General features: G+C 42.4%; 14 protein-coding genes, 1 non-coding gene and 1 pseudogene across 33 annotated transcripts in view; 7 read left to right on the top strand and 9 right to left on the bottom strand.

Moving 5' to 3' along the window:
- The window catches only part of LOC133401357 (syntaphilin), a 20,389-nt gene extending 13,642 nt beyond the window's left edge, over window positions 1–6,747 (bottom strand). For both annotated transcript variants that reach the window (XM_061674281.1, XM_061674272.1), the window contains exon 1: window positions 6,605–6,747. The gene's annotated coding sequence lies outside the window, so the exon portion shown is untranslated. The remainder of the gene's footprint in view (window positions 1–6,604) is intronic.
- A 1,807-nt stretch (window positions 6,748–8,554) lies between these two features.
- Window positions 8,555–23,790, bottom strand: LOC133401335 (double-strand-break repair protein rad21 homolog). 6 transcript variants are annotated; one of them, XM_061674230.1, is made up of 14 exons: window positions 23,723–23,790; window positions 19,479–20,251; window positions 19,267–19,393; window positions 18,840–18,939; window positions 18,435–18,511; window positions 17,610–17,717; window positions 17,367–17,468; window positions 17,173–17,289; window positions 14,526–14,749; window positions 14,363–14,432; window positions 14,161–14,276; window positions 14,005–14,094; window positions 10,689–10,766; window positions 8,555–9,032 (listed from the first exon to the last, which is right to left on the bottom strand). In XM_061674230.1, exons 2-14 carry the CDS (start codon window positions 19,626–19,628, stop codon window positions 8,829–8,831), a joined length of 1,563 nt encoding a protein of 520 aa, XP_061530214.1. In that variant the 5' UTR covers window positions 19,629–20,251; window positions 23,723–23,790; the 3' UTR covers window positions 8,555–8,828. The 6 variants fall into 6 exon arrangements, with proteins under 6 accessions (XP_061530214.1, XP_061530241.1, XP_061530195.1 ...); XM_061674257.1 differs by having other exon boundaries at window positions 17,173–17,265; XM_061674247.1 differs by having other exon boundaries at window positions 8,956–9,032; window positions 14,161–14,191.
- A 1,150-nt stretch (window positions 23,791–24,940) lies between these two features.
- opn7d (opsin 7, group member d) lies at window positions 24,941–42,322 on the bottom strand. The gene is made up of 6 exons (XM_061670649.1): window positions 42,171–42,322; window positions 31,059–31,149; window positions 30,809–30,971; window positions 30,331–30,458; window positions 29,907–30,241; window positions 24,941–26,925 (listed from the first exon to the last, which is right to left on the bottom strand). The coding sequence occupies exons 2-6, from the start codon at window positions 31,147–31,149 to the stop codon at window positions 26,443–26,445; spliced, it is 1,200 nt and encodes a 399-aa protein (XP_061526633.1). The 5' UTR covers window positions 42,171–42,322; the 3' UTR covers window positions 24,941–26,442.
- Window positions 42,323–46,470: 4,148 nt separating this feature from the next.
- Window positions 46,471–51,244, bottom strand: emilin3a (elastin microfibril interfacer 3a). Its single transcript, XM_061670516.1, has 4 exons — window positions 51,084–51,244; window positions 50,874–50,993; window positions 48,968–49,479; window positions 46,471–48,857 (listed from the first exon to the last, which is right to left on the bottom strand). The coding sequence occupies exons 1-4, from the start codon at window positions 51,233–51,235 to the stop codon at window positions 46,951–46,953; spliced, it is 2,691 nt and encodes an 896-aa protein (XP_061526500.1). The 5' UTR covers window positions 51,236–51,244; the 3' UTR covers window positions 46,471–46,950.
- A 9,357-nt stretch (window positions 51,245–60,601) lies between these two features.
- Window positions 60,602–73,033, top strand: samd10a (sterile alpha motif domain containing 10a). Of its 2 annotated transcripts, none has more exons than XM_061674197.1 (5): window positions 60,602–60,793; window positions 66,772–66,953; window positions 71,082–71,250; window positions 71,333–71,473; window positions 72,847–73,033. In XM_061674197.1, exons 1-5 carry the CDS (start codon window positions 60,781–60,783, stop codon window positions 72,867–72,869), a joined length of 528 nt encoding a protein of 175 aa, XP_061530181.1. In that variant the 5' UTR covers window positions 60,602–60,780; the 3' UTR covers window positions 72,870–73,033. The 2 variants fall into 2 exon arrangements, with proteins under 2 accessions (XP_061530181.1, XP_061530171.1); XM_061674187.1 differs by having other exon boundaries at window positions 60,603–60,793; window positions 71,333–71,479.
- A 4,392-nt stretch (window positions 73,034–77,425) lies between these two features.
- On the top strand, window positions 77,426–92,437 carry uckl1a (uridine-cytidine kinase 1-like 1a). Of its 2 annotated transcripts, XM_061674167.1 has the most exons (16): window positions 79,341–79,407; window positions 79,494–79,678; window positions 80,295–80,482; window positions 81,653–81,759; window positions 81,897–82,067; window positions 83,030–83,101; window positions 83,199–83,388; window positions 83,777–83,838; window positions 84,563–84,579; window positions 85,096–85,194; window positions 86,887–86,980; window positions 88,023–88,085; window positions 88,153–88,275; window positions 89,618–89,725; window positions 90,230–90,386; window positions 91,115–92,437. In XM_061674167.1, exons 2-16 carry the CDS (start codon window positions 79,581–79,583, stop codon window positions 91,219–91,221), a joined length of 1,656 nt encoding a protein of 551 aa, XP_061530151.1. In that variant the 5' UTR covers window positions 79,341–79,407; window positions 79,494–79,580; the 3' UTR covers window positions 91,222–92,437. The 2 variants fall into 2 exon arrangements, with proteins under 2 accessions (XP_061530158.1, XP_061530151.1); XM_061674174.1 differs by lacking the exons at window positions 79,341–79,407; window positions 79,494–79,678 and adding an exon at window positions 77,426–77,516.
- A 3,691-nt stretch (window positions 92,438–96,128) lies between these two features.
- On the bottom strand, window positions 96,129–113,099 carry si:dkey-70p6.1 (uncharacterized protein LOC570575 homolog). Of its 2 annotated transcripts, none has more exons than XM_061674144.1 (7): window positions 112,666–113,099; window positions 107,946–108,183; window positions 106,555–106,612; window positions 105,738–105,816; window positions 103,178–103,641; window positions 100,940–101,077; window positions 96,129–99,423 (listed from the first exon to the last, which is right to left on the bottom strand). In XM_061674144.1, exons 2-7 carry the CDS (start codon window positions 108,077–108,079, stop codon window positions 98,890–98,892), a joined length of 1,407 nt encoding a protein of 468 aa, XP_061530128.1. In that variant the 5' UTR covers window positions 108,080–108,183; window positions 112,666–113,099; the 3' UTR covers window positions 96,129–98,889. The 2 variants fall into 2 exon arrangements, with proteins under 2 accessions (XP_061530128.1, XP_061530137.1); XM_061674153.1 differs by having other exon boundaries at window positions 103,178–103,524.
- Window positions 113,100–119,487: 6,388 nt separating this feature from the next.
- On the top strand, window positions 119,488–123,720 carry LOC133407298 (sodium/potassium-transporting ATPase subunit beta-1-interacting protein 3-like; annotated as a pseudogene).
- Window positions 123,721–124,936: 1,216 nt separating this feature from the next.
- Window positions 124,937–134,190, top strand: ythdf1 (YTH N6-methyladenosine RNA binding protein F1). Of its 2 annotated transcripts, XM_061674130.1 has the most exons (6): window positions 124,937–125,426; window positions 125,910–126,221; window positions 126,546–126,573; window positions 127,741–127,835; window positions 128,645–130,273; window positions 132,848–134,190. In XM_061674130.1, exons 2-6 carry the CDS (start codon window positions 126,192–126,194, stop codon window positions 132,860–132,862), a joined length of 1,797 nt encoding a protein of 598 aa, XP_061530114.1. In that variant the 5' UTR covers window positions 124,937–125,426; window positions 125,910–126,191; the 3' UTR covers window positions 132,863–134,190. The 2 variants fall into 2 exon arrangements, with proteins under 2 accessions (XP_061530114.1, XP_061530105.1); XM_061674121.1 differs by lacking the exon at window positions 124,937–125,426 and having other exon boundaries at window positions 125,751–126,221.
- A 4,964-nt stretch (window positions 134,191–139,154) lies between these two features.
- LOC133399107 (voltage-gated purine nucleotide uniporter SLC17A9-like) lies at window positions 139,155–149,448 on the bottom strand. 2 transcript variants are annotated; one of them, XM_061670279.1, is made up of 12 exons: window positions 149,182–149,448; window positions 148,860–149,057; window positions 146,398–146,537; window positions 143,680–143,779; window positions 143,452–143,576; window positions 143,013–143,112; window positions 142,126–142,222; window positions 141,917–142,039; window positions 141,697–141,812; window positions 141,370–141,425; window positions 140,714–140,743; window positions 139,155–139,680 (listed from the first exon to the last, which is right to left on the bottom strand). In XM_061670279.1, exons 1-12 carry the CDS (start codon window positions 149,301–149,303, stop codon window positions 139,511–139,513), a joined length of 1,377 nt encoding a protein of 458 aa, XP_061526263.1. In that variant the 5' UTR covers window positions 149,304–149,448; the 3' UTR covers window positions 139,155–139,510. The 2 variants fall into 2 exon arrangements, with proteins under 2 accessions (XP_061526263.1, XP_061526358.1); XM_061670374.1 differs by lacking the exon at window positions 149,182–149,448 and having other exon boundaries at window positions 146,712–148,953.
- A 510-nt stretch (window positions 149,449–149,958) lies between these two features.
- On the bottom strand, window positions 149,959–168,286 carry LOC133401273 (glucose-induced degradation protein 8-B homolog). 3 transcript variants are annotated; one of them, XM_061674047.1, is made up of 5 exons: window positions 168,215–168,286; window positions 163,224–163,351; window positions 160,477–160,673; window positions 156,198–156,395; window positions 149,959–153,811 (listed from the first exon to the last, which is right to left on the bottom strand). In XM_061674047.1, the coding sequence occupies exons 2-5, from the start codon at window positions 163,342–163,344 to the stop codon at window positions 153,638–153,640; spliced, it is 690 nt and encodes a 229-aa protein (XP_061530031.1). In that variant the 5' UTR covers window positions 163,345–163,351; window positions 168,215–168,286; the 3' UTR covers window positions 149,959–153,637. The 3 variants fall into 3 exon arrangements, with proteins under 3 accessions (XP_061530031.1, XP_061530013.1, XP_061530022.1); XM_061674029.1 differs by lacking the exon at window positions 168,215–168,286 and adding an exon at window positions 163,671–163,850; XM_061674038.1 differs by lacking the exon at window positions 168,215–168,286 and adding an exon at window positions 163,425–163,526.
- Window positions 163,419–174,804, top strand: dnajc5aa (DnaJ (Hsp40) homolog, subfamily C, member 5aa). 6 transcript variants are annotated; one of them, XM_061674078.1, is made up of 6 exons: window positions 167,144–168,193; window positions 170,125–171,247; window positions 171,364–171,492; window positions 172,525–172,738; window positions 172,830–173,001; window positions 173,314–174,804. In XM_061674078.1, the coding sequence occupies exons 3-6, from the start codon at window positions 171,383–171,385 to the stop codon at window positions 173,415–173,417; spliced, it is 600 nt and encodes a 199-aa protein (XP_061530062.1). In that variant the 5' UTR covers window positions 167,144–168,193; window positions 170,125–171,247; window positions 171,364–171,382; the 3' UTR covers window positions 173,418–174,804. The 6 variants fall into 6 exon arrangements, with proteins under 6 accessions (XP_061530090.1, XP_061530081.1, XP_061530044.1 ...); XM_061674070.1 differs by having other exon boundaries at window positions 170,122–171,247; XM_061674106.1 differs by lacking the exons at window positions 167,144–168,193; window positions 170,125–171,247 and adding an exon at window positions 163,419–163,461.
- A 977-nt stretch (window positions 174,805–175,781) lies between these two features.
- On the top strand, window positions 175,782–183,336 carry LOC133399039 (tumor protein D54-like). The gene is made up of 9 exons (XM_061670154.1): window positions 175,782–175,857; window positions 177,431–177,543; window positions 177,626–177,774; window positions 177,907–177,954; window positions 178,258–178,359; window positions 181,738–181,764; window positions 181,858–181,893; window positions 181,974–182,022; window positions 182,606–183,336. The coding sequence occupies exons 1-9, from the start codon at window positions 175,845–175,847 to the stop codon at window positions 182,615–182,617; spliced, it is 549 nt and encodes a 182-aa protein (XP_061526138.1). The 5' UTR covers window positions 175,782–175,844; the 3' UTR covers window positions 182,618–183,336.
- Window positions 183,337–185,822: 2,486 nt separating this feature from the next.
- On the bottom strand, window positions 185,823–185,894 carry trnae-cuc (transfer RNA glutamic acid (anticodon CUC)). The gene has a single exon. It is a non-coding gene; the product is annotated as a tRNA-Glu (tRNA).
- Window positions 185,895–186,135: 241 nt separating this feature from the next.
- ppdpfa (pancreatic progenitor cell differentiation and proliferation factor a) lies at window positions 186,136–190,015 on the top strand. The gene is made up of 5 exons (XM_061674015.1): window positions 186,136–186,317; window positions 187,787–187,896; window positions 188,854–188,931; window positions 189,008–189,080; window positions 189,611–190,015. Exons 2-5 carry the CDS (start codon window positions 187,842–187,844, stop codon window positions 189,756–189,758), a joined length of 354 nt encoding a protein of 117 aa, XP_061529999.1. The 5' UTR covers window positions 186,136–186,317; window positions 187,787–187,841; the 3' UTR covers window positions 189,759–190,015.
- Window positions 190,016–201,925: 11,910 nt separating this feature from the next.
- nol4la (nucleolar protein 4-like a) lies at window positions 201,926–241,047 on the bottom strand. Its single transcript, XM_061674003.1, has 11 exons — window positions 240,601–241,047; window positions 226,002–226,157; window positions 220,470–220,581; window positions 218,673–218,782; window positions 214,427–214,568; window positions 210,206–210,489; window positions 208,998–209,183; window positions 207,815–208,003; window positions 206,947–207,063; window positions 205,952–206,141; window positions 201,926–205,339 (listed from the first exon to the last, which is right to left on the bottom strand). Exons 1-11 carry the CDS (start codon window positions 240,955–240,957, stop codon window positions 205,122–205,124), a joined length of 2,061 nt encoding a protein of 686 aa, XP_061529987.1. The 5' UTR covers window positions 240,958–241,047; the 3' UTR covers window positions 201,926–205,121.
- Between the last annotated feature and the right edge of the window lie 15,027 nt (window positions 241,048–256,074).

The raw sequence follows: 256,074 nt of genomic DNA, 5'->3' as shown, positions 1-256,074 counted from the left end.
GACATCCTCAAGGCAAATAATGCATCTGTGGTACTCTTTCTAGGCATGAAACCATACTGTTGCTCGCAAATACTCACTTCTGTCCTGAGTCTAGCCTCCACTACTCTTTCCCATAACTTCGTTGTGTGGCTCATCAACTTTATTCCTCTATAATTCCCACAGCTCTGCACATCACCCTTTTTCTTAAAAATGGGCACCAGCACACTTTTCCTCCATTCCTCAGGCATCTTCTCACACGCTAGAATTCTATTGAACAAGCTGGTCAAAAACTTCACAGGCACCTCTCCTAGATGCTTCCATACCTCCACAGGAATGTCATCAGGACCAACTGCCTTTCCATTTTCCATCCTCTTTAATGCGTTTCTAACTTCCCCCTTACTAATCATTGCCACTTCATGGTCCACCACACTTGCCTCTTCTACTCTCCCTTCTCTCTCATTTTCCTCATTCATCAACTCCTCGAAGTATTCTTTCCATCTATCTAGCACACTACTTACACCAGTCAACATATTTCCATCTCTATCCTTAATCACCCTAACCTGCTGCACATCCTTCCCATCTCTATCCCTCTGTCTGGCCAGCCTGGATAGATCATTTTCTCCTTCTTTAGTGTCCAACCTGGCATACATGTCATCATATGCCTCTCGTTTGGCCTTTGCCACCTCTACCTTTGCCCTGTGTCACATCTCAATGTATTCCTTTCGCCTCTCCTCGGTCCTCTCAGTGTCCCACTTCTTCTTTGCTAACCTTTTTCCTTGTATGATTTCCTGTACTGTGAGGTTCCACCACCAAGTCTCCTTCGCTCCTTTCCTGCCAGAAGATACACCAAGTACTCTCCTGCCTGCCTCTATGATCACCTCGGCGGCAGTGGTCCAGCCCTATTTCCTTCACCAACATGTCCATTACAATCTGCACCAATCACGACTCTCTCTCTGTCTGGGATGCTCAGAACTACATCATCTAGCTCCTTCCAGAATTTCTCTTTCACCTCTAGGTCACATCCTACCTGTGGGGCATAGCCACTAAACACATTACACATAACACCCTCAATTTCAAATTTCAGCCTCATCACTCGATCTGATACTCTTTTCACCTCCAAGACATTCTTAGCCAACTCTTCTTTTAAAATAACCCCGACTCCATTTCTCTTCCCATCTACACCATGGTAAAATAATTTAAACCCTGCCCCTAAACTTCTAGCCTTACTGCCTTTCCACCTGGTCTCCTGGACACACAATATGTCAACCTTTCGCCAAATCATCATGTCAACCAACTCCGGAGATTTTCCTGTCATAGTCCCAACATCCAAAGTCCCCACATTCAATTCGAGGCTTTGTGCTTTCCTCTTCTCTTTCTGCCGAAGAACCCGCTTTCCACCTCTTCGACCCACAGTAGCTGAATTTCCACCGGCGCCCTGCAGGTTGACTGCACCGGTGGCGGAGGTTGTTAACCCGGGCCACGTCCGATCCGGTATGGAATTGTTTGGATGAACTCTCATATAAGGATTGTCGGTACCCCCCTACCCACCATTGAGGACTTGCACGCTGCCAGAACTAAGACAAGGGCGTGCAAAATCCTCTCGGACCGTCTGCACCCCGGTCACCAGCTCTTCCAGCTCCTTCCCTCAGGTAGGCGCTACCGATCAACGCAAACTAGAACCAGTAGACATTCCAACAGCTTCTTCCCTCTTGCGATCAACTTCTTAAACACCTAACCTATAATTCCATTACAATAAGCTGGCAATTTTTTGACTTGAGTTCGTTGTCACATTTCTGTGGGGCCAATTATGTATTACTCGTGCACTCACTGTAGTTGTCTCGCCATGCTGCACTATTTGCATATACTGGCCACTCATGCCAGAGTAGCATCTGCTCCATTTGCACACTGATTGAGGAGTATCTGTAACATTTGCACAACCGACATTGTCCCAGATGATCGCACTACTCGTCACTTTAAACCGCATACACTCCTTGAAGTCTCAGCGCCCTTTGCACAATGGTCATTGCACCGGACTACTGCAATATTAGTCATTCGAACTGCTCTAAGTGCTAGAGGACTCTGCATCTTTTTGCACAATTGTTTTTTGTCAATGTCTTTATGTCTCCAAAGTGTTCTGTAAATTGACTGTCTGTTGTACTAGAGCGGCTCCAACTACCGGAGACAAATTCCTTGTGTGTTTTGGACATACTTGGCAAATAAAGTTGGCAAAGGTTTAAGCCGGCTGCCCTTCCTGACGCAACCTTCTGCATTTATCCGGGTTTGGGCCCGGCCTACAGTTTGCAATGGGTTGTGCCCCCCATAGGGCTGCATTAAGACTAGTACTACAGTGTCGTGAGAAATTATTGGCCCCCTTCGAATTCTCAAGTTTTTGCATAGTTTCCCCACTTTAATGTTTAAGACCATCAACCAAATGTAAATATCAGACAAGTATAACCCAAGTGAACTTAAAATGCTGTTTTTAAATGGTGATTTCATTTATTAAGGAAACAAAAGTTCTATGTTACCTGCCCCTGTGTGAAAAAGTAACTACCCCCCCTTGTTAAACCATGAATTAATTGTGGCTAATCACAATTTTTGGTTAATTTTCACTGAACATACCCAAGCCTGATTACTTCTGACCTGTTCAATCAAGAAATCACTTAAACAGAATCTGTCCCGAAATAAATAAAGTAAGTGACATCTATCCGTCTGAAAAGGGTTACAAAAGCCATTTCTAAAGCTTTAGGATTCCAGCGAACCATAGGAAGAGACATTATCCGCACATAGACAAAACATGGAACAGTGGTGAACCTTTCCAGGAGTGACCGGCCTACAAAGATTACCCCAAGAGAACAGCAATGATTACTCAAGGAGGCCACAATGGAACTCAGGACCACTTCTTAAGAACTGCAGGCCTCCCTTACCTCAGTTAAGGTCAGTGTTCATGACACAACAATAAGGAAGCAAAAATGGCATCCATGGCAGAGCTCCCAGGCAAAAACCAACTTGCTGTGATTGATGGAACCATGAATTTTGCTCCTTAAAAGAAAACCCTGAAGGACAATGTACAGCCATCAGTTTGTGACCTCAAGCTGAAGCGCACTTGGGTTCTGCAGCTGGATAACGATCCAAAACACACCAGCAAGACTACTTCTGAATGGCTTAAAAAAACAAAATGAAAGTTTTGGAGTAGCCTACTCAAAGTTCAGACTTGAATCCGATTGATCTTAAAAAAAAAACATTCATGCTCGAAGACCCTCGATTTTTGCTAAATTCAAACAATTCTGCAAGGAAGAGTGGGCCAAAATATCTCCACAGAGATGTAAAAGACTCATTGCCAGTTATAGAAAACGCTTGATATCAGTTGTTGCTGCTGAGGATGGCCCGACCAGTTCTTAGGTTTAGGGGCATTACTTTTCACACAGGGCCAGGTAACTTTGAATAGTTTTTTCCTTGATAAATGAAATCACCATTTCAAAACAGCATTTTATGTTCACTTGGGTTATATTTCTATATCTTAAACATTAAAGTGGGCAAACTATGCAAAATTATAATAATTTGACCAAGACTTTTTCACAGCACTGTAAGAAAGGGAGTACTCATCATTTTGTAGGCACACCTACACGTGTACCTACATCCAGTATTTCAGGTAAATAAAAAAAAAAAAAAAAATAAATACTCCCACATTAGTCTCGTAATATTACTTTTATTCTGGAAAAGACACCTTTATTCTCCTACCAAACAGGTGTATAAATTGTCATAGTCTCCCAAAAAATATGTCTTTTATTTTTAGAAAAATAAGACGTTATTCTTGGACTGGCATGCCGTGTATTTTATTATTTTTATTTATTGATTTTTTTGTTTTTCCCTCAAAGGCTTCATTTGTAAGGGATGTCAAGATTTATGTGGTATGTCGCAATAATTTGAATTGGCTCAAACCAGGGAGGAGTCATGAGTTTATTATGTTTGCTTTATTGCCCGTCTGGCCCCACATTATTGCAATTTGTTTTGCGGACGCGCAAGCTATGGTCGTGGACTACATTCTGGAATCCTCTGATCAAGAGCAGTGATTCCCAACCAGGCTGCCATGAGTGTATTGGGGTCCCATCGAAACTTATGCAGTTTCACCTAATTTGTCCGAAAATTTATGTATTATTCATTAATTACATGGAGTGACAGGTGGAACAATGCAATGTTCTTACACTACCTGGCAAAAGGTACAATAACCTTGTTACCATTTACACAAGACAATAAGTCATGGGCCAGCACGGTGCACGACTGGATAGCACGTCTGCCTTACAGTTCTGAGGACCCGGGTGTCCAATCCGACCTCGCCTGTTGGGAGTTTGCATATTCTCCCCGTACGTGAGTGTGTTTTCTCCGCGTAGCTCGGTTTCCTCCTACCTCGCAAAACATGCACGCTGGGTTAATTGAAGACTCTAAATTGCCCGTAGGTTTGAACGTGAGAACGGATGGTTGTTTGTCTATATGTGTCCTGCGATTGGCTGGCGACCAGTTGAGGGTGTACCCAGCCTCTCGCGCACAGTTCGCTGGGATAGGCTCCAGCATACCGAGACCCTAGTGAGGATAAGCGGGGCACAAAATGGATGGATGGATGGATGGAATAAGTCATGGTAATTCATGATTATATCAGCTTTGAGTTTAATTAAACAGGAGGAAATTTCTCACTGAGTAAGTCAATTTGTAAGTAAATTGAGACGAGCATCATTATTTCGGTATTCATACTTTTTGCTACATTTTTCTTTGGTGGGGTGCCATGAAATTTGTTCTCATGCAAAATGGACGTGGCTCAATAGAGGTTGGGAAACACTGATCGAGAAGGCACACACATCCAACCCCAATTCCAATGAAGTTGGGACGTTGTGTTAAACAAATAAAAATCGAATACAATGATTTGCAAATCATGTTCAACCTATATTTAATTGAATACACTACAAAGACAAGATATTTAATGTTCAAACTGATCAACTTTATTGTTTTTAGCAAAGAATCATTAACTTAGAATTTTATGGCTGCAGCACGTTCCAAAAAAGGACTGAGAAAGTTGAGGAATGCTCATCCTACAGGTGAACAGGCTAATTGGCGACAGGTGGGTGCCATGATTGGGTATAAAAGGAGCTTCCCAGAATTGCTCAGTCATTCACAAGCAAAGATGGGGCGAGGTTCACCTCTTTGTGAACAAGTGCGTGAGAAAATAGTCAAACAGTTTAAGGACAATGTTCCTCAATGTACAATTGCAAGGAATTCAGGGATTTCATCATCTACGGTCCATAATGTCATCAAAAGGTTCAGGGAATCTGGAGAAATCACTGCATGTAAGCGGCAAGGCTGAAAACCAACATTGAATGCCCGTGACCTTCGATCCCTCAGGCGGCACTGCATCAAAAACCGACATCAATGTGTAAAGGATATCACCGCATGGCCTCAGGAACACTTGCAAAGCAAAAGCCATTTATCAACAACACCCAGAAACACTGCCGCCTTCTCTGATAGACTGATGCAAAGTGGAAAAGTGTTCTGTGGTCCGACGAGTCCACATTTCAAATTGTTTTTGGAAATTGTGGACGTCGTGTCCTCCGGGCCAAAGAGGCAAAGAACCATTTGGACGACTGTTATGGACTCAAAGTTCAAAAGCTAGTATCTGTAATGGTACGGGGCTTTGTTAGTGCCAATGGCATGGGTAACTTACACATCTGTGAAGACACCATTAATGCTGGAAAGTACATACAGATTTTGGAGAAACATATGCTGCCATCCAAGCAACATCTTTTTCATGGACGCCCCTGCTTATTTCAGCAAGACAATGCCAAACCACATTCTGCATGTGCTACAACAGCATGGCTCCGTAGTAAAAGCGTGCGGGTACTCGACTGGCCTGCCTGCAGTCCAGACCCGTCTCCCATTGAAAATGTGTGGCGCATTATGAAGTGTAAAATACGACAACGGAGATCCCAGACTGTTGAACAGCTGAAGCTGTACATCAAGCAAGAATGGGAAAGAATTCCACCTACAAAGCTTCAACAATTAGTATCCTCAGTTCCCAAACTTTTATTGAATGTTGTTAAAAGAAAAGGTGAAGTCACACAGTGGTCAACATGACCCTGTCCCACCTTTTTTGGAACCTGTTGCAGCCATTAAATTCTAAGTTTATGATTATTCGCTAAAAACAATCAAGTTGATCATTTTGAACATGAAATATCTTGTCTTCGTAGTGTATTCAAGTAAATATAGAAATCATTGTATTCTGTTTTTATTTCATGTTTAACACAACGTCCCAACTTCATCGGAATTGGGGTTGTACATAGACAGAGCAGCAGCATCACCCACCAACAGGTGATCACGGCGTTCATGGAGACAAATACGTAAGCATGTTACGTAAGTGCGCGCGTGATTGTTGATGCGGAGGCGAGCAGCTGGCACAAAAGTGCACCAAAAGCGGCGATTAGGTCAAACATCATTGAATAGACTCGGAATAAAGTGGTGAAACACAGTAACGGGCACATAGCACACGAAGTGAAGGAGGGGAAAAGGCTGACTAATAAGTCCCGCAGAGGTGTCCTACAAAGCGGTCAGCCGGCCGTCGGCTGTCGTTATGGCGTCTCACCGTGTCAGAAGCCTCGGAGCAGAGCGTGCGGCTCACGCGGACGACGACGACAGCGAGGCTGCAGCTGGCGCGTCGCTGGCAGCGGGGCGAGAAGACGCAGCCGATGCGGATCCGAGCGCATCCTGCAGCCATCAAGCGCCCACATCGAGTGAGTCCACTGCGACGTCGATGCCTCTTAAAGAGACAGCAGGGGAGGGGACGGGAGGGGAGGGGAGGCCATCAGGGACGTACGTTCAGGATTTAAAGGACCGCTTCTACACGACCCAAATGCTCTCACACGTTCTACGACTATAATGTCGTAAATAATGCACCTGTTAACAAAGCGAAGGGAGGCTGTAGCAGATAGAAAATGGATACGCGCCCCTGTTCAAATGTTTTTTTGGTATACAAAAAAAAAAAAAAAAATCAGACCATAAATCATTTTAAAAAAACAACAACAACAAAACTATTAGTTAACCTTTAACCTGTACAACTCAATTGAAACACATACTTTAAAGGGGAAGTTAAAAACAACAACAACTAAGGTAACATGGTCGCACAAGTGCACACACCCTCTCGTGTTTAGAAGTAAGCAGTCACCTTCAAACTTCTGTTAAATGGGGGTCAGCACACACCTGCCATCAAGTGCCTTTGATTAACCTCAAATTAACGTGGAAGCATATGTACAATTCTCAAACGCAGCTCAAACATCAAAACACTTCGGGTAGAACTGATGACAGAGAGGGTAATTTTTTTATTAACTTTTTTTTTTTTTTTAATATTACAGACGAAAAAAGACACTTTAGGGCAGGTACAGGTGCTTGAGCACTACTTAGGGTCAATGTGTGCACGTGCCCGTGTGTGTGCAGGCACGTTCGTGAGCGCGTTTAAGTACTCTGCACGTTTTACACACATTTCAGTAGTATATGTGATAACATTTCATTTGTGTGTGTGTGTGGTGTGTTTCATTTGTACGGCGAGTGTTTCAGTGGTGTGTGTGTGTGTGTGTGCTCAAGAGTGTTGCCATGGTTACCTTGAAAAATTAACTGAAAAATTACTTTACTGATTACTTAAGCTTAAAACTTAGTTACTTTACTGATTACTTGATTTGAAAAGTAACGCCGTGACTGTTTGCATGTTTTTAAATTTTCTGCACATGCACTGTGTATTGTCTTTTTCCTCTATGTCACAGTAATTAAGTGGTCCTTAATATGAATTTGACGAGATGAGCAGCTGATCCTTCAAGTCACTAGTGGTCGTGCTTGTTACGAACCAATGATGCCGCGTAAGTAACTAACAATGATTAGAGGAAGCAACGGCAACTACTTAATTACTTTACCAGGTACAATATTGCCCGTTACTCAAAACGGCGGCATTGTTACATTACTCGAGTAACGCGTTACCCACATCACTGGGCTCAACAGTCGCAGAAATGTTCGACATCTTGCATGACTGCATGTGTGATCTGGTTCTCTGTGTGGTGTGCAACAAATTTACAGCCAAGTGAGTTGAATATAATAAATATTATTCCTTATTAAATTACTTTTTTTTTTTTTTTTTTTCCTGTCAGTCACTGATGGTGGAGTGGTACACCCACCTGACTTGGGTGGGTTCACTTCCCGCACCGGTATGGTGTGAATATAAGTGTGACTAGTTGTCTGTCTTGTGATTTACTGGCAACCAGTCCTGGATGTAGTCTGCTTGTCACCCAAAGTCAGCCGGGATAGGCTCCCTTCTCCAGTTGAAAATGGATGAATGATATTATTCATCCATTCTCAACAGAGGAGTGGAAGCCAACCAGCAAGGAAGTCACAACCAGCCATATCCATACATGGATTAGACAGATTTTTATCCAAAGAACAATACAACAAACCTGAATGTTACTCATTCCATTCATGTCCGAACAATAATTTAATGGCGAATTGTGAATAGCTTAAAGCTTTATACACTTTTTAAAACACCAGAAGCATCAACATTTTGAAGCAACAATATCAACGAATATTAACAGCCAAACAACAGAACTGTTGTTAATCTTGTCATTCACATGAAAGTGCTCTTTTCCCCCTAATATGACTTACAATAAAAAATAAACCAAAATTGTGTTCCACTTGAAATCCACCAAAAAGCTTGTTCCTCTGGAAGGCATAGATGAACAATAGTTTTCTTACAATTGTATTATTTAACCAGTCTTCCTCCAGAATCAAGACTGCAACCCGTTCATGAACCCCATTGGCAACTTGCTTTCTTACACTCCGTTTGGCTTCTTCTTTTCCAGCGTGAAGAATTCAGGACCAGCGGTGAAAAAGATGTCCTGGTATGGTTCACTCTGGTGCAGACTGACGGCCCGTTCCTTCTGCAGGAAAAGGAGACACTGGAACGCTCTGGCCATCTGCAAGCAGGTGTGTCCTGAGCAGAGTGCACCCAGGCAGAACGAGGTGTCACTGCAACACTGACAGACACACACACACACACACACACACACACACACACACACACACACACACCACCACCCCTTAGCTGTGTTACATACTGCAAAGGTGTCAAACTCGCAGCCCAGTGGCCAGATCCAGCCCGTCACATCATTATTTGCGCCCCACGAAAGCAAATCAAGTGAGTCAACTTCACTCTTGTTAAACGGACTTGTCTTTTCATTTTGGCTGAAAATCAGTGTCAAGGTTGCAACTTTGTTTTTCCACTTTTCACAGATACAAGTTTCATTTGTGCCGTGATTATGCTCGTAACGTAAAAAAATATTTCCCCATTGAAATGTATAGAAATGCAATTAAGCCGTTACTGCCTCACAAATTTTTTTTACGTTTTACCTTCTTTTGCTCGTATCTCACGATAAACTAAAAAAAAAAAAAAAAAAAAGACCATGCAATAGGTCATATCTAAAAAAAACTTGAAAGTCAAGGCACTAGTATCTGAAGGCACCACTGAATTATTATTATTTTTTATTATTATAAATTGATTAGTACTATCCCTTTGGTTGTCACTATCATGACTTAATGCAAACTCAATTTGTTTAACAATACATAGTACGAGTAGTCTCATGTTTATCCCAGGGGTTATAATCCAGAATCCCACGTGATAGATGAAAATATGCGAAGCATCGACAATATATTTATTTTAAAGACGAAATACACGTGAGGTGCTGGTATTATTTTTGTGCACTTGGGGTCAACATCCTTATGTTCAACACTGTAGTATCTGTGACAGAATGTGTATGATTTTAAAAGGGGGAGCCTGGCCTGTTGAGTGATGAGGCAGTCAGTGAAGGAGTCTAAAGTTGGCTGTTGTTGGCTCAGGATAGCGGCGGGCTATTAAATGTCGTGGCTACCGTTAGCCAGTGTCAATTGCCTCCGGGTGTCAGTTGAGCTTTGCGGCTAGTATATGCATGTACTTTTTGCGCGTTTATTTTGTTAATGTTGACTCAATTAAGCGATTGAAAGTGCACTGGCGGCTGTAGACATGCTATTTTGTAAGCCATTTCTGCTTTGCAAGTTGACGGAATTTAATCGTCTTTTTATTTTTTAACGAATTCTTTCCTCCTGGCTCGCGCATACTGCTACGTGCCTCTGCAGTGACAGTCTATGTGATCAAGTCTTGCGATATAGCAAAAAAATCCACAAAATGAAATTAGATACTGTATGTACGATTTAAAAATACAGAGAGACCATTAAAAGTGAACTACGATATGGCGAGAGCTAACTGTAATAATGAAATGTAGGGGCATGGGCAGTTGTCTATACATATGATTGTGTGATTATACATTATTTTCACACTCATAATGAAATGGACCTTTGAGGGAAATCACAACCAGCATGAGTTTGCTATACTGTATTTCCTCATATAGTGGCCAGCGGTGTTTATGTATTTAACTGAAGAGAGTAGCAGGCATCTTTTAGGGTACTAAGGCATTCGTTATGGGTTAGATGGATGGATCGATTTGAGGTGTGGCTTTTATCTATTCAAATGGATTACACACTCAGCGATTAATTTAGGTATTTAGTTCATTAAAACCGAGACCACGATTTGAGGAAATACAGTGTTAAGGAAAAGAAAAATATAGCATTAATAAAAACCACTATTTTTAGATACTTACCTGTAGGAATTTCAGGAGCCTGTGTGCCCGTTTGTTGATCGTTTGCAGCTCCCCAAAGTTTTGGCTACCCAGCAAAGACTGCAAATTACAAAGTGATCATGTTAGCTCGTGCCAGCTCAACCACCAGGGAGGGTTGGGACAAGTTTACAGCGACCATCTGCTGCAGCAATCCTTACAGTGAGCCGCCCATCATTAATACTTCTGCACAGGCAGCTGAAATTGAAAAGGGTAACGCCCCATCATATTCCATCCCTCTCAAACTGTTCCCCATGTGTTTGTGTATGGTCATAAAAACTATTATAAGGGTTTTGAGTGTTACATTATATTCATATCGTGGTACACTATTCACCCATTCACATTTTTTCCTGTGGAATCTAATATATGCTAGTTGTTGCGGGGATAAATATATAAATCACCCTCTACGTATTTTTGGGCTCTGTCTAAAACACCCTAAAATGCCCTAACATGGTGCCAAAGCCCCGACTAATAAGAAAGTAGTGATTATTGTCAAGGAAGTACACTATCTTGCCACAAGTATTTTTTCACCTGCACTGACTCACATATGATTTTAAGTGATATCCCATTCTAAACCCATAGGATTTAATATGATGTTGGTCTACCCTTTGCAGCTATAACAGCTTCAATTCTTGTGGGAAGGCTTTCAACAAGGTTTAGGAGTGAGTTTATGGGAATTGGGCCCATTCTTCCAGGAGCATATTTGTGAGGTCACACACCGATGTTGGACAAGAACGCCTGGCTCACTGTCCACTCAAAAGCAACCCAAAGGTTGAGGGGAGGACTCTGTCCAGGCCAGTCAAGTCCATCCATCCATCCATCTATCCATCCATTGTCTGTACTGTTTTATCCTCACAGGGGTCGCGGGTGTGCTGGAGCCTATCCCAGCTATCTTCGGGCGAGAGGTGGGGTACACCCTGAGCTGGTCGCCAGCCAATCGCAGGGCACATGTAAACAAACAACCATTCGCGCACACATTCACACCTAAGGGCAATTTAAAGTCTTCAATCAACCTACCATGCATGTTTTTGGGACGTGGGAGGAAACCGGAGTGCCCGGAGATTTGAACCCTCAGAAGTGTGAGGCAGATGTGCTAACCAGTCATCCACCATGCCCCAGTCATCCATCCCAAATTTACTCATCCATGTCTTTATGGACCTTGCTTTATGCATTGCTGCACAGACATGTTGGAACATCCATCCATTTCTGAGCCGCTGCTCCTCACCAAGGTCGCGGGCGTGCTGGAGCCTATCCAACCTATCATCAGGCAGGAGGCGGGGTACACCCTGAACTGGTTGCCAGCCAATCGCAGGGCACATCCAAACAAACAACCATTCGCACTCACATTCACACCTACGGGCAATTTAGAGTTGTCAATTAACCTACCACGCATGTTTTTGGGATGTGGGAGAACATGCAAACCTGGAGAAAACCCACTCACTATCACTATGCCTGGAGAAAACCCACTCAGGCATGGGGAGAACATGCAAACTCCACACAGGCGGGGCCGGGGATTGAACCCGATCCTCAGAACTGTGAGGCAGAAGCTTAACCAGTTGTCCACTGTGCCATGTTGGAACAGAAAGGGCTAATCTCCAAACTGTTTGACTGTCCAAAATCTCTTGGTATCAGAAACAAAATCATCTTTATTTGTTTTTTTCATCTTTATAATTTGTCTCCGGTAGTTGGAGCCGCTCTAGTAAGACAACAGACAGTCAATTGACAGAGAACAATTTTGGGGACATAAAGACATGGTGAAGTATTCAGACTGACATCCACAATCCTGACCTCAACCCTTTAGAACAATTTTGGATGAATTAGAGCGTAGACTGAGAGCCAGGCCTTCACATCCAACAGCAGTGTGTCACCTCACAAATGTGCTTCTGGAAAAATGGTCATAAATTCCCATAAACACACTTCTAAACCTTATGGAAAGCCTTTCCAGAAGAGCTTAAGTTGTTATAATTGCAGAGGGTGGACCAATGTAATATTAAACCCTATGGATTAAGAATGGGATGTCACTTACTGTAAATTCATAGAATCAAGGCAGATGAGTGAATACTTTTGGCAATATAGTGTATGTTGAAGTAACACATCTCCACTGAGACACTAACATTTTGTATGCTGGGGGTAGGCTGGATTGTTAGTAGAAGTTACGGAGAGTCTTCCGCACATGTGCATGTGCAGTACAGTATATGCATATTTCTCTAAATCAAATCATCCAAGTAATTTATTCCAAGGACAATGTCTTAATGATCCTGCTGTATTAAAAATACCACAAAGATAAGAATTTCTGAGAAGAGGCTGGGGGTTAACTGTATATATTATCCTCACTAGGGTCATAGGCGTGCTGGAGCCTATCCCAGCTATCTTTGGGCGAGAGGCAGAGTTGTTTGCATGTTTTTGGAATGTGGGAGGAAACAGGAGTACCCGGAGAAAACCCACACAGGCATGGGGAGAACACGCAAACTCCACGCAGGCAAGGCCGGATTTGAAACCAGGTCCTCAGAACTGTGAGGCAGATGTGCTAACCAGTCGCCCACTGTGCTTGCAAAAATATATATTTATTTATTTTTAATTAAAACAAATAGTATAAGTACAACTACAATTATAACTAGGAGTGACCAGGTCAGATATGATTAAAAAATTAACTCAGCGGGACAGCAGAGGTTGGATGTTTTAGAGACAAAGACAAAGATAGTGAGCAGATTTTGAAGGTTTGGACACGTCCACAGGAACGATCGTGAATATTTTGGTAGAAGGAGGATGGAGCTGCTCAGCAAGAGCGCTAGAGGAAGACCGAAGAGAAGGTTGATAGAAGTAGTAAGGGATGACATGAGGGCAGTTGGTGTTACAGAGGAGGATGCAGGAGATAGGCTTACATGGAAAAGGATGATACGCTGTGGCGACTACTAACGGGACAAGCCGAAAAGAAGAATTGTGTGTCCCTCAAGGTGAAAGTCAACTCCCACTCAGATGTATACTTTGTGTTGCACACCCCACACAAAGAACCAGGTCACACACATGCAGGCATGTAAGGAAAGATTCAGACTGAAAGAGGTCCGCAAAGAGTGCTGCACCACTTGAGTAGGGTTGGTGGGGACAATGTCTTGGTCAAGGGCACCTCGACAGTAGCCAAAAAGCAGACTCTCCAACAACTAGTTGCCATTTTTACATTTTATCCATAGTGGCAGTTGAACCTGTGTCCTGGGACTCCAATGTCCTTTCAGACTGAGCTACTGCCACCCTTTGAGCTATTGCAGTATGCAATCTAAATTGGAATGAAAAAAATGTAAGCCACCTGACTGTGCTCCTCCTTGTGAGACGGATGGACAAACATGGAGTCCTCTGATGGAAGCTCTGGATAACTCCGGTCCAATATGTGTTCATCCTGACAGACACACAGTATATATGATAAATGCGTATGATGCGCCACAACAGAAATAGTTGGGCTTACGAGTGCGATCTCCAAGTCACTTTGGTTGTCACTGGAATAAAGAACATCTGTGAGCTTGTGTTCTGTTGAGGAATCCTTGAGGCTTTCTATGCTGAGTGGACTCATGTTGCTGTGAGCTGACAGGATATAGAGTTTGTAGAACAGAACCGAAAAAAAACTGCAAAAGGCAGACTGTTGTGTGTGCTAATACACAGCATCCTACCTTCACGGTCATCTTGTTGCATGACCGCCACATCCTCATACGTCACCCGGATAACATCCTTTGGAAAAGCCTGTCAAATGAAATAGGCATTCAACAATGACATCATACATTTTAATCACGTATTTTTATGAGTTGATTAGGGACGACAGCGCTTTCGGTGTACCTCCTCAATCTCTGACGGGATAACATTAGAGCACGGCCGTGCCAGCAGCTTGACTGCAGTTCCGTTTTCTTTCCAGCACATGAGCTGCCGAGTGGGCGGAGCCATCATTATGGCGGCAAGCAGATCTGAGTCGTCGCTGAGCTGCTTCCGCATGACTTTGTCACTCAGACTTGTCATTTGGTCCACGATCAACTTTCGCTTTCTCCTTCTCTTATTCCCGCTTGCTGAGGAGATGTGAATGAGTCATGTCACATTTGATACATTTGATCTTTTCCCCCAACTATTCACTGACAGACAGACATGAGCTGTTAGCTCTGTTAAATAAACACTTTTTTTTCTTAATGTGCACTAACAGACGATTTCAACCATGCTTGGGCTGAATTGACATCTAAAGTACAGTACACTTGGCTAGTGTGAGGTGTATGATGCAGTGTTTCCCAACCTTTTTGAGCAGCAGCACAGATTTTACCTTAGAAAAATAATGACGGATACACAGGTTAATTGTACCTTTTGTCATCCTGTGAAAGAGCATTTAATATTTCTGCCTGTCACTATATGTTCATGGCATACATATAATGTATGAACAGATTATAAAGATTTCTTACCAATTGAGTAAATTTTTTATATATTTTTTTGCAGCACACCTGATCTCTCACGGCACACTAATATGCTTCACGACAAAGGTTGAGAATCACTGCTCTGATCATTACGTAAAGGTCCCATATTTTGGCTATTTAGACCTCCATAGAGTAACTCTCTAACATGGACTTAGTAAGTGTCAATTTCATTTTAAAAAACACCTTGGTTTTGTCATAAGAGTGTCCAGAAAAGGCCCCTCTGACAGCGACCGTAATTTCTCGTGTATAATGCGCACCCCCAAAGTTGACCTCAAAATTCTGGAAAACCCTTCTACCCATGTATAATGCATTTTTACAATGCATGCTTTTGCTTCTACCCATATGACCAAACATGAAATATGATCTGTATTTTGTTAGTTTTTAAAATAATTATTCTGAAGTTAAGCACTTTATTTGAACAGGTAATTATTTTTATTAACTTCCTCTTATTTTGAAATTCACAGCCCTACTTTTATTTCGTAAATGAGAAAACACACAGTTGTGCTCATATGTTTGATTACCCAGGCGGAACTTGTAAGATGGATACAATTTAAAGAAAACGACGAACACATTTAATTTGACTTTAATGGGATTGTAAACCGTAAAGCATTTGAGAAAAAGCATTATCAGTAAACAAAACCATATAATATATATATATATATATATATATATATATACTGCCTGGGTATATAAACTTATGAGTACAACTGTACAAATATGCAGGCGTATGTACCTGTGTCATATTGAAATGAAACTCTAGGCTACACCTTTTTCTTAACCTCTAGGTGGCGTTGGCATACTAGAATGAAAGTGTAGACCTTTTTCATAACCTCTAGGTGGCGATGGCATATTGGAATGAAAGTGTGCAGCTTTTTCAGAACCACTAGATGGCAGCATACATTGATCAAATGAAGGTTTTTTTGTTTTCCCATTTTCACCTATACCTATGTATAATGCGCACTATTGACTGTTCACAATTTTTTGGGGAAAGAAAATGCGCATTAAATGAGAAATTACAGTACTTCTGTTCAACCCAGTTTTGTATTCGCTTTGTCCATTTTTGGCAAAGACCGCCCTTTTTCCTCTGATTGGTTGCCTCCCTGTAGTAGACCCACTTGTGAGAGCACGTGTTTATGTTGACAGCGCTGGCTCGGGAGCGGAGAAGTAGGCAGAGAGCTTCGCTAGTGACATAGATAACGAGAAATTCGAATGACCTGATTTCAGGCCTCTCTGCAGAAAACCGTCTGGAACGTGTGGACAATTTGAATTCATAGTTTACATATTTATTGAGGCACCAAAGAAACAATATTATATCCCAAATAGTAGAAAATTTTGGTTTGGCAAAATATGGAACCTTTAAGTTTGTTAAGGAAGTTAACTTCCCTTCCACTGGCAAACGTGGAAGGGAAGTGGTGGACCGTGACCTGGCACGATTGGTACTGTAATCAAAAATACAATGACTAAAAATAATTGAGGCTTAAACATGCCCGCCCAATGGAGACCTATCATTCGGTAATGTGATTGTCCCTCTTGACCGTGATACAAGATAACTGCCACCATGCAACTAAAACTAAATGATGACTATGAATAATTATAATGCCTGTGCAATTTACCATGTCATCCACACAATAGAAATGAATTGAAGGATTACAACTAATCCACAAAGTCAAAGATTGTCGTAATGCAGTGTTGTATAATGAATTGATGCTTTAAGAGGAGTGTCAGCGGAGTCCAACAGGGGCTAGGACAGGGAGGGGCTGGCATGGTTGAAATGGCCTACAGTGAGTACATTCTAAAGCAATTGTCCTCGAGCTGTGGCTTAAAGCCAATGCCAACATACAAAAATGTTTTTGTAAATCCAAGGCCATTCATTCTGTATTTGCGAACAAACTGTCTGTCAGTGGCTAGTTAGATCATCCAATTATTGCATGTTTGGGCTCAGATAATTCCTTGCCTCGTATACAGTAGGTCTTTGAATAATGTACTGTACACTAAGAGACAAAGAAACAAAGTTGTTTGGTTGTGCCTACAAGTGTCAGGCACAGGCAGAAGGACAAAAGTTGGCTGCTCGTGACTGGACTGATTCAGGCACTCTTCCTCTGTAGGATCTCTTCTGTTTACATCTGAAGAACAACCAGATGGAATATCTCGACCTGGAGTTTATACCCATTTTTACATATGCAATGAAGGCTAAATAAAAAATGTCTAGGTACTCTGTTTTTACCATCCTGGTTGTTGATTGAAGAGTTTTCGGGCATCTCATTTGGAATTCCTACTGGGCTGATGTTAGTGAAGTCCGGATGAGTGCTGCTGTTTATCAGAAAGTCTGTGGGATCAAAAAACAATCATTGTAAATGAGAGGATCAAGATGAATTGATTGGTACAAAAACACATTTAAGATAATACATAGTTTAATGAAGAATAGAGCCATAGAATACTTTTGTTCAGATCATTTTACGAGACCCACCAAGACATCTATCCAATCCAGCGCCCTCATCGCCAAACGAGTCCTGTGGTTGACCCAGAATCTCCAAGCTGATATCCAGGTGACCAACCTTGTGGCACTGGGACATATCTAATGCCAATCACAAAGAGAGTAGTCCGAAACAAATTGACAAATATCTACATAAAAAAAATGAAAAGAAAACAAAATACAGGGATCTGGAGTTTAAACAGAAATGCACTTAACGGCAGTAAGGCTTGAGTGGCTTTTGGGGGAATACTACTTGTAGATTTGGTATATTAGTGAATAGCTGTGTTGCATTGAAAACCGGCACTATTGTTTTTTTGTAGTTGTTCAACACCAATGAATAAGATTTAAGTCACATTCTAAGTGAACTGAAACTATATACTTAATATGACAAACATTGAAAAAAAGGTAAACTATATAAACCAGTGATTCTCAACGACTGTGCCGCAGGAAATGTATGTGCCTTGAGATATCGTCAGTTGTAATGTGGGAGATTATCCAATTTTACTTTTTTCCTCTTACAAATAATTTATCTATGGCTGCGAAATATAGTGACATGAAGAATTAAATGTTCTTCCACTAGATAGCAGACGGTACAATTAACCTGTGTGTCCACCTGTTGCAATTCATGCAACAGATTAGCAGCTAAAATGACCCATATTTCAGACCAAGTAAATTTGTGAGTAAATTGAGATGAGATCATAATTATTTTTCCTATGTCAAATACGTGCCTTGGCTCAATAAAGGTTGGGGAAACGCTGACCCAACCATATAGCAAAGGTTATACGTTAATTGGATGCTTCCATTTCTGCAAATGGTTACCTGAATATTCATTCATTGTGATTTCCTGTGGAAGACTTTGGTGTTGCGAGAAGCATTCTATAGGCATGTTGAAGTCACTGGTGGAAAGAAAAAACAAACGGATAATAAATACAGTCAAAATATTAAAATAGTATACTTATGAACTTGTTCAGACACATAACCGAGGAACTTAACATTCAGCCACCCTTTACAATTCAAACTCTTATCAATTAGGTGTAGGATGACATTTGAACTTTGCTCAAGTGTTTTACTTAAAAAGTTTATAAATAAATAAATAAAAGTTAAAAATAATATAATAAAAGTTTAGCTACAGTATATGAATCACCCTAACTGTGCCCTTGAGCTTGTCGTGCATCAAGGACATGTAAAGTGCAGCAATAATGGCAAGAAGACATCAGAAGGTACCTTGAGTGAGGCAAGAAAAAAAAATCTTCGCTCAAAGGCATTTCTTTTAACGTGGACTCAAGGCCTTCATAAGACAAATCATTTTTCTCCTCTGGAGCGTCTAGAATGAAAAAGAATGTTACATTGAAGCAGATGCCAAAATCTTAAACACTTTATTTGACAGGAAAGAACTAACAGAACATTTTGTAGCAGAAAATATCTATCCTGTCCCTTAACATTATTGAATTAATCACCTCCGTGTCCCCCAATTATTGAGTACAAGCACACACTTTGCAACCGATGTTGATTTATTTGAGACGTTTTTTCCCCATCCTCACATCAAAATTAAATTCCAAAAAGTTGCCGCATTTCAGTCAAATAAAAATCACACTCAAAAGATGATGAAAAACTATTGACCCTGCCTTATGTGTTAGGTAAAATGTGTTACCTGGCCGGAACGACAGTTTGAGCTTATCCAAGGCATGACTGCAGTCTGTAAGGAGATATTTTGCTTTTCTGGAAAAGATCTGAGCAGCTCCAAGGAGCAGAGATCCAGAGATTCGCAGACCAATAATCTGTAAATGCAGTATGACAAATTTCATACAGTACTTGTGGTGCATTTTTTTGGGCGTATGAAATTGGTGCTTTAGAATTGTTCACCTGTGGAGAAGATATTATATCTTCTATTGCGGTATCCAAATTGCAGTCAATAACATGGGCCTTGGTGACCTTATGCTTCCAGTGCACTGATAACCAGATTTTGTTGAGAGTTTCCCACTTGTTCGAGAGGGGCGTCCAACAGTTGAGCATCTTCCTGGAGTGGAAATTAATTTCTTGTCTCCACAGTTGTAAAGTTAAATTATAGAGTTCAGGTGGCAAATGTGGCCGAAAATTTTGATGCTTGTAGCAAGTTGCATTGGTGAGGAGTTTGACACAGAAAGCCCAGGGTTGACCACCAATTTTTGACACACTTCCGAAGAGGTCAAACTGTAAAGCTATATAAACTTACAGTTTAAGCAGACATAGAAACAACAATGAATTCCACTAGGTACCAAAAATCGAACAAACAAAAAAATATTACAGTTTTCTAAGTCCCACTTTTTGACATCCGGCTAGAGACAGTCAAATAACCTACCAACCATAAGATAAACATACAAAAAGTTCGGTAACTAGCTTTGTTGGTGAGGAGTTGCACACAGGAAGCCCAGTGTTTACCGCCAATTTTGGACACTTTTCCAAAGAGATTAAATTCTGAATTTATATACACTTACTGTTTAAGCAGACATAGAAACGGAAATTAATTACACCAGGTATGCCTACCACAAAAAATCTCAAAAGTTATTTAACTTTTATCCCAAATATAGCTGAAAATATATATATTGTACGTCCTGCTTTTTGATATCCAGCAAGTGACAGCAGCGTAACCTAGCAACCTGTGAAGAAGGGAGAAAAAAAAAAGAAAAAAGTATTTTTGCAATAATATTGTCACCTATAACAAAAACATTTACTGAATAAATTAATTACTTGCTTGTGTCGACGTTATGTTAAACTACGGAGTTCAGGCGGCGAATGTGACAGCAAAAGTTGACGTTGACACTGGTAGCTTCGCTGTATTTCCGAGGAGTTTGACACAGGAAAGTCCCGTGTTAACCACCAATTTTGGACACGGTACCAAAGGGTAAAACCTTACGTTTGTATCAATTTACAGTTTAAGCAGCCATTGAACCAGCCATGAATGACACCAGCTGACACAAATCATTAGTTAATTACTTGAAATTCGCGCTTCTTTCACATTCGGTACGTGACGTCAGTAACATAGCAACGAACCAGTGACTTCCGGCCGACAAAATGGCAGCCCGGTTAACAAACAATTTTTTTGCTCGGTGACGTGTTGACGACGTGTAGTCTGGCATGCTCTCCCTATGCATATACTATACTTGAGCTAAAAGCTAAGGTTTGTGTTAAAAAGTACAAACCCAGACCAGTGTCTGTATTTGTGGGCGTAACGTGTTTGTTACTGATAATCCAGGGTTTTTATTTTTTGATGTTGTCTAGTAAAAGTTGGACTCCATCTTTGCCTGCTTCCTGTCATTTGGGTCTACAATGGTGACGCCTGTACACAATGGAGCTAGTAAGTTAAATATGCGCAGAGGCACACATGATAAACACATTGTTTTTGTTACTTAAATTGGTTATCTTGGATCGTCCTTTCTTGTTGGTAGTTTCCTTTGTGTAACCCGGCACACGCTAATACAACCTCACACATCATTTTCCGTTTATGTACAGCAGGGGGTGCCATGTCATAAGAAAACAGTAGCGGCCCGTTTACCGATGATATCGTAATAATGATATCATGATATTTGTTAATTTGGGAAGAAATGAGCCCTTTCGTGCAGGAATTCTGGAAAAAATATTTTTAATAAATTTTTAATAAAAAACATCCTCCAAAGCAACACATTATTCCTGGTAGCTTGATTAGATCTTCTTACTAAAAAGACCTGGATCTTTCGGCTCCCAAACGGCTCTTCAGATTTAATTGGTTACTTAAAATTATTTATTTGTAATTAATGTATAAGCCAGAAATAATGTAAAATTATGCATACTAATGTAAAAAAAACGTAAATTGTATTATAAAATATGCCTATATTTATCCACTCCTGCTGGTGCTACAAAAAATAAAATGCAAAAAATATTTTTTTATTTTTTTTATTTTTATTTTTATTAACGGTCCCATATTTTACTAACTTTTTCTAGTATTTGGGATGTTATATTTCTCTATGGTGCCGCAATAAATATGTTAAATATTAATTAAAATCATCCACTTATTCCTGAGTTAGATATTTTTATGCCAAGAGGCCTGAAATCAGGTCATTCCAATTTCTCGAGCTTATCTAGGTCACAAGCAAAGGTCTCCGACTAACTCTCTACTCCTGGGCCTCCACTGTCAACATAAATGTGTAGTGTCACAAGTGTGTGAGATGGCGGCAACTAATCAGACAAAAGGGGGCGGTCTTAACCAAATATGGAGAAAGCATATACAAAACTGGGTCAAACAGAAGTACCTCTCAGAGGGCATAAGTCCATGTTTGAGAGTCACTCTATGTTGGCCTAAATAGCCAAAATATGGGACCTTTAACAATTGAACTGAACTATTATAGGCTTTTAATTTTTTTTCTGTAAAAAAAAATACAGAATCACCGCAAAATACACATCACAACCAAATATAATTAAAATGAGTAAAACAATAAATAGACATCTGCATTTCGGTAGCTTGTCTATAGTTCAAAATGGCATTGACAAACACAGAGTTGCCTCAACTTTGAGGAGATGATCGAATTTCTTCTGTCAGAAATGATCTGCCCTGTTTTGGAGAAGATTCTCTCAGAAGGGACTGATGTTGCTGCAATGCACAATCACCAGCATTAGCAGCAACAGTTGTATTAGACACACTGGCACTAGGGTTGGGCATCGAGAATCAAGAACCGATTGGAACTGGGACTAACGTTCCGGTTCTCCTGGAATCGTTTATATTAAAAAAAATAAATTTTTGAAGTGGCAAAAAGCAACGAAGAAGCGACGTAAACCAACGAAGAATAACGGGCCCGATGATGTGCTTGTGCCCAACGGCACCGGCGGTGAACAAAAGTGTGTCTTAACTTTGTTAAAATTAATGACCAGTCGCCTCAGTCCAACACTTGGAATAAGATTATATTGAGCAAAGGAGTTTTTCCCCGATGTGTAGTGTCTGACACGCTCAGAGCCTCAATCTCCACCGCGCGGAGGTTCAGTCAAGTCAACTCTCAGTCAATTGGGTGAGTGAAACAATAAAATATGTCTATGCCAACATTGAGACAGCTAACAAGGTAAACGGGTGCTTCCACTGATGGTTTTTAACATTTATTTTATTCTTCAAACCAACGTAAGCGGCGATGACAAAAAAAAAAAAAAACTTAACATTGGGCTAAAACTTCACTGTAGCAACTTTACATCGCAATGAATTTGGACAAAATTCACATAAATGTCTCGCAGTATCACAAACACTAACCTTGTCCCTGATTGGTGGGTAGGGAAAGGAATCAGCGTTTTATAGCATTTGTTTCCATCCATGAAAAACGAAAAAATAATTTCAAAAACAATCACCGGTGCCGTGTGAAGTTAATTCTTGTGCAAAAATGCTGTGTTCCGGTGCGTACCCTTCAAAATAAAAGGCTACAATCTTAAAACAAGAAGTCAAGTTAAGACTTGCACATATAAACCATTTGACGTGATGAAACAGAATACAGGGGCAGCTATATTTAAATAAAATAAAATAATCATCTTTTTGCAAGTGAAGTCAACTCCCAGTCCACTGGGTGAGTGAAACAATAAAATAAAATAGTTAAAATAACTATTTTAACAATTCTATATTTAACTTTTAGCTGAAACATTAATTCATTAATATTAAGTTCCACACACATTGCCTTTTAGTTCATAGGTTTGATGTTGACACTGGTTATAAAAACCTCAAGTCAAATGTTCATTTTAGTCTATGCTGCGGGCTGCTAAGAAAATGGATGGTCATAATTTGGACACCCTTTATGTAAACCATGCAAACGTTTTTGACCCAGCACCCTAAAAGAATCGGAATTGAAAATCGTTTGGAACCGGAATTGAAATAAGGAACCGGAATCAGGACCAGAATCGCTCCAATTCAAACGATGCCCAACCCTAACTGGCACCTTTGTTAATATCAGGTTAAAGTGCTTGTCTTTATTCTATCTATTGCACTTGTGCTGGTAATTGTGGGGGCCAGCGCGATAAGAATATTTTTTTTCTTGAAAAAACAATTTGTATTGTCAATTAAGTTTCATTGTGTCAAGATTCTACTTTTTCTGCTGTCACTCATTTTCTTAACTATTCCTTACCAGCGTGTTTGCGTTGTCTCCGTTTGTGGCCTATTGTTGTTTCTCTCTTGTCTTCCTCCTCTGTGATCTGTGCCGTGTGTGCGTGTAACTACCCCTTCACTTCTGCCCTGCGCGCAGTCAGAGACGATGCCACATATTGACCAATCACAACCAATCACACGTAGTACGCTTCGCTCTTTGAAGCGTACTACGGGAGGAGCCGGACTTGTCGTTCACTTCAAAGAGCCCACACAAAGAACCGGTTCTAAGAGCCGTTTCATTCACAACCGACACACCACTACTCATTTTTTTTTTTTTACAAATCCAACAACACTTTAAGCGTTTTTTGTTGTTTTCGAGATTGATCTGTCCCTCTCCCCCAACACCCCCCCCCCCCTCTTTTTACAGAATCCTATCATTTCAAACCCTTTTCTAGCAATGACCCATTTCGCTTTGGACCCCCTCCTCCCATCCACTACATTTACACACAATCTCCATAAAAACAGACCTTGGATTAATCAAGCCCAGAGCAATATTTTATGTTTGTATATTTTTCTGTGCATACATGAAGCTATATACAGCACAGTATCATCACATGAGTATTTTGTCATATGTGCAGTATTGTGCATGTTTGATAAATGCTTTACAATTGCACTGGCATTAAGAATAAGAGCACAGTACAAGAACTGTACAGAGGTCAGAAACACTTCCAATGTATGCTGATTAAAAGACTCAGTCACAGTTGTGCTGGTCTGCATGGGCCTCCGATTGTTCTTTTCTTGACAAAATATTGATGAAACCCTCTTGTATGCGTGTCTGATCCTGGTTACTAAGCTGTGTCTTTGCATAGTAAACTCCTTGAGGATATCTACTCTCCTCAATTTAATGTCAGAACAAAGTGGGCTAGACAGCCATCCAAGAAGAGAATCATCCCAAAAAATATATATATACACACGAATGGCTTTAAAAATGATTCAGATCATTTTTACAGTGTTAGAGTGACAATGCTGTCCAGATAAAATACGACAACATAGTTCACATAGGCGCCTGTTCATTAAAGTTCACCACTGAAATCTGTCTTTTCCACATGAAATAGTCAGTCCCTGTGGCGAAAAGTGGCTGTCAGAAGTTGGTGGATTCCGTCCTTAACGAGATCAGCAGCTGCTGGTGCTGGTGATTTCATGTCACACAATTGAGTGTGGGCGGCGCGGTGTACGACTGGTTTCAAATCCCGGCCAAATCCCGGTTTTCTCCGGGTACTCCGGTTTCCTCCCACATCTCAAAAACATGCATGTTAGGTTAATTGACAACTCTAAATTGCCCATAGGTGTGAATGTGAGTGTGAATGGTTATTTTTTATATGTGCCCTGCGATTGGCTGGTGACCAGTTCAGGGTGTACCCCGCCACTCGCCCGAAGATAGCTGGGATCCGCTCCAGCACGCCCGCGACCCTCGTGAGGATAAGCGAAACGGAAGATGAATGAATGAATTGAGTGTGGCGATCAAGACAGAACATGTACAGAAACTGTTAACCTCTTTGTCACAAGGATGTCGACATACAGAACATTTGTACATAATTTCAAAGAGACAAAACCCACACTTGAACATGTTTGACATTTACACAGGCAGGTGTCCTCACACTATGCTTTGTTTTATGCAAAAGATGATTCGCTCATTTAAAATGACATTCAAATTAGCTTAGAAGCTAGAGGGGTTCCTTCTATCTCTCTTGTTAGAAAGCTACTTATAATTCAGTAATTCAGAAAAAGAACTGCTGTAAATTGAGACAACAGAGGTCAAGGTGCCTCATCAACAGACAAAATTGTTCCTATTATTCTGGTTTGAAAAGATAAAAACTAGCAGATCTTTATCGCTGGCATTTCTCTATGACAGGGTTTTAAACTCATTTTCATCGCGAGCGACATTTAGTTATAGGTTCCCTTGAAGGGCCCCAATGACTGACAAAAACCTACACACCCCTTTATAACATTTGCTCTCCATGTAACCGCTGGCACGGAAAATGCAACTGTATCGAAGGTATTCTCCTGCCTTGTTTTTCTTCGGTGGGGTTTATTGGCAGTTGACAAATCATCTTAATGGTGTATTTGTGCCATCAATTCATATTGCCCGTCAAGCAAGGAAACCAAGGTGAATTAATGATGGCTGGATGTTGTCAAATTTCCTGGCGCCATGTCGCATTGGGGGGGGTCTGAAGTGCACTCGTATCTCCAATTATGCTCGTGTCTCAAGACCAAAAAATGTCCAAGTGACAACTTGTATCCCGAAAATGTCAAGGCACTCCTATCTCAAGGATACACTGCGTATTCTTCAATTTATACTGGGAAGGTATTTTGTATTTTTGCTTGTAATATCTGTAAAAAAGTGACAAAGAATTTCTGCCAAAAAGAAAAGAACACATCCATTCAACAAGAAACAAGAAGTAGACAAAACAATTATGTCTGGCCCACCAACGGGCCTGAACTCATTCACTGTCATTCCTCCATGTTAATGTGGATATTTGAATTCAACAGCCATCAATGGCAGTGAAAGTTAAGTTTTACTCCCATGACGTAGAGAATGGGAATACAATGGAAGCTCCCAATCTTGCAATTTAGTAAAGTCTTCCAACGTGTACACTATAAACCCTCTCTGCTTTGTTGTCCATTCCTGGTGAAGTTATGTGTTTCTGAGTGCTTGCTTGTCTTGTCTTGTTTGCCTCATGAGTGGAGGAGGCAGCCCCACTAGAGGAAGTTAGCCAGTGGTTTGGCCGCAAGCTGGCTGAGTGTCACCTCTATGTGAACACATCCAGTCGGAATGCAAGCAGTCCTTTGGGGTGTGGTCACCTGAAACTTGGCTGGATTGTCAGTGTAGTGAAGAAACGCCTCACAGTTGTCCACTTGCCCATTTGAGAAGCGCGTGGTGATGCTTGTGTCTTTGTTGCGCTGCGGGGTGGAACCCAATCGTTCTTTCAAATCTGACAGTGGACTTGACCTATAGACCCTCTCCCGTAACATGGACGTGTCTCTGTAGAGACACTCGCGGAAGTTAGGCTTACACAGCAGGTAGACCACTGGGTTATAGATGGTGGAGGATTTTGCAAACACTGCGGCCACGGCAAATGCTGAAGGAGGCACCTGTGTGGCATCATTGAACGCTGACCACATGGCCACACCGGCATAGGGAGTCCAAGCACCGAGGAAGCCTATACACACTGCTACTGACAGCTGTGGAAAAGAATATACAGAGGCATGTGCTGTAAATGCTGTGCTGTAAATTTATTTGATTATTTACATATAATGTAAAGCTTCATGCATCCAGTATAATACCACATTATATGCCTTTTAAGGACAGATCATTCTGTCCACTTGAGGTCACCACACTCATGTTCTACACAGAGCCATAGATAAAGAGAGTATGGGCAACTCTATCACCGGCTCTAGGTCTACACTGTAGTAACTGTGACGTTGAATGTATGTGTACCTTTTCAAGGCGTACCTGGGCTGACGGTGAAGTCAACAAATGAGAATATAGCGTTTGTTAAAGCAAGAAGTTTTTGGGTGTGTGACTTTTTTCTGTGTGTCAGAACTTTTTGATTCATGTCAGAGTTTTTGTGTGTGTGTGAAAAGGGGTATTATTATTATTTATTTATTTTCAGTGGGTATAAAAAGTCTACGCAGCCCTGTTCAAATGCCATTGTTTTGTGCTATAGAAAATGAGACCAAGATAAGTAATTGAAAAACATTTTCCGCCATTAATTTGAGCTATGATTCAATTGAAAATTACGTTAAATCTTTTGCAGAGGGAAAGTTAAAAATAAACAACTGCAATAAGGTGGTTGGACATGTGTGCACATCCTCATATAAGCGGGGATGTGGCTGTGGAATGAACCAATCACATTCAAACTCATGTTAAAAGGGAGTCAGCACGCACCTGCCACCATTTAAAGTCTAACTAACCCCAAATAAAGTTCAGATTTTCTAGGCTTTTCCTGACATTTTTGTTGTGATCTCTTACAGCACAAGCCATGGTCCGCAGAGATCTTCCACAGTATCAGAGAGATCTCATTCTTCGAAGGTATCATTTAAGTGAAACCAATCCAATCCAATCCACTTTATTTATATAGCACAATTTAAACAAACACAAAGTTCCCAAAGTGCTGTACAATGCAATAAAAACACAGCAGAAAAGATGTAAAACTGAGGATAAAAACGATAAAATAAATTTATATGAAAACGACATAAAATGAAGAAGTAAAATCAACTTCAAATAAAATGCACTGCCCACACAACACATCAGACACGCTAACTGATTTTAAAAGCCAGCGTAAAAAGATGGGTTTTAAGCAAGGATTTAAAATGAGACAAAGATGAGTCTTGTCTGATGTGGAGTGGCAAAACATTCCACAGTTTTGGAGCTGCAACAGCAAATGAAATGACCTGAGACCATTTTAAAATGAATCTTAAAACGAACAGGCAGCCAGTGGAGTGAAGCTAAAATAGGTGATATATGCTCATACTTCCTTGTGCCAGTTTAAAGACGAGCTGCAGCATTTTGAACCAGTTGCAGATGAGCAATGGAGGACCCACTAAGGGTGCAAAATAATTTGCAAGGCATTAAATGTATCATGGAACACAGTAAAGACAGTCATGATGAAGTGGAGAAAATAGAGCACAACAGTGACATTACTGTTGTGCATGGTGATGGCAGCAACAAACTTTTCTTCTTCTTTTTTTTCTTCTGCTGTAACTGGGGCCTTAGTCAAGATGGAGAGAATTATGAACAGTTTCATACAGCACACAGTGGCAGTACAAAAACCTTCAGGCTTTGTCAGGAAAGCCTGACTGGAAGAGCTGATCCTCTTTTGGGGTTAATCAGCACTTTAAATGTTGACAGTTATGTGCTGACTTTCACTTCACATGAGTTTGAATGTGATTGGTTAATTCTGAACACAGCAACATCCCCAGTTTTCCTCTATTGTTTCTCGTTAGTGTGTCACGTTCTGGCTGATTGTTACACAAGCCTTATTTTCGTAGTTTCCCACAGAAATATTTTGAAGTCGAAAAACCATCACACCAAAAATCAAGGCAAGCTGTTACTGTGCAGTGCGAAAGCAGCACAGCACTCTCGCGAGTGCTTTCTGCAGCTGAACATTTGAATGTGTTCTTTCCTATTCCACAGTTGTACCACCACTCCAAAAAAAATAAAAAAATAATAATAAAACTAGCTTGTCTAGCTTGGCCATGGCAAATACATATAGTGGTGCCTTAAAATATGAGTGACCCTCGAGATACAATTACGAGCCATCGTTCGGCCGATTTTTATTTATTTATTTATTTTACTTTGACTAGCTAGCAAACAAATTGCTATACGAGCACTGTGTAGTGGCAGTGAATCAACTCAGCTCACTTCACAACAAGCAGCAGTTTGGCAGACGGTGAACAAATCTTCAACAAAGAGGCTTCAAGCTGTTTAATGCCACTCACAGTTTATCGTCAAACCAAACATAAAACAAAGAGAATTACACCACATAGCTTTGCCTCAGGGAAAGTCCGCTTAGCTTAATGCTGACAAAAAATGCAAAATGCCATAGACGGGCTGACCAATAGTACTTTGTCAAATGAAACACTAAACAAAGAGAACTGAGTGTTGTGTATTTAAAACAACCACATAACTTTGCCTACAAGTTCGCTAGTGTAATGCTAACGCATAATTGGGAAACGCCGTAAATGGGCTAATGCTTCAAGGAACGGATATTTAAACACAATCGGTGCAACGACGATGTAGACAGACAATAACAGTACTCACAGGCATTCTTTATCCTCTGCGAAAAATGACTTAATATTACTGCAGATTACTGAGTCACTTAGTGTAGTTGAGTGAAACGCTACTTGGTTTGATCTGCAGGACATGTATTATACTGGCATCCAGTGGCCAAATTGCACATACTTGAAGGAGCGGCAAAGAATTAAGCTTGATGCACAAACTCTTTGACTTTACATTGTATTTCTTTTTTCTTTATAAAGTACAATATTACGCAGTGCTATTTGTTAAAAAAACATTACAAATATTATTTTACAAGAATGATTTGAATCTTTCAAGGCACCACTGTACAGTATTTTGTAACCACTTTTTACCACCATTTTATTCCACATCACATGCTCTCTCAAGTAGCTAATATTGATGAGAGAAAGTCCCTCACTCTGACCTTGACAATAAGAAACTGCGCACTGGTAGTCTTGGTTTGTGGCGACACATGCTGCTGGACAGCCTTACGAGACCCTCGCACTGTAAGCAGGATGGACGCGTAGGAGAGGAAGATGATGGTGCAGGGCAACGCGTAACAAAATACAAAAAGGCAGACAATGTACGACAAAGCTGAAAGCTCTTGGTTAGGCGCGTGCCAGTCAATGCAACAGGCCATGCCGTAAGGTTCCGAGCTGTATCGTCCCCACTGTGCCAGAGGCCCCACGGCAAACACTGACGCGTAACACCACACTCCAGCCACTAGGAGGCGAGCATGTGCCGAAGAGAACTTGTTGCCTGATAAAGACAGGAAATACAGTGAGCTGTTTTGCTGTTCAACAGGGTTTACGTCTGAGCCACGTGTTGGTTGTCCATCAGTTTCTCACCGTGATTTGGAAAAGAGACTTTCAGGCAGCACACAAAGGAGAGGGCAGTGAGGTTTGTCAGGCTGCAGAGACCAAACAATACTCCACACATTGCATAGAGCTGACAGGCGATCTCTCCAAACAGCCACCTGTATGCAGAAAGGAGAAAGAAATGGTGCAGACTGTGGGCAATCCGACTGAAATATGAAATAGAGACACACTGATTTGGGATTTTTAGGGCCGATGCTGATACCGGTGGCTGACAAAAGCATAATGCTTTAAAATGTATATAAATAATAAAATAAATATATGGTCACTACTTCACGGATTTCGTCTTTCGTGGGGGTTACCTTCCAGATCACCCCTGCGATAGACAAAATCTGTGGGATTACTGCAATATGCTCTTCAAAACTTGCGTGACAAAAACGAGGACTTGGGATTTTAGGTTTTTTTTCGCATGGATCTTCTGTAAGAGGGGGATCAGTGCCCAATGACATACCTGTGTGAAAAAGATGATGCTATTGCCATGGGGAATAAAAAGAGTGTCATCCCAAGGTCACTGATTGAGAGATTGATAATGAAGAACTCGGCTGGCTTCAGCGTTGAGCGCTTGTGATATGCAACAAGTAGCAGAATGCAATTGCCCAGGAGTGACAGCATGCCTGTAGGAAAAATAAGAGATTGCTCACCCGCGTGGATTTGTCGCACGGGATCAACGTGGCAGAGATTTACGCTTGTAGTGTACTCACAAAATAAGATGTAGAGTGAGCCCATGACAACGTCACACTCCTTGGACATAGTGGAGGTAAACACAGCAGTTGTGTCTGAAGCATTTCCCATCTAAAACATGTTAATGTTGGCACATCGATGAGTACATATGGAATGAATCGAAGAACACTGTACACGAACACCGGCAGACATTCCAATAGCTTCTGTTCTCTTGCTATTAACTAAATAATTGGGTCTCAAGTTCACTCGAGATACTTAATCATCTGGTGAAAGCCAGCAGGACTACTCTGGATTTACAACCCCAACTCCAATGAAGTTGGGACGTTGTGTTAAACATAAATAAAAACAGAATACAATGATTTGCAAATCATGTTCAACCTATATTTAATTGAATACACTACAAAGACAATATATTTAGTGTTAAAACTGAGAAACTTGATTGTTTTTAGCAAATAATCATGAACTTAGAATTTTATGGTTGCAACAGGTTCCAAAAAAGCTGAGACAGGGTCATGTTTACCACTGTGTTACATCACCTTTTCTTTTAACAACATTCAATAAACGTTTGGGAACTGAGGACACTAATTGTTGAAGCTTTGTAGGTGGAATTATTTCCCATTCTTGTTTGATGTACAACATCAGCTGTTCAACAGTCCTGGGTCTCCGTTGTCGTATTTTACGCTTCACATTGCGCCACACATTTTCAACGGGAGACAGGTCTGGACTGCAGGCAGGCCAATCTAGTACCTGCACTCTTTTACTACGAAGCCACGCTGTTGTAACACGCGCAGAATGTGGTTTGGCATTGTCTTGCTGAAATAAGCAGGGGTGTCCACGAAAAAGGACATTGCTTGGATGGCAGCGTATGTTTCTCCAAAACCTGTATGCATTAATGGTGCCTTCACAGATGTGTAAGTTACCCATGCCATTGGCACTAACACAGCCCCATACCATCACAGATGTTGGCTTTTGAACTTTGCGTCCATAACAATCCAGATGGTTCTTTTCCTCTTTGGCCCGGAGGACATGACGTCCACAATTTCCAAAAAACAATTTGAATTGTGGACTCGTCGGACCACAGAACACTTTTCCACTTTGCATCGGTCCATCTTAGATGAGCTTCGGCCCAGAGAAGCCGGCGGCGTTTCTGGGTGTTGTTGATAAATGGCTTTTGCTTTGCATAATAGAGTTTCAAGTTGCACTTACGGATGTAGCGCCGAACTGTATTTACCGACATTGGTTTTCTGAAGTGTTCCTGAGCCCATGTGGTGATATCCTTTACACATTGATGTCGGTTTTTGATGCAGTGACGCCTGAGGGATCGAAGGTCACGTGCATTCAATGTTGGTTTTCGGCCTTGCCGCTTATATGCAGTGATTTCTCCTGATTCTCTGAACCTTTGATGATATTATGGACCGCGGATGAATAATTCCCTAAATTCCTTTCAATTGTATGTTGAGGAACATTGTCCTTAAACTGTTCAAGTATTTTCTCACGCACTTGTTCACATAGAGGTGAACCTCGCCCCAACTTTGCTTGTGAATGACTGAGCAATTCAGGGAAGCTCCTTTTCTACCCAATCATGGAACCCACCTGTTCCCAACTAGCCTGTTCACCTGTGGGATGTTCCAAACAGGTGTTTTGATGAGCATTCCTCAACTTTGTCAGTCTTTTTTGCCACCTGTTGCAGCTATAAAATTCTAAGTTAATGATTATTTGCTAAAAACAATAAAGTTTATCAGTTTGAACATTAAATATCTTGTCTTTGTAGTGTATCCAATTAAATATAGGTTGAACATGATTTGCAAATCATTGTATTCTGTTTTTATTTATGTTTAACACAACGTCCCAACTTCATTGGAATTGGGGTTGTACAATGTATCACACTAGACAGTACAAAACAATACAGTTATCACGTTGCTCAACCACTAAATGCGTGTTTACGCACAACTGACCAGTTATAACCGTAGTAAAGTAAATAGTGAGGGTGCATCTTGCAGTAATGGAGAGCTGATGCATGCGTGACAATCCCAGAGATACTTCTGAGTTAATCAATGATTCTAATAGATTGTTAGAAGAGTTTGGGCAGTGTTGGTGGTCTTGATTTTTTTCTGAAATGCTCTTTGATATTTACGAATTTAATCTATTTTCTTTTTTTTCTGTTTTTGTTCTATGACAATTATAGGGGAACTAAACCCAAAACGACAAATATTTTAAATCTGCCTATCTTCTTTATCAGCTGCTTTTTACTTCATTCTAAAAAAAAAAAAAATAAAATAAAAAAAAAAGTTAAAAACATTGCATCTGCCGTCCTGTACTTGCTTACAGGGCCCCGCCATTTTTAGGTCTTGTCACTCTTGCGAATTTGCAAGAATGTGAGGTCTGTTCGCCAATTTCTGCCTGCTTTCTTTACTGAGAAAAGCATGGAGTTAGTAAATGTTCATCAACGACAAGCTACATATTTGATTTCATGTACAAAAGCTGCATAATAAACCATGGTAATATAATAAACCTTATCATCCACATGCACTTACTGAGTTGTGAGCTGATTTAGATCCCTTTTTGCGGACCTCTTTCACGTCAACAAATTAATGTACAACACTTTTACTCTTTGCTACACTTCCTCTGATGACAGCTACAAGTTTTCCATTTCAGCCATGGTGTACACAGAAGGGAAGGATTAAATCCATTGCTCTCAACATCAGCCAACAGAGTTCAATGGGTGTATTAGCAGGCAATGCACCATTTGCGCTTCGACGTCCCTTCCGGTCTGCAGCTGAAAATGATTTCCCAAACATGGCGCCCCCTTGCATTAATAAATTATTGCGTTTAATTCTTGTTCTACGAATGCGATATTAATCAAAGTAATGTGTTTTAAATAGTGCTGGCAAGTACAATATATTATTTCATTAAAAATATTGGGATTTATAGTAGTTCCCCTTTAAAGCTGGAATTCAGCATTACAAAAAAGCCTTCGTCGCTTCCATATGACGTTGGCTAAATGCTTTTCCGGCCTCCTCCTTCTCCTTCCAACCCCTGATGCTTTCGCCTTCTCTATGGCTCAGTCGACCTGCATGCTGTCCATATATGGGGCTGCCCGTTCGTATGTACAATACGTCATTTCCGCTACGGCATTTTAGAGCGCCACCAAGTGATCCAGCGCGGGACTGTATTGGATAGTCACTAAATATATACAAAATAAATATTGAAAAATATAGCAAGCTGTGTCAGAAGGATTGTGGATCCATTCGTTGTTCGCAATGTCATGATTGCCGTGCTGCAAGATTAAATCTGGGCAGTTACCAGTGCTTGGGAAATGTAGATGATTTGACTTTCATTCAAAATGGGGCCCTTCCCACTTTTTGCTATTGTCGTTAATGGCTGAATACCCACTTCCCCGGTTGGCGTGGACCGTAAGAGTGGCCAACCAGTAACCCCGATTTAACACACTGACTTTTGGCGTTGGCTGAAACAATAAGCCTACTTACCAAAGCAAAGATTTGAACTTGAAGAATGCCTGGTGATATCATAGTACTGCAAAGAATGAATGGACTTGTTGAAGTTCGTGAAATGTGTTTAAATGGATGAATTATCAGGATTCTGAACCTTCTTAACCAATATTCTGTGGCTCTGGATAAAGTTGTTCAGGATTTTCATTAAAAATACGACGTTGGAGGAGGTCTGTGTTTTCGTATACCCCTTTTCCACTGAGCAGTATTCACTATTTACACTTTTCCACTGGCAAAACCAGACACAACAAAGAATTATTTCTAGTACCTGGTGAGCTGCGGGTTCTAAGCGTGCCGATTTATTCACATATTGGTGATGTAATCTACTTCCGCACCAGCAGATTTGTAATTATGGTGCATTCAATCTTTTGATGAGACACAGCTAAATATGAAAAAAATAAACACAAGGTAACATTAGCTTAGCTTGTTACTGTGCCTTAGCTTTTGACATGGCAGTATTGGACTCCACAATCTCCACTTTGCTGCAGCGGTCCATGAACTTCCTGTTTTGTCTTGTTCTGAGTCAGGCGTAATCAGTGTCTCCTTTTGCCACAAACCGCAAACAAAGTGACGATTGCTATTCTGCTCATTGCTCTGCATTATAGAGGGATGGAAAATTAATTTGAAAAAAATCAGAGGAAACCACACGTGCAGGAGAAAAATGTGTGGCGATACTATTTGTGATTATTCAAAGGCAACGTTGGCTCTCAAGGACTGAGGCAATCACGTGGGATGAAGAGAGAGACTTCATTGCGATGCAAGTGAGCACACCAGTAAATACTGACCCCCGCCCCCCCATCTCAGTGGCATTTAAAAGAAGACAAATGCTTATGCCCCATTTTTAATGTCTCTCTGGTGCACTCTTGTATTTTGATGCATTTTTGTAATATGCATTTTTTAGGGTTCCCAAAGAAACCATCAATCCAATGAATGCATTGTCAGCCGACAATGCTGGCATAATCTATGTGTTGTATGATGTGGAATCTGTGATGCATTTTGTCTGTGTGAAGGGAAAAAAATACCTCCAGGGTGGGGGCAGATGGCAAGAGCCTGGAAGAGCCCGAGCGGCTCAACTGTGCCTATGGCCCACTCTGTCTGCATTTAGAGGCTGAGCTGTAACATTGCTGTCAACCACGTTGAATAACTCTTCAGTTCAGCCATGATATGAGAAAGGGCCACTAACGTCTGGATGATGGCATGTGAAGTAAACTATTTTAATTTACAGACCTGTTTTATCAAGCACAATACTTTTATGTTTGAGGAAAAGATTTGATGCATTATGTTCACATGCTGCATGTGAACAGAGTTTTGAGATGGCTGTTTTCCCTTAAAGGTCATGTTACTTTCCTTTGTAATCACAATTTAGTAGTGGATTGGCAAGTACTGGCATGTCACTTTCTCTTTATGGCTACCAATCTCAATATCAGTTTTGACTTTGTTTTAGCTATTTGTATTTCTTTAACCTTTATTTATCAAGGTAAGGCAATTGAGAACAGATTCTCATTTGTAACGCCAACCTGGCAGCAGACAGCAGCGTAAAACAAAGCAAAATACGAGCAAATACAAATATTATCCACAGACAACATGATTATGGTAATTTAATTATAATCTTTAAGTATCGTTAAATCAAGGAAGGTTTTTTTTGTTGTAGTATTTTTTTAAGGCTGCAACTAACGATTATTTTAATAATTGATTCATCGGTTGATTAGTTTTTTGATTAAAATACATTACTGGTAAAATTATTAAATATATTATTTTGTTCATTTACATTGTTTTTTTCTTTTCAAAAACAGGACATTATTTCAAAGTGACAGTGCAGAAAAGTGTACAAATAACTAGGCTTTACACAATCAGGATTTTTGGGACCGATTAACGAGTTTAAAAAAAACGATAACCGATCACCAATCCGATCACATGATAGAGGAATGTGTCTATTTAAATGATCTTTTCATTTACTGTATATACTTGTGTATCTAATTGCTCAAATTACAATTGCTCTATTTACAATAAATGATGTATCTTTGTTCCTCTATTTATGCCAGTGAGGCATAGTGAGACAGAACAAATGAATGGTCTTCTATTAGATAGCAGGAAGTAAATACAGTAATTAATGTATCCACTTTTTGTGACATTTTTGTTTGTTGGTATGCCGTGAGATTTTTTTCAATTGTAAAATAGGTTCCTTGGCTCCATAAAGGTTGGAAATCACTGCTCCAGTCAGATCGTGTATTCTAATCAGTCAGGTCAAACCAACATTACAACATGACAGAAATAATGGGTGCTAACTTATTGTAAGTAAATTACTTTATTTTTAATTAAATGACTTCACCCACACCGAAACTTGAGAGCATGATTCGACAGAATGGCGGCATGTTTACGTCCAACTGTTCGTGCTAGCAGTAGCTTGCTAGGCTACATAACGTTTTTGTTGCCTGCTTGCGAGCCGTATCGTATTAAAAGTACGTGAAGATACCTCAAGCAAGCCTCAAACGAACGTCCTCTCCTGTCCTGAGCACCGGTGACCACCAACACACGTTTTTCCCCATTTTGTTTTTGTAATATAGTCGGCGCGCTCCAACTCTTGTTGTCGTCGCCACGGTGATGAGTGTATCCAGTCGCATTTGAGTTGACAAGATAAAGCAGAGTGAGCGTAAAAAACGGGATGCATTGGTATCGGAATACAAGGTTTCATTGCAGTAGTCTGACATAGTGCTAATTTGTCTTGTAGTCTGATCCGGGCATTACGTGTTGTCTGTTTCAGACGTCTTGTCTGTTCCACTCTGCCGACATGTTTTTTTTTAATAACTTTGTTGGCCGTCAGATATTTACAGGTTACGTCAAAAGACTCGGCTAAAAATAAACTCGCTTTTGGATTCAAATATACTGTGCACGATGGCGACGTGGAGTAAATATCTTTTGCGTAGCCAATCAATGATGTCATTGATCGGAACGGCGAATTATGACATGAAAGCCGATCAGCCGATCGACATAAAATGCTAATTATCGGCCGATACCGATAAGGCCGATAAAATCGGCGTAAAGTCTACAAATAACAGGTTGCTGTATGAACAGCCCAGAGTTCTAAAAATATCCATCCATCCATCCATCCATCCATTTTCTGAGCCGCTTCTCCTCACTAGGGTCGCGGGCGTGCTGGAGCCTATCCCAGCTAACATCGGGCAGGAGGCGGGGTACACCCTGAACTGGTTGCCAGCCAATCGCAGGGCACATACAAACAAACAACCATTCGCACTCACAGTCACACTTACGGGCAATTTAGAGTCTCCAATTAATGCATGTTTTTGGGATGTGGGAGGAAACCGGAGTAAAATAATCATTTATAATTATTGTTTTACAAATGGATTAAGTGTTTTGGGCTGGAATTGATACGGACAAGTGGCAAAACGATGTAAGAAGCTGTGTTAAAGATAATCATAAAATAAATTACCATTTGCAATGTTTTTTTTTTTGTTATCAGACTATTTTGAGGATGCAAAATATTTTATACCATTTGTGTTGGGATTTTTCTAAATGAGACGTTTTGTCAAACTTTGGTTGACGCGGTGGTGCTGTATTTAAATACACACTTCTGGCACATGTGGGTCACACATTGAGCAGTGCAGTACGTATCCAATGACCTTGGGAGACTTTTTGTGAGATTGAAGTGCATTGTCTTCACCCTTGCTGTGTGTAACTGCTAGCTCCACTGAAAGTCACTGACAGTAACAAGCAAATGCCATCATGCTCGAGTATTTAGACTGCAGCATGACAAAGTGGCTGCGGGCCTTTCTCTCAAACAGTGCTCGGACACATCTTGTGTAATGAGCTCTGGAGACAACTCGGATGATAATACAGGTTCAGCCTTATGTTAAGTAATTACATATTTGTTAGTTTTCTTTGAAAGGTTCTCATATCACCCGATTAGTGTCACTCTAAGAAAAAACATTTGTCCATTATCAATTTGTTGTCACATATTTACCAACGAATTATCTATTTCTAGGCATCCAGTGGCTGGGATTTACAACCCAAATTCCAGTGAAGTTGTGTTAAACATAAATAAAAACAGAATACAATGATTTGCAAATCATGTTCAACCATATTTAATTGAATACACTACAAAGGCAAGATATTTAATGTTCAAAGTGATAAACCTTATTGTTTTTAGCAAATAATAATTAACTTAGAATTTTATGGCTACAACACGTTCCAACAAAGCTGGGACAGGGTCATGTTTACCACTGTGTTACATCACCTTTTCTTTTAACAACATTCAATAAACGTTTGGGAACTGAGGATACTAATTGTTGAAGCTTTGTAGGTGGAATTCTTTCCCATTCTTGCTTGATGTACAGCTTCAGCTGTTCAACAGTCCGGGGTCTCCGTTGTCGTATTTTACGCTTCACAATGCGGCACACATTTTCAATGGGAGACTGGTCTGGACTGCAGGCAGGCCAGTCTTGTACCCGCACTCTTTTAACACGAAGCCACGCTGTTGTAACACGCACAGAATGTGGTTTGGTATTGTCTTGCTGAAATAAGCAGGGGCGTCCATGAAAAAGACGTTGCTTGGATGGCAGCATGTTTCTCCAAAACCTGTATGTACCTTTCAGCATTAATGGTGCCTTCACAGATGTGTACCGTATTTTCACAACCATAGGGCGCACCGTGTTAAAAGGCGCAGTCTCACTTACGGGGTCTATTTCTGTATTTAACACATACATAAGGCGCACCCTATTATTGGGCGCAGGCATGGTAATACGCTAGCTTAAAACATACGGTAGCATGCATGCACGCTAAAACAATGTTTTTAAAAAGGCAGCAGGAGCAAAACTGAGTTCGGTTGTACTTTATTGAAGTATTTAACAATGTACTCATGTTATTTTTTTATCAATCCTCATCCACAAATCCATCAAAGTCTTCTGTATCCGAAATGAACAGCTGGGCAAGTTCTCAATCAAACACGGCAGGTTCGAGTCAGTCTCGTTGCCGTGCGAAAGCTCGAACAAGCATCCACAATTCATTCACAAATTGTGGCGTAACTCACCCGGCGCTGCCTCCTAGTCTGAGTAAAGCTGTGTTCGCCATCTGTCATCCATGGCTCCCACGCCGCTCACTTCACTTTGTATGCCCTGTTTACACGGATGTCCAGCGGTTCGTCAAGCCTCCCGGAATGATGGCAAGCCCCGAGTTATTGCACTCAGTCGAATGGTGACTTGAGACGCTTCTCCCGGCTGTTCTTTGCTCATTAAGCCATTGCCCGTTGGAAGACCAACTCGGGCCACCTCGCCATGTTTCCGCGGTTTGTTTTTCTTTTTTTTCCACGGAAACTCAGCTTCGTCTTCTTGACTTGGCGAAGCTCGTTTTCCTGCTTCCTCCACTTGCAAACCATGGATTCGTTGATCTTGAATTCTCGATTCCCATCTTCTTGATTCCCATGTTCCTCCATGTAACTGATATCTTGCAGTTTAAACTGTACTTCGTAAGCGTGTCTCTTCGTAGGTGACATTTTCGGGGGTCCTTAGCCAAACCGATATTGTTTTGCATAATGCACACCCCGGAAATGCTCCCAGTCAGTCAAGCGGAAAAGTCAAGCGGAGCGCTCATCACACAAGAACATTTATAGATGTTGGAACTCGGTGCACACATAAGGCGCGCTGCATTATAAGGCGCCCCGCCCATTTTGGAGAAAATCTAAGACTTTTAAGTGGGCCTTATGGTCGTGAAAATATGGTAAGTTACCCATGCCATTGGCACTAATACAGCCCCATACCATCACAGAGGCTGGCTTTTGAACTTTGCGTCCATAACAGTCCGGATGGTTCTTTTCCTCTTTGGCCCGGAAGACACGACGTCCACAATTTCCAAAAACAATTTGAATTGTGCACTCATCGGACCACAGAACACCTTTCCACTTTGCATCGGTCCATCTTAGATGAGCTCGGGCCCAGAGAAGCCGGCGGCATTTCTGGGTGTTGTTGATGAATGGCTTTTGCTTTGCATAGTAGAGTTTTCTAGTTGCCATTGAGTGTTCCTGAGCCCATGTGGTGATATCCTTCACACATTGATGTCGGTTTTTGATACAGTAGGGAGGGATCGAAGGTCACGGGAATTCAATGTTGGTTTTCGGCCTTGCCGCTTATGCGCAGTGATTTCTCCAGATTCTCTGAACCTTTTGGTGATATTATTGACCGTAGATGATAAATTCCTTGCAATTGTACGTTGAGGAACATTGTCCTTAATCTGTTCGAGTATTTTCTCACGCACTTGTTCACAAAGAGATGAACCACGCCCCATCTTTGCCTGTGAATGACTGAGCAATTCAGGGAAGCTCCTGTTCTACCCAATCATGTCACCCACCTGTTCCCAATTAGCCTGTTCACCTGTGGGATGTTCCAAACAGGTGTTTGATGAGCATTCCGCAACTTTCTGTCTTTTTTGACACCTGTCGCAGCTTTTTTGGAACGTGTTGCAGCCATAAAATTCCGAGTTAATGATTATTGCTAAAAACAATAAGGTTTATCAGTTTGAACGTTAAATATCTTGTCTTTGTAGTGTATTCAATTAAATATAGGTTGAACATGATTTGCAAATCATTGTATTCTGTTTTTATTTATGTTTAACACAACGTACCAACGTCATTGGAATTGGGGTTGTAGATGAGAGTATTGTACGCACGTATTTTTAAGGCTCAAGGCCCATCACAATGCTTAACCCACCTTTCTAAACTACTTAAAGTGTTTGTTTGTAGTAAACTACCATTTTTGTAATTGTCTGTCCAAACTACATGCCTGTAGGGTGCAGGCAGCAGCCACAAATTATGGGAAAATGTCATCAGTATATTATCACAGCTACTTCCACTTCATCACATAAACATTACATAACATTACAAATAAATAAATAAATAAAAAATCATCAAAAAAGAAAACACATTGTTCTCATTGTTTGTAGTGATCTTAGTGACAAAGCTGTTTTCTCGTTAGATTTTTTTTTTCGTTTCAAAGTCCTTGTCTTGTTCGATTATGTCATTAGGATGAGTAGTAAAAAAGACAGACAGACATTGTGTTTTTTGCGTACAACATGCAAGTCACATCTGACTTCTCACAGCCCAGTGAGCCCCGGCAACAATAGCCAGCGCGTAAATGGAGAAAAGCATGAACAATGTGCTCCAAGCATTGTGACATCATGGCAGCAAACTGTCTGAAAGGTGGCAAAATATAGCAGAGATCATAACTTGCACCTAAAAATAAAGAAGCACCAAGTGTGTAGCGTTGGTTGTGCATAGAGGCAGGATTAGTGATCTCATCACTGTTCCTGCTGAAGTCATGTCTGTGCTTCAGCATCGTAGCCAGCACAATCCAAATTCACTACTTTTGAACATTGCTTGACCTTCAGTAAACACATGAAAACAGGGAATGTATAACTTTTTGCCAGTCTCAATATGCTCCTTGACATGTTCACATAAATCATAAGTTAAGATATACACAATTATGTCGAACTGGAGTCAAATACTATTGAACCTTACTGCAAGGTAATCCAAATACTGAATGTAATTTATTTATTCATGTTACAGTCTGAGCCGTAGTATTTGTAGTGGACCAAGTGATCAGCATCAGTGCTGCTTACCTTCCAGGAAGGAATTGCGTATCCTCTGGCAAACTCATGGAGGCCCGGTGCAGAGCTGGACACTGGGCAGAAGCTCCAGCCACTGAAAAGGAGATGGAGAGGACAACCTGGTTCCACAAAGAGAGATAGACGAGAGAGCTGGAAAGAGAGAAAAAGAATCCAGTTAAGGTATCCTCCTCCTCCTCCTCCTCCTCCTCCTCTTCACTCCAGACTCACACACATCCCGCGAGGTGGACACGCTCATGCACGACATCATCTTTATTGTGGAGATGCTCTAAGCTCCAGTCAGATTCTCAGCCTGCCACAGAGAGAGAGCAAAAGAATGGGAAGGCAAGCGCTGTGTCATCCTACTTTATCGTATAGCCCCGCTGGCAGCTTGCTTGCTCACAAGATGACAGTCGCGGAAAGCTGCTTAAAGGAACGTGGGCTCTGTAGCTGTGCTGTGCCGAGGCTGCTGAGATGTCAGCCCGCTGTAAAGAGAAGGGCTGTCATGTTAATAAGCCCTGAGCAGGGTCCTGGTCCTTCTCAGGCCACTTGCTGTGACACATTGAGATGAGCTTAATGTCGCATAATAACAATCACTTGGATGGGAAGAAACTTGCGGCTGGTTTTGAACATTTGCAGACTCAGTTCAAATTTTCGATAAACCCATTGCGGGAGGTCAAAACTTGTGGGTGTCAAATTTTTGCCACACTTGCTTTATGGCTCCAGAGAAATTTTATGAGGATTCCCTGTTCAGTGTAAACTGAAATACAGTGGTGCCTTGATTTTTGATTTGTTCCTTGACCACCCTCGTAACTCACAATACTCATATCTTTCCCGTTTGAAATGAACAGAAATGCCATTAATCCATTCCAGCCCCCCAGAACACAACACGTAACATGATTTTTTTAATACAAATTCCAAACTCCACACAGGCAAGGTCGGATTTGAACCAGTGTCCTCAGAACTGTGAGGCAGATGTGCTTACCGATCGTCCACCGTTCCACCCTTATCTTCAAACATGTATCATGTATTTAGATTGCTGTTCTTTGGAAGAATATAATCTAGTTTCAAAGAAACACATTTCAGCGAATAAAAACAACAAAAAGTTGACTCCATCCTCAAAAAGGCCCAGCAGAGGATGTACTTCCTGCAGCGTCTGAGGAAGCACGGCCTGCCACAGGAGCTGTTGAGGCAGTTCTACACAGCAGTCATCGAATTAGTCCTTCTTCATCCGTCACAGTCTGGTTTAGTGCGACCACAAAAAATGTTATGTTCTGGAACATAAGCCCGTGATATGCAAGAGACTACTAGTTTTTCAGTCTCAGCTAATGGAACATGACACATTCCTTTGGTTTCAAAATACTGTATCTTGTGTTGTGATCTTATGTCATTTGAAGGGGGCGCATAAAGTATGGTGAATCTGCGTCCACAGATGCACAGCATTGCTTACCCGTGTACAGTATGTGTGTGTTGCTGAAGTGCTTCAGCAAATCATTTTCCACTAAAAGTTCAATTCCTGTCTTGGTGCAAGCCAATCAAAGGCAGAGTAGGGTTGCCATTCCATAAATACAATGAACACAATACTTTTTTCTGGACTCGACACATTTTCGTTGTTGTTATTATAAGTGCACATATATATATATGAAACTCCATTATCAAACAAAGGGTTTTAAACAAACAAAACCTCTAAAATATTTGTTAAATTAAAATATGTAAAATTGTTTGAGACTTCACTGTTGTGTCAAGATGCCAAACAGAACAGGGGAAACTCTAACTTTATTTTTCTTAAGTTAAGCATCGTATTTGAACACGGATAACTTTTAATTGTTATTTACTTTCGCTTATTGTGAAATGCAGCCCTACTTTTATTTAGTAAATGAGAGACCATTACACAGTTGTGCTCATATGTTTGATTACTAGGGCAGAATTTTTAAGCTGTGTACAATTCATTATTATGCTCTAATATCATTATATCAGTGGCATTAAAAAAAACAATACTATCGTATATCGTGAAGGTTTTTGGGAAAATATTTCGTTCTAAAAATTTGCTTTCATGTCAGGCCGAAACATATCATGTATTGAGAGAGAGCAGTAGCAATGAATGACTAAAATATTGTAAAAACAGTATAAAAGATAGAGTAGCAACTGTAATAAAAATATCCACTATAGTGGGACTGTGACGCAAGAACCATGATGCAGTGGATGATTACTGTATTTGTATTCCGTGACGATAAATTGCAGGGACTCATTGCTTCCATGACATTTGCATCCATGGTTACATAGTGTCCTGTTTAAAATGATCCATGCACGTATTTGATGCAAAAATCAGAACAAGAAAAATGCTGTACATTGTATTTGTTTTTTTTAGTTTTTTTTTTTTTTTTTTTTTGCCGACGTTAGAAGCTGTAGTTTCTGTGATCAGCAGCTTGCGCTCTGGCAAGAACGAGCCAGAAGATACTGAAAGTCAATCATAACGTGTGTTACTGAAAGGACAACGTAAATTGACTCGGCCGTACCATTTCTTTATTCTGGGGCGAGTGGAACTGCGAAAAGAAAAATAAATTTGTACACTATGTTTTTCTGTCTGTGATATGTTAATTAGCCTGTTAATTTGGGGTTACTTTAATAATAGCACTTTCCTTTCTTGGTGAATATTAATGTCAGAAAATTATTATAACAGTTTTTATATCAGTGCATTGGGAACCCTGCACGTTATATTGTAAATCAAAACATGAAGAAGAATGTAACAATTTAATTACTTTCAGAAAATCAATATTGGGCTGTTAAAAAAATTGCAATGTATGTGGAAGATGTAAAATATTTACTGTATGAACTGGAAAATCTTTATGATTTAGCATTCCTGTGAATCACCAAACTAATATTTTTATGTAACCACTTTTTTTCTGAGGACTGCTTTGCATGTGTGTTGCATGGAATAAACCAACGTCTCTTCACGACCGGTGAAAAGGTATTCCAGCCCAGGATTATTTGACAACATTCCCCAATTCCTTTGCAGTTCTTGGTTTTATCTCGGAACCATCATTTTTTTTTTTTTTTTTTTATGTCACCCCCCAGGTTTTTACATCAGATTGCGATTAAGGATTAGCAGGATCGTTGCGTATATGTTGGCGCACTCTCGGATCAGGACTTCCAATCAAAGATGAGGTGAGGTCATGCTTGTGCTTACATGGCCTCCTTGTCTGTGAGCCAGCATGCAAACTGTCTATCCTCCAACCATCACCATAATGAGGACAAAAACAAACCTAGAGGACACTATAGAGTGATTCACCTTTAAAAGCACCTCAGTGCTCTGTGCTTGTTCCAACATCCTCTGTCCTCTGCGTTCATGCCAGCTTTGCATGCCGTGGTCACTGACAGTATGCGAGCTGTGCAAAGAGTGTAACTCAAAATCGTATCCATGGGTGAGCAGTGCAAAGACTCTTGAGTTAGACAACACTAATTTGTTTGAGTTCACGACAACCCTCTCTGTTCAGTCAACTACTTGGAAACAAGCAAGGTTGTTGTCTCTACTTTTATGCTGTAAAAGCTTATAGGAACCATGAAATAAATACTAAAGACATAATTGAGGGGACAAAAATGATAATGGTTGTTTCTCTTCCTAATGCTTTGGATGCTTTAAAGGAAAAAACAAAACAAAAGCAAAAACAATGCTTGAGGGAAAGATTGCCCTCAAGTCTGCCCCAGAATGTCATCTCAGACATACTGTTTATTTTTGTATTTTTGGTCTTTACTCTTCGTACCACTCTTTTTCCTTCAGTCCACTTTGTAACATTTCATGAGTTTCTATTTACCAAATGTCACAGACTAAAAAAAGAGCAGTGAGTTTATCCTCTAAGTGGCTGTCATTCTAATGGTTGTTTGTCCAACAAGGATTCCTAGCAAGGTCACCTTCAGACCTGCCTTTGCAATGCTGAATGTAGTGCACAGGACGCTGATGCTGGATAATGGATTTGGATGCTTTAGTTTATAGTACTGGACTCCTTGTTTGTACCCTAGAAAATTTCTCCAGCTTGTAATGTTATTCTGGGGTTTTTGATGGAAGGTGTTTATTTGTGCTCAGCAGTAACAGCCAAACAATTATATTACAGTATTTCCCTCTCTGGCGCCTACTTGTGGAATGCTTACATCTTCGCATTAGCAGGAGTCACAATTTCGTAGTGAATTTTAGCTATAATTTAAGAATTCGTGGATCAAATATTTTGTTTTGTTTTTTCATAGACAAACACCTTTTTTATTAACTATATTTTAATCAATAAAGCATGTACTGTACAGAAACTTTATTTCAGTGTTAAGCAACTCTAGGCAAGGTACAAATACACAAGGGATTCAAGGATAAGAAAACGAGGGACGTAATACAACATCCAAAAATATAAAAAGCATTGTGTAATTGAGTCGCCACGTAAGAAAGTATAAAAACTAGAACATCATGTAAACATTTTTAAATAACATATACAAACAAAGGATTTCGGATGGAAAGGATGTATGTAAACAGCACACTGACATACATTTTGCTTGGTTTTCAAAATGATGGTTCATTACGAACAGATTTAGCACCGTTATGCATCAAGCAAATGTTTGTTATCACAACATTAAGAGTTCAGTTAGAGTCAGTTGTATTAAATTGTTTGCAGCGAATTTAGACTCCATATCAGTGCAGGTTTGAAACCTTACAAAACGAAGACAAAATAAAAAGAGCTGTTAGTGGACTTCCACAACACCAGCAGAAAATGTACCCTTCATTCTCTCTGTATAATTTATTTCCCTAGCAACAGAACTACTTTGAAGTGAATGTGTCCCCGCGTTGTGACTGCGGCTCTAAACTCTGTTGTGCTGAAGCCGCCTTCGAGGTGCAGTTTTTTATTTCATCTTTCAGCTCAGACAACTGCTGAGAATGGTTGGTGAGAGTCCCATTGAATTGCAGCAGAAACCCATTTGATTGTCTGTCCAACTCCTCCCTGATTCGCTCTAGATCTTCTGCTAAATAATTAAGACCTTTACACTGGTCCTCAACATTAGCAACACGTCCACCGACCTCTGTTACCTCTTTTTGTACCCCCATAGCTGTGCTCCGACAGCCTCGGACCTCATCTCCGAGCCGTCTTTTCATCTCCTGCAACTCCCCCTTGAGCCGGGTCAGTTTGCGTTCACCTGCCCCGAGCATTGAAGCCTGATGTCCAACCAGCTGTACAACACCCTTCATCTGTTGGGCCAGACGTGACTCTCTCTCATGCCAGGAGCTGTTTACTCGTCCCACCTGGTGAACTACAGTCCCCAGGGAGTTCTGAAGTCCTTTTAGCGTGCGGTTGACCGAGCGAACATTGAACTTGAGGATAGTGAGCTCGCCCTGTTCTTTTTCTTGCTGCTCTTTGTCAGTCAGATAACTCATGATGTTCTGTAGTGTAATGTTGAGGCTGTTCAAACGGTCACCCTGCCTTTCTAATAAGCCCTCAAGATTCTGATCCTCTGCCAGGCCACTACTTGAAGAAGCCGAGTCCCCTTGAATGGTTGTGGGATCTTTAGATGTGGAACAGGAGGAAGAGCAAAGAATCTCAAGGTTGCTCAGATGTTTTTGCACTCTGTCCACATCCATCTCGAGTCTCCCTCGGAGGGACTCCAGCTCTGTCTCCAGGGTCGGAACAGCATGTCCCTCCAGGAGTGCTGGGGCAGTGGCATTACCTAGTTCCTCCAAAGCTGTCAATAGGCGCCCCTCTAGTTCCCTCAACTTGGCCTCCATTCTGGCCTCCAAACCCTGTCCTGTCTCAGCTTGGTCTGAGAAGCTGCTCCTCTTTACCAGTTGCCCAGACAGGTTGAGTTTAGTCTCTACATACTTAAGGCGACCCTCCAGCATTCCCTCTATGTGGTCTTTATGACCTCCCAACTCCACTTGTAGGTGTTTTTGAGATTGATTGAGGCCTACCACTGACGTTTCCACAAACTGCACCCTGTCACTCAGTCCACTCACCACAGCACAGCAGCTTTCTATTGTGTTCAAATGATAAACCTGTGCCTGAAGGTTCCTCAACTCTGACCTTAAGTCACTTGTGCTTGCTTCCAAAGCATCTTCCATTTGTTCCTGCCTTTCCCCTTGCTCCCTCTGACACTGACGACGTACGTCTTCTGCTTTCTCCTCACATCGACCCTCTGCACTCTCCACACGCTTCTCAAACCCACCCAAAATGTCTGTCCTGGCTGCACTCAGCTTGGCATCCAAGAGCTTTTTGGCTTTCCACTCAAGATGTATGGAGTCTGATACTCCACCTTCTCTGGTTGACATATTCTCTAGTGCCCCGTCATGTGTCATTACTGTGGCTTTGAGCTCCTGAAACTCTGCTGTCTTGGCTTGGAGCTCGGTCTTGAGCTCTTCTACCATTCTGTTCAGTTCTGTGAGTCCTGAAAAGACACGTCTGCCGTCAAGACCACCAGCTTCAGGATCACCCCCAGGAATCTCTACAAAGCCTACTGTGGAGGGGCTAGAAGCTACGGGAGGAGCAGAAAGAGGACTGGGGGCAGCAGAGAGCAGAGCTGACAGCATATTTTTGGCATCCTCTCGAAGCGAGGCTCGAAGGCTGTCCTCCAGGCCATTCACAGTCCCTCTCAGGGTCTCCAAACCCTGGTTCAGACGTCGTACAACCTCCTCCATTTGATATATTCTCTCCTCTGTCTCACTGTCTAGAGCCAGGCCTAAAAAAAAAAAATGCAACGCCAGCCTTAGTATTATAACAGTGTCAGTTACAGTTGTTACAATATAATACACATAAAAGCAGACTGTATCGGTATTGATTTATGTTCACCTTCAGTTGGTTCACCATTGGTCGGAGAAAGCGTGACTTCTGGACTATGCTCCATTGCTCCCTGGTTGTGGTCATGTTCTTGTACATGCTCTGTGTGATGTTCTTCGTTTTGGTCCGGCATGGGTTCAGGTGCATGTGGATATGATTCAAAAGAGGTGTCTGGATAGCTGGAAGATCTTGGTGGTCCAAAGTGATGCATTGGGTAAGAGTTAAAACCCCTGGTGGGAGGTCCTTTGGGTTGATTCCATGGGTTAGCATTCACAAGAGGGTTGATGGGTGGATGGCCGTTGAACATGGGACTCTTCAACATGGTACCTTTGTATTGTGGTCCCTTGAACTGGGGGCCTCTGATTGGCAGACCATTAAATGGTGGCATGCTTTTAATGGAATGTTGGTAATCTGGGGGTCCCTCCATGCAGCCGTAGCCAGAGTACCCAGGGCAACAGCGCCACTCTAACTCTGTGACTGTTTTATGTGCCACCTTATACATTGGTTTGTAGATCAGGCGATACCTGAGGAGAAAAACAATTTGAAATGACTTAATTTGGTCTTTTCCTTCTAAGAATTAAGTAAGTATTCTAGGATCTGGCAAATAGATATATCGATACTCATATAAATAATATATGGTAGCTGTTGGATGGAAAACCTTTATGTCCAAATATGGTCAATTACATATTTTTTCACAAATCAATACTATTCGTCTGTCCCTGTGTAGTCTGTTATTTTTATGCATTATTAACCAACCTAAAATGTTGAAAAAAGCTTGAGAAGTACTCTATTAACTCTCTTGGACACTGGAACTTGTACGAGAAGTGTCATAAAACTCATACTCTTCCTCACGCTGTGGGAGCCGTGTGGCATTATGTCACCTCAAGATTGAAAGTCTCAATGTTTTTTTTAGACAATAAAGAGTGTAAATAGTTAGGTTAATTACATTTGAGTAAGCCTGTTTTGCTAAAAATGGATCGCTGTAATGCTTTTCCTTTGATGTGGACGGCCGACACCGTTGATGTGTCTTACCGTTTTGATCAATGACAGTATAATAAATTAGCGATGTATTATTTTTTTTGTTTGCATATTAAAGTAGTGATTGAACATGAGTTTGAGGTGGTGTTGTTGATGTTGGTGCACAACAGTATAACATAGCAAAATATGGTATAACACCAACTTGAACGATGCGGTGTTTGGTAACCAAAGCAAGAGGGCTTTGTTTTTTGTTTTCCTGAAAAGTAATGATTTTGGAGATGAATGATGCCGACCGACAGCAATGATCTATATACACAACAAGTACAGAGAGTCCAACGCAAACATGGTGAAGCAGCATTTCGCTATTATGTTGCCAACAGAAGTGACATCAGCATTCCCAAGTGTGAATGTTTTTAAGTCCAGGTTAAAAACTCCTCTTTTTTCTCATACTTTTTAGAGCATTTCCACTTTTCTTGGACTGTACGCTGTTTTAATTGTACTTTTATTTTTTCCCTCTTTGTTTTAAATGTTAAGCTGTTTTTTTTTTTTAATCATGCAAAGCACATTGTGTTACCTTGTGTATGAAATGTGCTATATAAATAAATTTGCTTTGCTTACAAACAGAACAATGAGCAGCATTGATGAGGGTATAAAAGAAATACAACTCTAATAAGAAAAAAAAACAGAAGGTTTAGAGGTTGCATGTTGTTATATGGTAATAAATACATGCATACATAATCTATGCTATTAGTCTACAGTAATTCTGTACAGTGTGTACTAAATTGGAAGTATAGTATTAACAATAATATACAGGGATATCGTTATACTGTAATGAATGATAATACATCCAATATGTACAGTGTATGAAACATCTATTGATGTGCAATGTATCTATAATGCAGGCTATATGTATAACGCATTGTAAAATAACTTCACTCACATAAGAGTTGGACATTTTTTATGCCAGGAACACTTGTTGTACTCAGCTTTAACATATGGGGCTGCCCCATCTTGCAAAGTGAAGGACACTGTCTTTTCAATCACATAAGCACAGTGGTTCCTTTTAAAGAGGGAAAGAAAGGTGGCAACATGTTAGTGAATTACAATATGAAGTATTGTTGACTTGACAGATGGGAGAACCAAAACTTACTTGTGTCTGCTGGTAGGTTTTCCCTGGCCGCGATGCTCAGTGATTCCAGAGCTGTAGTCGCTATAATGGAACGGTCTGTATGACTTTGCTTCTCCATGTGACAAATATAGCATCATTCCCACAAAAAGACTTGTAGCCATTGGGGAATTCATCACACAATATCCACGTGTCCCAAGTACAAAAAAAAAAATACAAAAATCCTCACAGATGAAAATATCCTAAAACACCCCCTCCATCAACTTCATGCAAGGTGGAATATCCAAAATGTACCTTATACACATTCAAACTCTGTCTCCGCACTAGGACTTTGGAGATGTGGTGTAAAGCAGAACGCTAACCTGAAAATGCTGACCCTGTCCACGGGAGTGTCTGTGATGGAGTCTGTAAGCGCACTGGCTGTGAGTTTGGGTGCCACTAATAGCACCCCAAAGGCCCAATTTACATATCTCCTCCCACACACCCTCCCTAACGTGACACCAGGGTGCCACCAAAGGAGCTGAATTAGCCTTCACCTAATATTTTACGCTTGTCTCATATTTTTGGAATTGCATAGGAAAATCTCTAATATTCATGATGCTCCATTCCCCATGGTGACATCATTACAAACCATAGAGGAAAAGAAGGCAACACATCCAGAGTGTAGTGTTGCCTGTAATGTTTTCGGAGTAAGCAGATGATGAGCCAAGCTGGGAGGAAAATATCATTTCAATGGTTCCCACGTCCTGCACCTCCAAAATTAATATCCCATTAGTTCCAAATCCATGTTTTTACACACATACAGTAAGTGTAAGAAGATAAACCCTTGACATAACTACAGTAAATAGATGTCCTATTTCATAAATGCTCTGTCACCATGATGGCTGAATAGATGTCAAAATAAAACGAAGCCTTCATCCTTGCTGACGGCCGACCACTGGCTCTCCGAGGCCGTCAAATTTGCCAGACATCTTGGAATCTTTGACTTGACATGTCTATGCACATTAACAGGATCTGAACCCAAACCTAACAGTAAACCTCCACGGTCTGGAACAAATAATTGCAAACCCTTTAGTGCAACAGCCACACGTGTGAGTGCCTTGCCCCCAAGCCTTCACACCATAAGGCAAGTCTTTGTGCAGTGGTATAAATAAATTCACTGCTCTTTATTTTCAAGATAATCTGCCTTGTAAATTACTCACTAGCAATTTCATGTGGCAATTTGAATTGAGAAATCTTATCGTAAACACTGTCTGAATTTTAAGGGAAAAGTTGTAAGGCTGCAAGTTGTATGATGAAACAAAAAAACGATGTTGAAGTTTAAAGACCACATACATAGATCATACAAGTTTGAAGATAATTGCTGAAAATGTGCAAAGACTGAGAACTATGTAAAACTCAGTTGTGGAGCGAGAGCATTAAACTGTTTTTCATCATTTCCGTTTTCCTGATTTTTTAAATGTATTTGTAATTTATTTATTTATTTATTTTGGGGGGGGGGGGTTTGTGAGTTGGCACTCCCACTTTATATACAGAGTTGAGCGCCTTAATTCACATCAGCAGTTATCCGGTACAATTGTGACCTACACTCCAAAAATACATCTTCCCTTTGGATAGTCCACTGGCGTGGCTGCTTTAGAGCGCCACGTTGTCGTCCGGGTTTGAAAGGCGAAAAAGCGAGGAGGGGGGAAATAACAAAAGAAATAACTTTAGAGCGGCTTATTGCCGCGATGTGGAAAAGCCCAAAGACAACCCGGTGGCTAGATTAAGCGGATATATATTTGTATGTTCACGGCTCAAACATGTAATGTGTAGGCATAAGAAAGATGCTCCATGAAGTAGCATCCATTTTTCCAGGTCATAGAAGTGGTGTTTGAGTGACAGTTGTTCGTGGTGTGTTTTCAGCGCATTCAGCGAACACACCAGCAGCGTTTGAGCGCACAGAGAATGGCTTGCTTTTTCACAATTTTGAAACCTCGTTTTATTTACTTGGAAATGTTTTTAATCATTTAAATTTGGCAGTAACAGAACTCTGCTCTCTGATGTATGCATGTATGACATATTATTTCAGGGAATAAAGCAGGGCTTTCAGACGTACGGCCTGTGGGGCAGGACCGTCCAGTCAGGGGGTCCAGTCTGGTCCGTGGGGATATAGAACACATTAATTACACTTTTTCAATAGAAATAACTGTCAGTCACACAATGTCGCAGTTAAATGTCATTCTGAAATTAGCTGTTAGTCAAGATTTGATGGTTGATATTGATGCAAGAGGCTAAAAGAAGCCAAGTTTCAGATGCAAAGTAAGCCTCCTTCATATAAAATGCGGTGCCACCTTGGCACTGTGAAGAATACTTATGTTCAAATGAATACCTACTATAGCAATATTTTAAGACACTTATTGCCAAATGTCAGTCAACAGCTTCATTTCAATAGAGGTTGTTTTTTTTCTCATCAATGCCTCAACTTGTATATAGTATTTTTATGTCCTGTATACATTTACAGGGTTGGTAGCTAACTGCCCCCACTTTCCGAATAGTTACCACTTTAGTTTGTATGGTATGATGAGTCAGTTGAGATTGCAATTATTGTATCTTAACAAGTTGCTTTATAAATGGTACATAGATACAACCCCAATTCCAATGAAGTTGGGACGTTGTGTTAAACATAAATAAAAACAGAATACAATGATTTGCAAATCATGTTGAATCCAAATTTAATTGAATACACTACAAAGACAAGATATTTCATGTTCAAACTGATAAATTGCATTGTTTTTAGCAAATAATTTTATGGCTGCAACAAGTTCCGAAAAAGCTGGGACAGGGGCATGTTTACCACTGTGTTACGTCACCTTTTAAAAAAAAAAATAACATTCAATAAACGTTTGGGAACTGAGGACATAATTGTTGAAGCTTTGTAGGTGGAATTCTTTCCCATTCTTGCTTGATGTACAGCTTCAGCTGTTCAACAGTCTGGGGTCTCCGTTGTCGTATTTTACACTTCATAATGCGCCACACATTTTCAATGGGAGACAGGTCTGGACTGCAGGCAGGCCAATCTAGTAGCCGCACACTTTTACTACAAAGCCACACTGTTGTAACACGTGCAAAATGTGGTTTGGCATTGTCTTGCTGAAATAAGCAGGGGCGTCCATGAAAAAGACGTTGCTTGGATGGCAGCGTATGTTTCTCCAAAACATGTATGTACCTTTCAGCATTAATGGTGCCTTCACAGATGTGTAAGTTACCCATGCCATTGGCACTAACACAGTCCCATACCATCACAGATGCTGGCTTTTGAACGTCCATAACAGTCCGGATGCTTGTTTTCCTCTTTGGCCCGGAGGACACGACGTCCACAATTTCCAAAAATCATTTAAAATGTGGACTCGTCGGACCACAAAACACTTTTCCACTTTGCATCAGTCCATCTTAGATGAGCTTGGGCCCAGAGAAGCCGGCGGCGTTTCTGGGTGTTGTTGATAAATGGGTTTTGCTTTGCATAGTAGAGTTTCAAGTTGTACTTACGGATGTCGCAACGAACTGTATTGTGTTCCTGAGCCCACGTGGTGATATCCTTTACACATTGATGTCGGTTTTTGATGCAGTGCCACCTGAGGGATCGAAGGTCACATGCATTCAATGTTGGTTTTCGGCCTTGCTGCTTACATGCAGTGATTTCTCCAGATTCTCTGAACCTTTTGATGATATTATGGACCGTAGATGATGAAATCCCTAAATTCCTTGCAATTGTACGTTGACGAACATTGTCCTTAAACTGATCGACTATTTTGTCACACACTTGTTCACAAAGAGGTGAACCTCGCCCCATCTTTGCTTGTGAATGACTGAGTAATTCAGGGAAGCTCCTTCTATACCCAATCATGGCACCCACCTGCTCCCAATTAGCCTGTTCACCTTTGGGATGTTCCAAACAGGTGTTTGATGAGCATTCCTCAACTTTCTCAGTCTTTTTTGCCACCTGTCCCAGCTTTTTGGAAACGTGTTGCAGCCATAAAATTCCAAGTTAATGATTATTGCTAAAAACAATAACGTTTATCAGTTTGAACATTAAATATCTTGTCTTTGTAGTGTATTCAATTAAATATGGGTTGAACATGATTTGAAAATCATTGTATTCTGTTTTTATTTATGTTTAACACAACGTCCCAACTTCATTGGAATTGGGGTTGTAGATCCAACTTTGATTTGTACGTTACATGTGTAAATGGAAAATACTTTCATCATGTTGAAATTGCAAATTTCATATTGCTAATGTAATTTGTAGCAAGATCAATAAATGTGAATATTTTCAAAATGTACTTCTAATTATTTGCACCAAAACAATGTGAACATTTTTGAATAGTCATTATTTATAGCTTATTAAGCCACCAATATGTGCGCATTCTATTGGGCTTTATTGTTCGTGTGTCTTATACATGAGGGAAGGTATCAGAATTAAAATCTTTGGGAAAGGTAAACAATATTGCAGTATTTTTATAATGCTCTGAGGATGGAGGTTCTGTATATAAGAGCCGACTTGAAAGTATACAGCAGTGTGGCTGGCGTAGTTGTAACTTTTGACTTTTTTTAGCGCTTGCTTGGAAAGGCTCTAATTTCAGCCTCTATAATGTGACTGAATTTTAAACAAGAACAAGTGAAGCCATTATTTTGCTGATATCTCTTGACTGAGATTGTTTTTCGTTTTAATCAAGCCTATTTCCTGTATCCTGTTTGTGCCCCGACCCACCTCATTTACCTGGTAACACCCTGTTCTGTGTCGACACTCAGGATGTGTGTGGTTATTTCAAGCGCACAGGAGTTTTTCCCAGGGCACACCTTTTCTTCTCCATTTGTAAACAAGCTGCCGTTGTATGATGCGAAACATGTTGCAGAGCTTGCAGCATCCGCGCTTCGATGTTCTGGTTGGGTGGAACAAGTGCAGCTTTATTCTGTAGAGTGCTGGCGACTCCACCCTGACTTCTCCCTGAATGGCATCACACAGTTCCAGCTGTTTTGGCTTCCACTCGTATGCCCGTCTTACAGCTTACGTCAGGCTAAGGCCACTCTTGACATTGCCACAGTGTGAATGAACAGGGTGAGGCCTCACGGCTCTGCCTGGAAAAAGGAGAGAATCCACAGATTGCCTTTTCCTTTGACTCTCAATCATCAAACACGATGAATGAGTCTGTTGACTTTGGGGAGTCGTTTCTCATTTTCTCTGTTTAATTTTAACACTGGCGGTCCACATTCAGACCCAGCCTGTTAATCTCTTTGTGTTTTGAACCAAGCCAGCATGTCTTTGCATATGATTTGACTTGACGACATAACAAATCAGGTTAGTTTGTAGTAGTTGTAGCACCATTGGAGAGCATCGTAAAGAACTTTTGATTCTTGAACTCCCCTTAGAGAGAAGGTGGAAAGACCATCCCTGAAGAGATTCCATTCTACATTCCAAAGAAGACAACACAAGCAAAAAATGTATAAATACCTGTGAGTAGCAACGTGAGATTTCCCCAAAAATAAGTCTGTCAAAATGCTAAGTGTGGTTAGAATGGCCACTTCAACCAGAGTACAACACACAAATTTGGAAAATTGCATGATGGCTTCTGGTGAAATTGATTTTTTTTTTTTTTTTTGGTGTCAAAGCTTTTTGGGTGGGGAATGCTTTTGTGTGATATCGCCTATAGAGAATCAGGTCAAAAATCGCCTTCCATTTATAGTAAAACAGTATAACTTGACTATGCCCCAACATACCTCCTTGACCTTTTTTTCATCTGCTACTCTGGGAAGTTGGAACCCCTACTTTGATTGGGTGACACCTTTCAGTTAAAAATAACCACCAAAAAGTTTGTTCAAAAATTCCCAGCTTTCTCCAAGTCGACGCGTCAAAATTACTGTGACGTTTTGAACAGCGTCACTAGCTCTAAAAACTCGACTTCAATAGCGCATATGGAACATTATTCGTCAGAAGAGCAGTGTGGATGGAAGAATAGGTCATGTACTACCTCAAGGCAGTCTAGACCTCCTTTTTTTATTTTTATGAGGGAAATGGGGGGGGGGGGGAGTAAATCTTTTGGAGAAATTCTGGCCTGCGACCACAATTCCCATCGTTTTCAGTTCAGGTCAGCGGTAGTAACCTAAGGCTATTGTTCACAAACATGATAAAAAGGTCTATTGTTGAAATTCCACATACACCATTCAACTCCACACTATACAATTGGATACAAAATTCAATTGTACAGTGTGCTTGTTATATCAACTGCCAGTGCTTTTGGAGACACAGGTTACGAAACGTGTTCTTGTTGACCTTGTGGCGCAGTTTGTCTTGAGCAACCTATCACCGCGCTTGTATGTTCACAGCCATGTAAAAGAACAAACAAGAGCAATTGGTCTCAATACTTAACAAATGTGGACTTGGTTTCCTGTGCCGGAGCAACCTGAATTTATTTGAGTATTTTATTTTATTTCTAGTTTGTCTGTGCTTTCTTGAATCTTTTGAGCTCATTCTGAGGCATCAATATTGAAATAATAAACAATTTTCTCAGACAAACGTTGTCCTGCACAAACTTCATTTGGAGGCCACATGGGAAGTCAGAGGTCAAGGCACACTTCACACATTGGCCAAGAGGAGCAGTGCGTTTGCTGTCGCCGGGCTACAGGCGCTGTGTACACATCTGGACAACACACTTGCACGCTCACGCACACACCGACTGCTGTCTCTTTCGAAATCATTTCACTGCGTTCTTTCAAAGCTTTGAAATATTCTACCAACAGATACGGAAATAAATACAGTAAACTTTTGCCGATTTTGTTTGCCGGGGTTGCTTCATAAAACGTGTGTAATCATAATCCCCACATTTAAGATACATGGGCATAAATATTGGGAAACCTCGCCATGACACCCAGAGAAAATGGAATTGAACGTTTTATTTCTTGATATATGTCACAAGACTTGTTCACATAGTATAGTGTCGTGTACATCTGTGGTTCTCAAATCATGGGGTTTCACAGAATAATTAGCAATAAATTATGTTGTATCCAATTATTTTATGTGCATATCTACACATGGGGACTGGCGTGCCAAACCAGTAAAAAAATCAATTAGTCCTCCCTACTTTAGCTTTAGGCCAATTAAAAGGTCTACGATTGTGACTTATAACATACAGTAAATCTGACATCCTTGCAATAGTGTTATTTTTTTTGCTTGTTTGTTTTTTTTAAACAAAAGGTATATTTTTAGAGGAATGAAGTCCCATTTTTTTCAAGAACAAACTGCATTGTTTTTAGAATGTAATATTTCCTCGAGAATAAAAGCATTGTTGTATTTTTTAAATTCAATGGTTAAAATATGACTTTCTTCCCTGGTCAAACTTAAACTTCGTTTTTATTCTGACAAATTGTCTTTGTTGTAAACATCCATCCATTTTCCAAGCCGCTTATCCTCACAGGGGTCGCGGGCGTGCTGGAGCCTATCCCAGCTATCTTCAGGCAGGAGGCGGGGTAAACCCTGAACTAGTTGCCAGCCAATTGCAGGGCACACACAAACAAACAACCATTCGCACTCACAAATCACACCTAGGGGCAATTTAGAGACTTCAATCAACCTACCATGCATGTTTTTGGGATGTGGGAGGAAACCGGAGTGCCCGGAGAAAACCCACGCAGGCACGGGGAGAACATGCAAACTCCACACAGGGATTGATTGAAACCCGGTCCTCAGAACTGTGAGGCTGACGCTTGAACCAGTCGTCCACCGTGCCCCCTGTTGTAAACATTAAAGTCTTATTCCTCATAACATTACATATTCATTTTTTTAAAATGGTATGGCAATTAGGGGTACATATGCCAGTTAAGTTTAATTGGCGTTAGGACGATGAGGAATTCCATGGAAAAATATTCACCCCTGTAAGGGGTCCTTGGACTTGAGAACCCCTGCAGTGTACATTGACTGCTGACAGAATTATACTGCCCTCCTGTGGTCATTGCAGCTAGGAACTGCCAAAACCATTATTCCACGCATTGTCGGACAGCTGATCATCTAACATAAGTAGCAGCGACATTACAACAAAAACTTCGTAGCCAGAGAAACTGAAAGGCTGCTTCTTTTCAGAAGGTTTACATACTGTGACTCCAACATACTGAAGCTCTGAGCTCTTGCTAGATTTGGCTCTTCCGCTGCAGCACACCTTTTACTTCCTGGTTCTCCACCAATCACCGGCCTCTCTCCAAGCTCGACACGTGTGGTACCTTCACGGTCCTAAGTAATGTGAGAAGGTACTATGAACCGACCAAGTTTAATAACCAGTGACGATACTATTATCCACATCCACCCAAAATATTGTTTTTTGTTGTTCTTAATTTCATCAATGTTATTTTACTATTATCAATCCATTGTCAAAACGCCTTCAGGACTCTACTGTGAGTGCAAAGCGCAGTACACACATAAAGACAATCGGCCTGTTTTTGTGCCAATGTTGCCCCTTTCCGGCCAAGCATGTCAAAACGCCAGACAATCGTGTTTTATAAGATTGTCCTTGGGTCTGATGTGTGTTAAGAGCGGATTCATCACGATTTTAGGGTCAGAAACTGGTCCGGGCCGACAATCTTAGGCCTGGTATACACGTAAGGATTTTTCAAATCTTAAAAATATTATTTATCTGTGACAGACCCCACACGTGAAGATGAAAAAAATCTGGCATTTAACAGTTTTGGTCAAATTGTGTGTGTTATGACTATAACACACATCCTATAACATCAACGCAGGACATCACACTTAAAGATTCTGTTCCACCACCAATCTCGAAATCTCACGAAGCCGAAGAAGAAACACTTCCAGATATGCGCCAATGTTTCCCTAAACGATGTTTCCCGAACATGTTTCCTACTTCTTGCCGTCTGGGGAAACCACTATTATACATAAAAATGACATCGGGTAAGACATGCTTGTTTTTATTTACGGTTGTTTCTTTTTGTGGAGTGAGGGTGCTTCTTGATTGGCTATACTCTGTTCCACGTCCCAATTCACCGCGTCATGAGTCGGGAGGAGTCAGCTTTCCCCCACACACGAAGAGTTTTGGTCGTAAATATTGAACACATTCTTTTACTACCACCATACAACACTCGTATCTCAAATTTACATTCACAGGTACAAGCAAAAATAAAAATGAGCCGAACGACAGCTGGTATCGTGAAAAACTCGTCAGTCGGATCGCTCATATCGCAAGACATGACTGTTTAATCAAGAAAGTGTCCCTGTGATGACACACCACTGCTCTTATCTGCTGTCATCACAGAGGGCCCACAGGCTCGAACAGAGCTGCGTTTCTTCAAGAGAAGACGGTTGGAAGGCTTTTCATCCGCTTGTTTGTCAGTCTCCACTGCCTGCGTTAATTACAGGCCCGAGGCTGCACTTTGAGCTCCTGCGTGGTCTTGAGAAAGAGCCACACGTCCCATTCTCACACGCACACACGCGCACGCACACACGCACACACGCACACACACACACACACACACACACACACACACACACTGGCGTGCATTTAGTGGAGAGAGCCAGTCAGTGAAGACAGCCAGTGCGCGTCACTACGGGTTGTTTTGGAAGGGCTTCTTTCTCTCTTGCAGGACCTGAGAGGATGCCGGATGGCGTCTCTGCTGCTGCTGCTGCTGCTGCCCGAGACCATGCGCGACCTCCATTAAATCCTCACGCTGTGGAAGCACCATGGCTGTTGACGGTAGGCGCCTTTGCTTTCTCTCAGGTGGCACTGAAAGGTGCTTTGGTGATCTGTTTGAGGGAACTTCCCACAACATTAGGCACAGCTGCACAATCTAACAAGAGCAACACTGGAAAAAAATATTTTGGACTGATTATTAATTAGCATTTTTGTATTACCATTTTCACATACACTTATTTAGGGTATGAAAACTATTTACAGTGTTGCCTTGATATACGAGTGTCACGACTTACAAGTTTTTTTTAAGATACCAGGCATTGTTTGGACGATATTTTTTCTTGGAATTGCGAGGGAGGAGATATGAGCACAGAATTGCATTTTAAACTACCATATAGTAAGAAAGTTCACTAACTTAATGCTAACAACACATTGCAAAACGCCAGACGGGCTAACGTAACTAGCATTTGTGTGGCAGTGTTATAACCATTCAAGTCACAGATATTTGAACACAAATGGTCCAGTAACACACATAGACACACAAACTGTACTCACAGGCATATCATCTTCATTCAATGCAAAATCGACTAATATTACTGCAGATTACTGAGAAGCTTAAAGTAGTTGTGAAACACTTCTTTGTTTGTGTCTGCATGACTGTTTAAAACTGTCCCTGGTTACGCACAGCTCGTATCCCAAGGTACCACTTTATATGGGAATTATTGATCCTAGTTTCTGAAGTTTTGGTGGGCTTCAGAGTATTTTCCCATTTCAAATTGGGCAATGGCACTTTTTAAGTTAAGATTGGGCGAGCGTTTGATTAAAACATGTCATCAAATAGGCAAAAATGTTAATCACTTCTCCTAAATCCAAGCTGTTGTCCATGAATGTCTTGTTAAAACACAAACACAAATTGGCTAATTTCATGGAGGACTCAAGAAATCAGAAAGTACATTTAAAGGCTGAAATCCGAGGATATTGACTTTTTAAGACAAAGAATAGTTCAAAACCTTTTTCACTTCCTTTCCATTCTGTGTACATAAGCTTGCTGGCAAGAATGAGGTTTCACTAAATGTTTGTGTTTGGTGTTCCCATTAGACATTTATGCTTTACAGTTTGACAGTTTGGTTATTTCCTTCTTTGGGCACGGCCTTAAAGGTGGTGTTTATGTGAAGAATATTTAAGAATATTTGTATCATTGTGGTTATAGTTAAAATGGTGCAAAGTATTAGAAACAATAATAAACATTTCAGTCCATTCCAGTTGCCTTTTGTTTAACATTTGTCATGTTCTTTGTTTTGTGCTGTACATATACTATTTTCCATCCACTTAAAATCTTTATTTTATGACTTTGTTTTTAATTGTATGTTGTTAGTTGTTTAGCTTTCAGTCCCATTCAGACTGTTCTCAAGCAAGCGCATTTGGACAACTGTTCCTAATTATCTACATTACTGTGGAAAAGCAGAATGTTTATAACAGCAGCCCGAGGGAGGAGTAACATCGTGAAGGGTATTTTGCACATCAGCGTCTTGCAGTTGAAGCTACAAGACGCTGCAGACATTGAAAGAAACTCATCTGGATTTTTATTAACACTATCGTGACGCTGTGAGTGATAGTAGGGCTCATCTTTGGCTGGATGTTGAATTCAAGGAGGTAAAAGCTTTACAGATTGAATGCCAAACATACTCTTTCATGCCCCCATGGTAGTTAAGTACATCAAATTTATATCACACTTCTCACGGAGAGAAATGCAGAATCACAAACAGTTCCCAGTTAGCTGGGGTCTCCAAACTACGCCCGCGGGCCTTTGTGGCCACCTTCCGATTTTTGGCAGTCCGCGGAGTACACTAAAAATAGTGTTTGAAAAAAAAAAGGTGGGGCCACTGTGGGTGTCGAATTAGTATGGGGGTTGCAACACCCACGTCTTCCACATGCCAAATAATAACACTAAAAATAACAGTAATACTTTGCTTTTATAAAGTGCTTTTCTTGATATAGAAAGACAAACAATTTGTATAACTAAAATGGGAACATTTCTATTTATAACACCTCAATGAATAAAGATAATTACTGAAAGTATCAGAGGAAAGTAGTGTGAATCGCGATTGTTTGCTCAGGCTTTCTGTTCTGTCAAGGTCTGCTTTGTGAAACACATTACACTCATGATCCTACTGACGTAAGCACTCTTTTAGAGGTTGTCATCCTACTACAGATTGCTCCTGTTTTGGTTCTGAATGTGGAGATGTGATTCGGGGCGGATTCTCGTGCGATACAGGGCTGAAAAGTTCAGAATTCCAGCTTTTATTTCATGGTATTGACATCTAGTTGTGGGTAGGCTCCAGCACGCCCGCAACCCTAGTGAGGATAAGCGGAATGGAAGATGAATGAATGAATGTGTTAAACAACTCAGGACAGAGGACCTTTTGTTTGAAGCCACCCACTTTTCAAGTGAGCAAAACCATTGGAACATACATTATTAAATTAATAACTTTTAATATTTGGTGGCAGAACCCTTACTTGCAATGCCTGCATCAAGCCTGCAACCCACTGACTTCACCAAACTGTTGTGTTCTTCATTTGAAATGCACTTCTTGTTTTTTTGTTTTTTTTAAATCCACTTGTTTCTTTCTGGGGGTTTTTCTTTCAGTCTCCTCTCCAGGATGTAAAATGCATACTCTCTTTCGTTAAGGTCTAGTGATTGACTTGGCCAGTCTAAGACCTTCCCCCTAATGAAGTCCTTTGTTGTGTTAGCAGTGTGTTTTGGGTTATTGTCTTGTTGCATGATGAAGCTTCTCCCGATTAGGTTTTCTCTGGGTACTCCGGTTTCCTCCCACATCCCAAAAGCATGCACGGTAGGTTGATTGAAGAATATAAATTGCCCTAGGTGTGAATGTGAGTGTTGTTTGTTTATATGTGCCCTGCGATTGGCCGGCGACCAGTTCAGGGTGTATCCCGCCTCTCGCCAGAAGATAGCTGGGATAGGCTCCAGCATGCCCGCGACCCTACTGAGGATAAGCGGTTCAGAAAATGGATGGAATTTAAAGAAAAATGCATCCAAACTAATCGGGAGAAGGTTCATCATGCTACCAGACAATGTCCCAAAACACACTGCCAACACAACAATGGACTTCATCAGGGGGAGAAAGTGGAAGGTCTTAGACTGGCCAAGTCAATCACCTGACCTTAACCCAATAGAGCATGCATTTTACTGAAGGGGAGAAACCCCCGGAAACAAACAAGAACTGAACGAGGCTGCAGTAAAGTCCTGGAAAAGCATTTCAAATAAAGAATGGAACAGTCTGGTGAAGTCAATGGGTCGCAGGCCTGATGCAGTTATTGCAAGTAAGGGTTATGCCACCAAATCTTAAATGTTATTCACTTTAAGTTCGTTTAATCATGCCTGTTCCAATACTTTTGGTCACTTGAAAAGTGGGTGGGTTCAAACAAAAGGAGTCTGGAGTTGTTTAAGCCATCTAGATGTAAATACCATGAAATAAAATCTGGAATTCTGAACATTTGTCTCATGTTCATCTTTTAATCTGAAACCCAAATGTCTTCAGTATACAACAAAAACAAAGGAATTGACCTTACCATTCCAATACATTTGGAGGGGACTGTATTTAAATCTTCCCATTCTATTTAATTATGTAATTACTATATTTATATTTGCGATAATGTACAATATAATGAGTGCTATTTTCATGATTAGAAACACATTACAATGCTTTTACTTGTTCTTTTTAGGAGGCTGGAATGGATAAAGTGCATTCTAGTAATTATAATGGGGAAACATGATTTTAAAATAGGAATACATGCAGCCTTAGTTTTCTCTGTAGCCCCCCGAAAAAAAGGTCTGCACACTCCTGGTTGATGGCATAGCAGCATAGCACCAGTCCCTCCTGACAGATTCGCCTTTCCTCTTTATAAATTCCTTTTAGTCAAGTCAAGATATTACACACAAACACATCTGCCTGCTGAGCTACAAACGGCGTCAGCAAGCCTCCTTCAAATCTGGTACATGAATCAGTAATGAATGGTTGCTTTCTGCCGGGATCCGGGCCAAGAGAAACATGTTTACTGTACTTCCGCACTTTCTTTAATTAGCCAATGTTGGTAAACCGCCTGCTGTTGAGTGAGCTGGTGACGGGTCCTGACTGATGTTTATGCCTATGCACCAAACAGCAGTTCAGAGTACCCACCCTTTTTGGAGTCCTTGGAGGGGGTGCTGGAGAGCGGGCTCTCCTATCTCTGGGGTTGAGGTCACCGAGGTGGTTAAAAAGCTCCTCGGTGGCAAGGCCCCTGGATGAGATTCGCCAGAAGTTCCTCAAGGCTCTGGATGTTGTGGGGCTGTCCTGGTTGACACGCCTGTGCAACATCGCTTGGACATCGGGGACAGTGCCACTGGGGTGGTGGTCCCCCTTTTTGGTGGACCGGAGGGTGTGTTCCAACTACAGGGGGATCACACTCCTCAGCCTTCCTGGTAAGGTCTATTCAGGGGTGCTGGACAGGAGGGTCCGTCGGGAAGTCGAATTTCAGATTCAGGAGGAGCAGTGTGGTTTTCGTCCTGGCCGTGGAACAGTGGACCAGCTCTACACCCTTGGCAGGGTCCTCGAGGGTGCATGGGAGTTCGCCCAACCAGTCTACATGTGTTTTGTGGACTTGGAGAAGGCATTCGACCGTGTCCCTCGGGGAGTCCTGCGTGGAGTATGGGGTACCGAACCCCCTGATACGGGCTGTTCTGTCCCTGTACGACCGGAGTCAGAGTTTGGTCCGCATATCCGGCAGTAAGTCGGAATCGTTTCCGGTGAGGGTTGGACTCCGCCAAGGCTGCCCTTTGTCACCGATTCTGTTCATAACTTTTCTGGACAGAATTTCAAGGCGCAGCCGAGGCATAGAGGGGGTCCGGTTTGGTGGCGTCAGTATTGCATCTCTGCTTTTTGCAGATGATGTGGTTCTGTTGGCTTCATCAAGCTGTGACCTCCAACTCTCACTGGAGCAGTTCGCAGCTGAGTGTGAAGCGGCTGGGATGAGAATCAGCACCTCCAAATCTGAGACCATGGTCCTCAGTCGGAAAAGGGTGGCGTGCCCTCTCCAGGTCGGAGCTGAGATCCTTCCCCATGTGGAGGAGTTCAAGTATCTTGGGATCTTGTTCATGAGTGAGGGAAGAATGGAACCGGAGATCGACAGGCGGATCAATGCAGCGTCTACAGTGATGCTGACTTTGTATAGATCCGTTGTGGTAAAGAAGGCGCTAAGCCGAAAGGCGAAGCTCTCGATTTACCGTCGACCTACGTTCATACCCTCACCTATGGTCATGCTGTGGGTCGTGACCGAAAGAACAAGATCCCAGATACATGCGGCCGAAATGAGTTTCCTCCGCAGGGTGTCCGGGCTCTCCCTTAGAGATAGGGTGAGAAGCTCGGTAATCCGGGAGGATCTCAGAGTAGAGCCGCTGCTCCTCCACATCGAGAGGTGCCAGATGAGGTGGCTGGGGCATCTGATTTGGATGCCTCCCGGACGCCTCCCTGGTGAGGGAGGAGGAGACCCGGAGACGACCCAGGACACCCTGACGATACTACATCCTTCGGCTGGCCTGGGAACGCCTCGGGACCCCCCGGGAGAGTTGGACGAAGTGGCTGGGGAGAGGGAAGTCTGGGCGTCCCTGCTAAAGCTACTGCCCCCACGACCCGACCTTGGGTAAGCGGTAGAAAATGGATGGATGGATGGATGGATGTTGAGTGAGCTTGGACGTCCGCCTGCATGGCCTCCTCGAAACAATGAGAAACTTCGACATCCATTCACCGCTGCACAACGTTTAAAAAACGCTGAGGCCAAATTATTGAACTCTGCCCGCAGGAGCTGTTCCACACTTAGATTGAGTGTAAACGCTGCTTTGTGGCTGCTCTGTTATCGTCAGAGCAGGTACAAGCATGTCGTCCTTGCTGACATTACCACACAATGACAGGCTCTGTTTGCACAACGTGCGTCGCCCTGCGTTTATCATCCACCTCCTCGTCTTTCATCATCTTTTATCTCCGCAGCGGCATCCAGTTTCAGTTTCTGCCGGCCAGCGGTGGAGTACAGAGCTCTGCCCGACGACTTTAAACAGCAGCTGAGTCGACGGACGGGGGGGAACCTGACCTGGCACGACGGCCGCGGACAGAAGGCGGCGGGAGGCCAGGCAGTCAAGCTGCTGCAGCAGCCAGGCACAGAGGCCCATCAGGTATACTTGTGTCTTGACTCATATCTCAAATCATCTTTGCCCATTGAAATGAATAGCCAAACAGTGTGCACCCTCTGGTGCGTACGCCATGGCCACCAGGGGTAAGTATAATACAGAAAATGAGACGCACACTAAAAAGAGTTTTGCAACTGGCTCTGTAAACTGGAGTAATATTAGTTGTTTTTTGATGAGGATAAAGATTATATGCCTTTGAGAATTGCTATATTGTTTGTCTACATGCATTGCTGCATGGTTTGTGTTCAAATAGCAATTGCTGAAAGGCTTCCAACAGCAACACATTGATACTAGTTTTGTTAGCCTTGTTTTGTCTTGGGATCTATCCAATTCTTTCATTTTAACTTTTGTTGCAAACCTGGGGGCAGAATCCGGTGAAATGAAAAACATCTACGCGGGCCTGCTGGGTGTACAGAGAGCAAGTTTGGCATACCACATGTGCTGTGTGTGTCCCCATGTGTGTGCACGTAAATGACAAGAATAACAATTCTTACGTCACGCCTTCAATCGCTACATTGTCTGATAGGCTGCTCCTGTCGTGCCAGGCCAAGTTTTAAAATAAAAATTTAAATTAAATTGGATGCATTATATTGGACCAGAGAGGGATGATATTTTTCAGAAGATTATTTTAATAATATTCAACGTTCAGGTCATACAGACACTTTTAACATATATGACAAAAGCTGTGGGTTTTTTTTCAACTGCAAACTACCTTTAATAACTTTAAATTATGTATTACAAATGTTGACTGTTGCGGATTCTGCTTCCCATCTTGGAGAGAAACGTGAGCTTGAACATACTGTTGGGCTACAAACCAGGAGGATGAAATGCTAGCAAATATAGCAAGCTAGCTGACATATCATGCAGTCACCACACCGTGTTGTACATTTCTGAAAATATACGTTGGTAGAATAAGGTCGAGAAGATGTTACTGCTCCTCCACTGCATCCCTTTGTAAGGAACATTTGGAAGAAAAAAAAAACGTCAGGCAAATGGCCATTTTATTAACAGAATGGAGGCTGTTTCTTTCCCCGCGGGCTGGCTGGCTCTAAAGTAGCACAGGCCCTGCCTGCCGTACTATTTGCGCCACAGAGCAGCACTGGCAAGATAGTTGGTTGATAGTATGCAATCGTTGATTGGAGGGGGGGGAAAAAGTCACACATAGCCCTTGTGTCCAGTTAAAACGGACGATCTCATCCCATTACCGGGTGTTGCATTGTTGGTGTTGACTGAGACTGGTGTCATTTGCAGTTGCTAATCATGGCGCATGTGCCTTTGTGTTCACCCCGTTTAAAGGCTCTTTAACAGTTGGAAATGAGCTGCTGCTAAAGCTGCAAACTGGATGATTATGCAGTTGTACACCATGCATTGTTGCCCCCCTTCAATCCTATAGGATGCGAAAAAGTGTCACGATAATGAACTATGATTCCCGAAAGACTTTAATACCATTAAAACTAATCTTACAACCTTTAAAAATAAACCATCCATCTTAGGCACTAAACGGAGCAAAAAAAAAATCCCTTCAACAGACAGTACTTCCTTGGCACCAATTACTACTTTTTTATTAGCCCGGGCTTTCGCAGCATCTTGGGGTGTTTCTAAAAGAGCACAATAGTTGAGTTTTTCACCGAATAGCCGAGGATAGGTTCCACAGAAAAAATGTGAATAGTGATTGGGGGGGGGGTCGTTTTTTGTTTGTTTTTTAAGTCCGTCTTGACAGCCAGTGTGTGGATCGGGGCTTCAAGCTGGCGTAGCTGCTTTAGAGCGCCTCATTGTCCACCGTGAGTGTGCACATGTCACTGAGAGACGGCGGAAGAGTGAGGGGAAGAAAACAAAGTCTGGTTTGACAGCCAGTGTGTGGACCGGGGCTTCACACTGACGTGGCCGCTTTAGAGCGCCTCGTTGTAACAGCGTGAAAAAAGCCCTCTGACAACCCGGTGTGATATTTTCCAGCCACCAGTGGCTTTCCTCAGATATATTTTCGCTGCTCAAACAAGAAGCTATTGGAAGCCAGAAGAAAGATGATAGACGAAGTAGAATCCATTTTTTCAAGTCGTAGTAGTGTTATTTTATTAACAGTTGAGTGGCACATGGTTTTAGCGGATTCAGCGTTCGAGAGGAGGAAGAAAGTCTTGATTTTTCAAAATTTTGAAGCCTCAATTTATATACTTGATTTTTTTTCAATGATTTCAAGTTTGGCAGGTTTGTTAACAACACTCTTCTCTATGGCATGTCAAATTTAGAAAACATTTGTTTTCACTCTACAGCAGACATGCCCAAAGTCCGGCCCCCGGGCCAAATCCGGCCCGTGTTCATATTTCCGCTGGCCCGAAGCCTCTGTCATAAAACCAATAATATGTGGCCCGGCAGTAGAAAATACACGCGCAATTTTATATTTCACCACAGGATGGCAGTAAACTTGTGGCTGAACTCTCGCGGGGCCGTTTTGCGCATGATCTGTTTTTTGCCCATTTCTAAAATGGCAACTGGAAGTAAGAAAAGGAAAGTTGATAGCGAGGGCCGACGTTTCCAGGACAAATGGAAGTCTGAATATATTTTCACTGAGTTTAGAAACAACTGTGTCTGCCTAATTTGCCAAGAGACTGTGGCTGTGTTCAAGGAGTTCAATATAAAGAGGCACGACCAGACGGAACATGCTAATTACGACAAGCTAACTGGGAACGAACGCAGTGAAAGATTGAAGCAACTGGAAGCTGGTTTAACGGCACAGCAACACTTTTTCACAAGAGCCAGTGAGTCGAATGAAAATACAACAAAGGCAAGCTATGAGGTGGCAACGCTGATTGCCAAGCACCGCAAACCTTTTACTGAGGGTGAATTTATTAAAGACTGTGTGATGAAAATGGTGGAGAACATTTGTCCTGAGAAAAAGCAACAGTTCGCCAATGTTTTCCTGGCTCGTAGCACTGTGTCACGAAGGAGCGAAGAAGTTTCTTCTGATGTTAAGAGACAGTTGGACGCAAAAGGAGTGGAGTTTGAATTTTTTTCGTGAGCCTGTGACGAAAGCACGGATGCATCCGACAGCGCTCAGTTCCTGATTTTTTTTAGAGGAGTGGACAGTGAAATGAACGTGCGTGAAGAGCTACTTGACCTGCAGAGCCTTAAGGACCAAACAAGAGGGAAAGATTTATTTGCTTCTGTTAGTTCCGCCGTACATGACATAAAATTAAAGTGGAATAAAATCACGGGGATTATTACGGATGGCGCACCTGCCATGGTTGGGGAGCACAGTGGATTATCAACCCTAGTGTGTCACAAAGTAAGCAAAGAAGGAGGTAAAGCTATAAAACTCCATTGTATTATTCACCAAAAAGTTCTATGTGCCAAACCGTTGATGTTCCAGCCCACCTGCAGTTGGAACTCATTGAGCTGCAGTGTGACACAGAGTGTCGCAGCCGGTACCAACAACTCCCTCTTCTCAACTTTTACCAGCAGCTGGATAAAGACAGGTTCCAAGAGATTCGTACATTTGCTAAGAAAATGTTGAGCTTGTTTGGCTCGACATACTTGTGTGAGAAGACATTCTCAGTCATGAACATGAATAAGAACCGCGCGAGGACAAGACTAAGTGACTCCCACCTGCGTGACATCTTGCGCATTAAAACCACCGCTTTTGAGCCAGACCTGCCCCATTTACTGCAGCCGTGATCTCAGTATCACCCTTCACATTAATGCAAACATGTTGTTTGTTGATTCTGATGAATAAAGTTTGAGTCAAATTTCATAAAAATACTTTATTTTGCATTTCATTCATTTTTATTTGAACCTTCATTTATCCAGGTCAGGCAGTTATAAGATCTACCTAGCAGCAGACAGCATAGTAAAACAGTAAAATAAAAATACAAAAAAGCATTCCCCTCGTCGGTAGCATGTAAAATTAATGCTGGTCCGCATGACAATATTTTTACGGCAATGTGGGCCCTGAGCCAAAAAGTTTGGGCACCCCTGCTCTACAGGGACTTTCAAAGAACTAACCCACTTGGTTTAGTGGGCCACATCAAATGATGTGATAGGCCATATCTGGCCCTCTAACCGTGAGTTTTCCAACTATGTTGTTCACTGCGGTGTTTTCTGCCATCTGTCCGTCTGCAGTATCGTTCCAGTGACAATTACAGCATATACAACACCAGCCCGACGCAGCTCAGCTTGACCCGACCCGTTGTCCTGTGGACGCAGCAAGATGTTTGCAAATGGCTGAAGAAGCACTGTCCACACAACTACTTGGCCTACGTCGAGGCCTTCTCCCATCACGCCATCACCGGTATGCGAAGCATGCGGGACGAACATGTTTGAATGCAATTTGGTACTACCCCAAATTGATTTGTAATCATTACGACGTTGAGGCCGGGCGCTGCTCCGTCTGAATGGCGACAAGCTGAAGAGGATGGGACTGGTGCAAGAGACGCTGAGACAGGAGCTGCTCCAGCAAGTTCTTCAGCTGCAAGTTCAGGAGGAAGGACGCAACCTGCAACTGCTCAGCAGAGGTGAAGGTCTGTGACAACATGCAGTTTCAAACTTAAGTACAAAGGTGTATTCTTCTGCCTTCTGCCACGACCAATAAAGTTAGAATATCTCACAAAAGTGAGTACACCCCTCAAACACTCGCATCTCTAATCATCTTTTCCCTAAACCTTTGACAACAACAGTGAGTACACCCCTAAGTGAAAATGTCCCCTTATTGACAGATAACGCAGGGAGACACGACAAACGGTCCGTGTGGTATAATCGTATTGAGCCTAAATTTGGACAGCGGTCAGAACGGCGGCAAAAACGAGTGAATATTCCGACGCCCACACACTGTCACGGTGCCCCCTAAAAAGGCTGATGATTACAATGCATGACTGGTGCGTCACCGATGTCCACGCCCACCCAGACACTGCAACACAAAGAAAAACAACTTGAAACACAGGGCCATGACAGTCCAGGCCCTGAGTTAAAAAAGCACACCTATACCATGATGCTCCCCCCACCATGCTTCACAATTGGGATAAGGTTTTGACGTTGGTGTGGTGTGCCATTTTTCTTCCACACATGGTGTTGTGTGTTCCTCCCAAAACAATTCAACTTGGTTTCCCCTGTCCACAAAATATTTTGCCAGAAGTACTGTGGAACATCCAAGTGGTCTATAGCAAACTTCACACGTGGAGCCATGTTTTTTTTTTTAGACAGCAACGGCTTCCTCCTTGGTGATCTCCTATCATCCCATTCTTGTTTAATGTGTGCCAGTTCTTTTTTATTTTTTTTATTTTTTATAAAACCTCATTGAGCATTCTGCACTGTACTCTTGCAGTCATCTGAAGAGGACGGCCACTCCTTGGAAAAGAAGCAACAGTGTTGAACTTTCTCTTTTTGTAGACAATTTGTCAACCATTGACCGATGAATATCTTCCAGACTTTGAGATACTTTTGTAACCTTTTTTTTTTTTTTTTTTTAGCAAGGCATGGTATACACCAGGAAATGTTACTTGAAAGGAGACAATTCTAACTCGGTGTGTGTTTCCCTCTCTGTCTCGTGAATGTTAGTTTCATAAAAGAATATGAAAACATAATTGTTTGTGTGGTTTTAGAGTAACAGACTGTGTTTGTTTATTCTTGTGATTTAGATGAAAATCAGACCACATTTTATGAAATGTAAGCAATTGCTCTTGTAGTGCATTAAAAAAGATATTATATTGATAATTCAGCAATGAATGATCATATGAATATCAATGAATAATCAGTATTAATGGCAGAAATAGATCACATTTTACTGTGTGAATATTTATGATGTCTTTTAACAATTATTGTAGCGTTCATCACTTGTTTCTGCTGAACCACACAAGATAAGTGATGTTCACGTCTCCATTGTCTTTCACAGGTTTCTTTGAAAAGAGGTCGTAGGTAAACCCGCTTGAGAGAGAGACATTCTGTGGGACGTATTGCACCAACCAGGTATAAGTGCAGGTGCACAGTCCACAGACGGATGATGACAATCTCTTCTGTCGTGATTTTGTTATTTTTACATTATTTGTGTAAACTGGATCAATGAATTCAAGATAATTAAAATATCAACAAAAAGCTGTGCAGGTGTGTATCAGTGTATGACAATCGACAATGGTTGGAAATAACACTTTTTTTCATGTACAGTATCTGCACTTGACTTCAGTATTTATTTTTCCCATAACAACTTATTACTTTTACTCCCTACATTTGAAAACAGAAATATACTTTCTATTACTTACTTTGTCAAAATAAGCTCTTTACTTTTTTCAACCTCTGCGGATGATGACGCATTGTAAAAAATAAAAAATAAAAGAAATAAACCAAAAAGACAACCAAAAAAGGCAAATAAAGAGAGGTAGTCATCTTGATTGATTGAGATCTTGGGCTCAACATGGAGGAACGTAAACCAGGCAGCGTTAACAACGATGGTGCAACTGATTGGGAGAAGCAAGGGATTCCCTATCCATGGCCTTATTTAAGAGTTTTTAATTGTTTGAAGTTGTCAGCATCAAAAATGATTTGTGGCAAGTGCGCCTTTTTTTGTGCCAGCGTAAAAAAAACACCAGTTTGCATTCGAAAAAGATCAGTCGAATCTGAAAATGTATACAGGTAAGGAGCGTATTAGGAGCTTTTTGTTTTTGTTTTTGTTTTTTTTTCAGTTGCTAGCATTAGCTAATTTGTTTTTTTTTGTTTTTTTGGTTTTTTTTCCATGCAGTATCTGTTGTCAGTTCAGTCCTGATTATCCTGTCGAAAATTCAGCTCGCAACAAAAGCTCTGACCAATGATTATTATTTTATTTTTTTTGCCTTCTTAGTATGAACACAACACAAGTTAATAAGAGGGAAACAATTTTGTGTGCAGGAAAAAAAACTTTTTATTTTCTCAAAAAGGGCATTGAATATAATTGCATTATAATTAATTATTATTTTTGGTTGGTAAATGCAGCCCTATGGGGGGCACAAGTCAGTGCAAACTGTAGGCCGGTCCCAAGCCCGGATAAATGCAGAGGGTTGCGTCAGGAAGGGCATCCGGCTTAAAACCTCGCCAAACAAATGTGAGCGTCCATCCAAAGAATTCCATACCGGATCGGTCGTGGCCCGGGTTAACAACGTCCGCCACCGGCACCGTCAACCTGCGGGGCGCCGTTGGAAATTCAGCTACTGTGGGTCGAAATCAAAGAAGAAGAAGAGGAGGTGAAAAAGCGGGTTCTTCGGCAGAAAGAGAAGAGGAAAACACACAGCCTAGAACTGAATGTGGGGACTTTGAATGTTGGGACTATGACAGGAAAATCTCGGGAGTTGGTTGACATGATGATTAGGAGAAAGGTTGATATATTGTGTGTCCAGGAGACCAGGTGGAAAGGCAGTAAGGCTAGAAGTTTAGGGGCAGGGTTTAAATTATTTTACCATGGTGTCGATGGGAAGAGAAATGGAGTCGGGGTTATTTTAAAAGAAGAGTTGGCTAAGAATGTCTTGGAGGTGAAAAGAGTATCAGATCGAGTGATGAGGCTGAAATTTGAAATTGAGGGTGTTATGTGTAATGTGTTTAGTGGCTATGCCCCACAGGTAGGATGTGACCTAGAGGTGAAAGAGAAATTCTGGAAGGAGCTAGATGATGTAGTTCTGAGCATCCCAGACAGAGAGAGAGTCGTGATTGGTGCAGATTGTAATGGACATGTTGGTGAAGGTAATAGGAGTGATGAAGAAGTGATGGTTAAGTACGGCATTCAGGAAAGGAACTTGGAGGGACAGATGGTGGTAGAAAAAGGATGCAAATGGCTATAGTGAACACTTTTTTCCAGAAGTGGCACGAACATAGGAGAGAGAGCGGAGGTAGAAGCACACAGGTGGATTACATCTTGTGCAGACGATGTCATCTGAAGGAGGTTACCAACTGTAAGGTAGTGGTAGGGGAGAGTGTGGCTAGACAGCATAGGATGGCGGTGTGTAAGATGACTGGTGGTGGGGAGGAAAATTAGGAAGACAAAGGCAGAGAAGAGAACCATGTGGTGGAAGCTGAGACAGGACGAGTGTTGTGCAGCTTTTTTTTCAGGTGATACAGGCTCTCGGTGGACGGGAGGAGCTTCCAGAAGACTGGACAGCCAAGGTGATCAGAGAAGCAGGCAAGAGAGTACTTGGTGTATCTTCTGGCAGGAAAGGAGAGAAGGAGACTTGGTGGTGGAACCTCACAGTACAGGAAATCATACAAGGAAAAAGGTTAGCTAAGAAGAAGTAGGACACTGAGAGGACCGAGGAGAGGCGAAAGGAATACATTGAGATGTGACACAGGGCAAAGGTAGAGGTGGCAAAGGCCAAACGAGAGGCATATGATGACATGTATGCCAGGTTGGACACTAAAGAAGGAGAAAAGGATCTATACAGGCTGGCCAGACAGAGGGATAGAAATGGGAAGGATGTGCAGCAGGTTAGGGTGATTAAGGATAGAGATGGAAATATGTTGACTGGTGTAAGTAGTGTGCGAGCTAGATGGAAAGAATACTTTGAGGAGTTGATGAATGAGGAAAAATATAGAGAAGGGAGAGTAGAAGAGGTAAGTGTGGTGGACCAGGAAGTGGCAATGATTAGTAAGGGGAAAGTTAGAAACGCATTAAAGAGGATGAAAAATGGAAAGGCAGTTGGTCCTGATGACATTCCTGTGGAGGTATGGAAGCATCTAGGAGAGGTGGCTGTGAAGTTTTTGACCAGCTTGTTCAATAGAATTCTAGCGCGTGAGAAGATGCCTGAGGAATGGAGGAAAAGTGTACTGGTGCCCATTTTTAAGAACAAAGGTGATGTGCAGAGCTGTGGCAACTATAGAGGAATAAAGTTGATGAGCCACACAACGAAGTTATGGGAAAGAGTAGTGGAGGATAGACTCAGGACAGAAGTGAGTATTTGCGAGCAACAGTATGGTTTCATGCCTAGAAAGAGTACCACAGATGCATTATTTGCCTTGAGGATGTCGATGGAAAAGTACAAAGAAGTTCAGAGGAGCGACATTGTGTGCTTTGTAGATCTCGAGAAAGCCTATGACAGAGTATCCAGAGAGGAACTGTGGTACTGCATGCGGAAGTCTGGAGTGGCAGAGAAGTATGTTAGAATAATACAGGACACGTACGAGGTCAGCAGAACAGCGGTGAGGCGTGCTGTAGGTGTGACAGACGAATTTAAGGTGGACGTGGGACTGCATCAGGGATCAGCCCTGAGCCCCTTCCTTTTTGCAGTGGTGATGGATAGGCTGACAGATGAGGTTAGACTGGAATCCCCGTGGACCATGATGTTTGCAGATGACATTGTGATCTGCAGTGAAAGCAGGGAGCAGGTGGAGGAACATTTAGAAAGAAGGAGGTATGCACTGGAAAGAAGAGGAATGAAGATTAGCCGAAGTAAAACAGAATATATGTGCATGAATGAGAGGGCTGGTGGGGGAAGAATGAGGCTCCAGGGAGAAGAGATAGCAAGGGTGGAGGACTTTAAATACTTGGGGTCAAGCGTCCAGAGCAATGGTGAGTGTGGTCAGGAAGTTAAGAAACGGGTCAAAGCAGGTTGGAACGGGTGGAGGAAGGTGTCAGGTGTGTTGTGTGACAGAAGAGTCTGATCGGATGAAGGGCGAAGTTTATAAAACAGTGGTGAGGCCAGCCATGATGTACGGATTAGAGACAGTGGCACTGAAGAGACGACAGGAAGCAGAGCTGGAGGTGGCGGAAATGAAGATGTTGAGGTTCGCTCTCGGAGTGACCAGGTTGGATAAAATTAGAAATGAGCTCATCGGAGGAACAGCCGAGGTTCGATGTTTTGGAGGCAAAGTTAGAGAGAGCAGACTTCGATGGTTTGGACACGTCCAGAGGAGAAACAATGAGTATATTGGTAGAAGGATGATGAGGATGGAGCTGCCAGGCAAGAGAACGAGAGGAAGACCAAAGAGAAGGTGGATGGATGTCGTGAGGGAAGACATGAGGGCAGTTGGTGTTCGAGAGGAGGATGCAAGAGATAGGCTTACATGGAAAAAGGATGACGCGCTGTGGCGACCCCTAACGGGACAAGCCCAAAGGAAAAGAAGAAAGAAGATTATTTTGGTTGGTACTTTTCTCCTTTTACTTTAGGAGCATAATTATTTTGTATTTATTATTTTTATTATTATTATTATTGTTATCGTCATTATATAGATAGTGTTAGTATTTTATGATCTATTTTTATTATATTTATGTATTATGTACGATATACAGTATGTATAGCACTTTGTAGCATGCTCTATAAAATTGAGTATTAAACGAGCTGAATCAATACTTTTACGTTGACCAGAGACTTTTTTTTACACAAATATATGTACTTCTAGTTTAGTGTGCGCAAAAGCCACCACTGAATGTACTGTTTGAGAATCGTTGAAATTGAGGTCGCAGCGACAGACTACATTTCCCGTCGTGCCCCAGCAAGGAAGTGTCTCCAGCATCATCGATGGCTTGGAGCGGTCGACGCCGGCTTCGACTCACAATATCGGCTTGCAAACTGGAGTTGAGGGGCGAATAATGTCGTGCCGCTCTGACAGGTACCTGCCGAAAAATACTGAACTTTTTTTTGTGCTTGTTTTTGTTAGTAGTGTATCAACCATTATTGTATTTATTTGTACGTTTGTCGCTTCAGTGGTGTACTGTATTCTGTATGCAGATATTAGCATACGCTCATTCTCAGACAGGTCGAAAGTGTGTCCTCTGGGTAATTGAACTCGTTCCTTTTTTAAAGATAATTAAGATAAACGCAATTTAAAAGCTGGAGCTTGACGTTTGTGATGTGACGTCTCGCCACACACAAACTAGGTGAGCTGATGAGGCAATATACATGCGTCACTGTCATGTATATACGGTTCAGTTTTATATGTGAGACGCATGTATTTTGCTTTTGGCAAAAGGTAGTCTTTATATTACTACCTCGCACAATAGAAATCAACAGATTGGCGAGCAATAATCCACAAACAAAAGTTGTTTCATGAAGTGATCCACCTAAACCGGTTTAAAGAGCAGTGTGAATGTTGGCCGGCAGAGGGCAGGAGAGAGGAGTGGATCAGAACAGTGCACAGTTTTGGCCAAGTGCAACTCAAAAAATTATCAGCTCTCCAACTAGTACCACCAAATGACCACCTTTTAAATAAAGTAGTATGCAGGCCTACCTAGCTTTTCTTCAAAAACGAGGCAGAGGTTTTATTCCTGAAAAATATATTTTGTTGAATCTAAAAAAAAAAAAAACTTGTAAAACGTGCCTATTTGTTGTTTTTGTGCTCAGGCCAGAGCAATAAGATATTAATCTGGCAGTATCTTGGTGGTGGTGTTAGGCTTTAATTGAACCTCACTAAAAATCCTATCACAATATATTTTTAATATCAGTCAACATTGATATATATCAAAATATGAAACAAATTATTTTTTTCTATCTTAAATGTTTCCTGTAACTCTTAACCTTTTTATTTGCATGTTTATTTTCAGTCAAAAGTTGAATATGACATGGAATACAACTGCGTAAGACAAATAAAACAGGTCTATATGTATAAACCAACCATGCAAAAGCTTTCAGGTTTTCCAGTTCGTGGGTCTGCTGATGCCTCGAGTGGTTCAGCACGGGGCAACGAGCATTATTATTGGCTGTTCGTATTCATGACTCAAAACATGGATGTATGCAATCGTCTCAAATGTTATTTTGCGTTACGTATCTTGATCATTTTATTGTCGCCCCCTAATTAAAACATTTTGTCGGACTGTTGTTCCTGCTAAACAGCAAGACTGAGACGCCCACGGAGCCCGCCACCATGTTGCTGGTGGTCTCTCCAAGTTGTATCCAGAGAAGTGCATGCTGGCCGCGGTTTTTGCTTGCATGATTACAACATCCTGTTTCGGCCATTTTGTTTCTGGCAACAAAAGTCTTTCTGTGGCCGGCGCATCCCTAGTTTGAATTCATTGCTGGTGTTTTTTCATCTGCATCAGTAGCCCGTACATTCGTCTTTGTTGCCACAATTTGCCTGTTTTCAGTAGTGTTTATTATTGGTTGAAAATTACAAAAAGGTGAGTTTAATGATTTGTGTTTTGTGTCATGGTGCTAGTGCACAAATTAGTTTGCCCATGTGTGATGTCACAGCATTTTGTGCGAGCATGGTGTTGAGGTTAGAATGGTAGGTGTTTGTAGGGGGTTTGAGGCCCGTCAGCATTGTGGCTGTCAGGTTTTACAGTTTGTGTGACTCATTGCCCTGTGACAAAGGATCAGCAGAAGACATCTGCCATGTCCTCTATTTTTGTTACTTACAGGTGCCTCTATTAATACCAGCCAAGCAGCTCCTTGGTCCCATGTTAGACTGATCCTCTTAAGTGTCTGCCACACACACACACACACACACATGCAGATGCCAGAGAGTTCCGCGTACACATGGGAACTGATGGACGTAAAGGAGTCACGTAAGCCGCGTTAGCTCCACATACTGTATTTGTAGGTGCTTTTGGAAGAGTCAAAGTCAAAGCTGATTAGATTATGACTTTCCTAGATTTTCGAGTTGACAAGTTTATAGTCGTGGTCAGCGTTGAGGGTCCGTCGCTGTTGTTTTGAAGTGGTTGCCACGGTGACCGGCCCGATGGAGTGTAGCAGGTTGTCAGCCGAGGCGGAGAGAAGCCTGCAGGATTGTAGTGGGGCCAGAATCTCCGGCTGTTGGTCCCTGAGGTCGAACTCCAGGTAGGAACTCACTACGGTGCTCCTTTCTGCGGTACAGCAACACGTCACATGCTGTGTGATCTATATATAGTGTGGAAATCGTCTCTTCAGCTGGGGTTGATGAGTGGCCACAGGCACTGTTAAAAATGGGGCACTTTTATAGTGCGCACACCTCTGTCAAAGCCGAGCAATTGGTGGAGGGATGATTTGTCATACAAGCATTTTGAGATACGATCACAGTCATGGAACAAATCAAACTCGTATCTCAAGGTATTACTGTACTACAGTCGATATCAAATTTTCCATGAGGTAGTGTAACATTTACATACAGTACCTAACTTCCCGCTGTGTGCTCGGTGGGGGAAATTCAAATTCCCCAAAAATTCCAAAAAAAAAATGTACCGGCATTACCAGATAACTAGCAACCCTTTACTGCTCAGTGACTGTTTTTTTTTTTTTTTTTTTTTTTTTTTTTTTGGTCAACATCTTTCTGTCTCAAAAGTGATCTCTGTCAATTGACTGTCTGTTGTCGTACGAGAGCGGCTCCAACTACCGGAGACAAATTCCTTGTGTTTTTTGGACTTACTTGGCAAATAAAGATGATTCTGATTCTGAATACATGCCGTGTGTTTTCCAGCGGGAGCGGCGAGGACTCGTTGGACCGGCTGTTGCCCCCCGCCAGCGCCCCTCGCAGGAAGAGCACGACGTCGCTGAGTAAAACGGAGCCGCCCTTGCTCCGCACGGGAACGCGCACCATCTACACTGCGGGTCGACCTCCCTGGTACGACGAGCACGGAGCGCAGTCCAAGGAGGCCTTCGTCATAGGTATGATACCCGCCAGTGCTGGCAAGTAACAAAGTATAGATACTTTGTGACTATAAAAGTAGATTTTTCAGGTGTCTGCACTTGAGAATTTATTTTTCTGACAATTTCTTACTTTGACTCCCTCGATTTTTAAACCGATATCTGTACTTTCTACTCCTTTCGTTATCAAAACGGGCTCATGTTCAGTGATAGTATGCAAGTTATAAGAGTTCAACTATATTGTGTTCAGATAAGTTTTTTCCCCCACTGTGCCAAGTTACCAAAAGGATATTGTATATAATTGACTGAATTATAATTTTGTAATTTTACGTTTGTACTGTACTTTTCAGAGTACATTTTCGTTTTTCTTCAGTGATGGATTTAAATCAGTACTTCTTATTTCGCCAGTCTTTTTTTTTAACGCAAGTGCCTAGACTTCTACTTTTACTAGTACTTTTGCTGCCTGCTCGCTGCTTTCGTTGTGTGCATCTGAGCTGTAGCAAAAGTACTTAAGTAGAAGTACAAATGTATAAAAAAATACTCACCTCCTTTACTTAAGCAAAAGTTAAAAGTACAGACTCTGAAATGTACTTAAGTAAAAAGTCCAAATTAATCTTTAGTGTCAAAATATATACACCTGTTTTGAAAACGACATGTTTAAAAAAAAAGTTTTTTAAAAAAAGTACACAAAGCAATTTTCCTTTTTAACTTAGATAATGCTCATACTGAGAAGCAACAACTGGACACAGCTTTGCTGCAAGATCAATTCTGACAGGATAATCCAGAATGAATTGACAACAGGTCCCACCTGAGCTAAAAAAAAAAAAAAGAAAAAAGAAAAGAAAAACCTCAGAAAATAAAAATACACTATTCCTGTATGGTTTTTTTTCTAGACTGGATGGAGATTTTACGGAAGAGCAGAAGCTGGTAGTTTTTAGGCTGACACAAGCCAATGCATTAATTATGAATCATTTTTAGATGTGAGAAGTAAAAGTAAGAAATCATAAAAAAAAATAAAAAAAAAGAATTCTCTTGTAAAGTACAGATTCCTGAAAAGGAGATTCCCGCAGGTAGAGTAACGATATGTATTTGTGGCTGCACTGCCTGGCCTGTTTGTCCCACTTCAACACATTCGACACACTCTACAAAGCAAGCACAACGAACCATTTGCACGGCCGTGTGGATCCGCAGGGTTGTGTGGGGGCAGCGCCTCAGGGAAGACCACCGTGGCCAACAAGATCATCGAGGCTCTGGATGTTCCCTGGGTGGTGCTGCTGTCGATGGATTCCTTCTATAAGGTGACACAGGCGTGCTCTTGCATCGCTATCCATCCATGTCGTACAGCTTTTCAAAGTCATTTTCAGTAGTTTTCAACATTGAGGTTGTAGATTATTATCAGCTGGCTTTGGAACTTTTGCGTGTTGTGTCTTGACAGGATTTGTCTCCTGAGGAGCAAGCCTTGGCCGTGAGTAACGACTACAACTTCGATCATCCGGGGGCCTTTGACTTTGGGCTACTGGTCGCCACTTTGCGCAAGCTGAAGCAGGGAAAGAGTGTGAAGATCCCCGTGTACGACTTCACCACACATAGACGACAGAAAGATTGGGTGAGTTTGTGCACTAACTGTCCAAGGTGACACGGTTTGTTGATCCCCACTGAGATGTCATCTCTAGCCATATATCGGGGAAGGTATTATATTAGTAACATGTCGAAAAATTGAAAACAGTTTCCAGGTGTTTTAATAGCATGACTGCTATGCTTTCATCAGAATACCTCAAGATCAAGAATTATAGACATTTTTACAGCATATTTCTTGCCATGGGGAAATTGGCTTGTTTTAGGGGGGGGGGGGTCTGTCATCAGTAGAGTCCAGAGTGTAGGAAAATCAACAAGTGCCCAAGACAATGAAAGGGTGGACGGACACATCGGCAAATATTAACAGAACCTTCCCCCTAATTCCCCATTCATGGTACACGGGGTCCGAAATTGCGCCTTTTTGAGTGGTGGCACCATGAGCTAAGTTGTGGCGGCCCAGTCGGAACCGGTACTGGCCCCATCCTTGTATTCATGATATAATATGAGAAGTTAATACACACTTAAAGCGAGGGGCTACAAGAAACATTCAATTGCAGCATTTTCTCACCAAGATGGTCTGTCCCTTTAGAAGTGGCCTCAAGACCTCAACGCCATTTATACTTCTCACCCCCAGGTTTGGTTGGATTAGTTTAGATATTTCAAAGGGAATCGAGAAATAACGTCAACCTGCAAGGGCATATCTGGCCCTGCAACCCCAAACACAGGTTTTGGTCATTGTTTTCAGTTCAGGTCAGTGGTAGCCAATCACTTTTTCTGCTGCCTATGGTTTCCAAACATTATGAAAAGGTCTATATACAAATCCACATACATTACATACCCATACACGTGTACATACACCACTTAGAAAGACCATTACATACATTTATACGTTTAGCCCGCACCTATCTAGAACCGTGTCATTTCCCCCAGATGTTGATGATGTGAAAGAAATACAATTCTCAACGGCGTCTCTGTTGTCTCCGCTCTCTGTAGAAGAACGTGTACGGTGCAAGCGTAATCATATTTGAAGGCATTATGGCATTTGCAGACAAAGATCTTCTTCAGGTCAAGTAAAAGAAAGCACATCTCTGCCTCGTGTTGTTTGAACAATGAAGTAAAGTTTATTGAAGCGGCCTTTCGTGTTTACTCGCTCCGTTTGCAGCTTCTGGATATGAAAATATTTGTGGACACAGACTCCGACATCCGGCTGGTCCGCCGCCTTCGCAGGGACATCACGGAGCGCAGGCGGGACATGGAAGGCGTCATCAAGCAATACAACAAGTTCGTCAAGCCGGCCTTTGAGCAGTACATCGAGCCCACCATGAGGCTGGCGGACATTGTGGTGCCCAGAGGTGAAACCTTTTACAATTTGGAACTTTCAAGAATGCACTGATAGCGCCTCTTAACTCCATTGGTACCTTGAATTAGGCGTTTGATTTGTTCTGTGACCACGGTCGTAAATCAAATCAGTCAAATCTCAAATCAATTTTCCCTATGGGAATGAATTTAGGGGTGGGAACGGATTAAAGCTTTTTTAATCCAATCATGTGAATTGATAGCGGATGTTCTGATTTTCTCTAATGCCATCTAGTGGCGGTGTCTGAAACTCACGCATAAGTCACTTTTTTTGCTTGCAATTCAAAACCAAATATTTACCAAATAATGGCTCGTAACTAGAACCACTTGAAAGTTAGTGCACTAGTACATTAGGTACAGCTGCATTTTTCTTTTTCCTTCAAGGTGGTGGCAATATGGTGGCCATCGATCTGATAGTCCAGCATGTGCACAGCCAGCTAGAGGAGGTAAGTTATGACATATGAGATTGTGGCACCATCTTGTGGAAGAATGTTGCAATTACATGTGCTGAAGCAAGTGCTTTTCAGGTCAAAACATATCGAGTACGCTAAGACATGACAAGGGGAAAACACAAATTAAATATTGGCCACGATGGAGATATATGTGCCCACAATGTTAATTTCTGGTCACGAAATACAAAATTATGGCTACGAATTAGGTAGAATGTGCCCATGAAATACTCCTTGGTGGCCATGAACTAGTGAAAATGTGCACACAAAATAAAAATGGATAATATTCATATAATTCCTGGACAGTTGGGTAAGTAATTTGAGCGCACCCGCTCTACAAATGGTAAGGTAGAGGACATTGTGTATTGCAGTTTTTAGCCAGGGTGCTTAACCAGAGACCAAAATTGTTCATGGGAATTGTATTTTACCCACAAATTAGTATTTTGTGCATACATTATTCCTATTTTGTGGCCAAGAACGTGCGTTTTGTGTGCACATTATATCTACAGTGTGTTGTTGCCACAATAAAATGTTTTCCCCAATGTCATGTCTGAGGGTCCGCCCATATCTCTAGATTAAACTGCATTATAATTTCCCCCAAGCTTTAAAAAAACACGCACGATCACCCTGGGTGGCATAATATTATTGACGAATGGAAAACAACTGAGCTATTTTCTCTTCTCATTTTCTCTGTCTCGTCTGTTACTTTTTCTTTATGCAGCGTGAACTCAGTGTGAGGTATGCTGATGTGACTTTTCACCTGACCTGGTGTTGGTGTGTCAAGCAGCTCCACTCATCATGAGCATGAATGGTGTATTCATTTGGGGCGAGTAGTAATTTTTATTTAAACGCTTCCTTTTCCAGGTTGAAATAATTAAACAAGAATTAAGTACATAGGTCTGATTTGATTCAGGATTTTCTCAAATCCATACAGGGTTTACTTAGTCACCTGACTCTTAATAACTGGTGCTGAAGGATATATTTTAAGCCTTATTTACAGTTTATTTTCCATGCACATGAAATATGCTTTGGATCAATTTTGAACCCTGCTATGCTAAGACTATCCTTTTGTCAAATTATGAACTGCAGAGCTTTTCAAAATGTGTTCATGAGTAATCATCAATTAAATTTTATATAAGCTCAAAATGAATATGACAATCATGCCCATGATGATTGTGCCGTATGTAAATTTACGATCACAACTATGAATGTGTGTGTCGAGCTTTCACACTTTGAATGTGCTATTTTTGCCAGAGCGCTCCTGGCGTCCGCCCAGCAGACGCAGACGCTGCCGCAGACACTCAGCGTGTTGGAGAGCACTCCGCAGGTCCGAGGCCTCCACACCATTATCAGGTAGCCAGGCCTGCTTGCACTTGCACTTCTTTTTCTGTGTTTGCACTAGGCCAGTTTGTAAACAATAGGCACCAGGGTACATCGGGTGGCAAAAAGTAATCAAGTACTGCTCATTCGAACTGAAAATGATGACAAAAACTGGTTGCGCTTGGGGTTACGCCGCCTAGACTGCCAGCTAATGTCACTGTGCAGCGCACTATCCATTTCAGTGTTAGAAAAGCACATCTCTGCCAATAATCCGAGCAACAGAAAAGTTAATTAATTAGCTTGTGTAAGAATAATTCCTTTAATTTGTAAGTGCCTTTCGAGACCCTTAAGGACACTGCACATCCAGTAAAGCAACAATAAAAAACAGAATTTTACAGAGAGGAAACAAATCTAATACAAAAATACAGGGCAGTGAAGTTACAGTGCGTAGGCAATATTGAACAGGTGGGTTTTGAGTTTGGATTTAAAGGCGGTGAAAGAAACTGACTTGCAGAGGTCTTGTGGCAAAGAGTTCCAGAGCCGTGGTGCTGAAACAGGCAGGTGGGACAGTCAGGTGGATGGAGGAGGAGCATCTGATGGTGCGGGTAGGAGTGGCGATGTCAGGACTGGAGGTCAGACAAGTATGGAGGGGCGAGGTTGTGGATAGCCTTGAAGGTGTAGAGGAGGAGTTTAAACTGAATTCGAAATTTGACCGGAACCCAGTGAAGTTGCCGGAGGATGGGGGTGATGTAGTTGAAAGAGGGGGTCTTCGTGATGATGCGTGTGGCGGAGTTCTGGACCAGTTGCAACTTATGGGAGGAGGGAGTTACCATAGTCAAGATGGAAGGTGACAAGACTGCGGACCAAGATAGAGGCAGTTTGCGGGCTGAGAGAGGGTTGCAGTCGGTTAACGTTACATCGGTGAAAGTAAGCTAACCAGGTTATGTTATTGATGTGAGAATGGAAAGATAGTGTGCTGTCGAGGATGGCACCCAGACTCGTAACCTGAGGGCAAGGGGAGAATAGGGAGCGTTCAACTGGGATGAATAGACTGTTAACTTTGGATGGTATAGATTTCGTGCCGTCAAGACAAGCTTCTGTTTTATCACTGTTTAGTTTCATGAAGTTGGAGGTGAACCATGTGTTACTTTCTGATAAGCAGAAGATGAGAGAGGAGGGAGGAAATGAAATGTTGAGTTTTCAGGAGAGGTAGAGCTGGGTGTCATCCGCGAAGCAATGGAACAGAATGTTGAATTTAGGGAAAAGGGTGCTGAGGTCGATGATGAAAATCAGGGGCCCCAGAACAGAGCCTTGGGGCACACCGAAAGTGAGTGTGTAGGGGTTGGATGAAAAGGACTTGAGCTGGATGAACTGCGTGTCGTCTTTGAGGTATGAGTAGAACCAGTCTAGGAATTGAATTGGATTCCCATCACAAATATGGAAATTTGAATCCACTTGCCTGTTAAGTGTGAATTACGGCTGACAGATTTACCTGACATAACATGTTCTCGACTGACACGTCACACATTTAGCTACGCCAGTAGAGAAAGATCATCATTCAGGCCATTGACCCTGTTTTCCTATTGCTCTGCCTTGGTCGAATGACATGTAATGGTTCCTTTGCTAGTGGCGCCATCAGAGATTGCTTGAGCTTTTGCCACCCGTAAGTACACTTGACAGCATGGTGACAAGGTCTACACAATCATTGATTTCTCTCCTCTGCAGGAATAAAGAAACCAGCCGAGATGAGTTCATCTTCTACTCAAAGAGATTAATGCGCCTTCTTATAGAACATGCGCTCACCTTTTTGCCATCACAGGTGTGTAGTTGATAACTATACAGACAGCTATGACAAGTAATGTGTGAAAGCGTCTCACAAATTCAAATCACCCTTTTAGCATATCAGTTTTGTTGCAACTGTATCATTCTGGAATTTAATGAATGGAAATAGTTTTTGGTTATCATAATTGACCTAAAACAGGAGAAGTTTCTTCTGATTTCATGTCAGACAGTGGTGGGGGGGGGGGTTATACAGTGCATGTAAACATCTGGTTTCAACTGTATAAGAATAAATATACCATGCATTATTTATCTAAGTCAGCATTTCCCAACCGTCATTTAGCCAAGGGACGCATTTTACAAAAATCTCTCAGTACGCCATACAAAAATGTCATATATCCAGTGGTACATACCTCGACTTACAAGTGCCCGTAATTGCAGGTTTTTCGAGCTACAAGCCATCGTTTGGTCGATTATTCTTTTTTTTCTGTTTGCGAGCAAGCTTCAGATACGCCGCCGCTCGAGTGGAGTGGGAATAAAAAAAAAAAAGGAGAGCGAACACACTCACCGATGCATTATGAGCAATTTGTTGAATGGGACAAAGCCAAACACAAATACAAAATGAGAACAATCACAAGAAACATGGTGTAGATGTTACCGGTGTGGAAAAAAAAGTAACACAATTGTATACAATATATTTTAAATAATGACAAGTTAACTATACCTTCTGCCAGGGAGTGTAGAAGTATTTAAGTGTTAATAATTTAACTGTCACTGTAAGTCGTCGGCATAGATACTGTAGGTACTGTGGATACACAAAAATACATTATTTGTGGTAAATAAACAAATTTCAGACCAATTACATGACATTGGATCATTTCCCCCAGCACACCAGAAGATCTGTCATCAATAATGTGTCATGGCTCAATAAAAGGATGGGAAACAATTTAAATTGAAAAAGTTGTTGGGGTTGAAAACGGTGAATTTGTCATTGCAGCGAAGTAAACAAAAAATCGACATTTGCTGTCAATGCTATTCGTTTTGGACTCATGCATGACAAGTAAGCCTTTGCTTTGTGTCAGCCTTGCAAGGTTCACACTCCACAGGGCCTCGAGTACGAAGGCCACAGATACGCCGGCAAAGGGGTGAGCGTTCTTTGGCCTCCGGTCCAGCGTGCCGCCGTGGCGCTGATCCGCTGGCTCGTGTCCGCAGATCACCGGTGTGTCCGTCCTGCGGGCAGGAGAGACCATGGAGCCCGCGCTGAGGGCCGTGTGCAAGGACGTGCGTATCGGCAAGATCCTCATCCAGACCAATCTGGACTCAGGCGAACCAGAGGTAGTGTTGATTCTCTTGCTCTGAGGGTTGCAAAATTCTGGACATTTTGAACGCTGGAAACTGTCCAGAGGAAATTGATGGAAATGTTTGGGCGTAAACGGGAACAAACCGGGAATTGACTAAATTGAAGGTTGGCTCGTACTGTAACTCATTTGTTCTTTAGTAATCCGCAGTACAACATGAGTTGGTTTCACCAAAATCACTGGTTTCTGAGTAAAAAAAAAAGAAAAAGCAGAGAAAATGAGCTTTTTGTGAAAAGTAAGATATCAAACAGAACAGTGACTGTGACACTCATATTTGTTTGCTTTTGTGACACCTCAGACTATAAAACAATAATGACATGACTGAGAAAAGGTTTTTGATGGCTAAATAATCAGTCAGTGGCTTTTTTCCACGGCGTTCGCCATTTACTCCATGAACTGCGTCGTCTTTTTTTCCCACCACCGCAACACATACTCAATTCATAGCACGCATATACATATCTGTTCGGTGCCTATACTTGTCTGACTTCCGACATATTCGTATTTCTCGCCCTCACGATCGACTGGACAAGCCGAGATTCGCCGCCTCGTCTAATTTTCTTTGTCTTGATGTTTTTGAAATGATTTTAATCACGTTAAGCACATTGCGTTTCCTCGTGTAGGAAGTGCGCTAAATAACTAAATTTGCTTTGCTTTTGCTTAAGTCTTGATTTTTCTACTCGAAAGCCGTGTTGAGCTCCGATCTAAAGCGATTCAACAACGCCATCTACAGGGATGTGTTAGTCATTACAGTGCTTTACAAACACGAATTTCACATACAAGTTGGGTGAGACCCTACTCCACAGCTACCCGTTGTAGAATGTGTACGTCAGTGGCAGGTCAACCCTTGGATTCCAGTTGACAAATATCAACGTCCGCGGCGGTGAATGAGTTGATTTTTGCATGTGCTGGATCAGGCGATGAGTAATATTTTAACGAAACATTCACGTTTTTTTGTTCTTCAATGGAGAAAAAAAAAATAAAAAAATAGTTGATTGTTTTTTAAAGTTTGAAATATTTTATTGAACAATCTACTGACAGATACTGTAAACGTGTCTATTTTGCATGGAATGGCAGACATTGCAATTTTTTTCAGAACTCTTCAGTTGAATTTACTTGAAACTTTCCTGAAATTGACCATAAATTTTCGACCCCTTTGCAACCCCGTTCAGCACCAAATGTACTAATCATCCAATATGTGTCACAAGAACCCCGTTAAACAAAAGGCGAACGTTAGCGAATGTTTCTCTCGACGTGATTGGTGTCTCCATGGCAACTACCCCTCCTGCTTTTGTAACCATGGCAACCCCTCTCTTTGCCAGCTACATTACCTGCGTCTGCCCAAAGACATCAGCGACGATCACGTCATCCTAATGGACAGCACTGTGTCCACCGGGGCCGCTGCCATGATGGCCGTTCGAGTGCTTCGGGTGTGTTCACCGAATCTGCTGCATACGCATACAGTACATCAATATACACGCGACCCCACAACATTATGGCCACTAATGAGTCTCCACTAAGGTGATAATGCTCTTTTTTGAGACAGCAAGAGCATTTTTCATTATTGTGGCTTGTAGAGCTGCACTGTATCACTCTTGAGAGATCTGCCCACTATTTTCCCGAATAAAGAATCCAAATATTACACACAGCTCTCAGTATGATACACAGTAGGGCAGTTCTACAACATTCCATCGATCCTATTAGATTGCGCAAGTACTCATATTGTTGTGGCTTGTCAATTAATAGGCAGCTCCAAACGTGACACATGGCACGTGCCCCTCAGTGCTCCTGCTTCCGCCGCCTCTGGCAGCAAGTATAGGAAGCAGCATTGTATGTGTCTATACATGGATCAACAAAGAATCTGCGCTACATATTCACACACGGTGATGATGATGTGTGTGTGTGTGTGTGTGTGTGTGTGTGTGTGTATGCAGGACCACGAAGTGCCGGAAGAGAAGATTCTGCTGGTGTCGCTGCTGATGGCAGAGCTCGGCGTGCACTCGGTGGCCTACGCCTTCCCCAAGGTGAAAATCATCACCACGGCTGTGGACAAGAGCCTCGACGACTCGTTGCACGTCATTCCTGGTATCGGTAAGACCTCCCTCGCGCTTTCTCGCTGTTGCATTTCTTCTCCACTGAATTCTTAGCGATTGGTCCCAATTGACTGTCGCGACGCAGCAGTTGAGTGGTAATTGAACATTAGTTGCCGAGTCTGTGTTTCAACGTCGCTGATTTCAAATCCACTCGTTTCACCTGCGGTTTAATTTTCAAATGCGATTGCATATAATCGAATTGACACACCGCATTGATGTCAAACTTCAAGCATATCAGTGCTGCATTTTGACCTATGTTAGGCATAAAAGAGTAGAAAAAAAGAAATGATTTTGATGGGATGGGGCCTTTTAAGGTTTCCGGGCGAAATTTCAGGATGCCGTCTTTTTTTAAAAGGACTGCTTCTCCTTTCTTCGGTGGTTTGCACCGTATAAACGTAACGTAACATCGATATAATGAATGAATCGTTACACCGCTAATATATACAGTACACTACCGTCGTGGCACAGAGTGTAATCAGGAGGTGGCCGCAGATACTGCATCCACAGGTACAAGTGGATGTCCTTGGAAATGTTCGTGGATCAAACACCTTTGGTTGTTGAACAGCAAGAACGGCCGGTACTAAAACGGTGAACAGTTGGACACGTGCGTTCAAAGGTTTACCCAAGGTCAAATTAAGTTCACTTGTAAAGGTTCTCGTTCATCCGGAACTTGCACGCCTCAAACCTTTTATGAATGGTGTCTATGCCATGCCTGTGTGCTTTCAGGGGACTTTGGGGACCGCTACTTTGGCACGGATGGATTTGACAAATGCACTGACGAGGCCACCCGGGAACAGCTGCCATACTGCTGTGCGAAACACACGACGACTTGAAAAGTTGAGTTTACGCTGTGTTATTAACGTGGTTAAAGGCGCTTGTTGAAATGTTCTCTTTGACAGCAGGCGAGTTGGGGTCCACTTGCAAGCGTGTTGTTTTATTGACAACATCAGGAATCTTGTTACTTCGAGACAGCGGCAGTGCCGCGACGGTACGCAATAACTGTTCATATTTGACACGGTTTTATTCAGGAGTTCACTGCACCAGCTTTTCGTTCAAACGGTGTTAATGTCCTGAAACGTGCATACTTTGCTCATTCTGGCAAGGTTGCAGCGTTACCAGCAACATCACGGGAGAAAAAAAAGACTTTACAGAAAAACAAAATACAGACATAAGGTCAACATAGCAGCAATATTGTAACATAAACAAATATCTACTTTTTTACACTATACGAGCAAATATATTTTCTCCAACTATATTACTATCTAAGTTCCCTGTTCAGAAATAAACCTTCAATTTTGTAAAATCTTGACTTATTCCTGTGAATTCCCATGGAACGTTTCCAACTTATATATCTTTTTCACAGGGTTTAAGAACAAAGTTCATCATCAATGTGTGCACTCGCTGGACACTTCATTAGGTACATCTAATGGTCTGCTTTTCTCAATCGCTACAGACCTCCAAACTTCATGTGGCCTTCGGATTAGCTTAAGAACAGTGCGCAGAGAGCTTCGTGGAGTGGGCCGCCACTCGACTCTTGCGGCAGTGCGAGGCGTTCTCTGGAGTGACCAATTTCACTCAATATACAGCAAATGTATTAGAGACGACTCTTAGTGCCGTTCTGCAGCCACGATAACAAACATGGTGTTAAAGGAATACTTCTCCGAGTGTCAATCAGCATGAAAGTAGCACAAGGTGTTAAGGAGGTGTGGTCGTACTGTAGTCGCTTCAAATATAAATGAAATGGAACCCGGATTCATGTCTTTGACCAAAATCTGCATTTTTTTATTTTTATTTTTTTCCCCATAATGTCAAAATTATTTACCTAAGAAAGCCAAGTACAGTAGTACCTTGACTTAAGAGTTGAATTTGTTCCGTGACGATGCTCGGATCGCAAATCACTCATATCTCTATTTAACTTTCCCCATTGAAATGAATGGACATGCCATTATCTTGTTTCAGCCGCCCCAAATTTTGTAATGTGTGTATCAATAAGAAAAAGTAGCACTGTACAGGATTTGACTGTATAAAAATAAAATGTATAGAAATATACTCTTTACCTCATGGCTATTCTTTTCACTTGACTTTCACTGAACTTGATCTTCACGGTTATATTGCCCTTTTTTTTTTTTTTTTTTTTTTTTGCCACACTTTCCTCACTTATACAGCGCTTCCATAGCTTTGAAATGAATTGAACGCCCTCGGCTGCTGTTATAGCCTTGATCAACTCCTGCGACAAGTGCTTGGCCAAACCGACTACATTTAAACCTCGCTCATGTTTTTCTATGATTTCAATCTTCTTCTCAGCACTCACTTTCTTAAGGCGCGAGGGCGCTGCCCCACTGCTGCTGAGTCACCTTAAAAAGGAAACAAAAGTGGAAAAAACAAAAAAAAAGATTATCATCAAAAATATTAAAAATTATATCTATATCTATTTTTAGATTCGTAGGATAAATAGTGTACATAGTATCCCCCATCGTAGTCACATTGTGTTTACATTTTGCTGCACTGAGCGCGAGTGCTTCACATTGAATCTCACGCGTGCTCATTCAGGGTTGTCATACACTTTACGGCCTGCAGGGGTCAGTGTTGATCGTAATTCGTTACTTCTCAACAACAGGAAGAGAATTTTTCCTCTCTCACCTTGTTCAAACATGCTTATATTTACACACGTATCCAGCCATTTATATTTATTTTAAATAACACTTGTCCTCATTAGCCAATCCCAGATGACCTTTGGCTGAGCGAAGCGGGGTCACATTATCGACAAACAAGCGTTAGCATGCATATGTGGAACATTTGTCTTGGGAATGCGGGAGGAAGCACAAAAGTAGCATGAGCCCCAAGTCGTGTTATTATCCCCCACGTACGCCTTGTATAAAAATCATCTCATTCAAGCGGCCGTTCACCGTTGACGACGTTGTGTGTATGGACCCCCACCCCACACACATCCACGCTTGTTTTGGGTCGCGCAGCGGATGTGACACGACGCACGCGGCATCTTCCAAGACAGCGCAAGAGTCACTCCAACACGTGACTGCTGCCTCAAGGTTAACCTGTTGCCATGGAGACAAGCCGCCCAATGGAAAATTGCCAGACTGTTGCGATGTCGACGGCGAGGTTTTTGTTTTAAGGGGTGACCTATTTTCACCCCCGCCACTTCCGCACGAGCACGCCCCGCTCTTCAGACATGTGCAGATGAAAAAAAATAAAATGAAAACAACAACAACAACAACAACATGGGGGAAAAACACTCCGCGTGACTCTTCAATATTACACTGCTCATTTTCCATGCACACATCGTTTGTGGGCCAGGAAAAGCATAGTCATATTTGTTTATATTAAATTATGCAGTATAGATCAACATATTCATAGCCTGTCTGGCATTAATAATGAATAGATGAATAATATTTCGCAGAAAAGATAAAAGGGGAATTTGATGTTTTACAGCAATCGGTTTTTGATAGAAACATTACTATCTAACAATGTGATTTCCTATTGGACCTAAAACAGGGTTAGTGTTAGTTATTGTGCAACTATCCATTGATACCACATCACATGCAGTGGTGGTTCATTTCCCATAAACTGTACTTGTCAGAGTACTTTAAGTGTACCCTACTTTTTTTACTTTTACTTGAGTATTTATCTGAAGAAGGATCAAAAGTTTGACTCCGTTACAATGATCGACATGCCGTTCGCTACTTTTATTTATTCATTCTTGCGTGCGCGCGTCTTATTTTTAGACTCCATCTTCGACTTCCGCATAGGGCGCCCGTTACGTCAATCAAACGGGATCACTGTCATTTGACTCCAATTCACCAATCAGACGACACGTGGCAGTCACATGACCGTGCACGTAGCCTTCGTGAGCCAATCAGAATGACTCATTTTGGGGAGGGCGGGGGGGGGGGGGGAACAGCCGCGTGACTGTGTTTATTTTACAGTCTTCAAAAAACAACAGCTTTATCATGGAGCTCTTAAAATGTGACTGCCAAAACATGAGGATTTCAGCCCACTTCTAACTTGAGAAAACACCTTGCGGTAAGTTGCAGATTCTTTCTATTGTCGCTTTGGCAGTGGATATGGCAAAATTAGCACTGTCGCACACGTACACACAATCAATAAGTCTGTTCTGCAAACAGCTTCTTCATGAAGTAATTTAAGCGAACAAAGCCATTCATGCTTCTGTCGGGCCCAATGCATGTGTTGTTTTTTTTTTTTTTTTTTTTGGGCAGTTTCAAATTGAAATGGTGGCAGGTGCGTGTTGACTCCCATATATTCTTTTTTTATTATTATTATTTTATTTGATGTTCATGCTCTGATTTAAATAAATAAAATAATAATAAAATCTGGAGTTATTCTTTACTTGAGTAGTTTTTTTCATTGACTACTTTCTTACTCTTACTCAAGTAAATATTTGGGAGGACTACTTTTTAGTTTTACTTGAGTCATATTATTCCAAAGTAACGGTACTCTTACTTGAGTAAAATAATTGGCTACTCCGCCCAACCCTGCTTGCCACCCAAGTTTGGTTCAAGCCAGTATTGTATTATGTTACAATGGCTTACAACGATATCAAGAATACTTTTTCGGTATACAACCTCTGTATCGTTTTGATGAACAATTAGACCGAAGTATTTTTTTTGAAGTGGTGCCAAAAGTGGTTTGTGAATCGCTGCGTCACCGTGCTTGTGGACTTTTAATCGAAAGCACTGTCGACATGTAGAGTTTGACATCCAAACTTCAAATTTGACTCATTTCTCCCACCTTTTTCTTTTTTTTTTTTCCTCTTTTTTTTTTTTTTTTTTTTAAAAAGCGAGACTATGAGATAAAACATCTGTTTTTAAAGTGCCACTTTATTACAAAAGTATAAACTTGACTGACAATTCATGAATAGTAATCTTGATAGAAAACATGACAATCTTTTGCACTTAGCACTTGAATCACACGCTGCTGGAGTACAGGACCCTGTAGTCTGAAGAGCAAACACAAAACATGAGCTGCCTGCCACACTGACCGAAGTGGGCCGGCCGGGCCGTCCACGCAGGAAAGCGCCGGAGCTTCACGACCTCAAAAAGAAAAAGAAAAAAATTTTGTTTTTTTTTGTTTTTGTTTTTACATTGCAGCTGTTTGTGTCACAAGATTAGTCAATCCATAACACCATTAAACATCATAGAAAAAGATAGATTTCTTGACACTGATGATATATTTATTATTCTTTCTCTTTTGTAATGTACATACACATTGCATCAACATACATTATAATCACACACTTTGCTGGGGATATTTGGTCAAATGAAATCATTGTCCAGGATATCGTCTCGTGCGTGCCGCTCTCTTGCTTCCCCCCATTTCTTCTTCTGCAACATTTGAACACATAGGAGAGCGAGTGTTTTTTTTTTGATGGAGGAATGTTCAGACACGACTCGGACACACCAGCGCTATTTTAGCTTTTGGTGAAACCGAAGCCGACGCGCATATGAGGACAAGGCGGGGACAGGATGATGTTGATGAGGTGAGTGAATCGACTGCAGTGTGTCCACCTTGAAAGACTTGAACGCTTCAGTCAGTCCTCTTTGTGTTGTAGGCTCAGAAGAAGCACACTAAACTGGCCTTGTGCTCTACAGAGAAATAAAGCAACACACTGGCAAAAGAAACAACCAACAACAATAGGGGAAAAAAACTCAACATTAATATTGGTACAATTCGACAGTGTTTTCATTTTTTTCCTTTCCCCCCCCCCCCCCCACCCTGCTTCTTTTTTTTTTTTTTTTTTTTTTTTTAAGCATGCAACTTGTAGCAGGCAAAGTGCAGGACAGGCTCAACAAAGTAAAACAGCTCATTTACAGACAGCAGTGGAGACAGTGTTCAGTCCATGGAGAGAAGAGTGGGGTCCGCTTTGAAGATGAAAGTGCTCGCCGCCAGTGTTAAGGAGTTAATGCAAAACAATTTGTGCCATTAATTCTTTTTTTTCCAAAGGGAACTAAACCCAAGATGTCAAAACGTTTTGATATTTTTTAAATGTGCATATCTTCTTTGTCAGCTGCTGTTTACTGAAATCTGCAAAGTATTTAAATACGTTTAAAAACGTCTTTTCACTCTCGGCATAGTGCGAATTCACAAGAATGTGACGTATGTTCACCAATCGCCTCGACACTTTATTCACTAAGAGAACAATATAGAGTTAGTAAATATTCAGCAACGACAAGCTACGCACAGTCGCTATCGGGCAGAATCTCGGCTGGCTCGCAACGGCCGCTAGCTGTTCTCTCATCGTTAAAGTTGGTATCACACCGAATATTGCCATCATATACCGTTGCGCACCAACATCAGCACAACACTACCCTGGAATAATATTCAATCGCAAATGTAATACACAAATGGAGATGGAGAGCGATGGATTTATTCCTTCCATCCTGTGTAGACCATGGCTGAGAAGGAAAACATTGCCGCGGTCATCGGAGGAAGTGTAGCGAAGAGTAAAAGCTTTAAATTTCTTATGTTCTGACAAATATTGAGTTTCAAGCTGAGAGAAGAAACCAGTGAACTACCAAAAATGGCAAATATCGGAGCTGTCGCCGCGCCCTGGTGTGAAGTTTGTTAGCCTAGTCAGAGAACTTCTTCGGGTAAAGAGTTCTCACTCTCGTGAAAGACCTCCAACTGGGAGCTCCTGTCAGTGATGTGTTGAACATCTATTTTGAAATCAGTACTTCGTAGATTGAAGTCAACAGCCGCTGATAAAGAAGATAAATAAAAGAAGAAACTCCGACATCTTGGGTTGAGTTCACCGTTAAGTTAGAATACTCTCATAATTGTTTCTCTTGGTCCCTGAGCTTTCCGATATTTTGAATTTTTAATTCATTCCTTTTGAATAATTAAAGCCCTGTACTGAATCTCATAATGACCAACTTCAGGAAAGGCCCACTCAAAAGTGCTACCACAGAGTTCTCAAGGCTGTACCCCCCCCCCCCCACCCCACCCCCCCCACCCCCCCCCCATTAAGGACTATTACCCGCTAGTAAATAAGGAAGAATTTAGGTTTCTTAGTTTCTTGTGCTTTGCACACATCTTCTATAGTTGAACTAGTGCTACTGGTACCTACTGATTGCTCTGCAATGTTTTTGTGCTCACAACCTTTGGATTCCTTCGAAGCTTCCTCGATGGGACTAAGCCCCTGTTGTAACATATAAACCTTAGTACTTTAAGGCCGCTGGAGCCCAGGAAAGGCATGACGTAATGTAAACAGCATGTGTGTGTGTGTTGGAGGGGGGGGGGGGGGGGGGGGCCACTAGAGGGGCTCAGGCGTCATGTGGATGCCAGTGATTACCAACCTCTTTGCCACGGCACATTAGTGTGCAATTGCGCTTCATCGCTCTGAGAAGTGATATTTATTCACGAAAAATATTGTGTCTTTGTTTATCTATCTATGCCAGCGACATATAGTGACAACAATTCAAGGTTTGCCCACTAGATGGCAGAAGGTACCATTGACTTGTGTGGCCACCTGTTGTCTTTCGAACAAAAGAATAATGGCTTTGTTTACAACTATTTCAGTACACACACGACTCCCAAAATGTTAGCGACATTCGGTGAAACTTCAGGCTGAACCTAAAATAAACGTTTGAATGCACGTCCAACTGTTGAATGTTTCAGTACGTTTAACACAACTTGGTGAACTGCAAAATTCTCAACTGGTATTTGATCCGGGAACATTTCCAAAGATGTCCTCTTCTGAGCCTTTCTGTGACTCTTCCAGTCTCTCGCTTTTGCAACTTGCTGATGACACTCTAAGCTCAGTGGCCACTTCCCTCCGAAAACATCCTGTTTCAAGCCGAATCAATTGTTAGGCGTCGCCTTGGTCTCATAATGTCAAAATCTGAACAGCATGATGGAGAACCTGCAAACTCCACACAGGCGGGGCCGGGATTTGAACCCCCGGTCCTCAGAACTGTGAGGCAGATGTGCTAACCACTTGTGAGCCTGCTCAAACCAGGAGACAAAAAAATGTGGCCATGAATCTCATTTTTACTTTCCCAATTACGAAGGTTTTGGTCAATGCACGTATGAAACTTTAAGAACCACTGCTCTAAATTGGCCTTAGGTGTGAATGTGAGTGTGAATGGTTGTTTGTCGATATGTGCCTTTGCGATTGGCTGGTAACCAGTCCAGGGTGTACCCCGCCTCTCGTTTAAAAGTCAGCTGGGATAGGCTCCAGTTCACCCGGAACACTAATGAGGACAAGCGCTACAGAAAATTGATGGATTGAGCTTATAAATGCATTTTAGTTTCATCCTGAAGTTTTACCCGTAAGCCGAATACAGTATCCCGATATTTTTGTGAATAGTGTACCTGTATATACTTTCTGTGCCATTTTTGTTCGGTGGTGTGATATTTCTAATGTCAAATATGTGCCTTGGCCTAATAAAGGTTGGGAACGACCGGTGCCCGCCCCTCGTTGGAAAGGTGCCGCCGCCGCCGCCGCCGCCGCCGCCGCAGCTTCCTCCTCAGAGCCCCGTGACGTACATCTCCATGCCGTCGTTGAAAGTGAAGATGGTGGTGGTGCTCGAGGTGGTGGAGCCCTGCTTCAGGTCGCTGATGCTCTCGTACAGGCTCTCCCCGGGCAGCAGCAGCGCTTTGGCGGGCAGGTGCTGTAACTTGGGGTTGTGTTGCGTGGGCGGCGGCGGAGGAGGCTGCTGCTGCTGCAAGGGCTGCTGGGCCTTCTTCCTCCTCGGCCGCAACGTGGCGCACGTGTTGGGGGCTCGCTCTCGTCTCCAGCCGCCTCCGCCTTCCAGGTTCTCGTAGGCCGGCTCGCACTCCTCCGTCCCAAAGGACTCGTAGCAGTGGTCGTCCAGGGAGCCCGCGGGGGCTTTGCCCTCTTGAGGGGCCCACGTTTGGGGTTTGACCACGACGCTAAAGCCCCCGTCACGGTCTCGGTCGGCACGACCCAAGGTCCTGAAGCCGGGATTGGACGGGGGTGATCCAGGAACGGCTCTTTTCTTCTTGGCAGGCTTACACACCTTGGAATACATCTCGGCCACCTGAAATTTGAAGATGATACACAGGAATTTAGATTTTTGATCAAGACAATCACACCTCTGCTCCTCTCAAGTAAATGTTTCAACATCATCCGACTCCAATTACAATCCGAAATAAGGTCAGCGTTGATGCATAATTAACGAGAACTGAACACAGTGAAGCAGCATTGTGTTTCTATATTCTCCTCAACTGTGGAACAAACTTCCTGACCACTTGAAATCTGCTCAAACTTTCGCTACGTTTAAATCTGGCCAGAAAACCGTTCACTGCTGCTTCTCCATGATTTGAATATATTAGTTCACCATCTTGCTTTTATTTTGTGATTGTATAAATGTGTGAAGTCATTTGAGTGTTTCTCCTTGAATTAGCTTCATCTTTTAATGTAATCTTGTTTTTAATCATAATATCTTTGCCTTGTGTATGAGTGGTCCCATACAAATAAACTTGCCTTTCTGTCCACCCATTAACTCTATGAACCCCTACAGTCAGCCTACAGAGCACATCACAGTGCGGAGACAACGTCAACCAGGGTGTCCCGCAAAGCTCTGTGCTCGGTCCACTATGCTTCACTATCCACATGCTCCCCCTCGGTCGGATCATTCGACACTACGGTATCTGAGCACCACACCATACACCCAGCTCCCCCCACAGTCTCTAGTCGACTGCCTCCATGCCATAAAATCCTGGATGACAGCTAAACTCCTCAAAATCAACAGCAATAAAACTGAGGCCCCAAAAGGTCTGCTATGGATGGTTGCAGATCTCCTCCTCTATCTGGATGGCCGTCTCCTGAAGTCCACAATCTGGATGTCATCCTTGACTCTCGCTCATTCAAGTGTCGCACCAGAAACGTCACCAAGTCTGCCTTCTTTCACCTCAGAATCATCCCCTGACTCCAACCATCACTCTCTGACGCGGTTGCTGAGACCCTCACCCGTGCACTTTTCACCTCCTGGTTGAACTACTGCAATGGAATCCCGTAGCAGGTGCGTAGTAAGGCCCTGGATGGGCTCCAGTATAAGCGGAACTCAGCGGCCCACACTAAACCCTGGCAGCACATCTCCCCCAACCCTCTTCCATCTCCACTGGCTCCCAGTCAAGCTCTGCATTTCATACAAACTCCTCCTCCTCAACTACAAATCCCTCCATGCTCTCGCCCACAACCTCTTTCAGTTGGGCACTCCATCCAGGAACCTGCGGTCTACTAACTTCGGTCTCCTCTCTGTCCCCCACATTGGGCTGCAAATGTTTGGGCACAGAGCCTTTGATGGAGCAGCCCCCAACCTCTGGAACTCTCTCCCTCCGGATATCCGCAATGCCCCAACCCTGAAAACATTCAAAGTAGTTGCTGACACGGGAGTGGATTTTGACTCCTGCTCGCTCACTATATAATTGCTTGATGGATTGCTTTGAGCATATTTAATACATTACGGTGTCAAAGCGGACCTTGCGTCCTTCCATTTTTCTGTATGCAGCCTGTAAATAGTACTATGAACCTGACATCGTGTCCTCACTCACCACTGCAGCAGAAGGTTGGATGTTCTCCATGGTGTGCGCCCCCACTGGGCCCAGGGTCTTATTGTGGAGCATGAGGACATCTACATCCTCCGGAGGCTTCCAGATGTACTGCTCTCCGTTGCCCATAAACATCACTTCCTGTCGGCAGAGCAACCTATTACATGCGGGCTAGAGCCGGGGGCTCACATGATCGCACATGATGGTTAGTGATTTAGAATTCACAGTACACATGTATATGCACTTCAGCACTGGACCAATACAGACTGTATTTCGCACCTGAAGGGCTCATAAGTGCGGAGCCCCATATATGACATAAGGGGGAAAAAAATGTTTGCAATTGTGGCTGCATGAGGTAACAACAAAAACAGCAACCGAAAAAACAGATAATCTATGGCCCAGAGGTGACAAAAGTACCCGCACTCAACAGTGCTCCCCCTACTATTGGCTACTTGCGAGATTACGGACCGAGCGAACCGCAAATAGCGAAAATCCTTGAAGCGCAAAAAGTGATTATAATCACCACACACACACACACACACACACGCACACGCACACGCACACTTTTTTGGCCTGTCTTCGGCGTGCCCCTTTTCTCCTTTTCTCCCTTTTGTTTTCACGCCGCTCAGTGCGCTGGGTGGCGCCTACCTGAGCATATGCTGCTAATCAGTAGCATAATTACATGTAGCAACCCGTCAAAATGATGTGTATTTCATTTTTCAGCATGGTTGCCCTCTTTGTTAAGAAATGCCCCCTGAGGACTGCGCCCCTCCCTCGCCCCAACCCCCACTCCACAAGTTGTTCTGCCGCCTCTGCTCATATTCATAATTCAAAAGATAAATATGCCACAAGCTACGATGCCAAATCAATTGGGAAGAGGCTCAAAGCATTTCTGAAGCTTCCAATCACACTGTGGACGATATTTTCGATGAAAAGAAAAGAAAAAGATTGGACTTCCAAAAATGCAAATAAAGATATCTGCAACCGAATTTTGCCGAGTTAAGACTTGATTTAAGGGATCTGAAAAGGGATCTGTAGAGATCTTGAATTGGGATGAATTCAAGATTTGTTGAACTAGAAGTAAGGACTGTTCAGAATCAAATTGTAGATCTCTCTCGGTGGAGTTACAGATATCTGCAATTCTGTCGCAGATATCTACAAATGACAAACCCCAAATCAGCATTTTGTGTGCGCATCATATCTATTTTGTGGCCACAATTCCATTTTTTGTCACGGCAGAGCCTCCATACGTGAGGCCAAACCCAAAATGGACCACGAAAATTGCTTTTCAGTGACTTTCTCTCATTCAGCTTCAGAGTCTGGATGAGTCGCTTTCAGCGTCTTGCATCGTGGGCAAGAAGACGGTGTACACGTGTAATCGTGTCAACCTAACCCCGGGGGTCGTGGCACACAGTGTGAACTCGTTGACCTCGCACGGGCAGCAAATGTCTCCCAGTGCGACTTGGAGGGGAGAACATGGCGTCGTATTATGATTCAAAGCAGACGGTCTGCGTGCGCTCCTGCACTGCACGTGACTCGACTATAAACGCGCGGGCGCAAGTGTACGTACGCTCATCATGGACGTGATGAATCTCACTCATGGCGGGCTTTACTGATGGCTTTCCGCGGTTCTTTTTACCGGGATGCAAAGGTTCCACAACGTAACGGTCGTCATCCAAACGCCCGAGTTAGGGTTAGTGGGATTTATATGACACTGGATACTTCAATTCCCGTCTGAAAGCAGTAGGGCGTGTTCTACCGGGATACCGCAGCCAATCATATTGCAGCATGTGCCTAGAACACCAGTGGGATTCCAGATAACACCACAGCTACTTCTTGGCCACAACATAGAATTCCGTGCACACAGTGGCCACAAATTAGTATTTGGAACACACGTTTCACCTAATTTGTGGTCACAAATTATTATTTTCATATATTTCGTGGCCGCAAACATTTTAGCATTTTGCTGTGACCACCAATAAGTATTTCATGCACACATCATATCTGTTTTGTGGCCACCATTGAGCATTTCCCGTGCATGTTATCCCACAAATGAGCATTTCATACATATTATACCAATTTGGTGGCCACAAATGAATATTTTGCGGGCACGTTGTACTTCTTTCGTCTTCCCCCGCACCGTCCCCTGCCCCCTCGCAACCACGGCGCGTTGACCCAATAATTCGATTTTCTCCAACACAATGGCACAAACGCGCTGCTCCGTGAACACAATGCACCAACCTTAGGGAATGAGGGTACGTTAAAGGCGTCCACGTTTCTGCGGGGCAGCTTTGTGCTGTGAGGATGTGGCGGCGGAGGGGCAGGGTGAGAAGGCGGGGGATGTCTTGGCGGCGGCACCGGTGGGTCCCCCGTGTCCGTCCCACTGTCCCTCTTCTGGGGCGCCTTGTCCGCCTTCCTCAGCTTCCTGACGCAGGCGTACTCCGCCGTCTCCGGGGGGTGAGGCGCGGACATAACCTGGGCGTCGGCTTCGGGCAGCCCCCCTTCCACGTCCCCGTCAGGGTCGGGCGGCGCCGGGGTGTTGGCGGGGACGGCCGGAGGGGCCGGAGTGTCCGTCTGCCCGGCCCTGCCTACCATGGCATAGAGCGCGTCGTCAGTTCGCGTGGCGGAGGAGCTTCGGCCCACTTCAGAGTAAGTGTGCTCTCCGTCCTCTCCAGTCCCAGAGGGAATCTGGGGAAGCAGCCTGCCTTGAGAGCGAAGGATCACAGTTAGACCGGCAGAAAGGTCCCTGCTGGTTTTTGGACGCCTCCGCCAGGGTCACGCTAGTACTAGTCACCAGTCACCATCAAGCAGGGGTGTCCAAACTAGGGCCCCAGGACCATTTGCAGCCCGCTGTATGGTTTTTTTTAGCGACCTGCGGCATGCGCTGAAACTAACCGTGGTGTAAATCTTCGTTGTTTGCTGAACTTTCTGCTCTCTTTCAAGGTCGTCTTAGTGCAGATCGCTCTTGCTTTGGCTCTCAATGTGAAGACGAGATGGAAATTGCTGCCCTTACTTGAAAATGTAATCTGACGACTGACAGTTTTTCAAAGTAGCTTAGTTACTCGACTGAGTACTTGATTTTAAAAAGAACTTTTTTAGATTCGAGGTGACTTTGTTAGTTACAATACATTTGCATGTTAACCAGGATACATACATGTTATCAGACACAACAGTGGACGTTTTCATCCATCCCTCCATTTTCTTCACCGCTTTATCCTCACAAGGGTGGCGGGCGAGCTGGAGCCTATCCCAGCTATCTTCGGGCGAGAGGCGGGGCACACCCTGAACTGGTCGCCGGCCAATCGCAGGGCGCATCGAAACAAACAACCATTCGCGCGCGCATTCACACCTAAGGGCAATTTAGAGACTTCAATCAACCTACATCATTTCCAGTGCAAGAAAATACACAAAACATGAATTGATTATAATTCCGTTACTGGTTCGGTCCGTCCGTAACGGTTCAGAAAATCGGAAAAATTGTTGATCATTGTTTTCCAAAGTGAAAGCAGATTTTTGCAAATGTCTTATTTTGATAAAACACAAATTTAATCAGTCTGCTTCAACGGAGGACTAGTCAAATCAGATAATATTTACTGTTGAGAGGCTGAAATTCCGAGGATTTCTAAGTTTGTTTTAAGTGAAATACGATGAATACATTATTATAATAGTCAATTAATTTGATAATCTATTAGTTGTCGATTAATCGATGAATTGTTCCACCTCTAGTAGACACAATAACAAAATATGAGCCCTATTTAAGGACATATACCATAGCACTCGCTATGTTAAAGTCGCACTGAACTTAGTAAATCGACCACAATCACGCTTCTCGTGTTTTGTTCAAATTCCTTAGCGAGGTTTGACTCTTAATTTTACGCGTTAAGCTTCCAAAAGAAAGAAAATCAATCTCAGAAATGAGTGCTTCTACCTCTGTAAAACGTTTAACTCTCGACTGAAGACTTATTTTCTCACCTAGTATGCAATTAGTCTCTTGGCGTGCCTCACCTCCCTGAGATCTGGATTTTGGCCTGTTTTACTGCTGCTTCTCCTGCGACCCTCCTCCTCTCCTGCTCGGAGAAGTGAGACTCTTTTGTGATTAAGGGCTATATAAATAAACTTGACTAGGTTTGGTGCAGGCCTGTTAGCTTATTTTGTCATTTACACATTATGTGCCATTACAATTTCAGCCATTTTTGGAAGGTGAACATTAGTAGTCATTAAATTGTAGCAACAATAAGACGTTATTATATATGTAATACAAACACCTGGAGTTAAATACTGTACATATAAAGTCACATGCTGTTGTTTTTTTAGTTTTTTTTTTTTTTTTTTTAATTAATTACTTAATTAATTGCTGCTGAAACAATGCAAAGTTCCCCCACTGTGGGAGTTATTAATGTGATCTAATATATTTATATATTAGATAACATTATATATTATATTTATATAATTATCAGTGTTATCTAAAATATTTGGAACAGCTCTCTGGACGTTATCTTTATATATTTGATATATTTAATCGAGGTCTTGTATCAGATCTCATTATACTGTGCAAGTAGTAAAATGTTGTGCACCACTATCAGAGCGCCACAAATTCCGATTCTCACTAAAAATGACCACTATCCAAATTTGTTTGCTGCACGCTTTCACTGAATTTATCCTGGGAAACCTTGACCATTTGTTCCCTCCGTTGAACGACGCGACCCCAAATTCCCTTTGGAGGCCATCAGAATTGCGTCACTTGTGACGACCGCACGGCTCGGAGGCGAGAAAAAGGTCAGCGTGTGAAAGATGTACTTACTTTTGCCGTTGCAGTTCATCTTGTTCATCTCGGTGTCTGATTTACTGATGGACCGCAGCTTCGACTGCCTGAGTATACCCTGATGACACACGCATACACACACAAATATACACACACGCGCAAACACACACAAGGGCCTCTTAAAGACTAATTAAGATGAAAGACGTGACTGTGATGTTACTCTAGGGAACAGATCTTTTTATAATGTTTGTAAATAATAGGCGCCGGGATACTTGCAGGTGGCAGAAAGTGATTGGCTATGGCTGACTTGAATGCGAAACAATGACAAAAACGTGTTGTTTTTAGGGTTGTGGCCCCAAAATGTTTATTTATTTATTTCATTTCCTCCCCCCCCCCCAAAAAAATGTATTCATCCAGCAGGGTGAGGAGGATAAATGTAGTGGATGTCTTAAATCCGGAGAGGATAGCAAGACTGCCTAAGAGTGTCACAGCTGTCTGTAATTCAGTTATGACTCGTCAAAACGAACGAATTACATTCGCCTTATCCGCAATTGTCATGACATTACAGATATGCAATGTCGTTTCGCCTCGGACAATCGACATCACCTTTGCCACGTGCATGGGGTTTGCCATAACAGCGGCGTGTCCCTTTTCTTTTCAACTACATACGCAAAACAACGTTGTTAGGTATCTCCAGGGTGATTGAAAAGTAACTCCCTATTTGAAAATACTTATCATTTATTCATATGTTTTTTTTTTTTTTTTTGGTGTGTATGTTCCATGATGAAAGGAGCAAGTCTATTCTACCAAACCAACGACTTTGGAAAAGCTTGAAAAGGTCTCTAGAGTTGCCTACCATGTCCATGAGACGGTGTTTCCCACTCTCACTGGGGACATTGTGCGTCTTTCCCTTCCTGTGGTAAACACAAGTGTTATGTCACACACTGTAACATGTAACACGTGAGTCACAATCCGTGCGAGCGGTGGACTCTTTTGCCGAGTAGTTTTTCCGTGTACGTATTTCTATTGTGCGTGGTGGCGGTAAGCATTGAAAAGCAAAGAACGATCGAATAACGGTAATTGGATGGCATGTGTATACACAATAGCCCAAAATACCAGTAGAGGTGGGGGAATTGTGCCACATGACTTACTGTGACTTGAGACAGACTTAAAGTGAACGTAGCAATTTCAAAAAATGACAATAGCATATGAGTGAAATGATCTATACAAATTAAATCATCATAACTTAAGACTTTTAAACTGTCTGCATATTGTTGGAATGAAAACGTCGCTTTCAATTCATAAAATTTGCTATAACAAAACACCGGAGAATATTCAGCAACACTTTCAATAGCTAATGCACACACAAAACCATATCGAAAGGAGCAAATGCAAGTAAAGAGCAACGTTTGTCTTGATTTTCTACAACTGCGATACTGTATTCGTCACTGCAATGAATTCTGGGTACCCGTACGTCTTTTTTGCTGTCTCCGTTGGCAGGACTGCGAGTGTGAGGAATAGTGCGAGTGGTTAACCCAGGAACTCGCCTGTCACACCATGTCCTCGTTGGCTGTTGTTCGTGTCATTCAAGCAGGGCATGCGCAAGAAACATATGTGTTTGTTGTTTGTGTTGTATATGGATGGCGACCTCAAGTGGACGACTAAACGACCTCAAGTGGCCTCGCTCTGGAGCGCAGTTTCACAAATTTGACTCTAAAATGGATATATGAAACTTATGAATGTATATAGTAATATTACAACTAACTGGCCACTACTTTGCGGATTTCATTTACTGCCGGGGTTGGCTGGAACGTTACGCAATTAAATCATACGCATTACAAGAAACACAGGAGCTGTTTCTTTTTGCTTCTCGGGGGCCGGCATTTGGATTATTCATGTGCGTGACTTCAGGAATGTAATGCCCCATCTTGGCCCGATCTAATGCATTGAAAAGGAGCCACTCGATTCCTACGCCCTGCAGTAGATGTTGCGCGGTAAAACAAAAAGAACTCTACTCATCATTACCTATATTCTATTTATCCTGCTACAATATTTGTATTTGTTGTTTTTTTTTTGTCTTCAAGGAAATAATACGGTGATCGACGTGTGGTGGGGCAGCGCCATAGAGCCCTCTATTGCCTAGCCGCCACTGACTGCAAACTTCCCCTTTTGCCCTAAAATTGACGACTGAAGTGTGACAGTCCCCCACCTCTGGCGATTCACATGTAGCGTCACGTGTAATCTTACCTCTGGCAGCCCACGCAGAGCACCACAATGAGGATAGTGACGACGAAGGCTGAGGCAGCAGCGATAGCGCCCAGCAGCAGGACCTTGCCGTAGGGAGGAGCCGTGAAGTTCAGCCCGTCCTGCATGGAGGCCATGTGGGAGCGCTGGCGCTCACTTGCTCTCACGCACGCTCACACTCACCTCACACTCTCGCCCTCACGCTCATGCACGCAGGCAAGGGCCACACTCTCTCGGGGATCTGCGGTCACAAGGCACAGTGCGCTGTTTAACAACACACCTAGTTGGAACGCTACCAGTACAGTGAATCGCAGGTCAGTCGTCTCACCTACCAAATAATCAACTTTTTTTCTTTTTTTTTCCCCCCTCTCGCACACTTTAAACATTCTTTAAACATTTAAACCAATTCTCATTGGTTTTCCCTGCAGTTGCAGGAGAATGTCAGTTGCTGGCAGTAATGCACCATTAAGCTGGTGTGCCAACGCTTCATTGACCCCACACATGAACAAGGAAGGACAATACATTAGGTACGGTCGTTTTCTTATGAAAGAAATGTTTAAACATTTTTTTTTTTTTTTTTTTTTTTTTGTGGCTGGAACAGATTCATTGCATTACAATTCATTTCAATGGGGAAAGCTGATTTGAGATACGAGTATGGTCATGGCACGAATTAAATTCCTATCTCAGTGCCCCACTGTATATAGACAATTCTCTACTGTATTGTAATGTCTCTGTGTTATAATTGTGCCTTTAAGAGGCGGGGCTCGGTGAGGTGGGGCGCCACGTCGGCTAGTGAGTGCGGCTATATCGGACGATTTATACTACCGCATATACCGCGCACCCCTAGATGAGATGGGGATTATTTCAGTATCGACTTTTCACAAAAACTACGGGATATTCGGCTTTTGAGCGATTTTGGAGGACATCCACTTCTATGCCTTTCTGTGACACTTCCAGTCTCTCCGCATCTGTATTTTTGTTTGCTGGTGCGCCAAGAGATTGTTCTGACGTCACGTATGTGCCTTGACTGGATAATGGTTGTGAAGCACTGCCGTTGAGCTTGAAGCCGAAGCTGTGTCACGATAAAAGCCTCTGTTATTAAACGCCGAACATGAAATTTCATGATTCATCCTCCTTCGGCGCAAAATGTTTCCAGCGTTCAAATGTTGTAGCACAACAGAAGGCATGAAGAGGTTAGTCAGGCTCGTGAATGTGCAACCTTAGCAGATGTTGCGGTAATTTGCATTTCTATAATTAGCTGTCACCATGCACCCAAACATGCAGTGTGAAACCCAGTTTTACACAGTGAGTGTGAATGTTTGTTTGTCTATCAGTGCCCTGGGATTGTCCGGCGACCAGTCCAGGGTGTAGCTCGCCTGTCGCCCAAATTCATCGGGGACAGGCCCCTGTTCACCCCGACCCTAACGAGGACAAGCGCTATAGAAAATAGATGGAGTCACAGTCGCGCTACGAACCAATGAGTATCAATTCAGATTCAGTTGTAGTTATGTTTCATGGAGATCAGTAGGGTCACGTAGAGCAGTACTTTCGCATCCATCAGTCCATTTTCTGAGCCGCTTCTCCTCACTAGGGTCGCGGGCGTGCTGGAGCCTATTCCAGCTGTCATCGGGCAGGAGGCGGGGTACGCCCTGAACTGGTTCCCAGCCAATCGCAGGGCACATAGGAACAAACAACCATTCGCACTCACAGTCACGCCTACGGGCAATTTAGAGTCTCCAATGAATGCATGTTTTTGGGATGTGGGAGGAAACCGGAGTGCCCGGAGAAAACGCACGAAGGCACGGGGAGAACATGCAAACTCCACACAGGCGGGGCCGGGGATTGAACCCGGGTCCTCAGAACCGTGAGGATGACGCTCTAACCAGTCGGCCACCGTGCCGCCCAGTACTTTCCCCCGAGACGATCATTTCCACCGAACCGTCCGAGCTGCACGGATGTTCATGGCAGACTGCGACCGCTGCAGATGAATTGGATAAAGTCATGCAAAGTTCATTCAACACATCGTGGCAGATTATATTTAGCTTCCACTAACTAGCAGCGAGACTAACTAGCTGGCTTAGTAGAATCAGATGTTGCCAGTCAGCGTGAATGTACACATTTGACTTCACCGAGACGGCGGAAAGTAGACCATGGCCGTGATGTGGTGTGGGATCCTGGTTAAAGTAAGCCATTTTAAACTAAAAAAAAAAAAGTTTTTGGACACAGATTTTTATGGAGGGAGAAGCGGTTGCATCTGCGCCCTCTCTTTCTGGTGTTGTGACAAAATCTCCGACCCCCCAAAAAACTGCGACCAAGACTTAACCAGGAGGCTATAGCTAGTTTTCAAATAATCAAATTGTATTTTTCAATTGTTGGACAACGACATGTCTCAAATTCACAATATTAGTAACATTTCCAGTGGTGGAAATGCAACGAAACAAATGCGCCGGCCGTAAAGTAGCAACATACGCAGGCGCTAGTCACTTAATGAACGGTTGTAGCAGCCCGGCTGTAATTATATCTATTGTGAAGTGACAAGAGAGCCCGGCGGAGTCGAGGGAACAAGAAGAAAGGGGAAGGTGTAGGTGGTGGCGGGGACGCAAAGAAAGGAGAGCCGCCGCGAGGAGGGCCAGCGTGGGAGTCGTCGGGTGTTTTGAAGACTCAAACGCAGACGATGACGAGGGACCGGCACGTCGCCTTCCGTCTCCCTCGCCACGTACACTGCTCCCCAGCCATCCTTGCCCCCCTTCTTCTCCCCACCCTCTGGATCCGCCTGCGGTGTTGAGCCAGAGTGACGCAGTGTAATCTCTGGCCCGGGAGCCAACCAATCGGACGTGGCGCTCAAGAGCGAGGAGACGAAACAACGGCCACCTCCTGGAGACCAGAGCGTCATTCATTGGTTGGCGTAGGGCCGAAACCGCCTATGTCCAAATTTGGCCAATTTCATATTTTTACACAAATCGACCATATTAGTCAGTCCCCATGTTTTTTTTCCCCCCCTAATTATTGACCTTTGCTCTCTTTGACGATGACAATGACGATGATGATGTTAATCGCTCAACAAACGTGCTGGTTTTTTTTTGGGGGGGGGGGGGGGGGGGGGGGGGGTCGTTCCTGACAAGTGATGGTTTTTGGAGATACGAGGTTTCTGCCCGGCGCCAGCGAATTGTGCCACATCAGGTGCATCCAACCCCCTTGATACATCCCACCAGGGAGTCCGATGCGTTCAGGTGCAAATCACCTGTTGACTTGGATTTAATCTCATTAAGGAAATGCCTTTAAAAGGGAACGCATGCCGCATGCCATTTGGCCCGATTTCATTTCACGCTGTAAAGTCGACATGTTTTCTGCTCGCAAGCACCTGACAAGGGCCATAAAGTCAACAGGGAATTCGGGTGTAGCCTAACCCTTACAAAATACAATGGGGTGGGGCGAGCATTTAGCTCCCACATTCAATACCGGAGGGGTTTTATTTTTCTAGGAACATGTCCTGCATTTATATGCGTGTGCATTATTAATAACACGAGATCTGCCAGCCAGCCAGCGGCCGCTCTACCAATCTGCTCAGGTTTGGATAAACCACCTGGGAGTTCATATGGCGGAGCAAAAAAAAGTAAAAAAAAGTAAAAAAAAAAAAAAACTCACCGTCTGTGTGACACAAATAAAATGTGTGCGTGTGCGCGCGTGTGTTGGGGGATGCTATTGTGTGAGAATGTGAATTAGGTCAAATGTCGGCTTGCAACAACGATTAACCGTGCGCCCCGTGAGGAAGAAGCCTGAAGTGGAAGAGGCTCTTCCCTTTCCTATATGTGCTACACCGCCTCGCGTAACAGTCATCTCCCATTATATATGATTTATTATGATGATCATTATTTGGATGTTATTGCAGCTCTGTCAAACGCCGGGCCCTGACTGTTGACTGTTGATTACGCTGGAGGTTAAACGGGAAGTATCTCCTTCTTCCGTTCCTCTCCATCCATTTTGTGCGCACTCGGCTATACCGTAGATGTGCTTTGTGATAGCACCGACGCCGGGCATTCGTCGTTGGCTGCCGCTTGGCTCCGAGTGCACAGGAAGAAGCGGGGCGACAACAGGTTAGAAAAGTAGCAAGGATACCGCCGGGAAAAGGGGAATGGCGACGGAACGACGCAGGTCCCCACGCCGCGGCTTTACGCTCACATCAAAGTGTGCATGGGAAAGAATCTCCCTGAGGTCAGCAGGAGAACTCAAAAGCACCACAACCACCAACTCCACCGAGGATGGATGGGCTTGCAAAGGTCCATAGAAATCTTAATGATCTTTTTGCTTCACGCTTGACTGCTTTGGGGGGGATTATTACGCATGGAAATGTCACATCGGAGGTAACGTTATTCCTCTTTTTGGGGAGCATTTTTTGGGCCAATGCAGCACGGGGGAGGAAGGGGAGCAGGGGGTGTGGGGGGGTGGGGGGGCGTGTGGCAGGGAGGGTGGGGGAGGTGGGAGGCTGCACACGTGTCCGCGCCTTAAACGCGTGACCAGCGTGGGGAGGCACGAGCACAAAGAAAACACGCAACGTGGAACAACGCGTCTGCATGAATAATACATCCTTGATGTAGTAGGATGCATTCAATCTATAAGCACACACACGACCCCCCCTCCCCCCCCCCCCCCCCTCGTCCCCACCACCCACCACCCTCAACCCTCCAAGCACGGAGCACTGCGCTAAAGCATCGCGTCTACTCACTCAGCTCAGAGGTTCGGAGAGGCGCACCATGTGCCCGCCGTCCTTTGGGTTCAGCTTCTCGGACCAGCAACCGCCACCCAGCGAGCATAATCAATCAACGTGCGACGGCGCGCCGCGCATCCCTCCGTGGATGCAGCTCGTTACATTTGGCGTCCCTTAGTTCTCTTTATTATTATTATTATTATTATTATTATTATTATGGTGCTGCCCGCTGACCCCCAGTAACCGCGCGCCTCTTGCTTCCCGGCCAGGTCGTCGTGCTGGGTTAGGTAAGGGGTTTTGGGGTTGGAGGGGTTGGGTCGGGGGTTCCCTGGGAAGAGCTGCCCGTCCCGATGCACCAGGATGTCCACGTTCTCCTCCTCCTCCGTCCCTCAAGCCCCCTCCATCATCTCCACTCGCATGCCGTCCTCTCCGCTACTGAGCTTCCATGTGACACAGGCACAGCTTGGAGGAGACTCCCCAATTCGGTGGGCTTTACCGTTCTGCCGCCATCTAACGACGGAGCGGGGAAGTGCACCTCTGACGGATCCTCTCCTGTTGCCAACGCTCCCATCCACTCGTGGCAAACCTGCTGATTGAATTTTTTTTAGATAAATCATACTAATATAAAAATAAGACACATGAGTTTTTGAGATTATATCAGTATATATTTTCAAGATTAAAAATGGTGTATTTATAGGTAAATTGTATATTTTACATACAATTCTTAATATATTGTTAAAACAATGAATGTATGACAAATAATAGTATAATAAAGAATTAACATATTTGTGATGTGTAAAAAAAAGTCATATATTTTCGAGATTAAAGTCATGAGGTTACAAAAGTAAAATTATATATTCGATAAAAGTCGTCAATTACAAGGAATATATATATATATATATATATATATATATATATATATGTGTGCACACACACACACACACACGTACACGTACATCGTTTATATAGCTTGTCATGGCGTGTTTCTTTGTTATATCTTGTTTAGTTCTCGTGCTCCCACGTTTCCCCTTCACTAGTTCTGCTGCTGCTGCCACCTACTGGTATCTTCTGAGATTAGCATAGAAGGCAACCAACCTATCAGAGTGAGGAAGCCGCTGTTGCTGTATGAGGGGCAGCTGCCAACAACCATTCAAAATAGGTCACTAACAACAGAGATTCATCCTCACATCTTTCTATCCAAAAAGTGGTGTTTTAAATATATGCTTACATTTGATACCATAGTCTACCCATACAAAGAATTAGGACAACCCTGAAAATGTTTTATTTATATTTATTTATTTCTTAAGAAAATGTCACTACATGATTAAAGTCGTAATCATACGAGAATGAAGTCATATATTTTTGAGGAAAAAAGTTATTTTCAAGATAAAAGCCAAATATTTTCGTGATTAAAATCGTATTAAATTAATAAGGTTGTACGTTTTTCAGAAAACATTGCAGCCCTAAGGGGGGGCACAAGCCAGTGCAAACTGTAGGCCGGGCCCAAGCCCGGATAAATGCAGAGGGTTGCGCCAGGAAGGGCATCTGGCTTAAAACTTTGCCAAACAAATATCAGAATCAGAATCATCTTTATTTGCCAAGTATGTCCAAAAAACAAACAAGTAATTTGTTTCCAGTAATTGGAGCCGCTGTCGTACGACAACAGACAGTCAATTGACAGAGAACACTTTTGAGACATAAAGACATTGACAAAAAACAGGAAGTACATCCTCTGCTGGACTTTTTGAGGATGGAGTTGATGTTGATCGCCCACTTCAGGTCCTGAGAGACTGTAATTCCCAGGAACTTGAAGGTCTCGACGGTTGACACAAGGCAGCTGGACAACGTGAGGGGCAGCTGTGGCGAAGGATGCCTCCTGAAGTCTACGATCATCTCTATAGTCTTGAGCGTGTTCAGCTCCAGGTTGTGTCGGCCGCACCGCAGCTCCAGCTTCCTGTCGATATGCAGACTCGTCGCCGTCCTTGATGAGGCCGATGACTGTGGTGTCATCTGCAAACTTGAGGAGTTTGCCAGCCGGGTGGGTTGAGGTGCAGTCGTTCCTGTAGAGAGAGAAGAGCAGCGGAGAGAGGACACAACCTTGGGGCGCCCCAGTGCTGATGCTGCGTGCGAATGAGGTGGTTTCTCCCAGCCTCACCTGCTGTGTCCTGCCCGTCAGGAAGTGTCCTTTTCAAATCTGCAGTAGAAGGTATTCAAGTCGTTGGCTCGTGTGCTATTGAGCTATGAGCGTTCAACCAAAGAATTCCATACCGGATCAGTCGTGGCCCGGGTTAACAACGTCCTCAGATTGTAATGGACATGTTAGTGAAGGATATAGGGGTGATGAAGAAGTGGTGGGTAAGTATGGCATGCAGGAAAGGGACTTGGAGGGACAGATGGTGGTCGACTTTGCAACAAGGATGCAAATGGCTGTAGTGAACACTTTTTTTCCAAGAAGAGGCATGAACATAGGGTGACCTACAAGAGCGGAGGTAGAAGGACCCAGATGGATTACATCTTGTGCAGATGATGTCATCTGAAGGAGGTTACTGACTGTAAGGTAGTGGTAGGGGAGAGTGTGGCTTGACAGCATAGGATGGCGGTGTGTAAGATGACTCTTGGTGGTGGGGAGGAAGATTAGGCAGACAAAAGCAGAGCAGAGAACCATGTGGAGGAAGCTGAGACAGGACGAGTGTTGTGCAGCTTTTCGGGAAGAGGTGAGACAGGTTCTCGGTGGACAGGAGGAGCTTCCAGAAGACTGGACCACTGCAGGACACTGGTGTATCTTCTGGCAGGAAAGGAGAGAAGGAGAATTGGTGGTGGAACCGCACAGTACAGGAAATCATACAAGGAAAAAGGTTGGCTCAGAAGTGGGACACTGAGTGGACCGAGGAGAGGCGAAAGGAATACATTGAGATGCGACATAGGGCAAAGGTAGAAGTGGCAAAGGCCAAACAAGAGGCGTATGATGACAGGTATGCCAGGTTGGACACTAAAGAAGGAGAAAATTATCTATACAGCTTGGCCAGCCAGAGGGATAGAGATGGAAATAATGTGCAGCAGGTTAGGGTGATTAAGGATAAAGATAGAAATATGATGACTGGTGTCAGTAGTGTGCTGGATAGATAGAATCATTCATCAACTTTGAGGAGTTGATGAATGAGAAAAATGAGAGAGAAGGGAGAGTAGAAGAGGCACGTATGATGGACCAGGAAGTGGCAATGATTAGTCAGGGGGAAGTTAGAAAGGAATTAAAGAGGATGTAAAATGGAAAGGCAGTTGGTCCTGATGACATTCCTGGGGAGGTATGGAAGCATCTAGGACAGTTGGCTGTGGAGTTTTTGACCAGCTTGTTCAATAGAATTCTAGCGTGTGAGAAGATGCCTGAGGAATGGAGGAAAAGTGTACTGGTGCCCATTTTTAAGAACAAGGGTGATGTGCAGAGCTGTGGAAACTATATAGGGATAAAGTTAATGAGCCACGCAATGATGTTATGGGAAAGAGTAGTGGAGGCTAGACTCAGGACAGAAGTGAGTATTTGCGAGCAACAGTATGGTTTCATGCCTCGAAAGAGTAACACGGATGCATTATTTGCCTTGAGGATGTTGATGGAAAAGTACAGAGAAGGTCAGAAGGAGCTACATTGTGTGCTTTGTAGATTTCGAGAAAGCCTATGACAGAATACCCAGAGAGGAACTGTGGTACTGCATGCAGATGTCTGGAGTGGCAGAGAAGTATGTGAGAATAATACAGGACATGTACGAGGGCAGCAGAACAGCGGTGAGGTGTGCTGTAGGTGTGACAGACGAATTTAAGGTGGACGTGGGACTGCATCAGGGATCAGCCCTGAGCCCCTTCCTTTTTGCAGTGGTGATGGATAGGCTGACAGATGAGGTTAGACTGGAATCCCCGTGGACCAGGATGTTTGCAGATGAGATTGTGATCTGCAGTGAAAGCAGGGAGCAGCTGGAGGAACGGTTAGAAAGATGGAGGCATGCACCGGAAAGCAGAGGAATGAAGATTAGCCGAAGTAAGACAGAATAAATGTGCATGAATGAGAGGGGTGGTGGGGGGAGAGTGAGGCTACAGGGAGAAGAGATAGCAAGGGTGGAGGACTTCAAATACTTGGGGTCCACCGTCCAGAGCAATGGTGAGTGTGGTCAGGAAGTGAAGAAACGCGCCAAAGCAGGTTGGAACAGGTGGAGGAAGGTGTCAGGTGTGTTATGTGACAGAAGAGTCTCTGCTAGGATGAAGGGCAAAGTATATAAGACAGTGGTGAGGCCACCAGCCATGATGTACGGATTAGAGACAGTGACACTGAAGAGACAACAGGAAGCAGAGCTGGAGGTGGCGGAAATGAAGATGTTGAGGTTCTCTCTCGGAGTGACCAGGTTGGATAGGATTAGAAATGAGCTCATCAGAGGAACGGCCGAGGTTTGATGTTTTGGAGACAAAAGTTAGAGAGAGCAGACTTCGATGGTTTGGACACGCCCAGAGGAGAAATAGTGAGTATATTGGTAGAAGGATGACGAGGATGGAGCTGCCAGGCAAGAGAACGAGAGGAAGACCAAAGAGAAGGTGGATGGATGTCGTGAGGGAAGACATGAGGGCAGTTGGTGTTCGAGAGGAGGATGCAGAAGATAGGCTTACATGGAAAAGGATGACGCGCTGTGGCGACCCCTAAAGGGACAAGTCCAAAGGAAAAGAAGAAGTATGTTTTTCAGAAAACAAGGAATATATTTTCAAGATATTTTCTTGATATAGTTTTTATATTTTCGTCATTAAAGTCGTTATATTACAAGGAAAAAGCAGTACATTTTTTAGGCTAAAATTTTTTAAAAGGAGAAAGCTGGATATTACCGTGAAAAAAGAAAGAAAACACAATCTCGGATATTATGAAAATAAACTCACATATTTTGGTGAATACGTTTTTTTGTTTGTTTTATCAACCTTGTAATATGACAGAAATAAAGCTTAGGTGATTAAAGTCATATACTGTACTATATACATTATACATATGTACAGTTTTTAATTTCTTCATAAATTGGTCATAAAATGTAGTCTGATCTTCATCTAAAGAGCTAGTCACACAGATATGGTTCATGTTTACAAGATAAAAGTCCTATTTTGTAAAATAATAGTCATATATATTTTAGATTGAAGTCGCAATTTTTGAGAGTGGAGTTATGTGTATAGTGTGTATTTTTAGGGGAATAAAAAGCCACGTTTATTCAATTAAAGTCATAATATTACCAGAATAAAGGTGTGTATTTTTAGATAAAAGCCATATGTATGTATATATATATATATATATATATATATATATATTTTATGAAATTCATAATATTACAACAATAAGTCGTATATTTTCATTCGCCCCAAGTGCGAGTTAATAAAAAGCAAAAGTTGAATGAAAAAATAATAATAATCAAATTCCAATGCTGTTGTAGCAGTAACAGCGTATAAGAAGTTGGGCATAATGCACATTTCGTGCAAGCATGTGCACTCCAATTGAGTGACCTCATTGCATTTTCCCCGCACAGAAGACAAGACAGCTGGTAAAACCCAAGGACGAGAACGAATGATGAATGACAAACAGGTTGGCTCTTGACTGAAATATGGAGAGTCCGATACCAGCCTTCCCGATATGATGCCGTGGTTCTCAAACTCTTGGGCGGCGTAAACAGGGGCTGCTGGTCGGCGAGATGCACGCTGTTTTTCTGCAGCTGGTCAGATCCTTTTCCCTTTTCTCTCTCCCCCCACATCGGGCTTTTGTATCTTTACATGTTTCTACATATTCCATCGACTCTCATGACTGTGATTTAATAACCACTGAGAACTTTAGTAGACGGCGGTACGGCGGCAGTAAACTCCGCTCACTTGAGAGTAAGCAGCAGAACAATTCTTCCCAAAAGAAGAAAAAAAAAAAAAAAAAAGCTTCGAGCTGTTAAATGCCACTCCCAGTTGACGTTTTTCTGTCATTAAAAATAAAACAAAGAATTACACCCTGTTTATTTAACAACCACATAAGTCAACTAGATTAATGCTAACACATGATGGGAAACGGCAAAAATGAGCTAAAGAATAGCATCTATGTGGTAGTTTTACAATGCTTTTAGCAACAGATATTTGGACTCGACCGTCAACAGCAACGCATGTAGACAGACAATATCACAATATTGACAGGAATATATTCTTTATCCTCTGCAAAAAAGAAATGACTGCAGGTTACTGAGTCACGTCCCGTAGTTGTGAAACTGTTTTTCGTTGGTGTTGCATGACTGTATTATACTGCCCCCGGTGGCCAAGTCACACACACCAGAAGGAGCCTCAATGAATGAGTTATGATGCAGTTTATTACTTTAAGGTTTTTATAAAGTACAATAATATAGAGGGTTATTTTCATGATTAAAACCACTTTACAAATGGTTTTGTTATTTTTGTGCGAGGCTGGAACGAAGCAATGCCATTTCCTTTCATTTCAATGGGGAAAGATGATTTGAGTTACAAGCGTAGTATAAAAGACATTTTGACATTCCATGTAACTACTCAGTCATATATTCTTTATCATCTGAGAGGAGCTGACACGTCTGTACAGTACAAAAGGTCACGTGTCGTCTGTCAGTCAGCAGCACAATTGCCATTCAATTGAAGCAAGGTGTGACAAAAACGGTTTAATTCCTTTTTATAATTCAATTTATACATGTCATTTCTGTATGTTTTGATTGAAAACAATATTGTCGAGTGTTATTTTAAAAACACTAATTAAAAACACCTTACAAATGTTTGTGTTGTTTTTTTGGGGGAGGCTGAAACGGATTAATGGCATTTCCATTCACTTCAATGGGGAAAGACGATTGGACGGAAAGCGATTTGTCCGACTGGTCGACCGACCCCAGCGAACCAGCGCACTTTGTGCCCGCTGCCCGATGGAAAGCGAAAGCTCCAGTACGTGCGTGCAAGTTGAGTTTGTGGTCTCTTCTCGTCCTCCTCCAGATGAGTGCACTGGAGAGGCAGCTGTTGGACGAGAGACAGACATCTGGGCTTCCAGTGGGCTCCCCTCAAGATCAACTTCACGCACATGATCACAGTCATCCTGGGCCTGTTTGGCACCATCCTGTACAGATCTCGCTATGTCATTCTGGTGAAGGTTTTTGTCCCGATTTTGTTATTTTGTATGTCATGGATTTGCCCATGGCGTTGTAACCCGAAAATTGTACCGTAAGCTTTTAGTTTCGTACTACTTTCGTACAGATTCCGTTGCCTGAGCATCCATTTTAGCCGTTTCTCCTGAAGACCGACAGCTTTAACGAAATGATTGTGCCGCTGCTGTTGTTGTGTTGGTCTTTGTTCAGTACCTGCTGTGGACGCTGCTGTGGCTCGGCTGGAATGTCTTCGTTTGCTGTCTCTGCTTGGGCTCGGGAGGGCTTTCAAAGGTGAGCCTAATGGTCACACAAGGTGCGTCGTAATTAAAGAGCGCTGGAGCCTGTCACGTACGTGGTTAGGGCGAGGGCGAGTAACACAAGGTAAGAACATGGTGGACCCAATTGCAGGGAAGCAGGGAGGCAAGGCAGGAGTGTGGGAGTCTCAAAATAATATTTAATCTTAGAAAAGGGAAAACTGAACAAAGTCCCACAACAGATACCAATCAAATCAAAGTAACAAAGAAACACTCGAATATCTAAAACTGGAAACAAACTATGACCTGTGAGTAAGACGTGGAATAGAAAGGGAGAATGACACCTGACAATAACATACCACAATGATAAAGACAACTGACGACTATGACATGGCAGAGACATGTGACAACGACAATGAACCGACAAGAACTGAAAGAAACCAGGGAACTAAATGCAAACAGATAGACGAGACAACGAGGAACACCTGGACAAGACACGAGTGGCTGGAGAGAGCTGATTGGTAGACACAAAGCAGACGAGAACAGGTGGACACAACAACTTAATGAGCACACGACAAACATGGAACACAGGAAAACATGGAACAAAACTAAACACAACCCAAACCAAAACACAGACCATGACAGTACCCCCCCTCTAAAGGAACGGATCCCAGACGTTCCCCAAACAACAACCAAAAAGTCACCAACCCAGGGTGGGCGGAAGGGGGCCTGGAGGAGGGTACAGAGTCCACCCCTCAGGTCAGTCTGGTGGCCATCCAGGCCACCCAGGGTGAGGTGCTTGGCTAAGCGGTTCAGGAGGTCGTCCAGGTCGCCAAGCACCAGGGTCTTTACAGGGCCATTCAGGCGGACGGCCACGGTGCCGAAGCCAATGGTAATGCAGGGGCCAGGCAATAGGGTCGGGTGGCGGCCGCTGGACAAGCGCCGCCGGAGCGGGGTCGGGTGGCGGCCGCTGGACGAGCGCCGCCGGAGCGGGGTCGGGTGGCGGCCGCTGGACGAGCGCCGCCGGAGCGTGAACCTGGCGCAGCTGCCGAGGAGCAGGAGCGGGAGCCTGCCGAGGAGCAGGAGCGGGAGCCTGCCGAGGAGCAGGAGCGGGAGCCTGCCGAGGAGCGGGAGCCTGCCGAGGAGCGGGAGCCTGCCGAGGAGCAGGAACGGGAGCCTGCCGAGGAGCAGGAACGGGAGCCTGCCGAGGAGCAGGAACGGGAGCCTGCCGAGGAGCAGGAACGGGAGCCTGCCGCAGCTGCCAAGGAGCAGGAACGGGAGCCTGCCGCAGCTGCCGAGGAGCAGGAACGGGAGCCTGCCGCAGCTGGAGAGGAGCAGGAACGGGGCCTGCAGTCGCTTCCTCAGCCTGCCGCCATTGAGGTTTGGGAGTAGAGGGTACGGGAGTGGAAGAGTGCACAAGGTCTCGGGAAGGTGAACTAGGAAAAATGGCTGGTACTGAACATGGTGGCTTGGGGGCAGGTTTGACTGGACGTGACTTAATTGGAGCCGTGGAACAACGTGTGGGAACAGGTCAAAAATTAAGTGACTTGTGAACAGGGAAAAAACGAGGGGGCAAAATTTGACCTTTACTTGGGCTCCTCCGTTGGCCACCACGCGGCGGTCCCGGGTAGATGGCCAAACGGGTGCCCAAGAAAAGGTCAGAGGGACAGGTTTTGGACTCACTGGGGTTGGAAACGGGGAGACGTGACAAAAACTGACGAGGACGGGATAAAGTAGGGAAGGAACCAGAAAAATCTAAGTCTGTGTCAGAGTCAGAATCAGACAGAAGGTTAACTAAATCGGGGCCATCTTCACAATCAGAAAAATCAGAATCTAAAGAAACATGTGGATGTAAAATAGTAGAGCATGGTGAATAACTAGGACAAGTGGGGGGACCCGAAGAAAAGGACAGAAAAGACTGAACGATGGGGCTTACTGGAGGAGGGTAGGTATGGATGGCAGGCTGAGGACGGTGGGAGGCAGTTTGGTGGTGTCCAGGGTGACACCATCTTCTTCCCGCTGGGTCCCGTTCTGGTCGGTTCATTCTGTCACGTACGTGGTTAGGGCGAGGGCGAGTAACACAAGGTAAGAACATGGTGGACCCAATTGCAGGGAAGCAGGGAGGCAAGGCAGGAGTGCGGGAGTCTCAAAATAATATTTAATCTTAGAAAAGGGAAAACTGAACAAAGTCCCACAACAGATACCAATCAAATCAAAGTAACAAAGAAACACTCGAATGTCTAAAACTGGAAACAAACTATGACCTGTGAGTAAGACGTGGAATAGAAAGGGAGAATGACACCTGACAATAACATACCACAATGATAAAGACAACTGACGACTATGACATGGCAGAGACATGTGACAACGACAATGAACCGACAAGAACTGAAAGAAACCAGGGAACTAAATGCAAACAGATAGACGAGACAACGAGGAACACCTGGACAAGACACGAGTGGCTGGAGAGAGCTGATTGGTCGACACAAAGCAGACGAGAACAGGTGGACACAACAACTTAATGAGCACACGACAAACATGGAACACAGGAAAACATGGAACAAAACTAAACACAACCCAAACCAAAACACAGACCATGACAGAGCCACGGGCACACACAGATGTGTTCGCACAAACTCACGCACAGACTGTAATAACATGCGCTTTGATTTTTTTTTCTATTCCCAGTTAAAACAAATGGACTCCCGCTTGTCATGGTCAACAATTATCCTCAAATATTATCATATGTCACTGCAGGAGAGTAACATTTCGTCCCCGGGAGTGTCGTCGCACGGCTCCTGGTGGAAGGATAACGGGCCGGGCTGTGTGACGAGCCACCGAATGGCAGGATCAGCGGAACCCAAAGCTGGCCACTGTGCTGAGCTGCTGGCACGAGTACCAGTACATCGAAGTCCTGCACGCCATCATCCAGCTCATCATATCAACGAGGGAACTAAATTGACGGTTTTGCGCATTTGGTAGCTCTGATGTTTTTGAGCATGAAACACTGGGGAGAGTCCCGTTCGTGCAAAATTAAATTTGAAGTCACGGAATTGAACGTGTAAGTGGTAGAGGTGGCGAACCAACAATTATTATGAGTTACTGGAACACACAGAACGCCCTGCTCTGGGAATAGCCAACACCAATTCCCACACTGCGCTGAAAGGATCCAGACACAAGGAAATGCGAAAGGAGGTTTGTCATCGGCGATATTGCTTGACTCCTTCTTGTAAGTGGCTCCGAGTCAGCCGTTGGATCATTCAGAAGCTCTAAAATTGAACAGTTTAGTTGATCACATGATGCCATAATTTTGGTTTCTGGCATTCAAAAATGTTTACACGAACGAAAAGATCATCAATCATCATCCTTAGATTTCCTTACAGTGCATCTGGAAAGTGTTCACAGCCCTTTTTCCACATTTTGTTATTACAGTCTTATTCCAACATGGATTCCCTTCCTTCAAGATTTTACATACAACAGTCAATTATGACCATGTTTTTTTTCTAATGCATAACAAAATAAGTAATCACATCTACATAAGTATTTACAAAAACCATGCATGCAACCATTAAATGTGCTGGTCTCAATCTCCACAGCTGCCAGCATTTGTTTATGCCTGCTACGTGGTCAGCGCTTTCTCCATTGAAGAGAACGCCTGTTCACCCCCTCTATTTTAGTTAATACTATTGGTGAGTTTCACCACCCATCCAAACCTCCGCCATTTTTATGCTAGTGTAAACAGCCGTGGCACGAAACAACAAGTCAGTCCTTGTGTTTCACATACCGTACAGTTCTGTTTACTGCAATCTCCTGACTGAAGTGCACATTTCTGTGTCTTTCAGATTATAAATAAGGACAAGACGCTTCAAAACACCCTGAGTATCACCAGCACAATATCTCACATGGCAATATGTCAAGAGATACGGTTAAAATGACGCGGTTCACAGATGGTTGATGAGACACAAGCAAGGAATGATTTGAGTGTATAACGTGTCAATCCAGTGGCTTCGCTTTGTTTTTTATTCATTATTTTTGGTACACTGTATTTTTAAAAATGCAAAATTACACACACACACACACACACACACAAACTCCTGAATGCAAGGATATTTCTTCAGTTGTTTGTCCAGATAATACAGTGGTGCCTTGAGATAAGAGGGGCCCGACTTACGAGTTTGACATTTGAACACAAATGGTGAAGCAACATATAATACAACAATACTCAACAGGCATAGTCTTTATCCGCTGCGAAAAACAAACAATATTATTGCACCTTAATATTATTATTACACCATACTGAGTCACTGATAGTGGCAACTTTTCTTTGTTTGTATTTGTTAAGACTGTATTAGACTGCCTCCCGGTATCCAAGGCGGGAACACAAACTGATTAATTCTTTTCATATATGTTTTTAAACAGTATACAGCATTATAGCATGCTATTTTCCCTATTGAAAAAACTAATATTTGTTGAGTTTTTGGGGAAGGCCGGAACAGATTAATGGCACTTCTATTCATTTCAATGTGGAATGATGATTTGAGATATGAGTGCTTTGAGTTTCAAGTGTGTTCATGGAACGAATACAGCTCGTATCTCAAGGCACCACTGAACTGTGTAAAAACAGTATACAGGCCTATTCTCAATGTGTTATAAATGTGCTATAAATGGTGTAAATATTAGGCCGAGCTTTGCGTATTTGAAAAGTGTAAATAAAGAGCTGCATATTTGATGATGTAACTGCAGCAGACTCAAAATGTTTGGTAATTGCGCAATGTTAAACCATCCCACCAAATAAACAATGGTCACACAAAATTGTTTGCAAGGGGATATTAGGTGACATTTTTGAATAATGTATACAACAAATAGCTATTTTTAACACTTTTCCTTACGTCCTTTCTCACACCTCAGCCGTTTTTTCTTCTTTTCCTTTGTGACCTCCTTCCTTCCTCCCCTCAGCGTTCTTTTGTTTTTGCATCCTTCCTTCCCTGAAACGTGCTTTTCTGCCTTCCTTCCTGAGCTCATTCCTTCCACCTCAGACCTACTTTTTTTCTTTTTCCCTCCCGACCTCCTTGCTCCCTTCCATCCTTCCTTTACTGAAACTGGCATTTATTTCTGCCTTCTTTCCTCCTCAGACCTGTTTTTTTTCTTTCCTTCCCACCCTCCTTTCTTATTTCCCTTTCCTCAGTTGCTTTTTATTCTGGAATCTTTTCCGTCCGTCTCTTTGCTTCCACCTCAGATCAGTTTGATCTTATTTCCTTCCTCCCTTCCCTCAGAGTTACGTTTTATTTTTGCATCAATCTATCGTTTGCTCAAACCTACTTGTCTGCCTTTCTTCCTAGCTTCTTCCCTAGAAGAGAGGAAAAGACTCCAGGGAAAATGAATGGTAAATGTGATCAAACGAAATGATATGAAAGTGTACAGCTACTTTTGGCTCGCACTGTATGATATAACGAAGGCAACAGTGTTAGCATGGGCGCTCTGCTGGTCTGTATCCTTCCTTGTTTCCTTCGTCAGGTCAGGAACGAAGGATGGTAAAATACGTGGTGAAACATTTATCTTATATTCGCCCCACACTGTATATAATATAATAATAGCAACGGTGTAGTAGTAACGGTGCTAGCTACCTAGCACCCGTGCTAGCACCGACGACGCGTTGTCTAACAGACTGCGTCACTTCCGGCTAGCATACATAACTTCCGGTTATCAGACCCGGTTGGAGAAAGCTCGCCGTTCGGCTAAGTTAGCGCCAGCAGGGCCACCGAGGCAGCGCGCCTCTAATTTTAATGTGACGGCGGGTACAATTGGGTTTAAAAAAAAGTAATTTTAATATATCACATTGACGGGACTGGCCGTTGTGGTGTGTCAGCAGGGAAAGAAGACGGCGACGACAAAAAGCGAGGCCGCCCCGCGCCTGCTGCTGCTGCTGCTGCTGCTGCTGCTGCTGCTGCTGCTGCCGCCGCCGCCGCCGCCGCTGCTGCTGCTCCACTACAAGTACTCCAAGTACTACAGGGACACCGGCTGCCGAACTACTGCTGTCTTAGCAAACTGACATCCGAGCATCTCCACACACACACAAAAAAAGCCTACTTACTGCTCGTCTTGTCCTGGGGGAAGGGGGGCTCCAAACACAACAACACCTGGAGGATCCATGATGTCCGCCGCCAGCATTGACCCGCAGGTTAGCAACAAAAATATGTCTATACATGCATGTTGCGGATGTACATCTCCCACTCATTTGGCCTAAGGCAAGTCGAGAAAACTGCTTGTAGTCAAGGCCTGCCTGGACTGCAGCCCCCGGTAGATGTCTGTCTCTCGAGCACCGTTGGAATCACGCCTGTGTTTTTATTATTGTTATCATCATCATTATTATTATTATTATTACAGAAGCCTCCTCCCCCCACGCCCCCGTACAATACTGTCTAGTTTGCATGGTCATGTAATATTTCGTTCATGTTCCTCTCTGTCTCCTCCCCCCCCCCCCGCATTCATCCCTTCTACTAAGATCTCGAAAGGACAAGATGCCAGCAAAGGTAAGAAATATATTTTTTTTTTTCTCGGTGTAACGATGCCCCACTCAAGCTGAAAACGCCACCATATATGAGCTTTATACAAGGTGCAGGTGCGGTGAAACTAAGGGCTGGATGATATGAGGGGTTGGTGGGGGAAATCCTATCACAACACTTTTTTCCATATCAGTCGATGTCGATATTTATCACGATATAAAACGAATCACTGTTATTTTTTTCCCAATGTTAAATGTTCCGTTACGTGTGACCTTTTGATTGAAATATTAATTTTGTGTGAAAAATTGAGCATAACATGGAACATGCAGTAAATGCAACTGTTAAATCTCATGGCCACCATTAATATAAAGCTACTATGCAGCATCAGCATCCCAAATGATGTTTGATTGGATAAACTTATTTACAGTAAGCCGCCTCATATTTTCTTTTCACTATTCACTTTTCCATCTAGTCACTTTTTTTTCTGTGGAATATATCAACAGTCATTTTATTTCTTTTTTTTTAACTCACCGATTTGCATTTTTGGGCTCTTTCTGTAACACCCCAAGATGCCGCCAAAGCCTCGTCGAAACAGGAATTGATGTCGAGGAAGAATGTTGAAGTGATACATCTCAACTGAAAAAAACAAGCTTTTGTATGTTGGGGAGGAGCCAAGTTTAGCCCGGGTTGTTAGAGGAAGTGATGGAGAGTCTTTGCCACATGTACACCTGCACTTCTGGTCCTTTAATTTGAATTGAAATCATCTGTAAGCCATTTTCTTTAAGGGTAATGTTTTAAGATGAGTTTGAAATGCTGTTAAACTGCTCTGAATTGTTTTAAATTCATAAGGGGGCGTCAATTACTTGCATTTTTTTCCCCACTATTGGCGACAGGCCTTGGTCTCGATTACTGTACATGATTGGACAAACATGATGACAGCACCCCTGTTTATAGCAGACACCCACTGGTTAAACTGATGAAGATCCGTTTATTGTCACGAGTGCATTGTGCAAATACACACCATTATTTCCGCAATGGAGCAGTGTGTCGCTACGTGGCCATTTAGAGAAACGTTCTTTGCTTTAAGGCACCTCAAGCATTCTGTGAACATGACACATTTGCGCCCAATATTGTCCCCTTTGTGCAACAATGTCTGCTGTGCATCTTTTTGACGAAAGTTGTATTTCATTGCAGCCTTTCCAGTTTCAGTGCAGAACGGCTCCCTGCACCAGAAGGACGCCGTACACGACAATGATTTCGAGCCCTATCTCACTGGCCAGTCCAGCCAGGTGGGCTGCTTGTATTGTGGTTTTAGGACACCAGAGCTGTGTTCACACTTGTAATCGGAGACTCTGGTCCAGACCATTGATCCAGCGGTGCCTTGATTTACATGTTTCATTCGTTTCGTGACCAAATCCTCTCTCCCCATTGAAATGAATGGAAATGCCATTGATCCACCCCCTTAAGAACTTTATTTTTTGTAATTCGATTTGAGAAATAATACTCCATACTATTGTACTTTAAAAAGGTAGCGTAATAACGCCTACTGCATTTCCTATTTCGCTCTTCAGAATGAAACTACTGTAGGCAGGCACGCAGCAGCGGCGTAAGTGCGCGAAGTGTGTTCAGGCACACTGCGTAAATGGGAGTGAATGTGTTCTTTTGTAATACAGTAAATAATTGTAGAAATGGATTACCAGGAAAATTATTGGTATCAGAATGCTTTAGTTAAAACTTGCTTTGTACTCTGTGCGCCACTATCTGAGCTGAGTCTGCAGATTTCAGAACCCTACTGGGTTTATATTCCATTCGCATTTCTTTAATGTATTCAGGACCTAAACCATTCAGTGATTTATAGACCAGTAACAGAACCTTTGTTCTGATCTCTTTGTTCTGGTCAAGACCCAGCGAGCTGCAGCGTTCTGAATGAGCTGCAACTGTGTCATGCTCTTTCCAGTCAGAAAGCTATCACTTAATTTAATAAAAACGTTTAAACTCTAATCCAGACCAGAGTACCAGCCTAAGTGTGAACACTGCCTAAGAGCCACATTTCCTCCATCTTGTTGTTTGTAACAAGTGATTTTGTTACTGTTTGTAGAATAACAGCTATCAGTCCATGACAGACCCTTACCTGTCCAGCTACTACGCCCCCTCCATTGGATTCCCCTACCCCCTCAGTGAGGCTCCCTGGTCCACAGGTGGTGACCCACCTATTCCCTACCTGACGCCTTATGCACCCCTCAGCAATGGAGACCACCACTTCATGCACGACACAGTATTTGGTCAGCCGGGCGGGCTCAGCAGCAGCATTTATCCGCACAGGTTTAATTTTTTCCCAGAGAACCCGGCGTTCTCCGCCTGGGGAACCAGCGGTTCTCAGGGCCAGCAGACCCAAAGCTCAGCCTACGGGGGAAGTTACAGCTACCCACCCAGCTCCTTAGGGGGCACCTTAGTCCCGGACGGACAGACGGGTTTCCATAGCGACACGCTCAGCAAGGCCCCAGGTATGAATAACCTGGAGCAGGGCATGCTGAGTCTTAAAATCGGCGGGGACGTGACAGCCGGTGGCTCGGGCGTGAAGACCGCCGGCTCAGGGATCGGGGGCGGCGGGGTTGCGGTTGGAGCGGGCAACGGGGGCACAGTAGGAATGCCGCCCCCGAAACCGACGTCATGGGCCGCCATCGCGAGTAAACCCGCCAAGCTGCAGCAGCAAAAGAGCAAAAGCAAACTAGGCGCGCCCATCGGGGCCGGAGCACTGACCCCCACTCCCATCAAACACAACATGGTGGACATTGACATGTGGGATAATAAAGTGGCTGCCACAAAGATGGCCGCCCCTCTGCAGCAGCACCACCACCACCAACAGCACCAGCCGCAGCCGCTCCATTCTCACCCCGGCAGCCTCTTGCCCCCCCTGCAGCAGTCGCTCCAGTCGGCCCAGTCTCTAGTCCAGCAGATGACCATGCCGGGTCCTCCACCTCCCCCTCTCCAGTCCTACCAGAACCAACACTCTGCTCCGGCTCCGCAGACCCGCTGGGTAGCCCCTCGCAATCGTAACTTGTGCTACGGCGGCGGGAGCTTGGACAGTAGCGGCTCCTCCAACGGCGGCGGCGGGATCGGCAACGGCTGCGGCGGCTGCGGGGGACCCGAGTCGGGCTCCGAGTCGCACCCGGTCCTGGAGAAGCTTCGCGCCGCCCACAGTTACAACCCCAAGGAGTTTGAGTGGAACCTGAAGAATGGCCGCGTGTTCATCATCAAGAGCTACTCGGAAGACGACATCCACCGCTCCATTAAGTACTCCATCTGGTGCAGCACGGAGCACGGCAACAAACGCTTGGACTCGGCCTTCAGGACCATGAACTCCAAAGGTCCCGTGTACTTGTTGTTCAGCGTCAACGGCAGCGGCCACTTCTGCGGCGTGGCAGAAATGCGCTCGCCCGTGGACTACGGCACCAGCGCTGGTGTTTGGGCGCAGGACAAGTGGAAGGGCAAGTTTGACGTGAACTGGTTGTTTGTTAAGGACGTGCCTAATAGCCAGCTGCGCCACATCCGCCTGGAGAACAATGACAACAAGCCTGTGACCAATTCGCGCGACACTCAAGAGGTCCCTTTGGAGAAGGCCAAGCAGGTCCTCAAGATCATCGCCACCTACAAACACACCACCTCCATCTTTGATGACTTCTCCCACTATGAGAAGAAGCAGGAGGAGGAGGAGGTGGTGAAAAAGGTCAGTTTTACATCCACGACATCCGAATCACAATATAAAAGTAATCCCCAGGGCCCAGTATTTGAAAAAAAACAAAAATAAACAAAAAAAAGCAATCTGGATCCCAATGATCCAGATTTTGATTTTTTTTTTTTTTTTTTTTTTTTTTAATTTATAAATATTTATTTATTTTGCTAACCGGGATCAAATTCATTTGATATCTTGCAGTCTGTGATAGGATCAGTCTGATCCAAATACCACAAGATCAGGATTACAGAATCCAGATTTGAGGTCTTTGAACCAGCTGACGACCAGGATTCATCCCACTTCTGTTTTTACCCTTCAGCTGTTTAATTTTTATTTGGCTTTTGTCCAAATTGCCTTCAGCACGAAATTATGTTCTTAGTCACTTCTTTCAGACCTAATGCACTTATGAGTTTGCTGGAAAAGCAGTTCAATGTTCCTTGGATTAAACTGCTGAATGAAGAAATGTCTGTGTTGTCTGTGTAGTGTTAAAAGTTAATGCTATCTTAATACGATGTGTTCATTAACAAAACGGGTGAGGGTTTACCACAACTCACCATACGCCTTTTATAGTTTTGTTTTTAAAATTCATTATTTTAAGATGTATGATACTAAGGCAACGAGGAGTCATAATCACAAGTGGTGGTACTGTGGTTTGCAGAAGAAGAGTTTTTTTTCAAAGTGCAATAGCAAAACCTGACCCTTGGTAAGTGAGTGACAATGCGGCAGATCATTGATCTTGATGCGACACTCACAGTGCCAAAATAATCAAATTAACAGTTAATGAACAACAACAGGAAAAGCGGTGGATGAACATGTATGCTCTTCTAACACTATTAATGTATAATTAACACTAACAAAACAGCTGGAATGGTGGATGACTGATTAGCAAATCTGCCTCACAGTTCTGGGGACCGGGGTTCAAATCCCGGCCCCGCCTGTGTGGAGTTTGCATGTTCTTCCCCGTGCCTGGGTGGGTTTTTTTTCCGGGCACTCCGGTTTTCTCCCACATCCCAAAAACATGCGTGGTAGGTTGATTGGAAACTCTAAATTGCCCGTAGGTGTGAATGTGAGCGCGAATTTGTTTGTTTCTATGTGCCCTGCGATTGGCTGGCGACCGGTTCAGGGTGTACCCCGCCTCTCGCCCGAAGATAGGCGCCTGCAGCCCGCGACCCTAGTGAGGATAAGCGGTGAAGAAAATGGATGGATGGTTGAATAACAAAACATTCTTAACAACTATTTACGCACTTAACTATTTGCAATGCCGCTCAGCTTGCTGGGGATTCCAGCGTTGACTTCCTCTGGCGTATTCACCTCCACTTTGACACATGGGTTAGGGTTTTTCTCCAGTGAGAAAATAAGTTGGAACAGATGGGTTGTTATGACCAGGTCAAATCATGCAATTTTGGTTTCATGTGTGTTGCGTACCACGTATGCAACTAGATGGATGTAAGTCATTACGCAAACTGATTTACATTTCCCTACAATTTCATGTCATGAGGGGTCAAGTGCGGGCAGTACAACCCCAAATGAGTTACTGTGCCCCCCCCCCCCCCCCCCCTCTATATATATTATTTATTCAGTGTAAATTGTGTCATTGATTTTTTTTTTTCTGCCACTAAACTAAAAATATAGAACACAGTGATGATCATTTGTATATAATCACATCACTTCCTGTCAGAGTTCCATAAAACAAAATATATTTATAGCGACAAGGTCCTTTTGTTTTCGTTTGTCAATTACCATAAAATCTTTTACAGTCTGCATTTTCCCCCCTGAAAAAGTTGGTCAATAGTGCACATGATACATGGGTATAAGTAAAGTTGAAAACAATTCTACACTATAAAATATATACTAGTGCATAAGTATTTTGAGAAGGGTGATCATTCATTTCAATGTAGAATATACAAACTGCAGTTGCAATTTTTACACTAACACGGTGAAAAGGCTGTCGTTTTGCATTCATCTGAGAATCAAATGATTTTGCAGAAGAAGAAATGCACTTCAACTGGTCATAGACAATAGCCACTCACTTGATGATGTCATTGACAACGACGCAGTTCATTGGTCTCGATGCGAGACTTCCTCGTGGTAAAAAAAATATCAAACAATAGTTAACACACAACAACAAGATGAAGGGGGGGATAAACACACGCAAGGTTTATTAATATTATTTAAGGGATCCGTAACCCTAACTGACATAACACAGCGTTCTCAACAACTATTTACGACATTCTGCATGCTGGGAAATCATTCGCCGCCGCGCAGTGACATCATCGTTTACGCACTTGAAAAAAATGACACGGCTTGCTATTAGAGCTAGTCTGCGTTGGCAATGTTTTTAACTACTTGTAACTTTTTTTTTTTTTTTTTTTTTTTTTAATTCAAATTTTTGCTTTAATAAAAGTATAAAAACAATCGCAACTACTGTGCTAAATGGGCGACTGGCCTCCAGCTTGCTAAATTGCGTGATGTTTCCATGGATAAAAAAAAAAATTGGGTGTATTATTACAACACTGTTTTGCCACATGCAATGTCAACAACGCTGCCTTGTCCTCCCTCTGCCCGCAGGATCGTCAGAAGTAAACGGCGCCTGGTGGAAAGCGCCATAACCAATGGGATGGACACTCAAATGAAATTCACATTTAACACAAAAAGAAAAACAAAACAAGACGACACATGGACATGAAGAGTACTGAAGACTTCATATTTTTTTCTATTTAATTTTGGACCACTCTGCCCCCACCCCACCATGTTAAAACGTTAAGCACCATATTTAGGAAGTGTGAAGCGTTGAAGTTTCTTCAGTGTTACATACTTTCTGTATTTATTTTTTTTTTTTTTCCCGGCTTATCGCTGCCCCGGAACTGGCATCATTTGCAGAATAAGTAACAAGTGTGCACGTCTGGTTTTAAGATCTCATGACAACACGCTGCTGATATTGAGTGACTGTTCACTATGTGGTTTGGGTGTTGGACAAATGTTAAGTGCTTGTGTCGGTTAATCTCGCGAGTGAACAACACTATTGACAAATGTCTGCTATTTGTGCGTGCGTGTGTGTGTGTGTGTGTGTGTGTGCGCGCGGTCACTTGTGTTAAGTATTATGACAAAATATTTTTCTCACATTTGTTTTAAGAATCGGCGCAGCGCAAGTCTGCAAAGTTACGGAATAGTTTGGAAAGATGCCGCTAATATGAAATGGAGCATCGAGGTGGAGAACCTTTCTAAATCTCCACCACAGAGCCTTAAAACGTTTATTTTCAGCAGAGCAGATTTGGGTTCAGCATTTCAGGGAATTTGCGTATCTCAAGGTGGTCCCTCTCTTTCTTATTCAAAGGTGAACGTAACCGATCTCCCGTTTGGCTTCATTTGCTTCTCGTCTCTCTCGGTAGCTTTCTTTTTTGCGTCTGTGTCAATTTCTGGAGATGTAGCATGTAATGCTTTTAAAACTGTCACTTGGTTTTGTTTATTGTTCTTTACTAGTTTTTAATATTGGCAGTTCCATTGCTGTAACCCTTCCCCCCATCGCCATCAAATAATATAAGCTTTAATGTACTGGCATTTCTAACTGCAAACGCCTCAAATGTTTAACTGTAGCACTATACTTAACTGATTTATCGTATGTGTATGGAAACCCAGAGACTAGCCTATATGCTATATGTTTGTGATGTTATTCTTTTTTTCTTTCTTTTTTTTTTTTATAACTTGCTGTATTGTGTCTGTGTGTGTGTGTGTGTCGAAGTAAAGAGAGGGAGTATGACTGCAGTGCAACCAGAGCTATATAACAGTATTGGATTATTGAAAATGTATGCAAAAAAAAAAAAAAAAGTTTGTCACCCCTGAATTAAATGTCATTGTATCAGAGGTCACTATCACATTCTTATATTTGATCATATTCATTATTAAAGATATACTTATCTGGTATGTTTTGCTTTAATTTATAGTGCCACAGTGTCACAAATGATGGCACACATCATACTCCCCAGAGATATTAAATAGGAAATGTAATCAATCATGTGTGCAGCAGTGACGCATAGTGAGGTTCATGGCTGGTGAGGCACTGATAGTGGTCAGATTTATAAATATGGTGTGCCTTAGCCACACTGAAGTAGGCTGCCTACCACAGTCACAGCCTACCATCTGCCTCACCTTGCGCTTTATCTGCGGTATAATATAGAACACAAATAGACTACATTAGCCCGAGTATGGAAAATCGAAATGCATATTGCGAGTCTCTGGGGACGCGACGAGAGACAGAACAGACATTGAATCTGAGACTAGAAAGAAATGGGCAACAATTATACTGGGTTAAAAATATATATATATTGTAAATTGTCTTTTTTTTCAGCTGATTTCAGACAATTTTGCATCGCTGAATCTGAAAATGACTTCCGTTCCTCTTGTTCAGGTCAGGGTTTCATACCAAGTTGTTACCAGTTTATTAATCAAATATTACACACTTTGCTTACTGTCAATTGAATAGTATGATACAAGTAAGTACCTGTAAATGTAATGATACTTCATCATTCTTTCAAATTCAGGGCATGAACCTCTGTATATTTGAACCTCTAAAGTGAAAATACCTGTAAGCAAAAACGTGGCCATTGTTCAAAAGTTGACCTGATTGAGCAAAATCCAACGTGAAATTTGGATTCAGCGCATCAAAATTGCCCTAAATCAGCTAAACAATCTTAAAAATATATATATGGTGACCAGTGTTAGTAAAGGTGAAGTTTGCAGTTCTCTAAATGCAAGATTTCAATGTAGCTTCATTTCACTGCTCCACCCCTCGCATCGCTGACCAAAGCCACGCCCCTCACTAGCATTAACGCACAAGATGTGCATTGTACGTTAGTTTATACTTGTTTTGTCTCGAGAGCTGTCCGATTCCTTTAAACTTTTGTGGCCAACAAGAGGCCAAATAAAAAAAATGTCTGCGCAAGGCCGCCGCGTAGACGGACAGCAAGGCTGCGGCGTGTGCCCGTGCGTTTGCGCAAAGGGAAAGGATTGGCACTCCTTCTGGCACAACAGTCTATGATCTCATGGAACAAATATGATTTAGATTGTATGTGGGTTAGGGTTGAACCATCACATTCATTCCTATCAAATAACACACACACACGTTATCCAGTTGTTTCATCTTGGTTTCCTTTATTAGTATGAAATGTGCATCCATATTTTGACAAAGGTCACCACGCTGATTTTAAACATTTTATTTGTTACATTTAATATGTACGTGTGTAATCAGGAGAAGAACAAAACATTTTACGGGGGTGCTCAAATTTGATATGTTAAATATTGAAGAATCACTTTTACCACAGCTAGTTTCATTTGTCTCAGGACAACTATGCAAGTGGGGAAGGTCTCAAACGCTTAATTTGTAAGAGTAAAACATTCTAACGTCGCCTCATGTCCAATAACTGATCAATTGTCACCAAAATGTATGTGGTCATCTCTACTTTTGGCCACTTCAACCTCTGAAAATATTGAAATGATAACCCAAATGTGATTTTCTGCCTGTTCAGCCTTTTCATTATTACGTGACGTTAAGCTTTTTCTGTATAGTGAGTGTTATGGAGAGGAAGGGGCTTAATCGGCCCAAAATTCCTAATATTGGTGTTATCGTTTTGATATTTTCAGAGGTTGAAGTTGGCATAAGGAGAAATGTCCACAAACATTTTGGTGACGATTGATAGCAATTTTGGACATTAAGAGACGTTAAACTTTTTAGTTTTATTTTAAGCATTTAAGCAAATCCTGAATTCCTTTCCTGACAACTAGAGGGAGCCAATTTTCATCTCAGTTGTTACCCTGGACCATAAGGGCCTTGTTAAACTTTGGCATTGAAGTCATTTTACTGGTTGGCCGGGAATCCAAACAATTGATTTTGAGGTAAATTGATGTCGTATTTTCACACTACAAAATAGGTTTCTGTGTTTTTTGTTAAGGACATGCATACACAAACTTGTTTTAAATATTAACGAGAGTCTTGTGGCGGGATGTCCATTAGTTTGATCAGAAAATACCAAATACTTCTTCTTTTTTTTTTCTTTTTCTCCCCAATATGTTGAAGTGTAAAACTAAGACCTGGGGGGTAAGGGCCGTTAGAACAGTGAAATCACATAAATGTTTAATCATCACTAAAACATATTATTGCCATTACGCAACAAATTGAGGGATAGCTAGTTTTGAAATCAAAAGACAAGGATAGTAGTTTGTTCAAGTATTGTTTAAGTTACTGTAGAAGAAGGGGTTGGTAACATAAAAATGCAATATCTCAACATTATTGTTTATTATTAGGACAATTTGGAATTTGGGTACAGATTTTAGCCAAAATCACGGAAGTTGACGAGCATGATTTGCTTTCGCGGGCCACATAAAATGATGTGGCGGGCCGCATCTGGCCCCCGGGCCTTGCGTTTGACACCTCTGAGTTAGAACAATGTCAAAATTGGCCGCGGGGTTATCTTCCTCAGGCCCCTCGAGAAGATTTTTTTTGTTTTTCTTTTTTGTTCCCCCCTAAAAACAAAGTTGCAGTCTGGTGTGTACCCTCCAAATGTGTTGACGTCGGCATACTTCTTTTGTACATATTGTGATGATATTCAACCGATTTCTATTTTTGAAGAAAATAGGCATTTTTCTAAAGGGGGTGGAGGTGGGGAGGGGGCGTCTTACCCCGCTCTGCCCTACGTATGAATACGTCCTTCAAAAACGTTCGTCCATCCGTTCGCATGCACGCCGCTGCACACCGATTCCTCTCTTGGCATTCACCGCGTGCCTTAATCGTTCGCATGTGCAATCAAGGTCCACCGTGAACACAAGGAGAAGCATCTTTTCGGGCCTCCATTCAAATGTCAAACACGAGCTACGTTTTTTTTTTTCTCTGTCCCCCCCCCCAGGCCAAAATCCACGCAGGCTCCTCTTTGCGTTTTATTGACACTCAGCGGCGAGCACGCAGGCCCACGTTGTCCACTTCAGCCGATAATGTATACTATCTATATACTCACACATTGCGGCTCCGTTGTGTGTAATGCATCAAACGAAACGCCCCTCCATCCCCGACTCGCGGCCCGGGTCCGGGCTCGGACGTGACCGGGGCGTCCCTGCGTGTCCTGCGGCTGCGCTGACCGCGGTGCTGAAAAAGCGAGCGGACTTGCGGTCAGGAAGACGTGGTGGAAAGAATAGACGTCAAATATACAAAGGGCCTCGCATTGTCAGCTGAATCGTACGGCGACGTCGCCGCCATGTTGGATGTGGATGGTTGTGTTCCACACATTACATCTCGAATAATCTATTTATTTTCGTTCTAAAACAAATGTCAGCTGTATCTGTAGCAAAAGTGATTCCTAAATATGATTTTAAACACCAAACAGCTCTTGGGCACCCCCCTTAAAATGCCCCCCCCCCTTGTCCCTCCTTCTTGATGACGAATTTATATAGCAAATACAACAGATAAAATGCTTAAATTGAGCTTCTTTGGGAGTGTTTTTATTTATGTCTTCTTCGTAACTGTTAAAACATGTATTGCCACGGACATAGTTCGAATTGTAATAATTATGCTCCGAACTCGTTAGAAGTTGTCTCAACTCGCCTGTTACTAGCACCTTTTTAGCCATCGAGAGAAAGCGAGAGAGAGAGAGAGAGAGAGAGAGAGAGAAATCTATTCTACCTAACGTAAGTCTTTTCTTTTTCATATTTCCAATGTTTTCAGCCAACCGCAGTATGGCTTTAAAAAAATGCAACCCTGTTACTCATATTATCAGAGGTATTTTCGTTTTATTTTATAGCTAAGACTGTTCTTGATCAGTTAGCAGAGAAGCTAACACAGCTAGCATGTACTATTTAGCAAAAACTCTTAACATTAACATTGAGCACTTAAGTAATTTGAAAAAAAGTACCTTCTTCTCCGTGAAAATTATGTCAGTTTACCATATTTTAATATGCGACCGATGTACGTTCAAATTAAGAAAATTCAAATGACTTTTTTTCCGTGTAGCGAAGAATTCTTTTGGTTTGGATATTCCAGAAATACAAAAAAAAAACATTTAAAACGTATAAGGAGTAAATATTTATAATTCTCAGATTAAAAAAATATATGAATTGTTTTTAATGTCTTTTTTTTTTTTTTTTTTTTTTTTTAATAATAGTATCAGATTCCACGGGCGCATCTGACACATTCAATATGGCGGACGCAATGACGAATCGCAGCAACGGGCCAAAATGCTCAAGGCGAAATCCAGCTATATTTCATGTCTATAGTGGAACCAAGTGCTGGCCAGCCTCCTTCTTTCCTCTCTTCGTCTTCTCCTCTTCCTCCATGGCGTCTTCCGGTTTGCTCTGTGTACAGTAGTGCTGTGGGTGGTATTAAAATCAATTTAAATACCATTTATTATACCTTTTTTAAAAAAAATACTGAATATGGTGGATTTGTGCATCACCCTCACATAAAATGGCCTCCTGAGTCAACAGAGACTTTTAACATCTTTTGTCCAGTGTGTTTGCTCATGTTTTAACTGTTTTACACCAGTACCATCTAAAAAAATACTTGGCACTCCAACTACCACCAGTGCAACCGACATTAAAATACAGTAGCGTAGTCGGCCAAAGGGTTCATGAAAAAAGATGAGACTATTCGGGGGAATGATTCAATTAAAAGGTATTGCACATAACAGTTCAATAAAATTTTTACCTAAATACAAGTTTTAAAAACAAGAAGTTCCTAAACATTAAATGTACTAAAAAAGTCAAATACAACTGAACTATACTTCGTGATTCTGCACTTAGCATTAAGTCTTAGTCTTCAAAACAGTGACTCGAGTCTTACTCGCAATGACTCGAGTCCCCATCGCTTTGAAATCCACAAGAAACACAGATTGGAAAGTTTTCAGACGTTTATTGGGCAAATTCAACAACACTGCATTTCAGTCAAACTACAAGAGAACCGGTAGCATGTCTTGATAAGCAATATAAATATCTGCAAGGAAGAATAGAGAGACAAAGAAGACAAGAAAAGACAAATTGCACTCGAGTTGTGCTTGTTGCCTCAAATGGTTTAAATGAGGATAGGATTTCTCTCACACATACGTCAACATTATGCTTTTACTTCCCTTTATAATGCTCACTTCCAATTGGGGAATAACAAAAACCGGTCTGGACATCCACAAAGTCAGGCGACACCAAACACGTCTTAACAAATAGTTTTGTTTTTTAAAAATGCTTGAGATGTGCGATATTTCAACTCAAAGCAACGGAGTTGGACTCTTTGAGGTCGACGCGTCGGGCATCTCCAAAGCAGAGGAAGACGGTGAGACCGACGACGTGGACGGCGGCGACGAGCCAGAAGCACGGCACCCACGAGTCGGTTACCTCAATCAAGTAGCCCGACAGCGACACCATCAGCACCCCTGGGCAGCACACACACGTCACTCACAGCACTTCAGATTCGTAAATGACATGATTATGCAGCGGTGCCTTAAGAAACAAGATTGCTTTATACCGTGAACACAATTTGCAACTCAAAGCACTCGTATCTCAAGTCATCTTTCCCCATTGAAATGAATGGAAATTCCATTCATCCGTTCCGCGCTGGCCCACTTGTTGGCGCACCGGGAATTACGGCACGGAAATGATGAATTTTACCTAGTAATGGGCGGAGCTCACTCAACATTAGGGCTGCGGCGGTATTGGAAAAACATGCGCTATCCGATACGGGTGTTGAATATTGCGATATCTATAATATCGATATTCTAATGAAACGAATATATTTTTTAACGTGGCAAAATAATCAGGCTATATCTATTCTTCCATATTTCAGACGTGTTATGCATTTTAGGCACAAGTTGTTCGTTGCTTTGGTCCTTGTTAATTTCCTCCTCTCCCAGGTCTTCCATTCTTCCTCTGCCTGCTGCTGCCTAGATTCTCATTGTACACCCTATGGGTCTGCTCTAGCCAACAAGAGACCAGTATCTAGTATCTGACTGGTCAAACTCAGATAAACGCCACGTGTGCAACAAAGCATACTAAACATACAAATTAATTTATTGCCCGTCTTTGATATACACATATTGCACGTGCCATTATCGCGATGACAGCATTTTTTTATATATATCGTGGAGCCCTACTAAACATATTTTGCGTTTCTGTAGCATTAAATTAATCATATAGTAATTGCTGTGTAAAATAAAATAAAAAGAATTGACATATTATTGCTTTAATCCTGATCTTGTGTTCATTTGGGCTTAGTTTTGACGTTGTTTGACAACTGTGAACGGTGTTTCATGGTAGCAATCTGCAAATGAAGAAGCGCTCGTCTGAAAACGTCCTGCTTGATGATTGGGCTGAGGGACAGCAACAATATTCACAGTCCAGTTTCAAGCGCACGTTTTGATGACGCACGATAGCTTATTATGAAAATGAGTACACGTTGAGAATACATACCCATGAAAGCACCAAGCATATTCATGAAACCTAGTGCATAAAAAAAAAGAAAAATAAATAACACATTTCTCAAGCCGCTTAACAGTGTTTACAGTTTTCCTTAAAGGGTTAGGTTTCTCAAACCTTTTGAGTCCAGGGACCACTTACAAGCGCAGACTTTTTTCCAAGTGCCCTCTCGGATTCCCAACGCCATTTAGACATACAGTAATTACCGTGTCTTTATCTTAATAGCATAATTGCTCGTCATTTTTTTTTTTTTTTTTTTTTTTTTTTACTTTGGGTCACAATAGCAATATAAAATACCAATGTGGTTGTTAAACATTTGTTTTACTTTGCCTGTGTAGATTCTCAGTCATCCAGGTCATGGTAATCCACAAAGGTAGAATCCAGGCAACAGTTGTTTTTGTTTTTTTTAAAATCAGTTTTCCATAAACGTTCACAAATGACTTGAGCAATTACGCTATCAGGCTAATGATGTGCACCGCTAAATGCCATGGAAATTACCTTTTTTTAAAATCAAAATAACATTTTAACCCACATATGCATGACATGCTTAACAGAATAGAACTTAAGCCCATTCAATTGAATAAAATTCAATATTTATCCACAGCGCTAAATACTGACTACTATTTTAGTCAGTCACACGCTGAACTCACCATAGAGGGCGCCGGCACTTGAAGGGGTCAGATCCTGCACATTCACAGATGAACCACTGCAACGCAGGAAAACTCATCAACTGAACACGGCATGATTAAGCAGGCAGGGAAAATATAGAGCGGTTATAAAAAGTCTACAGACCCCTGTTCGAAAGCTTGTTTTTGTATATCTGTGTCTGTGTGTGTGTGTGTGTATATATATATATATATATATATATATATATATAAAACAAAACTATGATATTACAGCAGTTTGTACATTTGACCACAAACAACGTTTTCCACAATATTATAATGTTACAAGATTGATATAGCTTTTGCACATACCAGCTAGTGAAGGAGAGTGAAACCATGACAGCAGAAATACAGATCACGGCGATGGGAGGCGACATCTTTGCGGACAGCAGCATGACAAAAGCAGTGGAAACGCCCATGGCGATGAACTGAGGAGTGCCAGAGGTGCATGTTAAAACGCGGCAAAGCTCAGGGTGATGATCTGAAGCAGCGCGTATGGTGATGTGGTGGCAATAATCGCGACCGTGCTTACTTGCATGGACTTTCTCACAAACACGACACTGTATCCTTGGCTGATGAGTGAATCTGAAATGTATCCACCACAAAGAGCTGCTGGAATGGCAGCAGTCCAAGGAATCACATTGTACACCCACGTCTGCGAGAAAAGACAAGGCCGTGCGATCAGGGCCATTGACGCTAATGATGATGATGATGCCCTCTGACCCACGAGGAGACGAGTACCCTGACGTGTGGATATTGTTCACTGAAGTATGTTGGCATCCACGACAGTAACGTGTAGGATGTGCCGCATGTGCACATGTGAGCGAAGACCATCGACCTGTGATAGAGGAACAAGACGTTTTGTTTATACAGTAAAAGAAGCTTGGACAACCTCCCCCAGGGGGTTTCCCCCAAATGATTTCATCTTTATCTATAATAGTCTTAAGAATAAACATTTATTAAGTCCAATAGGCTGGACAACATGCATTTGAACTTTAAATTCATGGAATATGTTTTTAACATAAAATAAAAGAAGACTGTGAAGTTGTTAACAATAAAATAGTTCGTTATTTACATTGCTAATCTAATGAGGTTGTGTCATACACACACACACACACACACACACAGGGGCGTCGCACCCATTGGGAAGGTAGGTATTCCAAACCCCCTCCCACTTTTTCTACACCCATCCTTTACACGAGCCATAGTTTGGACACCCCTGACCTAATGTGTTCACATACTGTAATTGTACATAGTCCAAAACAATTACATGCATTGTTAAAACACCAAACCTCATTTTAGAGGGCAGCTACTTCAAAGCTGTTTTCTTTGACACGCATGAATCTCAATGTCAGAAGTTGCACATCAGTGACGACAGTGGACACTCGAGCGTCATCCCATACGTTGCCACCCACTGTGGTCAGCCATTATAAGTACAAATCAAATCATCCAAACCAAGATGACAGAAAGCCAAAGTGCAGTGCAGGGAATACTATCTCCGTCCATCCCTACTTATATAACACTTTTCTTTACTTGAAATCACATTCTAATGATATACGATATGTTAATTGATTTACAGACAAATTGACTGCAATAGTACTGTAGTATAATGAGTAATTCATCCGTACCAGATGCACGGCTTTCTCAGGAGGCTCAGCAGATGTGTACATGAAAAGGTCTTTGACTGGGAGTTATTTCTTCTTTCTTTCTGCTCTGGAAAAACTTTGCCTGAAACAATCACATGTCAAACATTATACTGATGTGTATGCCAGAAGCCTACTGTACGTAGGGGTCCCTTTGGAAAAACAGGGTTTGAACTAACGTAGATAATCAAATTAATAATTTAGTCTAGCGTGCAGCAGAAACAACAGCGGCGAGCGCGGTGATTTTGCAGGTAAATAATCAATGCAGAAATCATTGGTGATATACGGTTTAGGATTTTGCCTTTTCGACACCACCACAATGGATTTCACGGCCGCAAATTCAAAGAAAGTCATCAGTACGAATGATTAATATTGAGAGATACTGTACGGATGTATACAGCGATGCTATACTGAATGTTGGCACCTTTCAGTAAATACTGCCACACAACGAGCGCCCAGAGCCCAGACAGAAAACCAACAGCATAGAATGCATTTTCCCAACTGTACCAGTCCAACATTATGGAGCCCAGCAGGCCTGCCAACAATATTCTGAAAGCACAATCCAAAGGCATCACAAAGAATACATCTTGCATCTTAACATATGTTGGTTAGCATGTGCTAGTATGCGCGTGAGTGTGTGTGTGTTGCATACCCAAGAGAGGTACCACTTTGCATGATGCTGTTTAAAAAGCTCTTCTGCCCTTTCGGTGCCCGCTGGGCTATCAGACTGGCCAAAGATGGGAAGAATACACCTATAAAAATTTTTTTTAAAAAAAAGCAATGGGCATTTTAAAGACATTTAGAGGGGCGTAGTCTCTAATAGTCTGGTTTATTGTCAGAAAAGCATAGAGCTTTTGTAACAGTATGAATACAATATTCCTCATCTCAGAGGAAAGGAATATTAAAAACATTTTGTTTAGTCTCTAGCTTGATTAAAGAAGAAAGGAATTGTTGAAAAGGTCAACTTTTGATTTGAGTAATAGACAACACTGTTAGAAATGTAGTATATACACAGTATAACCACGCAAAAAAGAAACAAAGACAAACTCATTATTATGGACTATCCATCCATCCATCCATCTTCTACCGCTTATCCGAGGTCGGGCCGCGGGGGCAGTAGCTTTAGCCCCAGACTTCCCCCTTCCCCGTCCGGGAGGCATCCGAATCAGATGCCCCAGCCACCTCCTCTGCCTCCTCTCGATGTGAAGGAGCAACGGCTCTACTCTGAGATCCTTCCAGATGACCGAGCTTCTCACCCTATCTCTAAGGGAGAGCCCGGACACCCTGCGGAGGAAACTCATTTCGGCCGCTTCTATCCGGGATCTCGTTCTTTCGGTCACGACGCGCAGCTCGTGACCATAGGTGAGGGTAGGAACGTAGATCGACCGGTAAATCGAGAGCTTTGCCTTTCGGCTTAGCTCCTTCTTTACCACAACGGATCGATACAAAGTCCGCATCATTGCAGACGCTGCACCGATGCGCCTGTCGATCTCCCGTTCCATTCTTCCCTCACCCGTGAACAAGACCCCAAAATACTTGAACTCCTCCACTTAGGGCAGGATCTCAGCCCCGACCTGGAGAGGGCACGGCACCCTTTTCTGACTGAGGACCATGGTCTCAGATTTGGAGGTGCTGATTCTCATCCCAGCCGCTTCACACTCGGCTCCGGTGAGAGTTGGAGATCACGGCTTGATGAAGCCAACAGAACCACATCATCATCATCATCTGCATCTCCAAGTGCCTAATTAGCTTCTTAGCTAAGAGCAATGCAGTATGCACCATTACAAGTCCCGCTGAGTCAGTGACAACACATAACATAGAGAAGTTCAAGAGGAGGCATTGAAGCATCGCTGTGTGGTCAACTGTCATCTTATAGATTGTGTCAGGGTTGTAAATCAAGCATTATCTGGTCATTAGTGTATGTAGCGGGTCAGACCATAGATGTGAAGACTATACGCCAGCGTGCTGCAGCAGCCCGGCTAAACGACGTGCCTACGTCGCCCATGTTGGGAAGGTCGATGTTCCCTTCCAAGACGTTGAAATTAATTCATAACTTGCTCATTTCTCAACCGATTTTCACGGGATTTACTTTTTCGTTCAATGCCAAAGCGTGTGTTATCAACACAGGACATTTTTCTTTATTATTTTTTTCTTACAAAATAAATAAATACAAATAAAAAATAAATTAAAAAATCAAAAACAAATCGGAAATATATATATATATATATATACATATATATATATATATATACCCAAAATAGGGCTGGACTCGCCATTGATTGAAATACTCCCAAATGTTATGTAAATACTTCCTAAACGTGATCTAAATACTCCTAGATGTAGACAAAAACTTCTTAAAGTCACCCAAATAAGTCTATATCTACTGAAATAGTCTGTCACGAGATTGATTTTCTCTCCAGCGACTGTTTATGATGCATTCGAGAGGAGCTTAGAATAACGTGTTGTGACACGTTAAAAAGGATTTCAACTGCTTTAAAAGCTGCAAAGGTGTGAGGGACAGTGAGGGCAGATTTAATTAATAACTGTGTTCTAGTAGGCTTTTCCTGGCTTACGGCCATGCTACCCTGAGAACGCCCGATCTACTTGTTTTTTCCCGACTTTTTTTTTGCTTTCCACTAGAAATTTGAAAGTTTTGTGACTATGTAGCTCACTGCAATTTCTAACTGTTCATAATTCTTTCCAACTAAAAAAATGTCAGGAAAAGCCTGCTACAACATCTGAAGTTTATTTGGACTAAACTAATTAGAGGCCCTTTAAATTGTGGCAGGTGTGCGCTGACTCCCGTTTAGCATGAGTTTGCATGTTATTGGTTATTTCTCAACACAGCCACATCATGTTATAAGAGGGTGTGCGCACTTGTGCAGCCACATTATCTCAGTTGTTTATTTTTACTTCCCCTCTCAAAAATCTAAAAATAAAATCAACTGAGTTGTGAAGCTTATTGGTAACAATAATGGTGGAAAAGATTTATTTATTTATTAAATTATTTATCTTGGTCTTTTCTATCAAAAAGTCCTATCACTTGAACAGGGGTGTGAAGACTTTTTATACCCAACTGTAAGTATCACACAACAAACATCAGTCCAGAAGGTGTGTCACTCTGCTTGATGATGAATTAAAACAAGCTTAGAAAAACTGAACCCATTAAGTTTGAGACATTACGGTTCCGTTCACCATTTATAGCCTCAAGTGCGAAAGTGCATTTGTTTAAAACTTGCTCAGATATGCCTCCAACCACCTTGTCGTTTTATGACTATACGGCAAAACGTCCCATCCTATCATAAATCTATTGCTACAAGGTCTTGTTGGTACAGTTCACGTGTTTTTAGGTCCTTTATCTAAAAGTCACCTTGCAGTACTCCCATGAGAACTCTGGCCATAGTCATCAGAGCCAGGGTGTGAGAGCCGAGGTGTGCCAGAGCGGGTGTGGCAGCTGTGACCACCGCCCATGAGGTGGCTGAGAACAACAGCACTCGCTCACCTCCCATCCTACAAAATGAAACATCCAGCGTCAAAAACCCACCCTACGGGTACATTCGGAAATTAGTGTTCTGTTCTGAGGGGCAGAGTGTGCTCCCTTTCTTTGAATTTACTAACTTTAGGTATATCCACGAAACATGAATGGTTAACGAGGTCATTCAAATCCCCCGTCAGCACACAAACCTCGGATCTTGATCGAACTGCGTCCATGCTCCTGTCTGACGCGCTACCGCTTTTCCTCCAAACGACCAGAGTGTGGCGCTAGTCTGAATAACCAAACAGCACATTCCAACAATGCTGAGTTTCCGAACGCTTCTGAATGTAACAGAGCGCGGTCCTGGTGCATTTCCGAACGCACTATAACTGAGTGCTTCTTAAACTGGGGTCCTCGAGCTGTAACTTGCATACATACCGTAATTTCTCGTATATACTGCGCATTCCCCCCCCAAAAATTTTTTTTTGAAAGTCAATAGTGTGCATTATACATAAGTATAGGGGAAAATGGAAAAAACTTTCACATTTTACAAATGTATGCCGCCATCTAGAGGGTAAGAAAAAAGCTGTACACTTTCATACCAATATGCCACCACCACTTAGAGGTATGAAAAAGGTGTACACAATTTAGAGTCGTCAATTAACCTACCATGCTTTTGGGATGTGGGAGAAAACCGGAGTGCCCGGAGAAAACCCATGCAGGCACAGGGAGAACATGCAAATTCCACACAGGCGGGGCCGGGATTTGAACCCCAGTCCTCAGAACTGTGAGGCAGATGTGCTAATCAGTCGTCCACCGTGTCGCCGGGTGCGCATTATACATGAGAAATTACGGTCCATATGGCAACTAGCATGGCACTAAAACACAAATGACTTCTCTCCACCTAATTTTAGCTTATCAGTGCTATAGATTGTGACATATGTCATAAATGTGACATCCCCAGATTTCTAGCTCTCTAACACTATTAATTTTACAGGTGAGGCAAGGCGACCTTGTGAAATTTGTTTTAGCTTGGAAGCACGTACCTCTGGTCAAAACTTTCCATACAAGTGAATAAATCACATACAGTATATAGCTAGTAACTATAAATAAATACATAAATACTCAGCTCCACTAACTTTTTCCTTTATTTGCACTTTTTCATGCTTTTTTTTAATCATTCACTGTTCCTTTAGCATGCCGCTCACCCGTTTTGAACTATTTACTGTGAATTGGCAGCCTATTTACATCTCTGTAAACTTTCCTTTTTTAAAAATACTTTATCCCTTTCATTATTTGTGTCTTGTGCCAAACCTTTTGCACTATTCCACTTGGAGAGGAATGCATCGCGGAGAGGAGATATGGAGAGGAACGAGAAACGGCATTAACATGAAATCAAGTGACATGAGAGAGAGGACTAAATGGGATCGGGTGGTTACCCAAATAACAGTGGATAGGTTCCCCCAAAAAACCTGAGAATAAGTGAATCTGCGATCGCCGAACCACAAATATGAAAATCCAGCCATCCATTTTCTTTACCGCTTATCCTCACTAGGGCCGTGGGTCGCTGGAGCCTATCGCAGCCATCTTCGGGCGGGAAGGCAGGGTACACCCTGAACCGGTCGCCAGCCAATCGCAGGGCACATAGAAACAAACAACCATTCGCACTCACATTCACACCTACGGGCAATTTAGAGTCTTCAATCAACCTACCGCGCATGTTTTTGGGATGTGGGAGGAAACCGGAGTGCCCGGAGAAAACCCCCGCAGGCACGGGGAGAGGATGCAAACTCCACACAGGCGGGGCTGGGATTTGAACCCCGGTCGCCAGAACTGTGAGGCAGATGTACTAACCAGTAGTACACGGGGGCGCTGGAGCCTATCCTAGCTGACTTCGGGCAAAAGGTGGACTACATCCTCAACTGGTAATGACAATGATATATTATATTATAAAATAAAATTATTATTTATTGTGGTTTATGTTTGATGCCTAATCTTGTGTACAGCACATTGTAAAAGCTGTGGTTGAAGTTAAAAGTTCTAAAGTTGAGTTGGGTGGGTCCTTTGTCTTTGGCAATGTTCCGTGCTTAATTGAATCCGTGATTACTTGTCAGAAAATGTGAAAATGATTTGGCACACGTTGTCCGTTTCTTTATTAAAGTCACTATTTTGAAAATACCTGCTAGAGGTGTTAGAAAAGTCGCTAAATGTAGCATCAAAAACACTTAAGTTGCCAACACTGACTGTGTTTTTTGTAAAGCAGCACCTCTGTTCGCAGCCATGTTTTTAGTGTAAGCAGCACACGTCAGCTAGCGACAATGGGCAGTAGCAGAAGTGAGCCAAGTAGAAACACTTGCTTGTCACTTGCATGACCTCCCAAGATCGCCGTGCACGAGTAGCCCCAGAAGAATCCACCCAGAGCCACGCCAGTGTCGATCTTGTTCCAGTTGAACGAGGCTGCCATCGCGACCGCACAGACGGGCATGGTCATCCGGGCACAGTACACCAGGCACGCCCCCATAAACAGCACTGGCATCCATTTGCGAGCCACTGCTCTATTGTAGGCATGAAATGAATAACAATAAAGACACTGATGGACTTTCACAAAATCTCATAAAACAAATACCGTACAAAACTTGTATGTCAGATGCGAGTGAGCCTGATTGAAGTGCATCTCACCTGGGCCACAGATTTTTGTCTTGTGGCTCCTCTGAGGCCTCGGTGGCTGTACAGACATCGCGATCCAAGAGAAGCGCAGCAAGGTCGTTCAAAACATCTCCCGACGTGTGTTTGTCTGCCATTCAAGGAACACCGGTGTCTCCGGGGTTCTTTTCTCAGAGAAGCGTGCTACCGTAACCACACTGTATGCAAACGACCTGGACGAGTAAAACGTGTTCGAACAAAACTCCCGAAAAAGCACCTCGAAGGTATTTGGTAGTGTGACATCGGAAGTATTTAGAGGAAGTTGATGGGCGTGAAGACTGTGTTTGAATTGAGAGAGGAGGCAATGGTCTAGAACACTCCAACTACAGGAAATTGTAATTCCTTCACTGCCAAACTTTCATAAAGTTCCTTTTAACTGTCACATTGAAAGAAAAAAAAAAAAAAGGGAATTGCACTTATGCTGAGGAGGCTATGCATGAATTATGACATACTTGTGGTATTTTTCTTACTCTTTAAGCATAAAACTGAAGAAGCATGTTACACATTTCAACATCCAGCAGTATAGTAACTCATTCATTGCTGGTGCTTTGTGCTAAGTGCAGTGTGAAAATGCGTTAACACAATTAGGATTAGATTTAGGAAAAATAACTTGTTTAAAGCAAAGGAACAGATCAAATGAACTCCAGCCATCAATATCCATGAGAAATAAACGAAATAAATGAGCACAGACATATCTTGAACCCGGTAATCAAAAGAATTAGACAAAACAATGAGCGAGCTGCGTTTGCGGATACGTAGATGGATATTTATTCAAAAACCCCAACATTACACCTGTGTTTTTCTGAAATTAAAACAAATTAAATACTATCACTAACACCGGGACAACCCTTCAGAATCTGAAATGAAGAATGTTCACAATCATTCCTTACTTCCTAATCACTACAAAGGGATTTTTAGTGCACATTTTAGGGTACAAGCAAAGTCCACGAGTTGCAGTGGCCAAGCCAACCAGACTCAGTATTGACAAACTGTAATTTTTGGGACATCTCGTCACGTTGCTACGATCATAAAAGGAAAATAAAATATAAACGACAGCTCAAGACAAGAAAAATGTTTCACAAAAGTTATGTTTATTAGCAAATCTGCTCTTAGAAATGTGGATTAATTAAAAGGGACGCAAGCACTCCATGTCTCCCAAATGTCAGAGCAAGTCTCTGGAAAGACAACACAAGGTCGACACAACTTAAGGATGTACAACTAGCAGCAAGTTGGTTTCCTTAAAAAAGTCAAACCGAACCATATGAGACAAGCACAAGTGTCCTTCCTGCGTTAAATAAGACACTTACATGCAGTCAATGTGAAAAGACGGTTAAAAAAAAAAAAAAGGGGGAAACACGTACTGATGAAGTATATTCAGTTATAATTTATATATAGTTACATTTAGATTCCATTGTGGTTTTCTCTCTCACTCACACACACACACACAGGCTCAGTCTAAAATATCTTGTCTGTCTTGCTTGTCTGTTTAATTGTTACACACTTCACAGTTTTACTCTTATCCAATCTGGCAGCTCACCCGGGTAACGCTCATAAAACAAGTTCCAGCAATGCAGAAAATTGACAGTCAATACTACAGACTCAAGGCCTTTGAGAAACACAAATGTATAAAATAGCAACTTGTATTTGTTGACTCAACATTTGTCTAAAAACTCAGTGTTGGTATTTAAATGTTATTTTGTAAATACAGCAATTTACAGTCTCGTCTCTCCTTGATGACACATGAAAAGCAAAGAGTAATACTTTATACATACTGTTGCACAAATCCTGGATAGCAGAGTAAGCCAATTTCGGGTATCCTGGCTGAACGTCGCCATGACGTATTTGCACAAAAAGTAGCATGTTACCATGAAACCAGTATTTTTCAAACTGATTCCATTTTCTTTTAGTAATGATTGATAGTCACTAGTGAGCCACACAAAGTAATATGTTATAATGCTGAAATTGAGTTTGAAATCAGAAGTCCTGAAAAATAGTGACCACAATTAAAAAAAATACAGTAGTGCCTTGAGATAGTATCACAAATAATCTTTCGCCATTGAAACGCCATTAATTCCAGTCTCCCCACAAAATGATTTTTTTTAAATAAAAACAAAAAAATCTCACTCTCTCATAGATTTAATTTCTAAAATATACAGTAAAGACATAATCAAACAGAAAGAATCGAACAGTTTTTGCCAAATGATTTTGCTTAAATTCTTATGGAGGCGGCACGGTGACGCCGGGTTAGCACATCTGCCTCACAGTTCTGAGAGTTCAAATCCTGGCCCCGCCTGTGTGGAGTTTCCATGGTCTCCGGGTACTTCGGTTTCCTCCCACATCCCAAAAACATGCATGATAGGTTAGTTGGGAACTTTAAAAACGCCCGTAGGTATTAATGTGAGTGCGAATGGTTGTTTGTTTATATGTGCCCTGCGATTGGCTGGTGACCAGTTCAGGGTGTAGCCCGCCCCTCGCCCAAAGATAGCTGTCACAGGCTCCAGCACACCCACGACACTAGTGACGATAAGCAGTACAGAAAATGGATGGATGAAAATTCTATGGAAATTGTGCTGCTACTTCTGGCGTGTGCACCGTGGCCACCTGGGGGCATTATAATACAGATGGGAGTCATGAAGAAGAGTTTCACAACTGACTCAGTAAGATGCAGTAATCTTTTTACACAACAGATAAAGACTATATGCCTGTGTGTATCATTTTATTGTCTGTCTGCATGCGTTGCTCCACTGTTTGTGTTCAAGTAGCAATAGGGGTTTATGCCACGCACGTCTGGTTTTAAGGTCCCGGTGATTCCGCACCGCCTTTTCCGGTCCATTCATCTCTATGTAAAATGACTGGATTATTTACAATTCACTCAAGGCACACCACAAATTTTATCGAATGAGTTGCATTGTATCATTTAAGTACATTTATTCACGTCACTACTTCAATATGGACCGATTGTTTTCACGTAGCTAGCATAGCCACTAATGTTAGCTCACTAGAGCCCGCTCATTCTTTAGTCAACTACAAGAGATGACACAATCATTGACATTTTACTCATGTTTCTTTAGAAAAACTAATTAGAATAAAAACAAACTTGTGTTTCCTCCTTTTGTGGTGATTTCAAGTAGAAAGCAGTTCTTTTGTTTTTTTTTTAAGTTGTGAGGCAGGCAACTTGATTAGGCACAACTAGAAAGACTGCAGCTGGCCGGGCTTGTCGTCGCCGGGCTTTTGCACACTAAGCATTCTGAACTCGTATCTCGTATTTAAAGCAGGGTTTTACTTTGTCGAACTGGTCATTTGGAGGAAGCAACCACAAGAGACATTGTTTTATTTAAACTCAATCTTAAAGCAGTGGCAATCGCATGTGCCCATCCTGCGTAAGATTGCGTTTAAAACTTGGAACAGTACATACACCTGGAAAAGCACAAAGATGCAAAGTTGAAAGGCATTATGTCATTCTTGCGTGACTTCATAGCATTGCTCAACTATTTTTGACTGGCTGGCTGCAAGTTAGCATTTGGTCATCCACAAGCTTCAAAATAAAATCGGCAATGTGTCACAATATTTTTTGTTGGCATAATATGTACAAGCTTGAAAAAGTTCTCATTGCTTTTCATTTTGCCCTATGCTTCACTCAGCGGCGTCGTGTGCTGTACACAAAGGCACACATCAGTGATCGGCAGCAGTGCTTTTTGTTCGCTGAAACTTTAACGGTTTTATTTTACTTCGGGAGTCTGCCATGACATTGACTGGCAGATAGTGTTTACAAAAATCTCACCCTGACACCATGGTGGCTGTGGGCACCCAAAGTACTTAGGGTGGCAGAATGTTTTGCCAGAAGTTCCATCCCCATCTCTGGCATAAACCCTACTGCTTAAAGGGTTATAACACTCTATAGCATTTTGCATTGTGTGCTAGCATTGAGCTAGCAGACATTTGTAAGGCAAAATTATGTGGTTTTGGTTAAAAAATACACTTGTGATTCTCTGTTTTATGTTCAGTTTTGACAGTAAACATTAATTGGGAGTGGCAAACAGCTGGAATCTGCCAATCTTCTGCTTGACGTGACGCGAGTTGAGTTGCGTTGACTGCCACCGTACGGCGCTTGGTATCTAAGATTTTTGCTCGCAAGTAGAAAAAAAAAAACATACAAAAAAAAATTACAAACAACAAAAAAAACAGTCGAAGGATGGCTTGTATCTCGAAAAACTTCCAAGTCAGGTCACACGTATCTCAAGGCACCACTGTATAGCTCCATGCTAACTTAGATGGTGCTGTTTGAATGCAACAAGTCATGATGACCAAGTTCAGCCAAGAAACTTCATCAAAACTCAGTTTAGCACACTATCCAGTCGCAACAGCCGTGCAGTCGATCATAAATTAAGGGGCGGGGGGGCCGTAAAAGACGGTGGTCTTCCTGCTTATCGGTTCACTTGGGGTCCTCGATGGTTCCCGTACTCAGGTCAGTCATTTTCGGGTATTTCACTTTCTTCTGGTCCAGCTCGTTCTGTGCCCACAGCAGTAACTTGAGGAGTTTGGCCAATTTGGGAGTGGACTCCCTGTTTTCGTGGTCCAGCACCGCTTGATTCACCTCGCTCCACACCTGTGCATCGACAAACATTTCTCGTACGGTCTGTTCCCGTGCATGCACTCTAGCACCCATCAACGATCAGTTTACCAATGTTTGATCATTCAGAATTGTGTTGACATACTAGAACAGTAACATTTTTGTATAAGTACTGTACAAGGGAGCATAATGGATGAGGCAGAGGAAACAGTTGAGTTCCAATGCAAAAAAAGATATCTACATTCTTTTTGTGAACTGAGCAAAAATAGACTTTCTGGTTTATATCTTATATGGGATATTTGACATAGTAGTTGTTTGTTTTTCAGGGTTAGGAAATGCCCCAAAAATGCCATGACAGACAGTTTGCTAGTAGGTGTGGCTTGATTTTTTTTCCCCCCACTTGGCACTTAACGGCTTCCGGTTTGAACGCTTCAATTATAGACCTTTTCCTAATTGTAATTAATAAGAGCATGGCTACTTCCTGGAACACAAGTTACTACCGCTGACCTGGCCTCAAAACAATGACAAAAACTCAAGTTAGGGATTGCACTGCCAGATATACCACCCGCCCCCCAAAAATAAATAAATTAATTAAAAAACAAATGTAAAAACAATTTGAAATGAATCAAGCGGAACCAGTGGGTGAGGAGGATAAAAGGATTGGATGTCCTAAATAGTTGTACAGAATAGATTGTAAGACGTAGCAACCATTTCTAAAAGGGACAGACTGGGAAGCAAACCTCCATTGTCGGGTGTGTGGAAGATATTTTCTCATAGCTATAGACAAAACATTTGGTTGTGTTGTTCAGCGTCTTAAGCGCACTATTACTCTGAGCAAATAAGTCAATTCATTAGCCAGCCCCTCATGTTAACCATGTCTGAGTTTCCACCATATCTATTCCTAAATCAACTTACCTGTTGCAATGTAAATTATGACCCTTGTTCTCTCTTGGAAAAAAATGGTACAACCCATAATACTTCACATCATGCTTTTCAAGTGACACTTCACACATTCAGGCTATGGCGACTCAGAATAGGCGTCAAATGAATCCTCGAGTAATTCCAATTCATGCTGGTCTTTTTGTGATTCCGAGAGCCAGAAAGAAGTCAGCAAGCTCGAGAGCATTTTCTATTTGGGTTACAGTACTCTGGAATGACCTATGACAAAAGAGCTGCTACCTCAGTAGAAATGTTTAAAACGTGATTTAAGACTTATTTTTTACACTTTGGCATTTAGTTAAAATAAATTCAGGCCAGTTTTACTGCCGGTTCCACGAGGTGATAATGAACAAATCTGAGGCCGTTGCCGTATGGATTCTGCACCGACCGACATTGGACAAGATTTGAGGTGGACCACTTCCCCGGAGGCGTTGATGTGGAGGATTCTGCTCCAACCGACCGAGCCAGGTCCAGAGGCAGCACCACTTTCCTCAGGCATCTACCTGCAGCACTTCATCTCTTTAAATGAACTCTTATGCCCGTCTTAATTAACATTCTACACCACCATATATGATAAATGTCGGTCACTTGAAATCCACTGCAGCCTGGTCATCCTGAAAAGGGGATCGCCCGCATTTGCAGTACCTTCTCAAGGTTTCTTCCGCTCTCCCCAAATTACGTTTTGAGTTTTTCATTGCCCGATTGGGCGGTTTAGTTTTGGAGATGTCATCAATCTTTGCTAACTGTGTGCCAGTAAAGCACTTTGTGACTGTGATTAAGGGCTATATGGTGGTGACAAGTATGCCCACGACTAAGACATGACTTCAGGACACACCTTGTTTGAACATGTCCCTACGGTCACATTTCTTCATCTTTTCTAGGGGTACCTTCATTTTTGTCCAGGGTTGTTTCATGAGTTGTTGTTTTTTTAAATAATTATATTAAACCACAATTCAAAAGCAATGTCTGATTTTCTTTGGTTAAATTGCATTACATTTTATTTATTATTACTTTTGTCAGATTCAAGTTATTTCTATGACCGCTGGGGTTTTTCTTTCATTAACAGAGGGGCACCAACAATTTTATCCACCTGTGTACGTGTCATTTACTGCACATATTTGCAATACACATATTACACTTGCTATTATCACAATGACAATACTTTTTGGATATATTGTGCAGACCTACAAGTTAATGTTGAAAATTTTTTCTTTTTATAAATGCCTGTGTTTGGTTTCAGGAGATATAAACCATGTGGGTGGAAATCCAAAATGCAAATTTTGTTTTGAATAAAGTAATTTGCGTTTTCTTTTAATGATTTAAAAAAATATATATATTAAAATGGGAAATCAGAATTTTATATTAGGGCAATATAGCCAAGCCCTAGTAAAATGTATTATGTTCAGTCCAATATAAATCTGGTGATGTGTAAATGTTTTTTTGTCAGTGCAACAGTTCTCGTAAAAGTAGCTGTTCCAAGTACCTTTTGCCGCTGCATCATGTTGAGCAGGTCTCCAAAGGGCGACTCTTCGGGGTTGTCAAAGGCTAAGAGGGCGAGCGTTCTTTCCATCTCTGTGAGGCACTCGCGGCTTTCCTCCCCCTGCTCGGCCAGCTGTGTCTGGGCAAACTCCAGCGCTGACTCGGTCTCCCTTAGCCGGATGAGCTCGATCAAATGTTGCTGCTGCTCCAAGAGAAACGACACACAAATTGATATGGCCTTTCAGAAAAAGCAACTTTAATTCCTGCTAAGAAACAGATAACACGAGCAGAATCATATTCACATCGTTTTCCGTAAGACAAGAAAGAAGCTTGGCGAAAGGCAGGATTTTAGTTTAAGGCCATTTCTCCCAGCCAAACTCAGAAGTAGTTTTGGCGCTAAAACTCAGTACCACTATGGTACCAGTTCTTATACATCTGATACCAAGGGTTGGGCATCGAGAATCGAGAACCGATAGGAACCAGGACTAACTTTCAGGTTCTCCCGGAATCGTTCAAATTTAAAAAATGTCGGTTCCCAGTTTCGATGCCTAGTCCTCCGCCCCCAAAGAAGAGGTGGCAAAAATCAACGAAGAAACGCTGAAAAACAACGAAGAAGAACGCCCACAAAGACGTGAAAGCTTAACGTTGACCTAAAACCTCATCCTAGCAACTTTACAGCACAATGAATTGGGACATAATTCACATACACGTTGTCTCACAGTAGCACAAACACTAACCTTGTGCCTCATCGGAGGGGAAGGAAAGGAATCAATGTTTTATGGCATTAATAAAAATCACCGGTGCCATGTGAAGTTACTTTGCATACCAAAATGCTGAGTTCCGTTGCGCACCCTTCAAAATAGAAAGCTACAAGCTTAAAACAGAAAGTCAAGTTAAAACTTGCACATATAAACTCTTTGACATGATAAAACGGTCCCAAATAATGATTTTAAAAATTATATATTTAACTTTTAGCTGAAACATTAATTGATAAATATCAAGTCAATTGGATTAGTTCCACACACATTGCCTTTTAGTTCATAGGTTTGATAGTGATACTGGTTATAAAGAACGCAGAGTCAAATGTTCAATTTAGTCTATGTTACGGGCTCCTAAGAAAATGGATGTTCATAATTTATTATTATAATCTTTATTTTAACCATGCAAACTTTTTTGACCCAGCCCCCTAAAAGAAACGGAATCGAGAATCGTTTGGAACCGGAATCGAAAAAAGGAACTGGAATCGGGACCGGAATCACTCAAAATCAAACCTACCGCCATACCTGCCTTACCTACGTAATTTCTTGTGTATCATGTGCATTTCCCCCCCCCAAAAAAAAGACTTGTCAAAAGTCAATAGTGCGCACTATACATAGGTATAGGAAAAAAGGGGAAAAGACTTTCACATTTGATAAATGTATGCCGCCATCTAGGAGGTTACGAAAAAGCATGTTCATTCCAATATGCCACCGCCCCCTAGAGGTTATGAAAAAGTTGTACACTTTCATTTGAGTATGCCACCTAGAGGTTATGAAAAAGGTGTCGCCTACACTTTCATTCCAATATGACAGGGGTACATATGACTGCATGTGGACAATTCAGCTCATAAGTTTAAATACCCAGGCAGAATTAATGAAATACAGTTCCTAAAAAAATATATATTATTTTTAAATAAAAATTAAAAAAAGACTGATGACTGAACAACAACCATCATTAATTTCTTTATGGTTATGTTTTGTTTAATGATAATGCTTTTCTGAAATGCTTGACAGTTGAATTTGAATCCCATTAAAATAGAATCAAATGTGTTTCGCCTGTTTTTCTTGAAATTGTATACATCTTACAAATTCTGCCTGGATAATCAAACATATGAGCACAAGTGTGTTTTCTCATTTACTAAATAAAAGTAGGGCTGTGAATTAAAAAAAAGAGCAAGTAAAAAAAGAAACTATTGTGTTCAAATAAAGTGCTTAACTTCAGAATAATTATTTGAAAAAACTGACAAAATACAGATAATACTTCATGTTTTTATTAAGGTTTACACGATCAGGATTTTTTTGGGCTATAGGAAGGGTTCTGGTTGTCCCAAACGTCTTCCATTTAATGATTATTTAATTATATTATGATTATTATAATGAGGCCACTGTGGCGGCACGGTGAGCGACTGGTTAGAGCGCCTGCCTCAAAATTCTGAGGACCGGGGTTCAATCCCCGGCCCCGCCTGTGTGGAGTTTGCATGTTCTCCCCGTGCCTGCGTGGGTTTTCTGCGGCCACTCCGGTTTCCTCCCACATCCCAAAAACATGCATGGTAGGTTAATTGACAACTCTAAATTGCCCGTAGGCGTGATTGTGAGTGTGAATGGTTGTTTGTTCGTATGTGCCCTGCGATTGGCTGGCAACCAGTTCAGGGTGTACCCCGCCTCCTGCTCGATGATAGCTGGGATAGGCTCCAGCGCACCCGCGACCCCTGTGAGGATAAGCGGCTTGGAAAATGGATGGATGTTTACAACAAAGACAATTTGTCAGAATAAAAACGAAGTTTAAGTTTGACCAGGGAAGAAAGTCATATTTTAACCATTGAATTTAAAAAATACAATAACGCTTTTATTCTCGAGGAAATATTACATTCTAAAAAAAATGCAGTTTGTTTTTGAAAAAAATGGGACTTCATTCCTCTAAAAATATACCTTTTGTTTAAAAAAAAACAAACAAGCAAAAAAAATAACACTATTGCAAGGATGTCAGATTTACTGTATGTTATAAGTCACAATCGTAGACCTTTTAATTGGCCTAAAGCTAAAGTAGGGAGGACTAATTGATTTTTTTACTGGTTTGGCATGCGAGTCCCCATGTGTAGATATCCCAGCGGTGAAGAAAATGGATGGATGGAGGCCACTGTGCTCTTAGGAACCTTAAGTGCAGCAGAATTTTTTTGGTAACCTTGGCCAGATCTGTGCCTTTCCAAAATTCTGTCTCTGAGCTCTTCAGGCAGTCCTTGGTCCTCATGATTCTCATTTGCTATGACACACACTGTGAGCTGTAAAGTCTTATATAGACTGGTGTGTGGCTTTCCTCAGCAAGTCCAATCAGTATAATCAAACACAGCTTTACTCCAATGAAGGTGTAGAACCATTTCAAGGATGATCAGAAGAAATAGACAACAACAGAGTTAAATTCATGTGTCACAGCAAAGGGCCTGAATACTTATGGCTGTGTGATATTTCATTTTCTTTTTTAATAAATCTGCAAAAATTCAGGTTTTTTTTCTATCAATATGGGGTGCTGTGTGTACATTAATGAGGGGGGAAAATGAATTTAAATTATTTTAGCAAATGGCTACAATATAGCAAAGAGTGAAAAATTTAAGGGGGTCTGAATAATCTCCGTACCCATTGTATATTGTAACGAGGCCAAGTGTAACGGAGAGTTGGAATTGGTATTCCCTCTCCATCACCTTTGACTTTAGATAACACTCACTACACCACTGAAGAGTGTTACTGTTACAGTATGTTTAAATTTGGCAGATTGTCGGGCTTCGCAAAGCGGAGGTCCACTGGCAGCCAATCCCACACTCTGACAGCACGCGTCAGTGCCGTGGGTCTGCACTTGGGGGGGGACAGAACCCGTCGCGTAAGGCGCCTCTCGCCAAATCGATTGTGAAACAATGCTCATTCGGGCATCGCGGCTACGCCATAGTCCCAGAAGGACAGAAGGCCCCAAGGTGCAATCAAAGTGTCTTTGATCAATGTGTGCTCCAATTCAATTAAGTTTTTAAAAAACATCCAAGCATCCAAACCCAGCATTTCGGTCTCATAGGCCAGTGAGCCAATCATCAGTGTATTTCTTGTGATGTGTTCACATGGGTTATGCGTCCATTCAGGGTCCGTCTGTACTCAAGTGAGGAAGTAGACCGCTGTACAGCACAGCTAAACGGCATCACAATGTATTGCTGACCAAAAACTAAATTTTAAGCACAATGGTTCATTGTGTTATACCAAGACAATATCAAGGCACTTTTAACACTGCAATATTGTGATTATTGTGACTATTGTGACATCCATAAGTATTTTACTCTACGTTTTTTTTATAAATAACAATACTGTACAGTGCTTTGTTTTTTTATTAAAAACTATTGACATTTGGGGAACAGATTTGTGCCACAGCTATGCATTTCAGTGAACAAAGTTGAGTTGCAATACGACAGATTTGAGTTACAAGCAAGGGTACGGAACTTATTAAACTTGTAAGTCAAGGTACCACTGTACAATGTAGCTGAAATGTACCTGGAGATGAAAGTATAAGTATCGGTTGGTGTCCAGCAGCTCCGGGTGCAGGCTGTTGATGAGTGCAATGGCTTCCTGGATTTGTCCCTTCAGGATCATCTCTCGGATCTTTATCCTTTCATCTAGAGAGTCCAAATCCACACTGGGCTCGATGCCAGACTCCATGCGGAACTTCTCTGCCGCCTCTTTGAATCCCTCTTGAACACAAGTTTGTGGTGCAGTCAAGAAACATGTTATATGTGTGCGTGTGTGTGTGTGTGTGTGTGTGTGTGTGTGTGTGTGTTTTAACCATTCCAACATCTTTTGAGGCGTCTCAGTCGGGCTGTCATCATCGAATATTTCTACAACCAAAATTCCAATGAAGTTGGGACGTTGTGTTAAACAAATAAAAACAGAATACAATGATTTGCAAATCATGTGCAACCTATATTTAATTGAATACACTACAAAGACAAGATATTTAATGTACAAACCGATAAACTTTATTGTTTTTAGCAAATAATCATTAACTTCGAATTTTAAGGCTGCAACACGTTCCAAAAAAGCTGGGACAGGTTCATGTTTACCACTGCGTTACATCACCTTTTCTTTTAACAACATTCAATAAACGTTTGGGAACTGAGGACACTAATTGTTGAAGCTTTGTAGGTGGGATTCTTTCCCATTCTTGCTTGATGTACAGCTTCAGCTGTTCAATAGTCCAGGGTCTCCGTTGTCATATTTTACGCTTCATAATGAGTCACACATTTTCAATTGGAGACAGGTCTGGACTGCAGGCAGGCCAGTCTAGTACCCGCACTCTTTTACTACAAAGCCACGCTGTTGTAACACGTGCAGAATATGGTTTGGCATTGTCTTACTGAAACAAGCAGGGATGTTCATGAAAAAGACGTCGCTTGAATGGCAGCATATGTTTCTCCAAAACCTGTATGTACCTATCAGCATCAATGGTGCCTTCACAGATGTGTAAGTTACCAATGCCATTGGCACCAACACAGCCCCATACCATCACTTATGCAGGCTTTTGCACTTTGCGTCCATAACAGTGCGGCTGGCCCGGAGGACACGACGTCCACAAATTCCAAAAACAATTTGAAATGTGGACTTGTCGGACCACAGAACACTTTTTCACTTTGCATCAGTCCATCTTAGATGAGCTCGGGCCCAGAGAAGCTAGGTTTCTGGGTGTTGTTGATAAATGGCTTTTGCTTTGCATAGTAGAGTTTCAAGTTGCACTTACGGATGTAGCGCCGACCTGTATTTACTGACATTGGTTTTCTGAAGTGTTCCTGAGCCCACATGGTAATATCCTTTACACATTGATGTCGGTTTTTGATGCAGTGCCGCCTGAAGGATCGAAGGTCGCGGCCATTCAATGTTGGTTTTCGGTCTTGGCGCTTACATGCAGTGATTTCTCCAGATTCTCTGAACCTTTTGATGATATTATGGACCCTAGATTATGAAATGCCTAAATTTCTTGCAATTGTACGTTGAGGAACATTGTCCTTAAACTGTTCGACTATTTTCTCACGCACTTGTTCACAAAGAGGTGAACCTCGTCCCATCTTTTCTTGTGAATGACTGAGCAATTCAGGTAAGCTCCTTTTATACCCAACCATGCCACCTACCTGTTCACCTGTGGGACGTTCCAAACAGCTGTTTGATAAGCATTCCTCAACTTTCTCAGTCTTTTTTGCCACCTGTCCGAGCTTTTTTTGGAACGTGTTGTAGCCATAAAATTCTAGGTTAATGATTATTTGCTAAAAACTATCAGGTTTATCAGTTTGAACAATAAATATCTTGTCTTTGTAGTGTATTTCATTAAATATAGGTTGAACATGATTTGCAAATCATAGTATTCTGTTTTTATTTATGTTTAACAAAACGTCCCAACTTCATTTGAATTGGGGTTGTAGAATTGATGATTCAGAAAATGTATTTTGCATTAAAGCTTATTGCAAAAAAAATTTTTTTTATTAGTTTTCAACTGGCGGCACAGTGAGCGACTGGTTAGAGCGACAGCCTCACAGTTCTGAGGACCGTGGTTCAATCCCCGGCCTAGCCTGTGTGGAATTTGCATGTTCTCCCCGTGCCTGCGTGGGTTTTCTCCGGGCACTCCGGTTTCCTCCCACATCCCAAAAAATGCATGAATTGGAGACTCTAAATTGCCCGTAGGTGTGAATATGAGTGTGAATGGTTGTTTGTTTGTATGTGCCCTGCGATTGGCTGGCAACCAGTTCAGGGTGTACCCCGCCTCCTGCCCGATGAAATCTGGGATAGGCTCCAGCACGCCTGCGACCCGAGTGAGGAGAAGCGGCTCAGAAAATGGATGGATGGATGGATAGTTTTCAACTGATTATTGTTTAGTTGGTATTGTTTAATGATTAAACAAACAAAAACAAAAAACAAAACAATTTAGCAATATCCCACGAGAGGGAGTGATATTGTACTCACCAACCTTTCTGAAACAAAGCTACTTCTTGGGTACTGATTAATGTGAAGGGCTACTAGTTCGGTGGTATACATTTCTGGAGGTTGCTTCAGGTTCAACTACATGTCAATTACAGGTTATCGATACTTCGTTTGCAAATAACTATTATTTACGCCATAGATTAAACTATTACTTCTTTCGTAAATGTAGTATGATTCACTTCCTGGTTTGGTCCATAACATGTCAGAAAATGGGCAAAAATATTTTGCAAAGAAAAACCAAATTAAAAGCGATTATTTGTGACACCTCCACTCACCGGTCACCAGGTAGTTCATAATGAGCCGGTTCATGTCCGCTCTCTGAATGTTCACGTTGTTCAATTTGTCCATCCACTCGTCTTTTGTGATGTCTTCAGGTTTTTCAGCATAACTCATCATTGGAAACCTGGAAGAGAGCGAGAAAAAAATAAAATAAATAAATAAAAGCTCAAACTGGGAGACGTGAGCAAGACTGACACGGTTTGGTGGCTTGAAGTTCCTACAGCAACACTCAAGGTACAGCGGTGGAGAAACAAGAAGGGGGAAAGACATTACAATTGCACAATGATGACGAGAGTAAATGTGTTATAACCCCGTAAAGGTATGTGAAAGCTTTCGAGGGCTGAACTAGTTTGAACGTCCGGCGACAGATCCCAAAACAAACGCATTTCCTCATCCCAGGCAACAGCCCCGGCTTGTTAGCCTTCTGTAAACCGCGAACCTACCGTCCAACGCGAGGTCCAGTGTTTATTTCCTGCCTTGCAGACGCGAGGGAGATATCAAACGGTAACACGTAGACGTTTAGTTTCTCCAAGAAGAGTACATTTGGAAAGACCAAGGTCACCAATCAAGCGTTTGGCGGCCTAATGGCTAATAAGCCAAGAAGCTAAATGTGATATCCTCGCGATAGCAACCTACGTCATTGCTGCGAGCTCAGCCATTGGTGGGCACGAATACGTCACGGTTGCCGAGGCCAACTCGGGGCAATGTGTGGACTTGTAAAGAAATTAAAAAACAACATGCATTGACATACGCGGGTTCCATATTGTCACCCAGTTTGACACAACAACAACAACAAAAAACTCACAATATTTATATTTTATGTTAATATGAGATTGTCATCATGGCCAGTTACTGAACTATAAAAGAAAGAGGCTCAGATTATTAAAACAACATAGGCCTACGTTTTTCTGGTGCATTGGCGAGCACCACCGTTTTAAGAAAATATTATTTTTGCCATAAAATAAACTAATTATTCGTCTATTTAAAGTAATTATGCTACATTGTGTTTAATTAATATTTGATTCATAGATGGGTTACCCACATACGACACCTTTTTTGGGTTTGCATCCACGTGGCTTGTCTGGGATGAGTGGAACAGCCTACAGCCACACAACCAACCACTTTGTTAAAAAAATAAAATCGCATAAAATCCACTTAAAATTGGCAAAAACGGTAAGCGAATGAGAAACAACATGGCGTCCATAACCCATGTGATGTGGATTTAACCAATGAGGAGCAGTACGGTGAGTTCAAAGTCTGTCCATTTTTCTACGGCTTTGGTTGTTCCTAAAGAATTGTTCAATACAATGCAACAATTATATTATAATATATTATATTATATTATATTATATAAACAGAACAAAAAATACTTTCCCATATGAATGTCAACATAATGCAACAAACATCAGTTACAAATATACAGGGTGGGTGAACAGTAACCTGGCATTAGAAATTGCTTGTAGAATTTTTAATATCACTGAAGTTATAAATAAAACACTTTTTAAACATAAAGTGTTTTTCAAGTGGTTTATAATGGTAATGAACCCACATTAACTTAAGTACCTGTACTTGCGAGTAGTCTACATTTTGTCACGTCTCTCTTTAAACAGAAAACACTAATGATGAATGCTTTTTTTTCTCTTTTTATTTATTTCTTATTTTTCCAGGTGGCTGGTCACTTGACGCTCACTTTGTTTTTATTTTCTTCTTAAAAATGTAATAATTTATACATATATATATATATATACATATATATATATATATATATATATATATATATATATGTATATATATATATATATATATATATATGAGTGTGTGTGTGTCTGAAGTACTGTGTGAAAACACACACTCTAAAAGTTGTTCCGCTGCCTATGTGTGCCAGATCCAACCGTAAACGAAAGCTAGGCAATGGACTCAACTTCATAAAGCGGCAACGAACAAAGTGTAAAAAGTTACTGTCTCTCATTTAGCCATTCACACGCACTATATTTGGGGAAACAGATGGGCACCAAAAACAACGTATGCAATGTCTAAATCTGATGATTACATGTTTACTCCATATACTGCATTGGTAGCTGTAAACACTCTTGCAAATGTTACAAAAAGTATAATGTATGTATTACATATCTAAGTTTAATTTATTACTCTAAGTTGCTGTTCATTTAGCTTGTATAGGCGTAAATGCACTTTTTGTGTTATGATCAGTGAAAAAAAACATTTTATTATCACTCCAATATGCAGTATGTTTTAATTGACCAATTTTGTGACTGACTTGACTTCCATCTTGGTTAAACCAAGTGATGACTTGACTTGCTACAAATTTAGTCGGGATTTTTGCCACAGTCACAGGAAATTTGAAGCTTGCAACTCTCATATTGTGATTTGCTCCTACCTCTGCAAATAGTTCCCCCTGCCTCCAGTCATTTAGCAGTGTGTACTTGCACGATAACTTGCTTCTGAGCGATTAGCCTCAAAATGGTATGCTAATCAGTAAATAACCAGTTTTATATTTCTGTAGCTTTGCGGCATGGAGGTGTCTAAACTATTACAGTATAGATCCTTTGTGAGGATTAAACCTACTTTGCCTCCATTCTCCTAATCCACACACTAAAATGCATATCAGAAAAATGTTTTGTAAATTATACATGCATTTAGTAGACATGTATCGATTAAGTTTTTCATTTTTACATTTTAAATTATAGTACTTAAATTATTTAAAATGTTATTTGAATTTTAAATTTGGTGTTGTTTTGTAAACTAAAGACTGATCAAAACAATTCTATTGAAATTATTTTTAAAACGTTTAAATCAGGCGGCACGGTGGCCAACTGGTTAGAGCGTCAGCCTCACAGTTCTGAGGACCCCGGTTCAATCCCCGGCACCGACTGTGTGGAGTTTGCATGTTCTCCCCGTGCCTGCGTGGGTTTTCTCTGGGCACTCCGGTTTCCTCCCACATCCCAAAAACATGCATAAATTGGAGACTCTAAATTGCCCGTAGGTGTGACTGTGCGTGCGAATGGGTGTCTGTTTGTATGTGCCCTGCGATTGGCTGGCAACCAGTTCAGGGTGTACCCCGCCTCCTGCCCGATGACAGCTGGGATAGGCTGTAGCACGCCCGCGACCCTAGTGAGAATAAGAGGCTCAGAAAATGGATGGATGGACGTTTCAATCGCAAATGAAGGGGATGGGAGAGGCCAAATAAAATCTCGCCTAGGGCGTCACGTTGACTCTGCATAAAAACACATACGTAATAGTGATACGTTATTGCAACGATCCATCGTTGGGTTAAGCAAATGTGCATCGTTTAGGTTTGTTCAATTGAAATTGAATATGTAAATGGAGCATATGATATATGGCAATGTTTCTCTCCCTCCCTTGCGGAACCTGACCACAACTTGATCAAATATGAGACCACCAACAGGCCACTGGTGGAACTGTAGAGGCTAACATAAGGGCTCTGAAAGTTCGGTCTGAAGATGTTTCTATTTTTATACTTTTATATTTTTATAGAAAATATAAATGTATTTATTTACACAGTTTTTATGTGTTTCATGTTTTAAATTCGTTTTGAAATTTGATTTGACTGCCTCACTTTTTCAAGTGGTTTATGATAGTAATGAACCCACGTTAACTTGTAGCCTACATTTTGTCACGTCTCTCTGCGCGCGCGCGCCCGCCTCCCGCATCCACTCGTCGTCCTGGTCCGCGTGAGCGCGCACGTACAGTCGGCAAACGTACTGGGGGCGGGGCTAACGTACTGCTGCAGCTGTCCATAGTTGGTGGGAGCCGCGCGCACACACACGGAGGCTCCGCGGAGAGATGCAGCTATAGTCACGCGACGCCGTCCGTCCTTCGTCGCTACCCGGCCGCCGCTCGTCGTTCGTTTCGCACTGTGGTTTGGTGAAAGGTGAGCCTTCCTTCTTCGTGTTTGGTCTGCTTTTGCCTTCGCCTCGGCACGACGGTTCGTGCCCTTGGTAAAATAATGAAAACCCGTGCCTCGCATCCTCAGTAGGCCAGGATGAGGCGAACCAACATGGATGCTGCTGATGATGATGATGATGACGACGACGATGATGATGATGATGATGAGCGGAGATTATTGCTCCTTGCAGCGTTTTGTCATGGTTTCTTAATCCTGCTCGTTTACATTTCGAGTGCAATCTGTCGGGTTTTAGTTGTTGTTGACGTCTTGACAAAGATGCCTTGAATGCGGCCTGTTCCATTCATTTCGGCCAAGCCCCCCCCCCCCACAGCCCATTTATTCATAGAAAGGTGTTGTTTCTCTTAAACGCACAAAAATGTCTAACGCCGATTGGGTGCCCCAGTTGGACTAAGTGAAGCGTGTTCCAATGCGAGCGGACGAGTGGCTCTATTTGAGCGTGAGAAATGCGCTGCAGGAGCGTGTCATAAATCCACGATTTGCCCCCGCAGAGCTCGGCCGAGCAGCACAAGACGAGGCAGAACAGAGGCCATCTGCACCATTTAATCTCCTCAAATTGGAGGGCTTTTGTAGATTTGTAGAATTAATGAATGATGCTCGCGTCTACCTCTTGTGTGGGGGTGGGGGATACAATCTTGGCTCCCACTTTCTGCGGGTACTCCGGCTTAATTACTCGCACATTCCCAAAAAAAAAAAAACATTCATGTTAGGTTCAGTTAATAATAATTGTCTTCCGGTCACGTGTGACTACAATGACCGTGAGTGCTTGTTTGTCTACAGTACACATCGTTTTTCGTTTATCGCGAGGGTTACGTTACGGAACGCCCCACAATAGGTTATATTAAGTAATATGGATGGACTCCGCGCTATGTGGAACATCACGTGACCGAAGACGGGTTAGCTGACTTCCTGTGTGTGCTAAGCTAACGAGGATGACTACAGTTGGTGATTACGTGATTGTTTTAAGCCGAAGATGCTAACATTTTTAATTTTTTTTTAATGACTGGTGTCTTCAGACAAAAGGTAAAGACGTGCACTACATACCATTTATTTATACATCCCCTTCGTCCCCCTTCGATATTCACCCGAACCAGGACGAAGTGCTTTGACTGGTGTTGCCGAATGCGGAAGTCGTTTGCGCACATAATGGCGAGAGATGACTGTACCAGTGTTTTCCAACCTTTATCGAGCCAATGTACATATCTTACATTGGAAACATATCACAGAACACTTACGAAGAATGTCACAAAAAAATGTATTCTGAAATAAGAATGATTTAGTCTCAATTTATTCACAGATTGACCTAATAAGTGTGAAATCTTGCCCTGTTTAGCAAAGCAATTGTATTTATATAGCGCATTTCATACACAATGTGCTTTACATGATTAAAAGCATTTAAAAACAAAGAAAAAAACACCTTATCAAAATTTAAAACAAAAATAAAAGCAAAAATAATTAAAACAGCGTACAATGCAAGAAAGATCATTTAAAAGTGGAATGCTCTAAAACTCATGAGGAAAAAGAAGAGTTTTTAACCTGGACATAAAGACATTGACACTTGGTGCTGACTTCACTTCTGTTGGCAACTTATTCCATTTGCTGCTTCACCATGTTTGCTCTGTGCTTCACTATTTGACCTGAGTCTGTACATCTCAGAGCCCTACTGGGTTTATATTCTATTAGCATTTATTTTATGTATTCAGGAAATAAGCCATTTAGGGATTTATAGACCAGTAGCAGAACTTTAAAATCTATTCTGAACCTGACTGTGAGCCAGTGTAGAGACTTTAAAATTGGAGTAATATGCTCTGACCTCTTTGTTCTGGTTAGAATCTGAGCTGCAGTATTCTGAAGCCTCTGCACCTGTTTAATGCTCTTTTGGGGGAGTCCAGTCAGAAGACCATTACAATAGTCAAGTCTACTTGAGATAAAAGCCTGGATGAGCTTCTCCTGGTCTGCTTGACACAGGCAAGCCTTCACCCTGGATATGTTCTTCGGCTGGTAGAAGACTGTTTTACTCAATGATTTGTTATGACTGTTGTAAGTCAGGTCGGAATCTATCAGTACACCAAGGTTTCGGACTTGGTCTTTGGTTTTTAAAGAGACTGACTCTAGGTATAGGTACTAACAGCAATCCTCTTTATTGCCAAAAACAATTATCTCAGTTTAGTTGTGGTTGATTTCAGAATCAGAATCATCTTTATTTGCCAAGTATGTCCAAAACACACAAGGGATTTGTCTCCGGTAGTTGGAGCCGCTCTAGTACAACAGACAGTCAATTTACAGAACACTTTGGGGACATAAAGACATTGACAAAAAACAATTGTGCAAAAAGATGCAGAGTCCTCTAGCACTCAGAGCAGTTCGAATGACTAATATTGCAATAGTCCGGTGCAATGACCATTGTGCAAAGGGCGCTGAGACTTCAAGGAGTGTATGCGGTTTAAAGTGACGAGTAGTGCGATCATCTGGGACCATGTTGGTTGTGCAAATGTTACGGATACTCCTCAATCAGTGTGCAAATGGAGCAGATGCTACTCTGGCATGAGTGGCCAGTATAGGCAAATAGTGCAGCATGGCGAGACAACTACAGTGAGTGCACGAGTAATACATAATTGGCCCCACAGAAATGTGACAACGAACTCAAGTCAAAAAATTTCCAGCTTGTTGTAATGGAATTATAGGTTAGGTGTTTAAGAAGTTGATCGCAAGGGGGAAGAAGAAGCTGTTGGAATGTCTACTAGTTCTAGTTTGCGTTGATCGGTAGCGCCTACCTGAGGGAAGGAGCTGGAAGAGCCGGTGACCGGGGTGAAGACGGTCCGAGAGGATTTTGCACGCCCTTGTCTTAGTTCTGGCAGCGTGCAAGTCCTCAATGGTGGGTAGGGGGGTACCGACAATCCTTTCAGGAGTTTTGATTGTCCGTTGCAGTCAGAGTTTGTCCTTTTTTGTAGCAGGACCAAACCAGACTGTGATGGAAGAACACAGGACCGATTCGATGACCGCTGTGTAGAACTGTCTCAGCAGCTCCGGTGGCAGGCCGTGCTTTCTCAGGAGTCGCAGGAAGTACATCCTCCGATGGGCCTTTTTGAGGACGGAGTTGATGTCGGTCGCCCACTTCAGGTCCTGAGAGATTGTAATTCCCAGGAACTTGAAGGTCTCGACGGTTGACACAAGGCAGCTGGACAACGTGAGGGGCAGCTGTGGCGAAGGATGCCTCCTGAAGTCCACGATCATCTCTACCGTCTTGAGCGTGTTCAGCTCCAGGTCGTGTCGGCCGCACCGCAGCTCCAGCCGCTCCGCTTCCTGTCGATATGCAGACTCGTCACCGTCCTTGATGAGGCCGATGACAGTGGTGTCATCTGCAAACTTCAGGAGCTTGACAGTCTGGTTCGCTGAGGTGCAGTCGTTCGTGTAGAAGAAAGTTTTGGCTCATCCGTTTATTTATCTGTTTTAGACAGTGACACAACACCTCAAATGAACTGTAGTCATCTGGAGAGACTGTCAGATATAACTGTGTCATCATCTCCATAGCTATGATAGTCAAAATTAAGGTTCTGAAGAATTTGACCCAAGGGTAGCATATACAGGCTGAACAGGAAGAGTTTAGTAGAACAATAAAACTATTATTCAGTTATATGTACGGCAACAGGTGGATACGCGCCTGTCGCAGCATGTCACTGGCATAACTCGATGATCCATTATTTGTAGTAAATCAATAATAACTTTCAGACCATCCATCCATCCATTTTCAACACCGCTTATCCTGGTTCGGGGCGCTGGAGCCTATCCCAGCTGACTTCGGGCGAAAGGCGGACTACACCCTGAACTGGTCGGCGGTCAGTCGCAGGGCACATATAGACCCGGAGAACCATTCGCATTCGCACTCACATTCACACCGTCACTGAGTGGGAACTGAACCCACGCTGCCCGCACCAAAGTCAGGCGAGTGTATCACGACACCTTCAGTGACGGCTTTCAGACCAATTGAGTGAAATTGATTAATTTCCCGCAGCACACCTGACGATCTCTCACGGCCCAGTCCAGGCTGTACCCGGCCTCTCACCCAAGTTAGCTGGGGTAGGCTCTAGCTCTCCTGTGACCCTAATGAGGAGAAACTGTGTAGAAAACGGATGGATGCCTACGTGCTGATTTTACATGTTGTTGTGTTTGTGTGTGTGTGTCTGTCTGTCCAGCCTGTGGACGTGAGGCATCATGGCTGAGCATCAGAGGCAGCGCTCTCTGTCGACCGCTGGTGAGTCTCTCTACCACGTGCTGGGAGTGGAAAAGATCGCCACGAATGATGACATCAAGCGGTCCTACAGGTGATTACCTTGGGAGCTCCTTATTGGGAGCCGATTCGTTATTTTCTCATCTTTTTTCCGATAAAAATGCGATTGGTTCAGATGTGCGGCAACCTTTGTGGGTCTACGCTAAGAAGAAGGGGGAAGAGGGAGGTTACAGACACATAACATAGTGAGCTACAAACAGGAGTAAGGGAGAGACCAGAGAGCGCGAGACAACATTTCTATATCTTGATAGACTACACGCAGCTAAGGGGAAAGAATAAGCGTTAAAAAAAAATTAAGTAAAATTTTGACACATTTTAAAATGAATAGCTAGTTGGAGGACAGAGTGCAGACTGCGAAATTGAAATTTCATGTCCACGAAGAACTTCCTTTAGGCATATTTAGGAATGCTGTTCACCCATTTTCTCTGTTAGAGGAGAGAAGACTTGCAATGGAACCTGCTGTTAATGAACATGTAAGTTGTTCTACTGCAGCTGTCGCTGCGCCTACAGTAGTTCAACAATACACCAAAATATCACAACTTTTGGATCATCCTGTGTGTTTGTGTTTTACAATTCATTTTTTGTAGCACTCTGAATAGGTAGGTGCATTAGTGAAGCAATATAAATAATGCATTTATGATACTTTTATTTTTTAATTAGTCATCCATTTACACATAATTTTCCAATAAATGATTTGAAGCTATGAAACAATTGAGTAGCCACTTGCGAGCTGAAAGAGCTGGCACTTTTTCGGGAGTCGAACTTCAAGAAGGGGCTCTTGGAAAAGAGCTGGAATTACCATCAGTGAAATAACAGTGATCTCATTTTAATTTCCTTACCTACTGTGAAAGTTCTCACAACACACCACCAAAGAAAAAAAAAAAATGTCACAAAAAGTAGATACAATAGTACGTTCTGGAGAAGAATCTCGACTCCGCTTTCCCGATACGGTTTTGTGTTTGTGTGACTGTCCTGTTATGTGTGCAGGAATGTTCATAAACATTTTCAAAAAAGGGATAAGCAATAGATGACGATGTCCTTGATTAGTTGTCCTTGTTCCATGCAGGAAACTGGCTTTAAAGTTTCACCCTGACAAGAATCCTGACAATCCAGAAGCTGCAGACAAGTTCAAGGAGATAAACAATGCCCACGCCATCCTGAATGACCCCACGAAGCGCAATATTTACGACAAATATGGCTCGCTGGGACTGTACGTGGCTGAGCAGTTTGGAGAGGAGAATGTCAACACTTACTTTGTCCTCTCAAGCTGGTGGGCAAAGGTAAGACTGGATGGAAAGGAAACTCCAAGTATTTTCTTTCTTTTGTTGTCTCTGCTATCAAACTCAAAGTCTTTTTGCTGCCCCTACAAAGGCGCTGTTTGTGTTCTGCGGTCTGGCCACTGGCTGCTACTTCTGCTGCTGCCTGTGCTGCTGCTGCAACTGCTGCTGCGGAAGATGTAAACCTCGGCCTCGGGAAGGCCAGGAGCAGGACTTTTATGTGTCCCCAGAGGACCTGGAGGCTCAGCTGCAATCTGACGAGAGAGGTGAGTACCACGTGCGCCTTTTTACCCGCTATTTTGTGTACATTTCTGAATGCGCAGGTGCCGAAAAGCGAGTATGCGGGGGTCCACTTGATATGAAATAAGAACATTGTTTTCCACTATTGGTCGGACACACACCCTAAAACCTCAGTCGCTATTTGTATTGACAGTAACGAATGACTAGCAGTCCAACAAATGAAAAAATCCATTTAGATGGGGGGGTCTGGAACATATCCCCCGTGATGAACGGGGTTGAGTTGTTGACTGTAACTTTGTGGCTAAATACTGAGCACCTTATTCCTATGGCTCCAACAGAGGTGGGAGGCGACCCCATCATGCTGCAGCCCACAGCGACAGAGACCACCCAGCTGACATCGGACGGCCACTACTCCTACCACACCGACACCGGCTTCAACTAAACGGCTGCGTCCGTCCGTCCTCGCCTCGGTCCCGCCTGCTCCCCTGCGCCACCCAAGTGACAAGAAAGAATCCATCTTTCACAAGGAAGGCCCATGCAGAGGAGAGGGACTCGTTAGCATGGTCCATGAAAGGAACTACTCATCCCTTCCATCCTCACCCCTGCCCCCTTCTCACTATTTATTTCCCAGATTATGACAAGAAATTATTCTATTTTCATTTCTTTTCAATTTCATTCCCACGCCCCTCTTATCCCACATTGTGCGTTATTGTGTAGCATGCACCATATTTCCTCTTTGGCAACATTTTTACTCTTACGTGCAATTAGTCCACATCAGTACGGTGTGCAGTGTGAGAGCATTGAGGCTCTCAGCAGCATCTTGGTTTCGCACCAGTTGTCAAGCAGTGGGAAAATGTGTTTGTCACACTCATTTATTTGAACATTGCTTCACAGTGTACGGGATGTTGTGTGGTGCTCATCTACACCTGAGAGGAATGTTGTCATATCAGCAGACATGTCTTTCTTTTTTTTTTTTTTTTTAAACCTAAAGATTACCAGAGAAGGTAATGTGTTTTGAAGAACATGACACTCGTCATATTGTGCAGAAGTTCAGATGACAGCAAAAAAAATATTTTTTTGTTTTTTGAAAGGAACATAATTGTCATCTTGTTTTGAAGTCCATGTGTTTGGAAGTGCATCATCTGTGATCACTGTTGACTCGTTTGAATCTGCACAGCTTGTACGGAACACGGTCAGTGATCCGGCATCTCCGAGAGAATCAGATTTTTGCACACTGCATCTTTTGGATTTGCATGTATTGCCACACATTTGCAAATCCCCCACAGTGTGTTCGATTTGCCACTCAGCTCATCACGTGTATCGACGGTTTACAAGCGGTGAGCTGCGTGTGACTGACTCTCCACCCTCTGCTATTAACAGTATGGATGTTTCGTATGATGTTTTCCTGTAAGTAACACTTGATGAAAATTAGATGTACCTGTCCCATAGTACATGTGCTAAAGTGAATGCACTAAAAGAAAACTTGAAAATGCAAGAAAACTACACTAATAGAATGAATCACTGATCGGGAGATGACTGCACCAAAAGAACAGTATTGAGTGCAATTATAGTGAATTGATTTTACGATGCATCCATGGAGGTTTATTTATGTCATACTTTGTGGTGGGGAAATCATTTTAACTGGTGCAGTGTTGTATTGTAACCATTCAATTGTGCAAGGAGACGTAATAGTTCAGGATGGTTGTACATACAGGCGGCCTATATCAAGTACAAGAAATCTTTATGTTGTAGCATGGTTATTGTGTGTCTGGAAGAAAACTTGGGTCATTGATCTAAATTTGCTGTTGGTGAATAAATGTTCCTAAACATTTGGATGTATTTCATGATTTCACACGATATATATGTATATGCTGCTTGCATTTAATTCACAAGGTGGGAAACAATACTTAAGACCTATTAAAAAAAAATAAAAATGAACCACACTTTGGAATTTTCCAATTCAGACACTCTGTGTCTGACCAAAGTAACGCAAACAGGTTAATATTATTTTAGTTTTGCAGTGCCCATCTCCTATGCATTGAAAATGAAACAAAAGTAGTCTTTGTGGGCTTGTGAAGGTGATTTGTGGAAGTCCATTGCCAGCAGATGGAGACAAGTCCCTTGTTTTCAATTACCGTACTGAATGAGTTATGAGAAATAGGACTTTATTTCTCGTGACGTTTCTTTTTTTTTGCTAAAAGAACAAAATGTATTTGCTCACTTCACGTATTACAACTACAAACAATTACTTTGGCTACGAAAGGCACAAGATAGAAGACGGTGCTGTAAAATTTTTTTTACCTCTCACATGCACTAAAAGAAATTCTCACACTAACCAAAAAACTCGCATACACCCAAAAACCTCTCACATCCATATTTAAACTTGTTACACTCATCAAAAAAAACCCTCACATTTACCCCACAAAACTTCACATGAACCAAAAAAAAATATCTCCTCTGCACCCAAAAAAAAATGACAAAACACTCTCACACACACTAAAAAAAATCACATCCACCCAAACCTCTCACACTAATCAAAAACCCTCTCACATGAAATCCTCACTCACACACAACTACTCACCTCACCCAAAAACCTCTCACGACCAACAAATACTCACTCATGCAAAAACTCACACACACACGCAAACATTTCTCACTCAAACCAAAAAACATCTCACACACACACACACACACAGAGCGAAAGATCTCTCGTGTGTGTAATGTATTTCCATTAATAGCCTGAGTGATCCTTTGCGTGCGTGCGTGCGTGCGTGCGCATGCGCATGCGCCTCCCGCTGCTGTCCCACTTGGGCTGATTGGATGGAAACAGTCACACAGACGAGCCTTGTTCGAAACCCGACAACACGCCATGGACCGACCGGGTAAGATCACCTCACCCGTTTGTTTTATATCTCTAGTCACATATGCTAAGTGCAGTAGTTTCTTTTTTGTTTTTGTTTTTCTTTTACTGATCTGTGCCGTCTGCCTGAGCTAACATTAGCATGACTGTGTACAACAGGTAGTATTAGCCACTAGCCACAACTAGCACAGAGATCAGCACTGTGGACAGCTCTATCTGTGTCTATTGACTCAATTTCAGTAGGTATGTGTACACATTTTTCAAGTTTAATTCATTTACACGAGCATTATCGGAAATATGTTTTTCAAGACCTTTCCCAGTGATATAAGTATCATTTTCCTGTCACAAATATGAAGAAAGTCACGACTCTTTAAACTCCGGTGAAAATGGATCAATTTATGGTCGACATCTTAATGCAAAGTCAATGGGGGTCAAAATTTTAGGTGTGATTTTTTATTTAAAAAAAAAATGGAATCTGAGTTTCAAGCTTTCATAACTTTCTTCATCTTTATCCTATTTTCAAAGGTTTGGTATCAACGGAAAGCTTACTAAACACAGAAATTCGGATTATTTCAAATGAATTGGTCAATCAAAGCGGCTCCTCACATTCCCTTTAAATGTGGTGCACTCACAGTCTCGTATGGGGACATATCGATGCTGAAGGGGACCATGCGTAATTGCAGCGATGTGTGCGTGAGTGGAGCCTTTTCACTACTCCAGCTCTGCTGTGGCAACGTACAGTGTGAGCGGGCACACAGAAGGAGCTGGTGATAACTGCTGGTGACTTAAACATGTATGCGGAGCTCAATATCCGTCTGCCTGTGCCCTGATCAAATTCACAAAAATCGTGTTAGAACAGCAGTCTACCTTGAATTTAGATTGGCTTGCTGCCACCAAATTGTCACTCCAGCAGGCACATGTCCAAGGGCCGGAGCACACAATTTGCCGGAACACACAATTTGGTGCAGACTAGTCTGCCAAATTGGCAAACATGTGCAGGGAGCCTTGCTCTTGCAGGATAATCAAGATACGCCGGCATTTGGGCCCCGCCGCAGAGGCACGTCTACAAAATAGAGCCCATCCAATTGTTCTGACACTTTCACAAATTCATACATACCTCAGAAATAACACCATCTATTTTACTGTCTGCCATCGTGTAAATGCAAAATGGCTGCCACATCCTGGCACTTCAGATCAGAGAGCCCTCTGGTGTAAGGAACATCAGGCGGCTCCCTCCAGTGACATTAATGGTAAAGATAGCTTGAGTGACATTGAAGGACCATTTGTAAAACAACCCGCTCTTAACTCTTCAGACACTAAGATACATTTGTGGTAGTTTTCATTGAAAATGCATAGTGAGGATTTTCTTTTCATTTGGGACACAATCATAAAGACATTTTGACTTTTGAAGTGTTACCGCAGAATTTTTCTTTTCTTAGAAACATTTATTACCTTTTGTATGATAACAACTGCGAATAATTCAAATACTAATATCCGTACAATTAATTGATTTTCAAAATGAAATTTAGTGTGGTATGGCGTTCCCGGTATTGATTAATCGATATGGTGATGACCCATCTCTCATTCTGCTAAAGGTTTTGGCGGGACTTCATCCATGAGTTTCTCCTCCAGCATGCCAGGAAATGGATTCCCCCCCACAGATCTAAGCGATGTGGAGAAAGACAATCTGAGGTTTGAACTTGCCAAGGTGAGACTTCATTTTTTTGGAAGGTGTCACCAAACTGCCCTCACCCTCATTGAATTCATCTTGTGTGTGTTTTTGTTAACAGATGGAAGAGGAAATTCAGACTCTTAGGCAGGTGTTGCTGACCAAAGAGGGAGATGCTGCAGATATCAGGAGGCAGCTGGGTATGGGCCCTCTCAGTAACCTCAAAGAGAACCTGTCCAAAGGCTGGCAAGAGGTGCAGACCTCTTCACCGTGAGTGCGCTCATCACGTGTTTGAACCATTAGATCACCGTTTTCATTGCTACTCATACCTGCTTGTGATTACGCAACCAGGAATTATCTTCTAATTAGTGTCAGGATGTGTCAAAATGTTTGTTTTTGCAGGTATCTCACAGCCTCTGCAGTCCTGGATGACATCAACAACTCCAACGTGTGAGCGTTTGCTTCTCCTTCTTGAAAAAGAACGTGACATTCATCGTATTTGGGACTCCCTGTTGTTTTTGTCAGGTGCTCACATGTTAAGGTTCCCTCAAAGGACCTAGTGATTGGATTTTCTGAGTCCAATAGGATTGGTGCTCTGTTAATAGCCTTACAGCCTGAATTAGTACAAGGAACAGCGGTATTAGCAGGAGGTCCGGCATGAAGCGTATGTGCAGGCCTTCTGTTACCTTTGTGTGTGTCAAGTAGACACTCTTTCTTCCGCTTCTTATCCCTTCCATTTCCTTTTGGCTGTAGATGTGTGAGGACCAAGGAAGGTATTGCTCATGCAGGTCATGTGACTTCTTCTGCATTGTCCAACATGGGTGTGGTCATCACCAGGAGGCTGACGCAGATGAGGTACCCTCCAATGGCTCCTTTTCATAATGGTTGTAAACAATAGATGCCAGGATACGTCCGAGTGGGAGAAAGTGATTGACTGCTACTAACCTGAACTGAAACCATGACAAAACTTTACTTTGTTTAGGGTTGCGCCACCAACCACAAAAAGGTTAAGTTTTTTTTCAATTAATCAAAATGAATCCAGGGGAACCTGTGGGTCAGGAGGATAAGTTAAGTGAATGTCGTAAGTAGTGTCGTTGTTGTACAGACAAGAGCGCTAGTAGGCACTTCTAAAGGGACAGACTCGGCCCTCCATTATCGGGTTTGCAGAAGGCATTTTCTCACAGGGGTGTGTTAACATCTGCAAGCCACCAAAGGATGAATCACTTCAAGGTTGAACAATTGCTCAGGCTTTATTGAACCAAAAGAACACACACGACTTGAAGCGCAAGTCAAAGTAACGAAAACGTAAAAAATGACGACAAAAGGTCGGCGTACATGTAGATAAATTGCAAACAAAAAGAGGTGGACAAAACCCCATTGGAAGAGAGGCACTGGTAAAAGTACAAAAAATAGAATCTTACCTACACTAGGGGAAAAAAAGAAACAAACACACCTTACGTAATTCTGAAAACGACGAAACAAAAAGCCAACAGATACAAGTAATTAGCGAGGTTAAACAACAGATATGGCGACAGGCAAAGCAGCTTGAAGGGCGATATTCCAGCACCTTCCTTCTACTGGAGCGGCACGGAAATACCAAGCAGGTGCTGCTAGGAGGCTTCCCCCCCCAATGAACCAGGCAAGACACAGGGAAAATAACATCACCAAAAAGCAAAAAAAACTGAACCTGACAGTGTGTGTGGGGGTGTTGGTCCATCTGTCGTCAGACTGGGTTTCTCTACTGTCGAGCACATCCACCTCAAATATTTGTTGGATTGTTGACAAATGACCCTGATACTGTATTTAATTCGCAGCAGCCACAGCAGGAGGAGGGGGAATAAAATTATAACGTCTAGCTGACAAATTGGCCTGTGAAAGTACAACCCCAATTCCAATGAAGTTGGGACGTTGTGTTAAACATAAATAAAAACAGAATACGATGATATGCAAATCATGTTCAACCTATATTTAATTGAATACACTACAAAGACAAGCTATTTAATGTTCAAACTGATAAACGTTATTGTTTTTTAGCAAATAATCATGAACTTAGAATTTTATGGCTGCAACACGTTCCATAAAAGCTGGGACAGGATCATGTTTACCAGTGTGTTACATTAGCTTTTATTTTAACAACATTCAATTAACATTTGGGAACTGAGGACACTAATTGTTGAAGCTTTGTAGGTGGAATTCTTTCCCATTCTTGCTTGATGTACAGCTTCAGCTGTTCAATAGTTCGGGGTCTCCGTTGCCGTATTTTAGGCTTTATAATGTGCCACACATTTTCAATGGGAGACAGGTCTGGACTGCAGGCAGGCCAATCTAGTACCTGCACTCTTTTACTACGAAGCCACGCTGTTGTAACACGTGCAGAATGTGGTTTGGCATTGCCTTGCTGAAATAAGCAGGGGCGTCCATGAAAAAGATGTTGCTTGGATGGCAGCATTGGTTTCTCCAAAACCTGTATGTACCTTTCAGCATTAATGGTGCCTTCACAGATGTGTAAGTTACCCCTGCCATTGGCACTAACACAGCCCCATACCATCACAGATGCTGGCTTTTGAACTTTGCGTCCATAACAGTCCGGATGGATCTTTTCCTCTTTGGCCCGGAGGACACGATGTCCATAATATCCAAAAACAATTTGAAATGTGGGCTCGTCAGACCACGGAACACTTTGCCACTTTGCATCAGTCCATCTTAGATGAGCTCGGGCCCAGAGAAGCCGGCGGCGTTTCTGGGTGTTGTTGATGAATGGGTTTTGCTTTGCATAGTAGAGTTTCAAGTTGCACTTACGGATGTAGCGCCGAACTGTATTTACTGACATTGGTTTTCTGAAGTGTTCCTGAGCCCATGTGGTGATATCCTTTACACATTGATGTCGGTTTTTGATGCAGTGCCGCCTGAGGGATCTTCGAGTTTAAAGAATGTCCCATTTTACTGTGGCAAAAATTGAGCAAGTGGGGTCTCCACTAAATTTCAAGCAAGTCCAGTCAAGTTATTATTTGGGCCAAGCAAGTGTATCTTGCTCCGTGGCACCTACACTATATTGCCACAAGTATTCACTCACTTGGCTTGACTCGCATACGAACTGAAACCTATAATACGTCAATTCTGTCGCGCCCTACACTGGAATTCAGCATTACAACAGCCAAAACCGTCACTTCGATATAAAGTATGCAGCCCCTTGTATGTGATGATTCTACAACATTTTTATTCAGTTTTGAAGGACAGTGAGTGGGGAAAAATACGGATTCTTCGGAAGAGGCAATTGTAAATTCTTTATTATTGCTGCATTATGTGCATGCATTGCTTGGGTGGTATGAACTTTGTTTATTTTACGGCATTCTCCTTCTCTCGCTTTCATCAAAAGTATACTCTTTGAATCCAAAATGGATAATTTTTTACGCTCCCTCCCTCCCTGTACTCCGCATCACAGTAGGGGTCGAACCGACTAGTCAACTAGTCACTGCGTCAACTTGACCACTTTGCAGTGATGGTGATAGCAAAAGGACGATTAATTAATTAATCAACAGGTGGTGTGTCCATCATGCAGCAAACGAGCGTGCATGATGGACACACCACCGTGTGGCAATATCTTAATAAAAATGAGACGGGTCGCACGGTCAAAATATGGACGTTTATCCTCAAATATAACAAACGCACCCATCCTAAAAAAAAAGAAATCTGGTAACGCCCGCTGAAAAGCAGCCTTAAATCCTCACATCAGCCGTCAACAAATTCACCAAACGGCCTTCTGTAACAGTGAAAGGACAGACAATATAGCAAGTAGCGACCATGCAGTTGTGTTATGTGAATGGGTGTTACACTTTTACAGTTTCCGATTGTCTGCGAGGCCGTTAAATTATCTCAATTGGATTGGATGAGTGAGCGTCTGAATGTGATTCCGTTAGCGTTGAATAGTTTTCCCCCCCTTAATAAATAAAATCTCCATTTAAAAACAGCATTCTACGTTTACTTGGGTTATCGTTGTCTGATATTTACATGTTTGATGATCTTAAACATTAAAGTGAGGATACGATGCAAAAATATATGCATTTGAGAAGGGGGCCAATACTTTTTCGTGGCACCGTATGACTTAATTCAAGTCATGTGACTCGAGTGTCCAACTTCTGCTCCACCCAAGGTCGAGTAAAATGAAATGACACCAAAGCTAGTTATTCATTTGTGCTTCTGTTTTTTGTGTGTGTGTTCACGCTGCAAACACAGAGCTCTGCCTCTTCCGAGCCCACCACGGTAAGCTTTGCGAGCATACATACTATATACAGTTTAATACATGTCAGGATAATGCTCAACTGTCTAATATACATCTCTCTCATGTCATGAAAGCACGCTGAGCCACACCATGAGTGTGCCATCTATGAGGTGACTATGTGGCAATGCAATTTTTCAAACTTTACTGCAGTCACAAATTCAAGAAAATCTGAACAACTTTTTCTTCTAAGACACTCCTCTACATTCAAGTCTTTGGAGGAAATGGTTGGCAGTGTGAAGGTGAGTCGATTAAGGCAGTGATGCTCAAAGTGTAGTATGAGTACCACAAGTGGAATGCGAGTGCTCTGTAGTGGTACGTGGAAGAATCACTGAATTAAATTAAAAAATAATAATAATTAAAACATGCAGTGCAATCAGATGTATTAGGATGAATCTTGTAGTGAGGCATACATACAGCCTGTTTTAACTTTTTTTTTTTTAAATCCAGTAGAGTACATTTTTAACTTTTCAACTACTACATTCTTAAGTACAGTTCAGTTGTATTTAACTTTTAAGTACAGTACAATAGATTTGCATTCAATCTTTAGGAACTGTTTGTTTTTAAAAAACAGTATTTAAGTACACTTTTTATTTACCTTTCGTGCAGTACATTACAAATGAATCATGAAGTATTTTTTTTTGTCCTTGTAATTTTTAAGGGGGGTGGGGAACACTACATCATTATTGATAAACAATTAAGCCTACGACATTACCGTATTTTAATATTGTATTTGGTCATTTGCTGGTACTTGGAGAGCTAAGTATTTTGAGGTGGTACATTGTGTCAAATGTTTGAGAATCACAGGCATGTATTTTTTTCCAGAAGAGAAGATGACTGGCAGTCTGAAACATCTGGCTTTGAAAGAAGATCCATGTTCTTCACCACGTCAGAATGATGTTTTCCAGTTATGTTGTTTTTCCGTGAAATGTAATATACCAGCAACAGTACCAACATGTTGCACTTTCCTAAAAAGAAAAGATTTAAGCTGTGTATGTTTCATTTTAAATGTCATTGAATGTGCCCTTGTTTTTTTTTTTTTTTGCATTTTGTTCTCTTACTGTATCCAAAGTGAAGTGAATCATGGAATTTCAGTACAGTACATTATATTTTATAAACAATAGGTGAGATGGATGATGGCTATCTGTGGCAACTGTTGGTAAGGATTTTTATAGCTCTTTAAAACCAAGCTATGTAATAAACTGATTTTTACTCTTACAGCCCGAGCTATAATACAATTATGCTTTGGGTATTATTTCTTTATTTCTTCCAATAATCGAAAATATTATAATTCTTTATTGTTCACCAAGGTTGAAAATTGTCCTTTTTGATATTTAGTCGGCGGCACGGTGGACGACTGGTTAGAGCTTATTTTTCTTAGTTTTATATCCTGTGTGTTTTAAGTGATTGAACCAGCACTGTTGTTTTAAATGCAACAGTGGGGGGGGGGGGGAATACGATTCCAAAACAACACTGGACCTTTTGGAATTTGGTCTTTAGAATGTGGGCGTTACATTGTCAGTAGTTTATGGAATTAAACAAAAACATTCATTTTACTCAAACATCTTCTTCTTTTCCTTTCGGCTTGTCCCGTTAGGGGTCACCACAGCGTGTCATCCTTTTCGATGTAAACCTGTCTCCTCCTTCCTCCTCTCTAACACCAACTGACCTCACTACATCTACCAACCTTCTATTTGGGCTTCGTCGAGTTCTTGCCTGGCAGCTCCATCCTCATCATCCGTCTACCAATATACTCACTATTTCTCCTCTGGATGTGTCCAAACTATCGAAGTCTGCTCTATCTAACTTTGTCTCCAAAACATCGAAATTTGGCTGTCCCCCTGATGAGCTCATTTCTAATTTTATCCAACCTGGTCACTCCGAGACCGAACCTCAACATCTTTATTTCCGCCACCTCCAGCTCTGCTTCCTGTCGTCTCTTCAGTGTCACTGTCTCTAATCCGTACATCATGGCTGGCCTCACCACTGTTTTATAAACTTTGCCCTTCATCCTAGCAGAGAGTCTTCTGTCACATAACACACTTGACACCTTCCTTCACCCGTTCCAACCTGTGTGGAGCCGTTTCTTCACTTCCTGACCACACTCACCATTGCTCTGGACGGTTGACTCAAGTATTTCAAGTCCTCCACCCTTGCTATCTCTTCTCCCTGTAGCCTCACTCTCCCCCCACCACCCCTCTCATTCATGCACATTTATTCTGTCTTACTTCGGCTAATCTTCATTCCTCTGCTTTCCAGTGCATGCCTCCATCTTTCTAACTGTTCCTCCACCTGCTCCCTGCTTTCACTGCAGATCATAATGTCATCTGCAAACATCATGGTCCACGGGGATTTCAGTCTAACCTCATCAGTCAGCCTATCCATCACCACCGCAAACAGGAAGGGGCTCAGGGCTGATCCCTGATGCAATCCTACCTCCACCTTAAACTCCTCTGTCACACCTACAGCAGACCTCACAGCTGTTCTGCTGCCCTCATACATGTCCTGTATTATTCTAACATACTTCTCTGCCACAATACCACAGTTCCTCTCTGGGTACTCTGTCATAGGCTTTCTCTAGATCTACAAAGACACAATGTAGCTCCTTCTGACCTTCTCTGTACTTTTCCATCAACATCCTCAAGGCAAATAATGCATCTGTGGTACTCTTTCTAGGCATGAAACCATACTGTTGCTCGCAAATACTCACTTCTGTTCTGAGTCTAGCCTCCACTACTCTTCTATAACTTCATTGTGTGGCTCATCAACTTTATTCCTCTATAGTTCCCACAGATCTGCACATCACCCTTGTTCTTAAAAATGGGCACCAGCACACCTTTCTCCCATTCCTCAGGCATCTTCTCACCCGCTAGAATTCTGTTGGAACAACCTGGTCAAAAACTACACACCCACCTCTCCTAGATGCTTTCATACCTCCATCAGGACCAACTCCTTTTCCATTTTCCATCCACTTTAGTTTCTTTCTAACTTCCTGGTCCTTGTCTACTCTTCCTTCTCTCTCATTTTCCACATTATTTTTTCCATCTATCCAGCACGCTGCTGGCACCAGTCAACAGATTTCCATCTCTATCCTTAATCACCCTAACCTGCTGCACACCCTTCCCATCTCTATCCCTCTGTCTGGCCAACCTGTAGAGATCATTTTCTCCTTCTTTAGTGTCCAACCTGGCATACATGTCATCATATGGCTCTTGTTTGCGCTCTACGTCGTATCTCAATGTATTCCTTTTTCCTCTCAGTGTCCCACTTCTTCTTATCTAACCTCTTTCCTTGTATGATTTCCTGTACTTTGAGATTCCACCAACAAGTCTCCTTCTCCTCTTCATACCAAAAGATACACCAAGTACTCTATGCCGTTCTGTCTGATCACCTCCGCTGTCGTGGTCCAGTCTTCTGGAAGCTCATCCTGTCCACTGAGAGCCTGTCTCACCTCTTCCTGAAAATCCGCATAACATTCTTCCTTTCTCAGCTTTCGTGACATGGTTCTCTGCTCTGCCTTTTTTGACATACTTGGCAAATAAAGATGATTCTGATTGTCTTCTTAATCTTCCTCCGCACCACCAGTCATCTTATACACCGCCATCCTATGCTGTCCAGCCACACTCTCCCCTACCACTACTTTACACTCAGTAACCTCCTTTAGATTACATCGTCTGCACAAGATGTAATACACTTGCATGCTTCTACCTCCGCTCTTGTACGTCACCCTATGTTCCCGCCTCTTCTGGAAGAAAGCGTTCACTGCAAAGTCTACCACCATCTCTCCCTCCAAATTCCTTTCCTGGATGCTGAACTTACCCATCACTTCTTTATCACCCCTGTTCCCGTCACCAACATGTCAATTACAATCTGCACCAATCATGACTCTCTTTCTGTTTGTGATGCTCTATAATTTTTTTTCCAGAGCTGTGTGGAAAACTTCTAATCGGAATGATTGGTTTCACCGTTATTACCGGCGACTAGAGGGAAACTATTAGTCCCATTAAAAAAGATTGTCACAAGCGGTGCGGGAAAAGTACACTTCCCTGACCGGGAATCGAACCCGGGCCGCGGCGGTGAGAGCGCCGAATCCTAACCACTAGACCACCAGGGATATACAGACCTAAGTAGCAATAAGATAAGATAAATAAATGCTTGCAAACGCTTCCGGTTTACCGTGTATTGGTTTTAGCGTTTATATGCCATTTAGGGCGGTGTGTTCCAGTTAGCAGCTCCAGCTTGTTGACAAAAGCGATTTATTTGGGTCTGTGACGTCACCGTGTTCTCACAGGCGATCCACACGGTCACGTTTCGCGTCCACGCCTCGCCACAGTCCCCGCCCGCCCGCCCGCCCGCGATTAAAAGCAACCCGTCCGCCCTTCTGCGCCAGACTCTGCCGTCGAGTGACCGAGAGAAGGTCAACACCGTCGCCGCCGATCCACAAATGGGCCCTTCGAACCACTGAGCAGCTCTTCTGCCATCCGAACCTTCCAACCGCACCAGCGGCCAACAACAGCCTCCCGATCTCAAGCCAAGGGTAAGGCCCGCAAGTATCGACTTGACTTGTTTACGCAGCGCCAGATGTGACATCAGGGGCGTTGGGGGGGAAGAAACCGTGGCCTCAAAACTGGAGGAACGTGCGAGCGAAATGTTCATTTGTGGTTTTAATAGAATCCCCGTGAGCAACTTGGACGTGTGGGTTAAGAAAATGGTGCGCGAGAAACGACAATACACGACGTCCTTAACGTTGTACATGAGCAACGATCAAAAGTCTTTTTTTTTTTTTATGGATCTCGGTTTCCTTGCACATTTCTGGCCAAGTGAGGCTTTTCGCAATGTCTTTGTAGCTCATCCCCAGCCTAAAATAAAAGTCGATGAGAATATCCCGGTCCATTGTCTTCATCTCCAGCCTCAAGCTCTACTCAAGCGTTTCGACAGACTGTGCGCTCCATTTGTTTACCTTCCCAACTGTCCAGTCCACAAATTCATATTTCTTGCTCACTTTATACCTATATTGTGCGAGCGTTCTACCTGAAACCCCTTTGCCACAACTTAGTATTTGGGGCTGTATTATTGAGTATTTTGTGCTCACGAAATACATATAACGTGGGCACGTTATACCTACCCCATAGCCACAAATGAGTATTTAGTGCATACATTATAAATATTTAACTTGCACATTGTACCTACCTCGTTATCACAAATTAGTATTTCATGCACAAGGTTAAGATACCTTGTGGTCATACTGTATATTAGCATTTCCTGGCCACAACTATATCCCGGCCCCCCATGTTGCATTTGGGTCTTCTTTTTTTATATAACATATATATCCCATTTATATTTTTGATATAACAATAACAGTGGAAGCTTATGGTTTCCCTGCATACAACAGTGCTTTTATTCATCAATGTTTATTTGGGCAGCTGTATAAGCGGGCTTGTTTATGCATCATGCGCAGTACGTCGTGGACTCACCTGCTCCTTGAAATCCCCAAAGCCATCTGCTTATCATGTCGAGTTAAGCTGCAATGCCTTCATCTGCTCCTTAAGACTCCAAGCTGGCCTTCCGATTGAAAATACTACAACCCCTTTACATTTTTCTGTGAACTCAGAAACTCCCCCCACCCCCCACTCACCCCCCCCCCCCCCAAAAAAAAAAACAGTTTAACAGTAGGGAAACATGTTTCCCCTCTACCGTACAATGAAATCCTTAATACCGAAACAACACGGTACAAACAAATGCAAGAGCAGCATTTAGGAGGAATGTTATTAGTCTAAATGTAATTTAAACAATTAAAAAAAAAAAACATTAATAGCTTGCATTTGTAATAAAAGTAATTTATTTTAAACATTGTGTAACAAAGGTGAACAGTATTATATAAAACGAAAAAAACTGCAATACAGCTGACATGCTGCCATAAGAGTCTGTCGAAAAGAAGAGAATATGTAACACAGATGTATTGTTTTTGGATCACTGCAAACTCATGTTGCGTTCTCTGGCCCTCAGGTCCCCACGGTTTTTATCCATCGGTTAAGCGGTTTTCCATCTCAGGTCGGAGAAAATGGCAGCGATTCCATCAAGCGGCTCCCTCGTTGCCACCCATGATTACTACAGAAGTAAGTCGCAGGCCTTCAGCACATATCACACCTTTTTACTGTATTCTATATACACTAAAAGCCCACCAGTCACAGGGGATCGAGACAGAGCTTTGTAGCAAAAAAAAAAAAAAAACACGATTAATTGAAACCCCCTTTAGACAGTGAACACCCATTTATTCGTGGTTTGACATTTGTGGATTCACCTATATGCTGATTTTGTTTTTTTTGGGGGGGGGGGGGGAATTAATGGCTATTATAATAAGCGTCATTCTGCAATTTGCGATTGGACATGTGCCCTATCCCCTTGCGAATAGCCGGGGTCTGCTGTAGAGTCATTGCCTTTATTAACACTTAAACCTGTAATATACCACAAACTATGATTGCAAAACAATTTTATATCATTTTCCAACTAATCTTACATTACCTTTAAAAATAACAGTCCTACAGATGATTTGACATAACAAAACAAAAAAATACCCCAGTAGGGCGCACGCTTCCACTAACAACCCAGGCTAAAACTTAGCTCCTCCCTGAACATACAAAGCTTCCTTCAACATACTTCCTTGGCCAAGTACTACTTTCCTATTAGCCAGGAGACTGGCACCATCTTGTGGCATCTTAGAGCGTTATGGAATGAGAACAAAAACATGGCAGTGTTCCCCTGCTGTATCGCGGTTCGTTATTTGTGGGAGACTGTAGTGTAATTTTTTGAAACAATCATTTTTTTCTTTTAAATGAATTTTTTCAGTATACTTACTGTAATGCCCTCGCACGTGGGAAAGGAGACCCACGGTGGAGGATGCACTGCTCAGCTGCTAATTGAACACCCGAAGAACAGCATGAGCACGCGCTCGTGCCGCAGCCGCTGTCAACCACAGCTCACACCCGTACACTCGCACGCTGACGTAACTCGCTGAAACCAGGCGAGGATCCACTCTGCTGCATACAATGAACGTGAATGCGTGTGCTTTGCAGGGCGCATCGGCTCCACCTCCAGCAGCAGCTCATGCAGCAGTGCTGAGTACTCAGGAGAGGTCATCCCACACCACCCTGGTACGGAGCACTAGCACTTTTTTTGGGGTGGCTGTTCTTGCACACTATCTGTAAGTGTGATGTGTGCTCCCCACAGGACTTCCGAGACAAGACTCAGGGCACTGGTGGACCTCCTTTTTCTTTGCAAAACCCGGAGCCGAAACCCCAAAGTAAGCTTAAGTGAAGGGAACGGCCTGATGTGCTAAAGTTTTGGGTGTGCAAAAACTTGATTGGTCATGCAAACAGCTGATCTACTAGCCGGGCACATCCAGGATTGGGTCTGCCAAATGGGCAAACTTCCAGCACAGCTCATTTTGTGTGCTCTGGCGGAAGTTAGATGCAAATAGATTATTGTGGCACGTGCAGTGTGGTTATATCGCCTATGTCAAAACTCCTTCCAACTCCTTGCGTGTGGGTCATTTCAGCGCACTATATAAATTGATGCTGACCTCTCCCAAAGCTGTTTCTTGGGCGTTCTGTCCCAGGTTTTTACACATACATCCGATGACCACGTACTCAAGACTAGATGACTAAAACATAGTTTTAAATACAGCAGTCTCTGCCTCTTTTACACCTTTCGCCACAGCACCTGCAATCTGCTAGTGAGTTAACACGCAATTTGGGATCTTAGTACATCAGGCCGGTAGTTATTTTTGTTTACGGTTGACGCTCAACTGTTGCTTCGGTTGTGTGCTTCCAGAAACGGAAGCTACACATTGGCCAATGGTCAGGTGACCTGCATCGCAAGGGAAATGCTTCTGAAGCGACAGCTCAGCGAAAGCGGCGACATCGGGAAGTTTGAGGCCTCAAGCCTGCCTCCGCCGGCCTCCTCCTCTTCCTCTTCCTAGAGGCCCTTTGCCCTCATCTTCATCCTCCTCCTGTGGTTTTGTCACTGCCAACTTGCTATCGCGGTCCAGATGGAGATGGTGGCGGTGACGATGACTCGCTTTTTTGCAGTAAATAGATAGCCTTTTTGTTTTTGCCTGTATAGTTTTATTTGTACGACGACCAAAACAAAAACAAACAAAAAAACAAGGTAATGTTTTTCATCTGTTTTCTTCTTGTGATTTCCCAATGTTGATAAAAATAAAAAGAGAAAACTACACTATTGCTGTCCGCACCGTATTTTTGGGACCCTGCCTGTGAAGCTCTTAACTGCATGACCTCAGCAGAGCAGTTGTTTCATAACGCAAGCTGTCTTGTGTGGTTTGGCGACATTGATTGGCCATGATCCATTGTGCTGACACAATGCGCCACCAAATTTGCAAAAGTAAAGTGAAAGAGAATTAAATCCAGTCTTAAACGGAGAGAGGCAGCTGCGAAACATTTGTGGGTCATACTGTAAGCAAGTCTTGCTGCCATTCAAGTAGTCGGAATGCAATCATTGTAATATATAGGTGATATAGGCTACAATCGAATCATTTCACCTCATCACATCCCATAAACATGTATAATTACCGTGATTATACATTTATGATTTTCACAGTCATCATGGTTCTGTGGGAATCCATAACTCGCATGTGGGCCACAATAAATGTGAACAGCCGTGATTTTGTTTTCTATGTTTGATTTTACTCCAAATTCATGCTCACAATAAACGCTGAATTGAAGCAACCGCATGTCAATATGCATACCTACAAAACATTTAACCAAAAAAACTGGTTACCTACCTTTTACTCAGTACTTGAGTAGTTTGTTTTTTTTCCCCCACTGCTTACTCAGGTGATTATTTGGAGGGCTACTTCGTACTATTACTTGCACCATTTTATTCCAAAGTAACAAATGGGCAAACATCTTACATGAGTACAATTTGTGGCCACTCTACCCACTTCTGTACTCCTACAAATAAACACATCAACACAACCTCTGACCTCGACTGTCTTTTTCGACCCGATGCAATTTCCCCCCGACAACGGAATGTTCATTGATCAATTAAAACCTGTGACAATCCCTGATTTGTATAATTCCATCGATCAATCAATCAGCCATTGTACAACTAAATACAATAGATGGATTGCATTTCAGATTACCAAGATCAAGTGGAAACAAACAAACTGTTTGTTTTTTGACTGTTTGTTGTACTAGAGCGGCTCCAACTACCGGAGACAAATTCCTTGTGTGTTTTGGACATACTTGGCAAATAAAGATGATTCTGATTCTGATTCTGAACAAAACAAAAAAAAATCGATCCTACATTGGTTGTTGGAATAAATGTCCACCCATCTTCCATAGCGCAGGTAAACTGCAATTAATTGGTGGTTCAAAAAGACACCTGTCCTTCCTCTCACCGATCCCGTGGCCGAGATTAGGCCGAGCCATCCAATCAGCAGGTCGCTCCTGTTCACAGACTCGATACGCACACTGGGGAATGGAAGAGCTGTTGCGGCGCAAGCACAAAATGCTGCAAACACAAAAAAAGCTCTCTCTTTCCATTTCCAGTTATACGGGAGGTGCAGTGCACCGTGTCTAGTTATGTTTAATAATGGGATATAAACATTTCCATTCAGCAGAGCAAAAGCGTCTCGAGTCGCGATGTATCACTTCAAGCAACAGGTTGAACCTCGATTTAATGGACCCCGATTTAACAGACGGAAAATAGTGCCCAGTGGGAACTCAAAATGCCCCCTTTCTTGCCCCAGTGAGGTAAGTTTCCCCCTATTAGTCTCCTTTAAATCGAGTTTCCACTGTACTTGTTTGACAATTGCTACTTTCAAAGCAACATCCACACAGGAAAGCCACAGCAAAGATTCAAACCCCCAACCTCGGAACTGTGAGGCTGACCTATTAACCACTTATTCGCCATGCCGCCCCATATGCGCAAACATTTCTGAGAAACAAAAGAACATTGGGCCAGCTGACAAAGCACACTGGACAAAGTCTGCTCAGATTGGAGAAAGGGTGTTTCGGTCAGGTCTGGGAAAGCTCTGCTGCTTCCTACTGTGACGATTGCCGTGTAAAAGTCCCAATTTATTGTTTGCCTGCCCTTCGGCCCCCTGCCCGTAAAAGCTGCTCTATTCCTGGCGGACGAATTGGAGATAAAAAAAAATAAAAAAAATGCCCCCACGATCCTAGCCAAGTAAAAACAGTCCGGTGTCAGCAAGGTCAAACGGGAATCTCCCATCTACAGCCGCAGCCGAGGGGAAGGAGGAGGCGGGGTCTCTGAGTTTTCTAGGGGAAAGTTCACAAGACTCACACTATCGCACGACAACAACCCGACTGTACGTTGGAAAACAAAACATGGTCATGCAATTGTCCTAATGGCAAGAAATGTCAAACTCAGGCAGGGATTAGGAACAGAAGCTCTTCTTTTTTCTAATTGTGGATGTTCTACACATTTAGAGAAAACATTTATGCAGACTTTCAGGCATATGGCTAATGAAAAGCTTTTTTTCTTCTGTGTCTGGGATGGGCAAATGTGCTTAAAAGCCAAAGTGCAGTTTCTTCCTCTCATTGGAATGCATGCAGTCGGACTCTCGCCTCCATCTTTCGGTGTTGTTCTTGAGCTCACAGACCGGACTCAATTCTTGTTTATTCGAAATTTTTAATTTTTTTTTTCATTTCTTGTGTATTCCAGTTAAACCAATTGTTGCAAATCACTTTTAAGGGTACCCAAACACACTGAAAACCAGTTATATAACAGGCTCAAGGATTTTTAAAGGAGGGAAATTGGCCAGCTCCTTCAGAGATGAGGTTTAAAAAATAAATACAATAAAAAAGTGTACCTAAAATAGCTTATTTTACTGATACAAAAATAATTATTTTTAAAATGTGTTGATTTCATTTGAATTATAATTACCCTATTACGTAATAAACGTAAGTGTATGTAAAATGTACTCATCATTATATTGTATTATTTAAAATAGTTGAATTCCCAAATTATTTAAGGAGCAGGGTGGACGATTCGCATTTTTGTCTCTCAGTTATGAGGTCAAGTATTTGTTGTTTTTTGTTTTTGTTTTGCTCTATATCAAGTCATGTTATGAGAATATACTGTAATTGAAAGCGTGCTCAGCGGAATCTGGGTCAAAGGCGACTGGTCAGCGACACAGCATGCAACTGGAAACCTCGTAAACAGGACCCGAGCATGGCTCCTTGCTTATCTGTCGCGAGCGAGTCATTCGCTGACTTTTGATACTGTATGTGTTTGTCCTCTCAGGGTCGTCCTGTTTTTAGCTCTATTTGATGAATATCATGAGCTGACAACGTGCACCGCCTCCCCTTGTGTGCGTGTCCACGTCTCCCTCACATGCACACACGAGTCGACAGTGCAGTGCATTTATTTGAAGGCCTCCGTCACAGACCCGCTCAGCGACCTGCATTTAAAATTAGCTTCACCCTGACCTGTTGCATGTAACAGCGCAATGCCTTTTGCAGTGATAATAAACGGTCTACCTTTGAGGACGAGAAGCGACATTGCGCTGACTCATACAGACTCATGATATCTATCCAGCCAGCTTTGTGATTATCATATAGGCATAAAGGTGTGTGGGGGGGGGGAACACTCCGCACTCAAGTAGAAGTACAAATACTTAAGTGTTAAAAAAAATACATACAAAAAAAAGACAGGGAAAACCAGTACAACTAGAGTTCCACAAGGACTATTATAGCGTTGGCAAATGTCATTTGCTGACGAAATACTCATTTGTGGCCACGAATTAGGTATAATGTGTGCATAAAACACTCAAACTACATATAGATATAACATATGCACCAGATGTGGACATTAATGAGGTATAATATGTAAACAAAATGCTAATTTGTGGCCATAAAAATGCTTCCGTGAACACGGATTTGGTACAACGTGCTCAAGGTGGTTTAGATAGAACCTGCGTAAAATGGTCATTTTGGGGGAAGAAATAAAAGCCAAAATAAAACGAAAAAACACAACCCCCCCCCCCCCCACAAAATACAAATTTGTGGACATGAATTTGGTGTATCAGGCGCACAAAATGCTGACACTGTCTGCAGCCAAATGACAATCTGCTCTCAATTGCCTTACCTGGATATAAATAAAGGTTAAATCAATAAAAAAGAAATGAATATATACTCCACATAAATACATGTTGCATTATTGCTCACTATAATTATTATATGAACAGCTTATTGTTATGGGAAAATATATCGCATAAGGTTTATTGTTCATTAGAATTCGTGTATAAACTAGATCACATCGTTAGGTCAGCGATATGGGGAAAATGAATGAATATGATGAATAACTACATATCGGTATTTCAATATGGTATTGTGACAATTACGTGTATTGATTTTTGGAATACAGTATATAGTATTATGTATTATTTTAGGTTAAGAAAGTTGTGATAGTTCTAAGTATTGTTGATATAATAATAGTCAATACAGATAATGGAGCAGATGTGCTAACCGGCACATTTGCCTCACAGTTTTGAGGAACACCCAATTTGTGTCCAAATTTCAGGAATGCAAAGGTGGGGGACTCGAGTCACACGAATTGACTCAAGCCAAATTTAAGTCACCAATTTTAGGACTTCGGGCATTATGGCTGAAACTTATGAAAGACTCAACTCGACCTGAACAACGTGATTTGACAAATCTCGCCTTTTTACATTTCTGGTGTATTTTGGCCCACCGAGAGAGTCGACGTTACGAAACTACATCGTTACGACATGTTGACAATTTCAATGTCTACAGGATGTGCAGTATGTACAGTACAAGGTTGCAATATGGTTCGAAAATGATTGGTGTGTATGTCCTTGCACCACCTTATATGGACCAAATTTCAACATCATTTATATGGGAAAAAAAAAAGGTTTCAAAAACAGTTCAATAATTGTCTTGCACTGTGAAAGTGTACACGTACTATAACAATATTGTGGGGGTATTGACATGTCTGTATTTAATGTCATTGTTGTGCATGTGTTCAAGGCCATACTATCATGTAATCATAGTCATATTTGCCATTTGCCAGGTCGGCATTGCAAATGATAATCAGTTCTCAATTTCCTTACCTAGAAAAATAAAGGCGCACAATTTTCCTACTTGTCAGTAGCGCTTTATGATGCCGTATTTTTCAATGATGTACTTAATTAGAACAAATGTTTTGAATTACTTCTTCAAACACTATGTGTCTGATTTTGGTCTCACCAATCACATATCATTACAGCTAAAACTGTATAGTTGAAGTTACATGAGCCAGCACTACCGCTTGTGAAGGCTGTAAACAGATTAGATTGACTTGGCAGCACATAGAGGCTAAAATCTGAGCGGACAAATTTTTTTAGCATCTATAATTCATGGATTTGAAGCAGCGCACCCAAGAGAAACAATACTAAATAGAATAATAGCAAATAGACTGTTAGGAATAGATTACCGTAATTTCTCGTGTACAATGCACCCCCATGTATAATGCGCACCCCCAAAGTTGACCTCAAAATTCTGGAAAACCCTTCTACCCATGTATAATGCATTTTTATAATGCATGATTTTGCTTCTAGCCATATGATCAAAACGAAGTATTTTTTTCAAAGAATTATTCTGAAGTTAAGCACTTTATTTGAACATGTCATACTTTTTTTGATTTACTCGCTCTTAGTTTGAAATTCACAGCCTTACTTTTATTTAGTAAATGAGAAAACACACAGTTCTGCTCATATGTTTGATTACCCAGGCAGAAACTTATGAGCACAACTGTACATACAGTATATGCATTCATACGTACATCTGTCATATTAGAATGAAAGTGTAGAGCTTTTTCATAACCTCTAGATGGCGGCATACTTTTACAAAATGTAAAAGCTTTTTCATTTCCCCCTATACCTATGTATAATGCGCACTATTGACTTTTGACAATCTTTTTTGGGGGGGAGGGTGGGGGGGGGGATGCGCATTATACACGAGAAATTACGGTAATAAAACTTTATGGAACAAATATTAGAATCGACATCATAAACAGTGTTTCTGCAGAGAAGGTCTTGCTGGTCCTGACGTTCCACCACTGAATGTGTTCAAGCGACGGCAGCTGTGGAGCTTTCCGGCGCAACGTTTTCACAGCCAAAGAATCTGACCCCGTTGACGCTTGAACGTGTCGATTATATTTGAAAAGTAGGCCAGACGGCAGTAGGCTTCTGAGCACAAACGGACCCCACTTACATTTGTCTGAAAGTCAAAAACACATCGGGTCGTGGTTCACCCTATGGTTTTGGGCCAGAATTGACTAAAAATAAACTACTTTCCTGGCTGAAACCATTGCGCAATTGTAGAATTTGATGCCTGCGCTGACCTGTTTACCAACCTTTATTATTTTATTACTGTTATATCACTTGAGTATTTCCAACCTTTACTGGGCCAAGACCAACATTGAGACAATACCCCTTACATAACTTTGATTCCTAGATTTTAAAAGTCAAGTTAGATAAGAAAAAGTTACTTTTAATTACATTCGGCAGCTTCATAAGGCACATTAACCAGAATACATACATGTGATCCGACAGGACTTGAAGGTCAACACAATAACACAATATGAATTATGACTTACCGTCATAATTCGTAGCACACAAATATATAGCATTATTGTTCTGCCTGTCACTATTTGTTGCTGGCATAGATGGATGAACAAGGATACATTATTTGTAGTAAAGAAATAATTTTGGCACCAATTCAGTGAAACTTGATCATTTTCTGTGCCACTCGTGATGATCTCTCACGGTAGACTAATGTGGTGCAGCACAGTGGTTGAGAATCATTCGTTTAGATCAGGGATGTCAAACTTATTTTTGCTGCGGGCCACATCGTAGTCATGGTTTCCCTCAGAGGGCCGTCATGAGCGCGAACATATATACAGTAAGTGTACAATTGCCTCATGTTATTACATATACACAAAAAAAAAAAAAAAAAAATCGATGAATAACTATATTTGAAAACAGAAGCCAGTGAAAAAGTTGTTAATTCAGTTTATTTTGAAATGGAGATTGGTAACAAAAATATTTGTTATCAACGTTATATAAAAGGAAAGACGAATTGCAATGCTGTTATTTTAGCAAGAAACGGGAAGTCGACGCACTTGATTTGCTTTCGCGGGCCACATAAATTGATGTGCGGGACGGATGTGGTCCCCGGGCCTTGAGTTTGACTGCTGTGGTTTCGATTGTGAATGTCAGGAATTCCTACTAGATCAGATATTTGGGTCAACCAGCTTGAATTGAAGTACAATTTCAATATTGCTGGTGACAGAAAAAAAAATAACTTTGTGGAGCCATTAACATTGCATCATCACTTTGGAGCAAACCATTTTCAACACTGTAGATTGATCAATCTAAAAATAATTGGCCCATGTGGGGACTGACCAATAGTATACATTTGTGAAAATAAATAAATCAATAATTGACCAAATTTGGACATATGGGGTTTCTGCCCAACAGTGATAATATGTCTTCCGGCAGTGGTTAACAAAAGTGTATTCTTGTGCAATTCCTTTTTGTGTCGGCAAACGTCTTATTCATTTATTTGAAAGTATAAGCAGGTTATACATGTTGCGCTTTTATGTATTTATCATCACATCAAAAGGCACCAAATAGAATGTAACCATTAAATATGTAAATATATATAGCTCCTTGTGTTTTTGTCCCAATAATAGATAAATGCATATGAAGATATAGTTATCATTGATATTTTTCTCTCTCATAGTACTCCAGGACTAACAAGAAAATAAGATATGATGGTTTCATTGTTAACTACAACAAAAGGAAAAAGTGACGAACATGACAGTATACTGTATATTGGTATATTGAAAAAAACCTCAAACAATTTTGTCTCATATTCACCTTCCTCTATATTTCCCTGGTACTTGTGTGTAAAAAGTTTGAGCACCACAGATTTTCAACATAATTCCGAAGCCTGCCGTGTAAAAGTGCCATTGATTGAGTCACAAAAATACTTGGACAGTAGCTGTATGAGCAAAGACAAGCGATTGTGGCTTGCTGGCGTTTCTGTAATTCTGCCGCCCTCTCGTGGACAAAGAGCTCAATTAGTGGAAAAAAAATAAAAAATAAAAAAAAGTTTCAATCCCCGTTTTCCTAAAACCTAATCAAAATCTATCCACTGACATTTTAATCAAAAATAAATGAATATAATTATATTAATAAATACACGACACCTTGATTTTCACTTCAAATCCATTTTGGTGGAAGAATAGACCGAAAGCATTGCTGTTCCACTGGCGTCCTATAGGTGTCAGTAGCGTGCTTTCCCACCGTCAAAATAACTGAAGAAGACATTTCGCCATCCGTGGAATAGGAATGCGAATACGACGCATTCATTTCATTCTTTAAAAGATTAAGAATGTTTGCAATACAGGAGGAGGATTGAGGAAATGTGAGATGATTTGTGTGTATGTGTTGAATGCAAATGTAAATAAGGAAGCAAGGTCGCACTTTGATAGCTCATCGCACTGTTTTATTCAATTACTGACATCTCAGGAGAAAAGGAGAGCCTTCCAACTGTGTTTTTTTTGTATTTTTTTCCCACCGCGTTGATGCAACACTGAAAAAGCGCTATTTTCCAAACAAACACACAGGTCCCTCCTTAGTGATATGTAAGAGGCAGAAAAAAATCTCACCTGGACAGTTTTGCATGAAACATACAAATGAAACAGGTTCAAACTTGTTCCCCCCCCCCCCCCCCCCCCTCCCACCTTCTTTTTGTATTTCCACATATAATAATAAATATCCATTCCTATAAACACCCCAACATAATCAAAATATTAAGTCACATGAACTGGAAAAAGATCCACGTTGTAAACACAATGATAAATGTACAAAACAATAGACATCTCCATATAAATGTTAATGGTTTTCGTTAGTGATTTCAGTCTCACATCAGAGGAAATCAGCGGATACAAACTCCACGCGGAGATTGAGTATTTCCTGAGGTTTATGGGTTCCCCGTAAAGGCCAGGAGAGGGGAATGGCTTAGACGTTACCAAGGACGTGTGTACCTTTTTAGGGTACCAGATTACAGTTTTCTGAGCACTTCAGTTTTATAAATGTACCTACTCCACTCTCCTTCTAGGCCACAAAAAAAAAAAAAAAAAAAAAAAGAGCTGATTAGAGTCGTATTTATCTTGTGTGCTGGCCCACTCGGAAATGTTGGGGAGTTCTCTGTTAGCGAGCCCGGCCGTGACCTCCGAACTTCGGATGGCTGAAGAAGATATTTTCGATGAGTGTATGTAAATTAGAGGGGCGACGGGTGAGTAGGGGGGTTGGCGATGGGGATCCTGAAGTAAATGCAAAAGAAACACTGTGGAAAACTGTACATGTAAACATCACACTTTCACTGAGTCCAAAACCGGAGGATGGGTCGATACAAAGCTTCACACGGGTACACAGGACGCCCCCTCCCCATGCACGGAGCTACAGTCTTATCAGTGCAGGAGAGGCGACTGTTCAAATCAAATAAATAACAATAGCATTACAGACCACCACCAAATGATAACTTCAAACAGGCAAGGGCTTCTGAAAACCACTTTTGATATATTTTTTTTCTTTTTAAAACAGTGCTGTACCTACAGGGAAAAAAAAAAAAAGGAACATTTCAAAACATATTTTATTACTCTTTGTACAGCTATACAGTACACTTACTTATCTGACCACTTTAGCAATCCACAAGCTACCAGGGCATTTTCATCAACACCAATAGATTATTACATCGTCCAGTCAATACAAAGAGAAGATCCATTGGGCATTATTTCCAAAAAAAAAAAAAATAATAATTTAAAAAAATCAATAAATCATGGTTGTAGATAACACAAACTCCAGTGCGATTACAATGTTGGTCCACTTAAACATCAGCAAGCAACCGTTTGGATTAAATGGATCTGTGAGTGTGAGCGCCACGGCAACAGTAACCAAAAAAAACAAACAATCAAACAATGCCACAAAACAACAACAAACAAGTCGAGGAGACGAAGGAAGACTCCCGCGCACATCAGGATTACTTGAGATGGATGCTGTACACGCACGCACGAGCTGGCGCGCTCACGAGCTGTATAGGCCCGAAATAACATTTACCTCTCACACACCTAAAAACTCTCATATGCACCCAAAAACTATCACCTGCACTGTGAAAAACAGTCAATTTAACCCAAGAACTCTCCCATGAACCAAAAAACTCACATTCACCCAAACAATGATTTGCAAATCATTGTATTCTGTTTTTATTTATGTTTAACACAACGTCCCCAACTTCATTGGAATTGGGGCTCGTAAAACAACTCTCAAACACAGAAAAAAAAAAAAACTCTCCAATGAATAAAAAACCCATTCCCAGAAAACACACACGCACGTGAAGTTGACACAATGACTAAAAATAAATGTACACAAAAAATTCATCGTCACTAAAAAACGTTCACACCCAAAATCTCTCACATTCACCCAAACAAAACTCACGTTCACCCAAAAACTCTCACATGCACCAAACCATCTCAAATGCTCTCAAAATAAACTAAGTTTATGGAAACACCCCCCCGCACCCCAAAATGTTCTATTCACCAAAGCCCATCTTACAAAAGCAGCAAAAAACATTTACACAAAGGAAATAAAATATTTTTTCTGTGCGTAAGACAATTTTTTTTTTGTCAATGTGAGACTATTTTTTTTTTTTCCTCTATGTGAGAGTCCAAAATTGTGAGCGTGAAAGGAAGCTCAAAAGTGTAAAGAGAAGCCATCTGAAATGTCAAATGCTGATTGGCTCTGCCAAACAATAAGTCCCTCCCTCATTCTGGGGCTGTTAACAGTTTAAAAAAATTTTTTTTTTTTTTTTTAGTGTGTGTATGAGAGGTTTTTGTGGTGCTTGTGAGAGGGTTTTGTGTGTTAGTGTGTGTGTGTCAACTGTCATTTTTGGCCTCTACGACACCTCCTACGGGCCCGCTGAGGAGCTGTAAAGTTGCTTCCGACCGACTCGTGACCACGACTTGGAGGTAAAGACCCACTAACGTATCACCGTGTTATGTTTCCTTAATCCTGAGCTATAAAGTGCTTCCAAACTTGCAATAGTTCATCGAGATTACACTTGAAATGCAAACGGGATGCAGCCCACTGACTGTGTGATGGCCGGGCGCCAATACAGAATGTGTCATAACTGGATAAATAAAGACGTATATATCTCTACGTTTTTTTGTTGTTGTTGTTGTTTTTTTGTTTTTTTTTGTAAGGTGTGAGCCGAGTCGGCTGCTCGTAGAGTAACTGTCGTAGTTTGGAATGTGCTGAGCGACTGAATTACATCTCTGTACAAAGTGGGTCACTTCACTTTTACACAAACGGTCCACAACGACACTTACATCAAAAATCAGAACCGGAAGAAAAAGAAAAAAGAAAAAAAACGAAACAAAAAACACACTTGTCAACCGTGTTTGTGCTGAGTGACTCCCCATGAAAAATATGAGACTGTGCTCTCCGTCTGACCTCAGACTTCACCCACACGCACACGCGCATGCACACACACACACACACACACACACGCACGCACACACAGCAGGGAGCGTAAACTGATGTAGTTACATCTTTGTCAAAGATTGTCTCTTGCGTCTTCTCAAACTGCCAGTTTCCAGTAGTATGTGATGATGAACAGCCGAGGTTATAGGGTGACTGCGGCGGGGGTGGGGGTGGTTGACGGGGGGGGGGGGGCCTCGGCCTCGGTTCTGTGGGTGTGAGCGAGCCGCACGCTCCCTGCAGCCCGTACGAGTGTTTGGAGTCACCTCAGTCGAACAAGTAATCAGTCCGTATTGGATGTGTGTGACAAAATGCACAGAACAATTCCTCCACAACAACCACAACAACAACAACAACAACAAGGGGAAAAAAAAATGTGCAAGTCATGTTACCTTTGAAAAGTGATGAGGTTTTATGACCAACATCAGTAGTCACAATGGAGAACAACATTAAAGTTGGCTACAATGCTGCATGGGATTCCCATGTCTTTTGGGACCGGAGACGATTGCGCTGAATGAAACCCCCCCCCCCCTTTTTTTTTTTTTTTCCCCTACAACATAAATAGTACACCTTTTACTGATTATCGTCAACATTGCACAATTTCTGAACGCACTCAACAATATATTTATTTATCTCTTTCTTCCCTGACAGGTTTTTGTGACCTCCTCATATCTTATGCGCAGGGAGGGCTCTTGTTCATGACCCAGCCTGGCTTGTTCGGGGAACGAGTCGAATTAGGAAAAGACTTGAGCGAACATCATTGAAAAGCATCACAAAAATGATCATAATTTCTGCTGTGTGGATTTTTTACTGACGTGTGGAATCAGCGCAGTGGCAGGCAGTTCAGCGGCGGTTTGTCTACCGATGGACATTGTTGGAGGAAACATTTAGACACAAAGAATCAGACTGGAGGACACTTGGGTGTGCAACAATAGCAGTGTGGTTGAAAGCTCACTTTCTATTCCAAATCAGGAATAAAATGTATCAAATGTGGCATTTCTTTACAGAAGTGAAGAAAAAACATCATTATCAAGTAATGTCTCAATTTTGGTGCACAAACAAAAATTTGATGCAGAGATTCTGTCGTGTATTAGTGGTACTCTGGCGCTCTCTAGTGGTATGCGAAAGAATCACTGCAATAAATATACGAAACAAAACGCAAAATACAACCAAACATATTAGACTGAAGCTTGTAAGCATGCAACAGATTATTTAAACTTTTTAAAAAAACTTTTCCTGTACAGGACATTTTTAGTACAGTTCAGTTTTATTTTACTTTAATCAATGTGCTTTTTAGGACTAACATCTCAACATCTGTATATTTTCTGTGACTGTATTTAAATGTTAGCCATTATGTTAGTACTTGGAGAGCTAAATATTTTTGAGGTAGTACTTGGTCTAAAAGATATGAGAACCACTCTTTTAATGTATTAACTATAAAGTTTGTTTTAGTTTCCTGAAAATCATTACATATTTTGGGGCTTTTCAACTTTTTAAGCATTGAAGCTTTTTTGCATTGAGGAGAATTTTTCCCTCCAACACTCTCATAATATAATATTATTATTACACCATATGTACCCATAGATACATTAAAAATGAAAAACTTGCCTATTTTCGACAAGAAATATGTAATGTTGCAACAGCAAATTCAGATTTTGTAATTTTATGGGAACGTTTTTATTTTTAAGATATGTATTTTTTAGTGTTCTAAAGTTTCATAATCGTATGAAAATAAAGTCATATTTAGTTCACACATAGTCGTATTTTATGATATTAAATTCAGTTTAACAAGGGAAAAAAATGTCACAGATCAACACTTTATTCTTGTAATTAATCCTATTAACACCTAACACATTCTTGATAAAATAGGACTTTATTCCCTTTTTTGCTTGTTTGTTTATCAGTGAATGTTTGAATCTGTATTGAAGATACAGACAGATTTTTAGAACCGCCTATTAGTCCTCATTCTTACCTTTTTGTAATCGAATAACACATTTGATAAATCTTTCTCCACATTCTGATTGGGAATACAATGTGCAGCGTCCGCACTCCATTAGAAGAAGCTTTTCTCACTTTCACCCCCCCCCCCCCCCCCCCGCCCCCTAAGTACCCTGCTATTATTCCGTCCCACCTGCTGATCACCCAATCAAACCTTGCCACCGTACAGGACATTTGACTTCATTTTAGGGAGATAATATAAACACGTCAAAGGAACCTGCACAGAATTGCTGGGAGAGTCAATTGAACTTCTCCGGCGCCCACGACGATCAGTGATTCCCAAACATTAGAGTGCCGTAAGAGAGCGTCTTGTGGGTTGCGGGAAATGGTCTAACTGGGCCCACAATTATTCTTTATTTACGACAAATAATGTAACTTGTTCATCTATCTATGCCAGTGATGTATGGTGACAGGCAGAACAATCACAGTGGATATACTTTAAAACGTCTACAACACGTTTGTTCAAATACCAGGTTTTTGTGAGATGAAAAAAAATCAGACCAAGAGAAATCATTTGTAAACTTAGTTTTTTTTACCATTAGTGTGTATAAGTGAATTGGGGGGGGGGGGGGGGGGGAGAAAAAAAGAAATATATCCAGAACACAGTGAAGAAGGTCATCATCAAGTGGAGAAAATACGATGCAACAGTGACATGACTGAGAAATGTCCATCCCTCCAAAATTGAAGAAAATGTGAGAAGAAGGCTTCCCAAAGGTCAACAACAACATTGAAGAAGCTGCAGGAATATCTGGCTGGTAAATACATGTGACAACAATCTTCTATCTTCTTCATATGTCTGGGCTATAGGGTAGGGGGCAAGATGAAAGCCTTGTCTTACAAAGAAAAAAACACATTTGAAGTCCCCAAACGCACGGAAAATGTGTTACGGTCTGATAAAACCAAGGCTGAACTTTTCCACCATAATTCGGCTTGAACTGGAGCCTGAGTCAAAGTGGACGCAATTATGAACAGTTCCAAATAGCAGTCGGTGTGAACAAAAACCTTCGGGCTTTGGCAGGAAAAGCCTACTGGAACAGCTGAATGTCCCTTTTTTGTGTGCTGACTCCTACTGAACATGAATGTTGAATGTGACACTCGGGTTTTTAGTTTCCACTTTGAAAAGACGTTTCAACATTTTCAATTGAATAACTTTTAAAATGATTTATCCTGGTCTCATTGTTTTATGATATCGCCAAAAACCTGGCCTTTGAACAGGGGTGTGTGAACTTTTTATCCACTTCAAATACTCTTCCATTCGATGGCAGAAGGTACAATTAACCAGTGTAACCACCTGAATAATAGCCTTGATTGATATGTGTGGGTAAATTGAAATTAAAATCATAATTGTAAGTAAATACACCTTTTTTGTGGGACGTGTTTGTTTGGTGGTGTGTCGAGAGATTTCTGTTTTGTCAAATACGTGCTTAGGTTCAATAAAGGTTGGGAAAGACTGCACTAAATGTACAATCGCATTTGTTTTCTCCACACATCGGCGCTTCCTGAGACAAATGGGTTTGAGGTGGTGAAAGAAACATCCGGGGGAGACTACAGAAGACAGAGCGCTGAGGTCAAAGGAAACCAAATGCATAAATAGTCATGTGGATGAGTAAAGGTACCTTATAGGACCTGCTGTGCTTGGCAGAACCGCTCCTCTTTGTTTGTGCCTTTGTCCAAGACCGCCGAGACTTGCATGTCAGCGTGACATATTTACATTTGTAGACGGACAGACAAGCTGAGTGCGGGCCGGGCCCGAGCTCAGTTCTGCTGCAGAATCAGGTTCTCCAGTTCGTCGGCCGAGCGGAGCAGGAAGGCGGCCGACTCCCGATAACCGGCGATGAGCTGCCTGACCGCCGTGACTTCCGGAGGACTGAGCTGGGCCGAAGCTCCCCCGCCCCCGCCACCCTGCCCGTGACTGTTAGAGCTGGAGGAAGAGGAGTTCGGAGCGACCGACTTCATACTTAGATCTGTTGGACCTGCGGACACAAGTGCGATGTCAGTCGGGAGACATATGGCAGAAAGCTCATCGGGAAGTTTAGACATTTTGATGTTTGTAAACAGTAGGCGCCAAGTGTTTGACCACCACTTACCTGAAATGAAAACAAAGACAAAAACTTGTTGTTTTTCAGGTTGCAGTACAGAATATTGTTAGGTGGAGAGAGTATAGCTAGGGACCACTGTTCTACACCGTAGTATCTGTGACGTAGAATGTGTGTGTGCCTTTAAAAGGCGGGCCTGGCCTATTGAGTGAAGGTGGAGTTCAGCGAACGAGAGTGTAGAGTTAACTGGCTGTGAACCGGCTAAACTGTTAGCCAATCTCTTTAGTTACGGCATCACTTGAGGCGATCAGAGGGTCAGCTCTGAATGTGCTTGTGTTTACAGTATTCTGTTACCGTTTGTTCAATAAAGCGGCTGAAAGGGTACCAGGGGCTGTTTCTATTCTCCATCTATCCTAACCACCTGCTATGGATTACAATTTGTTCGAACAAGCAGTGGTAGGCTATATTAAATTAGTTAACTATGTTTACTTTACCGTAGGCCCCCCCCCCCCTTTTTTTTCAATGCCAGGTAAAATTAGCGCCGCTCACCGTTGGTTTGGGCCGCAGCAGCGTTCTGCTGGTTGCTGCCAACCGTGCCGTACCCACGCAGGTTGTAGTTGAGGCCTCCATTGGTGTAGAGCTGGTCTTGGGCAAAAGCTGTGCTGGAAATGACAAAGCCTGACGGGGCCACAGATGCAGGATCTCTGGTGCTGGGCTTGTCGACAAGGGCAGGCTCGTCCTGTGAGCAGATGATTTGCTTTAGTGGCACAAAGGCATCGGAGACACTTCATTAGGTACGCATATACACAGAGAGGTATTCATTTGGCCGTACTTTTGTTACTGCAGTGTGGTAACTACAATGCATCATGATGACACCTCTTTCTATTATTTGACCTCTCTGGTGTCGTTTAATGAGTGAACTCAAATATTAAAACCTATTGTATATACAGTAAACATACTTCAACACTACGTTTATTCATTTGGAACCATCTTACGGCATTTTGGAGCATGACATAGAGTTTTTTTAATGAGTAGTTATGATCATTCTTGCACTTGTATCTGCAGAGTTTGAAGGGCAACGCATGTAAATTGTGTAACTCACATGATTGCGATGAAGCTGTTTATGTCTTTACCGTGATGCAAGAAATGCATTTCAGTGGGCCACCACCATTTGCTCTTTTATTGGGTTCTATCAACAAAGCTGAGGCAGAATTTCAGTTTTTATCATTTTTTTCTTTTTCTTTTCCCATACAAGTTTAAGAAGTCTTGTTGTTCAGATGACATTGGCATTGGATTGCCATGAAATGAGTGTCTTTATCTCTTGATTGTCTTTACTATTATGGCCTAAAATTTCCAATCATCAATAACTTTTTGAAAATTGGACTTCAAGGATGGCTGTTACAGCATGGGAGATATTTACTCGTATAAAACAAGATGGACTCAAAAAAACGTTTTATTGTCTTTACCGATATTAATTGAATTGTATGAAAATGATCCATATCCTTTTATGATATTCATTCAAGGTAGAGAGACAAGACATTTACCGCTGGGTAGATATCGAGCCGCATCCTCTTGGCGGCGTTTCGAGTTTCGCTCTCGCATGCAGCGGCGAGGATGTTCTCAGCCATGGCAGAGGTGAGGTGAGGAGGCGTTGGTCTTATCTGTCAGCATGAGTCAGCAGGATTTGTGCACATTGAATGAATGTCAAAATATGTATAAATGTTTTCATAGTGTTTGTAATTGATGCCAGCGAAATTCCAGGGTGGCAGATTGCGTGTTTTTTTTTGCTTTGTTTGTTTTTCTTTTTTTTTTTTTTTTTTTTTTTTTTAGATTTTCCTAACCGGGGTTCAAATCCGGCAGGTACTCCGGTTTCCTCCCACATGCCAAAAACATGCGTGGTAGGTTGATGATTGACGGTGAATTAAACTTCCATCATCAGGTTTGTGGAAGAAATGTTTCTCACCGGTATTTAAAAAATGATGGGTTTCTACTCTCTTTGGGTAAATAAATTAGCAAAACATACTGGCTGGGCCTTTTAGCTTACTACGTCAGCTCGACAAGCACACAATCAATTTCAGCATCAAAAGAAGCGCGTCTGTGCCATTAATCCGAGCGACATAAAGGTCAATTATGCTACCAGTCCCAGGTGTGATTTTCCACCACATCCATTTTTGAATCAACTTGCCGGTTGAAATTGAAATGAAGGTTTACATTCTGCATTGTTCTTCTTTTGACTGACACTTCACACATTCTAACGTCAGCGGAAGAGAAGAAGGCCAAAATCATCTCTCAAGTCATTTCCCCCTGTTTTCTCAATCGCTCTGCCTTGGTTAAATGACGGGGTTCGTCTACAATGAGAATGCTTGAGCGGAAGTATGTGTGACATCATGGCGAAGAGGTTTATATTAATACCTCAAAACCACTTTTTTTCATGCGGCGACAAGATTTGAGGTAGGTGCGAATGCGCTTGCGGGAGCGCTCCTGGAACTCTGGGAACTGGCGACCGCAGGATTCCATGATGGCCTGGATCTTCTCCTTGGGCTGTTTGGAGATGGGCACCATGCGGTCCAGATTCTCATCCACGAACAGACGCACGAACATCTGAGAGGCAGAAAGAGGGGGAGGGGAGGTAGAGGATGTAGAGCAGAAATAAATGGAGTGTGTGTGGGGGGGCGGGGGGTGGGTGGGGGGGGGGTGGAGAGAAGGGTCCGGAGTTGAAAACAAAAGAGAGGAAAGGCAGTGAGGGGATGGGGGAGCATGCGGTGGAGAGTGGAAGAGACGAGGATCAAGAAGAAGGGAGAGGTTGTTGGAACGCGCACACACAGGCAATGAAAATTGAACCGTTGCATCGCGTGAAAAACAATATTGCTTCTGCGTCACAGTTTGTTAGACATCCGGATGTATGCGGACACAACTCCTCCGTAAGCTGCAGTGATATTAGTCTTTGAAAATATGCATGTGAGTACTATTATATTGTCTGTCTCCCCTGTTTGTCGACAAATATCTGTTAATTAGTGAGTTATAACACCGCGACACTGGTGCTATTCGTTAGCATATTGCGTTCCTAGCACTAAGCTAAACAGACATTCATACGGCGAAGCTATGCGGTTGCTTTAAATACGCTAAGCGTAATTCTCTTTCTTTTCCGTTTAGTTTGACAGTAAACTTCAACTCGGCAGTGGCAATAAAGAGCTTGAGGTAAATTGTCCAATTGTTGCTTCCAAGTCAAAGCTAAAGAGTTGCCGAACAACGGCTAGTGTTACTGGTAGCATTGCATCGCTAGTAGTGCTCATAAGTCAGGTCACTTGTATCTCAATCTATTGTATATATATACACTGTAGGCAAATACTGAGAACTGTTCCTCATATTTTTGACTCTCTCGTCTACCTCATTAAACAAGACCCTAGTGAGGATAAGCGGTACTGAAAATGAATGAATGATTGAATAATCCCACTCTGACAGTGTGAACATTATTACTTTTGTAAAGGCAGACTATTTGATGAAGCTCTTGTACTGGATTGCATCATATGTACTCGATTTCTTTATGTTGTGTCACGTTGGCGATAAAACAGCTCCAGCCAGTCTGGTTACTTACATTGAAGGCTTTAAGTCTCTCTGGGTCCATACCCTCGGCGTCATTGATCTTATCGCTGTCATCGTGGTCATCGTGATCGTCGTCATCGTCGTCGATGATCTGCGCGCGGCCGGAGGTCAAGTCCTCAGCGCACATGCTCACTTCGGTCTTCGCAGAGTCGTAGCTTCCTGAGCTGTACGGAGGCGACTGTCGACACACATGCGACTAATGTCATAATCGCAAAGACTTTTTAACCCTTACACGCTGTTTGTTTTTCACGCACGCATAGTATCACGATAATTATCTATATCAAATTATCAAATGTGAGGTGAAAATGTATTAATAGCCTGTCTGACATGAATAAATTGATAATTAATCCTGAATCAATGTTTCAGAGAAAAAGGAAAGTGTCACTTCCACCACTCGTTTTTGGATAAAAACATCTACTATCAGCAGTTTTTAGTATTTCGCCTGAAAGCATAAGTGGCCAAGTTTTTTTTTAACTTACTATCACAATATCGATGCAAAATGACAATGTGCTTGCTAAAAAAAAAAAAAAAAGTGTTTTTCTTTATGTCTTGGTAGTTTGTCAGTCCCCCACGTCATGGTAATTAGCAAAGGTTAAATTGAGGCAACTGGACTCACTATGTATGATTATTCTCATGCTGTTTTACTCATTCACTGTTTCTCCAGGAACCTAACACAAATGTGGTGGAAACACAGACAGTTCTCAGGGCTGTTTGAAAATCCCCTGTGAACACCATCCCCAGTCTCCTATAAATACACACATACATGACTTGGACTCTTTTACTGTTCTGAGGTTCCCCCATGGCCCAATGAATATGACATTTTTCAATGTTTAAATTTTTGTGAATTTTGGCTCACATTAGGAAAAGTCATCAAATTTCAAAGTGAATTTTTTTTTTTTTTTTTTATTGCTGCCAAACATCAAAAAGTGTCAAATTTGACCAAATCAAGGTGTGATTTAAAAAAAAAATATATATATATATATATAACCTTTATTTATCCAGGTAAGGCAGTTCAGAACAGATTTTCATTTGCAATGCCGCCCTGGCAGAAGTCTTCTGAACACAGCCAAGCCTCCAGTCATAAGAGGGTGTGCACACTTTTGCAACTACATTATTGTATGTTTATTTCTACTTCCCCTCTTGTAAGGCTTAAAAAGGTGAGATAAACATTCTACTAGGGTGTCAAGTTTGGGTGTTTACCTTGGCGTACTCTGTTTTGATGGGGTACTTCCTGCTAGGGTCTGCCGGGAAAGAGTTTGGCGGCGAACACCCCGCGGGCAGCAGTCGGTCGCTCAGGTTGACCGGCTGTTGATCGTCTGAGGAGGACGATGACAAGGTGGTGCTGAAGTCCAGGGGAGCGCTCAAGCCGTTCACCTCGCCGTACGAGGCGCTGCCCTCTGGGGGGTTCGCGCCCACGGGCTGCACCTCTGGCGAGGTCAGGGCTGGCATCCCGTTGCCACTGCTGCTCTCCGAAGAGTTGTCGTCTGCCGGAGGGGAGGAGGAAAAAGAAGCGGATGACACGGAGAAGGGTTGTGCGGCTATTTCAGATTTGGATTTAGACAAATCTTTTTCAAAATATTCATTTGCTGTTTCCATGTCTGAATGCACATTCAGCCTCAAAAAAAACTTAATAAGACAAAAGACATGATAAGTGGCAGCATTGTAAACAGAGGCTGAACCTGGGGCCTTATCTTAGTAAACCGTTCCAAATACGAGCCATTATTAGCACAACACCTTCAGGCTTCTGTTGGAAAGCAAATAAATGTCAGGAAAAGCCTACTAGAATATCTGAACATAATTTGGGGGTTGATCAGGGCCCCTTAAACTGATGGCATCTGTGTGCTGACTCCTATTTTAACATGAGTTTGAATGTGATTAGTTAATTTTGAACACAGCCACGCCCCTAATTATAAGAGGGTGTGCACACTTGTGCAACTATCTTATTTCACATTTATTTTTACGTCCCCTCCTAAAAAGATTGAAAAAGAAATCAATTGTTTTAGATCACAAAAGCTGACATTTGAACAGGAGGTGTTAGGTCTTTTTATAGGGTGTGTAAACTTTTTATATCCATTGTAGACTGGGGGGAAAAAAAGAGATAAAAGCGATCCAACACAATAAAAAGCCACCGTAAGAAAGATCAAAAGAAAAGCAATTTATTTAAAGAGAGTGGCATCAGTGTCAAGCAGCCTAATGGCAGAAGAAACAAAAGACTCTGTTTTTTTGCAGGGCTTTTTCAGCATCCTGTGTCTCCCAACTGCTTGACCCCGATAATCTTACATCGCATTTTGACAATGCCGTTTCGGATTTTTTTTCTGTGTGCACTGACAGCTCGTTGAACCAGCAGATTTAAAAAAAAAAAAAAGGTTAAAACACTTTCGATAAAAGACAGATCATTTACTGTCAATGTAATGAGAAATAATGTTTATCATTGATGTGGTTACTTATGCTATGCTTTTCTTGGTGACAAGAGGATGTGGTAGAAAAGACGGAGGGACTTCCTGCTTTGGAAAGGACTATATGGGTCAACTGTCCAAATGCATTCACCCGAAGTGCATGATAGATATTCTGTATTTCTATGCTGCTGCTTACAGAACACTAGGACACAAACACTAGCTTTTGTTTGTTCAAACTGACCACACCATGTTATGAAAACACACGCACACGCATGCACCACAGACATACTGATAGCATTCACGCTGCGAGCAAGCGAGAACCGGTTAGATAAGGAGCCGCTGAGCCGCTATCAGAAAAGGGGAGCCACTCGGCTTCCGGCTCCCACGGGAGAAGGAAGAAAGTCCAGCGCGCTGTATGCATCCACCCGATCCATAGCCTTGTCAATTTGTATTCTTGATTTGGTTGTAATAAATACTCAAAAGACAAGTTCAGTGTATCAGAATTCTTATTTGGAAACACGATCACCACCATGAGTGACTCTATATGTGTGAGTCTTGATGTCAAAGTTGTGCACCCCAATACAATGGTTACCATACACTGCTACCCATTGGTCAGGCTTTAAAAGGCTTTAAAACCAAGATGGCAAGGAAGGAACATCTCTGTTCATTCCTTTTATTTTAAGAGAACCTCGCAGGTCGAATAACAATTATGGCGAGATGAAGCAACAACATGGGAGTCATAATATTGTTCACATTTCCAAGTATTGATTTTGAGATGGGAGAAAATTGTGATGAATCGTGGATCCACTAAATTGGACAACATTCGTCGCTGGCTACAATTTGAACTGCAATTCATACGATGACTGCGACGTTGCTGTTTTTTAAATTTAAAATTTGATGTAACTATGTTGGTAACACGGTGATACATCCTACTCGTGTCACGTGTTTGGTTGAGTACTCCTCCCTTTCAGTGACTTTCCCAATTCCAGTCATTTGTGTGGTGTGAGGGTTAATACCCGCCTTTGTCCTACTTTTCTAAGCCCTGCATCCTGAGAGAGAGGGTGCGTCAGATTGGGGCTGCACTGGTGTCCCACCCACTGTAAGAGTGGATTTATTTGGATTAGTCCACTAAGAACAAGCCATGCTGTTTCCGACCCAACACCAAGCGTGCTTATACATGTTGAGTCACTTCCGGGAGTAAATACAGTGGTGCCTTGAGATACGAGTGACCTGACTTACAAATTGTACGGTGTTTAATGCCACTCCCTGTTCGACTTTACTGTCAAACTAAACATAGAAGTATCAGAATTACACAATGTGAATTTATAACAACCACATAACTGCCTTTATTCTGCTAGCGTAATGTTAACATATAATGGGAACCGAATAGCATCTATGTGGCGGTTTTATAACACTGCAAGCAATGGATATTTGAAAACAAACGCTTGAGCAGCACATGGAGACAGACAATATAACAATACCTACAGGCATATTTTCTTTATCTTCTGTGGGGAAAAAAATACATTTTACTGCAGATTACTGAGTCACTTAGAGAACTTGAGATCAACTCTTCTTGCTTTGCCTGCATTACTGTGTTATCCTGGCGCCTGTTGGCCAAGTCGCACACAAAACAGAAGAAGCCGCTATGAATTGAGAGTGCACAAATTGTTTCAATATTTGCATTCTATTGAATTATGTTGTTACTATATACAACCCCAATTCCAATGGAGTTGGGACGTTGTGTTAAACAACACAACAGAATACAATGATTTTCAAATCATGTTCAACCTATATTTAATTGAATTCACTACAAGGACCAGATATTTAACGTTCAAACTGATAAACCTGGTTGTTTTTAGCAAATAATCATCAACTTAGAATTTTATGGCTGCAACACGTTCCAAAAAAGCTGGGACAGGTGACAAAAAAGACTGAGAAAGTTGAGGAATGCTCATCAAACACCTGTTCGGAACATCCCACAGGTGAACAGGCTAATTGGGAACAGGTGGGTGCCATGATTGGCTATAAAAGGAGCTTCCCTGAATTGCTCAGTCATTCACAAGCAAAGACGGGGCGAGGTTCACCTCTTCGTGAGAAAATAGTCAAACAGTTTAAGGAGAATGTTCCTCAACATACAATTGCAAGGAATTTAGGGATTTCATCATCTACGGTCCATAATATCATCAGAGAATCTGGAGAAATCGCTGCACGTAAGCGGCAAGGCTAAAAACCGACATTGAATGCCCGTGACCTTCGATCCGTCAGGCGTCACTGCATCAAAAACCGGCATCAATGTGCAAAGGATATCACCACATGGGCTCAGAAACACTTCAGAAAACCAATGTCGGTAAATACAGTTCGGCGCTACATCCGTAAGTGCAACTTGAAACGCTACTACGCAAAGCAAAAGCCATTTATCAACCACACACAGAAACGCCGCCGGCTTCCCTGGGCCCGAGCTCATCTAAGATGGACCGATGCAAAGTGGAAATGTGTTCTGTGGTCCGACGAGAGTTTATATAGCACAATATTGTAGAGTGGTATTTTTCTTATTAAAAAAGACATTACATTTTGTTTTGTTGCTGTTTTTGGATGCCACAATTACGGTGGCCTGGAAGTGCAAAACAATATAACAAATTGTGAAACACTTTTCCATTTCAGAAAACAAATGAACAAAAGCAGAAACACTTTTACAAAAGACGAAACAAATTACAACTGAGACAACCAGGAAAGGGAACGTCCCCTTTCAAAGACGTTCTTTGAAATCACACACCCTTTCTCAGCAGTTTCATTAATTTGTTTTCTGAAATGTAAAAGTGTTTCACAATTTGTTACACGGTCTTGCGCTTCCAGGCCACCGTACAAAATACATGGATGGCATTTCCAATCATTTTAAGGGGAACAAATTTGCGACGTAAGTATTTTGAGTTGCAACCTTGGTCGTGGAATGAACTAAACTCATATGTCAAGGCATCACAGTGGGAAGTTTGCAAGACGGTGGCAGAGATGTCAACGGCAGTCTCACCATCCTCTTCTTTAATGGCGGCTGCTGGTTTGCTGACCCTCGCCCCATTTGGAGGACTGGGCTCAGGCACTGGCGGCTGCTCAACTGCGACCCACGTGGGTTCCGCGCCGTTCATGTCCTCACTGCTCACCGACGAGTCATCCTGGCGGTGGATAGCCAGGAGAGACAAGGATGGAAGAACAGAAAAACAGATTCAGAATCGGTGGGGGGGCGATGCAAGTGGATCTCGTGGTGGCGTTTCTCAACAGGGATAAAAGAATTGGTCATCGATAGGGTCGCAAAAAGGGATGGAACATTTCGGGTCAATTTTTATGGCAACACAAATGGGGGAGTATCGGAAATATTCCAAACTGGGACAATGAATGCATAGGTCAAGCATAAATATGAATATTTTGGTGTTTCATAAGCAGATCCACCCATGCACAATAATACAATTAAAAAGCATGACAGATTTATAAGTAGAACTGAACTCATTGACTGCCAGTTTTCAAAGCATATTACCAGCGGTTTTTGAGCATTTTGACGGCTCTTCCGAGACCCACAGAGTATTGTCTTCTTCGACAAAATAAACACTCAACTTACCAAAAGAAACAGTAGACTCTCGTCCTCAACCAGAGAAAAAGTTTGTTTCAACCATTTTCTGTTCTAAAGTAATCAGCAGTAGCAAATGCATTGGCTCCACCAAAAACACAAAACTACCAGTTGCTGTTTTGTCAAAAAGAAAAATGTCGAGCAGAACAGTGACTTTGACACGAATGCCTTTTGCTGTTGCGACACCTTAAATTATAAAACAACAAAAACGAGACTGAAAAATGGCTTTCGATGGCAAAATACTAAATTATTTACAGATATGCAACTATGAAGCGCTCCGTGATCAATGCACACGCAGCTCATGGCTCGAGTTTTGCATGGCATTTGTCATGCATTCCATGATCTTTTACTGTACATTGTACACAAAACCGTTTTGATAACTTGGCCCGACGGACCGAAAATTTCTCTGCACATAAAATTGTTTCCCTCTTTTCATTACTCGCATCGTGCCGAGTACTCAGAAGGGGGAAATGTCAGCTCGTACTGGCTCAGACTTGTATGCTATGAAAACAACAAGTTCCCATGACAAAATGTGAACTGACGAAGAAAAAAATGCCAAAATAGCCAATGATAACAAATGAAAAAATACACCTTACCTGTACGCCTTTTTTATCGGCTTAGACCAAGATTTTTTTGAATCCCAGAAATATTCGGCATGAATCATTCTTGCAACCCTAAACATGTTTACACTGTGCAATACCTCTGCAACCCGCAACTTGAATAGATGCTTGCATCTTTGCACATGATATAGTGTTTTTTGTTTGTTTTTGTTTTGTTTGTGTTTTTTGCACTAACTAGACCAGGGATCCGTGACCTTTTTGAAACTGAGAGCTAACTTCTTGGGCAGTGATTCATGCGAAGGGCTACCAGTTTGACACATATGAAAGAACAAAGGCGCTCAAATGACCTTAAATTATGTCATTATCAACAATTACTGATATCCATGTAGGTGAAGGCACTGAACTCGAATACACTGTCCTTTAAAATGAAAAAAATATGTTATTATATGTTATTGTTTTTAAATTGCTCTTATAAACATTGCCTATCGGCACACACACTTTCCCTTTAGTACACAGCTTTCATGATCAAAAATTGCTCCTTTTTTTAACTTTACATTCTTTGTGTAAGTGGATGGAGGCAAAGTAAGAATTTGATTGCGCACCGCTTATTGATGTGTTTTTACTGTGCAATACAAATAAACATCGTAGTATGTTGAATTTCAAGTTTTAGAAATGGCGGGGGGGGGGGGAGGCACGAGCCTGTTTTGACAAAGTAGGGAGTATAAAGTGTACATGCTGTATCTGTTTTCAAACATAGGGAGGAAAAGTAAAAGGATTCAATCATGTTCAAATCATACTTTAGCACTCATGTGTACCGCTGCGAAAATGAGGTGACAATAAGCCCTTCTGATATTTTAGGTCCCAGCTGGGTGAAGGGCGACACACATGCAGAGAAATCCGGCCGGCTTTACTTTGCTATGATGACCAAGAGATGCTGCAAAGAGTGGAGAGTCGCCTGGTCCTAATCTCACCCTGCGACCAACAAAACGCACCGTTTTTGTTGTTGTTGTTTTTGTTTGTTTGTTTGTTTGTTTGTACTCACCCGCAAATCCCAGCCTGACTCTTAATTCCCTAATAATCCACATTGTTATTCGCCAGTTGGGTGGACATTAGTCATGTGCAAGTGCCGCTCCCTGCACTTCGCTGACAGCCGAGCAGGCAGGCGCTTTTTTTTTGGGGGGGGGGGGGGGAGTGGTCTCGCGCATGACGTCACGCCCACAGGAAGAAAAAGTGAAGCACTCCTCTCTCCCTCATGACGTGTGGCGGCCATTGCACAACTGGAGGACAATTTAGGCACCAACATTTCTGAAAAAACGGACCACTGACTTTTTTTTTTTTTTAAATCATCTTTTGTTGTTTTCAAAGACTACAGGTAATAATCCATCATATCATTTGCTCCGTTTATCGGATATTTTATCTGTCATGTCGTGCATTTTGTTGTGTTTAGTGCAACCCTGTTACCTCGAGTCACCTGAAAAATGTTCATTTCAAAAACATTGCTGAGTAAATCCTTTACAATTCAATTAGGAAAGTAAAATTTGATGTGAATGCTTGTTTTATTTTCCTGTTACTCTAATAACAGTTACAGGGTTGGAAATCAATGTTAGCGGGTTTTTTTGTTTTTTTGCTCAACAGCACATGCTAGCTGTGTTAGCTGCGATGCTAACTGGTTAAGAAACAACTTAGCTACACTCACTTTATTTCAGTACTCATACACTGTACATTATACAGCATAGATTCATTAAACACTTGTGAAAATACTTTTCAGAGGGCAAATTCCAGCCTAACTATACTATACTAAATCCTTTTCATTGTTTCTTGATTATTTATTTAATGTAATATTATACTTTCTAGCGCTGTTTTTGGTATTACTTTGCTGTAAGCTATAATCATCAAAATTATATACATATATATTTTACAAATCATAAGATACAGTATTTTACAATGAGTGTGTGTAGTGCATCTCTAGAATATGAGTTTCAATTTATTAATTCAACTACTAACTGAATTAAGCTTTTCACACTATTCTAATTTATTGAAATGTACAGTACCTGTATATTATAACCAAATAAAAACTTTGCCACCGGTAAGTCTTTTTCTGGAAATATGAGTAACAGGGTTGCGTTGGTTTGAGTGACGCTCCATTACGGCTGAAAACTTTGAAAATCAGAAAAAAGGACTTGCCTCTTATCATGAATGCTGAGTCATGTAGACTGCAAAAAATGTCCTTTACAGTAAATTTACTTAATTTGAACATGTGCATCGGCTGTTGATGATAGACGTGTCAAACAAATAACAACAAATATTTTTTTGTATTATTTTCGAGGAAATCAGTTTGACATCAGTTTACCACATTTTAATCATGTGTAACTGAAAATGAAGTACCGCATTTTCACGACCATAAGGCCCACTTAAAAGTCTTAGATTTTCTCCAAAATGGGCGGGGCGCCTTATAATTCAGCGCGCCTTATGTGTGCACACAGTTACAACATCTATAAATTTTGTTGTGTGATGAGCGCTCCGCTGGACTTTTTTTTTGGTTTTTATTTTTTTTATTTTTTTATTTTTTATTTTTATTTTTTTAGCATTTCCTGCCGACACGCTGCTTATATAGAGGAAAGGCGGACGTGACTGAGGACAGCATGCGGAAGTAAAGGGGGAAGGGTGCGCGTGAAGGAGGACGCTAAAGCCACGCCCCCAGTAGGTATATAGCGCCGGGGTGTGCATTGTGCAAAACAACATTGGTTGGGCTAAAGACCCCCGAAAATGGCACTTACGAAGAGACACGCTTACGAAGCTTACCAGATGTGGTAACCCGGTCTCCCACCATGTTGCCTGAAATTCCATGTCGATGTTGTATGTATGTAATATCCATGTAAAATTCACATCCTCCTCACCAAATATTATTATCAAATATTCAATTGTTAACAAATAAAAGTGTTTATGTTTTATGTATCATGGGAGGGCTTAACTTCATAAGCCTTTCATTTTTAACTTATCCGTGTTTCTTTTATTTTTGCCATTTGTAAATCTACCATCTCAAAGTGGTAGGAAAAACAACAACAACAACTTTAAAAAACAAAATAAAAACTTACCCTTTCGGTAGCGGTCATGCACTGCAGCTTCATTTGCTTCAGGTAGGTGGCAGTCAGGGGCATGTTGTAGTCAATGAGGTCAGGGACCAGGGAGGTTGGGCGGTCATTTTCTGCCAAATTGAAAACAGCGTTGAATACAATGTTGTTTTTGTTGTTGTGAATTGACTTTGTATTGTAGAGGAACAATGTATTATTTACGATAGAGTTGTGTGATTTTTTTTGAATCAATTATATGACGTTATTTTGGTAATTCTGTGACAAAATTTAAGTAGTGTCTCCCTTCAGAAGCCTGAAGTGGAACAATTGTGTCGGGGGAGATGTCTGCAGTCTCCTGGTCGTCCACTAGGGGGAGTCTTCCATCATCCTATCGCTGGTCCTGGGCCACTTGAGTCTTTGTTACATTATGTTGCCATCCATTTTCTACACAGCTTCTCTTCTTTAGGGTGAGCTGGAGCCTATCCCAGCTGAATTTGGGCGGGAGGCTGGGTACACCCTGGACTGGTCGCCGGCCAATCGCAGGGCACATACAGACAAAACAAACAACCATTTACACTTATGGACAATTTAAGAGTCTTCATTGAAGCTAACATGCATGTTTTTGGAATCTGGGCGGAGGCGCGAGTACCCGGAGGAAACTCACGCAAGCACGTGCTTGTGTGGGTTTTCTCTGGATACTCTGGGGGGGAAAACATTAATTACTGACATTTATTTGGGTAAAATTTAACTTTTTGTGCAATATATTTTATTTGAATCAATATTGAAGTCGTTTTTTAATTTTCTTATTTGTATTTATAGTGTTTATGTTCAAACTATGCATAACGTTAAAGAGGCTTCAACTTTTATCCGTTCCTGTACAGGACATTAGTTAAGCAAACTTCAGTTGTATTTAACTTTATAGTACAATACATTTGTATTTATTTTTTTTGGAACTGTTTGTTTTCAAACATTTAAATTTGGGAAAACATTTCTATTTTGATTTCTACTTCTATTTCTGAAACATTTTAATTGCATTATTATTTCACTAGTTTTTTTTCCCAACACTGTGTAGAATGTTACAGTGGCCTCAACTTTTTAATCTAATACAGTAAATTGAATATACTATATTTTAATTTAAAGTACAATTCATTTGCATTTAAACTTTTTTTTCAAAGTATTGAATCTTTATTTACTTTTATGTGCAAAACAATTTTTTAAATCATTCTTTACGTTTTTTGTTTTTTTAATGGTAGATAAGCCCAGTGTTAATGGTCAGTCTGTGCCCAATGTTACAGTGGCTTCTACTTTTTTTTTTTAATCCACTGCAATACATTTGTTAAATCCAGATCAGTTGTATTGAACTTTTAGGTACATTTAAAAAATTGCATTTAATCTTCTTGAAATCTTGTTTATTTCTGATTAAATGTAAGTTTTATGTGCGATACATTTAATTTGTGTGTGTTTTTTTTAAATTATTTTCCTATGTTTAAGTGCAATGTTAATGTTCATACTGTGCATAATGTTACAATGACTTACAGTAATATTCAATATACTTTTTAAAAGAATAAAACCTCTGCCTGTATTTTAATGTTGGCGCTACTTGAGAAGCTAAGTGCAGTATATAGTTTAGGTGGTACTTGGTGTAAAAAGTTTTAGAACTGACCTATACAATACATTTATTGCAGTAATCATAATCACTCCTTCTCCGCATTGGCCGGTGACATGATCCGAGCAGTGTCCGCTCTTAAAGGTTGATTTTGAAAATAGCCTATCAGTTAATTATGTCTCCGGAGCGAACAGGCCATCCACAGTTTGCGTTACCTTTGAACTCTGCCGTGCTGGGGTTGATGTGCATCCTCTTCTGACACTCGCCGCAGCTCATTAGGAAGCGAGTCACCGCCTCTCGAGGCAGGAAGGCATAGGTCTCTGCTATCTGTGGCGGGGGATTGAATTGAAAATGGCATCAAAAGTGTGTTTTTTTTGCAAATGTTTGGGGTTAGTGATTGTGTGTTATCATGATCATCCCTCCAGGTGATGGTCTGTCTCTCTTTTGGGCTCTCTCACTTTGGTGCCTACAGAAGGCCTCAGTCCAGCTCCAGCTCTGCATAAATTTCTGTTCTGATTAGGGTTGCAAAATTCTGGGAATTTTCAATGCTGGAAACTTGCCGTCGGAATGAACGGATATAAACTAGGGATTTGAAGGTGACTGAAGGTTGGCTTTTGGTAGGGACCTGAAAGTAAAGTGACAATAAATTTGTCTTTTAAATTTGACACACAAGAGAGAAGAGTGTTGTGAGCAATCCTCCCAAGTTGGAAAGTGTCAGGTTCAAGACACCTAAAACGTTTTAAAGTTAAATCAAGACAGACACAGAGGTAGTTCAGTTTTCAGACTTGCAAGGAGAAAACGGCCAAGAGTGTACTTAGTTACAGTCTCCAACCATTTTTCTGAGTTCACTCTGCCGGATTCTCTCTTTTTATTACTTTAGGGCAGTTCCCTTGTTACATATGAGTTACAGCGTCAAAAAGGTGGGGGCATACATGCTTGTTGCAACTCATGTGATCAGCACATAACACTCTTTGTTGTGGTTGAGACAGTAGAAGAATTATATACTTCTTATCAAGACACAGGAAGACTCCTCTGCTCAAATTTGTCATTGCACCTGCAAACACATGACTCATCCTGTGGGAGAAAGCTTGCACGCAGTGATAAAACATTTCTCTAACTAGAAGTAAGCAGAAAAGCACAACACATGATAACTTATTTACATTTTTCCATCAGAAAGATTAGGGAAAAAAATGTATAGTACATAAAATGAGTAGACTTTACACAGATTAAATCTGCCTGATCGGTATCCGCCGATAATTAACAGTCTGATCGGCTTTAATGTCATAATTCGCCGATCCGCTCAATGACGGCATTGATCGGCTCCGCAAAAGACATTCGCTCTGCGTCGCCATCGTGCACAGTATATTTGAATCTTCACCGGTGCTCTTTCATGATTGCACTATGTCAGAATACTGCAACAAAATCTTGTATTCCGATACCGCCGCATCCCGTTTTTTTACGATCATTGGGCTTTATCTTGTCAACTCAAATGCGACCGGATACACTCGTTACCGTGGCGACGAGAACAAGAGTTGAGCGCGCCGACTTTGTATTATCAGGAAGAAATGGGGGAAAACTTGTGTTGGTGGGCAGCGGTGCTCCGGACAGGAGCCGACATTCGTTTAAGGCTTGCTTGACGTATTTTCACGTACTTTTGATACGATGCGTCTCGCAGGCAGGCAACAAAAACGTGATGTAGCCTAGCAAGCTGGTGCTAGCGCTAACGGTTGTATGTAAACATGCCGCCGTTCTGTCGATTCATGGTCTAAAGCTTTGGTGTGGGTGAAGTAATTTAATTACAATAATTTATTACAGTAAGTTAGCACCCATTATTTCATGTTGTAATGTTTGTTCGACCTAACTGATTAGAATACACGATCTGACTAGAGCAGTGATTTCCAACCTTTACGGAGCCAAGGAACATATTTTACAATTGAAAAATCTCACGGCACGCCAACAAACAAAAATGTCACAAAAACTGCATACATTAATTACTGTATTTACTTCCTGCCATCTAATAGAAGACCATTCATTTGTTCTGTCTGTCACTGTGCCTCACTGGCATAAATAGAGGAAGAAAGATACATTATTTAGTGTAAATTTATATTTTTTAGCAATTAAGTACACAAGTATATACAGTAAATGAACAGGTTATTTAAATATAAACACATTGCGCCATCTTGTGATCGGATCGGTGATCGCTTATCGTTTTTTTTTTTTTTTTTAAACTCGGTGATCGGCCCCAAAAATCCTTATCATGTAAAGCCTAAAAATAAGGCTTCATAATTATGAAAAATTAAGCCATTCTCTCCGCTCTAGAACGCTCTGGGCGTGTCTGCTGAAGGCGCTGCTCAGTTGTCGACTGTCAATCACGTTCCACTTCTACGACCTGGAAAAAGGCTAACTATTCTGTCTAGCATATTTTCTCCGCTGACGCATAACTACAGCACATGTTTCAGCCACAAAAATACAGTATATCTACTTAAAGCCTCAGGTGGCTGGGATATATCCCACCAGGTTGTCACAGGGTTTTCCATGGCGTGACAACGAGGCCCTCTAACGGGCCCACACCAGCGTGATGCCACGGTTCACATGCTGGCTGTCAAGTCAGATGTATTTTCCCACTCGCTCTTCTGCCTTCTCTCTGTAACGTGCGTGCACTCAGGGCTGACAACGAGGCACTCTAAAGCAACTATTCAAAAGAAAGTACAAAAGAAACAGTCATAGTTAGCTCGCTAACTGCACGTCACAATTGTAGCAGATAACTGGTTGTCACGTCTCACTTTTTCTTCCACCTTCTCTTTGTGACATATGCACACTCATGGCCAACAATGAGGCACTCTAAAGCGGCCACGCCAGCCCGAAGCCTCGGTCCACACGCTGGCTGTCAAGTCAGACCTAAAAGAAATCCCTCGTTCTCGCTCCTCCGTCTTTCTCTACGTGATGCGCGTGCACTGACGGCTAACAAGAAGGTAGCCGCAATAGCGGACTATCTGCAAAAGGTGTGTTTTGGGCATGCATGTCATAATTGCGACAGATAAGCACTAATGCGAACAAAGGCACTGAAGTTCTTAATAGTGGGGGAGGGGTGACTCATGCCGGACTCCAAAGTGCGTCACTGCACTGGGCGCCATTTAGCCACGAACCCCCCCCAGAATGTTTAACCTATATCTCCACCTCAGTGTTGGTGTCACACTCGGCCTCCCCTCCCCGCTTGTCTCCAGCGCCGCCCTCCCCTCCTCGTCCCCTCTGGCGTTTCCCTGGAAAATGCGACCTTCACAAGACCACGGAGAGACAGCAGGGGTGCCCACCCGCACCGGGCCCACCGCCACTGCTCCCCATCCCCTTTGTCCCCCTCCTCCTTCCTCTCCACACATCACAGCCCCTCGAGGCAGCTGAGAGGGAAAGGCCACCCAGAGGAGCGTGCTCCTCCCAGAAGGCCACAGTGACAGTTCCATATTATGCCCTGCCCCAGTGATGCTGCCTCCTCAAAAGGGTACACTCTATGAGATGTGACAGGACCTCTCTACAAGGCAGGGGCACAAGTAGAAATTGGCTTGATTTTATTTTATTTTTCTGTACCTCAGGGGAGGGGGTTGGTCCACCAAAGTCCTGCGAAACTGTCCGACACGGCCGCAAAAACACAAAGGAGCTCATTTTTGTCCCGCGCCACTTGGTCCGGGTATCAGAAGCCACATGGCAGCATTTGTGGGCTCCAGTCTCACGCTGCTTTTTGTTCCAGAGGCGGCGGTCATGTGACACATCTGGTTAGTGCACAGGAAAAGTTGTTTTTGTTCCCTTGGAAAGTAATGATGCTAAAAATTATAATGATTAATTTTATATCATTATAAAAAAAAAGTCATGTTCTTAAAGAAAGGGCTTGAAATGAAAGGAAATGCCATTAATCTATTCCAGCCTCCTAAAAATAACAAAATGATTACGATGTGGGTTTTTTTCATGATAAAAATAGTACTCTATAATATTATACTTTATAAAAACATACAGTATGACATAATTATTTGTATTATATATTTTTTTTAATCACACTTGCCACTTTAATGCACACTGTGCTGCTAATTCTGGCGTGTACGCCTTGGCCACCTGAGGGCAGTACAAGACAGATATATGGATATCTTGTACGGGAAGCTCCTCTATTGGCTTCTTAGTACGGCAGTAATATCAGTCCTTCTTCATAGAGGATGAAGAATATATGCCTGTGAGTATTGTTATATATCGTCTTACTACATGTGTTGCTGTACCGTATGTGCTCACATATCCGTTGCTTAAAGGGTAAAAACATTGCCACATAGATGCTAATAGTTAGCCCATGTGTCTATAGAGTTTCCCATTGTATGTTAGCATTCAGGGAGCGGAGGCTATGTGGTTGTTTGACAGTAACTTTCAGCTGAAAGTGGCGATAAACAGCTTGGAGTCTTTTTTTTTTTTTTTCAAGAATATTGACATTTTTTTTGCTGCCAAACTGCCACTTGCTGTGAAGTGAATTCAGTCACCTGCCACCATATAGTACTCGTATCTCAAGTTTGCACTCACAAGTGAAAGCGAAATATCGGTCGATCAGAGGCTCGAATCTTGAAAAACTAGTAAATCGGATTACTCATATCGCAAGACACCACTGTATATTTCATTATAAAAAGTTTTTTTTCCAAAAGTCCTGTCCTTATATTTTTCTACGACTGTATGTACAGTCTATAAATTATATGCATTCACACAGAATTCTCACGAGAACAAGCGGGGGTGTCTTCATCATGCTAAATCGGGATGTGATCGAAAAAAACACTGGATTATAAACTAGTCAAGAGCATTCATGGAAAGTTCACAATTTGCCAGCGTAGCACACAGGTTCAAAATATTGACCACCAAATAGCAGCTGATTTTCAAACTTCACTAAACGATGGCCTGAAGCTGATTGTGGGTGTGCAAATTAGTAATTTGAGAAGTTAAAGAAAGAACTGTTAACAAGTGAAGGGCATATTTGTGGATTTTATTTCTAATAATAACAGTTGTTTTTCAAAGCACTCCTGCCCAGATTTCTTGTAAACAATATGGAAATGTGCTAACAAAAGTCACACAGTTAAAAAAAAAAAAAAAGAAGGCTTTATTCCTAATAGCAAATGCCTATCACCTCTTTATGCTCCACTATCTCATCATAACTATACAGGGTGATTGAAAAGTAACTCCCTATTTGAAAATACCTATCATTTATTCATATGTTGTAATATTTTTCTCAAATTCTTTTGTGTATGTTCCATGATTAAAGGAGCAAGTCTATTCCACCGAGCCAACGACTTTGGAAGAACTTGAAGGGCGAATGCGAGAAGTTCTGTCTTCCATCCCACAAGAGTTCCTTGTGAAATCGGTTAACTCGGTTCCCAGGCGGCTTGAGAAACTGGCGGCTAATGCTGTAATGTAATAGTATAACGAAGGAGAGTGACTCTGTAAGGTGCATTAATATTGGTCATTTTTGGCAGAAGATAATGAATATACGCCGGTGAGTATTTTTTTATTGTTTTATTGTCTACATGTGTTGCGAAACTGTTTGTGTTCAATTATACATTGCTTCTAAAACTGCGACTATCGATGGTAATCGTTAGCACGTCAATGGTGTTTTGCATTGCTTGTAAGCATTAAGGTAAGCGGACTTTCCTGAGGCAACGCCATGTGGTGGTTCTAAATGCACGAAGTGTAATTGTCTAAGTGTTCCCGCTGCCAAAGTGTGCCAAACTCACCGCTTTGTAGGTCTTCTTTTGTCCCGCGTGTTTGGGTGCTCTGCCAGGGTCGGCGCCAATTTCAACATGCATGGCATAGATGATGTCGAAGAAGTCTTCCACCACAGCCACGCGCTTCAGGGACGAGTTGTCCTGGGCCGAATTGCCGTCCGAACACTGAAACACAGATGAAGTTGGCCTCAGTGTTCATCAAAAACGAGAGGATTTAATCCTACGAAGTACTGCACCAGTCATAGATTGGGAGACACTTGTCGATTCAATAGCATGAGAAAGTGATTATTTGGAGGACTACTTTTTACTTTTACTTGAGTCATATTCTTCGAAAGTAACAGTACTCTTACTTGAGTACAATTTGTGGCGACTCTACCCACCTTTGGTAGAAATTCATTTTGACTTTTGTACATTTCTGAGACCGGAGTATCTGCACCTCTGCCTTAGTACCGAGCTTGAGTCCCTCAGCCTTCTCTGCCGTTTCCAGAGATTAGAGCGTATAGGCCTGTATGTATCATAACTAATATCTATCCATCCATATTCTATACCGCTTATCTCGCTTAGTGTCGTGGGTTAGCTGTATCCCAGCTGATGTTCGGAGAGAGGCGGGGTGCACCCTGGACCAACAACGGGGCTATCCGATATGATGAGGGCAAACGTATTGCGCGTGTGAAGGAGGGTTGTGCATACACACGCCGTAGGTCACGTAAGTGCAGACCATCGTACGACGTGCTTGTCTTTCAGTCGGCGAGTTGGGAAAACGTCTCCTCATCGCCACACCAATTTAAAAATAGCCCAGTTGGAGAGCAACAGTCCCTCCCACCGACCGCCACCTCTGGCAGCCATCCTGCCTCCTGCACCGCTGACCCTGTCGCCATAGAAACTGCCACTGATTTCTCTCGGGCAGGTGTGCTGGGCAAAGGGTCACGTGACACACCGGGGAAGTGGGATCGCCAGGACAACCGCCTCCGTCCACCGCGTCAGATGGTGCTTTCCCTGCCCGCGTTTGCTGAGTTGCTAGTCTTTCTCCCCTTTACACCAGTTGTAAATATTAAGTGGAATCGTTTAAGCGTCGAATCGAACTCATGGATTAGAAATTGACCCATGAAAAGTTTGGAGACTGGTGATTTGTCGTGGTCATTGTTTGTAGGAGCATTCAGAGTTTACAAAGTTGTCCCATGGCCCTGAAGGGAGCACAATTTTCTTCCTCCCACCTTGACATTTCTGTGCTGTTCCTGGGATTTGACATTTCATTGCGCTCGCTGGTCCCCTCTCCTCACGCCGTCTTCGTCCCGTACGTACGTCAATCCGTCCTGGACGGACTATCGTGCGGTGTTTTCTTATGCCCTCCCCCTCTCCTTCTCTCTTCTTGCTCCGGCTCTCCCAAGTGCGAGGTAATGATCGTTGCCATGGCAACTAAAACCAGCTCACAGAGCGGGTTTGTTTTAATCCGCCCCCCCACCCCCCCTTCCCAGCCACTCTCCCCTGTCAGCATGGGCTAAATGTAACGCTAATAAATGAAATAATAACAATCCTCCACCTCATCATCACAGCTGTAATCTAGCGAGGTATCATCACGCTCCCCCCTCCGCACACAGACACACACACATACAAACACACCACCACCCCACTCCCAGTGACATCACCACAGCTACCGCTGCTTGGGACAATGGTGTCAGGTCCATTCATGCTGGATTTAGATAATCTCATACAACTGTGGGGTGTGCATTGCACCCACAGCACTGCTGCATCTCTGCTGAATTCCTCCCCAAAAACATTTTTATTTGAATTATAGCCACAGACTCAAGGCCTGCGCACTGTTTTTTATCTCGGGCTATTTTATTGTTTAAAAAATAAATCATGTTTCTTTCTGTGTATTCTTATTTTATTCATTTATTATTTGTATTTTTTAAATAGTCCCCTGAGTGCTGGTCTAACACCTGAATTGCCCCATTGGGGATAAATAAATGATTATCTCTCACAATTAATCCATTAATCAAAAGCAAATCAATTATGAAATGAAAAAAATGTTGATAATCCGTGAATCGTTTAAGGCCATTGTTGATCTCAAAATTGTCCAAATCCTCTGATTTCAGCCTCTCAGCAGTTAATATTCACTCATTTCTGCCGTGCTCCATGAGAGCAGACTGATTATGTTTGTATTTAATCAAAATAAGACATTTGCCAAGAGTTGCCTCTACTTTGGAACACAATGTTTCCACTTTTGCCTATTTTCTGACATGGAACGGACCAAAACAGTAACTGAATCATAATCAATTCATGAAAAAAATGAAAAAAAACAATAGTCACTTTCAACTTTAATGAAAAGAATGACGATGCGGCCATAGTGTGAATAACGTGTAATTTACATGCAGTTACACCTGAAGCAGCCTCAGTAGTGTATATAAACCTAGTAGCGCTTCCTTTCACATTAATCAGTAGCCAAGAAGTCGCTCTCAGTTTCATAAAGGTTGGTGAGTACAACAGCACTCCCGCTTGTGTGGGACATTGCTGAATTGTTGTTGGTTTGGCGCAAGCATTAAACAATACCAAATCAACAACAATAATCAGTTGCACTAATGGGGGGGAAAGAAAGTTGTTGTTTTTTTTGTAAATAAAATAAAATAAATTAAAAAATCAATGGATTAATCAGATAGAATAATCCATTTTGAACATATTCTTAGGGGACTGAAATAAACATACACCCAATATAAAAATAAAAGAATTTGCAACCTGTTGTGGTAAGAAAATGCAATTAGCCACGCCGTCAGTACCTGAAGGTCGCCTTGGGCTAAAAGCCAGAGAAACGCTTCCAAACGAGAGTCAACAGGGAGTTAAACATTCACACATGGGCCCAGCATGCTTTTGAGTGCGCCTATCTGTGTCCTACGTGTGTTCAAGTACAGTGCATGTCTACCGGGCGGAGCTGGAAGCATCTCGGAGGAGAACAGCTGTTGAATGGCGCCGTAGCTATTTGGTCTCATCAGCAACGTGCCGTTTTAAAGAGCAAAGGAGACACGTCAGCATCCCTAAATGGCAATAAGACATCATGAACACGCCGCAACACTCTCACCCTCCTTTTCTCCGTCTCTCTTTCTTTGTAATCCCGCAGGACTTTGCTCCTCTCCCCAGCCACTGTACAACCAGCCCCCATCCTCGGCTCCCCGTCCCGCAACAAACCGCTCTGTTGCTAGGAGACTGGAGGGTTTGAGTCGGCTGCCCCCACCCCCGCTGGCAGTCTTGCACACACACACACACACACACACACGCAGACACACGCACATTTACACGTGCACACAACACATATATACACGTGCACACACACACACACACACAAGTGGCTGATGGGGAGAGAGGAGCAGTCCTGCACACAGGCAGGTCAGGAGGAGGAGGTAGGGCGCTTCACAGGAAGCAGCTGGGTCACAAAGGCAGGCCATGAGAGATGCAGGAGACGCATCACACCGCAAATCAGCTCCACGGGCAAACACAGAAATAGGGTGTTGACATGCAAAAATATCCCAAGCCAGGGATTTAGCAGGGACCTTAAAGGGGAACTTTACAATATTGTAAAGTGTGTGAATGAGGGGAAATAGCACTCCTTAATAGGGCCGGCTATTGTTAAGTTCAGAAACTCACGTTTTGATTCCTTTACGTCGCGATTCAATTCAATTTAGATTTTATAGGTCACAGGTGTAAAACTCAAGGCTCAGGGGGCCAGATCTGGCCTGCCAGATCATTATATGTGGCCCGCAAAAGCAAATCGTGTGCTTCAATTCCATGATTCTCGGTCAAATCTGGAGCAAAATTTTAAATTGTCTTAAATAATAACATTATGATATTGCAAGCATTTTTGTTACCAAACCCATTTTTACAGTAACTTGATCAATAGTTGGACAAACTATCACCCTTGTCCTTTGATTTAAAAACTAGTTATCCTTCAATTTGTTGTGTTTTTGAAATGGTGTCACAGTCACAACGACCCTTTAAGGGAAACCCTAACTTAATGTTGGACAAGAGTTTGACACCCCTCCTTCAGGCCGACTCGATATTGATTCAAATACTTTATCGATTCAGTGAAATTGTGGTAGATATGTGGTATATCACCTCACATTTCTGAGGAATAAATCATCAGATAATGAATATTTGCACAATAATAGCTTATTTGTACCTATGGCGTACAAAAGAAAAAAAAACATGACAGTTCTGTACAAACAGTGAAAAAGCAAAGTGCATGTAAACTTTAATAGTATTTTGTTCATCTTGGAAATGGTGATGAAAATGATAATCCAGCCTGGGACAATTTACAAAAGACCCTACTTTTGTCTATTTCCTGTGTTATGGATTTACAGGGGACTCCAAAGTGACTCCAAATGTCAGATTTAAAAGTTGAAGGCGCTGGCTTGTTTCTGGTTGCCGTTTTGTTGTGTTTTGGTTGCGGACCTTCGTCCATACAACGCGAATGACACACAAAGCGCCACCCACTGGCTCGGAGGTGAATCGCTTCTGAGGATTTGCTGCATCAATTGGGGAGGGGAATATTGTGACGCATCAATGAATCGATATTTCTGCCTACCCCTGCTCCATTATATTGTACTTTGTAAAAACATACACCAATGATGTCATTAAATCGAAATCAAAATAATGTTACTGCATTAATTGAGTGGCCATTGTGATGCTCTTTCTGGTGCGCATGCCTTGGCCACCAGAAAGAGGCAGTAGAAGACAAAAAGACAGCTATACTGTTAATTGAGACGTCTCAATTCCTCGCAGTTCATCAGTATGGCAATAATATGAGTCGTTTTTCACAGAGGATAAAAAAAATATATAGCTGTGTACGGTTCTATATATTTTATTCATGTGTTGTTGCGCCATTTGAGTTCATTCGGTTGCTTCAACTGTTGTAACGCCGCGACGTAGATGTTAGCATGAAGCTAATCGACTGAAAGACGAAGCTAGGTCTATGTTTTAAATACATAAGGTGGAATTCTCTTAGTTTGATGTTGAGTTTGACCGTAAACTTCAACTGGGAGTGGCAACAAACAGCTTGAAGCCTCTTTTTTTCAAGAATTGTTCACGACTTGAGTTGAGTTCACTGCCACCATACAGCGCTCGTGTCAAAGTCAAAGCAAAAAAAAAAATGTAATTGTCCGAGAGACGACTCAGACCTCAAAAAACTCGTACGTCGAGTCACTCGTATCTTAAGGCACCACTTTATTTGTTAACACTGTCGAGAGAGAGAAGAGAAAAGATCTGTAAAAAAAAAAAATAATAATAAATAAATAAATCATCCTTCTCTGGCCTCATCTTGTGCCTCTAATTAGATTTTTAGTGAAGTGAGGCTAAATTAAAATCTTCCTAGCGGTTTTAACACTGCAAACCCTCGTTTAACTTTTAAAGTCAACTTATGACAAAATTATAGCTGCTCGATTAGGTCTTAGATGACGGCAACTGTGTTTTAAGGTCTCAAAACAACAAAACAGTGGCACACTGACACCAACGCACTTTGCCAAATGTCCTCATCTAAAAACAATTTATTCAAACAATGAAATAAACCTTTGACTCCCCCTGAAGGAAGACAGACAAAGGCCAAAAAAAAAACAAAAAACATGACTCACTGATGCAACACAACCGCTTTAAAATCTAATTTATTAATTTCAAATGTATCTGATTATGCAGAATGCATAACGAATCCTAATTCTGTTCTACCACTACCGAGGACCGTTACGGTTAAAATAAGAACACATTTAAAGTCTATCATTAGCCATGTCGTCATCAAATTTCCATTCGCTGCTATCGCAGGTGACCTCTTTGTTCATGTCCCATAATTCTCATTTCCATCAATGGTGTACTTTACTCCCACTGGACTAACAACGCTTTGTTAAGAGTGTCTCAAAGTTGGAAACCAACTTCTTAAACAGCTAACTTACAATTCCATTGCAACATGCTGCCAATTTCTTTTGTCTGAGTTTGTTGTCACATTTCTGGTCGGGCCAATTACACATTACTCGTGTACACACTGTAGTAGTCTCGCCACGCTGCACTGGTTGCAAATCTGTTGTTGACCAATACTGGCCACTCATGCCAGAGCAGCATCTGCACCACTTGCACACTGACTGAGGAGTATCTGCAACATTTGCACAATCAACATTGTCCCATATTATTGCGCTACTAGTCACTTTAAACCGCATACACTCCTTGAAGTCTCGGCGCCCTTTGCACAATGGTTCATTGCACCGGACTATTGCGAGATTAGTCATTCGAACTGCTCTAAGTGCTAGAGGACTCTGCATCCTTTTGCACAATTGTCAAAACAAAATGTACCAGATAACTAGCAACCCTTTATTGCTCAGAGTGACTGTTTTTCTCAATGTCTTTATGTCTCCAAAGTGTTCTCTGTCAATTGACTGTCTGTTGTCGTACTAGAGCGGCTCCAACTACCGGAGACAAATTCCTTGTGTGTGTTTTGGACATACTTGGCAAATAAAGATGATTCTGATTCTGTTTCTGAGAGTGTAAATAAACAGCTTGGAGCAAGCACGCATTGACTGTTTTTGAAGGACTCGTTGTCATCTGCCAAACTGCATCCTCAGGGAGGACGGTAGTATACTACAGTGGTGCCTATGGATATGAGTGCCTTGACATGTGAATTTTTCGAGATATTGCTTCACCCATATTCTGTCTTGAGATATGAGCAAGAATTTGAGATACGAGTGCGTGTCAGGCCCCCACCGCTAAATGGTGGCAGCAAACTTCTCAATATGGGGCCACCCTCAATTTGCATTGGCAGCCAGCCTTGCAGTGGAAGGACAATATCAGCTGGTGGCGCTAATGCACCATTAAACTGGTTTTCTAACCGCCAATAGACACCACAGAAGAACAAGGAAGGCCAATACATTAGGTATAGTTGTGTTTTGTGCTCGCATTTTCTGTGTTCGCAGCTTACGTGGAGAACAAGTGCTATTACTGTTTGTTTTTATACAATACAATTCTGTTGAATGCCCATTAAATGTAACCATGATGCAAAAACTGTTTCAATCTTTCCATTCGATTTAATGAGGTCATTACTGTATGAGATTGCATGTTATGTTTGTCATTAAAATACAGATTACAACATTAAAATGGACATTACAACATTTTTGGTTGTTTTTTGTTGGAGGAAGGCTGTATCGGATTAATGGCATTTCTATTCCTTACAATGGGGAAAGATGATTTGAGATTTGAGTGTCATCACAGAGCGAATTCAACTCTCAAGGCACTACTGTCCGTAGACGATAAACAATTAACACCCAATTCAGCAATGTCCCACACAAGAGGGAGTGATATCGGGTGGCGTAGTATCAGTCTATGTGCAAACGTAGCGTATCGTATTGGTGCATCCGTATGCATGAATAAAAAGGGAAGTAAAAAGATGATTTCTGATGGGACAAGAAGTCTGCAAATATGAGCTAACTCATGGACAAAGGAGGTATCCAGTGTGTGCACGTATGATTAATGGTGGCAGGTTAAGGTGCATATGACATCAAATCGGGATAAGAGATCATTACCCTCATCATTTTTTTCCTCCGCTCCTTTCTATTTCTTCATCGCTACCCGTTCTTTTTACCATCATCCTCTTCCCTCTGCCTCAGCTCACAAAGCCTGTCATTAAATCCACATTAGGTGCACCCAGCTCCAACCCTCTGTCCTGTGCGTGTGTGTGTGTGTGTGTGTGTGTCTGCGCGGCAGCTCCCATGATGAACATTATTGGATAGCAAGTGTGGCATTCCCAATATCTTACTGAACCGGCGAGAGTAGCACCGGTCCCGGGACCGTCTCTGCGGCCGTTCTGCTCTCATATGTAAATGACCTGCACATGCATCATCACAGAGTCCCTTTCCGCGGTGTCTCTCCGTGATCACTTTGTTCAATTCTGGCCTGGGAAAGGTATAATAATTTTTATTTTTTTTTAAATCACAGTAGCACTCTGCAAGGGGGGATTATTGTCGACTTAAAGACGCGTGTGGGTGTGTTAGGAGTGGAACTCTGACTGTCTCCCCACACAGGGGGGGAAGGCCCCCGGGCCAGTTAAAAATGGTGTTAATTTCTCCTCCTATGGGAAAGAAAGAACAGTCTCTCCATGGCAACAGAGAGGGTGCTGATGGGAGGAAACGCGGAGCAGGCGATCAGCGACCCCCTCTTTGTACCATCCTGCATATGTGCACAAAGTAGTTATCACACATGTGCCTTCTGTACTTTGACATGAGTGCAGATACAGCTAAAATGACCACATTTGTAATATTTCTAGATGAATACAGTGGTGCCTCCTTGAGATGCGAGTTTAAGTCATTCCATGATCAAAACACTCTCAAATCATCTTGCCCCATTGAAATGAATGGGAATGCCGTTAATCTGTTCCAGCTTCCCCGCCAAAACTACAAAATATTATTTGGTTTTTGTTAAGGGAAAGTACGTAGCACTATATAATATTGTTCTTTATAACGACATAGAGTAAAAGCATAATTCAATAGAATGTAAAGAATTAAACTGTTAAATGCTGCAATTCAATTCATTGTGATGTTCCTTCGGGAAGACTAGCACTTCTTCTTGGACTACAATTGTCAGTGACTCAGTAAGTTGGTGTAATATGAGTCATTTTCCACAGAGGATAAAGATTATATGCATGTGCGTATTGTAATATCATCTGTCTACACGTGTTCGGCCAGTGTTTGTATTCAAATATCCATTGCATAAAGGGTTCTAAAACCGCGACTATCGACGCTAACTGTTAGCTGACAATTCTTAAGGCAACATTGCTTGGTTGCTTTGAAAACACAACTTTGTTTGATGTTTCGTTTTGACAGCAAGCGTCAACTGGGCGTGGCATTAAACAGCTGAAAGCCTCTTTTTGGATGGATTGTTCACTATTCGCCCAACTGCTGCTCATTGTGAAGTGAGTTGACTTGAGTTCACTCCCACCATACAGCACTCGTACCTCAAGTTTGCGCTCGTACGTCAAAACAAAAGCCAAAAATCAGCTGGTGTCTGGAAAAACTCCAAAGGGCTGGTGACTCGTATCTCAAGGCGGCACTGTATTTGCTTGTAGTTAACTCGAACAAAGACATTCAATCTGAGCACACACCTCAACACCTTCATGAAAACAGAATTGAGGAGGGCAAAAGCTCATGAGCGGTTCCCAACTACGAACAGCTCTGCGATTCTCATTTAGCGCGGTGTACATTTTGGAGCCCTGGGAGTGAGGCCATGTGGTCCTCTGATAAGTGCCGCCAGACAGCGATGAAACAAAAAGTCCGGACAAAAGCATAGGAAATTCGAAATGCAAAAAAAGTATTTATGCAAATGCTGGGAAATAATAGGGCCGGTATTCTTTTGACTCTGTGGCCCTTTCCCGAAAAGAGGGCCTCTCAGGGGAAACGTGGCCTAATTAATCAGATAATAATGATGATGTTCCCCTTCTCGGTGCAAACATCTCCGGTCCCCTTTTCAAGACCTGAGATGGTTAAGAATAATCAGCTCCGCTGCACAAAGACGACATCCCAATGAAGTCCTTTAGTTTGTAAATTGAGGCACTATCCTGAAAACACCATGTTGGTCTGTTTAATTGTCTCCCTCCTATCACAAAAAAAAGGACGAGACTGTCGAAAGCCAGTGAATTTTCTTTATTGATCCCTTTTTAAGCCTTAATGAGAAACGGGAGCCTTGTGTTATTTTACTCGAGCAAATAACACAAGATGCCCGTTTCCCATTTGGACTTAAAGTCATTATTGAAATACATTCAGTTTACTTTTGTATTTAACACCAAATAAACAAAGCAGGCATATCTTTATTATTTATGGATGCCAAGATCAAATACATGATAACACTGTGAATTGATCAGCACACTTTACTCTGATTGGATTTGGACTCATCACCTAAGTTCAAAATAGAGGTGCAACAATTAATCAACAACTAATCGAAGATCAAATAACTGGACAACTATTTGGATCATCGATTAATCGTTGAGAGACATTGTTGAACTGGGAAAACAATCATCAACATGTTGTCTTATTTTCTAACATGTTACGGAACGCAACCAGTAACTGAATCCTAATCAGTTTAGGTTTTTGCATTTTCTGCACTGTCAATTTGAAATAATGTCCTGTTTTTGAATGAAGGGATGGAAATGGAAAAATGTTGTTTTTTTTAAATCCGATTCATCGATTAATTTAAAATTGTAATAAAAAAAAAAAAAAAACGATGTACAGATTAATCGATTATTAAAATAAGCGTGAGCTGCAGCCCAATTCAAACATCAGGGTTGTCCTGCATCTTTTTGTTGTTGTTGATGCTTTCACTGCATCGTTGCAGGCTTCACCAGAGTCGCGTGATTTGTCAACCGCAGAACGGCCACCGAAACCTGCGGTGACGCTAATCGCAGATAGTTACAGCTTTCAGTTGACATGGCAACTAAAAGCAACAGCTTGCAACATATATTTTTGTTATGTGTGTAATCTTCAGTACACTCTCACGTGAAGGCAAATGCATTTTCGGTAGCCTTGCCGGTGCTTTCACGGGCTGGAATTGTGTGGAGCATCTTTCTTTCGTGTCTGCCTCTGGTCCATTCCCCCTCCTCCTCTGTAGCGTCGTCTAATCAGGACATAATGGGAGCTAAACAAGGTTGCTTCTCCACACTGGGGGGCTGCTGGGAGAGCTGTGCAGAAAGAGGGTGAAAGAACACCGACACACAGGCGACTAAGAAGAATTCAGTATCTGGCTCGGACAGAAGCCTCTTGAAGGAGTCGCTACTGTTCGCCACGACTGCGCCCAGCCTTTGTCCCATCACGCACTGAAGCCGCCTTGTACGCTGGGCGGACGCATAGAAGAGACCTTCTCTGTGTGCACATCATCCAGCGTCCCCCACCCATCCTCCCGTCGTTTAGCCCCACGCCTGCCCCCCATACAGAAACTTGGCACCGTCCGGTAGCAGCTGCGGCGGGGCGTCCAATGCCCGAGCTCCGGTGACACGCCCCCGGGCCGGCAGCCGTACGGCGAGGCCGCGACCGTCGTGTTAGCGCGTTGGGACGTCTGCGCGCGTTTGCGTCACTTTCACGCTGGACCGCTGAAGCCTATTGACCACCAGCCGCAAACGCGAAAGGAATGACAAACAAACCAAAATTGCCCCAGCGGGCATAAGCATGCATACCAATTCAAAGAGTGGTTGCTTCTGACTCATCACTAGCCGCAGCTTGTGTTGCCTAATGTTTTGTTTGTTATTTCCATTTCCCAAGCGGTGCTGAGTTAGAAAGAGGTCTCCCCCTACATATGATATTGCCGACAAAGTATGTACAATCCTCTCCGGTATATAAAATCACTGTGTAAACACACTGTGCCATTAGAGAGCATCAGGTGTGCTGCGGCAAATGATGCAATTTAACTTCATTGGTCCCAAAATTATGATGTATTTACAACAAATAATACAGTGGTGCCTTGGGATACGAGTGACTCGACTTCGGAGTTTTTTTGCCATTCGGCGAGCGCAGACTTGAGATACGAGCGCTGCATGGTAGCAGTGAATTCAGTTCACTTCACAATAAACAGCAGTTTGGCAAACATTGAACAATTTCATCCCCCCCCCCAAAAAAAAGGCTTCAAGCTGTTTATCGCCACTCCCAGTTGAAGTTTACTAACAAACTAAACATAAAACAGATACACGTTGTGCAATTTAAAACGACGACATGGCTTAGACTCTCTGTCCCCTAGCTGAATGCTAAAGCTAAATAGCATCTATGTTGCGGCGCTACAAACGTTTAACCAACGAATTGAACACAAACGGTCCAGCAACACATGTAGAGAGAAAATATAACAGTACTCTGTCATTCTTTATCCTCTGTGAAGAACAACTAATATTAGAGCCATACTGGTAAGCTAAGAGGAGTTGCACTTCTCAATGAACAGTGTATTGTATTGTCTTATACTGCCTCCAGGTAACAAAGGTGGGCACACCAGAAAGAGCAGCACAATGGCCATTCAATTGATGTAGTGTGACAAAAACTTCCAATTCTTTTAATTCTATTTGATGATGTCATTATTGTCTATTTGTATGAAGCACAATATTATGGACTGATTTGGATCATTCTCCTGCTGGAGAACCCAAGTGCGCTTCAGCTTGAGGTCACAAAGTCATGGCCAAACATTCTCTTTCAGTATTTTCTGGTAAAGAGCAGAATGTGCGGTTCCATCAATTTGCAGCAAGTTGTCCAGCTCCTAAAGGAGCAAAGCAGCCCCAGACCACCACATTACCACCACCACGTTCGACTGTTTGTGTGATGTTCTTTCTCTGAGATGCCGTGTTACATTTATGCCAGACGTGACGAGACACACACCTTCCGAAAAGGTTAACTTTCTTCTTGTCACTCCATATAATAGTCTCCCTAAAATCTTGGGAATCATTCAGATTTTTCTATTTTTTTGGAAAAGTAAGATGAGCCTCCATGTTCTTTTTTTGGTCAGCAGTGGTTTTGGCCTTCGGACTGACCATTTTTGCCAAGTCTCTTTCTTATTGCCGAGTCATGAACACTGAACTTAACTGAAGCTGGTGGGGCCTGCAATTCTACTGATGTTGTCCTGGGTTCCTTTGTGACCTTCTGGATGAGTCGTCTCTGGGTTTTTGAGCTCACTTCTGGAGGCCGGCCACTCCTGGGAACGTTCACCACTGTCCCATGTTTTCCTCATTTGAGGATAATGGCTGGTTTTCTGGAATCCTAAAGTTTTAGAGATGGTTTTGTAACTCTTCCGAGACTGATCGATGTCAATGATTGTATTTCTGGATGGTGGCCTTTTGTTGCAGCTTTTTGAGCTCTTTTGACCGACTTCGTGTAGTCAGACAGGTTCTATTTAAGCGATTTCTTGATTGAACAGGCCTGGAGGTAATCAGGCTTGAGTGTGGTCATTAAAAGTGAATCAAAAACTTTATTAATTAGTTAATTAATGATTTAACGGGGGTAGGGGCATTACTTTTTCACATAGGGCCAGGTAGCTTTGAATATATATTTTTTTTTTACTTATAAATAAAACCACCTCAAAAATGCATTTTATGTTTACTTGGGTCTGATAATTACATTCATTTGATGATCATAAACATCAAAGTGGGGATACAATGCAAAAATATAAGAATTCTAGAAAGGGGGCCCAATAGTTTTTCACAGCACTGTCCATAATTAACCAATGGAGAATAGGCGCCTTGGCTCAACAAAGGTTAGTCAACACCGTGCGAGAGGTGGGAAGAGAGAGATTTGTCCCAAGAACAGCTGACTAATCAATGCTACCGCAGGAACTTTTATCAAAAGAAAGCTGCGCACAAAAGCCACTCAACACATTTGGAGCAGCTCGTGCACCTGCAGAGACTCTTTCCACCTGCCCTCTTGTCCTGAGGGAAACATAATATAGAGCGGAGATTAGCGGTGCCTCGAAAAGGCGGTCGGCCCACATCTAAATTGTGCAATCACACAGGTGGAGCACCTGTGGAAGGATCGGCACTATTCAAAAATATCAACACATTCGCTCCCTAATCTGTGCTGATACAATATGTCCTCTGGTTTGTTAACATAACACGGGCGGGAGCCGGCGGGGTGATTATTCCCAGAAGTCCCACTGAAAACGGTGGTCCGAGGGGGCGCTGTTGAAGCGAGCAAGATTACTTGACTCCTCAAACCCTGTGATGTGTCGTGGGACAGATGAGCTGACCTTTACTTTTCCGCGTCACGTCATCATGCACGCACAAGTGAAGCTCAGCACCAACTGTGTGCGTGTGTTTGTGGGGAGCTCTCAGACCCTTTTGTTTCATGCGCAGCCCCGCATGCGCGTGCACGGGCGCCAATTAACCCCCCCTACCACCATCGCAGTTGCGTCCGGCCTGTGATATGCAGCGATATGTGACTTTAGTCATACGTGTTGTCGACAACAAAATGCGTCAGCAGCCAGCGGCGGCGGAGCACACAGGTGTTGCCAGAGCAACGAGCGCCTGCGAGTCGATCCGCATCCTGGCCAGGACAATGAAAAGTGCCACTCGGGCTACCCGGTCACTGTCAGTCAGTCATATTTCCTGACTAAAACAGAGACATTTACATGAAAACAAACGCACGCACGCACACACACACACGCTTGTGCGCCTGTCACTGGGTTTAGATGGGACAGCGAGGGCGCGTGTCGTGAGTAGGTGATTCTGCCACCCCCCATCCCCCTACCCCCCTCCAAAGGGGCACCCTGGAGTGTCCGAACTGCACACCAACGCACATGAGAGTCGTGCTCGGTCCGGTGCGAAACTGTAACGCCGCACATTGTCCATTTCGGTGGCGCTCGGCTGTCACGGCTGTGCACAACAGCCTCTCAGCATCGCCACAGCCGGGAGGCACCGGCGTTGCTATGGCAGCAGGGATGAGAGTGCACGCGCGGGGCTGCTCTGGCTGGGATACGCACGCACGGACAGAGTGAAGCCTTATCGGGGTGGCGGTGGGACCACCGGATTTGAGCGGTGACGGACGTGTGTGCTCAGAGCATTGAAATCGAGACAAGTTCGAGCAGACGGTAACGGGACAGCTCACAGACACCGCGCACACGCACATGCACACTTTACCGTTGACTTGACCGGGACGTACAGCACGGGCTTCCCCGGAGCTCCTTTCTTGTTGTGCTCTCCCAAAACGTTGGTTCCCACCTGAAATCCTTTGGACTTCACCCAGAATTTGAATTTGGCGTTAATGTGGCTGTTGTCGACGTACACGCCGTCCGACTCGTCGTTCTGCAACAACGTCTGCATGATTTTGTTATATTTCCGCCGGGTGACGGTCTTTGTTTTGCCCGAGTCTCCGTAAGTGCGGAGACACCAGTCCTGAAATTCACTGAACATCTCCGCCTCCAACACGACCGGGCTCCGGCTCCGGCTCCGGCTCCTTTTGGGCGCATCCACGCACGCCGCCTTCTTGGTTGCCATCGCTCGCGCTCGCTCCCCCCTTTCTCCCTCTCGCTCTCTCTCTCTCTTCTCCACGTCTGGATCCAACAGCCCGGCTAATAAAGAGCACACTTGAGCGGGGCCCCGCACCCCGCACCCCCAACCCCCCCCACCCCCCACCCCCCACCCCCTCCGTCCCACGTCCGACGCGGCTCGGTTGGGCTTCTGGGACGCGCTTTGGTGGCAAGCGAGTGACCCGGGGCGGAATGCAACACACCTGTTTGCAGCAAAGTAGCGCTGTCCCGACCGTAGCGGTGATAAAATGTCACTTCCTCAAATTAGGGGCTGAGGAGCAGAGCGGGTAGGGGAGGGGGGCGTCCTGCACCGGGGCGGCCATCTCCCACCTGTGAGTAAAACCTTCTTGTTGAGCTCAGAGGAGAAACAACACGTCGCTTTCCGTTTCTATCGACCTAATTCCGATTTGGGGCGCGGGGTGGGGGTCCGGGTCCGGGTCCTCCTCCTCCTCCTCCTCCTCCTCACACCTGTTTGAATGGCATCTCACGCGCCTCCTCGCGTTGTCGCCCCTCCAAGCGAGTCTCCGATACGCGCGCGTGCGTCATCGGAACACGTCCCGACGACATGCGCGCGAGCCGCGCACAGCGTCCGATTTAAGGCGGAGAGGAAAATGTTGAGGTGTTACCGTCCCGTTGTGCAACAAAACGGCACCGGGCTCCTTTGTATGATTGCAAAAAAAAAAAAAACGGTCCTCACTATTGCGCCGCAATTGAAAGAGGAACATGAAGTGAAAGAAAGAAACGCTCCATCTGTGCATTTCTTTTATTTCATCTTGCTTCGTTCACCTCTTTGCGAACCTCGTGTGAGCATGATCACAACCTGCCACGAATGCAAGCGGCACACCATGTCCGATTGAAGGACGAGAACACTTTTTTTTTTTTTTTTGCACATCCAGTTTTGTAGTAAAGCTGCAAGATGGGATTCAAACGTCCCGTTGTGCAACAAAGCACGGGGTTCTCTTTGTTTGATTGCAACGCAGTAGCTGCGGGCCTCCAAATAAGACGTTTACAATTCGAACAGCAAAATCAAGTACGGATTGCAGAGAGGAATTCGTGTCTCGGCATTGAAAATGACAAGATTGCAACATCAGCGTGCAGAAAAAAGAACAACAACCACACAAAAAAAAAAAAAAAAAAAAAAAAAAAACCTCATTCCTTAATTCACTTTCACTTCGTGTATCTAAAAAAAAAAAAAAAAAAAAGATGATTGGATCCTCAACGTCAGCACTTGTCCACAGGCAGGAGGCTGAAATGCATATCTATATTAAAATGAAGTCCATATGAAGGAGGAAGCAGCACATATAGTCTGGACGTTTTGTTTTGTTTTTTTTCTCATTGGGGGGCTTGTTTGTACAGTTCTGCGCCTGTGTGTGTATGTGTGTGTGAGAGAGAGAGAGAGAGACTCCCCCTGGCCTGTGCATTACAGGCCCGAGCTGGCGGTGGGGACTGCTGCTGTTGCCATGACAGCAGCTCAGCAGAGTCTCTGGCCGTGCAAAGGGTGAGTGGGATGCCCCGTCCTCATGTCTCCATCCGCACTCTCTGAAAATGGAACGTCGGACAAAAAGCCCCACCCTGGCAAAACGAACTGCAGCCCAACGCCACGTCAAATACAGCACGAGTGCGCGTGTGGTGATTGGCCGGAGCCTATGCAAGCCATTTCATCCCATTTCATCATTTGGTCTCCAGCGGTCTTTTCTCAGGACTGGCCTTGTTCTTTCCATAGGTTCCACATCGGCGGCACGCCAACGGGGAGGGGCGGGCGGGTGGTCGAATGGGGCGGTGGCCCCGGGGCACCCGCCCAGGCCGGGGGCATCCGAACGGGCTTCGGTGGGTATCCGTCATCGTACGTCCCGCGTACGCACAGACGTCAGTGCAGCGATGTCTCGCGCTAATCAGTAATGATTTCGGACCAACGTGCGTGCTCAAGAGGCAAGCGGCAACCTATCCTGCAGTTACACACGTGCACCGCATTCAGATTTGGACAAACATTTGGGGACCCCCACCCAAAACGTATCCAGTCGTCCCATGGAGTGGACCCACCTTCATTATATGGCCTGATGAGTTCATAATGATAGCCAAAGTACATTGGTGTCTTGAATTAAGAGTTAATTGGTTAGTAATTAATCGACTTTCCCCATTTGAAACAAATGAGAAATACCGTTAATCCGTTGTACCGGGGGGGGGGGGGGGTAAGAAAATAGCACACTACAGTATTGTGCTTTATAAAAAAGAAACAGCAATGACATAATGATATATATTTCTTGCAGTGTGTGTACCTAGGCCACCACGGGGCAGTATAATACACACATACACGTGTATAAACACGAAAAAGCGGGCACAAGCGCTCAGTATGCTGCAGTAATATTGGTCGTTTTTGGCAGAGGATAGAGAATAGACAGTATGCCTGTGAGTATTGTCATATTGTCTGTCTACATGTGTTGCTGCGTCACTTCTCTTGAAATATGCATCGCTTCAAAGGTTATAAGTACTGCAACATCAACGCTGGTTTCGTTAGCCCGTCCGTCCGTGCCGCGAGCATTATTCGAGTGGACTTGAGTCAGGCAAAGTTGTGTGCGTGGCTTGCTTAAATATACACAAAGTGTAATTCTCTTTATTCGATGTGTAGTTTGACGGTGAACCTCAACTGGTAGCGACATTAAGCAGCTCGTAGCCTCTTTTTGAAGAATGATTGACTATCTGCAAAACTTAGCGCTTGCTGTGCCCTTCCCTGCCACCGTTGAGCGCTCGTAACTCAAATTCTTATTTGCAAGTGAACGCAAACACTCGAAAGGTCGGTTCACCGCTGACAGAGGTCATGATTCTGCCTCACGAGGACCAGGTTAGGACCCTCCATGTCATTTTATACTGACCGTGAAAGTTTGCCACTAATTTCTACAACTGCAAATTAACTTTTGCTCAAAATTTGACATCCGTCGTCAAAAACGATAATGAGTTATGGGTACTGTAAGGTACTCAACTCCTGTCCACCGCAAGGGTCCAAAATAAAACTCCTCACTTAAATCCGCAGGATTTTCACACCCACCTTGGGGCAGTCAGGTGACCCGTACCTGACAAACTGGACTGTGCGAACAGCATCGCTCAGACGTGCCCCTACAAAGGCCTTGAACTCATTTTCATATCCTGATCTTATTTGTGACGCACCCTAGTCATACTCATAGCTAAAGGCTGTGCATGTATTTATCACACATCCCCTGCATGTGAGCGAGGAATCGAACTGACGGGGGGAGGGGGGGGGGGGGGGTGCGTGAGTGTTGAAGTGAAGACAATGCGTGGCAGACACACTGACGGGGAGTGATGGGGAATCAGCCTCACTTAGGGTGACAAGTTTACGCCGCTTGTCCCGCTCCTGATATCGTGCTGTGATTAAAAACAACGTGATGACTACTGCCTCCCGAAGGTGGATCTGAAAACCGCAGCTCCTTTGTGTCCGATCCTCGAGCTGACCCATCCCACATTTAAACTCGAGCGTTGTACGCGCACATTTCCGTGACATTTGCATGTATATCCATTTTCACTCTTTTGAATGTAAATGTAATACATTGGCTATCATTGAGAGCACATGGTGCGCGACTGGTTAGCACATCTGCCTCACAGTTCTGGGGGCCGGGTTTCAAATAGGCTCCGGCAGCCCGCGACCCGAGCGAGGATAAGCGGTACAGAAAATGGATGGATGGATTATTGATATATATTTTAAAGCTTCATGCACATAATACCTTGTATAATACCATGCATGTGAGGTGCAGGTTTTTTATTTATTTGGTCCACGTCGTGTCGCTATCATCACGTTCTACAGTACGCGAGTATCCGTGCCTATCTGTGACTGAATGCGTGTGACTTGAAAAAGCGATGTCGGAGTCAGCAAATGACAGCGTAGCCTTGGCTGGCTGTTAATCGGCTAAACCCTTCTGCGTGCTGAATGACGCGGCGTCAGTTGTGGCGAACATAAAAGAAGGTCGTGTGTGAATATGTGTGTTTATTTTCTTACCGTTTGTTCAATAAAGCCATCGAAAGTGCACCGGCGGCTGTGTCTATCCTTGATTACCTGTGGAAGACATTCTTTGTCTTTGACACACTTTTTTCCTCCTGGCTCGCCGCTTATTGCTCTGCAGTAACATAGCCCGTGTGGAAAAACAATGACCACAAAATGGAGCTATATAGCGAATAATCCGAAATGTAAATGAGCAAGTGAAGAAGAACGGACGGAAACGCCAAAGAAAAAGACAGGGGCGAACGACCGCAGATTGGTGATCTTATCTTCGGGGTATCACGCAAATGGACAAGGTTGGCCACTTGTCAATAATGGCGAAGAGGACTATCAGTGCATACTTTCTCCCCAATAAACTTTATGTGCCAGAGGAGAAAATCCCCATCATGAGTCCAACTTGTTTTGTAAAAGAAAGAGACGTGGTGAAAAAAAGAAAATTCTGTTTTCGAGACGAGTGGCTGCGTGACTTCACCTCGTGGCTGAGATATTTCCGGGAGACCAATTCAATGAACTGCAAATTCTGCTGTCGATGCCCACAACATGCGGGGGGCACGAAATTTGCTGATAATACTCCCACTGCTGGCCTAAACATGAACGTTACATTTTTTGGGTAATAATTTATGCTGCCCAATAAAATGTTGATTTAAAACATTGTCGTTTCTGCATTTATTGGCAAAGTATTTGTTGTGCGGTGAAAATAAGTGTGACTTCGTCATGTCATGTAATGTAACAGAGTACAAATACTTTAATCCTTTACTGTATTACGTAGAATTTTCACATACCTGTACTTTACTTCATTGTTGAGATTTCTGGCAACTTTCAATTTGACCCGACTTTTCCGAAATCAAATATATACCTTCACTCCCATACATTGCTCGAACCATCTCGGATGTACTGTTTAGAAATTCCTGTCTGCTAACTTCATTTGAGTTTATTGCTGTCAGTCAAGAGGCCCTTCCCATCGCTCATTTTCTCTTCCCTCAGTGAGACAAGTTGCGAGCGAGCAGTTACGGCGTCTACTCTGAATTGTCATGCGAGCATTGAACTCTTTACCTATTTGGTACCGGACACGTTACCGTTTGTGTCGTCTTTTCTTTGCTAATATTATGTGACGCATTTCACGTGAGGACTGTTGCTATTTTTAGACAGTTAAAGGTGATCCTGAAGTAATATTCCACAAAGTGACTTTAACCTCTTCCAAAGTCATTTTCACTTAAGTATCGCTTTCGGGTACTTTATACAGGACCGATAATATGACACACTGTAGTTTTATCTGGTTTTCACAGTCATTACGGCCCTCTAAGTGAAACCATAACACCCTGTGGCCCTTGACGAAAAAAAGAGCTTGACAGACCTGATTCCGAGATCTTAAAAAAAAAATAAAAAATAAAAAAGCCCTGTTCCTGCGTAGATACAGTATATCCGTAGCCATGCATTCAAATATCGACTACAGTGGTGCCTTGAGAGACGAGTGTCCCGATTTACAAGATTTTCAAGATACATTTGGGTGATTTTTTATTTTTTTATTTTTTTGCCTTGACTTGTGAGCGCAAAGTTGAGATATGAGGGCTCTATGGTGGCAGTGTCAGATATTGAATTCGTAAATATTCTTCCAAAAAAAAAAAAAGAGGCTTCCAACTGTTTATAGTCACTCTCAGTTTAAATTTACTGTCAACCTAAACATGAGGCAAAGAGAATTACACTTTGTGTATTTAAAACAACTACATAGCTGAGCATTTAGTCTGCTAGCTGAAGACTATTGCTAACATAGGCAATTATTAGCATCTGCGTGGGTGTGTTATGACCAGTGTTGGGAAGTAACTAATTACATATCACTAGATTATGTAATTTAATTACAAAATTGGTGTACTTGTGATCCAGTACATTACTGGGAGAAAATGCACAGTTTCAGTTTCTTTTGGACATTTCCATGATTACAATTATAGTTACATTTGAAAATAGCTGCGAAACCTCGGATTTTTTTTAAATATCGCTTCCTCCTTCTAAAATCCACACTTGTGATTGGCTCTCTCTGGTCATGTCCCATTCTGCCATAGTCTCAAACATGACATATTTCCCTAATATGACCTTGAAGGAATTCCTTGTGGTGCAATGAGATCTGAGATTTAAAAAATAAATAAATCAATCAATAAATAAAAAAAAATAAAAAATAAAAGTCATAGTCAGACCATAGGACACAAAAGGAACATTTCCTTTCAAACAGTTTCATCTTTCTAATTTTGGACTGTTTTATGAAACCAATATATATAAACCGTATAAACCAATATTGTCTAAATTATTCACATTTGTCGTTAGGTCAACATTGTATGGTATGGTGGACACATGCAATGCAACAAACACTTTTTTATTTTGTATTTACACCTCATCGTATATTGTTATGAGTTTATTATTTGTGTAAAAAAAAAAAAAAAATATATGGTTCATTCCAAAATAATGATCTGTGGTTTTAATCCACTTTTTTTAAGAGGAAATATCCAGGGGTCCTGTTGATGCATTCAATTCAATGTAATCAAATTTAATTACTTATTTTACTTTGAGAAAGTAATTGAAATAGTTACAGTACTACTGGTGTTACTTTTTCAACCGGGTAACTTGCAATTGCAACCAACTACTGCACATTCCCAAAGTAATCTTCCCACCACTGGTTATAACCCTTTAAGCAACAGATATTTGAACACAAACGGTGAAGAAATATAGAGAGACAATATAACAGTAGTCAGTCAGATACTGTATTCTTTATCCTCTGTGAAGACAACGAGCCAAATCCCACTTGAGTTGTAGGCAGGACATGCCTTGCTGCATCCAGGCAGGAAAGTAAGTCTGAAGTAAATATGAATTGGCCATTATGGGTGCGCACACCGAAATGAGCACCACAGTGTGCATCGAATTGAACGAGAAAGTGTGACAAAACTGTTTCATTCTTTGTAATTCAAATTGAATTATGACAATACCATATATTTTAGAATCTTATTTTAGTAGAGTTAGTTTAATATTCTAAAGTGCTATTTTTCTCATTTAAAAAAAAAACTGCCAACTCTTGTATTGTTTTTTTTTAGGAGGCTGGAGCGGATTAATGGCATTTCCATTGATTTCAGCGGCGAAAGATGATTTGAGATTTGAGATGAGCGTTTTTGAGTTACGCACGTGGTCGAGGAATGACTTCATCACAAGGCACCGCTGTATTTATTTATTTCGACGATGCAACAATTAAAAAGGCCCCACATAAAAGAGGAAAATAAATGTTTTTGCGCAAACTGGACAGTTGAACGGGCAGAGCCAATTGTAGCATCACAGCACAAGTCTTCAGTGAGAAAATATACTTGAAAGCGATCCTGCTAGCGTAATGTTCAGACGTGGTGTTGTGGTCGACATTAGAGCAAATGAAGCCGTGTAGAGGCAGGGCACATGCTGAGTGCATATTTAGTGTCTATGATATCAACTCTGACTTTGTCTGCTCAGTCATCCGCAACACGGACCTGCCAGAAGCTGGATTTCCAGTCCGCCGCGGCGAGGGGCCGCCGCGGCGACGCGAACGCACACTGACAGCCTTATGGGACCATGAGGCACGGAGAGGCGGCGAGCTGTGGGTCAGGGCCCGGTCGGGGTGGCCACGGGCCATCGGGACGGCGCGGCCGGGAGACGACAGAATTGGCACGGTCGCCATGGAAACACAAACGGCCCAGCAACTGGTAACTAAGTAACAGGAAACAACAGAGCCGCGGAGGGTGATGAGTCTGGTTAATCATGAAGAGAGGGTCAGCAGAAAGAAAGGAGAGGGACAATAATATGGCAGCGAGGGCCACGGTTCAGACTGTTAACAGCCGAGCTCATTGCCGCCTCACATGCACTCGAGTGACACAAGATTAGTGTCAGCACAAGCTGGACAGAGAGGCAGCCGCCATGTAGGGGAGGAGGAAGACAGATTCAGTGGTACCTCGAGCTAATAGTTTAATTTATTCCATTCCAGGCCGACCTGGCCACGCGTCTTTTATTTTTCTTTTTTTTTTTTAAATAGGATAATTTCCAAGAGACACATCCATCTTTTAACAAAACATAATTACAGACTACTATTCAACAAATACAAGACGCCTTATAGGGTAGCCTTATGTCGACAAAGCCGTGCACGCCAAGCCGAGTGTCCCGGCCGCCGGCCGGAGTACCGATATAGATTACAGCCTGCAGACTGCAGCATGCGTTTATGATTCGTGACTTCGTCGGACACTTGTTGTCGTGTCGTGCGCGGTGCGATCAACAATAGTTGTTAAGCAGCAGACAAGCCCTAAGCGGGTCATCTCCGCAGCCCCCTACCCCCACACCAGACGTGACGTCCAACAGGGTGTGCGTGTGTGGGTCTGTATGATTTAAGGATTTAATTTTCTTACAGTACATGGGTCGCCTTTGTGTATTAAGAACATAACCCTTGTTATGATTATTATTGTTACTATTATTATTATTATTATTAGCAGCAGCAGCATCAGGGGCGAAGGTCACTAGCAGAGGCGTTATTAAGGGACTGGGTGACCTCATGGGGGCGGTGAGGAGGTGGTGCTGGTCTTGAAGAACGAGAAGGAGGAGGAAGATGTGAAGATGCGGTGGAGGAGAATGGAAGAGGAAGAAGCAATCGCCAGACCGGTACAGATGCCGTGTGTAAGGCTGACGTACTGGGTATGCAATTGTATTGTGCATACAGTGTAAATAGCGAAAATGATGAGACCAAAAATCACGGTCACCGCTCATTGGTTAGTATTTGGGTCTTCGTTGCAAGGCGGGAGGAACAAAAAGAATTCGGTCTTCGGTTGCCCATCTAAATTCGCAGGCTGAATGTCGGGCCCAGAACGTCGCTGTGTGTGACTATGCTCGGATGCTTGAATACCTGGATGGCAAAATCATCTTTCCCCATTGAAATGAATGGAAATGCAATGAATCCATTCGAGTCCCACCAAACACCCGAAATTCGTTTACTTTGTTTGTTTGTTTTCTTTGACATTTTTCTACAGAAGAATTATTGAACTGAACAATATCATACTTTAAGAAACACAGTAATATAACATTTGCTCTACACGTAACCTGCAAATGCGGAAAATGTGAGCACAAAACACGACTGTGCCTCCTAATTTATTGGGTTCCTCTTCTTCTGTGGGGGCTATCGGCTATTGTCAAACCAGCTTAAAGGTACATTACTGCCACCCAAAGGAAAATGCATACCTTCATTAACATTGTTGTGAGCATTGAGTTGCTAAAATCACCAGATGTGATGAGAAATTATCACACATGAAATGATATGGTAAAAGTAATACAGTAAATAAGGACCAAGGCCTGCTGCAAATAAGCAAAAAATTAACTGACCCCCCCCCCCCCCCACCCCGAACATTTTTATGATTATCTGTATTCATAATATAAGTTGTGAAAATATTCCACAAAATATGATCGATCCCACACCAGTTTTAATATCCTTTGAAACTCATCTTCCAATATTAGCCTTAAAAATAAATGGATGGCAGATTATTGTATTTGGAAAAAAGATGCACCAGTACTGTATTTGCCCAAGCATATGTGGCAAACGTCCGCTAACAACCCAGGCTAAAACTCGCTCCTCCCCAATATACAAAGCTCGTCTTCCAGTGAAGATGTATCACTTCAACATACTTCCTTGCACCAATTACTGGACTATTTTTGATTTAGACAGGGTTTTAACACCATCTTGTGGACTCGGGATATGTTCCACAAAGGGGGGGGGGGGGGGGTAAAATTTGGTAAATACTCTCTCACACAAAAGAGAAATTTAACACACCTGCTCCCCATTCACACCTGACAACTTGTAACACTATCGAGTCAAATGACACCAGGGAAGGAAAATGTCTAATTGGGCCGACTTTTGACATTTTCACTTAGGGGTGTACTCACTTTTGTTGCCAGCGGTTAAGTCATTAATGGCTGTGTGTTGGGTTTTTAATTAAATTTGAATTAAATATTTGTCCTTATAATCTAGATGCCCATCCTGAAAGTTTTTTTGTGATACTTTGGCACGGTGTGTGACTGGTTAGCACATCTGCCACACAGTTCTGAGGACCGGGGTTCAAATCCCGGCCCCGCCTGTGTGGAGTTTGCATGTTCTCCCCGTGCCTGCGTGGGTTTTCTCCGGGCACTCCGGTTTCCTCCCACATCCCAGAAACACGCATGGTAGGTTAGTTGAAGACTCTAAATTACCCGTAGGTTTGAATGTGAGTGCGGATGGTTGTTTGTTTATCTGTATCCTGCGATTGGCTGGAGATCAGTTCAGGGTGTACCTCTCGCTTGGAGATATCTGGGATAGGCTCCAGCAGCCCGCGACCCTAGCGAGGATAAGCGGTTAAGAAAATGGATGGATGGATGGATGGATGGATGGATGGATGGATGTGATACTATATTTGTCGGAAATCCAGCAGCCTGTTTGTTGCTGGCTTGGATTCCAAGTAAATCATGTGGAATTGTAGCTTTCCACTGCCCTCTGTGGGTGAAAGTTAGACAGTACCTTTTGGTATAGTATCTTAATGCAGTGTTTCCCAACCTGATCTCCTGACCTCAGTCTGATCTATACATTATGATTCTGATGCCGACTCTCTTCAAAAATGCAAGAAGTCATAGAAGGCATTGAAGCATGTTAACACAGAGTCTCCAATTCCCAAGGTGGAACCAGCATCTAAGCCAGGGCTTTCTTTTCTGGAACCCTGTGATCTGTTCTGACCCTTCAAAGGACCCCAGAGGAAGCTGACACGAAGAAAGAATGTGTGTGTGAGCGTGAGTGTGTGTGTGTGTGTGTGTGTGTGTGTGCGTGGGCGCGTGTGACCTCAAGTGGCTTAAGTGCTGTTCAGTTCCTACGTTATCTTGAACAACATCTGCTTCTAACACTGACAGCACAAGAAGCACATTCCAATTCAGTGATTCTCAAACTGGGATCCGCGAGCCGTACCTCGGGGTTCCACCAAATAATTTGGACTAAATTATTTTGGATCATGATATAATGTCATTGTCATGTATTATGTAAATATGTAACTGTATCACAGTATAGAGTTTGTTGTCTATGTATTTCTATTTGCTTTCATTTTGCTTTGTTTTCCTGCTGTCCGCTGCCAGGTCAGCGACGCAAATGAAAATCTGTTCTCAGTTGTCTTACCTGGACAAATGCAAACAAACAAACAAACCAATAAATAGGCCACTTTTTAATGCCTATGGCATTTAGGGGTACACTTGGTAGTTATATTTAATTGCTCTTCTATGTCTTTACATCTACTAGATGAGGACATGATTAGGACACGGTCTATACATTGGCTATTGTTCTATAGGTATGAGAATATTGTTCAGGCACTTAATCATTAGTTTTCTGACAGTGGTGCCTTGAGATACAAGTAACCTGACGTGAAGAGATTTTTGAGATTCGAGCTGCAAATCAGCCGATTTTTTATTTTTTTGCTGTGACTTGCGGCTGCAGCCTTGAAATACAAGCACCGCATGGTGCCAGCTGAGTCAACTCACTTCACAACAAATGGCAGTTTGGCAGATTGAATTAGTAAATATTCTTTTTTTTTTTTTTTTTTTTTTTTTAAAAAAGGCTTCAAGCTGTTTTTTCCACTCTCAGCTAAAGGTTACTGTCGAACTAAATATAAAACAGAGACTTATGTTATGTATTTAAAACAACGCAACCTAAATGCTAACATACAATGGGAAACACCAAAGGCTCGCGGGCTAACAGTTAGCATCTATTTCAGTTTTGTTACCCTTTAGGCCAGGGGTGTCGAACTCAAATTCACAGTGCGGCAAAATTAAAAATTGGAGACCAAATTGCAAACTCAATATTTATTGAAAAATGACTGTGATTGTGCATGTTTTCCCTTCTCTCCAGATATGTAATGTTAAATCTTACCATATGAAAACAAACTTAAGTTTCACTGAAACGCTGAATCTGGAATAAGCACACTTTAATTTGATAAACATGAGAAATCAGTTTATTGAAATCGATACAATAATTGATTTGGCTCTCTATCTGTCATCTTCGGGGTTCTTTCTTTTTTTTTTGGGTGAAATCTGTGTGTGAAAAAGTCCAACAACAAAACAACCCCGAAAAATAAGAATGTCCATGAATAAAAATCCAACCTTGAAAATATTAACAACAGTTGAAAAAGTGCAAAATAGAAAAGCTATGTTGTATTCTTTTGTAGCAGCCATGCTGGCTCACAGGTCTGTCCTTTATGTGAACAGATCATCTGCCTCCCACCTGTCTTAAGGCTCCTGTTTTCCTTTTTTTTTTTGGCCATTGTTGGGAAGGAGAGTTGTAAATTCGCCCAAGGAGACCGGTAGCGTGGTTGCTTTTGAGCGCGAGGAGGAGGGGGCACTTGCTGGTCTCGACTGATGCGGCAACACACTAGCAAAGCATTTTAGGACGCCAATTTGGGAAAAGTTTCATAACTCAGTCTCTAAGGACACTCCCCGCTTCCCAGACACTCCACTGCTTCTATTATTCCCTCCTGATGGACCACGACATGCTTATAGCGGCCCCCGTGACTGCGCTGACATCCACTTTGCCCGAACAATGTCAACGTGTCACATCTGATTGTACCCGTCAGGCTCTGTTTTCTAAGCTTTATTGCCCAAGTATTCCCACTGACCTTTGGCTCTGTTCTTCCCCCTCTTATTTTTAGTGTTTTCATGTGCAAAATAAACATTCACATCAAAAGAATGAAAAACTACAGATCACCATTATGTGAATGTAGTTGTCGTACTTATCGGGAGCCCTGCACGCTTCTCTTCATCGAACGGGTCCCATCTCGGGGTAATAGGAAACAATGATACCCCAAGTGTGTAAGGGCTTTTTGGGGGCAGTTTTGAAGCCCTTACTGCATCAATTTAGAGGGCTGTCACCACATTTTTACGCAGAGCGGGCTTGGTGCGTGAAAATCACCTGGAGCAATCAATCCATATTTTAAGTAGAACTGCAGAAATTTTTTAGTATTCCGCATTTATCAAGACAGAATACACACATTAAGGCAGACATTTTCACTTAACCGTTCCACACTGAAGGGAAGAAAAAAAAAAAAAAAAAAAAAACTTCATTTCCGGATGCACATGATTAAAATGTCACTGATGCAATGTCCCCCTCTTTTCCCCCAAAAATAAAATAATCAAATAGTATATGTTAGTTTAACTGTTTAATCATCAACCAATATACATGTTCGAATTAAATTCAAAGGACTTTCTTTTCGGTGCGCATTTCTCACCCGATTCAAAATTTCTAATCGCAACTTCAAAATGTTCGGCTCTTTCAAGACAACTTGGGAACTATTATTCACATTTTAACATTCTTCACAAAATTCCCATATATTTCGAGACATTTTACATATCGCTGGCATCGGGCCGACAGCTCCTCTGTACACATTTAGTCGATTTCATATCTTTTTTGCAAATCCATAGTATTAGTCTGTACCCATGTCGGCATGTTATTTTTGAAAATGGCTTGCTCTTTTGGACGATGCAATTTTCGTGGTGGAACAAACATACAGTTGCTGTTGTTTTTTTCCATTTCCTGAAGCGTGATGGTTATTTACAATTTGTACTTGAACACGGCGCAAGATGTAAAACCGTTACCTATTGGGCTTACCATTACTCAGGTGGCTATCTTGCTATATGTTACCTTACCAACTGTTGTCATGCTAGCAACTCTCGATCGTGAGAAATAGTATCTGAATATCGGGCAAAACCCTTATCAATCTACCTAACACTTTTGTTTCTCTGGCTGCTGTCATGCTATATGTTAGCGTTTTAGCACTGTAGCAATTTTAATCACAAATAAAACTTGAATATACTGAAGGGGGAGACATAAAACTTATCAATGCGGCCTAGCGTTTCTGTTACACAGGTTGATACCTCTCTCTGTGTTAGCATATCGACTATTGACATGTTAGCATTTGAGCAAATCTCACCAGAAATACTGTCCAAATACAGAACAAGATGAAAATCTGTTATCAATCTACCAAAGCACTTTCATTACTCAGGTTACTATCACGCAATATGTATACTGTATCTTATAGCTGTTACTATTAGCATTTTAGCCATTTTCTTCGTAATAGTACTAAAATTAAGCTTTCCCACCTTTTATCCATGTCTCACATTTACCGTTCCCCACATTTCAATGAATTCTACACCATTTCAGTTGCCCACCTCCGGCAGAGCTTCACTCACGTCCCAGGGGAGGTGAGGGACATCGAGTCCGAGAGGACCGTGTTTGGCGCCATCATTGTTGAGGCGGCTGCCCGGAGCTGTGGCCATAAGGTGCCAGGTGCCTGTTGTTGCGGCAATCCCCGAACTAGTTGGTCGACACCAGCGTTAAGGGATGGCGTCAAACCGAAGAAGGAGCCCTTTGACTCGGTGAAGCTAATACTTCGAAGACCCCCTCAATTCTACCGACACGCCTTACCATGAGGAGAGTCCGGGGACAATGAGGCGGGTTCCCCGATCTCTGGGGTTGAAGACACCGAGTTGATTATAAACCTCGTCGGTGGCAAGGACCCAAGCGTAGATGAGATCAGCCTGGTGTTCCTGAAGGCTCCGGATGTTGTGAGGCTGCCCTGGTTGACACGCCTCTGCAACATCGCATGGACGTCGGGGACAGTGTCTCTGGATTGACAAACTGGGGTGGTGGTCCCCCTTTTTAAGTAGGGGAACTGGAAGGTGTCTTCAAACTACAGGGGGATCACCCTCCTCAGCCTCCCAAGTAAGGTCTATTCATGTTCTGCAGAGGAGGGTCAGTCAGGATGTCGAATCTCAGATTCAGGAGGAGAAATGTGGTTTTCTTCCTGGTCGTGGAACAGTGGACCAGCTCTACACCCTCGGCAGGGTCCTTGAGGGTGCAATGGAGTTTGCCTAACAATCTAAATGTGTTGTGTGGTCTTGCAGAAGGCGTTCGGGCATGTCCCTCAGGGAGTCTTGTGGAGGGTCCTCCAGGAGTACCGGACCCCCTGATACGGGCTGTTCGGTCCCTGTACGACCGGTGTCAGAGTTTGGTCCGCATTGTAAGTCGAATACGTT

The sequence above is a fragment of the Phycodurus eques genome, chromosome 1 (genome assembly GCF_024500275.1).
Source record: "Phycodurus eques isolate BA_2022a chromosome 1, UOR_Pequ_1.1, whole genome shotgun sequence".
NCBI classification, from domain to species: domain Eukaryota; kingdom Metazoa; phylum Chordata; class Actinopteri; order Syngnathiformes; family Syngnathidae; genus Phycodurus; species Phycodurus eques.
The sequence above is the reverse complement of the archived record's forward strand: the minus strand, read 5'-3'. Positions and strand labels throughout refer to the sequence as shown.

What these genes read in the sequence shown, in the direction of transcription:
- LOC133401335 (XM_061674211.1), bottom strand. Translation starts at nt 19,628, where the DNA reads ATGCTCAACTGTTGGACGCCCCTCTCGAACAAGTGGGAAACTCTCAAC. An exon ending in TGGATTGGATAGATGTCTTG is followed by an intron (nt 17,469 to 17,609) that starts GTGGGTCTCGTA and finishes TTGATCCCACAG; the next exon opens with ACTTTCTGATAAACAGCAGC. An exon ending in ACAAGGAGGAGCACAGTCAG is followed by an intron (nt 10,767 to 14,004) that starts GTGGCTTACATT and finishes TGTAATTTGCAG; the next exon opens with TCTTTGCTGGGTAGCCAAAA.
- opn7d (XM_061670649.1), bottom strand. Translation starts at nt 31,149, where the DNA reads ATGGGAAATGCTTCAGACACAACTGCTGTGTTTACCTCCACTATGTCC. An exon ending in CTCACTCTACATCTTATTTT is followed by an intron (nt 30,972 to 31,058) that starts GTGAGTACACTA and finishes TTTTTCCTACAG; the next exon opens with GCATGCTGTCACTCCTGGGC. An exon ending in CGCAGTTTCTTATTGTCAAG is followed by an intron (nt 26,926 to 29,906) that starts GTCAGAGTGAGG and finishes TCTTTTCCACAG; the next exon opens with CTGTCAGTAGCAGTGTGTAT.
- emilin3a (XM_061670516.1), bottom strand. Translation starts at nt 51,235, where the DNA reads ATGAATTCCCCAATGGCTACAAGTCTTTTTGTGGGAATGATGCTATAT. An exon ending in AAACCTACCAGCAGACACAA is followed by an intron (nt 50,994 to 51,083) that starts GTAAGTTTTGGT and finishes CCTCTTTAAAAG; the next exon opens with GAACCACTGTGCTTATGTGA. An exon ending in AAAAAATGTCCAACTCTTAT is followed by an intron (nt 49,480 to 50,873) that starts GTGAGTGAAGTT and finishes TTTTCTCCTCAG; the next exon opens with GTATCGCCTGATCTACAAAC.
- samd10a (XM_061674187.1), top strand. An exon ending in CAGGCACAGAGGCCCATCAG is followed by an intron (nt 66,954 to 71,081) that starts GTATACTTGTGT and finishes GTCCGTCTGCAG; the next exon opens with TATCGTTCCAGTGACAATTA. An exon ending in CTCCCATCACGCCATCACCG is followed by an intron (nt 71,251 to 71,332) that starts GTATGCGAAGCA and finishes TACGACGTTGAG; the next exon opens with GCCGGGCGCTGCTCCGTCTG.
- uckl1a (XM_061674167.1), top strand. Translation starts at nt 79,581, where the DNA reads ATGGAGTGTAGCAGGTTGTCAGCCGAGGCGGAGAGAAGCCTGCAGGAT. An exon ending in TCACCTTTTTGCCATCACAG is followed by an intron (nt 86,981 to 88,022) that starts GTGTGTAGTTGA and finishes GCTTTGTGTCAG; the next exon opens with CCTTGCAAGGTTCACACTCC. An exon ending in ACAGATACGCCGGCAAAGGG is followed by an intron (nt 88,086 to 88,152) that starts GTGAGCGTTCTT and finishes TCGTGTCCGCAG; the next exon opens with ATCACCGGTGTGTCCGTCCT.
- si:dkey-70p6.1 (XM_061674144.1), bottom strand. Translation starts at nt 108,079, where the DNA reads ATGGCCTCCATGCAGGACGGGCTGAACTTCACGGCTCCTCCCTACGGC. An exon ending in CTCTGCGTGGGCTGCCAGAG is followed by an intron (nt 106,613 to 107,945) that starts GTAAGATTACAC and finishes TGTTTACCACAG; the next exon opens with GAAGGGAAAGACGCACAATG. An exon ending in AACACCGTCTCATGGACATG is followed by an intron (nt 105,817 to 106,554) that starts GTAGGCAACTCT and finishes GTGTGTCATCAG; the next exon opens with GGTATACTCAGGCAGTCGAA.
- ythdf1 (XM_061674130.1), top strand. Translation starts at nt 126,192, where the DNA reads ATGATGTCCGCCGCCAGCATTGACCCGCAG. An exon ending in CCGCCAGCATTGACCCGCAG is followed by an intron (nt 126,222 to 126,545) that starts GTTAGCAACAAA and finishes CCTTCTACTAAG; the next exon opens with ATCTCGAAAGGACAAGATGC. An exon ending in AGGACAAGATGCCAGCAAAG is followed by an intron (nt 126,574 to 127,740) that starts GTAAGAAATATA and finishes ATTTCATTGCAG; the next exon opens with CCTTTCCAGTTTCAGTGCAG.
- LOC133399107 (XM_061670279.1), bottom strand. Translation starts at nt 149,303, where the DNA reads ATGGCAGACAAACACACGTCGGGAGATGTTTTGAACGACCTTGCTGCG. An exon ending in TCTCATGGGAGTACTGCAAG is followed by an intron (nt 143,780 to 146,397) that starts GTGACTTTTAGA and finishes AAATTTTTATAG; the next exon opens with GTGTATTCTTCCCATCTTTG. An exon ending in AACAATATCCACACGTCAGG is followed by an intron (nt 142,040 to 142,125) that starts GTACTCGTCTCC and finishes CTTTTCTCGCAG; the next exon opens with ACGTGGGTGTACAATGTGAT.
- LOC133401273 (XM_061674047.1), bottom strand. Translation starts at nt 163,344, where the DNA reads ATGATGAGTTATGCTGAAAAACCTGAAGACATCACAAAAGACGAGTGG. An exon ending in TATGAACTACCTGGTGACCG is followed by an intron (nt 160,674 to 163,223) that starts GTGAGTGGAGGT and finishes CTTGTGTTCAAG; the next exon opens with AGGGATTCAAAGAGGCGGCA. An exon ending in ACTTATACTTTCATCTCCAG is followed by an intron (nt 156,396 to 160,476) that starts GTACATTTCAGC and finishes CTCTTGGAGCAG; the next exon opens with CAGCAACATTTGATCGAGCT.
- dnajc5aa (XM_061674106.1), top strand. Translation starts at nt 171,383, where the DNA reads ATGGCTGAGCATCAGAGGCAGCGCTCTCTGTCGACCGCTGGTGAGTCT. An exon ending in GACATCAAGCGGTCCTACAG is followed by an intron (nt 171,493 to 172,524) that starts GTGATTACCTTG and finishes TGTTCCATGCAG; the next exon opens with GAAACTGGCTTTAAAGTTTC. An exon ending in GCTGCAATCTGACGAGAGAG is followed by an intron (nt 173,002 to 173,313) that starts GTGAGTACCACG and finishes TGGCTCCAACAG; the next exon opens with AGGTGGGAGGCGACCCCATC.
- LOC133399039 (XM_061670154.1), top strand. An exon ending in TGAGGTTTGAACTTGCCAAG is followed by an intron (nt 177,544 to 177,625) that starts GTGAGACTTCAT and finishes TTTTGTTAACAG; the next exon opens with ATGGAAGAGGAAATTCAGAC. An exon ending in GAGGTGCAGACCTCTTCACC is followed by an intron (nt 177,775 to 177,906) that starts GTGAGTGCGCTC and finishes TTGTTTTTGCAG; the next exon opens with GTATCTCACAGCCTCTGCAG.
- ppdpfa (XM_061674015.1), top strand. Translation starts at nt 187,842, where the DNA reads ATGGCAGCGATTCCATCAAGCGGCTCCCTCGTTGCCACCCATGATTAC. An exon ending in GGTCATCCCACACCACCCTG is followed by an intron (nt 188,932 to 189,007) that starts GTACGGAGCACT and finishes TGCTCCCCACAG; the next exon opens with GACTTCCGAGACAAGACTCA. An exon ending in CCCGGAGCCGAAACCCCAAA is followed by an intron (nt 189,081 to 189,610) that starts GTAAGCTTAAGT and finishes GTGTGCTTCCAG; the next exon opens with AAACGGAAGCTACACATTGG.
- nol4la (XM_061674003.1), bottom strand. Translation starts at nt 240,957, where the DNA reads ATGGCAACCAAGAAGGCGGCGTGCGTGGATGCGCCCAAAAGGAGCCGG. An exon ending in ACGTCCCGGTCAAGTCAACG is followed by an intron (nt 226,158 to 240,600) that starts GTAAAGTGTGCA and finishes TCTGTGTTTCAG; the next exon opens with TGTTCGGACGGCAATTCGGC. An exon ending in TGAAAAAAAGTGGTTTTGAG is followed by an intron (nt 207,064 to 207,814) that starts GTATTAATATAA and finishes TCATGCTGACAG; the next exon opens with ATAAGACCAACGCCTCCTCA.